The sequence below is a fragment of the Semicossyphus pulcher genome, unplaced genomic scaffold (genome assembly GCF_022749685.1).
Source record: "Semicossyphus pulcher isolate SPU_LCO1_2020_fin unplaced genomic scaffold, fSemPul1.0.p SCAF_9, whole genome shotgun sequence".
Classification (NCBI taxonomy): Eukaryota; Metazoa; Chordata; class Actinopteri; order Labriformes; family Labridae; genus Semicossyphus; species Semicossyphus pulcher.
This window is the reverse complement of record NW_027211770.1, coordinates 18,860,827-19,143,099: the sequence shown is the minus strand read 5'-3', so window position 1 is coordinate 19,143,099 and position 282,273 is coordinate 18,860,827. Positions and strand designations below refer to the sequence as shown.

Sequence of the window (282,273 nt, the reverse complement as noted above, 5' to 3'; positions counted from 1 at the left end):
CTATTACAACAAAGAGAGAATAAGATATTAAAGAAGGAGACACATTTTGGGGATTTTTATGTATTGTTTATTCCCACTCAACACATCCAAGTGGGCCTCAGAGTGAACTTTTTTGGGAACACAGTGGCCCACCGGAGCATATACATGGGACAGACACGTGCATGCCATTTAAACAGCAAGCGTATGTCCCAAGTTCATTCTACTCATATGGAGCCCAACAAGGGCCCTTCATCCACCCATCTGGGCTGATCTATGTGGGGCCTTTAAGTTAAGTGAGGACATAACTGTCGAGGCCCTAGTTGGGTGTCCCGTCTTGGCCCCAAATAGATGAACCGATCAGGTTAAAACTAAAAGTCTTGTTAAGGTTGGAAACCTTCTTTGCTAGGAACACTGGGGCCAAAATTCAGCATTAAAACAGCAGAAAATAAAATAGAAAAGCAGAAAATGACAATATGAGGTGTTTTTAGGGGTTGTAAGACAAAGGATATATAATTAGCAAAAGACAAAAATATATTTAGTTCAACTGCTGTTCTTCTTATACTTGTCTCTCTGAAAGTTACTGGATAGTTTTACATCTTTAAAGCTACTGTGAGGAACTTTTGGCTTGTGTTGATTTTGGCGCCCCCTGTGGACAAAGCCGTACCTCTTAGTGGTGGTTTTTAACATAAAATCTCATCTTTCTTTCTTTAACAGTCATATGTGTCACTCACTTTAAATTTTTGCCCTTGAAAATGTAAACAAAGGCAGCCCCCCCCCCCCCAGTCAGCAGTTTCAGGCATTAAAAATAACTATACAGAAATAATCTTGTCGCTGATGGTCTGGTTCGCTTTTGTAGCTCATATAGAGTCATCAGAATTAATTTCAGTCTGTTTCATGACCAGTGGAAAACCCCTCACAGCAGCTTGCGTAAAAATATCACTCTTTTGTAATTCCTGGTTACAATTCAAAGACAACTGGAGTCACAAATAGCCATTTCCTTTTTTTTCTTAATTTTCAGTAACTGATCTAGCATGTATTTAGCACCAGTTCCAGTAAATCCGCACATAAAAAGATCAGTAATGCTCATTATACAATGCACTGGGCCTCACACATCAGCATTCATTTCACTTGAGTCATTACAACCACCATCTCCGTGCTGTGAATCAGAATGGAGCTCATGTGCTGGGAGGCCTCCTTTACACAGTCTTATCATGCAAACCTGGCTGCATGTTCCTTTCTACCAATTTGTAACTCTGTGGCCCCGATGTGTCCACTTTGACCGAAGCCTGATGGTTTCATGTTCAAGCCATTACACCCAGAAGAGACGCTAATAGACGGGGGCCTGTCAGACATTTTAATATATGTCCTGTGCGGATACAAACACGCTTACGCACCGGCCTGCCTGCTCCCTCGCTGCTGTCCGTGCTTGTTGAGGGTATTAGGAAGGTGTTGGGACAATTATAGTAACCTATGAAATAATAATGGCAAACAGCATGCTGATGACAGATGCTCACTTGTATGTGTGTTCACCTCTGTGTACATGTGTGTGGGTGCTGAAACAGAATCCAGGGTTTGGGTGCCTGCTCTCTGTCACCCAGTAATTAGGTTAATGCAACTCAAGTCCTAATTGGTGTTGTCGTCCTCTAGGTATGTGTGTGCTTCTAGCTTTCTATATGTTTATGTGTGTAGTAGTGTGCATAGAGTGAGCACTGAGGTGTGACATCTGTGTCAGATGGGAGATTTACCAGCTTCTACAGTTACTTCAACAACATGTCCACAGGCACTGATCATCATTAGCCGTCCTGTGGTTCTACTGCTGCCTCCTGGTAGTTTCCAATACACACTTTAAAGGCCTGCAGCGAAGCCTAACACCACAACGCTGCGATGCTTCTGCACTCCACTCAAGTATCTGCACCATTTATTCAGCTCTTTTGTTTTCTCTGACAAGGAAATCTTGTTTGTTGAGACAGCAGAAAGCTAAATGGGAGCAGAAACCGAAGAAACACCTCAGTTGGCTGAATTATGGTCTGATTAGGTTGCACATGCACTGGCCAAATAAACAGTATGCACTAGGCTGTAATTTTCAGAAGCTGTTTTTCTTGCAGTTGGTATAAACAAAATCAACTACTCTGTCTAAATGACATTATGTACCAATAATGTACAGTCCATACCTAACAGTTACTGACATAGTGTACTGTTTATGAACTGTTATACAATGAGCTGATGGAAATTATGTAATATATGCATTGAGGGATGGCAATCAAACTATAGTTGTGTGTAGGATGCGATACAATACAAAAGATACTATGCAATACTATATTATACAAAAGATACTATGCAACACTATGCAATACTTTATTATACAAACGATACTATGCAATGCGATACAATATGATAGGAACGGATGAGGAGGCAGTTTGAGTTTCCAATCTGCCAAATACCTCTCATGTCACTTCGTAGATACATTGAGACGCGCCTTAGTAAAGAATTTTGTAGCTGTCAGTTTTCTTTGTGTGCTTGCTGATGCACCCGTCAATATGTCAACCAGTTTGGCGGTCTAAAATAAGACGTGCATTGTTGTGCGAGAGGCTTTAACCTGTATTGATGTGCAACCAACTTACAATACAGTAATATACAAACGATACAATGCGATGCAGTAGGATACGATACAATATGATACAAATGATACTATGCGATGCAATACGATACGATACAAATGATACTATGCGATGCAATATGATACGATACAAACAATACTATGGGATGCAATACGCTACGATACAAATGATACTATGCGATGCAATACGATACGATACAAATGATACTATGCGATGCAATATGATACGATACAAACAATACTATGCGATACAATACGACACGATACAATACTGATACTAAGCGAAGCAATACGATACAATACAAATGATACTATGCGATACAATACGACACGATACAATAATGATACTATGCGATGCAATACGATACGATACAAACAATACTATGGGATGCAATACGATACGATACAATACTGATACTATGCGATGCAATATGATACGATACGATATGATACAAACGATACTAAGCGATGCGATACAATACGATACAAGCGATCCCATGCGATGTGATACTATGAGATACAATGCGATACAATACGATAGTGTAACGGACTGTGTGACATGCTGATGGTTACTGTTATAGTTCATGCTGTTATGTTCATTTAAAGAAAAGGACTGTTTAGGGTATTTACTGAATTGTCTAGAGGTCTGTGAATGTCTCCTGTCTTTTTAATTGTGGAACAATACAATACAATACGAAATACTTTGTAGTCCCCGTAGGGAAATTTGTCTTGGACTCGAATGCTGCATACATTTATCTGCCTCCACAGAACTATTAATAAATACAAAACTATATAAACAAACAGCAATTCAACATGTCAACAAAGACACACATACCGATGCATATTGTAGCAATGCCATACTTTAATGTCACTCAATTGTCATTATTAGACAACAAAATGTATATATGGATTATGTTTGTATCTTCTCTGAGGCTGTTTCATCTTACACCACATGTTAGAATGTTTTGCAGCTGTTATCACTTTGTCCTTTGCACACTGCATTGTGGGAGAATAGTGCACATCAATAGCTTACTATGATTTAAGGGTTTGTTAGTATGCATGCTGAGTACTTTATTATTATGAATCTACTATTATGAATCATTTCTTCATACCCAATGCAGAGCTGAAAATCTGTTTGTAATTATTAAGTAGTTTGGACGCAGCTCGTGTGTTTGGAATGTCACTGAACTTAACAAGGGAAGGAAAAGTTTCCTCCCCGCAGCTCTCACATCACAGCCCACAGTTTATATTTGTATGCATCTTTTCCAGCATTGCGTAGCTCCTTTTTTTGACATCATTAATAGTAAGAAAAGCAGAGGTGTTACATTAACAATGGCTCTGTTCTATTTAAGTGTCCCAGTAAGACATGACAGTGTGACAGCGAGCCAACACCTGGACGCTGAAACTGGAGCAGCTAAATGGAATGTAGCCATCTTTCATTTTATTATTTACACCTCTGCTTTTCCTACTGTGGCAATTTGAAATTGTGTCAGTGGAAAGGCCTTCAGTGATTATTGTCAAAGTGTATAAGCAGCGTCAGCATGCACAGTGGCTTCTTCATTCTGTGTAATACACTGTAGAAATGACAGGTCGTATGCAGGTGGGACACAGCAATAAGCAGAGTGAAACTGACTTAAATTTAAGCCGAGGATTTAGCTTCCATGATTCTGCCTTCTAGGCTACTTTAATCAATCATTGCTGTTTGACAGTTTATCAGTTCATACTTGAGCGCAGTATGCAGAGTATTCCTCCGGTGTGAGGGGAAGGGGTGCTGCAGCGGCAGACGGGCAGCAGGCTGTAATCTGAACCTGTGGCCTCCTGCTGGCTTCTGGGGATCAGATGTCCACCGTCAGAGATCACAGCTCCCATTGTGTTTACCTCAGAGACTCCCCTCCTCTTCAACCTTCCATCTCTCCCTCGCTCTCGCTCTGTTAACCTCGGAGAGCCCCCGGGCCAGTCCTCTTTCCTCTCTCTTCCCTCCCCCCCCCCGCCCACCCACTCCCTCTCCCTCTCCTCGTCTTCTTCTTGTATGCTGACATCACTCGGGTGTCTCACCTTTCTGACATGTTTATGTTCAGGGGAGAAAGCCAAACTTTATATAACTTCATTTTAATACACACTAATATGCAATATAATTTGATGGTTAATAATGAAACCCTAACTTTGCTCTTTGCAGAAGCATTTCAAGGTTATGATGTACTCTCTTCTCCAGCGATGTGCTCAATAACTGAAATGAGCCTTTTACCCGACCGAAACCTATAAAAGTACATTTTTATGTAATAAATATTCATGCCAACTGAACCCAACGGCATCATTTCTGGTGTCTAAGGTATGGCTGTATCGCCTTGTGCCACTTCCTGAACTTCATTTTTCTCTCTCTCTCTCTCTCTGCAGATATGGAGTCCGCCATTAAGACAGTGATCATGACATTTCTTAACTCTTCCAAGGGGGGCGAGAACCTGGAGGGGAAATCCTTCCAGAAACTGGTGCAGAAACAGCTTGGAGGTCTCATGGAGGTGAGGAACCACCCTTTTTTGTAACCCTTTGCGGTGCAGGAATAATCAATCGATTTCTGCGTTTTTCTAATTTAACAATAATTCTCTTCCTCGCCTTTTGTGTTCAGGATACGAACTCCACCTCGGCCGTCAAGGAGATGCAGCGGGGGCTGGATGCGAACGCAGACGGAAAGGTCAGCTTCCAGGAATACCTCACTCTGATTGGCTACGTGGCCAACTCCCTCAGTCAGAAGAAGTGTGAACCCAACGCAGACGCTCCATAGATGCTCGTGAAGGATCGGCGGATCAACAAATTAACACTTTAATTATCTTTTCTCATTTCCAAATGTTCCATACATCATGTATGCATTTTTTAACCATAGTCCATAATCATGTCAGTTAACGCTCTGATCTTCATCTTCATGTCTGTCAAGCTTAACCTTTTTTATCTCAGTCACATCGTATTGGTCTCCACTGTCAGGACACATTGAAGGACTCTGACCTGTTTTCATACAAACCATGCAGATGATACACGCTGTATTTTCAAAATAAAGGTTTTATATAACAAAATTGTGTTTGTAGTTGCCTTTTTTTCAAAGTGTCCTAATTGCTGATGTTACCAATTAAAAATGATGCCTCGACAAACTGCATCACGTCCCTGATCACTCAAACTCAGCCTGTATGCATCAACTATTGCAACCAGATCCCAGCATATAGTATACTCTTCCTATTGTGCACCAACCTCCAAGCTGCAACACTATACATACACACATGGCACACACTCACTCACTGACACAATACACTGCAGCAGCGAAACATAAACAAAAAGATGCACTTACAGGATGTTTGCTGTCTTGAGTACGATCTCTCTCTGCGAGTCATTCACAGAGACAGAGACTGAGCCATTGATCATAGAAGAGTGATCATTATATTTACAGACTTTGTTTCAGGATAGCTGAAAGGGAAGTTTTGCAACTTGCATGTGTTGGGGCGCTGGCGATGACAGTTGGTCACTTCTGTTTTAGAGCCTGGAGGAAGCGTCAGCATGGTTTCTCTCTTTAATATTATTTCTCGTACACATTTTTTGGGCTGGACATATTGTTTATGCACAACACAGTAACAAGTAATAAAATCAATCATATTAGTGAGGAGGAATGGTTGAAAACACTTTCAAACACTGGGGACGTTATAAAGGAGGTAATTTACTCAGTATAAGTGCCACAGGATGCACTTACTGAACAATAATCTACAGTATGTTGGAAAGGTCAGACAGAGACAGGAACATTTTTACATTCATTTTGGGGAAAAGTATAACAATACATAGGGAAATGCATAGGTTTAAAAAAATACCTATATCACCAAGACTATGCCAACTCTGAGAACAAACAATCTGTCCAACATATCTCTGCAATGAGTGATCCTCAGATTATGGAAAAGTACATCTTCTCTGGATCTTAAAAAGTGGATGGAATTTATGTTATAAATAATATCATATGAACAGATGTCAGCACGAATCAATGATGAAGGGGATATCTAGTTATAATCTCAGTTTAAAGAGCTCAGTTTCGTTGTCTTTGGCAGCATCTATGGCGATAGACTTTAATTGCGGGAGCACACTTCCCAGATATCCAGACAGTGTTGCATGTGTGACGTCCGCTGTTGGCTCTGGTTGTAACTCTTGTTTTTCCTCGCTGACGGTCGCTTTCCTTTTTAGACTGTTTGCCTTCATCTGACCGTCAAGTTTGTTTCTTTTTCTTTGGATTTTCACTTATTGTTGAAGTTGTATCTGTAGTCATCGATCTTTTCTTTGTTAGTTCAGCCATAGTAGATTACTGTTTACTCGCAACACTTGCAGAGACCGGAGAAGCAGCCGCTTAGCGTCTACATTGCGATGATGGAGAACGCGTCACTAACTGGGCACCGCTTTTTTAGCGAGAGTCGCACCAGACACCCAGTCTGTAATACTGCAGATGGAAAGGCTTTCATCAGTGGACCATAGGCTCAATCACCATTGTGTTACCTCGTTCGGTGATAGATGACTGAACAGACATTTATTTAAATCAAAATCAGGGATCAGGGGATCATTTTCTCGCTCAGAGCGTCCCTGCGACACTTTGAGGATCTGGTTGAATGGATGTAATCGCTTAATGTTTTTTTTGTGGTTTTGTACGTGCAAATTTATCACAGGCCTTTGAGTATTTTGTAACTTAAAGTTATGGCACTGTCGGTTCGTATATCTTTAAATAAATGAAAACGTTAATAACAACATTAACAACATTACAACCCCGACGCTCTGCTAAAACAAGTTATTCATCTTTGTCTTGGTGCTGTATTTATTTCAGCACTCCCTCGAAGACTTATATAAACGTCTCTCAAACTTCTGAGATACTTCACTTCCATGCATGCCGACATCTGAGAGGAACATTTACAGCACACAAGGTGCATTTGTGGTCAAATTAAGGGTACTTCAATTTACTTAATGTCTTGCTGCAGCCACACTACCATTAGTGTTTTTTGTCAATATGACAGAGTGTGTGATGGGGGGCAGGTGGATGCTCCGTGTGTCCATTCAGCATGTAGCAGGTGTCTGATGGGTAAACAGAGAAGGAGGAGGGGTAGGGGGGTGGGTGGGAAGGAGGAGATGAGCAACAGGTGGAAAGAGGATGGGTTAGGTGGGATGGGTGGAGTGAGGGGTGTATTTAAGACGCTGTCTTCCTCATCCTCCACATCAGTCGCTCCTACCTTCTCCTTCTCTGCACCCGACCAGCAGGCCAGCACTCATCCTCCGCTCAGGTAAGACATGATGCAGAAGGCAGACACTGAAAGCTGGGTCTGCTTTTCTCAGAGGCTGTTTCTGACTATTTTGACTTTTAGGAGTAGGTTCTTAGGGGTGCAGCTTTGGCAAGAAGGTGTCTGTAGGTGGGCTGCCTGGGTTGAAGTCCTTGTGCAAACCCACGACAAAGACAGGAAGAGCTTTCTGCTTATTCACTGATAAGTTCTGAGACCTTCATTTATCTGCCACAAATGTCTTTCTGGTATTTTAATGCTGCTGATTCCTGAAATGTGTGTCCATAGGATGTTCATTGTGATTACAGTCCTCACAGTTCAGAGGTGATGTAGGTTAAAAAAAAGGCAAGCACCTACACCTGTCTCTGGTGTTTTTCACCATCCGGCCGAGCTAAAGTAAAAGCCGGATCAGGTTCCCTCTGTGTGTCCTGGTTACATCTCCTTCTCCGCTGCTTCGGCTGTTTTACCAGCTTAGAGTTTCACTCTTATCAGCTGGCTCACATGTCCTGCTGCTGACTGCGCCTGACTCCCAGAGGTCCTCTTGCCGGGGCAAAGACACAAACAGATAGAGGATCAGTTTATCTGTAGCACAATCTTATCAGGAGCTCTGGCAGAGAGGAAACACTCTGGACGAGGAAGCAGTTTGAGTTTCCAATCTGCCAAATACCTCTCATGTCACTTAATAGATACATTGAGAGCCTTAGTAAAGAATTTTGTAGCTGTCAGTTTTCTTTGTGTGCTTGTTGATGCATCCATCAATATGTCAACCAGTTTGGCGGTCTAAAATAAGACGTGCATTGTTGTGCGAGAGGCTTTAACCTGTATTGATGTGCAACCAACTTGTCCTACATACTTCAGAGAGCACTTTTTGCAGGCACGTTGCTGATTCTCTCCTCCTCCCACCCATCCTCTTCTTTCTCTCCTTCTCCAGAATGTCTATGCCCAAATCCGAGAACGCCTCCACCCTGGAGAACGCCATGCAGCTCATGATCCAGACCTTCCATAAGTACTCTGGAAACGAGGGGGACAAGTACACACTGAGCAGGGCTGAGCTCAAAGAGATGCTGACCACAGAGCTCGGCCACTACCTGGGGGTGAGGAGATTAAAATGAACAAACACAAGATGTTTCAGAAGTATAAAATAGATCAGACCATCATTTCTGTTGTATATCCTCCCACATGCAGAACGCCCAGGATAAGGAGGCCGTGGATAAGGTCATGGGAGACCTGGATTCCAACAACGACGGGGAGGTAGATTTCACAGAGTTCATCATACTGGTTGGAGCTCTGACTGTGGCCTGTAACGACTTCTTCCTGGAGTACAACGACAAGCCAGAGAAGAAGAAGTGAGCACTGCCTCGACACAAAGATGTCCACTCTGCACACACACAAGCTCCAGGGAGGAAACAGCTAAAACGGGAGAGATGACCAGCCAAGGGCCTCCATGGAATTCCTGTGCACAAATACACACACACACACAAGTGTAATTCAGCAGAAAAAGTTTGGTGTTTGTGTATTTGTCTGCTATGTCCAATCAATACATTTCAACCTGTATTTACTGCTATGTGAGAATCTGGGTAGTTTCAGTCAGTTTCAGCACCTGTCATTGTTGAACATGTGAATATATCTCGCTTTCTTTTTCTTGTCATGTATTTTGTAACTCATCCAAGCAAAGGAATGTCTCCCTGGAAAGAATAAATGTGAACTTTACTCAAGAAATATAATGCTGGTTGTGCTTTTATTACAGCAGAGGAGACGAGAAGGAATACACGGTAGCCACAAGGTGGCAGTAATGAGCTAAGATTGAATCCAGTTTGTCTGACAGAGGATTATTGCATTACCTTTACTTTTCTTAGCGTAGGCTGGTATTGCACTTCGTTATATTTATGAAATATACAGTACAAAAGCTTTAGATATGAGAGACTGATGCCTCAAGTTCAAGACTATTTTACTTATGGTTCGCAGTGTTTTATTAAAAGTAGCTCCTTCGTCCGTTAACAGTGAACACACCGTAAGCGCGTGCACACAACTAATGCAGCATCTTAGCTAGTAGGCATTGAACCTTAAACTTTAGAAAACTTAAAAAAGTGAGTTTATACATTTCGTAATTATTAAGCTGCTTATTTAAAGGAAATAATAACGCCCTTATCAATCAGGCACTGATTAATAAAAAGTGCCGTTATCGTTTAATACGTAGCAATGGCGTGTCTACCGTTCTCTTTACCGATAATACCTTTTTCAAAATAAAAGCATCAATGTTTTTAACGTAACTAAAAGGAAATGTATACAAAGCCTTGAAAAAGGTGCCTTCAAAATAAAAAAGGCAAAAACAACAAATTATTTAGGTCATTTACATGGTGTGTATTATAAGCAGGTTCCAACTGTACCTATGTTCCTGTTTTTCCAGCAGAATAATGAGAATGTGAAGTGACCTTGGCCGGGCCCTACACCCATGATTGTTTAACGAGGAAAAAAAGCACCGCAGGAGTGGTTGGGTATGTGTGTTTGTGTGTGAGTATATATAAAGGAAGCTAGCAGCCTCAATATTAGAAAGCCAGGAAACGTTTCTTTCTTCCGTTCCATCCTGTGCTGTAAGATTAATGGGAAGTTTGGGTGATACAGTAATCTACAGACCATACAGAGAAATAAAAACATGCCACGCAGACACACACTTTGGTTAATCTGAACCTACAACCTTTATTGGACTGGTTAAGGTGTGCACAGGAGCAGATTTGAGAGTCAGGAAGGAGAGGGTGAAAGATGGGAGGGAGAGGGGGGGAGCATAATGAGAGAGGAAGTGAGAGGAAAGGAAGGAGAGTGGAAAGGTCAAAGAGAGGGAAAAGAGTGGACAGCAGCACTTTTTTTGTCCGTGTGGAGCCGTGCAGCCTACAGTTTTCACAGGTCTCTGATAGGCTTTTTGCACTTGCTCGGGATCTGTTGGGGATCCCTCCTGGAAAACCCCGTCCTCCGGAGACAGAAAGAGAGAGAGAGTGTATGTGTGTGAGAGAGAGAGAGAAAGCTCCAGGTCCAGCACTGAGCCGAGCTGCAGGCCGCACGACCGTTAAAAGCCGGGGAAACATACAGCGAGTGACAGTGACTGAAGATTAGAGAGTTGTATTGTGGCTTTCCTCTACAGTAACAACACTAACAGTCTTTTGTCTCTGCCTATCCTGCTGCATCCCTCCTGACGATGTGTTTTTTGCTTGCTGTTGTCAGATTATCCGCTTTTTCAGTCCTCGGCTGCTACATAATCACAAAATCAAAAAACATAGGTCCTCTTAACTGTCACGTTTTACCTTCTCTTTCTGCGTCTGATTTGGCATCCGTGCCTTATCGCCTGATTCGACTGCCTCAGCGTCTGCGCTCTTGTCATTTCTCTCTCTTGTTCATTGAAAATTTAATTCACCTCTCTCCTCCCCTGCGTGCCAGAAAAAGGCCTTCTGCCTCTCGCTCGGTTGTCAGGGACCCTGGGAAGATTGTGGAAATGAGACATCTCAGCCAGTCCATGATGGAAAAGGAGAACTGCCATAATGAATAGGTGTTTGGAGAATGCGGGGAGTCGTTATTCTAATTGGACTAAATGTCAGAAACGTGTTTGTCCATGGAAGACGAGATAAAGGGCAGAGGATCGGAGAGAGACACAGAAGGGAGGGGGAGATGCACATACAGTATGCTCTTCTGCACATTGTATCTGACAGATGTGATAATGCATTAGGGCATGGGGCACGCATACACACACGCATACTTGTATACATATGCTCTGAACATTACATACTGAAATATGAAATTACATATTAATACACATAAACGCTTCAATTCCATGATAGGATTCCCATCTTTACATCAAAATAATTTGATTTACATGTTCAAACACTGCTCTTTGCTCCGTCTCAGCTGACCTCGAAACGCTCCTGTATCACAGCATGTCATACAGGAGGTCCTATTCGCCATCTTGGCTCAGATTCCTCAGTTTCTCTGGAGCTAAACTCATCTGACTGCAGACGAGCACTCCGGCACAGCGGGCTGCTGCTTTTGCTGCTCTCTACTTAATGTGCACAACTCTCTGAGCAAAAAACTGTCCATGCATAATCTATGACTTTATCCCCCTGACTTTCATCTAATAATGCAACCTGACTCTCTCTTTAACTCGACGCCCCTGCATGTATTTTCCACCGCAATCTGTTGCCTGTACACATTATGTGTTAGTGTGCGCATCACAGGCTGTGTAATACAGTTTTATATCACATTCTTGTTTAATCTATACAATCATACAACTCGCCATAGCCTCTCTATCAGTACCAGACCCTTGCATGAGCTAACACATAGAGAAATCTTAATAATATATTCCTAATGCTATACTGTGGTAAGCCGCTATGCTATGATAAAATATACTGAATCAGTTCACATAGTGGATCTCTGAAAAAATAAAAGAAATGTATAACAACCTTGATATGAACCTCCCCTCCCTTTCTGATTGGCTCACACTGACATCAGTCAATATCATGAATGAGTTGAAGGCGGGCATGTCACGTGTCTATCAAGCAGTCAGCTTCGAGCAGAAAAATTGGCTGGCGTGAGGTTCAACAAGGAGTGAATCAGAGCATCCCCGCTCCCTGATTGGCTGAAGAGGAGAGCAGGGCGGGACCTTTCCAGCAGAAAGGGGAGGTCAGTCCATTAAACATCTGGACAAAAAACTGCAGGTAAGAGTATGATGGTGTTTTCCTTTGTCGTCATACAAGAAAAACTGTTGTTCGTTGCAAAAAACGTTACTAGAAAGGTAATGGGCGTGATTGCTGTTCAGTTCCAGTTCTGGTTCCAGTCCAATAGACACGATAAAACCCAGACCAGCAGCCCCCCCTCCAACCGCCAACTTATGTCCTGCTGTGCTGATTGGTCGGGGAGCTGTCCGTCAGCGTGTTCGTGGCCTGGGAGTGGTCAGCCTGGCGAGCTGGTGATGGTCTTGACTGTGTAATTCTGGAAGAGCGGCTGCATGAACATGCCCATTGTGCCGAAGACGCACACAAACACAAAGATCCACAGGAAGAGGCGGTCGATCACCATGGCAACGTACTTCCAGTCCTCGCTCACCTGTGGACGAGGAGGGACAAAGGGAAGAGAAAGATTAAGGTGAGCTGAATCACAATGCCTCACATCCTCTCTGGTTCTCCGTCTATCTGTTCCTCCGGCTCTGAGGGTTAATGGAGGTGAAGGGTTAATGCGAGCGGAGACTCGTTCTGCCGCACAGCTCTGATGAGGTCTGACACGAGTCAAGGAGGAGCAGAAGGACGTGAGGGACGAGCGAGAGTGATGGAGGGCGCTGGGACGAGGGTGTGCTGACACTGTAACCCCTGCGATGATGACTTGGGGAGGAGGGGAGGAAGATCTGACGCGCGGCGCACTGTGCGGGGAGCGGGGAGGCTGTGCGTATGATGGACAGAATTATAGAGGATTGTTAATTCCCGTGTCAGTTTCTTTCATTCCAGGAGAGAAGGCTGATCTCCTAAGATGCCTTGAGGGAAAGCGATAAAACATGCCACCCTCACTCTGTCTCGGTTCTTCTTCTCTAGTTGTACTCGTTCTCTATGCTCACGTCATTCCGCTGCTATAATTACATGTCTGCGTTGAATATTCAGAGGGCCATGATTGCGTCACCACATCCGTCTCCTTTGCTCATGCTCTGCTGTAGTCCCCCATGCGTCTCAAACAGCAGACGTATACCGCTCTGCTGTAACGCTCACTATAACATGACATGACACTGAGAGGACAGACCTATGCTGCTTGTGATGCGCTTCATGGTGGGTAACATATGCACATAAGTTAACATGATTTATGCTGAGGTTTTATACACACGGAGACAAGATAATAATTCATTTTAACATGGAGACGAGCCAAAGCAGTACATTAGCAGGCTGGTATTATTGGGTGACATCTGTTTATCACAGATGCGTCTGTATTGAGAGCATGTTGGCAGGAAGATGTAGAGCAGTAAACAGCAGCATAAAGGATTTATTGGCAGCATCACCAGCCGGGAAATTTGACTGTCTCTATCCTTTTGACTCAAATAAAGTATCTGTGTTTAGTGCTAATTTAGTAAGCTAGTTAGTGTACGGCTTGGGTCTAAAAAGAACGCTGATGAAAGTGGTGCTGCAGGCAATAAAACCAAACCAGTTAACTAAAGCCATGAGTCTAGAGTCAGGTGAAAAAGAAAGGAAATGGTATCAAGACAAAATACTCACACTCTGATCATCGTCCTCGCTCTTCATGTGGTTTGCTATGAAGCGCACTCCCTCCACAGCCTCCTCAAAGCCCGGACAGGCTTGAGCCAGCAGGGCCTGAGTCAGAGCGGGGCCTCCTGACGCTTGCTTCCCCCGCGGCACATTTCCAGGCCCCCCATCCCGGCCCTCCCTCACCCTGTTCAGACCATCCATGGATCCCCCTCCTGCTCCTCCCAGATCCCCTCCGAACTGTTTAACCGACGCCCGGTTCACGTAGCAGGTGCAAGGGTCACTGTCCTCCTTGCCGAACACCCCCGTGGAGGTCCCCCCTCCGTTCCCGCCTGCACCGCCCAGCCCAAGCCCCACCATTAAGGCCCCGGCCTCCCCGCTACGCCCACCCTCCTTCTGTTCCTGGGCCCTCCTTCTTTGGCGTAGCCGCTGGCGCTCGCAGCTGTTTCTGGGCTGCCGCATGAAGAGCAACGCGGGGAGCTTGTTGAGGAAAACCAGCTTAACCCACGGGGGCATAGTGTGTGTGGTGGGCGAGCGGTGGTGCACGTTGAGCACGCACACGCTGGTGACGATGGAGAAAGTGACGAGGACCATGGTGAACATCAGGTACTTCCCCACCAGAGGAACATCGAGAGAAGTGGGCGGGACGATCTTAGAGATCAGCAGCAGGAACACAGTGAGCGCGAGCAGCACGGAGATGCAGAGCGTCATCTTCTCGCCGCAGTCAGACGGCAGGTAGAAGACCAGGATTGCAAGCGAGGTGATGAGCACGCAAGGGATGATGAGGTTGATGGTGTAAAAAAGAGGCTTCCTGCGGATGATGAAGTCATACGTGATGTCCACGTAGGCAGGGTCAGCCGGGTTCTCGTTTCGTCTGCCCGGCAGGGCGATGATGTCCCACTCCCCGCTGGGCGTGAAGTCGTCCATGCTGGCCACGTCAGCGCGGAGCACCAGGTCAATCTCGGTGCGATCGTAGGTCCAGGAGCGGAAGCGCAGCGTGCAGTTCTGCTGGTCGAAGGGGAAGTGCTTGACCTCGATCTTACAAGCTGACTTATAGATGGCTGGGGGCAGCCAGAAGATACTGCCATCGTAGGAGACCACGGCATTCGAGTAAAACGACACCTCGTACACCCCGTCAGCACTGAGAGACAGGGGGAGAGAGGAAGAGGGAGAGGAGGAGGACAAAAAAAGAGAGACAAAGGGTCAAAGACCTTAGTGTGAAGATTTCATTAAAATAACAATATTGTAAACAAGAAGTCTAATGAGAGGCCTTGTTTCCCCTGAGTCTAATGACTAACGAGACATGACGCATCTCATTATGCAATACTATTCATTACAACGCTTGAGGACACACACACACACACACACACACACACACACACACACACACACACACACACACACACACAGAAAAGTCAAGGTAATGAGAGTGAAGCTTTAAAGTATGTGAGGGCAGCAGGGTCGCAGACACCTGCTTCTACAAACACAAGGAACAGCGTGAGCACGAGGTCTAGACAGGAAGCGCAGCTCTCAGGTCACACCAGGTCGAGTTATACCGCTCAAACTAGACGCTCGGGTCAGAAGTCAGCTGACAACATTAAAGCTGTAGATTGAATTTCCACTTCACTCAAGATTTTGGCAAGAGAGCTAATTAATGACGGCTAATGCTGCGAGAGGTGAAGCTTTGACTGATTGACCCACCCGCTCTAAGAAACAGCTACTTTCCTCTTAATCTAGACACAAAATCAATCTGAAACTCGCATATTAGCCGCCCTGGTTCTGCTGTATCCACAGATAATCCTCCTGTTTGGGTGAGAGACAGGGGGTCAAAGCAGCTGAAAAAGACGTTGGTGATCTAGCTGGTCGACCTGGGGTTTGTGAGATTAACAGGATCATTTTATCTGGAGCTCAAGGGTCAGGGATCTTTGAATCTTTAGCGGAGTAAAGACACAGGCGGGGAAAGAGGAGAAGGCCAGGCAGACAGAAAGATCACTGTACCCTGATGAGCTGATTTACATACTGTAGGCTGACACTCCAGTTTCCATTACATTGGAACAAGTGGTCTGCAACATGCTGAGCTCCCTCAGACATGCAAATTCTAATTAAGAACAAACAGGAGAAATGTCTGTTTAACATGTGTAGAGCTTAGAGTTACATAACGTATTACAGTGGAACACATTTAATGCATTTAACAGATAATTGGATTATTGTACTTGGTCTATTTTGGCGTATTTTTTCCATAAAGTTGATTTGAACTCCCAAAGCTGCACTCAACAATAAAACATGAAACAGCCCAGCAGCCCTAAAAGTGATTACCATAACATTTGGTGTATAAGACGCACTTTTAATACATTTTTATCTAAAAAGTCTGCTGCATCCTGTATACTGGTGCGACCAATACACCAGTATCAAATGCAGAGAGAGCTATTTTATTGTGTTATGGTATTTTACCCAGAACATGGCGCTATAATCTAGCTAAAGCTTCGTCATGATCGCCAGTGCAGCCACCACCCTCACAACAATCAACGTCACCATAGGCTGAGCTCAACTACTGCAATGGTAACTAGCAGGATGGCAAACGCGACTTGTTGAAAACAGATGTAGGCTATAATTTGTGTGTGTTTTAAATGTGTTTCAAATTAAAATAGTGTTGATATAACTTGTAGACACGTTTTTATTAATAAATAGTGTTAGAAAACCTTTTCCCCTCTGGGATAGCCCCAAAAACAGACTGCGACTTTTATTCTCGATTTTACGGTAATTGGAATCTATACAACAGGAGCAGAATGTTAATAAAGGTGGGTCTTACATTATGACTTCCTCGGTGGTCCCGGTGTCAGAATCTAGTTTATAACTTCATTAAAGCTAGATTTATCTTATGCCATGCCATGGTGTATATTCCTATTCCTAACACTTCAAGAAGTGTTCAATAAAATTAGGGATGCATGATATTATCGGCACGTTATCGGTATCGGCCGATATTGGCTTAAAAATGAACTATCGGATATCGGCCAACACGGTGATATCTGCCGATATAATTAACCGATAAAATAATGGGCTGCTGCATACTTGATTAAATGCCCGACCTCGGCGCAATGTCCCCGGCGCGAAGAAGACCTGCGCGTCGCAGCGTGATGATGTCACCTGTGTCTACCTGCAGCATGAGAGAGTTAGAAGCCAAAATGTCAGTGGTGTGGAAGTTTTTCAAAGTGTCTGAAATAGATAGCAAAACTGATATTTGCAATGACTGCTCAGCTTCGGTGATGCGAGGAGGAGCCAAGGCAAAATCTCTCAACACTACAAACTTGATTAACCGTCTCAAGACCCGTCACCCCGACCGTTGTAACAAATACGATAAGGGTATCACCATTATACTGTACGCTAATTCCAATACAGTAGAGAGTTGATGATCTCTGCAATTAGGTGTGGGAAAAAAATATTGGTATCGGTAATCGGCTAAATGAGTTGTAAAATATCGGCATATCGGATATCGGCAAAAAATCCAATATCATGCAACCCTAAATAAAATCACTGCAAAGTTCCAGCATTAGAGTACTACTATTGGTTTCTGTTTGCACTGTACCTGATGGAAACCTGGAGGTGAAAGGGTGCACATAATGCACAAAGGGACAGGCTGTATAGGGAATCAATAAGGATGCAGCAGTGAATGTTTGCCCCTTGGGCCCCCTTATGGATTCATCCTGGCCTACACAACAGGCACAGCCTGTGGGCAGCAGAATCAGCTGCATATACTGGATGTCACTGATAAGAATATTAGAGTAAGGGATACTCTTAGAGATGAGAGAGTTGTAAATCAAGCATTTTTACATGCACGAAACATAAAAATCACATAATTGAAACAATCCCTCCAAAGAAAAAGAACTGTTGTGTTTGAAATGTTCATATGTGCAAGTGCAGCCGCACATCAACTGTACATGTATTTGTGCTGATCTATCTGCGTGTGTGTGGTGCAGATGACTCCATCTTTGAAGTGTCTCATGAGACTCGGAGGTACTGTAAAGTAACATAGCATGAGTGATGTGAGCAGATCACAGCAGACACATTCAGTCATGTGTGGCTGCCTGCATGTTTAATCTCTAGACTTTAATTGATGTTCTTATTCAAAGTGACTAACATGGTGGCAGCTGGATCAAGCCACCTGGGAGCTAGCTTTAAAACATTATTTGTTTAATATGAGCATTGTATGTGCTGTATTGTGCATGTTTATGAGCATGCATGCATGCATGGGCCCCTGTGTGTTTTCTGGGGAGAGGACAGCAAGCAGAGGGAGTGACTCACTTGTTGTAGAGAACCACGTCAGGCAGCCAGATGTGTTTTGAGGGCAGTCTGACCTTCATCATTCCATCAAACTCCTCGGGGACCCAAGTCAGACGATAGTCCTGCCACTCCTGAGGGCCAATAAAAAACAAAATGCTTAGTCACTCATCCGCCAATCACACAGTAGCAGGAAGGCATCTCAAGAGGGGACGGTCTGTCTCTCCGTCTGTCGTTCAGTTTGTGGTCAATATGACACATCGGGAGCCACGTTAGCCTGAGGAACATCCTGTGCTGTCTGTCCTTCTACACTTACATCATACTTTAACTACAAGCCACAGAGAGCCAGTGGAGCCTGCATATCAACCATGACCCTGAAGCATCTTTTAAAAAACACCCAGACACAATGCAATCATCATAATTAAAACTGCCTCTTGCAGTGAGTTGGTTCCTGTGTGTGTGTGTGTGTGTGTGTGTGTTCATGCGTGTCCTCTGTGTAACCTTTACTTAAAGGCAGCATTATCTTGTTCTCTATGCTGTGGGTCAGCTATTGACAGCTGCTCTGTCTTGCTCTCTATGTTATGGCCATGTTAGAGCTGTGCTGCACATGCCAACTGTGATGCATGATGGTCATTACAGCATATCTTGGCTCAGGACGGCTGTCCTTGGCTCCTCTCCTTGCCCATACAGAGGAATCTATAGAGCGCTGATGGCCATTCTACGCTCCGTTACATGTCATAAATCCTAAATTGCTCAGGTGCAAGTGTATTGATATGTGTGTGTGTCGATGCAAGACAGAAAACACACAAAGCTATAAACCATCCAATCAAAAATGCAGCATCCACGGTGGCGATGTTACGCAGGAAGAGAACTGTCATCTGTTGCGTATAGATCTAAATTTACATCTAAATTGAACATATGTCTGTTTAATTTGTTCTAACACCTGCTCTCTAAAGGAAGCACATATGTTCACGATGTGTGTAGGTGGATGCATTAGTATAGGCAGCGTGTGTAAAAAGGGCACACCTACATGTTCCACCATGTTACAGAGCTCAGCTGGAAGTGTATGATAAGCCAGTCATATAGAAAATGGTCACAGCCCAGTCAGAGTCACATTAATCACAGGTTATAAAAGGTGTCACGCAAAACCACAATCTGCCAAATGCCCCAAATGTAAATCAGGTGTTCAGTGTTTGTATAACATGCTTTAGGTATCATCAGTTACCTGTTTTTTTGGGTGTAAAGAAATCTTTCCAGCTCATACATTTCAACAACACTCTCATATTTCTCCCGTCAGATTTTGGGCGCTCGAGGACGTGTATTATTTGATGTCTCTCTCAGTGTCTGACACTTCACCAGTCATGTCACTTCTCAGAGCTGCCGCTCCACATGAGAGGAGGCTCTGCCAGCCGCAACCAGTGAAACATACGGAACACAGGGATGCATCTTTCCCCTCCAGTGACCACACCACTGCTCTGTATGTTACAGTATGGTCTACTGGTGTAATAACACTGTGGACCGTGATTATATAACCTAAAGCAGCACGCATATTTAATATATGTCATGACTGTCCCTTTTGGTATGTGTTTAATTTCCTCTGACATATTGTTCTGTCTGTATTTTAATAGCTCTGCCACTTTTCTCTGTGTTGCAGAAGGTTTACTATGTCCAGCACTAAGATGAGCAGAAGAGCAGGAAGTCTCACCTGTGTCAGCCAGACGTTGGTCGTCATCACCTGCTCTCTTTCATGCTGCAGAAAAAGAAGACATTCATTACAAACTGTATGATTAAAGGGGAACCTCAGTGATTCACTACAGCACTTCTACCACGTTGAATAATGTGGCTGACATTTGTGTTTTTAAATGGCATAAAAGTTTAGCCAAAGAATTTCGTCCCCACAGGCTCAAAGCTCCAAAAACACTGGATCCTACACTGCAGTGTCTTTCATTCGACCCTAAGAGCGCCTGGTTTTGAAGCTACACATCCACAGGTTGTAAAGCTATCTGCATTTAAAAAGCAGATCTTGAAGATAGACTTTGACTTTCTTTGTCTCTTTGACAGTTTGTCACTAGTATTAAAGAAAAAAACTATATGCCCAATATTCATGAGACTTGGAGGAAGGGTGTAGCGTCGGCCAAGGATGAACCTATTCAATTTTGAATTGGATCCGGATCTGACTCATAAACAAACAATAAAAGCAGAGCTGACTCACCGACAAGTTTCCTCCTTGTGAATATAAATTTTTTTTGTAGACACAGTTTTGTCATATCAAGCTGCCAGTCTTTCCTGCTCAGATACTTAACATACATGTGAAATACTTCCACACAGCTGAGATAATAAAGCTTCAGCGCAACATTAACCTATTTTGACAGTTCTTGTTTGGTAGATTTGCATATCATGGAAGACTGGACCGTTGGCCTTTGCACAGCTCTCCGCTCTCCGAGTGCACTTCTAGTTAAAATGTGGTATAATCAGATCTAAACATTTCTTGCACCACTGCTTTTTGTCTGCTTTTAAGAACAAAATGCTCTGAATAGACTTCCATGAATCTTGAACAGCTCCGGCCTTGAGGCAAGGACTAAATGATGAACAGACTGACTTGAGCTTTCTTGGGATTTACATCATTAGACAGCTTTATTTTCAGGCTTTAACCATGAGACCCGAATACAAATCATTTATGCAGGGTCAAAAAACACTATATTGTACATAAGTGGATTTTTTTCACCTCACAAACCCCTCCAACATGTAAATACTACTTTGAGTTTCCTCCCCATGCTATTAGTGCACACACATTCAAACCCACACTCACCACACTGATGAGTTGGGCCAGCGACACCATCAGCTGCACAGTCACCAGCTCGGAGCCGTTAGTCGCAGGACGGATCAGTTTGTTGTAGTGGGCCGGGTTTAGGAGATGCTCCACCAACCGCTCCTCTGTGTCTGCCCCGAGGCCGCCTGTAACAAGAACACATTACCATCATCATCATCTGCCTCTGTGGTGAGACAAAATGTCGCAGCCATCTGTGTCTCTCTTGGTATTTTTAAACACTTTTATTTTATCGGATATGTGATTTAAAAAAATTATACAAGAGCAGGAAAACTGTGTTTGGATACTGCCCTTACAACGACTGTATGTGCCCTCACGTTTAGCACTGAGCGCCGACAATGTAGCCAGCGGCGGGAGGGAGGAGGGGCTAGTAAAGTTCTAAGCAACCTCCCCCCCAGTAATTTTGTGTTAAAGATAAAATCTCGAAGATTTTCATTTAAAGAAATGTCTGTTAAGTCACTATCTATCGCCGAATAAGGTAACACAATGGTGATTGAGCCTATGGCCCACTGATGAAAGCCTTTGCATTTGCAGTATTACAGGCTGGGTGTCGTTGGTGACACTTGCAATAAAATATCACAAGCGGTGCCCAGTTAGTGACGCATTTTCCATCACCCAGCAGTGGTTGGGCCCCTAGAGTGGGTAGGCGGAGCTAAGCGGCTGCTTTTCCGGTCCGAGTAAACTACTATGGCTGAACAAACAAAGAAAAGATTGATGACGAGAGATACAACTTCAAAAATAAGTGAAAAGCCAAAAGAAAAAGAAATTTGACACTCAGATGAAGGCAAAAAGTCTGAAAAGGAAAGCCACAATCAGCGAAGAAAATCAAGTTACAAGAGTGCCAACCATAGATGTCAGGTTATCTGGGAAGTGTACTCCTGCAATTGCCGTTTATGCCATAAGGTGCCGCCAAAGAGAACAAAACTGAAATCTTTGAGATTATCACTTTATATTTTTGCAATAAATACTGTTATATATATACATACATATTGACAAATGATGTGGCTTCTATTTATATTTAAATATATATATTTATAACTAAATATAACCATATTTTTTTATTTACGTAATGACGTTGCAGTGTCGTAATTGTTGATGACCGTTGACCTTAGCTTCTTTTGCAATTTGACTAGTGGGTTCATACCTTGTGAATGAATAGGTGGAACAACATAAACAAACGCGACTCTAAAAGTTTGTTGTCCAAGAGTTACTACTAGTGTCGAATCAATATGGTTAAATATAGAAAGTTCAGCTTACTATGAACCACGTTACTATTGTTATCCTTAACGAGGGAAAGTTGAAGCTATCGCTGGCGATTATCACAGATGTCTAATTCCAGCATTGAGGATGACACCGCGGTGGACCTGTTGTGTTGCCAAAGATCAAGGATAATGAGAACTCCGAGGAGGGAGGTGAAGAAGAGGACTGTCTGAACGAGCTGCATTGAAACTGTAAGTTAGCGTCGTGTGCTCAAATGTAGCTACTTCGGTCAAGTGATGTGTGGTGCATCGGGCTAACGTTAGCTACAGCTAGCGAGCAGCTGCTAGCTAGCAGGAGTTGTATCGGGCTGTTTCCATAGTAACGTTTAGATTACCTTGCTTAACCATATATAACTCTGAGGAGTGCTTGTAAATCCACAAATACTATAGATACTGGTGACTGCTAACTGGCATTTCAATTACATAACCGGAATGATTGTATCTCTGTAGAAATATAACGTTTGATTGTTTGTTTTGTCATAAACTATTAGCACCTGCTACAGACTATCCAGCCCCGTAGCGCCACCCATCATAAATCCCCTGCACTGCTACTGATCCATGTGTATTGAAAATGTAAAGTCTTGAACCATGGCATTACTCACCGCTGCCGGCTGGAGCACGTCAGCACGGCTCGATACACACTACTTACAAGATGTGACATCATAGGAATGAGTCAACTAGTCTGGATGTCTCTATCGCTATCCTTTCTGTCTCCATCACTCTCTTCGTGCCTCCCTTATGTCTCTCTTTATTCTCCTCTGCTGTGTTGCACTTCTCCCCAACTGCCAGTCTTTTATAGCTTTGGGTTATTTTCACTCCATCTCACAATGTCTCTCCCCTGTCCCCTCCCTCCCTCCCTCCCTCCATCTGTAGCAGACTGTAGTTTTAACCGTGTGAGTGTTCCGAGTTTGGGCAGAGCTGTCACAACACCACACAGAGGAGGGGAGGAGTTTTACTGAGACACACGATGTCCTGCACCTCCTTCTCCTGCTATTCACTCCCTGCCTCTCTGGCATCAGCTGGCTCCTGTGCTGCATCTTTTCCCTCGCGCTGTTCCCTCACATTTTCCCCCAGAAGATAAACACAGGCTGCCTGCTCACTGTTACCCCGGTACCAATGTTGTCATATTTAAATCTACTAAGGTTCAACCCCTTGAGCTTTATCCTTCTGTCTGTTACAGTCTTGGTCTGAACAAACACGACTATAACAGACTATAAAAATACATTTATAAATGGAGAAAAATCAAAACAATATAAAATACCATGCCCCATACAACTCCTGTTACACCTTTTATTACCCCCTTTAACATGCATCACCTGCATGAAACTAACAGGATCTGAATTAACAAGTACTAGACCAAATACTATTTGATCTATAGTTGAGCATTGAGTCATTTATCAAGAAAAAAATCCTAGTTCCAGTTACACAAATGTAAGGTTTAGCTTTTTTTCCTGCTTATAATCATTTAAAATGGAATATCAGGGGATTGGTGTGCTCATCAGTCATCAAACAAAACAAGCAATTTGAACTGAAGACATCATTTTAGGATTAAGGACATTGCGCTGCCAGGAGGAGAAAAAGAACAAGGTGGTAGTATCTCAGTCTGAAGGCACTCAGGGGGCTGCAGGGTGGCCAGTTCAAGACCGGCATGGATCAGGCTGTTAGCTGGAGGTGCCATTGAGCACTCTGAGGTACATATAGCTCCTGTGTGTGTGCATGTGTACTTGTGTATGCTTCAACTGGTGTGTAAGTTAAACATAAAATAACAAAATAAAAAATAATGTTTATCCCAGAGAGGACAGGTTGACTATGATAGATAAAAATCGTCAACTGATTCGAAATGTTATCATCCGATGAATCGGTAGTGAAAGTAATGCTAAGTTGCAGCCCTATCAGTTGCTCGGAGAAATAAAATGCATGAGCTTCAAATGACATTAAGGGTTTATATAAGATATGTAAATGTAAATGCATCATAAAGAAGAACAGGTGTATTGGAGATATGCACAAATGATGGATATTGTTTCATTAGTAATGTAAAAAAAATGCACAGGAAATGTTGTACCTTTTCTCTGCATGTCTGTATGTGCGCGTCTCTGACCTCTCTGACACTCTGTCCTCCCCCTCTATTCCTCCCTTGATCTCCTCCTCCCCCCCTCCCTCTGCCCTGTAGCTGCTGTGCTCACTGAGCAGGAATGATAGCCTCTGCCTCTGGATCAATGAAGACTCTATTCATGCCCCGTAAACTAAACACGCAAGTCCTCACTCCCCCCCCCCCCCCCCCCCTTTTTTAAATCTCCCGCACCTTCCTGCGTCCCATCTCTTCCGTTTCATTTTCTTTTACACTTTCTTTAATGCATCTCTCCATCATCTGCACCGGCACATATTTCCTCCTCACTCCCCTGACTGTCTCCATCTCTCTCTCCTTCCTGTTATCTCCATCTCCCCGTCGCTGACAGCCACTGTCCATTTATTGCTGCTTCCCTCGCTAATCCAACATCATCAATACGCTTCCTGTCAGCACATGCGTGTAGCACTCTGCTTGTTTATTGTGCACGACCGATGGTTTGCTTTTTATGAGCATATGTGTGCGTGTGTCTTATTGTGAGCACATATTCGTGAGGGAAATAAGCATTGCTGTCTGTGTCTGTGCCATATGAGTAATGTATATTATTCCCAGAAGCACAAAGCAATAACACGGAGACAGAAAGCTAATACAGTTCACTTAAACAATGATGACGCAGAAAAACATTACATTTCCACCAGCGTCATTCGTCATGTAAATTCATGCTTTCCATGTTTAAAAATAGAAAGATGAGGACATAAAACTGGTGCTAAATCGCCAAAATGTAGTTTAATTATCAGTTTTTCTTCTTTCAAAGCACAGTGCAAGTGTGTAGGATTATATTTGCTTTATATCTTATATTTATATTTAGCAACTTGAATCAGCAAAAATATGAAAAAGAGGATTTGTTTGCAACGTCTTTGCAACTAACTTTCCGCCTTATAACAGGCTCGAGCTGATTCACTTCGTTTCTGTATCCTCAAATCGTTTGAGTAGCGACATCAGGAGAAATAGTGTGTTTTTAAAAATCAAACAGTAAATTAAAGCTCACTACGGAAAAGATGATTAAGACCCACTTCTACAAGGAGCCAAAACAAAGCCCAAGGCCAAACTGATGTAACACAACTATCGTGTTACAACATTTTAATTCAGACATCATCTGCTTCAGCCTCTGCTCGTTTCTTCCTCTGAGGTTAAGATGATATGTAAAAAAATGTGACAAATACCAACAGGCCATGGAACAAGTGTGTAGCTCTGACTACACTACTATACTCTGTCTTATCATCGTGAAATGGACTGAGCATTTTAAATATATTTACAGCACATACTAGAATAATATTGCACATGTATCCTGCTACATGTATGTTCATGCAAATCCAAAGAGATTGAAATATAACATTTAGCATTTTCCACTGTGAAGAAACAATAGTGCACTCTTGGGTACATTTCCACCCTCTTTCAGTCTCTGTATTTTCTGCTTATTTTTAGTTCAACTCAAATAGTTGCATGCACGGCTGAGGATGAAAGTCTAGACTAATATTTTATGGCACTGAGACAAATTAGAAACCAAAACAGAGCGCGTTTCTTTCTATTCTGGTTTGTCTCATCTCAGGAACAAGACTGCAAAAAAAAACCCATCCACACACTCCCCCCTGATCAGTGCACAAACATGTTGACCCGGTTGCTCATCTGCAGCACTTACTAACGCTTCTAAACAAAGACTGATCTCTCTCTGTGGCTGCCTCCACATACGACGCTCTGTCACGCCAAAGGCCGAGCTGAGTGGTTGTAATGTTGCTGGTAGCTCGGGTTGTATTCCGGTTGTTTTCCAGTGCAAATATTGCAAACTTAATGTGACACTATGAATATTTCAGCAGGGCTCCCCATTAGACTCTGCAGCGAGGGAAGTTACGCACATGCAAACACACAGACGTCAGTGACACAGCGCAGGAGCAGACGGGGTGTTCGGTGTGGGAATGCTTCACAGCTACATCCGTGCGCAAGTTTACCTAAAAAACTGTTTAAAGACACTTATTTGATCACATCAAGTCATCAATCGTTAGATTTAACGACACGTGTTGTTTCCGATGTGCAAAGCTACTTAGAGGCCAGAGTCCACACACGCCGTAAAGACAAATGTGGAGAAAATGAGGACGAAGCGAGGGCTAAATTAAATTATCTCGCTAAGACTATTACAGTGATGATCTCTATTTATACAGCTCAGTCAAATGAGAAAAGGTTGGAGGGAAAGAAGGGTCCTCTCTGCGCTCTGCCAAAGAGGCTTTTTGGCTGCTGCGGGGACCTTTTATGCTGAAATATTCTTAAATCAATAATGGAGAGATCCATTGATCTACTGGCAACACCCAATTGGCTGTGTAGTGCCCATAGAACTGAGATATTAATATTGATCGGTCATTCAGCCGCAATATCACAGCACTTCAAAAACAAAGCCGTCCCACTGTGGACGAACTGCACTCCTCAGTCCAATTCAGCAAAGTCCACAGTCGAGATTTTGCTGTTTTGATTCCTGATAATGATGAAGAGCCCAACAACCTTCACAACACTCCACTCCGTGTGCATCTACTTTACTACTTTACTTTATTCTTTCTGGTGTCATAACAATAATACTAAGTCTTATACAAATGCTGTTAATATGTGATGTAAACTTCATCGCACTGCTCCTGTATTTGCGAAAAATTAAAGACAAGCATACAACGAAAACACACAAAAATGAAGAGCCGATAATATCCACAAATACACAGGACAATGAATGAAGAAACAAGATGAGGAGTTGAGTTGCAAAGATCAAAACATGTAGGAGCCAAATTGCAGGTTATGATGTTCATCTAGTCAGCATGCAATAATTTAATTTAATATGAAACCAGTAATTTACATGGTTGATTGATTGAAAAGGGTTTGAAAGGAATATTTACATCACGTACAGTATTTACAGATTTATTTAGTTACAGTTTTTATTTGCAGTCATTTAATAAGTGATTCATTGCTGACATTTATAATAAACTTGTAGGTAGGAGTCTAAATGAACAGTTAACCTTTGACAAAGTGTATTTTTATACGAATGAAGGTAATGTAGAAATGTAGAATCTGTAGGCAGGGACGTGGACTTTAGGGGTGGCAAGTGTTCTGGTTTCCGTTTGTACTACGCTTGTAGTCCGAGTATTGACCAATCACGTATCAGCAGACGTCTGCGATGTGACATTTCGGCAAAGCTAAGACACGTTAATTAAAGTAAATCACAAGAAAAAAGGTTTATTTTTCTGTAAACAATGCAGCACGCAGAAAAGTAAATCTAGACTGGAAGTTGTTTATCGCTAACTGCTTGCTACATGCCAGACATGTTCACTGTTGTCCCCTGAGATAATGTCGTTGTGGAAAACAACATTTTTCAGAGTGTACTGTAAGATGTGAGTTTTTATAAATCCGCTTTTTATAGGCTAAAACCAGATGGCCCACTTGCACTCAATTAAGACGAATGTTAGAGCTGAAACAAGTTCATCAATGGATGAGTCGACCATAACAAAACCATTTTAATGATTGAGTAATGAATGAGTCATCTTTAAAGTCTCAGTTAAACATGCAAAACATTTGCTGGTTCCAGCTCTTTAAAATATGAATATTTACTGCTTTTATCTATTTTATATTACAAGTTGGGTTTGGGAGAAAACAGAAAGACATTTATAGACCAACAATAAATCAATCAATTAAAAGAGTAGTCTGTGAATTAAAAATGCACAGAAATGTAGTTACAGCTATAATAAATATTAAGACGTATGCAGAATCAATGATAAAAGATCACCTGGATAACTGCAAAACTGCTTGACATATCTTAAATGTTTATGAAGTTATTATAACAGGTTTGGGAACAGGAACACGCCTCCCTCACTAACTCCATCACCTGTGTCTCGTTAGCTCTCACACCTGTGCCTCCCTAATGCAATTACCTGTGCGCACACATAAGGCTGCCTTAACCCCTTCTCTCCAGTTTTCAAAACCCTCCCCCTCCAACCCCATTCCTCTCCTCTCTCCTATCTCAACACAAGGAACCACTGGGGGATGATGAATGCGAAAGCGCATCAAGACGTGCCCCCACCCTGAACCACCGGGTTCCTAACGGCTCCAGTTAACTCGACCCCATTCGACCCCCTCTCATCCTACCTTACCTCTACCCCCTCTCATCCCACCTTACCTCTTACACCATCTCATTCCACCTTAACTCGACCCCCTCTCATCTTACCTTACCTCTACCCCCTCTCATCCTTCCTTACCTCAACCCCCTCTCATCCTTCCTTACCTCGGCCCCCTCTCCATCCATCCATCCATTATCTTCCGCTTATCCGGCGCTGGGTTTAGTGGCAGCAGGCTAAGCAAGGTGACCCAGGCGTCCCTCTCCCCAGCAACATTTCCCAGTTCCTCCTGGGGGATTCCGAGGCATTCACAGGCCATACGGGATATATGATCCCTCCAGCGAGCTCTGGGTCTGCCCCTGGGTCTCCTCCCAGTTGGATGTGCCCGGAAAACCTCCAAAGGAAGGCGTCCAGGAGGCATCCTAATCAGATGCCCAAACCACCTCAACTGGCTCCTTTCGATGCAAAGGAGTAGCGGCTCCACTCTGACCTCCCCTCGGATGTCCGAGCTCCTTGCCCTACCTCTAAGGCCGAGCCCATACACCCGCTGGGGGACACTCATTTCGGCCGGTTGTATCCGCAATCTCATTCTTTCGGTCACTACCCAAAGCTCATAACCATAGGTGAGGGTTAGAACATAGATCGACTGGTAAATCGAAAACTGCTCAGCTCCCTCTTCACCGCAACAGTCAGGTACAACACCTGCATTATCGCTGATGCTGCACCTGCCTGTCAATCTCACGATCCATTTTGCCCTCACTCATGAGCAAGACCCCGAGATACTTAAACTCCTTCGCTTGAGGCAGAGACTCACTCCCCATCCGGAGGGATCAATCCACCGTATTCCCACAGAGAACCATGGCCTCAGACTTGGAGGTGCTGACTCTCATCCCAACTGCTTCACACTCGGCTGCAAAACCACCCTAGTGCCTGCTGGAGGTCCCAGCTTGATGAAGCGAAAAGGACAACATCTTCTGCAAACAGCAGAGATAAAATTCTGAGGTCCGCAAACTGGAAACCCTCCTCCCCCTGGCTGCGCCTTGGGATCCTGTCCCCTAAAATCACAAACGGAATCGGTGACAAGAGACAACCCTGGCAGAGGCCGACACACACCGGGAACATGTCTGACTCTGCGCCAAGGATGCGGACACAGCTCTCACTTTGGTTATACAGAGGCTACTCGTAGCTACAGCCCAGGTACCCCATACTCCCACAGCACCCCCCACAAGACCCCCAGCGGGACACAATCGTAGGCCTTCTCCAAGTCCACAAAACACATGTAGACTGGATGAGCAAACTCCCATGTCCCCCCAAGCAGCCCTGCAAGGGTAAAGAGTTGGTCCACTGTTCCACGGCCAGGCCCCCTCTCATCCTACCTTACCTCGAGCCCCTCTTATCCTACATTACCTTGACCCCCTCTCATCCTTCCTTACCTCGACCCCCTCTCATCCTTCCTTACCTCGGCTCCCTCTCATCCTACCTTTCCTCGACCCCCTCTCATCCAACTTTACATCGACCCTCTAGCATATTCCAAATAAAATACCTTTGTAATTTACAATGGCATGATCTTGTTAGTGACTTCTAGTGTAAACAATTCACCATTAAAAAATACAGATTAACTTCTATGGCTTGAACCTTTTAAAGGTCTTTTCTTTATTCTGGTCAATATCTAAGTTTCAAATTATGCTAATATAATACAATCCTTTATATAATGCAGTCCAAAAGACAGGCATCTTAGGTTTTAACATTGTAAACTGTCAAATAAGGGGGACGTGTTACAAAAGTATCTACAGTAAAAACGCTACACTGTGAGAAGCAATTGTATGACGAACATAAAGTAGAGTTTATTTATATTATTTACAGCCCAAGCAGCTCGTCTGTTGGATAAAAGGCAGTCTGGCTTTCTCACCATACTGGTGCATATTTCAGGAAATGCAATAAAATACATCATTTGAACTGCATAATGCCTGTCATAACAGCTATTATTTGAGCTATTATTTGGACAGCCATAAATCCTGAGGCCGTGTTATCACCAGGTCGATGCCTGCTGCAGCCTGAGAATAATATGTGTGCATGCTGTCTGACAGCAACACATGGATCTTTGTCTCATTTAGGCTGGTCTTATCTTGCAGAAAAAGTATTTTTTTCGGCCTCTGCAAAAGCATTTCTTTTTGCTGATTTTCCCTTTTTTTGTACTTTTTCAGGCGAGCGTACTTGTAGATGTTAGATTATTTCTACAGCAACCATGAGATAAAGCGTTATCTATCCGACATGTTATCACCAGAGGAAGCTTTGCGTTATCTGGAGTACAATTCTTCGTCCACCCGCAGCAGAGCAACATGAGCACAGCCTTGCCTCAATTTAAATCAACCTTTTTCTTTTTATATATATATATATTCTTGGACAAAGTGAGAATTAAAACTCTAAACTTTCCAAACGTCTCTTATCTGCCTCTTCTTCTTAAGTTTCTATTAAACCTCTGTGCTCTCCCTCTGCTTCCCTGTAATCTCCAGGGCCACACACTGCTGCTGTGCGCTGCTGCTGCTACTACTGCTGCTAAACACACACGCACAATCCTGCACAAATCACACATGAGAGCACGGTGTTTAACACACGGAATCACACACGTTCTCACATACAAACGCAAGGCCTCTGCTGCGCGTTTGTAATCGCAGATGCAGCCAAATTTCCGCCGCCGATCTGATACTGTTGCTGCTACTGCTGTGCGTTGGGATCCGGTCCAAAGCGATAGAGGCGGGAGAAAAGAGAGAGTGAGTGAGATAGAGACAGAAAGTGACAGGGAGAGAGAGAGACAAAAGGAGGGCTGTTGTAGTGTGCAGGTTGAGATGCTGCAGAGATCAGCGGGCTGGAACGGTGCAGCAGAAAAGTGATGACAGGCCAAACCGACTAAGTAGAACTTTCTAGACTGTGGTACTGCCGGGGAAATGGTTAGTTGATATTCAGTAAGTGCATGGACAAACATTATGCACACACACATGCAAAGAGATGCGCACAACACGTCTGCTTTAAGGTGAAGCTGCTGTAAAACTAACCCGGCTGCTCTTTTACGTCCTTGCCTGATGAGACTATTGCGTACTGTGCTCCATATCCAGTAACCCCTGCATCAGGTCAGCGCAGCACCACAGACCTGTTTATTATGCATGGCCTGCAGGGGAAATGACAAGAGGCATCCTCGTCACACAGGAGGAGGGCCACATCCTCACGGCACAGGCCGAGACAGGTGGTGAAATGTCCTTGAACGTCCTTGCGCGACCACTGAATTTCAGACTCCTTTTGTGCATGCTTGTGTCTAAAGCGTTATGTAAGAAAAGCGTTGGTTTAAAGTTACGACTTTTCTCCTCCTAACTCCATCGCAGACATTTTAGTGTGTGAGTGTTTGTGCGTGAAAAAGATGCATAACAAATGTCTCTTCTCTTCCACTGCTCTAATATGAGAATGTGATATGAAGAGGTGCCAACATGAGCTAATGTGAACAAATGTGCACGCCTGAGAACATAACCTAATCTGATGCTGTCTTTTCCAACTACGTGTTTAACAATTATGTGTTTTTTTAGCATCTTTGTGGGGAATCTCTGAAAGGTGTCATCACAAGCTGATGCTCCAGGTGTGTGCGCGCGGCCACTGTGAGCATTTCTTCAAACGTGTGTGTGTGTTTGGATCGAGTTTTTAAAGTCTCCGAGGATGATGCTAATCAGATTTTCTCCCTTAAGGGAAGATGACTCATTAGTACTCCACTGCTTGAGAATCTCCTTAAAGTAACGTCTCATGTTGGCAGCGTTTTCTCTTTTAGCGAACGTACCCCTGTTTGAACTCGGGAATTATCAACCGACAAAACTGAACGCTCGGGGGGAAGCAAATATTATGCTGCAAGTTTAGAGCGTCATAAACAAGACACTTTCTTGTCACATTTGATATTCTGTCAACTCAGAATCAGGTTTATTGCCAAGTAGGTTTTCACAAACAAGGAATTTGCCTCAGTATAGTAGTAGTGCATACAAATAAACATGGTGAGGTGATATGAAGGAAAAATAAAAAGCAAGTACTGCAAGTCGACAAACATGAATAGACAATTTTAATAATATCTTTTTAAAGTTTTATTTATACAGAGACCTTTAAACTATTTTACTATATAAATTTTAGTCGTGCACACTTTATATTTTTAATGCATTTACATTCTTTCGTGAGTATTATGTTCTTTTATCTGCCTTCTATTGAAGTATTGCATGTTTCCTTTGTGTGTGCGCCTGTGTGTGGAGATGATGCTGACATGATAAATAGCAGGTTAGTAGAGGTCAAAGCATTTGATCCGTCGCTGTAGATTGCTTCTGGATGTATTGTGATGATGTGTGCGATGTAGAAATCTCCGTCTGTGTGTGTAAGTGTGACAGAGAAGGCAGGAGCATGTTGTCGCCATGGGTGATGATGAACAGTTAGTCAATGCAAGGCAGATGGCCAGGCGCGTGTGTGTGTGTGGATGGAGGTATGTGTGTGTGTGTGTGTGTATAAGGCTACACAGGCAGTGACAAACAGTCTTTTTGCTTGGAGGCAGTGAGCTGGCCTCTGCTCTGTCACTACTATGGCTTGGCTGAAAATATTAAAGCAGCTTTGATTCAACCAATCAGCTGATGTGTTTCTTCCTCTCCGCTCGAGGCAAACTCTCACTGAGTGGAAATTAACACCGAATTAGAGCCAACTTAAGGAGGTAAAATGTGCCCAAACTCCCTAATAGCTTCACACTTAGCACTTACCCCATTTGCTTCGGATGCACTGCAGAAAACACTGGCGTAAATAAGACTTATCTACTTAATGCGTGTCCTCCAAGAAGACAAAAAGACTATTTGTCAGTGTAAGCTGTTACAAAGAAGCAGAAGGTTTTTCCTGCACTGCTGCATGACACATCATTTGTCCTCCGATGACAGGATGTTGAAGTTGTTTTAGCTCAACGTGCCTCTCATTAACCTGCCCACTCGATGCAGGACCTCAGTGTTAATGAGGGAGAGAGAGAGAGAGGGAGGGGGAGGGGGACAAGTGGGTGATAAATAACATAATTTCTTCCATTCTCTACCCCTCTCTCTCTTTCGCTTTAATGTATATTTAGAGAGAAAAGGATACATTACGTCTTGTAGAGGTAAGTTAATGTTATGTAGATTACATGTTCATTGATAAAGACTTCTTTATACCTGCTGTATGTGTTTTAGCAGGGAGCTAATAATTGTTAAGCTAATTAGCAGCGATGTGAATGCTTTACACGTCTTCAAAATTAGCCATATTCTATTTAACGTGTTGCCGAAGTTACAAAAAAAACCCAAATGAATCAGTCACAAGCCCATCCTACAATAATGTTATTGTGGTTCAACACCACATGTGGTCATATTTAATAGTAAAGGCTCTAAACGCACCATATTGAGAACAACACAGGCTCTAAATTAAAGGAAGGTTTTTAATGCTCATCATGCTAGCTCGTGCATTTGTTTCTACATTATGCGCGTGTATAGGAGTGGGTAATATTTCTCCACTACACCATTCCGTCGCGCGCGCTGCTGTTATGAGAAAGATGGTGACACAGCAATGAAAGAGTCATTTTCTCCACCTCTGCCTCTCCTCAGCATCCAACCACTCCTTTTGTTTTACTCGCTCGTTACTTTGAAGAAGCCCTTTTAGATACTGCTCTAACGCTCGGTGAGGTGTCTTCTTGTGGCCATATAAAGGTGACAACGCACGCACACAACAGCGCGTCGATGGAGCCATTACACGGATAAGTTACTCACCTCCTACAATGGCGAGGAGAGCCAGGAGCAGCAGCAGCAGCGGCGGCCAGCCGTCCATCATCTTACCGAGCCCGAAAGGTGTTCACCGAGACGGAGAGGCCACCCCAAGCACACCCGCAGTGTTCCACCTCCTCCTTCTCCTCACGACCCAAACACTCCCTTCAGTCTCTACCTGGCATGGTGACGTCAGGGCTCTCCGTCAAGTCCACACTTCTTCTTCGCCCGAAAAAGACGGGGGGAAATATTAGATTTCTCTGCGGGGGGACAGGTGAGCTGAGCGCTGGGTCGTGGCGGTGCGGTGCTGGCTGTCCGTGCTGAACACCGCTCAGCGATGCGACGCGCAGGAGAGGCGGGGGCGGGGCGGTGGGGGGAGGAGGCGGGGAGGAGGATGTGGCATACCTCAGAGGCTCCACCACAGCTCAGCGATTGCGATGCCAGTGTCTTCCCCGCACGAAGTCACTCATCACATCACACATTCAGCATTCCTAGGCACGTAAATAGTGTTTGTGGAAATCAATAGTGACCTTGTCAAACTTAATGGCAGATTATTGTCTCCTTAGATGTATTTGTCATTAAGCAGCCGTAATAAAACTAAATAAATGGAATGGACTGCATTTATATAACCCCTTTTTGGTCTTTAGCCTACCTCTGCCACAGCCGCTCCCCAAAAAAAGCCTTATTTCCTTCATTCAAAATAATTTAAAAACACCATAATGTAGGCCAAAGCAGTGAACTGAACACAACACATCTTCGCCCATTAATCACCTCATTCCACCTTTCTTTCCAGGACTGCTGGAGCCATTATTCATTTAAAAAACTTCACCTTCTTTAACCTACTGAGACCCGAGCTTTTGTTTGGTATGCATTTTTAATTTGTCCTACCTATTTGAGATTAGCAGGGCCTGATAAGTATAAAACCTAAGCATTGTCTTTGAACAGGAAGTAGTTTTCATATGATGTTCTCATATGGGGACAGTTGCTTTATTTTACTGTATAACACGATAAAGCCAACATTGTGTAAGAAAGTAAAAAACTTCATTTCAAAGCCTAAACATGGCTGTGCAGAAGCAAAATTAGGAAGGAGTTTTCAGAAAGAATATGGGCTCATTTTAATACCTAAAGATGGCTGTTCAAAATCAAACTTGTAAACAATACAACATATCTCCTGAGTGTCATATTTTGTGCTGTAGGAGCAGACTGTCACATTGGCCTGAGTGAAAAGCTGCACAACAGTTTGCAAGCATTTTAACACCAGTGTGTAACAAAGACATCTGTAATAAAACATTGTCACTGTTCAAGTAAATTGCAAACATACCATATATCTGTCGCTTGTGACCAGCGCTGTTGTCACTTAGTCAGGTAGGGAGGCAGTCAGTCAGGTAGGGTGTCAGTGAGGCAGACAGGTAGGGTGTCAGTCAGTTAGTCAGACAGGTTGGGTGTCAGTCAGTCAGTCAGGTATAGTGTCAGTCTGGTATAGTGTCAGTCAGTCAGTTAGTAGCCCTATTTATATTGCGAATCCGCCACAGCGCCGAAACAAAGCTCTGCCGTTATCATTTTACATTGAACCAAACAAAACCAGCATTCTGTCGAGGTGGCCTCAGTTACACTGAGGCCATTTTGCCTCTGTTTCACCTTTTGTTACTATCACTACATATTGTTTGCCTTCATTTTGCACGAACGATAATATAATAACCCAATGTCCCTGTCCCATCTTGAATGTACACAGATCAGTGTAACTTGCTTTTGTGACCACATGCTGGTGGACAAAGTGTCCATGAATGAGACCAGTGGGCCTAAGTTTAGCAGAATTAAGTATCATAGAGCAGTAAAGCCTAAATGTAATGTCCCCATATGCGCATGCAGGGTCTGAGGAGGCTGGATAGGTACGTCTTGCCTTCTCCTATGTTTTCTCCTCTTCTCTCCTCCCCTCCCTGAAACTTCCTCGAATGTCCGTTTTTGTTCCTTCCCCTGTAGGCCACTGAAGTCACCTCTAATCCCCATCCACAAAGTCAGACACGCAAGAGCCAGACAGGAAGACGGGGAGGTAAAAAAAAGGACAGGTAGGTAAGGGGAGGGAGTTAAGAAGGAAGTGTATAAGTTGTAATGAACATATAAAAACTCATTGCTCACCCTGCATATTGTAACATGTTTATTGCTGGTGTTGCTGAGAAATGTAACAACTGATTTGGACGATGAGGGGCGGAGGGAATGCAGCAAATAAAGAAGGGTAGAGGGGGGAGGGAGGGGGAGTCGAACCGTGTGGGAGGCATGGGGAGGGATCGTTGGGGGAGAGTAAACAAAGTAATCAGGAGTGCAGGATGGAGGGAGGAGGCGGTTGCCGTGGTGACTAAGAGAAACCAGAAAGCTCCAGGAGGAAACGACCTGTTTCTCCTTCGTTTTGTCTATTTTCATCACCGACTCTCACACACAGAATGCACATGCGCAGCTGGCACACACACACACTCCTGCATAAATGCACACAATGCATCCACACACAAACATATGCATGCACACACAGGCAGACTCTTCCCCTCTCATGCTATCTTTATCCACTCTTCCTCTCTCCCTCTCTACCTCTCCTCTGCAGTGAATGAGCTGACCTGACAGTGCTCCTCCTCTGCACTGAGTGCTGTGAGTCTCTCTCTGAATTATTTAAAAGCTGGGACCCCCACAAGTGCTTGTCTTCCCCTAACACCCCCTCACGCTCTCTCTCTCTCTCTCTCTCTCTCTCTCTCTCTCTCTCTTCTTCCCTCTGTCCCTTCCTCTTCTTAGTGTCATTCTGTTGGCGGCAATTACTTCCTGCAGTTTGGTGTGGGCAACACTTTGATAAACAACCTATGAATCTGATTTAAGAGTCACACACTAATTAAGACAAAGTATAAGAAAGTTTTGCTTCGGGGAAATTTACTTAAGTTCAAGTTTGAGGTACTTGCACCTGAGGTTTCTTTAAACTTGTTTACCATATTTATGAGGCAAATATTGTACTTACTATATTTGTTTGCTTTGCAGCTTAAGATTTTGCAGAATGAGGTTTTGAATCATCTTGTATAATACGATGTAGTTGAAAATTAAAGGGCCAGTTCATCAATTTTCAACCTCAGTCCTATCATGTCATTGTGGGCAGCTAATGCCATTATGGTAGGGAAAAAAAATGCAATTTCACTCTGTGCCTTTGGAGGACGCTATCCGCTTCTCCAATGGGCCCTGGAAAACCTCCCCCAGATGACATGTTTTATGTAGTAGCCAGGGAGCTTCTAAACTACACTTCCTCAATCTATGACGCCCACCTCTGAGGTCATGCCTCGTTCAAAAGCGTCATGTTTGAAATGTAGACTGCAGACCTGAAGATTTTTTAGATGATACTTCAGTATATTCTCGTTGGATTTTGGATTCTTTACCACTCTGAGCCATTGCCTGCAGCAACTGAAAAACGGTACAGAGGAAGGGGCACAATGCATGCTGGGTGATATAGGAATGTAGAGTGGGCGAAACCACAAGCTGTTCATACAACTTTCTCCACAGCTGTGGCGCCAATTTCAAATATTATTGCTTCTATTGATTACAGATAACACCAGCTTTGACTGACAGCAGCTTTTTCCAGGGGCGAACTGCTCCTTTAAGAAATCCATCGATACAAAAAGTTTAAATTTGAAGATGCAACATGAAAAATCCTCTTACATGTCATCGCAGCAGTAATAATTCTCATTAACATATTACTTAACAAAATAAAAGTCACACAGTCCTTAAACTTTTGATACCTTTCCTTAAGTATATTTGCTGATTCTGTCTTTTTTTATTGAACACATAAAGGCAGCACTTTGATTTTTATATTTTGTTAATGCTACTATAGCTTGATTAAGGGATCTGAACACTTTTCTCACCACTGCTACATTCAAAGCTCACATCCAGAGAGCTGGTCATACAAATTATGCATAACATCACTGTCCTGTGAAAACCACGTAACTCCCAAACGCTATAAAAAACAGCCCTGTGTTCAGCTGTGTGACGATGCAGATTTCAGACACACCAGTGGGTTTCTAAATGTTTTATTTATCTTAAGAGAGTGGATTATTTTCTCTGCGCATAAAGGAACACATAATCCTAAATAAAAGTGCAAAAAAAAAAACCATAAAGGAGATACATGGTTTTCACTGCGCAGCAATGAAACGCCAAGGACACTCAAACAAGCAATTAGGACTGTACGCTAGATGGTTCCCGAACGCACCATTCCCCAAAAAAAGAAAACACACTGACAACACAGCAGGAATCATGTGTCCGGCACCGCGGGCCTCTTGTTTGTTTTGACCTACTTTGTGATTTAATTAAGAGAACATAGAGCATCTCACCCTGACGGATCACACGGATGGAGAGCGGGGTGATACTTAGCGGTGTCGGTTGTTGTGTAACATTGCCATTTGTGGCACGCTGGGTTGCAGGGAGGCCAAGATTAGAAGTGGCTCCTCGACCGTGAGACGCTGCGTTCAGGCCCATGAAAAAGTTAGAGTCTGACTCTTTGGGTCGACCCTGCACTTTGACCTTTTGAGGAGGTGACAATGAAGCTCTACAAAATCTGCTAACGAGTTAAACGAGTGAATTGCTGTATTAGTCACTAATTTGCGGCTCTGATCTGTCTGTACATGTTGCTGCTCGTCATTCACAAACACAGCTCGAGGGCTCTTCTGTGGGGGAGCTACATCGCTACTATGGCCACGGTTATTCATAGCTCTTTTTTATTTTGCAGCCTGTCTCTCCTCCCTCTTCCTCTCTCCTCCCTCCCCTCATTCCCCGTAGAGATGGCCCTACCTCACTCTAACTAATCACCATGGCAACCCGGTAATCCCTGAACAGAAAAATTCTGACTCTCTCTCTTTCTCTCTCTCGCACACACACACGTAACAGGACTGCATGCACATAAATGCACACATGGATGCACACATGGGCACAAACACGCTTACACACACACGCGCATATTCTCTAATAGAAACCCATGCAAACCAATGCACTGGTGTGTACTGGTAAAACATATCTCACTGCAAACACACGCTTCCGTGCATCATTGTCCGGATAAAGCTTCTCTGTGTTTTGTGAGAAGCTTTGTGTGTCGGCAGGATTTAAATACACCACCTTTCAGGTTGTGGGACTACATGCTATTTATGTATGCATTTTGTGTGCACTACATAATGTATGCATTCTGTATATGTGCACATGTGCGCTCTTGTGTGTCCGTATTTATTGCCTACAAATAGGTGAATTTGTGCATGCATGAGGTTGCATGTTTGTGTGTGTGTGAAGCTGTAATTGATTTCACACTCAGGTCAATGGTTTCACAGCTAGAAGAGAAGCACACAGATTCACTGGTTATTTTCTCATCTGTGTTTCGCTGCTGTTTTTCCTTGAACCCTGCTTTAACTTTCGCTTCCCGTGCGTCTCTTAAATAACTCTGTTTGCTCTGCAGTTTGTATGAATTTTATTTTATTTACTGAATAAAAGTACAACAACAAAATACAGCCCACATCATTCTGTGTTTGACAATATCCAACAATCATACAAACATCATTTATGCAAAGGTACATTTAAAGGAAGCAGGTCAGTCCTTTCAAAATAAAGCTTTTTAATCAGAACAACCTTATATTTAGATGACTGTATGTGAATGGACATAATTAAATATTTACTAAACACACTCAATTTTCGCTGACTGGATACTGTACTGTTATTAGACCCCTCCCACTCCACTAGTTCTAATCATGTAATCAATAAAGCTTTTTCTCTTGTTAGACCTCGTGTCTGCGATATGAGCCTGATTTTCAGGATAGATCAATACCCTGATTGACATGTCAGATTGATGAACGAATATACTCCAATCAGGTGTATTGATCTCACAGACTAAGCCTAACTTGATGGCAGGGTGCCAGCACGTCTCGTTTAGCTCAAATGTGTGATTGGTTATGTGAGTGCAGGGCTTCATGTGCATTGTTCTTTGCAGGGTACTGAGTATGATGTCTAGGGAGAATGGAAGACAATGGGATATTGTTATGGTTATTGTAATGAATGACTTTGACCACCAGGTTGCGCCTGAAGGAGATACAAATGTGAATTTTTGGAAGATAGTACACAAAATAATCCTAAAGCCGCATCTCTTCAGTATGTGCGTGTATACACGTTTTATTAAGTCAATGTGTTTTTTGTGTGCATAAATGTGTAATACGTGTCTCTTCTCATGGGTTTATCTGTCCTGCGTGCATGCTCAGGTGTTCAGTGTGGTCGGGACACAGGATGCTGCAGGGTCATGTGCTCCGCTCCAGTGAAAGGCAGTCTGTGCGTGCAGTAGTAGTGGACCAGCTCGGGGATACTGGAGAAGACGCAGCTACTCTGATCCAGGGTGAAGCCCAAGCCCTTAACGCTCTTAGTCTGGGCCACGATGATGTGCACACAGCTCTGACTGGTCCTGATGGAACAAAATACAAGACAGTCTTGAAGGTAAACGACAGAGGTGTGTTCAGGTTAAACTTAGAACATGCACAAGAATGGAATATTGGCTCTCTTATCTCCTCATATGAGGCTGTGCGTTTTTCCAAGTTCAGTGGAGGTGTAAATGGGGTTAATGATGTGGACTCGCAAAGAATGAGTAGCGTACAGCTAATGTGCAGTCGGGCACATGCACACACACGCATACACATAGTGGCACCACAGGATGTCAGGCTTTATCCTCCAGAACCTGCTCCTGGCACACTTATTAGCACTGTCTACTCTACAAATCACACACATTATCATGCATTCAATGCCTGTAATTGTAGCTCCTTTAAATTTTAGCATAAAAAGACGTTCAAAAGAAAAGCACATTTGATTTGACACCAACTCTTCCCACAGTCATCATCATAACTCAGGCGAAGAAAGAGTGAGATTGTGATGCAGCGAAACAAAAGTGGATTAAAAATAGTGCTATAAATAAGTATGCACATGTTGCATTATATAGTGTGCATGTCCTGTGTTCAACAAACACACACTCGCACTCACTTCAGAGCGATGGAGTACTTGCTGGTTCCTGATTCGCTGTCTCTCACAAGGAAGCTGGCTTCCCTGCAGCGCTGCAGCTGAGCCTCAGCCTGCTGCCGACTCACACTGCCATGGTACCAGCTTGGAGAAGCAAGGGGGAGGGGGAGGGGGAGGGTGGGGAATGTAGAGGGAGATAACAGATCATTGACATATAGACACAGTGACATATGGAGATGAGTCAGATGTCAAGTTAATGATAGGCGATGATGGCGAGACAAAACAGAGACCACGTGCACCGACACCAGCAGAGATTTACAGCCTTTATAAATCAGAGAGGCAGATATATGTTGGGCACTGAATGAGTTAACAATGTCAGAGGTGAACTTGGGAGGGCAAAGACATAAATAAAGAGGACAAGTGGAGTCAACGTATGTGGCCGTGCAGAGTGTGGATCCCCATTAGGCGCCAGGCTACAGGTCAGAGCTGTATATAAACAGACTGCATGTGGCCTCGCAGGCAAAACACACTCAGCCACAACATGAAGAACAAATGCTAACATGCTCTGAGCATGTTCCCCACATGTTCCATCTGCAGAGAAAGGCCACACTTAATAAGATGAGGAAGGTTTACAGTTTAAATGAGTCCCTGCTGTCTGTCCAGTCCTCACCTCACCTCTCCACTGTTTATATTCAGCGCCTGATCTTGACGGTGTCCTTGAGGGCTGCTGCTGCTGGCTCACGCGCTCAGTGATGAATTCCAAATTTCACTTACATTTTTTTCACAGGCCAAGTTTAAAATATATATAGGAGAGTCTGGCCAACAGGACTGGCAGCCTCTGCTCTGTTTGACATTGTGAGGCACTGATCTGATGTCGAAGGAAATCTGCTCGATTGCTTTCCAACTTTTATAAAGTTAAAATTGATTTTCAGCCAGAACTGAGGGTGGCGCTGTTCTTCCAGTGTAACTTAAAAACACATAAGAGGCCAACGGAAAATACAACATATACATGCTTATTCTCTACTGTCATAACAAATGCAAGCAGAGCAACACAGGAGATGCAATTTACTCTGAATTTACTACAGAGTTTATGAGAGATGTGGTGGTAATGTTGATAAGAATTATATAACAGTGCAGTGGTTGTGAGATAGTCTATCAAAAGACTACAGTAGAAACAGTAGGGGCAGGACAAAATATTGATACAGCAATATATCGTCGTCCTGACTTGTGAAATACAATTATCTTGTCTTGCAATATGTCAATTATAGCAGATCCGCTGTATCGTGATTTTACCGCGTATCGTATCGTGAGTTACCCTGCAATTCCCAACCCCTTAAAACTCTTTACTTTGTGTCCTATGGGTATTTTAGTTTCTAATTCATGCGGGGTGGACAGTAATTAAGTAAATTTACTTGAGTTTCTGTACTTTACTTGAGTATTATTTTTGGGGAAACGTCTACTTTTGACTCCACTACATTTCTACGAATGTTCCCGTTACTCCCTGCTTTTGCTCTGAAGTCAGCTGATGAATTTTCTTTTTTTTCTAAAATCCAAAAGACAATAAAATGTGTTTGTGTAGTTCTGCGTGTGGTTTGTCTAAGTGGTGTTGCCGAACCTGTACCTCGCGCATCGTCATGGTTGAACGTAGAGCAAACGCACGGCAAACGTCGCTCAGATCAGACGGTTCATTTAGTGGTGGTAATGACGGCTACGGCTGACATTCTCCCTGGTCATCAGGTACTTTTGGTTGTTCCTAATATTGTTCATATTCTTTTGGAGCTGCAAATGTGGAAATCTGTAGCATGTGAGTTTAAAATTGTAAATAATGTTTTCTAAATAAACAAAACGTAGCATTGTATTCTTGACTGCACTCATTCATTGTGAAAATAGGCTACAACTTTTAATTGAAAAAGTACTTTGAATACTAAAATATTATTTAAAACAAGTACTCCAGTACTTTAACTCAAGTTATGCAACTTTAACTTGGAGTTGGAGTAATATTTGACCAGGAGTAACTCTACTTTGACTTTGAAGTAATGAAGTAGCGTAATTTGTCCACAACTGCAATTCACCACTTAATGGTAATAATAACCTAATTATGTATTGTTTTTACCAAGGTATGTGCAAATTTGTCTATATTATGTTTAATAAAATGTTTACTATAAGTTGGGTGACAGGCGATGGATTTTTTAGTCCTTTAAACAACATATTTTATAGTCAGTGGGGTCATTTAAGTCTTTTACAATCACGTGTTATTTTTGATATTATCTAATATTTCTACATCATTATGATGATGATATTATTATCATCATCATGTGATTTGTAAAACTTTTGCAACAACCGTCTGCTTTTAGACAATGTCCTCTATTTTGAGTGTCTTATTATATTTGGGACATGATGCGACCAATTCATAATTTGGTCTCTTATGTTTCACATTAGCCTCATGACGACCTGATTGGCTCAAAATGTTGCCTGATTCCATCCAACACAGTTTAGGAGCTTTAAACAGTGTGTGTATTAGTATGAACATGTCTTCTCCCTCCTTACCTCTGCTTCTCCAGCGGCAGGCCTGGGTCCACTTTGGCTGCCTCCCCATCCAGCGGGGCACTGGGGGAGGTGGGAGATGGAGGGGAAAGTTTGTTGGGACTAGAAGAGGGTGAGAGTTTGAGGGTGGGGAAAGAGGGAGATGGGGGCGTGAGAGGAGAGAGTTTTAGAATGGGAGAGGAGGGAAAGGAGGAAGAGGAGGAGGTGGAGGAGGAGGATGGAGAAGATGGTACGAGTGTTTTATTGTTCCAGTTCTTCTGCCTCAGGGTTTGTTGTTGTTGTTGTTGCTGCTGCTGCTGCTGCTGCTGGCGGCTGGAGGTGGAACCGTTCTCTGTACTGGGAGAACAATCCACGGCCTCGAACTGAGCTGAAGGAAGCAGGACAGACAATATCACCCTTTCATAATAAAAGTCTATCAAAGCAAACCAGAGCTACCAAAGTAAACACACGTCTGGAAATCGATTCAGCAGGATTGTTTTGTTTCCTCTCTAAAGCAAACACAAAATGATTGTGGCATCGCTGTACAAATAAAACTGGTGGCATCCTTCCTCCACGCCCTAAACCCCCACATTCCCCACCCTTCCCATCATCCCTCTCTCCCTTTCTCTACCTGACAGCGCTCTAACAATGTCCTCCTTTCTCCACTCCCAGGGCAGTTCGTACTCTCCGGCGGGACGGACGTCAGACTCGGGCCGTGTGACAGGGATCCACACCCCCTCACTGTCGCCTTCCAGCCCGCCCTCATATGGCGTGTCGTAGATATTTGGAGGGGTGGGCTTTGGCTCCTCTCTCTTCCCCTCTCTCTGGCCTCGGTCCAGCAGGACACACACTTTCAGGAGGTCTTTGGAGCCCCGTCTACGAACCTCTGCAGGACAATGGTCACGTGATAAGTTAACAGGATTTGAACTTATGTCATAAATAGACAAAGCATTGTAATCCAGGACTCGCGGCTCTGTCATGTGCAGTTAAAATGTATGTAATGTAAAATGTTACTTTAAAGAAAGATTTTGAGCCCTCGCTGGCTGTTCTGTGTTTTGATACACTTTTAATATTTCCATGTATCTTTAAGAGCAGATTTGGCCCCAAAATGTCAAGATTTTAAATAAAATAGGTGTTGCTAGGCCTGTGGGAAACAGAATGCACTGTTAGAGGTTTGTGTGTGTGTGTGTGTGTGTGTGTGTGTGTGTGTGTGTATTAGAAGATGAGCTGCTCTCTCAGCACAAAGTGTGTCTGTACTTGTGTTTGAGTGAACAATAAGTAAATCTACACCAGGGGTCTCCAACCTTTTTTCATCTGAGAGCTACTTTGAAAAAATGAACGTGGCCAAGAGCTCCTTGCATTACATCACTGTAAATGCTGGTTGCGCCTCATGTTGATTCTTTTGTCGACTGAAACGTTGGTACCACAGATGAGGCACACACGCTTGTTCTTCAAATTCATGAATAAAAACTTGCTTTCCCACTTTTCTTGGCGTGGCCACCGTCATTGTCCATCATAAATCTGGCTAAACAGGCTAATAGCACCGAACTCCTCACTTTAGCATAACTGACCCGACACGGCGAAGGAAGTTGCTGCAACATTGCTGTGATTGGTTCGGTTCAGACGTTGACAAACTTGCCAGGAGCATCAATGTTTTTATTGACAGCTGATAGGCCTGTACTATTATTTTGTATTGGAGGGGGTGGGACATCTGTGTATGTGATTGAATTGAAGTGGGAAGACGCTTTCAAGCTGCATTTATTCTCTGTCTGTGAACCTTTAGGCGAGCTACTAAAATCCTGGCCGCAAGCTACCTGTTGGAGACCCCTGTACTGTGTGGGTTCCCTCCGGGTACTCCGGCTTCCTCCCACAGTCCAAAGACATGCTCGTTAGGTTCATTGGTGACTCTAAAATCGCCCTTAGGTATTCATAAAAGGTTGTCTGTCTCTATGTGTCAGCCCTGTGATTGGCTGGCGATCAGTCCAGGCCGTGTGCCGAGCCTCTCGCCCAATGACAGCCCTGCAACCCTGAACAGGATAAGCGGTATAGATGGCGATTCAGGGCACCGTTCAGTATTGCAACATAATACAGGAATTGATTTGCTAAATATCTCAAGTCTCATATCCATATAGAAGACTGATACTTGTAAATGTGTCAAATCAGTTCGGTCAGGACGAGTGAAACGTTACAACAGAAAAGGGACTGAATGTTTTTTTGAAGATTGCAGTAATATATTTGATGCATGATGATGTCACTAGTTTTAAACATAGTCAAACACATGTTAATTGGGCCGGCTAGGTTTCCAAACTCGGTCTGTCCAGGTTGATTTGCTCCCTAAATTGGATTTGCAAGTTGTTAATTTTCGGGGAATTTCACTTGTTGTGTGTCTCTGCTGGCAGACAGGTAGCCTGTGTGTCTGCACTATTGTGTCACCAAACAATGGAGCTACAGGAAGAAAAGGTCAACACAGCTGCTGATTGGCTGGCTGACCAGGCCACTTCCTGGCTGCAGGGAAGTGATTGGGCTGGACCAAGGGGGGGACCTGCAGGTTTTAGGAAGGGGTGAGGGGGGTCTTTCGATTCTTTTCACACGTAAGGGACCATAATGTACTTTGCGCTGTGTGTGTGTGTGTGTGTGTAGGGGGGGCTCTGGGGCCAACTTCCCTTTCAAGAGAATGGGGCAAAGGAAACAGAGGCAGGAAGCTGGAAGAGGAAGCTGCACCCATTGTCCCTGCTCAACAGTGTTCCTATGGTAACCGCCAGCGAGGAGGGAGGTCGACGGAGAGATGAGGGTCTAGTTTGGCTGCACGTCCCTTTAAAACGGCGCTTTGGCAGGAATGTGATGGCGTGTGAGTGCAGAGAAACTCATCTAAGGTGGGGGAAAAGTTTGCCTATAATTGACTGAACTTATCAAAGAGGCTCTATGAAAAGTATTAGGAGGTAAATACATGTTGGTAGGAGTCAGAGGACTAGTGCAACTGCAGTAGCGTCACCTATTTGAAGCAAATTATGCTATCATGATACAAATGACACCTGTTGAACTATCTCTGTCATGTAGATGCTCTGATTGATTTGAGTGATTCTGCCCTTAATCAGAGTTTTTAAGATGATGAGCCAGACGATGGCCATAACCTCACCTGTGATGATGACCTGGGCATCATAGGGCTCCATGTACCCATCATTCACTCCTGCTCTCTCAGCTTCCCTCTGCTCCTTGGTTTTCTCTGCATCAAAGGGATCCGCGTAGTCCTCCAGGATGATCAGCTGTGAGAAGGAAAAACCCCACGTCAGAAAACACAATGCTGGGCTGCATTACCTGAACCCAAAGAGCTGGTAGGTGGAGAGGGATCTGTGTGGTGTCAATGACAGAGTGACAACTAGAGGAAGGAGAAGAAGTAATGCTCACGCAAGCAGGTCAGTGCATTGTGTTCGCCTGTTTGATCTGACACAATGTAGTGAAACTGCATTGTGTTCTTTTGAGAGCGATGGAAATTGAATACAGGGTTATGAGCTGAGGTGGGGAAGGGAAACAAAGAGAAAGGCAATGACCTCAAGCCCACAATTAAATTTGTTTCTTCATTATACAGAGTATTAACTTTTAATCTTCATGCTGCAGAAAGCTTCTTCCTAGTTTTGTCTGATTCTAAATAAATATCAGATAAAATATAAGATCAAAAAGTGGTACATGGGGTCACTCACCGTCGTTTTGATGTCAGGCCTTCCCTTCTCGTTCTCGGGCAGCTTCTGCTCACTTATCCCGTTCAGTTTGGGGGTTTTGTCTTGTTTGTCCACTTTGATCATCCTACTGATGTACGCTTGCGCCAAACTAGAGGTCCTGACCTGGCGGTTCTCGTCTGATGTCCCGGTCTCGACCTTGGAGTTCTTGCGACCTTTTCCAGTCGTGAGAGTCTCCCAGACGGTCCCAGTAGAGCCAGCATTATTACGACCCAATTCTGTTGCCGAATTTTTCCTATTTCTCCCTGCCAACAAACCCCCCACTCCTCCGTCTCTACGCTGGTTTCCTTTCAGACTGTCACGAGAAAACGAGGGTTTGGGTCGAGTTTGTGGACCAGATTCTGATGCCGAGCGCACCCTTTCGTTTCCATTCTTTAGGTTGCTGGGGAAATCTCTGAACCATTTTGCCATGTCTGCGAAGGTATTAAACACTTTTCACAGATTTTAAAGGTAACAAATCTGTTGTCTGTTAAACTTTCTCGCACTAACTTTCCACTACGACTAGGTTCGAACCGCGCGCAACAGCTCCAACTTTACGCACAGCTATTTTACGCACGCCTCGGTTGAAGTTCCCCTCAAACTGAAACTACCAGAACCTGCAAGTCATCAAACTGGCTCTTTGCGTCTTAAACTCCCTGACAACCTCTAATGTGTTTTAGAAGTCATTGGTCAGTGACTCTTTGTTTCGGTCGCCCTGCGCCTGCAGTAACAACTACCCCTGTAGTTTGAAAAGTAGCTTCTGGAGAGCGTAAACTCGAAAGAACTCGAAGTTTTTCTTTGAACCTAGTTTAGTTCCCATTCCCGGAGCGTGAGATTGTGCGTCTAGTCTGGCGACCAGTTGAAGTGATGAGGTGGAGAAGAAAGTTCTGTGCGGAGGTTGTGGGATGTCGCTTGATAGTGGGGAGGGGCTGGGTGTATGGGACGGGGTGGGAGGTTTACTGTAAAGATATAAACGAATAAACTACGCCTCTGAAAAGCTTGTTGTCTTTTCAGTTACAAGCCTGACAATAAAAAAAGTGTTGGATCCAACTTGTGACAGTAATGAGAAGGTATCAAGCAATTCATGTTGAGTATTTTTGAAGTTCTTTCATGCACTCGACCACAACTTGCAGCAATTGCAACTAACTTATGCTTACAACTTAAATATGCATTTAATGTTGTCCTTTATAACTCAGTAATACCTTTATAATAATTAAAACCAAAGTAGCCTACTTTTAAATTGAGCTATGGAAGATTTGTGATCAGTTGTTCTTATCTTATATAATTGTATCCTTTATATAACAAGGGGATATAATGCCATAATATCATAACTGAACAGAAATTACATAATTAAATCGTGAATAAAACGTCTAAAAGACGAATCATAAAAGATCACCTCACAGTAAGAAGCTTAAGGCATTTTATAACAACCCATAATAAACTAAAAGGAAACTTATTAATAGGCTATTTGTGTATGACATTGCACGTCATAGCTGCTGCTGATAGTCAGGTTCCCGAAAGCCCATGCACTCTTTGCTGAGGGTAAGGGCTTTGATTCAAGGGCTTTGCATGATGCTGCTGAAATACCAGCTGGTAGAATGTTGCGCCATCTATTGGTAATTTAGTGAAACATAAAGTAGTAAGGCACTAGTCTATATCCACCTTGCTCCATCACTTATTTGGAAAAATGTTCTTTACTTTGTCAAGCAACTTTTTATTGTTGTTCTTTTAGTTTGTTTGTTTTATCCGGAGTAAAAAATTAAGGCTTCTGTTCATCAGCCAAAGGTCATATTGTGGTCCAGCACAATGAATAACTGACGTCAGGAATTCACCAATAGCAAACGAAGTTGATATCTAAAGTCCCGCCTACCTAAACTCGCTAGTCCAATCACAGTGCTCCCTCAGGAGAGGCTGGGCGGGACGGTTACATCCCCGACAAAGGTAACAGGTTGCAGTCGCCGCAAAATGAACTTGTTGCTGTGTCAATTTGCGTAGAGTTGTTTTTCCACCCACTGTCTCTATCTGGAACTTTGATGGATGTGTGTGAGAATATCTGAATTATCATCGACTTTAAGGAAGCGAAGTATCAAAGAGGAGCAGAGGAGTGATTTCAGAGAAGAAGAGGTAACTTTACGGGTGTTTTTTTTTTTTTATCTTAGTCAGACAGCGAAACCAGACGGACACGACCTGTCAGACAGTTATGCTCTCTGTGGGAGTTTTTCTGATGCGTATGAGTGGCTCTTTTGTTTTCTTAACTTAGTTGTGTAATAATTTCTGACGTTATTTAGTCACGGGGGTGTTTCAGTTAGCCAGTGTAGCTCAGTAGCTAACAATAGTTTGATGGGACCAGAGCTCCCGGCTAACGTAAACATTACTTGTGGATAACTTGAATATTCCCATTAATGTGTGTGAAATATATGTGAAAAATGCCTGCAAATATGTCCCAAAGTACTCTCGGGGTGACTTTTCGTTTCTTCGGGTAGAATTCAAGGCTTTTACATGTCGTTTTAAACAAATTGAAGTCATATCAAAGAGCTGTTTCACTCCAGAAGAGGTACAGTTTAACGCACAAGCTGTGCTACCAGGGGGGTTTCTCACTGGAAAATCTCTGCTCTGGGAAACAAACAACATTTAGGCCTTTAAGACAATGTAAAATACTTAAAAGCTACATGTAATTACATATTAAACCCTCCACGGCCTTGGTTCTGTGCAACATAATAATCAAATAGCCTCACATGTATCCTCTGCAAACTCTCTAATGTCTTTTAAAGAGCAGGTGCACAATACAGAGATCATCTTAAACGTTAAGCTTGAGTCAGACGAAACTGATGATGCAGCAAGAAAGAAGCGCAGATTATAGTTTTGAAGGTTGGTTTGAAGTTCAATAATTATAGCACTAGACTTTCTAAGCCATTGAAAATGCTGACACTGTCTTAAAACACAGTGGACATGGCAAAAGGTTTAACCTGGTAGCAAATTCGTATCTGAATCCCATAAATCACACACACCCTCAGCCTGTGCGACTGACAGAGCGAAACAAGTGTCAGGAATGTGGGTTAAGTAAGGGAGGGGCATATTTATGTGCTCCTAATATGGTGTCATTTGTGTACTATTTGGTAACACTGGCGTCTCTCTTTGTTATGCCAATGAAGGTCTTTGGATTAGAGAAGAGGAATAATCGGCTGTTTGTTTGAGTGTGAAAGAGGAGAGGTGGCGGGTTTCAAGAGGGATTGACCGGCGGAGAGAGGAAGAAGAGGGCCCGGTTTTATGTGAAGAATGTAATGGAGAGGGAGAATCCCCTGAGGACGGAGTGAGTGCCTGTCCTTTAAGGACACAGAGGGCTGGGGCGACTGTTTTGTCCGGCACCTTTTAAAGTTTTCAAGGTTATGCCAGAAAACTCAATGAAAAACGCTTAGAAGAATAGAGGTTATCTACTGTTTTACAGCAGGTGTGTAGGTTATTACTGACTTGTAAAAGAGTAGTTTGACATAAACTTTAACTGAAGGCCCACTTACTAACTTTAACCAGAATTTTTGACCTCATTTTGTAAACTTAACTATGAATCTGAAACATATTTATTGTAATATAAGCAAACGTCTCCAATATTAAGATTGTTTATACATTTTACAAACTACAAACACAGTATTTATTGACTGTTAGTCCTTACAATTCAGTAAGTAGGTCAGATACATTTGAATATCATATTAAAAACAGTGAATACAAAATTGTCACATGAGGTGTTTATCTTAAATAGCCTTCATCCTGTGCTGCCTCCTCCAGCTGTATCACTTAGTGTCCAGGCCCAGAGACGACGTGATCACACGAACCTCGCCGCCTCTGAGTCAGCAAAAGCCACTTTCATGACTCCACACATCGCTGTTGTTCATTTCCCTGCACAGCCGCTCTAATATCCTAATTATATTTCCCATCCCATCTCTGATCTTAACAGGAAAGCTGCTCCGATTCAATTTACCGTGCGAAAATTCAATTTGAGGCCAGAGGCTGCGAGTCCGTCAGCGTGACTGCGGGCCGGGTATCATGACTGGCAGCAGAGTCAAAAAAAGAAGCAGATACACTCTCAGCTGGGAAACGGGGCCTGTTGTGAAAGTCACATCCTGTTGATGATAAAAGCAAAAGTTAGAGACGTTTGCTTCAGAGCCTGTTGTCTGAAAATGTGACATGTTGATTACAGGTCCCATATAGCCAAATATAATACAGAAGAACTGGTTTGCTAACCTACTTTAACTATGCAAAATAATGTTTATTTTAGAGATGTGTGCACACAAATTAGCTTTGTAAAGAATCCCAAAAGGGAGGACAAAAGTGTCATTGTTGAAACACTTTTTTATAATCAGATAGACAGTGTAAGGGAGGGAATGAATTAGCATGGGGTCATTTTAGCATTCCCAGAATTGCTGCCCTCATTTTCTGCCCCACATCAGCAGGACAATAGGATGGGTTCCCCCTCACCCCTGCCCCTCCGGGAGCTGGGACTGCGTTCTTCCTCAGTGACGTAAAACAATATAAAGATGCAGACTGAAACTTTACAAACTTATATTTTACAGATCGCTCTCCTTCAGATCAGCATGTCGCCTGAAATCAATGAACATCGTCTTCTGCGCTCCTCAAATGGAGTGTCTGTGGCGTTTCCAGTGCCCGACATGTTTGCTTGACCTTGCTGTGGAGACAGTGGGCCGCAGACTTCATGCTCAACTGCACAAATGCGTTGTGACACGGTGCTTCCTCCGTGGCTCCCAAAGGGTGGAATAGAAATCGACTTAACTGAGCAAGTCTGACGAGCGGGTCTGTTTGTGGACGATGCTTATGCACCACAAGCGCACAGATACCCTCAAAAGGTCGTTCATGTCGTGTCGCCTCGCTCGCTGCCAGCCACGACATTTTCCCTTCACCTGCTCTCGCTCCACAGTGAAAGTATTTCTGCTCTTCTTCAGCTTGATTTTTGCGACAGCTTCCAAAATCTGTGTGGAAACCTCAAAACTGCGCGTGTAGATGGTAAATAATGTATGGCTGCATGTGTCACTGAAAGGCAGTTTTCTATTTGATGCTGCTTTTGTAGTCAGTCCTTTGTGTGCACAGGGAGGTGGGTGTGTGTGCACAAGATTTATCACACAAGGCCCTGATAAGAGAAGAAAAGCTGAGTGTTTTCCTCTCTTTCACTTCACCCTCCCTTTCAGTCTCTCGGCCCACTTTCCGTCTCTCACCTTGGAAAAGCTGTGGAGAGGAAGTGAAAGGTGCAGAGGCCAGGAGGGAGCGTGGTAATAAGTTTGAAGTGGGTTTAATGAACCGTACGAGCGTAATGACACGAGCATGAGGTCTCACAGTGTCACACGGGGCGTGATCAGCCAGTGGATGTAGTATCAGGAATGTTCAGTCCAGCTGTAGTGACGAATAAGGTGAAGGTGTGACCACTCGGGATAGATTGCGAATAGTTTCAGAGTTACTCATGAAGGGTATGGAAAAGGGGAGGATGAGGGGAACGAGATAAACTTAAGTTTTAGTGTAAATGTAAGAAAATGTTATTGCTTGTTGCTATGTTACCTGTCAGTCTTCACGTTTTGTTGGGAGACAGGTGTTTAGTATCTGTGTGGAAAACTTCCAAAAGTAGGGAAAGGCTATGGGGAAAGTGATCCGTACGTTGGGTGTGTGCTTTCAGTTAATGACTAATGGAGTGCACTGAGGTTAAAGTCCACACAAGCAGTCAACAACCAGAAACTAAGTGTTACTGCCCATAAATCTGTGTGCCTGTGTGTGTACAAAGCAAGGCTGCGTTTGACTGACAGGGTTTTGACATTTCAGGGGCACCTGCCTGCGAGTGTCCAGGTATTCTTTGTTTGATTTCCTGTTTGAGGCCTGAGCTGTGGTATGTTAACCTGGGTGTTGATTGTATTGTTTTCGCCAGCATTCTTGTCTGCTGGATTGCTACTGCGTTTATTAGACTGATACTGAATAAAAAATCTGACCACATCTTCTTCTCCCTTCCCTGCTCTCTCCCCTGATCCCAGCATGAGCACACAACCTTCAGGGCGGAAGACCCCAGTGGACTACGGTGTCCAGATCCGCTTCATCAATGACCTCTACGACTCCGGCGGGGGGCAGCCCGGGCCCCAACCCAAGGCTAAGCCTCAGACCACCTCCAAGTACGGTGTAGCAGTCAGGGTGCAGGGTATTGCTGGGCAGCCATATGTCGTCCTGAAGGACGGACAGAAAGGAGACTCGTATGGGGTCCAGCTCAGGACCGACTACCACCCCTCTGGTTACAGCAGCCTTCCCCGGAGGAGAGAGCAGGCAGAGCCGGGAAGACACGGGCAGGATTTAGGAGGAGGACAGGGAGGAGCGCTACGCCGCGCCCAGTCTCATGGCTCGTTACTGGAAAGAGATGGAGAGGGAGGGCAGGGCAATGAGGAGTTTCAGCTGTCTAGGCCACCAGGGGATGGGAAGTCTGGGAGTTATGGGAATCTGGATGGAGGTATTGGAGTGAGGGGGGAGAGGGAGCAGGTCCAGCGGGTCAGGGGGGAGGCAGAGAGGAATATGTGGGAGGGCTCGTACAAAGCAGGGCTCAACGGGTCAGTGGGATCAGTGAGGAGCGGTCAGTCTTACCCCAACCCTCCCCAACAAACAAAACAAACTCCTGTCAACAGATTAATAAACAGGTTCGATGGAAGTAACGCCGAAATCCAACAGAGAGGACAAGACCCCAGAGCTACATCTCCTCTCCTCACCCAGAACCCCTACACCTCACCTCCGTCCTCAACTCACAGCAGCCTGGGACGAGGCCAGGGCGCTGTCACCGCATTTCCCGGACACTCGGCTAATCAGTGGACTTCACCGGGGAGATATGCGGAGGCTCCGCAGGCCGCTCCGACTGAGGCACAAGTAAGAATGAAATATTTAATGTTGTGAGCTCCAAACCCCACATAGCATGCAACATTGCAAGAGTAGTTTTCTGATCTGTATCTCAAGGTGACCCCTGACCTTTTGCTGGACCAGGGTCAGAGTGCAGAGATGAGCAGCGAGGAGGAGCAGGCCATGCAGACCATATACAACATCCTGAGGCAAGGGTAAGGACCCACATGTTACCCTGTCTCATAACATGAAGGCTTTATGTAGTATGTTTTAATATATATATTTGTCCATTTCCACCTTCTCTAAGCTCCACCGAGAGTGATGTCATCATCAATCACAAAGTCAAAATCATCTTTCAGAGGATTCAGAATTTTAAGGTTCGTCCTTTATGAATATATCTATTTCTGTGATGGGTCCATAGTGCACTGATTCATATGTGAGGTAAAGAAATAGTTTAAGTAAGTAAGTCTACCTGTATTACGTACCTGTTTTATTCAGCAGCCCAGAGACAGAGCCCAGGAAGAGTGGACGAGAGAGAAAAGGGACCTTGAGAGGAAGCTGGCTGAACTACACACGACCCTGGAGGCAGAAAGGAGGGTAAGAAAAATGAGTTATAGATGTGAGGTTCGAGAGATTTTTGTATTAGACAATCCAAGTATCCATAGGTCTGTATATAGCTTCTGGTTTTAGTACCAGTGTTTGTGTTACTATAGGTCTAATCTCTATTTACAGATTCTACACAGAGATGTAAAATCTGTAGGCAGAGAAGTGGATTTTAGCGACAGCAGGTCTTCTGGTTTACATTTTTTATACACTTGTAGTCCGAGTAATATTGACCAATCACGTATCAGCAGGCTGCGGTGTATGCGGTGTGGAGAGCAAAAGCAGGCGGAACGATTTATCTTCTTATTAACCTCTGTAAACAGACAACAGCTAACAATCCGTACTAGATCAAACATTTCAACTTGAGATAAATTCCCTTGACGCTGTGTCATGAAAGCCGTTAAGTGTTCAGATTTCCCGACTTCCTTGAATGCATCAGAAATGATCGATCCCACCACCGTTCAACAAACAAGCATTTTAAAAGTAGTTTTCTCCTCTTGAGGACAGACCTGACAAAGCTTCATTTAACTCTTTACAACAGTAGTTAGCGAGAGTGCAGCCTCTGAGTAACTTACTATTTACAGTAAAACTGAGACTCAGTGAAACAGATGCACAGGCGCTCCTTCGGGGGATTTAATGAACCAAGAAATGACGGCATTTATTGTCCTGACATTTCTGGAGGGACAAATTTTGCTTCAAGTTGTTAATTGGACTGTAAACATTGCAGCACGCGGAAAAGGGAAGTTTTGACTGGAAGTCGTTTATCGCTAACCGCTGGCTAAACCGGACACAGCTGACATGTTCACCATTGCTCCCAGAGGCTATCGTGGTCAGACTATAACCAATGGTTTCCTATAACTATAACTCTGTGTGACTTCACAATAAACAGCATAAGGCAGAAAGGAAAAGACTTGTAAAGAATGTGTGCTCCAGTTTTGGGTTCTTACTGTAGCTTTGTTGACCCACCACACCTCCATAAATTCACTTTGCTGATTGTTACTGGCCCCACTAGAGGGTTTTAACATTCAGAGATTAACCTGCCACTTCAAATTAGCTCTGAATATACAGTAAACGTCAAAGACTACACAATAAGAGTCATTCAAGTCTCTAGAAGTGTCTATACAGAGAAGGAAAGAGCTGTTGGTTGGCTCGAGTAGGAAACTGTTCTCCAAATTTTAAGTCTTTTAAACTAATCTAACCAGGAGGGCCGGGGGGGTTTCCTTAGAGTGTGCTCCAGATTAATCCTCAGATTAATCCTTAAATCCCTCTGGACCAGTCAAATGTGCGCACACACATAATCTAACTCCAATAATGACTCATTATATGTTGGTTTAAAGAAGGTGGGCAGGCCTTAATCTCTAATAGCTCCTAAGAACTTAATCCCTTATGCATATTGATCGGTGGGCAAATTGAGGCCCTCTGTAACATCTCCTCAAAGCCCATTGTTTATCCCAGCAGAGCTGCCTGATGTCTAACGTTTCCCTGCTCTCATTTATTCATCATGTCTGCTCGTGTGCAGGACTCTGTTAGCAACTCCGATCCCGCTCTGAAAGCCGAGCTGGAGTCCTGTCTGGATGAAAATCTGCAGCTCCGGGAGATGCTGGACCGGAAGAAGATAGAATTAAATGAAACACAATCAGAGTGAGGACACGGCGGCACACAGTACACACACTCAAACACACACACACACACACACACAGACAGGAAGGGGCATGGTACCATTGTCTGTGAGTCTTGCTTGGCTGGAGTGAGAGGGGAGGCATGACTAACCCACTTTGTGTTCAAGCACACACTCCTCACAAGAAGTTACTGTAACTTGGTCACATGACAAACAAGTCTGCCAAGGTCATTTGAGTACAAAGAATTAGTCAGTTGTGTTTTGTTTCTGCGCAGGCTGACTCAGCTGCGCATGGAGAGGGAGAACGCAGAAGCCCGGGTCAGAGAAATGGAGGACCAGCTGGCTGAGTTTCAGGATGAACTGAGGAGAGAGAGCGGCAGCAAGACGGTACTAAAGAAACACGATCACACAAGCTTAGACTGTTTCCCTCCACTATTAAAGAACCTCAGACTCAAACAGCATCCCTTTCCCGCTGTAGGGTTGATAAGATGAAAAAGCTTTTGCAGTTAAAAGAAAGGTGTACTTAAATTCCTGTTATTAAAGCTCTATTGAGTTTGTGTAGAAGAACGCCTCTGCCCAAACTGAAGAGATCAGAAGTATCACGTTAATACTGTATATTCCCTTTCTCTGCAGGATCTCGTGTCTTGTCAGGCGCAGCTGATGGAGGTGTGCCAGCTGAAACAGAAGCTGGAGGAGACGCTGAGGCAGAGAGAGAGGGAGCTGACCGCTCTGAAAGGAGCGCTGAAGGAGGAGGTGGCCACACATGACAAGGAGATCGAGGTGCTCCGGGAGCAGTACAGCACTGACATGGAGAAGCTCCGCGGCAGCATGGAGCAGGTGTCCCAGGTGTGAACGCAAACAGAAGCCATTGCTTACATTTGACTTGACAACTTTTGCGAATGACACAAATAGATTCCGCCTCAAGCTCCAAGCACGTGCAGAGGGTTGAATGCACCCCAAAGTATGCTGCAAAGCAAACAGCGTGCTGTTTGCGCGTATTTAAATGAGTCATTATGCCTCGTGGCAAAAAGCACCTAATTCACAAACAGCAGCGCTAACAGCACCACCCAGTTAGAGGGAAATAAGACTGTCCGCAGAGATGGTGGTAACTACGGCGCAGTGTTATAAGGGCTGTCACACTCTGAGAATCAAGCGATCATGACGACACTTTCACCTTTTGTGTGATCAATGTTTTTGTCTCTAAACACAGTCTGTTAATAATATCTTTCATTATTATTATAAGCGGAAGACCAATCAGTCCGGGGCTGTGCGAGGCTCAACCCCAACACACGGGCACACTTTGGTGCCGTTACGCAGGACGGGAATTACTATATAGACGAGCTGCTGTTGCGCACTTGCATTAAAAAATGAAGCTGCGTTACAGAGAGTTATACGAGTAAACACCTGTCAAGTCTGGACTTTACAATAAACTGTAAAAAGAGCTGCCCCCTCCTCTCCCTGCTCATCATCGATCTGTGCGTGGAGTGAGCTGTCAGTGTGCGCTCAACTACCGCCTGAGAGCGCAGCACCGCGCAGCAGAGAGTGGAGGTGCAGACAGGAGCAGATAGTGGGGGGCAAATGATGCACAAAGGCTGCAATCCATTCTCCTCTACATTCTCATCCCGTCATTTTAAAGCCAGATCTTTTCAAAGAAACCGATTCAGAAGGGTCGATCTATCTGCATTTATTTATGACTATGAAAGGTAGAGTTATAATCAAACATGCTCTCAGTTCCTCTGTCTTGTCTTTTAGTCTCACGCAGGGATCGAGGCGGAGCGGTTGCGTGTGAACGCATCAGTTCGCTCCCTCCAGCAGCAGCTGGAAGACTGCAGAGACGAGAGCAGCCACTGGATGGAGCAGTTTCACGCCACCAGGGACGAACTTCGAACAACCAAACAAGAGTGAGTCTTTCAAATGGAAGTGAGGATTTCCAGTGCTTTCTTGGACTTGGATTTTGTCACCATCTTTTCTTATTTTCTCTTGCTGTACTACTAATGTGTGTCCATCTCTTCTCTTTCATTCTGCCTGGTCACTATTTCTCCCCCTCTCTGTCAGAGAGCCACCAAGCAGCCCTGAAACACCGTGAGAGTCACTTATAGAGCAGTGTTTGTGTTTAGATGTGCAGACCCGTAGTCGTGGCTAGCTGTGCTAACAACCGTCTCGCTGTAGTTCAAAGGCCATCCACACCTACAGCACTAATTCACAACCATGTACATGATCCCAGTTAAAATAACTATGGCCATATTTTAGCACTGTGGCCCTTCTTCATTGTACACATGATCTATAAAGACAAAGAGGATTGGTGTGGATGGTCTTAATTTTCTGTGTTTAGAAAAAAAGATGTTGTATACTCGTTTTGTATGAGTGACAGGTATGTGTGAGAAAATGCTGATTGACTTCCTGTTTAAATATTTAAATCATGACCTATCAAAGTAAATTAAGTGTCATAATTCAACCTTACAATCCAACTGCTGCTCATAACATAATCAAGCTGTGCTTACAGTCTTTTTTTATGCTACATTTTTAGATCAACTTCAATCTTGCTTTTTTTTAGACTGCTGCAAGCCCGTCTGGAAAAAGAGGAGTTTGAGGAGGAACTGAAGGAGCTGCAGGACAGAGTGAGCACCATGAAACAACAGATACCAGACCCTAGCCACACACAGACTCTCAACCAGGTGCAGTGAACACACAGTCAGCTCTATGTGATCTACACAAGTGTGACTTGAGCTTTTTTACAAGTGAATAAATTTAACTGTTGAATTATCCAGGAACTTCAGCGAAGCACAGCTGATCTACAAAAGGCCAAGTCTGAGGTGGAGAAGCAGAGGACGGAGTATGACAAGAAGGTCATGGAGGTCATCTCCATAAAGAAGATTCACCAGAGCCAGGAGGCCGAGCTGAAGTATGAGATTGACAGGCTGAAGGACCAATTACAGAGGGCCAAGGAGGATCATGCCAAGGCACAGGAGAAAAACAAACGGGTAAGGTCAATCTTCAAGTCATGTTAAAGTTATTTTGTTGGGATGATGAGTTTTACGTAAATATGTTGCCGTGTCCTCCTGCTTCTAGCTTCCAGACCCAGCCGTCATCTCAGAGCTGGAGCAGAAGCTCGACGACACCCGTAGTGAAGTGAGCCAGCTCAAGGAGAAGCTGTCTGTAGCGGAGGAGGAAGTGAAGGCCGGTGAAACACGTCTCCATAGAGCTCAGATGGACGTTAAATCGCTCCGAGATGCCCAGGGGGACCAGGAGGAGGCGAACACACGTCTCAAAGAGAAACTGTCGCGGTTAGAGGTAAGATCCATATTCTCACACACCGCAGGCAAAGGCCGTCAGTGTCTTAATCATATTAAAGCATGATTGAGTGTCATCTGTGGTAACCTCAGGCTCAGCTGCAGAGTAACGCCACGGAGAGCTCAGAGGCAGAGCTCGCCCTCCACACTGAGGCGAGATCGCTGAGATCCGAGCTGGATGAAGCCAAGAGAAAAGCCTCCAGACTGAGCCAGGAGCAGCGTGAACGCGACCTGCGTCTGGAAGACACGGAGAAGGAGAAGGAGGCACTGAAACAGACCGTCACCCAGCTGGAAGAGATCAAGCGACAGCAGGCGGGAGCTCTGGAGAAAATCAACAAAGAGGTAAAAATAAAGGAGATCCTTTTTGTACCTTTGGAGTTTGGAGCAGCCAGCTGCTCATTAGAGGATTCACAGCACAGAAGTATTCATCCTGTTTGTTTGTCTCTGTCAGTACGAGTCTCTGACCATGTCCTCAAGAGAGGAGACGCTGGCTCTCAGGGTTCAGCTGGAGGAGCAGAGAGAGAGGGCACGCAAGGAAATGCAGGAGGTGCAACGTCACGGAAACGACGCTCAGACCGAAGTGGAGAGAAGTCGCACAAATCAGAGGAGACTTGAGGAAGAAGTGTGTGTTTGTGTGCATGCTGGCTCGCTTGCTCGGCCTGGTTGTTGTTTTTATTATGAAAATAATGTCTGGTCTGAATGTTTTCAAAAGTTGTGACAGATTATATTCATGGTGCACGCTCGACCGATTGTATTCATGTATCCGCATGCAAAACAACACAATGACGAGCATTCGGTCTGACAGTTCTGTTTGTAATATTATGATGAATCTAACTAGATGTCACGACACAAGAAGGAGCTTCTGCTCGTGTGTGAGGAGAGAGACAACCACCAGCTGGATAAAGAGCTTCTCACCAACAGACTGCGCCACCTGGAGGCAGAGCTGGAGGCCGGCAAGAACAGCCTCAACGAGAAAAGCCGGGAGGTTCGCATCCTGGAGGTAAGACATGTGCATCTGCTGGACTCGTGCTCTGAGAGAACAAATCACATGGGAGAATAAACCGTGACTACAGGCCTCTCTGCTGTTACAATAGTCGTTCTTCTGCACATGTCTTTCAAATCAAACAAGTACAGTTAAAAGATTAGCATTTAGGCCTTTTTTAGATCAGGCGTATTTACATCCTTACATGTCCAGGATGAGCTCAAAGTCTCCTTTCTGAGCAACTAATAAAAGTTGATGTCACCGTGTCTCCGTCAGGACAAGATGAAGCGAGTGGAGTTGGAGCTGGAGGAGGAGAAAAGCAGTGCGGAGATGATGACCGACAGGGTGGCCAGGAGCAGAGACCAGATCGATCAGCTCCGCTCGGAGCTCATGCAGGAGAGGTCGTCCAAACAGGACCTGGAGCTGGACAAGAACTCCATGGAGAGACATGTACATACACACTGATACACGCACATCATGTCTGTATTTGCTGACATAAGTGATTATCAGTAATAAGTACTACTGTTGACCTGCTGTTTGTCTGAATCTGTCTCTGCAGCTGAAGGAGCTGAGGGGTCGTGTTGCCGACATGGAGGGCCAGTCTCGCTCCTCAGCAGGAGTCTCCCAGCTGGAGAACAAGATCCAGGAGCTGGAAGAACGTCTACGGAGTGAGGAGAGGTACAGAGCAACAGATGGATAACACATATTCATTAATAGCCCCTTATACACTGCCAGTTCAAGGCAGGATTATTACGCCTCTGTTACGTTCCGTCTTCTATGTAAAACGCAAGGAGGGGGCGCTGGTTGAGCTCAGTTGGCAGAGCAGGCGCCCCATCTATAGAGGCTACAGTTGTTGGAGCACTGATCGCAGGTTAGACTCCTGGTCTGCCGATCATTTGGTGCACGTCATCCCCCACTCTCTACTCCCCGCGTTTCATGTCTCTCTTCAGCTGTCCTGTACAGAGATAGACCGATATGATTTTTTTCAGGGCCGATACCGATACCGATTATTAGTAGTCAAAGAGGCCGATAACCGATATTTGGAGCCGATATTCATTTGCAGTAAAGGTGAAAATATTGGCGTCAAAATTTTGAATAATACAAACTCCAACACTTAACTTTGTTTAAATGCCTTTAAGCGTATGTTTATTAAACAAACAAACAAAAAGCGCAGGGAGTTCCCAGGGTCAGCAGCATCTCTTATAAAGTTAACTGACAATTTAAATAAATAAATAAATAACTTCCTGAAGTTTTATAAAGTAAATAAAACAAAGTTAAATAAAATTTGCAAAGAAATGAACTTTTTCTCCTCTCCGCCGTGTGTGTGAGCGCTCTGCATGCACAGCTTTCACTGCTGTTTGGCTGTTACCTGTGCCATGGCTCTGCGTGTAACCAATCAGTGCTGTGGGTGGGAAAATGCTGGAGACAGAAAAGTGACTGCAGACAGAGAGGCGCGGCTGCATCAGAGCCAAAATAACCGGCCCGGCCGATAATCGGTCTGTCCATAGTCCTTTATAATAAAGGCAAAAAAACAAAAAAATAATCTTAAAAAAAAATGAAGGCACGGAGGCACAATGGTGGGGCGAAGTCGTTCTGCCTCTAAGCCGGCATCGGAAGTCGTAACAGAGGCATTTCATGTCTAAGTCTTTAATATGATATAGAAACCATGTTGTGGACTGTCACATTATGTTTGATGTTGTTAGGCTACATTTTTCCTCTTGAGTTTATTTAGGGTTCCTGCTTGTCAAACCAGCCAGGGATGTACTTAAATTTTACATTAATTTAGTATACATATATACATGTGAGTCCAGTAAAAGCAGACGTTTTCTGGCCACACAGCGTCGTCATAAAAGCAATGAGATAACAAATGTCTTGCTCCGGGGCATTTTAACAGTAGCTGAGATGGGTAAGGTATTACTCATTAACCTGCGCACATGTCGTATCCTCTTCCTCTCTTGTGTGTGTAAAGGGAGAAGAACTCCGTGTTGGCATCTCAGCGACGTCTGGAGAGGAAACTGAAAGAACTCAACATAGCACTGGATGAGGAGAGACAAACACACACTGAACAGAGAGACCAGGTATCCACACACATTCACCTCCAGCCTCATGTTAATATTTGAACATGGGAATATATCAATCAAATGCACACACAGTTACATTTAAACTGTATCCTGTGCTGCAGCTCGCTCTGAGGGTGAAAGCTCTAAAGAGGCAAGTGGACGAAGGCGAGACCGAGCTTGAGAGGATAGACGGACTGCGGAGGAAGGCTCAGAGAGACATGGAGGAACAGATGGAGCTCAGAGACGCCTTGCAGGGCCGAGTCACAGCTCTGGAGACTGAACTCAAGTGAGCGCTTCCTTTCCTTTGTTACTCCCAGTGTGAGCTTTTTGGTAACCGTTATGCAACGCACTTCCTGGCAGCCAGATTATCTCTGCAAATGTGCGTGAGTGAGTAAGAGGAGTCACAGAATGAATAAAACTACATCTAAGTGACGCTATTACCAGTGAGCCCAGATTCCTCGGCTGTTAGACACACGGACAGACACCTGGTAGGGATTCACACTGTCCCCTGAGGGGCCGTATTTCACAGTGTGATGTGTGTAAAACAGATTTACAATCACCCGAGTGTGGAGAGGTGTTTCATTAAACTAAATCAGCACATTAGTCATGTACCACAGGGGAAATTCTATTCTCCCTCTAGCAACAAAATGCATGTTGTTCCCTTGTGTTGCCAGCAGAGGGAGCTCTATCATCACCAGGCAATCCTTACTTTTCTGAATGAACAACTAATAATGTTAATGATAACATTGTGTTTCAGGAGAAAGACCCAGGCCGCCATGCGCCCGGCTCTGGACTCATCGGCCCTCAGCTCAGACGACGACGACAGCCTGTACGATCCCTCCACCATCACCTCCATCCTCACTGAGAGCAACCTCCAAACCAGCTCCTGCTAGAAAAAAAACACTTCAGGGACAGGGTAAGGGTGGGAAAACATAGCACTGTTAGGGGGGAAAAAAGGGAGGGGAACTGTAGATTAGCTGCTTTGTAGCCTGGGAGTAAGGCCAAAAGGCTGAATGGTATACTCCACAGACAATGAGGGACCTAGGAGGTAAAGGACGTGTTGTAGAGGTCAGCGGCGAGATGATTTTTCCACATCGGATTGAATGGAAGGAAACAGAACAATCCTCTGCATTTAAGGGAATTTCCTTCAGGCGACGACGTGCGCAGATGTCCAGAAGGAATCCAGAGCGGTAATGCAATGCACAAGCAAACACACTGCAAGGTACTCCAAAAAACAATCACTACCACACAAATTCAACACTGGATTACAAAGAGAGAAATGAAGCCAGAAAATACCTCTTGAATGTCTTTGGTACGATTTCAGAAAGTCAAACCATTTCAGGGTTTAGATGCTGAGTCAAGTACTTGAGACACAAAGTCCAGCTTTGACTGAATAAACACAAATATTAAATTCTCATTGTGGACACCTGTCTGACAAACATGCCTGTATCCCAGCATGCACTATGACGTAGCACTACTGAAAACGTGGACCAAACGCTGACTCTTAACTTTGCACAAGTAACAAAAAAATACATTATATGTAGAATAAAACACTTCTTACGCTGGTTTTCTTCGTGTAACCAAATCTAACAGTTTAACACTGAAGAGTTTAAAGGTAAAATAAATTATATTTTCTGATGTTATTTTCATATATGGAATATTTCTCTGCTCTAAGATCGCTTGAGATCAGAGTTTATTCCTCCGACTGATCTTTAATGTCACACTGAACACAGTCCATGAATGCTGAATTGTAAACTACAGCAACATATGACACTAATAACATGATAAACTGATTCTCTTTGACTGAGACACAATATTAAATCATCACTGTGATAGAAACCTCATGTTTTTGTAAAGGTTACCATTAGTTTCATACACTGTATCTGAAGCTGTTTCCTGGTGCAGCTCCAACAGACTCTTGTTGTGACTCTGTAACTTTAAGGACAGAGACGTCTTTAGTTAGAATATAAACGTGGTTTTCCACTTTTTTATGTAGAAAATGGCCAAAATAACTTCCTGTCTGATAAAACCACCTGCACTGTATCTATGCATTCCCTTATTTCAAGCCACTGAAATATACTCATCATGTCATTATGATGCCTTAAACTTTGTAATTGTTATTCTTGATTTTTGTAAAGTGTTTGTATTTAACATTTGTAGATGTTTTTGTTGATTTGTGTACACATTTTGAAAACAATCAGCTGGAGCTAAACGTGTGTTACAGTTTGCTGCAGTATGATGTTTCCCCGATCTTTCAGTGAAACTGAAAAATGGTACCTAATTAGATTTGTTAGACTGTTTTAGCACAAAGATGTTAATGCTGGTATAAACATGTTGACTGGAAAGAAATCACACTGTGACTGTATTTCACAAAATAGATATTTTTTTCTATTGAATATAAACTTAGCAACAATAAAACAATCAAGTTCAATTCTGCTCTGTTGATCTTTCTTGTAATAATAGAAGATAGTTGAGTAAATACACTGCAGGCCTTCCTGCACGCACACTCAAACCTCTGCAGAACGCAGCAGCGGGACCGGTCTTCAACCAAACCAAACGGCACACGTCACTCAGCTGTTCAAATCTCTCCGCTGGCTCCCAGTCGCCGCTCGCATTAAATTCAAAACCCTGTTGCTTTCTTAGATAACACCTTCCTACCTGAACGCCCACATCCGGGTGTACACTCCCTCCCGCCCACTACCCTCTGCCAGTGATTGACGCCTGGCACCCCCATCACAACAGGGCCCTAAGTCACTAACTAGACTCTTCCCCTCTGTAGTCCCCTCTTTAGGATATTCATGATGATGATATTGACCTTGTTGATGTTGTTGATGATTTAAAAAAACACTTCTTTCCACCCTGTGCACTGCCTGTTGGCACCTGTGTCCGATCACACTTGCAGCTGTTTGTTGGCACTTCCTGACTTTGTTCCCTCCTGTCTCGATCGTTGCTTGTGTTGTATCGACTCTCAGATGTACGTCGCTTTGGACAAAAGCGTCTGCTGAATGAAATTGTAACATTGTAGCACGGTTGTGTTTTTGCACATTCAAAGTGACACAACCTTCTCTTAATTTTGCACATTTGTGCATGTTTAATACTTTGGATTTTATATGTAGTCATGAAGGAGGACCCATAAACAGATCCTAACAGCTTTACTACAAATGAAGAACAGGTGAGTTAATGAACTACGTGTGTGACAGACCAAAAGTACAAACTCACTTACAAAGAATCACATCCAATAAAGACTGTACCTTACCCTTCCCGTGTTCAAAGGAATCTGCACGACTGCTTCAAAGGAACCAGATAAAGGAGATGGATTTAGTCTTGGCAGCTGCGCTCTGCTTCTCTGGAATTTTGCCTTGTTATCTAAGCCTGAGTTTCAGAGGAGTGTGTTGCTGAACGAGTTATTTAATACAAGCTACAGGAGCTCTGAGCGGATGATAGTTATTATCAGTGTGTGGTCCAAATAGATGACGAGGACCGTGCATGTGTCCAGAACCAAACCATAATACACATCACTGTTATGGTTATATTTACATCTCAGTTCTCCTTATCTCTAAGAGGCAAATTACAACATGTCATAGCAGGAGAAGCACCTGTGTAATCATTAACTTTAATTACAGATCCTTCATTATTGGTCACCAGGATTACCCTGTGTGACATACGCTGTTATGTTTCCATAAGCTGCATGTGTTGACATGCCATTCACTGACCCCGCAGCGGCCACGAATGAGTGCCAGTGTTGTTGTTTTAGCCTCTAATCTCATGTTGCAGAACTGTTATGACTGACTCTGAGTGAGTGTGTAGGAGACAGCTACAAGTGTTTTGTGAAGGTTCACTTGCTCTTCCATGTTTAATGATTCACAGACTGAAATAAGGATCTTGATTCTAACTGTGATAAGCGGCGTGCAGGGCAGAAATAGACGTAGCTGATGTGTTGATAGGTAAGGCCTGACTTATTGGGCCTCCACTGACACACAAATGAAAATATAACAGAAATATAGCAGATGCTTCTTCTTCACTGACCTCAAAAAGGCTGAAAATATTCTTACACCCACCTGTGACATTCTTAAAAGATTAAACACACATGAATAATGTCTGTTGAAGTTGTGTAATCAGGATTAGGCTGGTAGGTGCAGGCTTCTTGGGGCAGCAGGGGCTCGTCTCCTTTAGTTGATACTGTGGGCAGTGATGGATCGTTTCTGCCAGGAGCACCACAGGGTGAGGCGCGATAGGAATGCGCCCGGACAAATGAAATCCATGTGAAACAGGCTGAAGGAAACTTCCTCAGAACTATGAGATCTTTGTACAATAAATTGTGACATCAGAAGATAATCCCACTTATAACACCTGCGACTGTTTATCCAACTTGTGTCTTAATCTTCTAACAGGAGCGGGAATAAAAGTTTGTTTTCGTGCTTCGAGCCAGAACATTTTTATGACTTCAGGCGTTTATTTTTTCTGCCTCTGAAAAAAGATGAAAGAAAGCACCTTAACTTTTAAAGTCCTGTGGTTATGTATGTGTTTACATCCTCTCTGGCACATTAACACTTTTAACAACACTCCGTTTGACTGCTTTAGACTCCACAGTGACGTCTGTGCTTCAGAAGTGTTCGGGCCTCTTGCTGCTTTCGACAGACTTACTGTTCCTCCCACTGTGCTATTGTGCTTTTGATCTACAAAAGACGTAAAGAGGCCCCTTCCCTTCTTCTCTTTGCTTTAAGTTCTCTCCTTGGAGCACATTTTCTGGCATGAAGCCACACCTTTAATATTTGTAGTAGAACCAGCTGCAGTGTCCGTGATACTACACCTCCCATGCAGTGTAACCAAACCTGTACAGTGCCACCGGGTTGTGTACAGTACCTGTTTTGCTAGACTATGACATACTTTCCATGGGCGGGATCGGGTTTCCATACCATTCCAGCTTTCCAGGCACAATTTTACTCCAGAGAGTTGATTAGCTCAGAGCTGGGTGTGCTGTGTTTTGAAATGATGGCGTGTTTGCTGTTGCATATGCTCGTCCATAAAGAAAACAGCCCTACAGTGGAAATATTTCCATCTGCCTCCAGGTGTTTTCACAGGTGGAAGTGTTTTAGGGTTTGGATGCAGCAGTTCAGATACTATGACAAACCTGTTTCCATTGTTGTGCATTTATAAAGATGATGAATGTTATGAAGATAACACGAGGAGTTAGGGATTAATCATTTCATCACGTCAGTGCTATAAATATCCGTCCTTTTGTTCCGCGGCACATGATGCTCAGGAAAACTGTGTCTAAGATTTCAGAAAGATCACACGGAAAGTTTCTGACTGCAAATTTAACAAGCTAAATTATTCTCTATGATTTTAATCAATCAACCACACTTAGCAACATTTGACACAGTGGCAAAGAAACACTTCCTTTTAACAGGCAGAAACCTTAATTACATAAAAAGGTTATTGCAAGGAGATTCCTTTAAATGCTCATAACTAAACTCTAACATATATCTCAGAATCATTCTCTGTTTGCCAAAGAATTAGCAACAACTTGCTTAGTAAACAGCTGGAAATATTAAGAAAATAAAAGACCTATAAATAAAGTGAATTTCTATATGCTCCATAGTCCCAGGAATTAAATTCTTATGAAATATTAGTCATATTTAAATCTACAGAGTCTTAAAATACTGTATTCAACATTAAAAAAAACCTCCCAAATTTACAGTAAAAACCAGAGAACATGACTTCAGCGTCCTCCAGCGTAGGCAGGGCTCTGATGATCACAAAGGAGTGGAAATGGTAGTACGATGACCTTCTCCTTTAAGGTTCATGTTGCTAAAATAGAGAACATGACTACAGTTATGGTGCCGTCATTGTTTTCCATAAAGAAACATAAATGTATCACCGAACGCTGACTCTGTGTCATGGTGAACTTTTAACCTTTAACCATTTAACACCACACGACCAAAACATGAGCTTTTTTTCTGTTTATGGGTCAGTTTTCAGCGCTGTTGTCCAGCTCATGTGACCTTTTAAGTGTCCCACTTATTATTACTCTAAAATAATATTTAATTCCACATTTCTTTGTACGTTTCAGCACGTTTATCCCAAATGAATGTAAATTAATATAATTGATCTCATGGCCTAATTAAAGACAGTGATCTGATCATTGGCATGGTAGTGAAACCATGGGTCCTCTTCTTGCTGTAAACACAACCAAACTTAGTCTTTTTGGGTTCTTCCTCTGGGTCACAAACCTGCAGTGCACCCTGGGAATTCCTTCAGGCCTAACACACTTTAACAGAGTCCAACAGAGGGCTCATTCAGGTTCAACTATTCTCCAACAAGGTGTTAAAACTCAAAATGTGCCCCAACACAACGTACATAGCAGCGTTGTGACTCACATCATCGTCTCGCACATGGAAGTGTGAAAACACGTCTCATGCTGTCTGCTGTCTGATCTGTGGATCAGAGGGCGTCTGAGTGTGGTCGGCTGTGTGATGCAAACACATTATCATGGCTCAGTACGCGGGACACATGATGACATGCTGTAGTAAGGTTAAGGTGTGAGTGTTTTGTGGATGTGTTCATGTGGGATGGTCTCATTCCTGATTATTAATCACCGGTTGAAAAACTTCACGCACTCTGACATAACTGCTAACTACATTCTTGGTTAGTAATCTACTGCTGGCAAGAGCTACCTTAAATACTTGCTTATTAAATACGTATAAAATATATGATGAATGTGGGAAAGCAACCGTCTTGTTTCTCTTTGTGTTTCTGCTCCTGCTTCAGATTCGCTTAGCGTCCTCCCTTCTGTGCGATCTGTTGTTTGCTGCTCAGCAGCCATTAATGCCATTAAAGCCTTAACTGAGGTCTGTGCCGGACGGGATCAGCTGCTGCTGGAATCAGCTGAATGCCAGCAGGGAAACTCTCGGCCTGTAGCAAGTGCTTTATCATCTTGTTTCTCTATGTGAAACCTCTATCAAATCTGGAAATGTGTTGTTTCTCTAATAATGCATTGCAAACCTTGAAATGAGTAGATATAACATCCATATCGCTGATTAGTTCTGTAGGTCTTAGTATGTTTAACACACATTTTTCATAGCTCTGCTGACAGTAATTCTCTGAATGTGTCTCCCTTAGTTCAACTGGTATCCATTTATTTCTATGTTAAAATATCAACTTGCAGACACTATTAACAGGTTTTTTGGATGAGTTTTTACAGCCAAAATGTGTCCATGCAATATAAACTGTACAGGCCTTTAAGGCAATCGCTTGCTGTAAGAATAAACCTGACTTAACTTTATAGGCCACAATGAGCAAGACTGCATTTACTTTTTGTCCAACCACCATTGTCCGTTTTGTGGTTATATTGTTATAAGGACAAACTGACCTGAAAAGATTGTGCTGTTTTAACCACAAGCTAACTTTTGCAAAGCAAAGAGTAACATGGTGTTCACTGTGGTAGGCGACTTATCTCAAGCAATGACCTCTGCAAATTAATTTCCATATGGAAATGAATACAAGCCTGGGCCTGCATGTATCTTTAATAAACACATTGGGTAACAGTTTTGTGTGCTTTAGGAAAGAGTGAGCAATATTTGTGATTTAAAAAAAGAATAATACAACTATATGTATTATTAATGGTGTAGAAAGAAGAGTAAAATCTTTATTAAACAGCATTAAAAAGTGCTTAAATCTCTGCCTAGCGTAGCTTGTTTCCCGTAGCTTTGTAAGCTAATAGCAGACACTTTAACAGGCTCAGTCTTGGGTTAAACCTTTAGAATTAATCATTTATTTGTAAGCTGAGCAGTGTGGCCGAAGTTGACCCTCCATAGTCCAACAAAGATGGCTAACCTCAGTGTTTCCGCCTTAAAAGGCCTCGAACAACATCACTGTCATGAGATAATAATGATGTAAAGTTTTTTGTTCCAGCAGCAGGTACATCCAGCGCTCCTGTCTGACCCTCCCCTCTCTGCTTTTTTCCACGTTTCCACAGTCTCCCTATTAGGCTGTTTCGGTCGAGTGGGCGGGGCTGGCCTGACGTCATGACAAAAGTTGTTACAATGAGCTGAGAGGAGGGAGCAGACACAGGAACACACCGGCCTGAAGGAGAGCGAGAGGAGCGATAACAGCAGCAACTAAAAGACGCCGGGAAGTTATTCAGACGGAGGAACATTTTTAAAGTTCGCTTTAATTATTTAGTTATTTGTGTCAAAGATGAACGGAGTGACGAGAAGTCTATGCACGTTTGAGGACATCAGAAATCAAGAATATGGGGTAAGTTACTCGAAATTATTCAGACAATTTTCGAAATTCTTACATTTGTCTTTTCGATAAAAATAAGAAACTTATTGTGTATTTCCTGTTTGGATGCATTGTGGGTAAATAAGCAACTACTTTGGTTTATTTCCCCTCTTTGTTATGGATAGTTGTTTTCTTTTTTCCATTGAAGTGTTTTCTGGACTCTGCTCAGTTGTGTGGACAGAATTAGAGGTCCTTTTTAGATGTTTTTTTTCACAAATGTTCAGGTTTAATCGGCTCTAAGTTTTGTATTTAGTATTAAATCTCTGGCCTTGTAATGAGAGTAGCCTATTAGTCCAAGTCCCAGCAGCTGAGAGGCTGTCCAAACAACATCTGTGCCTGTCACAGGTGCCTTCTGCCTGCATCATTTAAGAGCTTACATTTACATTTGTGACAGTCAGTGAAGGCAGCTCACGAACAACCCTGTAAAGCCTCTGCCTGTTCTTCACGTGCACCACCTGTGCATGTAAAAGTTCTGTTAAACAGGATTAGACATCACACTTCCTTGATTTGCAGGTCATCCTCTGTTAGATACTGAATAATCAGCCAAAGATGAGCTCTGTCCTCTTCTGCAAACGTTTAATGATTTACCTCTCCTGAAAAAGCAAACTGTTAACCTGCACTGAGGTTTATGAGGTTGCGGAGCAACATGACACTTTCACCTTATCAGCAGCCAATAACTGCCAGCAACATGGATCCATTGAGCTCATATATCAGATCATATTCTATAAAGGCATTACAGTGATTATCTCAACTATGATAATGTTATGAATAAATAAAATCTAACTTAATATCATTATTATGTCACTTGTCCAGACTCAGATATCAGTTTCTGTTGTGTAACTGAAGCTTCAAGTGCCACAAAGGTCAAAGTGTAGAAAGGGCAGCTCCACACACACACCTAATAAACTGATTAATTGTGTTGAAGAATGTGCTGTTAAGCAATATGTGAAACTCCATATTTGTTAAGCCTCTTTTTAATTAATCATACATTACATTATTACATCAAATATTACATCAGCTTCATACAGAAAGCCAATTCATCCTGCCACATCCAATAGGCAAATAGTCGCCCAGCTGCAGTGTTTACATATCTGATACGGTTATAAAAGGTCTGTCTGAATAAAGCAGAAGAGGCGTAGCACCTTCATTTCTTACTGAAACATTATCAAGACATGACACCCTTTACGGCCCATCAGGGGAAGGTTTACAGTATCATGAGGAGAGGGAATTTGCTTTATGTAGCAGAGAAGGCCCTCAAGGTTACTTGTTGATTCGTGTGTTTCCTGGAACTGAGATGATATGATGTCAAATGGAAAACAGGAGGGACATCCAGGCCTGGCTTTGATACAAAAGTGACAAAAAATCTGCTACGATTTGAATTTCCCTGAAACGTGTAGCACAGTTTCCCCTCCCGAAAAACCCAGCGTATTAAGAAGATCGTTTTATTTTCCCATGAGGTAACTTTTTAAATAATGCCACTATTATCCCTCCAGCCGTTTATTTTCCCCGTGCTGCGCGACTTAACACATTCCCTCTATATGTCCTCATCCTCAGTCAGCGTCTCAGTCAGGAGTGTCTGACGTTACTCGCTGGGAATGTGCCAGACATGACATATAAATGCATTTATAGAGGCACGACTGGAATATGTCAGAGCACACCTGGTTTGCACGCAACACAGAGCAGGCAAAAAAAAACAAAGAGATTAATATGATAGATAATAAGATGAGTGTAGAAGCGATGTGTCGTCTATCACTGTTATGTCTGTCCTATAGGCGCGCTCACCTCATGACTCAGATCCGTGTGTCCTCTGCTAACTGTTTACCGTCAGCGTTCACCTTTTCAGGTTCTCACATGATGGTTTGACATGCAAAGCTTTCACAAACACATCACACCTCAGTTTGTCACATCTGTTTACAATGTACTTAACCTTTAACTTCACCCTTTAGATTGTATAGACTGCTGACTGACTGAAGGGCCGAGCCTGACAGTCAGTACCCGGGGAATTAAAGCTCAGTGCTGAAGGATTTAACCTCAAGAAAGGACTTACAAAAAATAAGGCTGTCACACACAATTAATCAATCGCACTTTCCTGGGAAATCTTGCTTGTTTCGTTCAAACAAAAGTCCAAATATATTAGAAGAAAAACCAGAAAGTTCTAACAATTGAGCGCATTGGTGGATTATGCACGTGTAAAAGGTCCCCTGACCCCCCAGGAAGACTCACGGTTTGTAGTTGTAGTTATTTTGTGTCTTGGAAGTTCTTCGTGTCTCTTTGTGGTCATTTGGGTTTCATTCTGTTTGTTTGTGACTTATTGTGTTTCGTTAATGTAGTTTGGCTGTGTGTTTGTTTGTGGCCCATTGTTGTTAGTCGTCTGTGTCTCTTTGTAGCAGTTTTGTGTCTGAAGTTTTTTGTATCTTTGTAGCAGTTTCATGTCTGTTTGAAGTCGTCTGTATCTCTTTACGGTCTTTTTTGTATCCCTGTAGTTGTTTTGCATCACTTTCTTTTGACCTCAACACCTGTGAAGCAGAAGCCAAAATGTTTCTTTAGAACTGAGTATCAGGAACTGATCTGTATCAAAAGTTGGCATTGAACGTTTTTATTTGCTTTTATCTTTTCCAAAGTATTTCCTGATCGTGGTCGTAACTTTGAAGTCAGGACTGTTTCTCATTTCAGCAAAATTCCTGTTCAGCTGCTTCTGTGTGTTTATACAACTTTAAACACAGATGTACTGAGGATTTAAGCCAGTTATTCTAATATAGTAAAACTATAATGAAACATGTTAATATATTGTTATTCCTTACATAGATAAGAGACCAAAACTTATGTAGCATGCTGAATGAAATAACACCTGCAGCCCTCGCCGGCTCACACCTGTTGCCCTCAGAGGCTGAGGTTTATAAAGCAGCTGGACCAAAGACAAAAGTGACATCTGTGCAGCAGGTACAGGACAAAGCCGTGCTTGAGAGGGTTAGAGTGATTTAATGAAGTACATGTGCACACACCTGAGGAATGTTTTAGTGGAATGCAGGTACTGAAGGTGCAAGAGGATTGCTATTTATATCGATGATACCTGTAGCTACCTGAGCTCAGAAATCTGAACTATTTTATGTCAGGACCAGAGCTCGAGACTAAATCCAGCTTGTTTATTAGCAACATTCCCAGGCTGGTGGTCACTTCCCGGATGATTTACAGACCTCCTGATGCCAAAGTCCAAAACAAAAGCGTCTTCATACCCTCTGAGCCTTTCAGCCCGGCCGTACCCCGTGATCTTTTGTCGCAGCAGTGTGGACACTGTATGTGTGTGTGTGAGCTTAGTTTCAGGTTTCGGCCCTGTTATAAAGGTAGTGTGTACTTTGTGTGTATCTGTGTGTGTGTATTTTCCTGCGTGTGAAAGGCTGCGTACATCTGCGGGCAGACGTCACAATCCGTGAGGACATCCAACTGCTCCCTTTGTCTGTGTTCCCGAGAAGTCTAGTATTACAGGTTGTCTTTGAAGGTGGCATTTGGTGTGTGTGTTGATATAAAGAGAAAGTCAGCAGAGGGACTGGTGTGTAAATAGTGGATGGCAGAGCGATGATTAGCTGAGTCTTTGTTTGCTTGTCTATGCAGGGCCAGAGAAGTTGTATAATGATGAATTCCTTCCCCACAACCCTCTCTCTGTCCTCTCTTTCTCTCCCCCTCCTCTCTTCTCCTCCACTAATCTCTGGGCCCTTTTAGAGCTTTCAGTTGTAATCTGAGAGGAAAGCATCTGACCAAGAGGGGAATTCTTTGCTTTCATTTCCGAGTTTTGATTTGACATAGTTGGCTCGCCACCGCAACAATTAGGATACTTCCTCTGCCTTTTGTTCTCGTTGGCAGTCTGTCTCTATATTCTCCTATGCTAGTTCCATCCGTCCCTATCTGGGTTTTCCTCCATTACTGTACTCCCTGAAGAGATAACAAGCTAATCATAAAGGCCTTCTGTACTCTATAGAACACTTGTATAACCTCTCACCGCTCTTTATCGGGTATTATGCAACGCAAGTTTACCCCTGTCTAATATCAAGGCCTGGGCACTATGCCTTATCAGCGAGATAACAATAGAAGAGCCCTTTTGTCTTTGTCTGCCACTGACTGTGAACTGCAAACACAATTGAGGTTGGGATACAACTGTTTTCATTCTCCATGAGTCTAATGAAGATATTTAACGTTTCCTGAAGCTCATTAGGGGTGCAACGATACCTCGCAACACAATAAAATAGCGATACATAAAAGGGACCATTTAAATCGACGAGATGAAGACATTAATTGCAATACGCCTTTTTAAACAGCAGAGGGCGCTGTCTGCTTTTGGCGTCACTTGTTCGACACCATTACGCCTCTCGCGTCTGTAGCTAAATAAAGGCGTACAGAAAGACATGGCGGCCTCAGGTGAATACTTTGAGGTTGGAGCAAGGTGAGAAGGCACCTTTTAACGGTCAAGGCAAAAAACAGTCTGCAAAGATTGCAAGAGACTGATGAACTACACAAATAGCACAAACAACGTGACGCAGCACGTAAAACGGCGCCACATTGAGAAGCTCGAGACACCAAATAATTTGACTTCAATCTTGTTTCTTTATAAAAATGGTGAGTTGAGTGTATCGTTACATCCCTAATTGTAATGTCTACTTAAACAGTTTTACTTCATCAAAACAGAAGACATTTTTTCGCATAACAAAAACTCATTTTTCAGTTATATGAAATGTTAGTACATACTCAAATTTCCATTTTTTCCCCAAGGCACTTGAAGTACTTTTTGCCTTTAGCTCTTTTCTCTCCTTAGAACTCTTTAAAAACCTCATAAAACAGTTTAATGCTCTCTATCTTCAAACAAAAATCAGTCAAACGTGTCATATGATCAAAAGCTCCATAAGGGCTACTACATGCACCTTGTGGTAAGGTTATTTAGTTAGCTGCCAAAATATCTTCCGTAGTCAAAACAGGACGTGCAAGGTAACACGCATTAGCTCGGCCTTTTGTGCTGCAGCTTGTGTACCAAAAGAAAACAAAGGAAAACAAATACAGAGGCCTAATAGGGAAACGCACACACCCACTCTTATCCGCGTACACACACAAACTATGCCAGTCACGATTACAAGCCAAATTCCACAGAAGACTCTGTTACTTATTAAGCTGTTAGATCGATATGATATATCACCAATAAATTTGATGATGTGTGTGTGCAATCCACATAATTGCTTGCATGTGTGTTTGTGTTTACAGAATTAAACCGCAGGAGAGCATAGCTGACATTTCTTCTGTGCCTGCTGCGTGTCTCACAGTTGACAGCAGAAGGACACAGTGAATACACAGCGGAAAATAAACAGAACAAGATGTTATATAATGTCTCTGACCTCCTCCTTCACATCTGCATACTTACACACACACAAGCGCACGCTGGGCATCACATATAAGGGGTTTCCCTGTTGTGGACGGATGACACACACACACACTCACACACACACACACACACACACACACACACACACACACAGTCATGTCCCACTCCAGACATTTCCTGTTAAAGAGACTTCTCCTCCGCCTAAAAATAATAAGTGTTTATTTTTAAAGTGTTCGTCAAGTGTTGCATCTGTGCATTGTTTTTCTCTGACAAACTCCTCACTCTTGATCGCCAGATACTTTATGGCTACTGTGAGGCTTTGTTGCCATGGTAATGTTCCGTCTTGTTTGACGATACATTATCTGCCCGCTTTCCCAGAAATCCAGCCGCTGCTTCCCATTGGCTGCGAGCGCCTGGAGAGTTTCCGCCTTAAGTCCCTCTGACGTCTTTAGCACACAATTTAAATCAAACAATCTGTCTCTGTGCAGCTGTGAAAAACTTAAAGTTTCAGTCTGACGCTCGCACCCCTCTCTCTTACGGCTCCCTCCTTCTCCGTCTCATGTAGTGACTCAGTCTCTCCTCCTCTTTTTTTCCCCCCTCTCCTCCTCAAAATAGTTCTCAATCTGCCTCTCCATCACATAACGGTCTCTTTGTGGATTAACTTCATCCTCTCATTTCTTCATTGCCTTCTTTCCAGGACGGGTGCAGGCGACTGCGGCTCACACTTCACAACCAGAGCCAGGCTGATCGGAGCGCGGAGCAGCACAGAGAGAAGGTAAGGACAACTTCCTGCACCTGATAGTTTAGGCTACGATCTGGACTGTAACACCAGATCTGAGGAAAGATAGAGTCCTGGGAATCAGAAGCTTGTATGTTAAAAGATTCAGCCTTACATTCAATACATGGATGGATTCTTGAGGGCAAGACATTATGTAATTCGATTTAAGCAGACTTTTATTCTTTAATGGAGACACTGGGTCGGATTTGTTGTAAGACATGAGGATTAAGAGCTTCTGGTGAAGGTGCTCCACGTTTCTGCCATATTTGGATCTGAAAGTTCGGACACTTAATCTTCTAAACGATCCTGAGGAATTGGCTCAGAGCATCCGCGCACTCACGCACATTCAGAGCCACATTCCTTCACACAAACTGCACCGAGACTCGATCTGCTTGTAAACATGGCATTCATTAGAAAAGGTTCCCACACAGGGCCACTCGGATCGTCTCAAGACGGCCATTGTTCTACCAAAACCAGCCAAAAGTTACAGAAAAAAAAAACAGACCACCAGAGCGGCAGAGTTACATAACGTCCCCCCGCCTTCCTCTGTATGCGTGTGTGTGTGTCTCTCCACTTTTGGTTTTGACCAAGACTGACTACCACTTCCAAATAAGCACCAGATGTTTACTGCTCAGTCTCCATAGTGATTATGGCTGAAGGTTTCTGCCTGCTGATTATAGAGACACACGCACACGCACACAGAAATACACTGATCAGGGAAAGACGGAGCAAGAAGTTTATACTGGATGCACCCAGTTTTGTGTGTTAATAGTTAAATTGCATCACTCATATCTGACGTTCCAGTCCGGATGTTTCACAACGATTATTCAACGGAAATACTCCTGGCTCTCCTTCCAAATGTTGTGCAATCTTTAGCACAAGCATGCTCCAACTCCTCCTCTAGCGCCAGCAAAACACAGTGACTTCACTCATTTGCGTATGCAGTTTGAAAATGTATCACACCCATCCACCCAGATTCACACACAAAACATGACACACTGAATGCCACATTATTAACCCCTCCCCTCTCTGACCTCCAGCCAATCGGACGAGCATTTGCCCTGGTGCAGCCGGCCAGCGACAGAACATCTCTGACCCCTGAACCGGTCAAATCTACAGAGCAGGTGGAGGTTATCAAGGTGGGTGCGGCACATTGGATGTTGTTTTTGAAGACATTAATGGCGTGTGTTTGTTTTGCGATGACATATGTTGGTGTTTAACATCCGTGTTCCTCCCTGTGTCAGGTTTATTTAGAGGCACGCAAACAGGAGCAGCACAAGCACCAGCAGAGCCTGAAGATGCTGTCAGATGAAGTCTCGCAGATACAGGAGGTCAGTATCTGCACAGCATCGACTGTCGCACACTGCACAGTCCGCATTATGTAACAATTTGCATGTTGGCATCATGTAAATTCCTCCTCGCTCTCTGCTGTGGTCCTCTCCAGCCTTGTTTATAGGAACATTATAATAAAATCTACTCAAGTATCTCACGATATGTCTGTATTTCACACAGGTGAGGTACTGCCTGAAGACACTGAGGGAGCAGATGGCAGCCAAAAGCAAGGTAGGGTTATTCTGAGCGTCTTTGTTTAACTCCCATCCTGCGCGCTCGATGGCATTTCCTCCATGTCTCTCACCTCATTTTTACTCCTTCCTGACTGACTTCTTCCTTTTCTCTCACCAGCCGCACATAAACGGGTGGAAAGTTGGCGTTCCCTTCAAAAAGAGCGGCTCGTCCTCCTCCAAGGGCGGAGCTAAAAGTGACGGACAGGTGAGCAAGCCCTCACGTGCACAACCTACATTCAAATAAATACATTTACATGCTTATACTTCGTCTACTGTCTGAGTTTCCTCTGGACAATGTGTGCCTGTGTGTTTGCGTGTGACGCCTGTAAAGCGATCACATCCCAGAGGCACACAGCGAGCAGGAGGTGTTAGGTTAAAGACCGAAATGTAATAAAATAAAGGGTTTGAACGACAGTGAGAGAGTAAATATGCTTATAGCACCCGGGGGTGTATGAACGTGTGAGAAAGCACACACTGTTCCACTCCCCACATGTGTTTTTGTGTTCAGGCCCTCCTTATTGTTCCGGTCATACCACAGATGCCTCTCCTGTAGTAGTTTTGTGCTGCCTTTGAGCACCTTTAGCAACCACTACTGTCCGCATGTCAGTCATGTTTATGTACAAATACACCACTATGTTTGGTTTAATTGGTTAAATTATTTATGAGTCACGCGATGGCTCGCTCACACAAGTGTTATAGAAATACGAGGGAAACTCTGGTCGTGATCCAGCTGCAGTGACGCACATCGACACGCCTGTTTTCTCTATGACGGCCAAACCCGCTGAGCTCGAGCGAAATGAGAACAAGACTTTAAATTACATCAGCATGAAAATATCCACCAATTTAGCAACCCAGACACCCAGAAAAATTCTTCAGAGTCATGCCTGTCTCAATACAATTAAATAAAAGGTGAAACAAATTAATCTAAACAAATATAAAGAACAAAACACTTGTTTACATAAGTACTCAGTCCCCCACCTTTGGCAGCATTGACAGCCTTGACTCTCTATCAGCTCTGCACATCTGGACACAGCTGGCTTTTGAGCGCCTTCATCGCTCAGTTACATATTTTGCTAGGATTAAGATCTGGACTCTGACTTGGCCACTTTGAGACATTACAGCATCCATCTCCTGATCTCACGCCTCATTCTTTCTCTATTAGGAAGCAGATGAAGAAGCAGAGAGGACCAAGCTGAGGGAGGTCAGTAAGCGCCTGTACGCACAGCTCCAGGAAGCAGAAAAGAAGCACCAAGAGGAGAAGGATAGGCTGCAGGTAACACACACACACTCAGGCACTTTTTTTTTATAGTCACCACGCATCATAACATATGATGTGCACTAAATTTCTGCAGCATTTTAAGCAAACTCCTTGTCTCTGTAGGCTGAAGGCAGCAAGCTGAGGGAGCATCTGAGCAGCCACGAGCAGAAGCTAAAGATCACAGAAGAAGCCAGCGAGAAGAAGGACCAGCGCATAGACGACCTGCAGAGGCTGCTAGGAGGGATGGAGCAGGAGAGCGCCGCCCTGCGGGAGGCAATCCGCAACCGCGAGGATGAACTCCGCGAGCTGCGCATAATCAGAGAAGGGGGCCAGAAAGGAGAGCAGAGGTTAGCTTATACACAAACACACAGAATAACTTATAGACAATCAGCTCAGGATTAGTTTGTCTTAACTCTGCGTGTGTATTTTTAGGGCCGAGCAGCTGGAGAAGGAGGTGGCTATCCTCAGAGAGAAGATCCACCATCTGGACGACATGCTGAAGTGCCAACAAAGGAAAGTCAGACACATGATTGAACAGGTGAGACGCACATGTGTGAGCCTTTTTAAAACAAACACTTTGTCTCAGCGTTCATATTTGCTCAGGAGTTGCTCATCGCCTGACTGTGTGTTTGCTCCGACTTTAGCTCCAGAACTCCCGCATGGTGATCCAGGAGAGAGACCGCGTGATCAAAGAGCTGGAGGAGAAAGTGGCTTTCTTGGAGGCTGAGGTGATTACGGCTTATCGTCTTCTGCTGTGGAAATTATTTTTAGGCATTTCAGGATAAATTGGAGAATAGATCCTTCGCAGTTTGATCTCAGTAAAGATAGAGACTTAAAATATATTTTCTTTGCTTATTGTTAATATGTGAACTGAACCGTGACTTCCTGTTTGTGCAGAACCGAGAGATGCATGACCAGATGGACTACTTCCTGGGAGGGCAAAGGTCAAATTCCTACCTTTCATCAGAGCGCAACCCCCAGATCGTCTACAGGTAACTTATTTTGCTCTTCCTCTTCATGTTTCTTACACCTGCACCTGTCGAGATACACAGAACATGCAAACATACACATAAGCACGTAAAAGCAACTTATTTCTCTTCCTCTTGTCCCGACAGTAAACCGCTCAAGCCCTCCAACTCATCTAACAAGCCGCTCCCTTTCATCAAAGTCATCGAGATCAAGTCATGAAGCGACTGAGCAGAACAGTGAAAGTGAAGAAGGCCTCGAACCACCAAAACCTTTGAGTGAAGACTGAAACCAAACAGCACCACACCAGATCGCATGAATATTTAAGGGTGTCAGAGTGGAGCTACCTAGACTGCAACTACATCAACACTAACACACCAAACCACAACACTCTTAACTGTATGATCATTGGTGGCACATACGCATTAGGGCTTTGTGTGTGCGTGACGAATGAGTGTGCATATCAGCTTTAAAGTAGATAGACTAAGCGTACTGATTCAGCTGATGTGCATTTGAAGTTTAACATGTAATACTGCGTTCGCGTCCTGCGCTGTTTCGCTTTGTAGACCTTTGAGTTTACGATGTTGGTCGTCGTCATGCTGAAACAGAAATGTGGGGCAAAGTGCGACCCTTTTGCCAAAGTGGTTTATGACATTGTAAAGTCCATATACAGCAATGTAGCAAACAAAGCTATCTAAGCTACAATTCAATGTAAACATCTTTAACAAGTTGACCTACATCCTGCGTCCTTGGACTCATTAGTCACTCATCCATGACTCTGTTTGCTTTAAGTGAATGGTATAATTTAAACATGTAAATACTGACTGTAGCCTGTATGAAGTCAAAACCCTGTGAAAATATATATTTCTTAAGCCCCAAACAATAAACGGCACCTTATGAAACTGTGACGAAGCAGAAGAAAAAACGACTGTAAGTGATGAAGAAATTTGACCGTACTGCTTCATAGAAGTGTCATAAGTATTCTATTTCTTGTAAAGCATTTCAGTTCCCTGCCGTTGTGTATAGTCCTCTTGTTTTGTACATATTAATGAATGTCTTTTGATGTCTTAACTTCTGCCTAACAGCTTCCTTCTTTGTATTTATTTATATAAAAAAACAGTAGACAAATTGTGTGATAGATTTTTTATGAAGTACGTTCTAATCTGTGTTTGTGGTTCTCTGAATAAATTACTGAAAAATGCAAATGTGTCTTTTGACTTCATATTGGAATCAAGCTCCACTATAAGAGCTTTTACATGGATAACTATGATGGGGGCGTACTGTGACAATGATGCATTTAAACCATCTGATACGGACTCTGTTTGCTCGATGGAAAGAAAAAGCGTGTTTGAAAGACTTGTACCAAGGGAGCACCTTTGGCATTTGAGCAATTAAGGGAGAAATACGATCTCCCAGCTTCACACTTTTTCAGATATTTACAGCTTCAGAGCGTTAAAAAAAACTCAAGTATCTAGTTTTGCAGACATCATGCACTTGAAATGATAATTGACGTTAGACCAGGATGTAGAGGTGTGGTGTCAATCCTTTACCAGATACTTAATAGCCAGGACTGAGTGGGAGAGGAAATCAGGATACCCTTCACTAAGGCATTATGGGAAACGTCTTATAAATACTCACTGTTTCTCAGTAAATGCTAGACTTAATCTAATTCAATTTAAAGCTCCTGAGGATTTTTTCACTGGTTATGAAACAGACTGAAATTAATTCATATTACTCTATATGAGCTACAAAAGCAAACCAGACCAAACTGCTGGCGGGGGGGTAGGTGTCAGCCGAAGTGATTAACTGCACGCTGCCTTTGTTTACATTTTCCAAGGAAAAAATGTAAGTCAGTGATACATATGACTGTTAAAGGAAGCAGGATGTGTTTTTCTACAGGACAACATCTGCAAAGGAACGAGGCACAGCTTTGTCCGCAGGGGTCGGCAAAATTGACACAGACCGAAAGTTCCTCACAGGAGCTTTAAAGTAATACATAACTTATACTACTCGAAAGTGAAAGTAAATAAGATGTATCCAGGGGCTACGAATAACACGTTTTGAGGCACTGGCAGTAACAAGTGGTCGGTGTATCTTGGTACTGCACTGGCTAAAAAAAAAAACGTATTTTGCGACTATGGAGGTCCGATGCTGTGCCTTCATCTGAGATGTGGCTCAGAGAGCTGGGCTGAGCTGGGAGAAGCTTACATTCAAAATTGCAGGAAATTGTTTGATAAGGCATGGGCACCAGTGTTGAGACATCTAAGGGGTCTGAGGGGGGGATGACAGTAGGATCGACAATATAACCCTGTACCTGTGGTAGCTTTATGTCCACTTGTTTTGTAAACTGTTAATTTTGCGTTCTAACACGAGTATTGCTTTTTACCTACTTCACCCTGCTTGGTATGAAATACGCCATATAATAATATTAATTATCATTATTATAATTGTATGCTTTTTAAGCCGCTGTTTTGTTGTTTGAAGAAACAACTTGAGACTGCTTTTATTACTCAATGTGTACTGTATGCAATTATAATATGCGGTAAAACTATTCTTTAAAAAACTGACGGGAGCGCCCTCTGCTGGACGCTGTGCACACTGAAAATTACAATAACCACATGTAAGAACACTGTACACTATTTGGACTGTATGTCACTGTTTTATTTGATAGGCAACTTACAAAAATAAACTGAAAATAAAATTACCAAGGCACAAAATGCTGCAAAAGGAAACCAACAGTTCAGATATTTGAGGGCCAGTGTAGTTCGAAAAACAGACGAGTCAAAATGAGACATTAAAAACAAATGAATGCACTGAAACACTGTTAATTCACATTGCACCGAGATAACTTTTAAAGTAAGAATCGCACATAATCATCACAGTTCATTTAATCAAGTATGGCTTCTGTAAAACAAAGGCTAAAAAATCAGCTGAAACTTAACAGCGGAGGCGTAAAGAGATGTAAACATAAGAGACATAAACAGTGCTTGGCAGCCGTTAACACTGATTTTCCCAACAAACATTGTTAACTATCGGCATGTTTAAATACAGTCGGTTAGTCTGCATAGGCCTTTACATTGTGCAATAAATACTGATTGTCTTATGGCATTGCATAGCTCTATAGCTCTGGTATTGTTTTGGTCAAATCAACCTTTCTTACTGTAGCACTCATACATGCATTAATACAGGATATAAGCACAGGCTACACTCAGGTAAAGAGGGCTATTACAGTAGTCTGATGTGCACTTTATTGTAAACCAGGCAATACTATTAATATAAATAAAGGCAGTGTTTTTACTTCACTCTAAACTGTCGGCCTACAGTGACAGTAACTAGGCACTTTCCTCCCTGGCAGCAGTGCTTTGTCCTCGACCTCTCTGTTGGACGGACTTCACACATTTTCATAATGTGCTGTCCAATGTGTTGTAGTTGTCTTTGAAGTTCTTTAGTTCCAGGAAGTTTCTAGGCCGCTTGCTGCGCTGCTGCATTGACGATGTGAGGTAGGTGGTTTGTGTGGGGGAGGAGCAGGAGCTCGCAGGCTCTGTGCTGCTGGTCAGGTCTTTGGCTGCAGACTGGTGGTGTTGGCTTGGAGAGCTGCCGCTGTTGTTGCTGCTGTGGGATTTGACACTGAAACCAACAGAGAAACAGATTGTTCCTGGTGCGTGATTAACATTCCATAAAGGGATTAGCATAAAAGGAAAATCTGTCAGGGAGCACTTAGAGGAAAGGTTGTGTTTATACTCACGCAGAGGCCAGTTCAGTTAGAGCTTCCTGGTATCTTAAAAATTCTGCTTCACCAAAGGCCTGAAGAAAAATCAGGAGCCAAAGAACAGATATCAGTTAATATGTCAGCTTTTCTTGCAATCTCAATATACAGTGCACAGCAAGATGGGCTGTAGAGTAAAAATCATGCATCACAAGGATGCTTTGCACCTGTTAGCCACAACATTAAAACCACATGTCTAATATTATGTAGGTCCCTCTCATGCCGCCATAACAGCTCTGATTCGTCAAGGTACAGACTTCCTGTGGTGTCTTGAACCACAGCGCTAGCTGCAGATCCTTTAGTCGTGTAAGTTGTGAAAAGGGGTTTGACAGAGGACAACATCAGCATCCTGTCCTGTTTGCTGCTGCACAGTCCATACACAGCAAGCTACTACTATGGACTGCTTTTGTTAGGTAACCACAGCATACTGAGAATACTGCAACATACCAGCTGTTTCAGGTATGGCCCAGTTGTCTAGCTATCACAGTTTGACAACTTTTTCCTGTCTGCTTTATAAACGTCATCTTCAAGAACTCTCTGTTCACGTTTGCTATCCCAACACACTGACCTCTGCCCCGTGCCGTGCTTTATTGTACCCGTCCAGCACCGTGTCGATGAGGTTGTCTCGGAACATGCAGTGGGAATTTTTCAGCTGTAGAAGCCAGGTCCGAAGTCTTTTCCCCGTCACAGCGGTGGACGTCCCACCCAGCTCACGGAAAGGGAGATCTATTGACAGAAAGTAGAGGTTGTGTTATATCAGTGGGGACGGATTTATATTTTGTCATGACAACAACACCAAACTAAGATCTGTGACAGAGAGAGCTCACCAGTGTCTCTGATGGCATCCAGTGCTCTCATCCTGTACAGGTAGTCGTAGGAAGCTGCAACACACACACACACACACACACACACACACACACATTATTACGTACACTGAAGCTCATGTAGGTATTTCTGCTGTGTGTGTGTGTGTGTGTGTGTGTGTGTGTGTGTTTGAGTCCCACTCTTACCAGACTGCTCTCTGTGCTTTAGCCGGTTATCATCTGGGGACAGCAGACGAGGCTCAAAGTGGATTTTCTGGACCAGAGACAGTTTGGCTTCAATTTTTTGTCTCAGCTCCTGCAGCAAACACACAAAAACACACAGCTATAATATCATCATAGTTAATCATTAAAACATTGTCCAGCATCACGGTTCTGATTCAATATGCTGTGAGTGTTACCTTAGGAGCATTGTGGCCTAGGGGAGCATGTGGTCCTCTCCGAGACTTCATGGCAAATCGCATAATTTGTCTTTTGACAAAGATGAAGAGCAAAACAAACACCTAGAGGAAAATCAAGAGATTTTAAGAGCTTCTTTAAGAGTACTGCAGAGGATGCCAGTGGATGCCAAACAAACAAGCAAATTATAAATGAAATACACAGTAAATAAGTAGATCTGAAAATAATTAAATGAATAAATAAGAATGGAAAAATCTGAATGAAAGTTCTTCATACAATTGCCGTTTGAATGCTAATAGCAATATGTAATAAGTCACACGTCTTGTTAAGTGAGTATGTTGAAATGATGTTTAGCTGGTGTAAGTTGATTTAATATAGCGAAATGTTTATAAACAATGTATGTTGCACTGATGTGGTGATCTGTAAGTCTTTTATATGAACTCTTATATGATGAGTTATAATGACTAACAGTTGGATTTCCTGTTATGTAATTGTGTTTGTGTGGTAAGTGGTATTTTGTCAGTGGTGTTGCATGCCGAAACTCGTTGTGTACTGAATAGGTTGTAAAGTTTTAAGTATTGTAATGTCTGTATATTTGAAAGTCTCGTGACTTTGGGGCTCTTTGACTAGACTGGACCTTGAATTAAACTATAACAATTTGACAGACTCACCAGACTTCCGTAGGCCATTACAAGCACCACGTTAATGCTTGAGAGAAGTGAATCCTTCTTCATTTTGAAACGGCACGTTGTTTACTAACCTAACTGACGTTAACGTTAGCTAAACGACGCTTAAAGTACGTACAACATCTTTTAAAAGGCACGAGGTTTCATTTAAGTTGTCGTTTTAAAACACATAAAGCTTACACTAAACGAAAGACATAAGACAGGGAACTAAAGGAAAGTTAAGTGCTCTCGGTTGTTACATTTCACTGGCTGGTTTAGCTTGTTGTCTTCCGCGTTGATCACGTGAACGGTTAAGGGCGGGTGACGTCTGCTCTGACGTTTCTCTGGCTTTTTCTGCCCTCTACTGTTAAGTATCTTCACAACGCCTCACCCAATAAACAAACAAACAGATGAATAAACATATTTAAGATACACTGACAGAAAATAGAGACAAGTAATTCCTTTTGTTTCCAGCACCTACAGTCACATAAACAAAAAATCACATTAAACCTCACAAAATGTCTGATCTGAGTTTATTTTTGTGTTGCTTGACAATGATATGACTGTGGTTATGACTATTTTTATCCAATGTGACTTACTGATTAAATACCATAAATTGCCCTTCTCACATGCCTCTGGGTCCTACAGCCTAAAGAATGCATTTAAAGCACCAGTGTGTCTGTGAGCAGGACAGTGATTTGCATCCATCCTGCAGAGACACTGAGTGCCATTCTTCTGTCAAGAACAAGGGTGGGTGTCTGTGGAGTCATACTGTAGCTATTTACCCCTACTAACAGACATATCTCTGTCTTGAGAATGCCACGCAACCTACCAGCCATCTGCCTGTTAGGCTATTCATTGATTAGATCATAACGAGCCAAAGAATCAGCCTTGTATCAATGTTTGTAATTCAGTCCTTTCTGAATTTTTACAGCCTCAGAAATACATTAAGACATCCCCTTATTCAGCGTTGCAGCATGCTTATGGGGTAACCACAGTTTCCTCAGTCTCAACGGAAGACACTAGCAGGTGCATGCAAAAAAGGAGCAAAAGAGCATGAACATCTACGCGCCCATTAGAAATGTAAGTACAGTTAAGTTTAATCTATTTAGTCTATCGAATTTTAAATCTACTTTTTCCAGTTTTCCCACGAACAACACTTCTTCTTCTTCTAGTTTAAACCAGCGATCTCAGATACTTTACTCCTCCAGTCTGTATTACATTCCCACAGAGTATGTTTCCAATTGAACTCTGTTAGGTTGAACATGTGTCATACGAGAGGTGTACTTTTAACAATATTTATCCCTGCTGGTATTTCTGGGTCTACATGAGCTCTTTGTTGTCTCTGGTCCCAATTAGAGGTGCACTGCTATTATGTATTTTGATACCTGCTAACCCAGATGATTAGACTCAGGTTTGCCTGAGGTGGGGTGATAATAAAAGGCTGTGTTTGGAAATGTCATGCTTGTTCCGTTTCACACAACTATCAGCTCTGCGTCTCTTCTCCCCTGAGCTACAAAACGCTGATGTTGGATGGAGTTTGAATTTTCTGTAGGGCGTGTATGTTGAGCATGTGACATGTATATGTGTGTGTGTGCACTCCTTGTTGCGCTGTTTAGTGGGTGACACATTGAACTGTAGTCAGGAATGCTACCCTGTGAGAAGAGGAAAAGAGGGAGAGAACAACAATGGGAGGGGGAGGAGAGAAAAAGAGAGACAGACAAACAGAGAGAGAGAGAGGACAAGAGGATAAACCAGTGTGGCAGGTTTGCGTCACTGTACACAGTCCATCATGCAAAGCTGATGGAAAGAGAAGAAGACGAGAGAGAGAGGAGTGAGGAGCTGATGTCATTATAGCTGCTGCGTTCAGCATGAACCCGTGTCAACACGGTGGTCTCGGACAAGTACAGACGTCTCTATAAGAAAAGGTAAGGGGACATGTGTTTGTGAATGTGTGACGGGACTAATGTGGAGTAAATATCTGTAATTCTGCCTGATGTCTGGGTGCATTCGTGTCCTTGTTGTTGTTTAATCAGCGTTTAAAGCCAACTGTGCGGTGTTGCCCTGGTTACCCAGATGGGAGGTTTTGTGTTTGTTAGCAGAACAGGTGTTTCTGTAAACCGACACTGAGCCTCACCTGCATTGGAAAGCACCACAGAGACTGTTTTCCCAAAGTTACACATTGTAACCTAGACTTTAAGGAAAGCTGCAAACAGCTCATATTATCACCCAGGCAGTGCTTATCTAATTGCCTTTTTATATTGTATTTGTTCAGTAAACCAGCTGTTTAAAGTATTTGACTTTAATGTCTATAGAGATGATTGTATTCTGATTCTGACTTGATTAATGATCAAAGATAGTTCCAATGGCCCACTGACAATGCCTGTTGTGTATGGCTGTAACCTCAGATATCCCTGATGAGCCATTGTCCATCACTAATGCTACCTTTCTGTCAGTTGCAGTATGTAAATCAAAGTGACTTTGATCTCATCTAATCTGATCATGTCTCATGAATCCACTGTCACAAGGCTTCGGTCTGTCGTCTTTATTCTGTGACACCGGTTTACACAGAGACTGATTGTGACTCTTTAATACAGTGTTTTCGCAGAGTGGATTGCTGTTAGGTGAGTTCTTCCAGTTTTTGGTTCAGGTTTAGCTGACGCTGACAGGTAGTCACGAGTATGTTGCTTGTGTAAACAGTATTTATGATATGTGTGTACAACAGAGAGCTTTATCTGAGTCCCACTGTTCTGTGGACGGGCTCTTTGAGTTTGTGTGAGGGGGAATGTCAGGAGGACAGGGGCGTGTTGCAAAATGACATCTCTCTCATCTTCTATATTTTCTTCTACCTTTTCTTCTTATCACTTTTATTTCCCTTATGCTCCTCTGTAAACATGTTGTGTTCACTGACCTCAGCTACTCTGTGATTCTGTTTGACAATTCTGACGAGCCAGAGCGACCGCAATCCACGTATCACAACATTCCAGACCAATCTGCCTCTGAGGATGGAAATCTGTAAAATTGTGTATGCTTGGCAGGCAATGGGAGCTGTTCGGTGAAGTCGTTCTGGGGATCTGAGGACTTCAAGGGACAGAACGACAAGAAATCAAGAAGAGGGGCCCAGAGGAGTCATCACTTCAAGACCACAGGACAGAGAAACGGCAGAGTGTCGCAGAATTATCAAACTTTGTAAAGCAGTATTTGTTTCTGTGCAAAAAGCCAATGTGAAGACTGGAAGTTATTGGTTTTTACACGCTGAAAATTGCAACATTCAGACAAGCTGCTTCCAGATTCTAGTCTTAAAGATAGCTGCTTGGAATCTCTTAAATATCAAGTTCACTCTCTTTTTGGGATTTGGCACTTGACAGGTGGTCATTATCTTTGTTTACTCTCGGACAATGGACTTGTCTTTGCTTCCTACTCCAGCGGGCGAGTTCAACAGGCAGAGGACAGGAGCGCTCTTCACTGTCCGCTCAGCTAACTCTCCCTCCTACAATCTCACCCGCAGGCCGGGTGTTAGGAAACCCAGAGGCTTTTCAGAGGAAGGGAGGGAGAGTGCTGAGGAAGTCGGAGAAAGACTGAGCTATGGGACGCAGACTGGTGCAAATGGTTCAATCAAGGTGGAGGATCACTCAGCCACTGGTTATCAAGCCAGGAGTGGGAGGAGCAGCAGTCTGATAGGTCAGTGTGGGGAGGACACATTAGGCCATAAAATGTCTTCTCGGCTGAGCCAGAATGGCACAGCAGACAAAACAATCACAGAGTTTGGCACGGACAGAGGTGGAAACACTTTATTTGAAAGCCGTGGCAGGACAGAGTTGAGGAGATACAACGTGCCAAATAGAAGCAAGAGTTTGGATTGGAGGACAGGGGAAAGAAACCTGGAGCGGGGGAGAAGGCCTGATATGTTCAGTTCGTCAAGATTATGGGACGTCAGTAAACTCTCTGGAGGCTTGGAAGAAAGGACAAGACTTGAAGGCACCAAGGGGAGGTTGAGGTCTTCAATACAGGCCTATTACAACTCTCCAGGTACAAGTAATGTTGTCCAAGAAAGGAACCCAGTGAGTCACATAAGTCAGACTTTGGACAGGACCAGTAAGGGCCATTCTCTCCCCTCCAGGATAAGGTCCCAGTCTGGACCTTGCTCTATTGTCAGAGTGACACCTGCTACGTTTGGGCCCAAAGGAGGTCAGAGTATACTGGAGCGCATAGAGAAACTCTACGGGTCAGCTGGTGTTGGACAAACGGAAGATTTCAGCAAAATCCGGGACTCCTCGACCCCTGTCACGCCCCATCACCAAGACTTTCTCATTCCACCTCAGACGAGGTCATATGACTCGGCAGCAGGAGGAACTTTCCCAAGGCGTTTCACATCAGGACAGACGAGCAGCCTTAGTCAAGTGCAAGGCAGGAATTCATTCTCCTGGACACAAAAAGATTCTTCTTCTGAGACTTCACTATCTCCAAGCAGAGCCAGGGAGAGAGTGTCAGGGGGACAGTGGCAAGGACAGATCCAAGGCGTCAACTTGAGTAGAGGGCTAGGAGACACGGGAACAATGTCTCTGGATAGAGCAAGAAGCAGAAACACAGGAGCAGCTAGGATAAGAGCTGCAAGGGCTGCAGAAGGAATTAGTACACCTCCACAGTCGAACGCTTTATTTGACGTGAAGAGATCCATTTCTTGGAGGGACTCGCCTGGGTTGAGAGAGAGAAGATTAAGTGGAAGTACTGATTGGGGCAGGGTGAACCATGGAAAGGAAAAAGGCCAGACTAATGTTATAAATGGGACATTGAGAGAAAGAACTGGTTGGCTTGAATTGCAAGGCACTGATGACGGACCGAAAGAAAAAGTTAAATTGAAGAGTATTAGCACTGATGATGTGTTTGAGTCAAACCCACAGAAAATCACAATGAAAACAATGGAGAGGAAGAAGATCTCAGAAGGGTCGTCGGTCCAGTCTGCAGCCAGTGTGAGGAATAAGATCAATCAGTTTGAGGCTCTGACACAGAGATCCCATGGTTTGGCTACAGGACAAGTCCTGATGCAGAGACGGGCCTACTCTGTGCCAACACAACTCGGCGGGGCGAATGACGGTGTGAAAAAGAGCGGGTCAGCAAAAGCCATAGGTGGATTGAGAGACAAATGGGAAGAACTGAAAGAGGGAGGAGAGAAACCTGAGGCCAAAGTGACAGCAGGAAAGAAGCTCGGGTCTGAAAGGTCTTTATCAGTGGACGAGGTTGGACTAAGATTAGAGAGGAAAGAAAGAGAAGAGAGAGAACAGACAGATAGCGGTAACAATTGTGCTGAAGATTTTGGCAAGTATGCCAGACTCAAAAGCACCCTAGAAATACCAATAAATGGAGGAACTCAAACACAGCGTAGAAACTTCTACATAGACGAGACAGATTTCTCCAAAGTCTCGAGCCCTGAGGAACCAAAGGAGCATTTAACATCCTTGCTTCTGACCGACACGTCCACTGGTGTGCAGAAAACAACCACCATTGCTACTTCAACTGCCAGTGATGAAGACAAGACTCCAACAAACACTCCAAACCAATCACCCTTTCTCTCACCTACAACTCAACCACAACATGTTTCTCCAGATGCAGCCAGTGAAAATGAAATCACTTCCGTCCTCACACAAGATGCCGAAATACCTGAACCAGTTACTCCACCTCCTGCCCCCACCACTTCATCCCACAGTACGCCAGTTGATCTCGTCTCTCCAGATGTTAATGCAGCCTATCCAAAAGGAAAGAAACAAGTGCTGGACCTTGATGCCTGGGTAGCCGGCTTGAACCCGAAGATTAATGTGTGGGATGATGATGATGATGATTATGAGGATGATGATGAAAGTACACAGAAGGATGAGGATTCAAACTATGATTCTGACTCTGGAGAGTCCTCGGTGACCATTACTAGTAACATGAGCCAGTCGGATCGTAGGAGCTTCTGTGTCAGGTGGGTACTGTTTGCATCATTGGAGGTATTCCTATGAATATTTGGTCAGTTTTTTTACCCTCAGAAATCTGCTTTCCTCTCTGTAGTCTTTCGGACCTGTGTAACTTTGCTGGAGTGGACTATGAGTCAGAGAACGATAGCGATGAGTGGCCATCTACAGGTCGGCGGTCTGCCTCGCTGAGCTCAGACATGTCGGCCTTCTCCCATGTGTCTGTGCTGCCCACTGAGGAGCTCGACAAGCTGCTGGAGGATGTCAGAAGTCTGGGGGACAGCACTCTGCAGGTACAAACAGCTGAGCATCAGTAACTTTTAACTACTCTGCTGTGTTTTTGAACTTGTGGTATTGAACAAACAATCTTATTATTGCCACTTTGCTAACTTACCCCATGCTTTTCACCATATTCGCACAGTGGCCATTTTCCTCTGATGTCATTATCAGGGTGCGATGCTCTAATGCTGTCATAATGTTGTACTGCTGTGTTCCAGGTTTGCAACTTGTACACAAAGAGAATCTGAAATATCATTATTATTTTACTCCTGATTGATCAGAAGCGGGAAAGACAATGCAAAGGGAAAATCCAGTGGGCAGTCAGGCCATATTTCAGGGTGAAACAACTTATTTGATAAACCATTAGCTACCATTAGACAACAGCTAACATGAGCATTTAACCATTCCTGGCTGACATTACTGTTTGATAGTGTCACACGATAAAATGGGAAAAGGTGTAACTAGCTAACATTACTGTTTGCTCCTTGAGCGTAATCTTGCTAACTAGGTATGCTATGCTAACAAGTAAGCTTGCAAAAAAAGCTAGATAATTGGAGAGGCAAAAATTCCTTGCTAACAATACCGTTAGCAAAAATGTAGGCCTATGCCTTTCTGCTCCTGCCATTTAACACTATCAAATAGTGATGTTAGCTACGAAGTGGTTGACTGCTAACATTAGCTGTTGTCTATTAGTAGCTTATGAGTTTTCAAGTATGTTGTTTTAACTAGATATATGGCCTTATGTTCCTCAAGATTTTCACTATCCATTGTCTTTTCAGTTGCTGATCGATCAGGAAGCATTGATGATAACTTCTCTACGTTTATATGATTTCAATACTTGGGAGACAGCGGTAAAACATTATGACAGCATTTAAACTTCCCGCGCTGGTGTGCTTAGGTCAGAAAAAAAATGGCAGCTGTATGACTATGGTCAATTATATCAGTCTCTTTCTGTGGCTGCAGTTGCACTCATTTAAATTTGCTATTTTAAACCAGCCCCCTTTGTTCATAGCATCTCATAATCTTTCACATATTTACTCCACTTAGTTATGTAATAAAATGTTAGAATATCATTAAATTAACATCTCTCGTTCAATCTACCCTCCCTCTTTGCAGGACTACAACGATGTGCAGGTTGTGGTTCTTCATAAGGAGGTGGGAGTTGGACTAGGCTTCAGTTTGGCGGGAGGTACTGACCAGAACAAGCCAGTCACTGTAAGTAAAAACCTTCTCTACCCTGTAAATATATTTAAATGCAAAGTCCTCAGTCGCTTCATGCGTCTCTTGTTTTCTTTTCAGGTTCACAAGGTGTTTCACTTAGGGGTGGCAGCCAAGGAAGGCTCCATAAGGGAAGGAGACCAGGTCTTATCAATTAATGGCACAGCACTGAGTGGATTCCCCCACTGGGAGGCCCTGAGGGTCCTGAGAAGAGCAAAGACTCGGGATTTGGGGGTGGTGGTCCTGAGGAGGGGAGCGATAAGTAGTGTTAGTAAACGGGGAGCGCAGACAAAAAATCCGGTACCAACAGAGACTCAGGCCACTGAGACAGGTGAGTGGTCATACTTCAGCAGAGTGTAAGAAGACATTGGTTCTGATTATCTGCGGAAGTTTAAAATCTGTGTTTTTCTGCTTTTGCTGCTCTGTCAGGTGAGTGTGTGTGTGTGCGCCTGGAGAAGAACAGCAGGGATCTGGGCTTCAGCCTGGAGGGAGGTGTCGGCTCCGGTCAGGAGAACAGACCACTGACCGTACAGAAGATCTTCCAGGGTGAGAGAATTCAAAGAGCTGGACACACACACACACACACACAAAAAGGATGTTTTATTTTGGTGAAATAGCCTCCATTACTTGGAGTAATTCCAAAAGATTCTGGAACAGTGTTGAAGGGATTTACTACCAATCAGCCAAGAGAGCATTAGTGAGGTCAGGCATGGACATTGGATGCTATGAACATGTTTGCATCTGGTTTGCTATGGACATTCCACTTCTTCTTAAAGGTGTGGGCGAGATTAGGTTCTCCCTGCAGGCCATTCAAGCTCCTGCACACCAAACTCCAGTGGCGAAGAAATAAAAAAGGGCAACAACTAAATGCAGTGGGACACCAGCATGCACAACATTTTCTAGCGTGTAGGGCAGCATATAAGACACACAATAAAAGAGCCTTTATTACCTTCATTGTAATTGCCACCTTGAGGTCACTGTGTCACATTTTCTCGACTAAAAGGGCACCCTGGAGAGCACATTATTACTTATTAATTACATTTTATTTAATTGGGGCATCTTAGAGGGCACACTTAATTCCTATAAAGGCTGAAAGAGAACGACATATAGGTTTGTTTGTGCAGCATTATTAGGAACCAACTCAGAGTAATAAAAATGATATTTGAAAACCTTCTTACTTTACCTTTTTCTTTCTTTTTGCCACTTCAAGCTGACCTGTCTTTGTTCATTAAAGCCATTTATTGATTGTTCCCTCTCCACCCTGTCTCCTCAGGAGGCCCTGTTGACAAAGTGCGTCCTGGTGATGAGGTCGTAGAGATTGAGAGTGTGAGCATGGTGGGGATGCGTCGCCTGGAGGCGTGGACTCTGATCAGAAGACTGCCCTCTGGGCCTGTGGATGTGGTGCTGCGTCGCCCTCTTTAACCTGAGGATCATTGAGCTCAGTGACTGATATTGGACAAGATACTATAATCCATCCATGAGAGACAGCAATGTCGAACTTGACATGTATTAAGCTATGTTTTCAGCTATTTGGGGATAATGCCATTAAAACAATTCAGCTATAGTTTTTATCGACATTATAACAAAGCCCTAAAGAGAAGATAATCTTGGATACCAGGTCAAGAGTGAATATTTTTCTCACTTTCTCTACAAGATCTACCTCAGGCCTGGGATATTTCTTTACCAGCCATAATTAAAGTGCACTGACGGCTCACACATTATTAATCCATCCTTATAGTTACGTTTAACTTATAGTTTGATCAGTTTAAAGCTAGTGATGTTACACCTGTAAATGAAAACGCATGTTGTACTATATTGTGAATAGAGATAAACTGCAAGAGTTTATTTTGCTTTTTAATAAATCCTAACTTGAATTGATGCTTTTTATTCTTTTACCAGCAGAGGGCGATAGCAGGATATGATATTATCTCTCTATCAGTTTGCAGGAGATGAAACTCTGAAGCAAGATATCTGTCCTTTTACACGTTACCACGCAGCGATACTCCTCAACAGTAGATGTGATAAGATTATATGTCACTATCTGCAGACAAAGCTAATTTTACAATGTCAGCTTACCATTTCAGGGTTTATGTTATGGAGAGATTATCCTAGTTTCACTTTTACTCACATAACCAAACTAAATGAAATACACTGACAATATGTCCCGACAAGAAAAAGCTGTTAAAATGACAGAAATCAGAGGTTTTAATAAGTGACGGCTCAGGACTGATAGCTTATCTTATGTCAACACCTTTCTCTGTGCCAAAGTCAGGTGCCCCTCTGAAAATTATCAGCAGCAAAGATTATCACCTCCTACATGTCCATTATTAAGGTTACATAACACATTAGGAGTCCAGAGTTTACTGATGGGGGGTTATGGTGACATCTTGCTCTCTGATCACAAGCAAGATGTCAATTGCAACCGTCTTGTTTCACCACACCAGTGTTTATGTAATTAATATTTATATCATTTTATAACATCTGTTTTGGCACTACGTCCAGTGATGTGCCTATAAGAGTTGATTTATTTGTTTCTTTTTTTTAATGGAATAAACAAAAGATTTATTGATGTGGATAGTTGTTAAGTTTTATGAGAGAAAGAAAGACAGGTAAAAACTATATCCATCTCTCATATGGATTTGACACAGATAAATGACTTAGGAAGACGATAATGAAAAATGCAGGGTGAAATAAACAGGTTTCTGTATTATGTCAGTGCTGTCAACACATAGTCCGACTGTTTATGGCCTTTGTTCATATAACTAACAGCTGAGGCATATTACGCTCTCTGCTCCAGCCAATCCTGAGGTGATACATGCCAATAAATGAGTCGTAGTGTTTGACCAGCGGTGGAGAAGGCAGAGCCGTGCAGAAGTGGGATACTACAGATACTAAGACTACCGCGTTATTCTGGACATATAGACAGCTGGTCTGTCCAACTATAGAGACAGAGTTTAGAGTGAGATGAGAAGAGGGATTTAAGTCCAGCCATGGTAAAGAAGCGTGATCTGAGAGTGAGGAATGCTCTGGTGCGAGAGTGCATGGCCGAGTTCTTGGGAACTTTTGTCTTGCTGGTAAGTGACACTCAAGCGTGATTCGCCCTTCTGTCATTGGGAGCTATATCCTTTCAAAAAAATAATACAAATTAATGTGAAAAAATATATATTTAAAAAAAGATTAAGGCATCTTAAGCATTCTTTTAAATAGTTTTTTTTTATTTAATTTTATTACTTTTTGTTTGTGTGTTTTGCATACGTTGAACTCGAGAGTTTAGTTTTTTTATTACTTATTTATTTATTTCGAACATCTTTGAAAATAACAACATAAAAAGAAAAAACATTCAGGCAAACCGCAATAACATACTTTCTAAAGAGTCTCAATTTATAACTAAAGCCTCTTCAAAAAGGATGTAGGATGAAAGGACATAGGGAAATATGACATCCTTAAATTTAAGGATTAAAAAAACCACTGACACTTGGTATTATTACAGCATCATTAAAACTTCCAGCTCTTCCAAAGTTTAAAATGTCTATGCAATATTTTCTATAAATCTAATGACATGCAAAGATTATATACATTTATATCAAAGTTAGTTCTGACCAAATAATCTGATTGGATAAGAGGTATTCCATGAGTGGCGATATAGAGAACAACATCACTGGGACTTTTCACTCGGTGTATCACTCCGCCTCAGCCAGGAGTTCTGAATACTGTTAATTAACATTACAGCAGAGCTATGTCTACATTGATCAAGCTGGTGCCTCTGAGCACACAGTAGACTCTTATTTCATTGGTTGATTATTAAAACAAACAGTTAAATGTACATGATAAAAAAACATCTGATCTGTGGTAACCTGTAGGACACAGAGTGCAGGAGAATGTTTGTGTTGCTAGGCAACAAAAGTCCAGTTTCAGTTAAGTTGTGGACCTAGTTGAGTTGGTGGAGCAAAAAGTAATCTGTTGTTGATTGTTACTTTTTACTTCTATTCGCGGCTTGTTTAACTGTTGTATAAAAGCAATATCACACTGGAGGTCGTGATGCCTGCAGCCTCGTGCCTTCGACCGAATCACAGCCGTAATGATATTCAATACAACATCACTCCCTCTCATGTGATATCGCTTAAATAACGGCAGTTTGATATCACAAAACATGAAAAATGTTTTACATATATTAACATAATCCATACAATTAAGTAATTACATGATCCATACAGACCCCCACTTCAAAATGTGTTAACTCATCCTCTCATCTGTGGAGTTCAGAGTCATATTGTCTGTTACATAGCTCTTAGATAGAAGACACTTGCATTACAAAGTCTAAATACATAAAGGGGGTGGATTTAATCACATTTTCACAACCTATATCTGTGATGACCAAGTGTGCTTGACCTATAAATGATTCACCCATTACTAAGAAAGCAATAAATAATTGTGTATATGTATGCTTGTATCTGTTTCAAGGGGTCTTTGTTTTTTACCATGGAGGGACTGTTGTTTTTTTTGTACACCTGAAGTTTACAATATTTCTCCTGACATCTCATGCCTTCTCGGGGTTTCTCTCTGTCCTCACCATGTTCTGTGAAGCTCTTCGGCTGCTCTGCTGCGGCTCAGGTGAAGACAAGCAGAGAAACTAAAGGCCAGTTCCTGTCAGTCAACATGGCCTTCTCTGTGGGCGTGATGTCGGCCATGTACCTCACCAAGGGCATCACAGGTCAGAACTTCTAACTCAATACAATATCACACTCTGAACTGACGTCCTTAAAAGATTATCATGCATCAAAACACTACAGCAGTAACACTCTGATTTATGATTTTTCCATTACTGCAGTCATCCACTGATCTGAGCACTCTAGATTTATAACACTAATATCTGCCGCTCTCTGCAAAGACGCCTAGTGTAGCTCCTCAAGGCCTTCACTCTGACTGATACCCACCAGGACACAACAACTCTTAGTTGACACACTATATGGCTACAAATAATCTGAGATTACATCACCATCGAATCTCTCTCAGTGTAATTCACTTCTCTCTTCCTCCTTCCTGTTTTCCTCCCCCTTCATCTCCTTTATTTCTCATTAGGCGCTCATCTGAACCCAGCGGTGACTTTGAGTTTCTGCGTGATGGGTCGGGTGCCCTGGGGAAGGCTGGTACCTTACAGTCTCTCTCAGCTGCTGGGGGCGTATGTGGCATCAGGGCTCGTCTACCTGGTCTACTATGGTATGTCTGTCGCTTCAAACACATTGACTTATACGGTATGTAGGTGTTTTTGTTTGCCTCATTACCTCTGTTTGTGTCTCAGATGCCATAATGGACTTCAGTGGAGGAGTATTGACTGTATACGGCAAAAATGAGACAGCGTCTATATTTGCCACTTATCCCTCTGAGTACATAAGTGTAGGCAGAAGCTTCCTTGACCAGGTCAGTGGGAGGACGTGTGTAAAATGTAATCAGCACTTTAATATGTGTTCCTTAATTAAACTAATAACGAACACTTTTTTATACTCACCTTAGGTAGTGGGCACCGGCATGCTCATGTTGTGCATCCTGTGTTTGGATGAAAAGCGGAACACCCCTGCTCCCTCAGAGCTGATTCCTCCTATAGTGGCAGTGATCGTGCTGGGGATCTCCATGTCCATGTCAGCTAACTGTGGTGCTGCAATAAACCCAGCTCGAGACCTGGGGCCACGCCTCTTTACGCTGACTGCAGGCTGGGGAACCGAGGTCTTCACGTGAGTATCTTATCTTACATTAACAGAGCACATCCACAGTAGTAAACACAAAAAACTTTACAAGCTGATAACTCAAGAATACATTTATTGTATTTTATTAAACATTTAGGGCTCGCTGATTCAGATAAACTGATCATTCAGCTATCAAATTGGCACTTGAAGAAGAAAATGATTTGCTTACCATACTTACAGTTCTTTGATCTTGTGTGTCTTGGAAAATCACATGTCAGAGGTTATCAGACGTTGGAGCTGTTTCCTGCAGAATCAAGGGAACATGAAGTCTCTTGCTTGTTACATAACATCTGATTATAACCTGGTGTTTGATTCATGATGCAAACTCTTGCTCAATATAGTCTGATATTCATGTGGCTACTCTTCTTTATATGTCAGCTATTTTTTTTAAAGCTGCATCAATTGATAATTGCCTACAGGGAGCAATATATAACTTCTGAACAACCTCATAAAGACGCAGCCCTGACATGACAGTCAACCTATTCAGCCATTTTCCTCTGAGGTCACGCTCCTGATGAGAGCTTGAATAGTGATATGTTATATAGCTGTTTTCCATGTTGAAAGTAATAGGCTATAAACTGAATCTTACATCTGATTGATTAGCAGCTGAAAAACTAATCCATTATGAAACCCACAGGGATATTGGCAATACTTCAAGGTAAACAGACTGTATTTGACAACCCAATAGCTATCATTAGCTAACGTTAGCATTCAACCACTCCTTAGCCTCACATCCTCACTTTTCCGTTTGATAGTGTTATGCAGAGGGACAGGTTAAATCAATTCTGAATACTTCTATGTTCATAAAGATTACATCCAACACAAAAGTGTGTACAAAGCACTTTAGCAGTGAATGTTTTTGTAACATTAAGAGGATGTCAAGACATGCTTGCATCCAGTTATTGTTCCCATTTGTTTCCATTGACAAATCACTTTAGTGAGGATGATTTATTACAAGAGCGAGGTAGCAGAATTTTAGAAATCATTTCTGCCATTCGTATCTTAAGTAACTTTCAAACAGCTAGCTATGATATGGGTGAATGCTTACTTTTGAGACAGTTGCTGTAATAAAACAGTTTGCATTCACCCACTTACTACCGAAGTTCAATGTTAAACAGTATTACTACAAAGCCCTAGCTAACAGTAATGTTATCTAGCTTGGCACAATTCCTAGCTAACACTAATTCCTTTATAACAGCAATGTTAGCTAGGAATTGGTCCTTGCTCAGTAATGTTCACATTACCGTTGGTCCTAGCTAATGGTAAAGTTAGCTAGGAATTACTGTTAGCTGGGAATTGTTAGGCCAAATGCCCTCCATTTTCACTAGCCTATCTAAAGTCTTCTTGTTGCTGATCAATTGATGATTTGTCAAATTCCCTATGAATGATTTGCGAACCTGGGACACAGCAGTACAACATTAGCCTATCATTATGATGATAATGCATTGTGAATATATAGTGAATTGCCTTACAAAACAGTTATGACTGACATGTTACGAAATAACTATAAACGTAACCATACAGCAGACATTAAGATGCCACTGGACTTGTGTTTCTTACAACCTGACAGCTGCAAGTTCAATAAAAAACTGGGCCATAATACCAAAATAATGAGCTTAAATCAAATAGTACTATAAAAACTCCGGTATTGCCACAGTAATCAATCCCATTCATTTATGTATGCAAGTTTAAATACAAAAAATTCAAAGGCTTGGGGACATAAACTCGGCCTACAAAACAACTCATCTGAATTCCTTACTGTCTGCTCTCCAGGTGTTACAACTACTGGTTCTGGGTGCCGCTGGTGGCCCCACCTATTGGAGGTGTAATAGGCAGTTTAATCTACTTTGTCTTCATTGACTGGCACCTTCCTGACCCAGACCCTCCTGAGAGTCTCCCCACCTTCACCAGCATCTGTGACAAAATTAAGCTGCCCTGCACCCCATGTGACGGTGGAGCAGAGTTAAAGGCTGCACATTTCTAAGTGTTACTGTAAATATGTTCAGTTGTCGAGACGCACAAACACATCTTGTATTTCCTGTAAAAAGGATGTTTTTTATTATTATCTGAAGCTAACTTCTTAGACACAACCTGTAGACATGGAGGCAGCTAAAAGAGATATTGATTGTGATAACGCTGTTTATACCGATGTCTGTAAAATATTGATTTATTCTGTTAAATTATATTACTGAGCTGTATTTACTTTTATTAAATGCTGTAATGAATATCAAGCTGATGCAATAAACTTCTACTGAAAAATAAAACATGAATGTCACTTTAAATTCTAATTTTATTGAAGGGTAAGGAGTTAGTATTAATATATTAAATTAAATTTAAACTATGTGTTATTGGTAGGGAATATAGTTTGCAAAACAATCCCAACTCATGGCCTGCTTCTTCCAGAGTTATTGACTGCCTCACACAGCATTTTTGTACAGAGGTGACAGTAAAGGAATCCATTTCATTGCTTTGTTGTTTTAAGTCTTTTGGGAGGTTTGCTTTACTGTACGGTAACGACTGATTAAAAAATCAACAGGTCTCAAACGTCTGTAGGTCTGTGATTATGTGAGTCCTTTCATCAGTGTTTAAGATTGCATCCACCTCTCGAGTCCACTACACTCTGGAGAAAATTGTGAAAAGGGCTGATTACAGAGTAATGATGTGTTTGAACCTTTGAGGCCTGTTCCTGAAGGTCAAGACTGTACCCAATTTGTGGCCTGTGACATTGGTAATGTCACACACTACATGTGACATTCATTCACAAGGAATAATGGACATGATGTCAGTGGTCTTCAGTAGTCTTCTTTTGTCTTTATAATTGTAGAAAGCTTGGATTTATTCACAAGCCCCACTCTTCTGTAGTACTGACCTCACTATACTGTAGACTGTAAATATGGCCGCTATGATGCTAAAATACAAAATGAATGGCTATTACAATCCTGGTCCAATGTGTAAAAATGGCTGTAACATTCAAGATATTTTTGTTTACTCTTTTAAAAAAAAAAATCTTTTTATGAATGATCTGTTTGCACAATACGAACTAACACATTAACATATTTTTTACAATGTAATTGTTATATCTACAAGGGCAGTCTAGGTTCTAATGGGAATGTTGCAGCAGGCAGCTTTGGCTGTTGTTGAGCATAATGCAGATGTTGCAACAGTGAACAGATGTTTGAGCAGATAACGCTGACAGACCAGCAGAGGGCGGTATGACACTAAAGGGGAAAAAAAGCACATGGCTAATGATAAATGTTGAAAAGTAAATGTGTTCCGGCTGTTTAAGAGGCAAATTGTATATATAACTAATGAATAAGTGTAAAAAAACAAAACAAAAAAACTACAGGAACATGCTACCATAAGTTATAATCGGCAACAATAAATATGTTTAAAATTTCCAAACATATGGCATAAAAAAATAAAACACCACCGTTGATGCAGAGTAAAATACCCCATCCTCATTGAGTTTGCTGTAAAAGGGCCGGAGTGCAGGAGGTTCACACGGAGGTGGAGCAGGTGAAGAAGGTGCAGCCCCTCCTCCTCCTCTCTCCTCCCCCCCTGGCCGAAGCCGAACTCTCCCTCACCTCGACACGGTGTCTCCAGCAGCTCATCCCCGGTCCCTGCTTCACCCTCCCACCTCAGTGACCGCGTCTGCTCAACGGGCCAGTTCGTTAAAGTCCAGCCCGGAACCTCATCATGACCTCGGCGAGAGGAGCAGCGAGCATGCCTCTACCAGGAACACGTTTATAACGACAACTTGAAAAGGTAGGTGTGTGTATGTGTTTCCTGGGCTGTTGTAGCGGTGGTTAGCTGACCCCCCATCATGTATGGCGAGTGCAGTCTTACTTTATCAGCTGAAAGTATTGACGTGTGTCTCGGTTTACACTGTATAGAGTTCAGCTCTTATTACTGCAGCTGGACAGATATACAGTGAAGCTGCTCTGTTCATACAGTAGATACAGTTCTTGGTTTCAGGGGATTTTGAAGTTATTGTAGCATGAAATTAGTCACAACAATTTCCCAAAGTCAAAGTGAAACTTAGCCATGTAACTTTACAGTGATCACTTACATTTACACCCCCAATGGGAGTCAAAGGAGCCATAATCTTAAGGGTAAATATTTGAATTTCTCCTTGATTTCGCCTCCCTACAACAAGAAAATCACATCAACTTTGCTCTAGTCTTTAGTTGATGCTGTGTGTTGCTCTGTGCTTCCTTATGAAAGTAGCTGACCTGCAATTTGCATGCTGAAACCACAAAAACTGCCTCAGTGTGTATTAATATAACAGAAGTGAGTAACAACTGCTATAAACACCTCTTAATTATGACTTGAAGACAGGTAGTGTGTTAGCATGTGGAGCATAAACCAAGCTGAGCACAGCAGACAGTGGAGATTGTGAAAGAAATAACAAACAGAATCACCACCTTATTGCCATGGTTTTATCACACATTTTCAATTTAATTTAATTCATCCTCAAGAAATATAAACCCAGCCTTCCAAGCAGCCTTATTAAATGAAGATATAACTTTGTTAGAGTTATTCTAGTCTTTTGTTGCTCTCTGCTTCCTATTCTGCCCTAAAGTAAACATGTGGTTCAGTTTAACAGCATGTAGAACCACAAGAAACAACATTAGTCTCTATTATTGTAGTATGTCAGAGGAGATTAAATCCCCCGTGATTTAATTACTCCTCAAAAAGTGCATAACCTGCCCACAGAGCAGGCAAAGCAAGTGCATAATAGTGTTACTTTGTTAGTTATTGTAGTCTGTTGTTTCAGTTTGTGAGGCTTCCTTTTAACCCTTCAGTGACAAGTGTAAGCTTTAGGTCTATGTTAGTAGGATGTCATCTAGTCTTCAGATCACTACATGTCACATTCAACCTTTTACATTCACATTCATACACTGTTGGCAGAGGCTGCTATGTAACGTGCCAATCTCCAATCTGGATTTAACCATTCACGCTCATTCATACACCAATGGCTCTGCCTTCTGGAGCAATTTGGGGTTCCCTGTCTTGCCCAAGGACACTTTGATATGTAGACTGCAGGAGCTGGGGATCAAAACGCCAACCTTCCATTTGACCCTTCGCTAAGCCCCTCCCTTGAACGGCCAGTGGTTCCCAACCTTTTTTCCTTGGAGCGCTCCTGCTTGTATCTAAGAAAGGCGGGGACCCCCAGCCCGCACACACGTACACCAAAACAATAACGTGATTCATTCCAAATCTTTATTGGCAAAAACACCAGTCAGCCTATAGTTTGCAGATGTGTGGCCTACAAAGAAGCTACTATATTTGAATGAGGACCAATACAAATATTTAATGTATATATATATTTTTTAACAGACTTTTGATTATCAAGTAAGTTATTTAACATGTGCAAATATAATCTTGACAATCTCAGTGCAGACAAAGCCTCGCACTCCCCCAGCTATCTTTGGCACCCCCCTAAGGGGGCCCAGGACCCCAGGTTGGGAGACACTGGTCTAATCCTAGGTTAGCAACCGTAACTAGTCAAGCTTTCAGAACAAGGGGAAATGCGGAAACGGTGTGCATATGGAATCTGCAAGTCCGACAGCAGATATCCTCAAAGTTTAGAGGGGGGTGTCATATTTTTTTAGCTTTTCCGAAGCCAAAAAAGCAGAGATGTTGGACATGGTTTAAAAATTGTGGAAGACCTTTATTTTACCAGCCCTAGGTTTGTGCCAGTGTTGTGGCAGACTTGTTCAGGCCTTTGTTGGGCTTTACTGTTGTGCCTTTAGGAGATCCAGTGTATGGATCAAGCCCACAATATGCGAGCATGAGCAATATCCTGACACGCTTTAAACTAAAGGAAAAAGTGGGCTAATTTAGTTTTGCTAGCAATGTGCTAAAACATATTAGATAATGAACGTTATAGGGAGTCATAACTAAACATTGGCTTAAAATAAAACAGTATATTGACTTCCCCTTCTGTGCAAGAACGGTAACCAAAGGGGGCGGGACTTAGCGAAGGGTCAATTGGGAGATGGCCAACTCTTGTTAGTAGTAGCATATGTCAGACAGGACCTTGTTAAATACTTTGAGTATTGCTATGTGAAGAACAGAGATGGACTACACAACACTGAACACAGTACATAGTTGAGATGTGAGGTTGTGAGCTTGGTGTTGCAGTTCAAAGCCACATTAAGGATTTCTCTTTTTAAACTTCAGCCAGACTCCAGCGAGAGTCATAAAGGAATTTTACCCAGAGGCCAAGAAAGGTGCTCAGACATTCAGAGTGTCGCTGGTGTTTATTGCTCACTGGGCTGCCAGCTTTGTTCCATAAAGCCGTTGCAGGTCTATAAGGTTATACAAGAAGCCAGCTACAGATGGAGAAGTGAGAGGGAGGGAGGTAGGTGACAACTGAGGAGAGGAGAGAGGTGACAGAACACGGCAAACAAGTCTCATGCTCACACCACTGTCTCTATGAGATGGATAAAGAGGTTGCACGAGGTGCAGGAAGGGATTTGAGAGCGTGCAATAGAAGAGAAGAGTGTATGACACGGCAAGAGACGGCGCTGAAACTGTAGCTGAAAGCTGATCGTCCCAACTCAAATAGAGAGCTGCTCTTTCTCAGGAGTATTGATTGGGGGCTCACTGCTTCTAGCCCCTGTCTGCCATTCTGTTTGTACCTTCTAGTGTGCACTACAAACCAGAGAGGAAAAATGTGTACCGCCTCGCCTCTGCAACCCCATCTCTCATCTTTCAAAGCCCCTGCACTGTACTTAGCCAAGATAAAACAGAGTGAAAGCAGTGAGGTGTGTGATATTAACAGGTCAGCATAAATGGACAAAGAGGAGACAGGAGTATGTGGGAAAGAGAGAATGGATTAGTAGAGAGGAGAAGAGAAAAAACACTATTATATTTTCCCATCTTCTGTAGGAGGAGGCTGACAGTGGATCTGCTCGAGCCTGTCCCCAGACACTGTGTGCCACAGAGAGCTCTCTGCTAAATGTCATTTCCTCATTATGGCTCTAACAGACCAAAGATGGCCCTGTTATGTAGAGGATTTAATGTCTCATTGATTTTAACTTTCTCTCTGTGAGGCAAATGATATTATCACACACTCTGAAACCAAAAGACAAAATGAAAAATGTGCGCCTTTTCTGCAACACATATCTAAAAATACCTGCAGTTCTATCAACACAGCCATGTTTTCTCCTCCGTTTCCTCCGTCTTTCCTCCGTCTTCAGTTCCTCTCATGCAACTCTGTGTCATTGATGTCCTCTTCTTTCCCTCTGCAGACAATCTCATGGGCCATAGCAGGAGAACGCCAGCAGAGTGGAGATGTTCAGAAAGAGGCCTCCTCCAGGTCGGTACCTGACTCCAAACACACTGATCACTCTCAGATGCTTTCAGATAATCAAGTTTCTTTAGTGTCATTGGTCCTGATGGCTTAATGTTCCGAAACAAGTCAGTGTTATTCATATAGTACCAAATCACAACAGAATTGTGCAGCTAAAACATACAGGGCAGCTGTAGACGCTTTAGAATATTATTTACAGAGATCCAACAACTCCTACAAATTCCTATTATGAGCAAAGGTTGGGGGTAGAATATCCATAGACTGTATAAGTAATGGACATAGCCACACAGATTGGTTTCTCGATTGCATTTTTTAAGCCTGAAGTTCGGCATTTTGGCCACTGCCATGTTGGTTTTCTGTTGCCAGAAGTGACCATATTTGGATGAGGGTGGCGCTGAAGAGTAAAAAAGGCTGTGTAAATATTTGCATTAAAAAATCTCTTAAGGCTGGCCCACACTAAAAGATTTTTTTAAATCCTAACAGATGTTGAAAATGTGAGAGGCCCCACACATGACAACAAATAACGATAGATTCAACAGTTTTGTTCCTGTAGTGTGTGGAGCGAAACGATATGACCAAACAGCACAACAATACTCTCAAAACTGGAAATCTCACTAAATCTCTCACTGTGAAACGTGACTTCAGAGTAAACAATCATGGCGGACGATTGGTGATGATGTTTAATACTTTGGATTTAAAACACTCTCAACATACCTCACACCACAGGAAAATTTGGAAAGACAATTTAAACCATCAAAAAATCTAGACTTTGCTTACTTCTGTCGGAAGGGGGGAACCAGGCCCAAAAATAGATCAAAGCTTGTTTATCTTGTAGTGTGTGACCCGCATTAAAGGCGCAACAACACAAACACAGCCAAGAGGTTAAATGCAGAGACTGAATTATCTGAGGTGACAGTTAGCAGACAGCTAACAGCACCCACCTTTCAATCAATGCAGGCCACGCCCCTGATTATGCCTTTAAGCCCTAAGGTGAGGTATATAAACATTTGCCCCCTGTACAGTTGTCTTCAATAGAGAAATTAGCTAGACAGACATTTTTCTGTACCAGGCTGTAAATATGTTTGTGTCTGCTGTAAAGTTTGGCTTGGGGGCTAATGGGGATTGACTCGCTTTTGGAGCCTGCCTCAAGTGGCCACTCGAGGTACTGCAGTTTTAGCACTTCAGCATTGGCTTAATGTTTTTCAGCCAGAGGGTGACGCTTAAATTACTTGTTGGACATGAAAGCTCACATGACTCTCCTAAGTCTTGCCTTTTATCTGGTGTTATGTTCTCAGTGACTGTATTGTAGTCAGGTGAAACACATCAGCATACAGTTAAAAATGCAGGCAGGGTGTATGGAGGAGAGATTAAGGTATGATTGTCCAAATCAAGTCTTGAGGTGGACAGGGATGCATTTAGGGACCAACGTGAATTGTAGTGACATGTTTAATCTGCATCGAAACCAATGACAGAAACTCATAAATCCTATTGTAGACCACTTAGTGAGTTATTCTACTAGACTTGTGATACAGTCTAATATACAGCAACTACTTTACATTGGTAGAGGCAAAGACTAACTGTGTAATCACTTGTGATGGCTGAAAATACCTCATAGAGAAGCCTTCCTGTCTGCTTCTTCGTCACATATCAGACCTCTGTAAGGACAACATATGTGTAGACTACACTACCAGCTGTAAATTGTATTTAATTTGTTATATACACATTCAGTGTGGATGCAAGATGGTGTTGCCAAGTGCAAATGGGACCACAGTGTGGAAATTGGATGCACTGCAGGGACAAATGAGTTGAATTTTGACATGTTAATGATAGTTGTAAAGCTGGTGTTATATGCTATGCGGTCATCTTTACTTGCCTGTTGAAAACTTGTTTACTTGACTGTGTTGGGCGGATTCACATAGCAGTAATAAAGACATTGAGTTTTCTTTTTTTTTTGCCTTTGGTGTTTGTTTCAGCCATCTTTACTGTCCCTCATATCTGTCCTGTCTAAATTAATACGGGCATTTCAAACAGTAACATTAGTATAGTATTAGTATAAAGGACTTTTAATGATGCTAGTCTGGCTCTAATTTTTAATAAGATCCTCAACATAAAATGGAAAGATAGGGATTTATCCTGGATAAATACTTAAATTATTATAACCCTTGGTGGATATGTTCCACCATATACCTGTAGTGAAGGAAATGAAAGCCAATATCACCTGCAGTTGCTTTCGTCAGCTCCGTCTTCTAATATTTCGGTTGTGTGCCCGACACTAGATGAGGGGATGTATAAGGGACGTGTGTATGTGCGGTCGGCAATCTTTAATGTACCGGCACGAGGCTTTCCGCTCTGCACGTGCACAGGCACCTGCCTGGACCTGCTCACTGCAGTGCACCTTCTCCCTTTTCACGCGCAGGAAACTGAACAGCTGCACGAGCCACTTTGGCTCTCAGCACCACAGCAGCGCTCGTGCCAGTTTTCACTCTGTAGATCCAAAATGGCGCCCCGGTTTCCTCATCCAGCGACTCGGTCAGCTGTGGGATCCCTGCAGAGGCGGTTGCCATGGCAACCTATAGCCTCTATGTGATTACGTAATGCCTACAGCGGACAGTGTTTATGTTGTGGATGAGACCTGATGCAGACGTTGCACGTGCACTTAAGTTGATTGATGAGACTGGTGTGGTGCAGGATTGACGAAGCACATCGAGACAGAAACTTTTATTTATAAATGAGTCTACAATCAAAATATTGCATAGGCTATTCATAATTGATTTAATATAATAGAAAAGTAGTGTGAGCTCGTGCGTATACACAGCTTCCGTGAAGTTGCTGACTGACCTTATTATAAAAAATGACCTCAGTGTTTCTGCAGCAGGAGAGAGAGAGACAGAGCGAGGGGTGCACCGAGTGTGTGTGAGTGCGCGCTTATGTCTGTGCGCGTGTTTGGGGAGGCGAGAGAGGCAGCAACAGAGAGGCGGGGATGGGACGGTGCGCGCGATTAGTTCAACTTTAGTGCGAAGTTGGAACCGGAGCTTCATGCGCGCGGAGATGCGGCGGTCATCTGTCACTGAGAGAATCTAACGAGACTTTAGACGGTGACTGTTTGAAAAGTGAAGATGACAATACCGAAAGACATCCCGGAGAAATGGTTCCCACTCGTTCTCCCCCTGCAGAGACAGAAACTGAAAGGACTGATTGGAGAAAAATCGAAAAAGAGTCTGACAGGTACGAGCTTGTGTGGTCCATCAGGCTAATGAGCTTCAGAGTCTTCACCTTCATCATCATCAGGAGGTTGTTGATTGTACAAACTGCATCCCACTATTTTTCAAACAAACATTTCTCATCCTCATCCAAACTGAGTCCAAGTTTCATTCCATCTTATTCATCCCCATTTTACACAGTTTTATAGCCTCCTAAAACTGTGGGTTACCTCATCATCTCATGTCCACATATCAGACCTAATCGCCTTTATTTTTTACTGCTTCACTTTTTATCTACAGGTCCTGCATCACTGAGATTTCCTGTGCTTTGTAAACACCAGTATCTGGCACCAGCTAACAAACATTGGCTGGATAATATCAACTTGATCTCCAGTGTCATGGCTAATCGCACTTCAGTTTCAGTCCTTATATTAGAAGATAATCTTTCTAATGTGACTCAAAGTCATAACTACTGGTTGTGAATCTTCGTTCACACGAGTGGGATGTGTATGTGTAAACAAACTGGGTTCATCTGAATCTGATTTTTGTGTAAATAGTAGGATGATGTCCTTGTCTCTGCAGCCTGAGACATTGATCAATCTTGCAGGCGCCAGCCTCCGCTGTCACTGCACTGCTTCATCTGTATCCTTATTCCTGAGCTTAACTATCGCAAATCACACTGCATGGGCACCTTCATTCGACCTCCAGCCCTACGGTCTGTCACTGTGTCACTCGCATCGTTTTCAAACAAATTAGATCACTCAGTGTGTGTGTGCTTCTGTGTGTGTGCATGTGCACATAACTGCAGACTATTCCACCATCCCATCTTCGTTTAATTAAATCAGCCGCAGTGAGTGATGATCTCTTCTGCACTGAGTCTGATCTTGACTTGTGTTTAGTCATGGCAGGGATAAAAGCTTTCCCATAGCTCATTCTGACTGTGCTCTTGGCTAATTTTTACTATGACTTAAATCTGCGTTCACTGTGTTTCGAGAGAGTGCGTGTCACTTATGGAAACATAAGGGGAGCTGTGGCACGTGCACTCACATGTCCAGACAAGGGGGGGATAGGGGAAATGATTTAAAGAGACAGGGGGTGGAGGAAAGAAAATGCTTACATGAAGCTACTGTTTGTCTTTCTTTGTTATATAGTGTGGTATTAAGTATTTTAGTTTGAATCAATATCGTATGTCTCAGTTGTTTATTGAAACCTTAAGTTCGCAGCAGACTAAGCCCCCAGCTGAAAGTTCCTCAGTAATGGAGCTTTATAGATTTATGCAGACTTGCTGTGTAGCATCTAGTCTGCGTCAGGGCTTCTAATGCCCTTGAATCTGTCAGACACATTAAACACTTAATGGGCAGTTTGCTAAAGATGCATACAGGTTCGGTTTGGTCAGCTTGCACAGGAGAAGCAGGGACAGACACCACCTGCTCCTGAAGCCTCGGTGTCTCTGTGCTTACCTGGCACACACATCCCTTTGTGGAGGGTTAATGCAGCCTTGGCACTGCCTGTCAGACGGATCTATCTGCCACAGAAAGCAGCATAATGACCTTCAGGTAGACGGGAGGAGTGCCAGAGGGAAAAGGGAAAGAGAGGACACAGGATTGGAAAAGTTTCAGTAGAGTAGATGTTGGAGGATGACGTGAAGCTACACGATCAGACAAATCTGATACTGTGATAACCAGAGTTTAAAGAGAGGAGATATCAAGTATCATAAAACCAGAGCTGGATTCTTATACAGTGCAACCTTATACACTCAAAGTCTGACAGCTGTAACATGCCCTCAATCATATTAACTGTATTATTGTCCTCACTTTGCATGCAAAGGCAATGAGCTGTCTTTGAGGTACACGTGTGTGCAGAAATCTGACATTTATAAAAAACACAATAGAAGTTACATTAAAGGGAGCGATGTGTGCTCAATGCCAAGGACTGACTTAGGAAATATAATTGTTCTGAGGTAGCGGATTGCCTTCAAAAGCGGTTGTCCTTAATGATTAAGATTTTTATATAGATGTTTTTCTTTGCAGATGGGAATCTGTTTAAGGGGATGGTTGCAACCGTCTAATATTTTGCATGTGAGTGCTTGACTATGGTGATAGGACGGCTAGGTTTGATTGTGGCCTGTATTTGTACTATTCAACTGTTTGGTGTTGCTTTTCACATTTAGGTGTTCGATCCATTTTTGGGTGTTATTATTTTTTTTACAGATTCATCTTCAGGCATTTTTGCCTTCGTTTATAGAACAGCTGAAGAGAGACAGGAAATATTCAGAGAAGAGAGTGGGAGATGACATGCAGCAAAAAAGCCGAGGCTCGGAGTCGAGCCTGTGGCCGCTGCCTCACATACTGTAGCCTCTGTATATGGGGCGCCTGCTCTACTGACTAAACCAGCCCCCCACTACATTTAGGGGTGTTTTTGTAGGAAATGTGTCAATCAGTGAAAGGGGATTTTAATGGTAATATTTTTGCACATCATTTGTATTTTAAAATAAGGTAATCCTTTATTAATTTTTTATAACTTGGCTTAATCCCAGCTGGTCTTTAAGTCACTTTGATCTCATCTGCTGCACTAAATCTGTCTGACAACAAACAAGAGCTCTTATGGGATCATCTTCAAGTGGCCGGTTTGTTTGGTGCAGCCGAGTTAAAGAAGTACTGTAGGTTGAGAGCTGAACAAGTTAAGACACATCTTCACAGCTGTGCAGAAGCACAGGAAACCACAGGTCTTTGTTTATGTGCGTGCATGTGATTGTAATGGTTATGGCCTTTGTTGTACTGTATGATGTCCGTTCCTGTGGCGCCTCATTGCCTCGCAGTCATCAGTCAAAAGTGTGTTAGGGACTTTATGGGTTCAGAGCTGCACCGACCAGCCTACCTCTGTGCACAAAATATGCTTTGGCCCTGAATTTTATACCCGTGAGTGTGTGCGTGCATGTGAAGTGTGCACAGCTCTGTACAAAACAGGCCAGTCATTTCATTTAAAAAGCCGTCTCATCAATATTAGAGGAGACAGGCCTGCTGGAGGAGGAGGGGAACTCCCAATCTATTCTGCATCAGCATAAACAGAAAGCTAAAAAACAGCGAGAGGATAAAGAGCACGGTACAAGAGCTCAAGTAGACACGTTTTCACTGTTTACACTTTATTCTCTATAGATTTAAGTCTTTACACAAGTGTAATGCTAGTAATGCATCTCTGTACTCCTGTTGACTCATACACACTTTGTGGGTTATGTGGTGTGTAACTGGCCCAGATTGTACATGCAGGCATTAGTAGGCAACTGCTCATTAAAGGTCAGAGGAAATACGTCTGTTATTAGTTCTGGTGTGTGTCTCTGAAACAGAATAATTGTGGGTGACACTCTGTCTCCACTGAATACTCAAACAACCTCCAGCAGACGCTCCAGCTGCATTGATTTATAAATAAATGCACAAACATCTTGGACTCTCTTCCTTGCATCTGTCTCCTTCACTCCGTTTCTCTGTCAAGGTTTCAGAGGATATTGACATCCTTCAGGAATTAAAACTGGTTCTTTTATGCACTTTGACACACATAGATGCAGCGGTCTGGGTGCTTTCTTATCACTGTATGACTCATTTTGTGTCTTGTTTTTCTGCAGAGGAGGAGAGAAGAGTCAGAGCCAATGACAGAGAGTACAACGAAAAGTTTCAGTACGCGGTAAGAGTTTCTTTCCTGTACTGCACTGTTCTGTGTGTTAAAAATATGCACTCTACTCAAAAAGAAAGTTAACATCTTTTTTTAACGTCACTTTTCTATTTCTTTGCCTCCTCTTCAACCAGAGTAACTGCATTATGACATCCAAGTACAACATCATCACCTTTCTTCCCGTCAACTTGTTTGAGCAGTTCCAGGAAGTAGCCAATACCTACTTCCTTTTCCTGCTCATACTACAGGTAAGAGGAGGTGAAAGAGGGATGTAAGCATGGAACAGAGCGGAAGAGAGATTTGTGCTTCTATGTGAAGGTGCAGATAGAAGAGTTACTTATTTACATCTCTAAAGGACCGATATGTGTCACAGAGAGTGACCAGTACTTTTGTTTCTTACTCATTTCTCAAGGCTCAGCTGTACTTTGTGTTTAGTGATAGTTAGCAAATTTTAACATGCAAACATGCTATGTAGTTTTTTTTTCTCTCAAATTTTATTTACAAATTGAAAGTACAGTACATTTCAACAATAGAGACAAGGTTGTCAGCTCGAGTTATAACATAAATATACATATAAATTAAAATACATTAAAGTAATCAAAATAAGGCAGAAAAAATAAAATTAAATACATTATAAATCCATCACAAAAAAGCTTTGGTTTTCAGGGCTTTAGGATTTGTGCAACACAGGATGTAAAAACTATGCTCTATGTTTTTGTTTAAAAACAATACAAACGCTACCTTGAGATTTAGTTGATTAAACATGCTATGTAGTTAAGATGTTGAACATATTATGGATGTCACCCACTGGCTTGTGTCCAGTTTGGGATTTTCGGCCGGAAGTGACCATATTTAGGTGAGGGGGTGGGGCTAAAGAGTTAAGAGTTGTTGGTAAATGCGAACATTCTCTGTGTCCATGGCTAATTTGTTAGCTAGCTAATTAGAAAGTTAGCTACGCTGTTTTCCACAGAATTGGGTGGTATATGTGGTGGTAGCTGAACAGAGTTGTTTTTTCATTAGATTAAAAAACTAAGAGAGCTTAATGACGGTAGGAAATTCATCGGCTCGCACATAGTTGGACAGCGAGCGGTAGGTGACGACGGTCAACAGTCATTACGTCCACCGTCTGTGCGGGAAAATGCTAACAACAGTCCTGCCTCGAGCCGCCAGAAGTATATCAATGAGTAACACCGAACGAGCCTATACGCCAGGTAAAGTGAGTGCTAATTAGGTCTATCATAAACAATACCAGGTTTTCACTCACCTTAAAAGTTGACAGTCTTTTAGTACAGTTATCCACTCTTAAGAGCCAGCCTCAAGTGGCCGGTAACTGCAGTGATTGGCACTTCCGCTCGGGTTAAGAGGCTACACCTGCTGTAGTACACTTGCACGTTAGCATTGTTATTATGAGCAAGTTAGCGTGTGCGCGTGTAGTACAACGTAACTGAACCATTACCTTGCATTGGTGTACATTTAGTTTTATAATTTTTGAACGCAAGGTAAAGATGTATGTTTGTCACATACGCTGCAGATATTTTTTGCCTTTAGTGCCTGTTTGGTAGTCAACCTAAAAACATGTTTATGTTTATGCTATGAAAAGTTATCCAACTATCAGCGAACAAATTGTTTTGTAAAATAAGTATCCAAACAAAGTTTCTTGTGTTCTGTGATTTGCTATTTCTTCCTGTCTGACCAACACCTGACCACAAAGTTTGGTTCAGTGAGGTTTACATGGGTTCCTAAGGAGCTCGGCGGTCTTCTGTGTGGTTAGGGTCAGATGTAGCTGTCTTTGAATCACACACTTCCTCTTTGTCCCTGTGTCTTCACATCATATGTTTCTCTGTTTCTTTCCAGTTAATACCTCAGATCTCCTCCCTCTCCTGGTTCACTACCATCGTGCCTTTAGCTCTAGTGCTGAGCATCACCGCAGTAAAGGATGCCACAGACGACTATGTGAGCATGTTTTTTACGCACCACACTCACACTTGTGGTGGCATAACATTACTCGAAAAAACAGTACAGGATTATTTACAAGATTATTTTAGAAAGCTGAAAAGCTCACACTGATGTTTGTGTCCTGCAGTTTCGTCATAAGAGCGACAACCAAGTGAACAACCGCCAGTCTCAGGTCCTCATCCGTGGCTCGTGAGTCTACTTTCATATCATTTTAACCAAGCACTCACCAGGGTTGCTACTTCTGACACTGACAAGTCTTCTAGTTATAACATTAAATATAGAAGTTTTTTTATCTTAGCCTCTCTAACTCGCATCTCTTTTTTCTCTCTCTCTGTTTGCCGTGTCAGGTTACAGAATGAGAAGTGGATGAATGTTAGAGTGGGTGATATCATTAAACTGGAAAACAACCAGTTTGTGGCAGTAAGTATGTGTTCAATACAGTGATGTACATCGCCACACAGGCTCACACACAAACACACACACTTTATCCATCAACCTCATAGTAGACTGTTTAGGTTTCAGCTTTATCTCAGTGATTTTAGGTAGGTAGGTAATCATGATGGCTATTAACACTATGATGTAGATGCTATAATTCTGTGCAGTGGATGCTAACCTCAGCTTTTGTCTCTATTTCCAGGCTGACCTGCTCCTCCTGTCCAGCACTGAACCTCACGGGCTCTGTTACATCGAGACAGCCGAGCTGGACGGGTCAGAAAACACACCGCAGCTTACCATCGAATCACAGTACCTCACTATCTGCAGAAGCAACAGGACACTACATCTAAACTGCTGTGTGTTGTATTATCTTGCAGAGAGACCAATATGAAGGTGCGTCAGTCTGTCTCGGTGACATCTGAACTCGGAGACCCGAATAACTTGGCGCCATTCGACGGTGAGATCTGAGGAAACTCTCAAGTCCCGGTTTGGTTGTTTTTTTTCTCGATAACGAAAAGGTCAAGTGTTTCAGTCTGCGGCTGAGTGTTCAACACAAACGTTATCCACATTCACACCCTTGCACATGAACAAAAAATACCTGCAAAAGCATGCCCACACACACACACACACACAATTTATGCCCTCCACTGCCAGCATTGAATGACAACCTTTTATCACCCGCCCACAAATGCACGCAACGAAAGACTTCTGTGTCAGCACCCCCCCCACACACACACACACACACACATACTCCTCACCTGCTCTGGAAAATGCATCACTGCAGCAAATCAACACACACTTTGCTTCATATCAGTTTACAAAAGGTGTATGTTTCCACCCCTTGAGTGTGCATTTAAGTGTGCAAAAAACGGCATGATGTCAAAGGGACGATTAATTCAACACTATATGATATGATTTAGAAATACAACCTAATACTGTAATGGGATTTGGTGGATATTTATGATATAGCGTCTTACTTGTCCGTGCTTGTGTGTGTGTGAAGGTGAGGTGGTGTGTGAGCCCCCCAACAACAAGCTGGATCGTTTCTGTGGGACTCTGTACTGGAGAGACAAGAAATACACCCTGACCAACCAGAACATGCTGCTCCGAGGATGTGTCCTCCGAAACACAGAGGCCTGCTACGGCCTGGTCATCTTTGCAGGTCCGTGTTTACTTAGGTGTCAGAGTGTGTTAGTGTTGTATGTAACTGGTCTAACGTGCCACTGTTTTTTCTCCCAGGCCCAGATACCAAGCTCATGCAGAACAGCGGTCGCACCAAGTTTAAGCGTACAAGCATCGATCGCCTGATGAACACTCTGGTCCTCTGGGTAGGACACCCCAAACCTCTCACTTTCATGGCTCATACAGTCACTATTTCAGGACATGATCTCAGCGGCTTCTCGTCTCATATATCTTCTCTCATAATGTATTATGTCCAAATCTGGCCTCAACTGACCAGAGAGCCAAATGTTTCTGATTGTACCTCACTCTTGCTTATTCTGGGTGTGATTTTTCTCACTCTGTGTGTTTCTGTCAGATCTTTGGCTTCCTGGTGTGTATGGGTGTGATCCTGGCCGTCGGTAACGCAGTGTGGGAGAGAGAGGTGGGCTCCCTGTTTCAGAGCTATCTGCCCTGGGACCCCCCTGTGGACAACTTCCTGTTCTCGGCCTTCCTCTCCTTCTGGTCGTACGTCATCATTCTCAACACTGTGGTGCCTATCTCTCTGTATGTCAGGTGAGGACATGTCCAAGGCTAACGGAAATACTGCGTGAAGGAGTGTGTAAAGTTTGACTCTGGGTGTATCGTAACCTTTCCCCTCTCTCACCTGTCTGTGCATCAGTGTGGAGGTGATCAGGCTGGGTCACAGCTACTTCATCAACTGGGACCGACAAATGTTCTGCCCCCAGTGCAACACAGCAGCTGAGGCCCGGACCACCACTCTGAACGAGGAGTTGGGCCAGGTGGGCATCCACACTTACATAGCCAATACAGTCTGTGTCTGGTACTGATATTTTACAGTTTATTGGTCTATTCTACCTCTAAATTAACCTTCCTCCACAATAGTTTATGTTGCTTTTCAGAAGTTTCTGGTGCTCGTTTAATTGATGTTAAATTCTATAAAAAATGTAACTGAACTATTTTCATGTATTCTGCATTAAAATTAAATGGACTAAAAGTCGTAATGACATCCCGTCTCCCATCAGCGGTCATCTGACGATGATTAAGCGTCTTATTAATCTCTGTAAACAGACATCTGCATGTTAGTTCAGCTAACAATCTGCTTTAGATAAAAAAAATTCAACCTCAGACAAAATTGCTCGACGCAGTGTCACCAAAGCTGTTCAGTGTTTAGATTTCTGTGACTTGACTCGAATGCATCAGAAATGATTGATCCGACCTCCGTTCAACAAACGAGCATTTAAAAATAGTTTTCTTCTCCTCTTGAGGACAGACCTTACAAAGCTTCATTTTTACTTTTTACAAATCAGCATCATGATGTTGTAATTTCTGCAAATGTAAGACCTGTTAATTAAAGTAAATCACATGAAAAACAGTTCCTTTTTCAGGTTAGTACCGCAGTAGTTCGCCAGAGTGCAGCCTCTGTGTAACTATTCACAGTGAAACTGAGACTCACCAGAAACACAGAGAAATGACGCTGTTTATTTCGCTGACGTATCTGGGGGAGGCAAAATCTGCTTCACTTTAGATCTGAACGGACGGTCGCTTCTTAAGTTGGTAATTGGACTGTAAACAATGCAGCACATGGAAAAGGAAGTCTTGGCTGGAGGTCCACGTTGCTTAATGCTGGCAAAACAGAATGCCTGCAAAGTTCACCGTCATTCCCAGAGGATATATCGTCGTCAGACTAAAGTCGATGGGTTCCGAGATTGAGTCCAGCTTAAGCTCATTTTAAATTTCAGATAGAGCATCTTAACCAGCATTAATCTTGCTCTTGGATTAGCAGTAATATTTACATTATGTTTAATATGATCTAGTTTTGCCGTTTCTATTGTTTCCTCAAGGTTGAATATATCTTCAGTGACAAGACTGGTACTCTCACTCAGAACATCATGAGCTTCAACAAGTGCTCCATCAATGGACAGACATATGGTGAGCTCGCACACCGACAAACAAGCATGTACACTTTATTTGCTACATGTTACCATCTTAGTTAAAGTTGGTGTTGTACTGCACTACAATATATTGAGCAGTGTTTCTAGTTTATAAAGGGAGGACACAATACTAAGAACATCTAAAGTTAAGGCCGTCCAGCAGAACAACATTTTAGATATAACTTAGTCAACATCGATATAACATTACAGGGATCATAAAAGTGGACTTTATGGCAGAATAGTGGTATTACATTTCACAGCACACGTTCTCACACATTTGTTTGTGTTTAGGTGAAGTGACGGATCCATTGGGACCTCAACCAAATGTAAGTGTCTTATTAAAACACACACTCGCATTCATACTCAAAGATATGAACATACTCTGTATAAATGAAGCCACTGACTCTCTCCATTTATCTTCAGAGGTTGGACTTTACTCCCTTCAACCCCCTGGCAGACCCTGACTTCTGTTTCTATGACGACACCCTGCTGGAATCAGTGAAAGTGGGAGACACGCCCACTCACGAGTTCTTCCGCCTGCTGTCCCTCTGTCACACAGTCATGAGCGAGGAGAAGAGCGAGGGTGAGGTTGAATAGCAGCAAACGTTGACACTAGCACTCCATCCAATCAATCTATTATTTATCATTATTTATCATTTTATTTGTCTATCCAGGAGAGTTGCTTTATAAGGCTCAGTCTCCAGATGAGGGCGCTCTGGTGACAGCAGCTCGAAACTTTGGTTTTGTGTTTCGCTCTCGAACACCTGGGACGATAACCACCACCGAGATGGGACGAACCGTCACCTACACTCTGCTCGCCATTCTGGACTTCAACAACATACGCAAGAGGATGTCCGTTATAGGTGTGCAGAGATCATCACTTTCAGTTTACAATACATTTAATACATGAAAATTAATTTATGCAACCTTACTTAAAGGGCCAGTTCGCCGATTTTCAACCTCAGTCCTATCATGCTATTATGGGGAGCTAATGACATTATTGTAGGAAAAAAATGCATTTTCACTCTGTGCCTTTGGAGGACGCTTCTCCAATGGGCCCTGGAAAACTTCCGCCAGACAACGTAAAATGCGTCAGGGAGCTTGCTAAACTACACTTCCCCAATCTAGGATGCCCGCCTCCAATGTCTGCAGTGTTTAGTTGAAAAAACCACATACCGTAAAATGTCATCTTTTGTTCCTGCTCTCCTGTTTTCCCTCCCAGACATTCCACATTTCTAACTGAGTCATGTCTCGTTTGTTCGTTTTTTAGACGATCCACCGCTATATTCTCGCCGTATTTCGGATTCTGTACCGCTCTGAGCCAATGCCTGCAGCGAGTAACAGTAGTATTTCACTCCAGCGTCTCTCGCTGGGCCGTTCCTTTCAGAGGGAGGGGCGCAATGCACGCTGGGTGTTGTAGGAATGTAGAATGGGCGAAACCACGAGCTGTTCGTACAACTTTCTCCACAGCTATGGCGCTAATTTCAAATATTGTGGCTTCCATCGATGACAGAGAACACCAGCTTTGACTGACAGCAGCTTTTTCCAGGGACAAATTGCTCCTTTAATTAACCCTGAAAATCCTTGTGCCAGAGGTACTCTTAAAAGTAAAAAAAAACACGAAAGAGTAAAAACAGTTAATAAATGAGTAATAAATAAAGTGTATAGGGAACAAGTGCTAACACTAGTGCCTAAAAGAAGAACTATAAAAGTAGGATAAACACTTAATGCTGCTGTGAATAGCCTTTAGCTGCTTATAAAACAGATTAATAAAATGAAATTAATACAGGTGCCTCAGTACAACCCACAAAAGCAAAAGAGACCAGCAGGAAGAATGTCGATTACTTCTATATAGTCATTTTTAATGCCTGTAACCCCTGCAACAGGGTCGGCATCAGAGTTACAGCATGCAAGCGAGTGATCAGCAAAGAGATGAGAGGTACCGCTTTGTCCACAGGAGACACAACAGTTCCTAACAGTAGCTTTCATATAAATAATAAAGACTGCAGAGATTAGCACCTCACAACAGCAGAAACAACACCACAATAATTGGTGTACTGGAACATACAAATAAGGGGTGGATTTAAAGTTATCTAGAACTTCCTGTTTCCTGTGGTCGTAGAAGAATTCATGGCCGCAGATTCATCTGATAAACGGAGCTTAAATCACAACTATGCATGTAAAATATGACCCCGATCCTACCAACTGACAGGAAATAGGTTATTATTCCAAGATTACACTTTGTCCCTCACTGATATTTAACTTTGTGTTCCTGTGATTGCTGTTCTTGTAAGGTGCTGGAAAACTGCCCAGAAATCAATGTTCGTAAATCACTCCTGCCCTAGCAACGACTTTAGTCTAGCAACAGCGCAGCGAGACCACCGGGCACCAAGCTCACATTCATACATCAGAGCCGAACAGTATTCAGACGGGCAGCATGCACTGTGTGGAGGAATGACATCTGTAGAGGCTGATTAAAGGACTCTGGATGTTTGCAGATTTTGTAAAAGCTGTTTGTATTTTGTCTTCATTATTACTCTGTGATACATTTTCAGTGCGTAACCCAGAGGGCAGGATCCGTCTGTACTGTAAAGGAGCGGACACTGTGCTGCTGGAGAGGCTCAACCCCTGTAACCAGGAGCTGATGAACATCACCTCAGACCATCTAAATGTGAGTAAACAAGCACTAACTCTGGGATGGATGGATGGCTCTGTGCTGCCATCTAGTGTCTACAAACTTACAATAACACAGCTCCTCCTCATCAGATAGTGTGTAATATATTGCCTTGACATGGCCGTAAACTCTGACACAATGACAGAATATAACACCATCAACCAATCGGACTTCTTTGTTTCTCCTCCTCTTGTCAGAATATGTGCATGTGTTTTTAGATTGTTCATGTTTGTTATTAAGTTTATATCTATGTGTTGGCTGTAGGAGTATGCAGCCGATGGATTGCGCACCCTGGCGCTTGCTTACAGAGACCTGTCAGAGGACGACTGGGAGACGTGGTCAGAGAGCCACCGCTGTGCTGACAAGGCCACCAACTGCAGAGAGGATCGACTGGCAGCCGCTTATGAGGAGATAGAACAAGACATGATGGTTAGTGACAGTGTGCAATCGTGTGTGTGTGTTGGGTTTGTTCTACCATAGTGGTTTCTGAGCCCGTCTGACTCACCCTCTTTCTTTGTGAGTAATATTAAGACATCTGCTTTCTCACTATTAATGCAGAGTGCCTTCCTCAATGGGGTAAAAATTGAACTATAAAAATAAGAAGTTATTTTTAGTCAGATGCTTAAACTTTATATGGTTTAGTGTACACTAAGTACATTTGGTGCAATTTAGCTTAATGTAACTTAATGGCATTTATGTAACGCAACTTTAATTTAATTTCACATTCTCAAGGATATACTACTTGTCAATTGTGACTAATATACCGTACTCGTCACTGTCTAAATAGTGAGTAAATTCATTCTGAAACATGAGGTCATCGTTTGCAAACGGCTAAACCGCTGCCTCTTCTTTTAGCTCTCAGTCGCTTTCCCTTTTAGACATTTTGCCTTCATCTGAGCATCGAATTTGTTTCTTTTTCTTTGGATTTTTACTTATTTTTGAAGTTGTATCTGTAGTCATCGATCTTTTCTTTGTTTGTTCAGCCATAGTAGATTACTGTTTACTCGCAACACTTGCAGAGAGCAGAAAAGCAGCCGCTTAGCTCCGCCTACCCTCTCTGGCAGACCAACCACTTCTGGGTGATGGAAAATGCGTCACTAACTGGGCACCACATCACAACTATCATTGCAACGTTTTAAAAAAGCTGTCAGGAAATCAGGCATTTTTGACCACAACAATCACAGAAAATGCCTGCGAAATCCTAAAAGGCCGTGCCTTTAACTGTAGCTAAATAGCAGGCAGATCTTCTAAGGGTAGGATGATGTTTACTCAATGGTTGATTTAATGAGGGGAATTGGTGGTCAGTTATATTGTTGAATAGAAAAGGCTTTTATGCCCTCCTGAAATTTAGAGCCTTGATGGTAACTGGGGTTGTGTTTGTGTGTGTGTTTCTGTCTGTCGGTCGGTGTGTCTAGCTCCTGGGTGCAACAGCAATAGAGGACAAGCTGCAGGAAGGCGTCCCAGAGACCATCGCCATCCTCTCTCTGGCTAATATAAAGATCTGGGTTCTCACTGGAGACAAGCAGGGTGAGATACACACACTTAAACACACTTTCAGAGCTTTGTTTGCACACAGCTGTTTGCACATTAAAGAGTAACTCAGAACACAACAGCTGCCTTGTGTTTACTTTCAGGAACATTGATGTGTACATACGGTACAATGACCTATATGGTCAACATGAATTCCAGTAAAACCTGAAGAGTCTCTTGTGCAATGACAAACGAAAAAACAAATTCTGCTTCACTTTAGCGAGCAAACATCTTCATATTTATTTTACATTAGTAGTGGAGCTGCAAACTGAGAAAAGGAAAAGCAAGAGCACGATATTGGTCTATTTGTCACATAAATAAAGAGCCAATCACCAACAAGGACGACGTTTTACTAACTTTAATGGAATTTTGTGTTGTGCATGCTAGAGCGTGTAGACCTGCAAAAAGCATGCATGAAACATTCAGTGACAAACGGTTAAATGAGCTGAGTAAAAAATCTACCTTTAAAACGCCAGCAATTCAGGGACTTTGCACGACTCATAAAATATTTTTTTATATATAGCACGCCTTTTAGAGGGTAAATATAGAATATGCATCTACAAAAAGTTTACTCAAAATGTTTAACTGCACTCCAGTAACGCCCTCCCCTTCTGTCTCACAGAGACGGCTGTCAATATAGGTTACTCCTGCAAGATGCTGACGGATGATATGACAGAGGTGTTCATCATCAGCGGACACACTGTCCAGAGCGTTCGGCAGGAGTTAAGGTCAGTCCGTCTTTCTCCCCGCCTGTCAGGTTGCTCTTATTGTCCAGTGTGAGTATGAGTGTGACACTGATCAACATATTAACATATTATTATCATACTTTGATACATATACTTCTATATTTCTATTACCTCATCAATACCGTGTAATTATGTTTGTGCAATTACCTCTCATGTGCAATTGTTATTTATTCTGCACAATGTCACTTTCCTTATCATCAGCCAGATCCCCATGGTACACACCGTGTGTGTTTTCTGACTAAAAACTTAAACATCCACATTAAGTGAAAGGTGTACATAGTGTATTTATTATTATTAATATTATTATTGTATTTTATTGTCTTTTTGCCTTTCCTTTTTTTTTATTCATTACTTGTTTTACCCTGTCCTTTACTTTGAGCTGTTCTAACAAGTTAATTTCCCCCCAATGGGGGATCACTAAAGTCTCTTATCTCATCTTATTTGATCAGAAATGACAAAAAGCAGGTGCTTCTTAGGAAAAAAGATGTATATGCTTGACTGGACAGTAGATGTGATAGCAGTGTTCCAACTACTGTTTAACAATCACTGAACAATATGTAGTGCTTACCCCTGCTTGGATGTGATCACTCTAAATAAATAGGTATTAATTACTGTACTTCCAGTATCTCAATGCCCAGCCCTACAAATATAGAGCCTCCTAGAAAAGAGTCAACTTTTCAAGTTCAAGTTATTTCATGAAAGTTAAAATTATTATTTCTTTGAATCATTTCTGCCTCCTGCTTAGAATTTAACTAGAAAAAAGAAATGAAACTCACAATGGATATTTCCCTAATGTGTGGCTCTTGGCCTGAATATTGCAGCTTCCAGAAATTATGTGAATTACAAAAAAACCCCCAATACAACAAGGGCTGTCGGGAACTAACCGTGATGAGCTCATAGCGATACAAGAAAGACAGGACAACACATACAACGGCATTGTTAGGATACTTCAATATGATACATTTAAAGACACACAAAACCATAAATAAGACTAAGCTAAACACAGATTTTTCCGTTAGTCGTTATCTACCGGCTTTTCAATGCTATCACGTGTAGTTGTCTGGCAGATTAAGATTTGTGTGTGCGTGATTAACAAAATAACATACAGAGCCCCACAATGACTATGGTTATACATGGAAGTAGGACAGAGGCTGAAACATCAGCAATAATATTTTCCTTTTTTTCAATTTTGCTACCTATTCTTTTCTCTTCTTTGATTTGTTTTCTCAGCTATGTCCGTTTTCCGTCTGTAAATTCTTTCTCATCTCTCCTATTTTCCCCTCAATATTCTCATGTTGTGTCTTTGTGCATAAAAGCCCCGCTGAGTTTGTTTGCCTTCCTCTCCAGGAGAGCGAGGGAAAGGATGATCGAGCTGTCGCGAACCAGAGATGGAGGGAAGGAGGAGGGTATGGAGGGATGGGGAGAGGCGTGCTTCATGGGTAATGGGTTCAGAGAAGGACAAGAAGGAGATGGTACAGGAGGAGGGAAACAGCTGCAGTGCCCTCCTCGTCCTCCTCCTCCTCCACCACCTCCACCTCCCTCAAACCTCATGGACAGCATCTCTGGAGAGTTTGCCCTCGTAATCAACGGTCACAGTCTGGTATGAATAACATGCCCCCACACTCACATATTGTACACATACACATACAAAACCAGCAGCAGCCATGACGTATTAAACTGTCAACTGTCAGGAAAAAATGAGTTTCCAGAAATGTGTTATCTGCATCAACAAAAACATATTTTCCCTCGTCTAAAAGTAGGTTTCTTCCACAGCTACAACTCTGACCCCTTTGCATTTTACCCTTCTCCATTCTCTCTCCTGTTTCTTCTCAGGCCCACGCTTTAGAGGCAGACATGGAGACGGAGTTTGTGTCCACAGCGTGTGCGTGCAAAGCAGTGATCTGCTGCAGAGTCACCCCGCTGCAGAAAGCTCAGGTGGTGGAGCTCATCAAGAAACACAAGAAGGCCGTCACCCTGGCTATAGGAGACGGGGCTAACGACGTTAGCATGATCAAAAGTGAGTTGCGCAGGCAGAACGAATACATGAAGGATTGCATCGAGGAGAGGAGGAAATTTAACTGGATCATTGCTGAGACAGAGGAAAGGCAAAAAGAGAAGTAGTAGTAGCCATGTGGATGCTCATGTCTACTTTGCAGTAATGGAAATCCACAGCAGAGGTGTAGCGGAAGTTGTTTATCTGCATGGTGTTAAAGTGGTGACAAAGGCTGTGTGGTAATACGTGTTGCAGTGGGTGTGATGTCCTCAACATGTTAGGAACTTGATGACTTAGTCTGTTGAATGTGATGAGTGTCCTTTTAAATGCCACCAGTAACTCAACTAATCACACACTTCTCACACAGACATTATTCAAACCCACAGAACATTGTAATTCTAGGGGAAATCCTGAAGTTTCCAAACACATCAGATATGTCAGGCTGACCTTTGGCAAATTGAGATTAAATGAAAAAGAAGTAATCTAAAATATTTCCATTTTATGAAATGGTTCAGTCCTAAAAAAATAATTTCATACACTGTTAGACATCGTGCAGCGCTGGTTCCAGGTAATACAGAGTGGTACTGTCAGTCAGTGCTGCATTAGACACATATCCTTAAAGCTGCTTTATGGGAAACAAACAGAGAAATCTGTCTGTTCAGCCGTAACCTGATGTTCTGCTTCCCTTAGTGTTTGTAATATTCTGTGTTTTGTAAGTGTTGCATCTGTTGTGTGTTTGTCTGTGCATGTACGTCATATGTACAAGTGTATTTTGTGTGCCCGACAGTGCATGTCTCTTCTCAGGAATTTATGCAAGAACAAAGCAGAAATACAACCAATGCTGCAGCCATGGGTGTGGTCGATTCACATCCTGTGGTTTATCAAATCTCAACACTGGCATTGTGTTTTTATGTATCTCTATTAAATGAGACACACAAGTAGATAATTTCCTAATGCTTTATAGATGGCTTGTAAGCAGTATAAAAGGAAGTGTTACTGTTAGCTTGTTTTGTCTTTGAAGCTAGGTTTAAGGTTTAATGACTGTTTGGCTTCTTTATCTTTATAAACAAGTTGCAGCGCATCTAATCCATTATCCATGTACTCTCAACATATGAACATTACAGCTCTAGATTTGGTGGAAAAAAACCTGACTTTGAACTTTTATAATTGCGAAAGACTAGCTTTTTCTCGTCAGCTCATCCTGAAATGAGACACATGTGGCCTTAAGGGATATGACTTCATCACATGTTTCACTTCAACATTAATTAACCACCCTTAATTACTAATCTGAGACTTCCCTCTCCACCCTTCCAGGTGCTCATATCGGAGTTGGGATCTCAGGTCAGGAGGGGATCCAGGCCGTTCTCGCCAGCGACTACTCCTTCTCCCAGTTCCGCTTCCTACAGCGCCTCCTGCTGGTGCACGGCCGCTGGTCCTACCTGCGGATGTGCCGCTTCCTCTGCTACTTCTTCTACAAGAACTTTGCCTTCACCATGGTGCACTTCTGGTTCGGCTTCTACTGTGGCTTTTCTGCACAGGTCAGAGGTCATGAGGACACCTTAACACTGACAATCAGGAGTTGGGAAAGTGTAATTGTGATTTAAACGTTGACTGTGTTTGTATGTCCTTTCTCTTGTAGACAGTGTACGATCAGTTCTTCATCACCCTCTACAATATTGTCTACACCTCCCTCCCTGTGCTGGCCATGGGGATATTCGACCAGGTCTGTTCAAATTATAAGACCTCACATGAATACTGTGCTTTGTTTTCTCCCTAAAAATTAAGAGCAAGAATTCAGGAATTTAAAGAGGAGGAAGTAATATTGCAAGACAATTTTTAGAGAACAATACTAAGAGACATCTGTCTGTTTTTATAACTAAATAAATAGTTTCTTTAGTGATGACCACAGTGGTTTTATTTGATGCAGCTCCCCACTTCCTCTCTTCCTGCAGGATGTTCCCGACCAGAGGAGTCTGGAGTATCCTAAGCTATATGAGCCCGGGCAGCTCAACCTCCTCTTCAACAAGAGAGAGTTCTTCATCTGCATCGCACAGGGCATCTACACATCAGTGGTGCTGTTTTTTGTCCCCTGTGCCGTTCTCTCCGACGCCACACAGAGCACCGGAGTGCCCCTCGCTGACTACCAGACCTTTGCAGTCACCACGGCAACAGCCCTGGTCATTGTGGTCAGCGTACAGGTGAGCGAGGCGTGAGCTGTGTTTGCTTTGCTCACAGTTAGCCGTTAACTGCTGTCTGTTTCATCATGGTGTTTTAACTGTGCACCTCTGCTGTGTTCTGCATGTGTGTCTGTATGATTATGTAGATCGCTCTCGACACCGGCTTCTGGACGGTTATTAACCACGTGTTTGTGTGGGGCTCTCTGGGCTGCTACTTCATAATCATGGTCGCTCTGCACAGTCAGACGCTCTTCAGGAACTTTCCAAATCAGTTCCACTTTGTTGGTCAGTCCCCTGTTCAGTGTGTTTGTCTTCATCTCACACAAACACTCACTACACGCACATACATACAAACCTAACTGATACTGTATTTCTGCAGCCAAGGTTTCATACAAAATCTGATAAAGCAACTTCTTTGTAGTACTAGCAAGTACGATAAGATAAGATATAACTTAAAGGGCCAGTTCGCCAATTTTCAACCTCAGTCCCATCATGCTATTATGGGGAGCTAATGACATTATGGTAGGAAAAAATTGCAATTTCGTTCTGTGCCTTTTGGAGGACGCTATCTGTTTCTCCAATGGGCCCTGGAAAACCTCCGCCAGACCACATAAAACGCGTCATCTGGTGGAGGCCAGGGAGCTCGCTAAACTACACTTCCTCAATCTAGGACGCCCGCCTCCGATGTCACGTCTAGTTCAAAATCATCAGGTTTGAAATGTAGATTATTAGATTGTAGTAAATTATTTTTTAGACAATCCACTGGTATATTCTCGTCAGATTTCGGATTCTGTACCGCTCTGAGCCATTGCCTGCAGCGATCAATGTCCTGGACTGGAAAACGGTAGTATTTGACTCCAGCGTCTCGCTGGGCTGTTCCTTTCAGAGGGAGGGGCGCAATGCACACTGGGTGTTGTAGGAATGTAGACTTTGTCCACAGCTATGGCACTAATTTCAAATATTATGGCTTCTATCAATTACAGAGAACACCGGCTTTGACTGACAGTGGCTTTTTCCAGGGGAGATTTGCTCCTTTAATTAACCCTTAAAACCTCGTGCCAGAGGTACTCTTAAAAGTTAAAAACCACAGAAGAGTAAAAACGGTTAATAAATGAGTGATAAATAAAGTGTATAGGGAACAAATGCTAACACTAGTTCCTAAAAGAACTATAAAAGTAGGATAAACACGTTAACTTAAACTTGATATAAGTATAAAAGTAACGTTGCTCATGTTATATTAAAAAGTAATATTTCCCACGATGTCGAAATCTTAATATTATGTACAATAATATTTACGTTTTCTTTTGTATAACAGCCAAAAAAACCCAAACTTTATAAACACTGAATTAAGCGTGGGCGGTACACAGGTTTCAATACCGTCATAGGTGTCACAGTCTGTTCACTTTGCTTCCCTTGAGGTCCATGCGTGGCAAACAGTAACATATGGTGGAGAGTGAAGCACAAATTTAACCCCCCCCCCCATGTCAGCATCTCCTGTTTGAAGCTATGTAGTTTTCCTGAATAATAACATGTTTATTGTTCCCCCATGATGAACCACCATTGTAACGATGTCTTATGTCTGTGATTTCTTAATTACTTCCTACTTCCTAAAACATATTTGCTGTTGTTTTTGTTTTGTATGTTTGTGGGTACAGGTAGCGCCCAGAGCACGTTATTGCAACCGGTGGTGTGGTTAACTATTGCACTGGCCACAGCAATATGCATAGTTCCAGTTTTGGCGTTCCGCTTCCTCAAGGTGGACCTGAAACCTCAGCTCTCAGACACGGTGAGAAAACACACACAAACAAAAAGTGTGTAAGATTGATGTGTCCATCTTCTTCATTGCAACATGTGTCAGTGTCCTGTCCTCCCATCATGACGGTCTGAAACTGGTCTGGGCCAATGATTACACGTACGAACTGTTTATCTGAGTGTGTGATGATGGGCTCAGGTTGAACGTCACTGACCTCATGCACTGCAAACACGCTGCAAATATTGACTTAATCAGTTTGCCCCAATGACACAAGACTCTGTCGGTGCATGGATACGGGCTTAGTGTGAGACCTTGTTAATCAGTGTTTATCAAGCTAGCTTCACCCTACCGAAGCCACTTTTAGGGGGGTGTGAAGAAGCTCCTTTTCTTGGTTTGTTTACAGTTTCTCTTCTGTCACTGCGACTGTTGCGTGTGCTGAGTGGTGTATGTTGAAACACGGATGGTAAAAGAACAAAACGGAAAGGAAAAATAATTTATCAACCTTAAAGCAATCCACATTATGTTCAGCTCGTTCGCTTAGCTTAGCACAAAAACTCAAGACTCAAAATAGCCAAATGTAGCCAGTTTGGCCTTTGCCACAGTGTTTTTGGAGCTGGAGAGGAGGGGTTAGTAAATGCTGGGTTTTTAAAGTTGTGTAGTCATAGTGAATGTCATGGCGATTAGGGATGCTAGCTAAAGTACTCGTACTCTACTCAACTACGCTGACACAACCGCACCCGATACCACTTTAAGGCGTGACGTTAGCCTCCCGTTAGTCGAGCAGGTAGGCGGCGGAGTAGGAGCATGTCAGCAGTTTGGAGATATTTCAAAATAAATGATGATGATAAAAGGAGGGCGGAATGCAAACTGCACTGCAAAACCTTCGAGAGGAGGGACGAAAAGGAGCTCCTTAAACTAAAGTTATTTAATGAAATCCTTTTTAACCACAGACGTTAGGAGACGAGCAGATATGACACAGATCTGTGTGTTTCTGATGCTCTGTACCCAGCTCAGTAAGGTCGCGTCTGTCCATATTTCCGCGCACAGTTACTATAACGTATACGTCTCCACGTGTAAATGACACGAGCAGGAGCTGTAACCTGCGATCAGTTTATCACAGTTTATAATAATGCAGCGCGGGGAGTACACACATGTTTAATAACGTCGATCTGTGTGTTAATCACCCGGATCTTTCTGCTGAGTAGTTCATATATTTCACTGACAAACAGCTGTAGAGGAGCATCAGGCTTCATGATCATACACAAAGTTATATATCAGTCTCAGTCCGTGATCACTCGCTCCCTCCCTCCCTCTGTGCTTGTGCTCTCCCCCTCTCAGCGCTGCGAGTCTGCATCACAGTTTTTTATTATATGATGTTTTTTTAAAGTCTTATGAAGGTTAATTAGGCTCCTTGTATATTAACATAAATGTATTCGGGACAGCCCTAGTACTCGTTATCGGAAAGCACCCAAATGAAAGTACTTGTACTTGGTCTGAAAAAAAGGGGTATCGGTGCCTTTCTAAAGGCAATAGCTGACACTGAGAAGAGACTGAAAAGCATCCTCTTGTGTCTGTGCTTAGAGGAGCTGCGAAGCTCAGTCAGGCCGAGCTGTTTTCCCTCAGGCTCACTAATTGACTCAGTTTATCTTAATTCATTCACACTTTCAAAACTTGAATCTCGCATGGTTAGTTTTGCTACAGCTTCGCATTTTCTGGTGAATCTAGTAAAAACCCTCTGCTCAGTTCAGCCCAAAGCTCTCTTTCAAACAAAGTGTGATCAATATATCAATAGATAACACTGCATCTAGTCATGATGTCCTTCTTCTCTCCTCTGTTCCCTCTGCAGGTACGCTACACTCAGCTTGTGCGGCAAAAGAAAAGAAAGCCAGTTGGCCGTAGCGTGGGAAGCGCCTGGCGAGGGGTGGGCAGCGTGTCAGAGGGCCGTCTGGGCGCTCGTGGCAGTTCAAGGAGGTCAGGCTACGCATTTGCACACCAGGAAGGATTCGGAGAGCTGATCACCTCAGGGAAGAACATGAGGCTCTCGTCTCTGGCCCTGGCCACCTTTGCCTCCAGACACAGCTCCAGCTGGATCGACACGCTCCGCAGGAAGAAACACACTCCCCCCAGTGTCTCAGGGGAGTGCAGTCCAGCACCCAGCAGTGTCTCTGGGTCGGTTCCACCGCTTTCAAACTCCTCCTCTGTCCTGGGCGGCTCGCAAGAAACACCGATCGAGGAGGAAACAGGCGCAGCACCAGCCCAAAATACACAGGCTGCTCTCACTTCATCCACACAAACCACACCAGCTTCAGCGCCTGCTTCAGAAGCACCTCAGGGCTCAGCCCAGGCCCTCAATGCCAGCGTCCTCACCCCCACAGCAGTGAGATCAAATGGGGGAGACTCACCTGGAGGCTGGACGATCACTCTGGGGACTGTGCAGGTGAGCTACATTTGTTTCTAATTCATTTAATAACACATCTAATACCACACACAGTGACCCTCTGTAATACCTGTATTAATAATTCATTTAAAGCTGTATTTACAGTTAAATCCTTCTCCCTCCAACAGGAAGCTCTGTTTGGTTGGAGAGCTCGTGCCACCGCATCCAACAGCCCAGGCTCTGCCTCTGTTGCCAAGGAAACCAGCCAGATAGTGTGAAACATTGAACATTAATGGAGGAATGACTTGTTCACTACTGTCCATCACATACGGGATGAGCTGCTTCCCTGGAGCGAGACTGAGAGCTCACAGACTGTTATAGTAAAAACCCTCCCAAACTGAAACTTCTATAATCAATCAAACAAATCCAAGTGAAAGGAAGAAGTGGCACATCCTAATGAATCCTAATGAACTGGGATTTACTGGTGATATACATGTTCCCACAACATATGATAAATACGCTCATAAAGGAGATTAAGAGTGTATTACTGAAGGACATTCGCAGGCTCTGAAAACAGGTCACAGTGACCTTCTATTAATGATCTAAAAGATTGTTTCCACTTGTCATCGCAAGTTTTTTCCACATCTCTTAATATCAGTAACAGGTTGAAGGAACAAGAAGAACAAGTATTTCAACCAGTGAAGTGCAGGCAGTATTATCTGTAAAGTTTTGTTGTTGTTTTTACCAAAATAATATGCTGAAGCGTTTGTGTTCACTAATGTTCTCAGTGAGAACGTTATTTTAAGTTACAGAGCACTGCAAGACCGTTGCAGGACTTATTTCCCTTTTCTCTTTCTTTTGTATGACTTGTTATATCTGTTATTTATGTTTTTCTTTCTTTTTTGCATCATATTGATGTGTTTTATAACGGCCTAGTTGAGCTTCATCTTAAGGAAAGCTTACAGTGCTTGTTCTCCTCTTTTCGGTCTGACAAAGGGCCCAATTATGTACATCCAATGTACGGTCTCGTACTAGCGCAGGCTTAAAAACAGATCATAAGACAAACTGCCAGTGGCTTTCTTTAGCTTAAAGTGATAGTTCCGTCTTTTTTGACGTGGGGTTGCATGAGGTACTTATCAATAGTAAGTGTACTACTCCCCCACTGTGAACGTCACTTCGTCGTATCCATAGTATTGTATTTTCTTTTATTAGTTGTCCCTTCTACAAACCGCTGACCTAAACAGCTGTTGTAACACCGTGCGCTGCGTAGGTAGACAGGGGCCGAGTAAGCCATAGTGCCGAGGGATAGGGCTGTCCGACGTCAATGTGAAGCGGTGACAAAACAATAAAATGCACTTAAACTGAATTATTTGTTTATATGTAGGACTCTTTTAAGTGGCTAAAGTACGTGGTACTCTTGATCCCGTCTGCAGCGGTGCTTAGCTTAGCTTCCGTGTAGGAACTCTGGCTGGCTTCAGGGGCCGCGCTGACTGTTATACTATTGATAAGTACCTCATACAATCCCACTTCAAAAAATCTGAACTATCCCTTTAAACCTGGGCAAATTTCACTCTGTGGAAATAAAAGAGGGGCTTATATTTAAAGGTGGTTTGTCTATACTTCTCAGTTACACAATACATTTAATTTTGTGTGAACAATGTGCTCATTCATACTGTATACATACTGTAAAGTGCTTTACATTTTTATTTCTCCATGAATAAAGGTTGAAGGTGTTTGGGGCTAATCATGCCTTAACAATGCAAAAGTTTGGTCTTCCTTGTTTATGATCTATTGTGCAAGCACTACATCAATCTGTGTTCAAAATGCACCAGTCAAACACTGACCCCTGACCTGGATTAGGTTTGGATAAAGGAAGTTAGCCAGAGGAATTACGTAAACTTGTTCTAACTAAAGTCTTTGAGAAAGCAGCTCAAAGACTGAAAACACAACAAAATGCTCATATAATCTGCAAAAACAAGGAGGGAAATGAGTGCATTGAACAATTATAGGCCTCATGAATTGTTTAAGCAAGCTCTTGAATGCTGGTCAATAAACATGCCGTCTCTATTTGTCATGGAAGAAAACACTGTGCCCATACAAAAGTTCTAGAGACCAGAGTGTGTGATAGAAATGACAACGCTTTGGTACATGCTCAAATGAATAACTTCTTTTTTTCGTATTAACTTTAATTACAAAAAATCTGTGTTTTTTTTAAAAATTATTTTATTAGTATTTTGAGTTTTGACCAACTTTTTTTTATTGCTTTGTATTTAAAAGTTTAACAGTCAAACGTTCACGCACTTATATTTTCAGTTTAATTAGATTTTTGTGTGGGCCTTCCATGCATACAAATAAGATGTACTTCCTGAGTAAGACATTTTAAAAATACATATTAAAATAGCGGATCTATATTCGGCTTTCAGGGGGAGTTTATTTTACGCTGAGGAGGATTTCCTCTGTGTAACGGGCTGAACAAGGGGAAGAGAGCTGGGATTTCACAATAACGGGTCTTACGGACAGTAAACTGCGGCAACCAGAGGAAGCCGGTCTCTGCTATAAAAACCCTTTCTGTCTGTCAGTCTGTCAGTGTGTCTGTCTGAAGGGGAGGGCCGGTTGTTCGCGTAAAACGTTTGATGGGAGACAACAATCCCCAGTGTTTAAATAATGGTGTGAAGACTCAGTAAAGGGAGATTATTGCGCCAAAATGCAGATGTTTCTCCCTTTGCTGTTTGTTCTGTGCGCCGAACCAGTGCGCAGCATTTTCGACGGAACATGCCCCAGAAAAGGTAAGACCCCAGAGAAGTTTGTCTGCCATGTGAGCCCGTTTGCTGTCGGTACTTATAATATCAAAACGTCAAAAAGAAAATAGAGGTGTTATCTTTCTAAATGTTAAACCGAATTAACTAAAGGAGTAACTGTCCTTTAAGTGTAGCCAACGTAAATGGATAACTGTTGTCTGATAAAACCACAAAGATGTGTAAGAACTCTCAGGGTTTCATTTAGTAGTATTTTCACGTAAGGTTCAACAAGGGAGAGAAAACAGTTCAGGGAAAAATATACATGCAAAACATCAAATCAGAACAAAGCTCAAAAATAATTAGTATGCATGCAAAACACAACACAACTTTAAGGAATATGCTGTCTAAAGTCTAAAAAGCAAGTCTAAAATGATGTTTGTTTATTGGTCCCAATTATCACAACAACACTGACTATGATTCTTCTTCTTTTTTAATATGACTGGAGAGATGATAAATCACAGCAAACAGATATATGCTCGTAGCAGCCTGTTCTGTTTGCAATGCCAGCACAGTGCAACTCACAGTTGGTCAAAAGAAATACGCCAGATTTCTTATCACTTTTACAGAACTTTATGTTTGCATTTAAAAAATAATGGAAATTTAAACTAAAAAATGTACAGTATTTGCAGTTAAAAGGTTGGTCCAAAAGTTGACAAGAATATAATCATAACTTTGACTTCATTGCGCCTTTAATGACACAAAGTGTTTCCTTGCATCACATAAAATCAAAACATATAATAAACAGCAAAGCACCAGTGTTAAAACATCAGTAAACAGAGCAAAGTTAAAATCAATATAGTGATGTATTAAGTTGCAGGTGTTTCAGTTAAAGTGAATGACCTCGTTTTAAAAGAAGGTTTTTAGAGAAGTTTTAAATTCAGTGGTGTTGTCCAGTATGTTGATATATCTTGGGGAAGAGTGTTTAAAAGTTTGGATGCAACTTTGGAGAAAAATAAGATTTCAAAGTTACTTCGTTGTTACACAGGAATCCTGTGTAATTGAATCAGTGCTGAGGTAACATGTTCAGTTGACTTTGAGTAATAGTCCGTACTAAAAAATGTTGGTACGTTTAAGTCAGTAAATTTAGTTGGGAACATGTGCAAAGATCTCATTGCAGTACTCAGTGCATGATCTGACCAAACAACGTAATGATGAAGATCCTGTGGAGTGTTGTGTTAAAGAAGGACTTAATTTTGAGGAGTTTTACAGATTGAAAAAGGCAATCTTGGACACACTGCTTACGCGACTGGTTAAATATAAGAACTGTACAGGATTAAACCTAGGTTCTTATCTGAATGGATGTAGGAATTGTGGCATCAGCAAGGCTGAGTGATCAAATACCAGTTTTTGAGAATTGGTACAGAGTCGTGAGTCAGTGAGGAGTTTCCCAGGTTTACTGTTAAATTTTAGGTGTTTGTTATCCACTTCTTTATTGGAGACAAGCAGTAGAGAAAATGTGTCTTAGTAGACACATAAAGCTATGTATCATTGGCATAGGAGTGAAAATTCATACTATAGTTCCAGGACAAATTAACAAGAGGCAGGAGATTAATAGTAAACAGGAGTGAGCCAAATACTGAACCCTGTGGAACTCTGTGGGCAGCTTTCTGATAATAAGGTAATGCAGAGTTCCAGGAAGGCCTTCTCGTGCTTCTTTCCTGTCATTTGACCATGTTTGTTGTACTGGACAAGCAGTAGATGTGCTGTTCTGCCCTCTCTCAGCTGAAGAGCCTCTATTTTCTATTTCTGATTTCTGGGGGGGGGGACATTACTGGAGACATGGGAGAGAAAGTGCGTTTGGACTCTACATGAGCAAGGGACTTTTGACGTCAAGCCAGTCAAGTCCAACACAGGGCTATAAAAACAAAAAGAGCCACAGCATGTCTTAAGTTTTGATTGACTATATGAGTTTCAAGCACAATAAAAACATCTGAATAATAAGGGACTGTTGACACCAGGGACAGGGTTTGGGACAGAAAAAGACAGAAAAGACGAGATACATACTAAAAGAGGAAGTACAAAAGGAGCTAGCAATTCTTGTAATGCAACGCTGCATCCTATGTGTGCTCTGCTCAGTCGACTGCAACCAAATCTCAAAGCAAAAGAACTATATATATTTGTCTATATATATAAATAATAATAAATAACTCTTGTTGACTAGTTGAATTGTGTTTCTGCTGTTTGTCTCTACAGAGCCCCCCCCTGGTGTGTTGGTTTTGTCCGCAGGCAGTCAGTTGGTTCTGACCTGCAGCGGTCCTGTGAAGGTGGACGGAGTAAAGGTCAGAATTGTTGGAAACAACTCCAACACAGGGACAAGATGGATTTCTCCAGCCACTGCCAACATTACAAACAACACTGGAGTTTTGTTGAAAAGTGATACGCAGACTATGAAGAATGCTGTGAGTGAGGGGTACCACTCTAACCCCACTGAAGAAGGGTTATCCACTGGAGAAGAAAACAGAATAATCACACGTGCAGATAAAGGATGCACAGCTTCTCCCACAGCTCACGTGGTCCAGTCAAGCGGTGGGAGAGGACTGTCGAAGGGTGAATCCAAGTGGGAGGCTGAAGAGATGAAGGGTGATTTTGAGGAAGAGGAAGGGGAAGAAGGGAGCAGGATAACAAGGGGCATAAAATCGATGTATCAGTGGAAGCTGAACGGGAGGACAATGGGAAAAGGAGACAGAGACTGGGGGGAAATCACATTTGAGGGGAGGGGGGCTACACTGTCTCTGTCCTCAGTAAGAGTGACGGACTCCGGGAAGTACGCCTGTTATTACAAAGGCAGAGAGAAGTTCTCCTTAAGAGTAACAGTTGCAGGTGAGTAAAAACAACAAAGTGTAAGTGATATCAGATTGAGAATAAACAGCTTATAAATAAATTATTGTTGGAGACTGAGAAATCTGAGATTTATTCACAGATTTAAAGACAACTAATAACTGATTGATTGAATGACTAAATAATGAGTGTGTTCCTTATGTGTTAGATCCTCCGGAGACTCCCACCCTTTCCTGCTACAAAAGGTCACCCAGCAGTAAGATTCGCTGCGAGTGGACTCCTCAGAAGGCAGTCACTGTAACACCTGATTGTTTCCTCTTTCTCAGTAAAAGGTACCCCAGCGAGAAATGTTTTGTTCTAAGAATGTTCTGAGAATGTGATGTGTCCACACGGACTGTTATTCCTGCATACACCACAGCCTGCTGATCCGTGATTGGTCAATATTACCCGGACTACAAGCATAGTAGAAACGGAAACCAGAACACTTACCTCCCCGGAAATCCTTGCCCCGCCTACAGAATTCACATTTCTATGTACACAATATAAGATATAAGGCTGTATTTTAAAGCCCTATCAGTAATTTTGACACTATATAACAGCCCATCAGTCCTGTTTGACTGAAGTTAAAGCTAGTTGAACAGTTAGTTCTGACCAAGTAATCTGATTGGACAAGAGGCATTCCATGAGTGCTGATATAGAGAACAACATCACTGGGACTTTTCACTCTGTGTATCACTCCGCCAGGTGTTCTGAATACTGTTAATTAATGTTACAGCAGGCTGTGTATGTCTGCGTTGATTAATGTACATCATACAAATTAGCTGATCTGTGGTAACCTGTAGACACAGAGTGCAGGAGAATGTTTTGGTTGCCTGGCAACAGTAGTCCAGTTTCAGTTAAGTTGTGGAACTAGTTGAGTTAGTGGAGCAAAAAATAATCTGTTGTTGATCAATACTTTTACTACTATTCTTGTATAACTTGTATAAAAGCAAGACAACCAAGTTGCAGATATTCAGTGCATCAGTTCCTCTCATGTGATATTGCTGAATTAGATGTCTAAGCAGGTCCAAATAGGCTACAACATAAATGTTCTTTGATATTATGTGAAATGAATGATCATATTGAATCACCCCTTGAAAAAGCATGTGCTATTCATAACTTAGAATTTAACTAGTAAAGGTCAATTGTAAGTGTATTTGTTGAAATAGAAGTGCTAAACAGACATAAAAATGAGTTTTTTGGGGGCATTTTTTCCTTTATTTATGGGACAGCCGAAGCCGACGGGAAATATTGGGAGGAGAGAGTGGGGGATGACATGCAGCAATGGGTCGAGGGCAGCCTGCAGCCGCTGCATTGAGGACTGTGGCCTCTGTATGTGGGACGCTCTACCCACTGAGCTAAACCAGCCTCCTGTTTTTTGTTGGTTTTTATTCGATAACTAAGAGTATAGGGAGGACAGGAAATGAGGGGAGACACAGAGTTGGACCCCTTGGCCACGCTGGCATCCAAGAATAACAATTTTACATATCAGGGGTTATCAGGGTTAAAACTACAACAATAAATCAAGTGACAGACGCTATAGGACTGTTTTATCTTTGTCTAACCAATCTTTGTGTGTGCTTTCTTTTTCTTTTAGCGGAAGCAGAGACTCAGAGCCATTTCGTCGTTTGAAGTGCTCCTACTCTCCTCGGCTCTCCCGCTGCTGGTGTGCTGTGGACTACAACGAGGACGAGCTGGGAACACCTCATAAGGCCTACCTGTGTGTCACGAGCATCGTTGGCAATGCCACCAGCAGCCTGCTTCACTTCAGACCTATGAACATCTGTAAGTGTGTGTGTCGATTTTGCATTCGTATTTTGACTTATGTGAAAGAAAAGCACTCACTATATATTCCTTTATCTTACTGCAGTAAAGCCCGACCCTCCATCGCACGTGTCTGTCCAACAGGAAGTGGGACAAGAGACGAGGTTAAAGGTCACCTGGAGTTTCCCAAGCTCCTGGAAGTCTCAGGACAGCTTTTATGAACTCATCTATGAGCTGAAGTACAGACCTCGCAAGTCCTCAGTACATCACGAGCAGGTGTGGGGAAAAAACGTGGTCGCTCCGCGTGTTTGTGTTTACATGTCACAGTTCAGTACTTTGATGCACCTTTGTTTTTTTTGGCCTGAAACAAGAACACACTCTGCTGTTTCAGGTGAGGGCAATGTGATTAGTGTTCACCTGGCTGTATGTGTCTGTGCAGGTAAAGATGATTAAGAAAAAACGCTTTCACACCATCACTGATGCAATGGTGGGTGTTGAGTACATGATACAGCTCCGAGCTTGTGAGGAATATGATGGTCTGTGGAGTGACTGGAGTACACCTGTTAATGCCAGCAGCTGGACAGGTAAATATACATGTATATGCACACACACAGAAAAAGCAACAGATTGAGCAATTTCAAAATCATACATTTAACAAACAGAATTTTTAGTAGGAACTTGATGCAGGTATTTCTAAACGGTATGTTTTAAAGACATGGAGGTGATTTTAATTAAGTTGCTGAAAATCACTGAACTTTATCTTCAGTGATACATGATCCATCCCGGACGCAGACAAAAGTAGTCATGACAGCAGAGAGGAGAGGATGCAGGCCTCTTGTTCCCTGAGTTATACATAGAGGCTGTGTTCGTACATGTTCTCATGCATAATTTGTCCTTGTCTAGCTGTGTTTCTGTTCCTCTCTGAATACATTTAGTCATTATGCACAGCATGCATGCGGTATTCTATTTATATTCAAAATATTAAGTTAATTAACACATCCTCACATCCTGTTCTTTTGTTAAATAACAAAAGCCTGTTTAAAATTAAATATAAGCACCACAAATGTCAAACTTGGCATTTATGCAGCTTCTTGGTAGTCTGTAAGGATATAGGAAGCTGAGCGTGTAGTCCCAACTTCCCCAGTCTGAGACCAGCAGGAAACATATGTCTCATGTCATCAACTTTTCTCTTTTCTTAAATTCCCTGTTAACTCTCTGCAGTAAGTGGTTAAAATAGAAACATAAAAAACCCCAAAAATACATTCAAAAAAGGGAAGTCAAGTAGCTAGTCGCTCAGGATATTTATAACAGCTCCTGTGGTTTAGAGCCTGTTGTTTCATTTTAGATCAGGGACATAAGCCTTTACTTATAACACTGTATATTATTAGGTAAAAGGTTTAGAAAGAGACTTTTGCAGGTATATCAGTTGAGATCTCAGTATCTCATAAAGAGAGAAATCTCCTTTTTTCACAATACTTACAACTGACAATACAAAATATGACAAAACCGTCATTGGTTCCTTTTTTTTCCTTTTTTTGCCCTTTAAATCAAAACAGTGTCTACTTGTAAATTGTCATCACTGCTGTTACAAGTCTACTTGTTGGGACTAGTTCAACCATAGATGAATTTCCTTTGATTTTATTTAAAGTAATAATCTCGAAAATGTTCATTTAAATAAATGTCTGTTAAGTCACTATGTATCGCGAGGTATGAGGTAACACAATGAGCCTATGGTCCACTGATGAAAGCCTTTGCATTTGCAGTATATAGTATTATGATGGACTGGGTGTCTGTGGTGACATTCATGGAAAAAATCACAAGCGGCGCCCAGTTAGTGACGCGTTTTCCATCACCCAGCAGTGGTTGGTCTGCCAGAGAGGGTAGGCAGAGCAAAGCAGCTGCTTTTCCGGTCTCTGCAAGTGTTGTGAGTAAACAGTAATCTACTATGGCTGAACAAACAAAGAAAAGATGGATGACTACAGATACAACTTCAAAAATAAGTGAAAATCCAAAGAAAAAGAAACAAATTTGATGCTCAGATGAAGGCAAACAGTCTGAAAAGGAAAGCGACCGGCAGCGAGGAAAATCAAGAGTTACAACCGGAGCCAACCGTGGACGTATGGTTAAATTTTCAAATGTGCTCCCACAATCATCATTTATCACCATTAGGTCCCGGCAAAGAGAACAAAACTGAAATCTTCAAGATAATATCTTTAAAGAGGTTTTGGGAAGTAAGAAAAAATAGACTTGACTGGAGGTCAAACTGCAGATGGGAAACACTGATTTATGGTGCAATACAAACTTTTAGATGAACTTTCTGTAGCTGAAGTTTCTTTGTGTCAAAGTTTTTAAAACATGTCATTTTTCTCTCTCCTCAGCACCATCAGTGTCGCCTCCTATTACCACAATGGTAAGAGTCTCAATGGCTGTGGTTAATGCTCTCTGTTTGTCATTTTCCCCTCACTCTATAAATCCAATATCTCACACCATTTCTTGTTTTACCTTGTCTAACTTTCAGTTCCCAAGCTACACAGACGGCTCTGGTGATGATGATTTTACAGAGGGTAAGATAGCTATCAGACATTTAATTATCTTTGCGTGTTTAACTAATGGAGACAATTTGGGGGAAAGAAAACGAAGAGGGAACTTTTAAAAATTGTTGGTGAAAACCCCCTTTGCCCCACTGGGTTTTAACAGGAAGTCATGTCATCATAATAACTGAGGCTCAACAACGAAACAAGCCACAGGAAACATGGCTCAACACACCTATCACACACACATGCAGTCACACAAAAAATTCAGTCACACTCAAACATACTCCCATGGATGTTGTTTAGGTTAAATTGTTTTTCTCACAGTGTCCCCCTCTCTTCTCTTCAGTTGTTGAACCTGTGCTCATTGGACCAGAAATGTCCTATCACATCGTGTGGATCTGTGGTTCATTCGCTATCATGGCAGCCATTTTGGCTGTTTACATATTCAGGTAATGAGCTTGGTAATGTATCTCTATGTCTTTATTTCCTGCTGTACAACAAACACAGATATATTCATTCAGTAGCAGCGCCATGGACTTGAGCTAGGGGGAGCTATGGCTCATGCTAAATCGAGATTCACTTATCAAATGTGTCTAAAATGTATACAGCAACTTACACAACCAATCACATTACAAATAAAAGTCAACACAAAAGCATCTCTGGATTTACATTGTACTTTAGCTTTGAGCAAAAATGACTGTAGCACTCGCCAGACTTAGATATGGTGAAGCAGATTTATCGAAACAGCTGCAGTGGACAACTCCAGCTAGCAAGCAGCTGCCTGCAAGCTGTAGCTAACGTTAGCCCGAGGAGGCACACAGCACTTGACAGGAGTAGCTTACTCAGCTAACAATGCTATTTTACAGTATTAATGCAGCTTGTTCAGACAGTCCTCGTCTTCATCCTCATAGCCTTCATGCTTAGCTTATCACAGTGCCTCTGCCACGTTAGCATTCTGAAAGTTTGAATTAGCAGACTGTGATAGCTGCCACAGACTTCATCCACTTTCCCTCCTCCCGTGGCCCTTACTGAGCTGATTAGCAGGAACTTTCGTATGTCCCCCAAATTATTTGTCACATGTAGTAACTCCTAGACTAGAGACTGTGATGGTCACATTTGTTGTATGTTTTTTTGTTCAAATTAGCCAATCAAATTACACAAGCAGCAAACAAATAAACCAGACACACGTTCCCTTGGTTGCTTTTATGGCTTCACTAAAATAACAGCCAATGGATGTGAGACCCAACTTTCAAACTATCTCTTTATTCACAAGTCTTCTTTTTCGTTTCAGACACAAGGACGGATTTGTATCTAAACTACAGAAACTCAGTGTTGTTACCCAGAGTGGCCACTCGCCTCAGCCTCAGACCCAGCCCTCTGCCCCAACAGCTCCAGAGGTGCAGGCTCTGGTGACCTTTACCGCTCCATGTTACAAAGAACCCCCATCAGGTGAAGTAGAAGAAGAAGGGGAAGAAGAAGAAAATGAGGAAGAACAGCAAGTTATTGACAGGGTAGAAGCCCTGCACTTCAACAACACAAGTTACTTCTTTCTTCAGAAGTAGTGATGATCAGACAGAAGGCCATTGCATTGTTTTCACTTCGAATCCAGGCATCAACAGACTATGGACCTCTTCTGTTGGAAGAACGTCAGGAACTACTTTGTAGTTTGTCTCTCTATCTTTATAACTTTATCTCATGCCTTAAATACCTCCAAAATGCTTTTTTGTTGTTGTACAGGTACTGCCTGTGCCAGTTTGAAGAATATTGATAAACTGTAGGCTAGATAAAGGCCTGATTATTGGCCTGTATCTACCAAACCACCTCATGTTCTGTTTGTATATAATTTTGTTTATCAAATATGTCAGTCACACCATGCCCTCTAGGTTTCCATATACTCTTTAAAAGGTTTGAAAAAGAATAGCTAATTTTGCTGTCAAAGCATGGGTTGTGCGTCTGTTTTCCTGCCTTATAGACTGATTAAAATGGATCAATTGTCCCGTGTCAAATTCTGTGTGGCCCCCAAGGAAGGTAAGGGAGTCAAAATTGACCTCCAAAGTCTGGACTATGAATTGGAAAACTGAGCTGGTTGCCCTGTGGCCACAGAATTCAAGTGGCCTCAGGCACTCACTGCATTTTTAAGTCTTTCATTATCTAATTTTTGTGCTCATGCAGTGCATATTTATGAAGTTAATAAAAAATACTACTAGACAAATACTAGAAGACAACAGATTAATTAAGATCCAATCACAATATCACACAGCTTCCGGAGAGGGATTCATCAGGCAAGTCGAAAAGTTCTACTTCTCAGAGGCCTCAGATGAGATAACATTGTTTTCCTTCAGTGTGTAATCCAAAACAATAAATAAATGGTGCCGTGATGTGTTTATCCTGTCCTATGCCGCCGCCTCCCGGACAAAGCCGTCAATTGCTGGAGGTCGTTCCCATAACAACAGTTGTTGCTAGACACTGGCTGTGCCAGAAACAGATGACCAGTTTTTGTTTGTTACAATTTTAAACGTTCAAAATACCAAATGGTACACTCCTTGAGGTGAGCAGTATCCACAGGAAAATAATTGAACGAACATTTGAAAAGAAATGATGGCTGAAAAAGGCGGATTGACGAAACTCGACATCGGTGTTTTGAGCGCTGAGCAGCAGGAGAAACTGCGAGAGTTCAAGGTATCACTGAAGCTATAGAGCTACATTAGCTAGCCACAAACTGCAGCCTAATGTGTGCTAAACATGCTATTTATTAGCGAGCCTGTAATACATGTTCTTTTATTCTCAGATTAAGACGAGAATCGAAAACGAGAGGTATTTGAGGTCGCATCCAGAGGTAGAGGTATTAATGGGAAACTTTCTGAGGTTAGTTATCTTATTTTCTCCTGTCATGAACATCAGTAGTTTAACTTTGCACACGATGTCAACTGAGCAGGTCTGTTTGAGACGCATCCATCCTGCTTGTGAGTGCATACAAAATTTGCATATAAAAGCTTCACCAAATCCCTCTGAATAACTGCAAGACAAAGTCAGCCTGGGTGTTTTTGCCTTCCTAATGATAGTTTTCAATGCTAATTGTATTGGATATAAAGATATGATAAAGAATGCGGAAATAAACAATAAAGTCACTCTGAAGTGATATACAAATAGTAACTTTATGTCTTGATATGTTCAAAATACATGTTCGTGTTTGTGTTTGTTTTAAAATTAATATTAGATTGTAATTAATATAAATCTCAACATCTTATATTAATTAAAACATCGCCCGATAAAATACTTCAGAAATGCAAAGTTCCAATCGAATTTAGGTTGATGCAAATGTGTTTTTCAAGAAATGTAAACTTGAGTTTGACAGGCAAATATCTTCAGGCGAGTGTAACTTAATACTATCATATTTTGGATTAGATTCAGCAGAGTTTAACTTTTTACTTGTCTGTGCCACGTGTGTGTTGAGCCAACTCATTATTATTATTATTATTATTATTATTATTATTATGCTGTCAACATGTATACATTCACAAACAAATGTAAGCCAAAAAAGGCTGAAGCTGCTTATAGATAAATGTGTCTCTAGCCTCCATTTAGCATTTTGTAAATAAACACTATAGTGTCAGATTTTTTAAACATCTGCCTCAGAAAATGAGGGCCTGAGGGAAAACCTGCAGTCTATGACCTTTTAATGAGAACATTTTGTTTTCAAACACTCAAAAAGTGACATTTATTTGCATTTCCTTTCCTTCTTTCTCAGAGATGTGCTACTTAAAAGGCCATCTGACATCTGTGAGTTTGCTGCAGGTGAGCGCACACACACACACACACACACAAACACACACACACAACACACACAACACACACGAACAAACATGCATGGTCAACTGTTTATTCTGATGTTATGTGTACCATGTAAAGGTAATGTAATTCTATTAATGTGTGGTGGAAGCATTCTAAACTATTTACTGAGTGTATTGTGTAAAAACTACTGATATAGTTGTAATATAGTGAACAGTGTACAGCTAATTGATGCTCTTAATGAGTATTACGTGGGTAGTATGGTAGAGCTTATTTCCTCCTTAAGCAATTAAAAACACACAAAGAACCACACTAATGCAACAAGTGACATAAAGAAGGGACAAAAATGATTGTGGCTGAGTGTTACTGACAGAGTAGGAACCTTATAATACAGAAGAGACAGACGAACACTTTGTTTGCTTGTGCCAGCACACACAATATCATCTCACCCACTTACCAGTGTCAATTGTCTTTTTCAGATCACTTCACCAACGCAGACCTTCAGGTGGTTATTGGCTCCAAAATGGAAAGAAACAATGACATGAAGTGAAATACACCCATCACCAGGCATGCTGCTTCTCCTTGGTGTCTGTCTCAGCACAGAGTATCACATTTATGGACTCTTTTTTTAGTTTGCTTTGTGGCCCTTGTTGATGAGGGACCTGGATGTGGACTCAACCACATGTCCCAGTCAAGATGTTTTATTTACTTAACACATTTATTTAACAATGAAGCTGCAAACACTTTAAACTCTTTCTTTTTTTTAAATTTTTGTTCATAGTCCAGTCTCGCCTTAAATTATTTATCTGTTATGTTGATATCTCCTTTTTTTCATATTTTAGTGCTATTGGAGAATTGAATTCACATTTGTGTGAAAAATACACATTACATATTCATTGGGGGTGGGAATCGCAGGGTAACTCACAATACGATACGTGGCCCACGATAATGATATCATCATGATACAGCGATTCTGCGATAATTGATGTATTGAAAGACAATTATATAGTGATACATCATGATATCTGATCAACTGAAGAATACAAAATGAGTGCAGGATTTATGTATTTATTCACTGCAATTTGGTGTCAGCTTCACAGAATTTGACACAAACTGAGATGAAACAATGTCCGTGTTTCCGGTCTGTAAATTACATTTACCGAACTATAGAACAACTGTAACAAATTGGGCTTTGGATTTGAAAGTGGCTGGCACATCCGTTAACTTTATCTCACTGCTGTCCGACATTATCCCGCTGTCTTCTTCTTTTATCCTGCTGTCAACTTCTTATTAGGCCAATTCATTTCTGTTCACGTTACCCTAATTCATGTGTAAGCGCCACGCCACGGCGAGGAGTCATGAGGGAAATCTGTTTAGAGTGCCATCCATCCATCCACGCATTATCTGTACCGCTAACACATCCGCACCTACGGACAATTTGGAGTCACCAATTCACGAGCACGAGGACTGTGGGAGGAAGCCACACATGTATGGGGAGAACAAACTCCCCACAGAAAGGCCAACTTTGTTTGAACTAGGAACCTTCTAGCTGTGAGGCTCAAGCGCTAATCGGGGCAGCCTTAGAGTGCCATTAAATTATTGATATTTGGTGCCAGCCTATCGATACCTGTATTGCATGAGTCAGGACGACGATATATTGTTATATTGATATTTTGTCCCACCCCGATCACTCTGACATTAGTATACTGCACGAAAATGTGAAACACCATCCGACATCGAGGCGGCTCGTGTAAAGGACAGGAAAACAAGGAGATTCATGAACAAAAAACTGCAACCATTATTTTAGTGTTAATGGGGGAAGTGTAGTATGTCATTGTGGCTTGCTATTCAAGAGCTTCTGCTTTATGTTTGCCAGTTTGAGAGTACATAGAGATTTAAGTGTTTGATTATCTTCCTCCGTGTGTGGCTGTGTGTGTTTGGTTGTGGTGTGTGGATTTGATTTTATTACCCAATCCAGCTTGTCCAGCTGTCATTTGAAGAGTTGTACAAATCAGAGGGGTAAACTTGACATCCTGTCATTAAACCTTTATAAATAAATGAACTATCCTTATCTAACATTGACTCATTCCTTTATTATCCATTGTGGAGCTCTATAATTGTGTTAGATATTCAAGTTTGAAGTGATTTTATAAAAAGATTAAATAGGATGAAGTGTCTTTGTCTAAAAATGTTTACATTATGATCAATTTCAGAATGCATCAATTACATTGGACAGTAATTCTCAACTCCTGTCTGTCTGTCAGTCTCTCTCTCACACACACACACACACACACACACACACACACACACACACACACACGCAGTCAGTGTTGTTTTAATAGCATGCACCTGCTTTGACAGGATGGACAGCAGGTAGCCGCCCAACCAGCTCACCTCAGATATAAGGGAGAGGCAGAGGAACAACAAGCACATCCTCACTTTGTCTACATCCTGCTTCTAAAGGGCAGTTTTTCTGGAGTGTACGTGGGAGCAGGCGCAGATTCTGTAAGTTATACATCCTTTGTGCATAAATCAATCATTTCTTTGCTTTCTTTATGTCTGCGGTGTGTTATTAGAATCAGAATCAAGTTTATAGCCATGTAGGTTTACACATACAAGGAATTTAACTTGGTGTTTAGGTGGAATAGGAAATAATAGAATAGAATAGAAAATAGAAAAGAAATAAGTAAAAAGCTATTAAATAGTTGTTCTCCTATTGTCAGGGACCTTAAATAGAATTTAGATAAAAATAGACGATAAGATATAAAAAAGCAATATAATACAAAATATGTACAACAGGTGTATTTAAAGAGCTGTATGGATGTGCAGGTATGTGCAAGATGATGGTAGTGCATATATTTAACAGTATAAAATTAAAAACATAGCAATGTGAACAGATGGTATATAATCTAGTGTGCTATAATAAAGCACTAACACTGTTTAAGCAATATGTGTTTGTATGTTTTAATCTTTTTTTTTAATGTCTTGAAGCATTATATATTTAGCAGACAAATAGTCAGACATTAAATCTTGTTTGACCTTGTTGATCTATAACTCTTATTTTTCCCATTTCAGGGATTCATTAGGTGCATTTAAATGAGAAGTCAAATCAAGGCAAAGTAAACAAATTGAATGGAGGCAAATGCAACATGCAAATGCCCCTGTGAGATAAGAAGCTATGACCTGTTTGTGGGAAATAAAATGTCCTACAATATAAGAAGTATGTTTGTGGGAAATCTGATTTTCTAAAAACAGATAGGATAGGAAGATAGGAGAAGGAGGCTGACATAATGTTTTTCAGAGCACTTCATGTACATTTACCGTGCCTGTTTTTCACTGCATGTAATCCCCCAGTCTATAAAGCCTCCCAATGGATGAGTAATGATGATGGTAACTATAGCGAGGTATGATCACAAAACCTCAGAGGAGGAAGCATCGTAGACAGCAGGAGGAGATGGCTCGCATGGGGATACGTTCCATAACAACCATTTACACCTTATTACAAAACATGACTTTTTAATGTTATGAAAAGTGCAAAATGACTTGTAACGTGTTGATATTAATGCACTCATGTTCAACAGAGAGGCGAGCAGGTGTTTTCAACATGGCTCCAAAAGGAGGAACCTTTTTCTTCCTGCTCATTCTGGCCTGCGCAGCTTTGGGTGAGCATCAACACTGTCACTTTGTCTCCTCTTATAATCGCCAAAATGCAGTTTATGTTTTCATAAATGTGTGTCCTCTTATGATTATATTTTGCTATCTGTTCAGCTATGAAACCGGACAGGAGGGAAAATAAACAGGATTTCAAAAACATGGCCAGAAGACTGGTATGTGACTTCCTGAATATTTGTTAGCTTTGAAAAAAATTCTCATGTAGAAAACAAATTATTGTTCCTATTTTACACAGAGTGATTGTATGTTGTCACTCATGGTTCACAAATGTTGTTCATGTGTAGTATTTGCATTGGAAATCATTTCCTATTATGGCCAGAGAGGATACATGATCTGAACATTATGCAAAACATGTTACGTGTGTTCTTACAATGTATCTAAGTGTCTGCAATATCTTTCCTGAAGCTACTTTAATTTAAATTTGTAGTTATTGTGTGTTTGAACTTCAGTATGCAAGTGCTGTTGTAAGTGTTTTTTACAGTGGCTAACAAGTAAAGTGCTGCAACGGCCTGAACGTGTTCCATTAGGAGAAACAGGCTGCGAATTCAGAAAGAATGCAAAATCAAAAACCCATGCAAAAGAAAAACACTGCACATCCTTTAGGGGACTTCACAGCTACAATTCTACTAACCATGCTCGATGATTTTCCATTTCTTTTCTTTCATCAGATGAAGAAGTGCCACAATAAGGGTAAGACAGAGCTAATTTACTGTACAAATCCTAACCCTGGTCCTTGTATGAATATTGTGAGTGTTTGTTTGCTTGCATTATGAGTGCTCTAAGTAACATGAACCACAGCGTATTCATGGAAATCCTCATACTTGTCCTGATGTGTTTGAACTGTCCAACATATAAATGTGGATCCTTGCTATGTAACAGGATACCAGGTGCCTCCAATGACGCTGCTGAAATCTGTGTTTGATGACAGGTAATTATTAAAGCACTTGTGTTTGATTATTTTACTTGAAGAGGGGGGATTATGCTGTTTCACACTGTAAGACATATGTAAATTATAATGTTACAATGTTGGATGTCCAGACTAAACGTGGGTGAAGTTTCAAATCTGTAGGTTAAAGGTATGTTGGAGTAATCCCCAGGCTTCTCAGCTCAGTCTGCAGGCTGCTTTGAACGCCAGGTTTCACACAGTTTTTTCTACATGTGCACTTTGTGACATCACAAAGTGCAGCCTCAAGAGCTGGCCAATCAGAAGAAAGTGGGCGCGTAGGGGCGGGGTTTCTTAAAGGGACAGAGCCGAGTCGTTTCAGGCAGAGGCTGTATGAGGGCCTGTAAGAGAGTTTTTTAACTATAGATTATGCTAAGCTACTCCACAGGCATCACAGAGCGAAATATGAAGCTTGAAATAAGCATAATACCCCTTTTATGTAAATAAAATAAATAAATAAATAAATAAAATAATGTTTTGAGCTGATTGTTTCATTGTCATACGGTTGAGGTTGTGTAAACATGAAGCCATGTGTTGCTGAAACTGTGAGAAGAGCTCAGTTTAATTTAACTAAAGGATATAATGAATGATCACACAACACTAATCATTTCTCTTTCTCTCGCAGTGACCTGCCCATGGGGGAAAGAAACACTGACCACTCCAAAAACGTCTTATCTACTTTCATTAAAGTCCTGCAATCTGTCTCTCCCGTCAAAGGCTCAAAAGGCCGAGTTGCCTTCAATGACATGGATAAAATGGTGTGGACAGTCAAACACTTAAACCAAATTAGACTGTTTGTTTTTAACCACACCTGTGTGGCCCAGCACACATTATCTCTCTCTCTCTCTCTCTCTCTCTCTTTAGCCAAACAAGATGTTGAATTGCAGCGATCTTTCAAACGTGATCAAGCGGATGAGGAACTCCTCTGTCAGTACTCTGAAATTATGTCATGATGTTAAGAAAAGAAAATCTATGGAGCAGTTCTTTCTTGATTCTTGCCATGTCTCTTATTCCCCTAGGAGGCATCTAAATGTTACTTGGAAGCATTTTTGGCCCCTCTGTCTTTAGCAACTTTGAACAAAAAGAGTGAAGACAACACAGACTCAGACGATTACGATACACTTCTGTCTGCTGCCAAACTGAGTGTGCTGAACATGCCTTCTTCAAGAATGAACCTCCCTGCCAAAGTAGTTGGCCGAGACAAGACCACCAAGTGGTCAGTGTGCTTTTTTCTAAAAAAATGACTTCCTCCACTGTTTCTATGGAACTTCTCTTAAAATTGTAGATTGTTTTTTTGGTTTCAGGATGAAGATGCTGCAGGAGGGGTACCCTACCATGTCTGAAAAACAAAGGAGGCAGGTGGTAAAATGGGCAAAAGAGCAGATAACTCTGAACTACCATAACTGTACAACATCTAAATCAATATCAAGTAAAGGTTAGTGCTTCATGCCAGAAACCACTTTTTAAAGTAAAATGTAGTCATTCACATATGTAAGGGATAATGTATAGTGAACACTGATGGGGTTCCATTCCACGATAACAACCTGCCTGAACCTCACTATTCATTATCCTGGTTATTACACGGCTATTTATTTACAAAATCAATAATTTGACACACATTGGAACTGATTATATCAATTTAAAAATTATTATATTTTCGGTTTTCATTACAAATAGTCTGTTACACTCACAGAGAGCTGTGTCCATAGCAACAGCACACAGCACAACTGTAGTCTTCTTAAAATGAGCTAAGCTAGCTGTTTTTACTCACATGAATCGAGCTAAGCTAGCTGTTTTTACTCACATGAATCGAGCTAAGCTAGTTGTTTTTACTCACATGAAAATGAGCTAAGCTAGCTGTTTTTGCTCACATTAAAATGAGCTAAGCTAGTTGTTTTTGCTCACATTAAAATGAGCTAAGCTAGTTGTTTTTGCTCACATTAAAATGAGCTAAGCTAGCTGTTTTTGCTCACATTAAAATCAGCTAAGCTAGTTGTTTTTGCTCACATTAAAATGAGCTAAGCTAGCTGTTTTTGCTCACATTAAAATCAGCTAAGCTAGTTGTTTTTGCTCACATTAAAATCAGCTAAGCTAGCCTTTATTGCTTTTTCCCCGCTGTTTCGTCTCTCTTCGTCTTTTTTTTAATATAAATCAGACAGAAGTTACATTTACCAGACTTAGTCCTCCAGTCCTGTGATTAGAGCCGCAGCCCTAGCAACGCTCTGTTATCGAGAAATAACAGACCTCAAGATGCCGTATTTAACCAATCCTAATCAAGTATTTAACACAGCCGTGTAATAAACTCTGATAAAGCATTTATAAGAAAACAAGATACAATCTTTCATGTGTGTTAAACACAATGCAAAGAAAGAAGCTTAAACAGATGGAAAGCACAAGGTGGAAGAGGGAGAAGGAATGAAAAACATTTTAAACCCCTATAAAACTAGATGAGAGAAAAAGAAAATGGAGACAGCGAAAAAGGTGGACGAGGCAGCTAAATTACAGCAAACATGATGAAAACAGCATGATCTATGAGGAAGAGCATGAGGTAGATAAGCATATGTCCTCTTTGATGCAAATCCTACAAAGCAGTATTTACATATGTGTTTGTTGGATCCTTACACGCAATTCATGGAATCATGCAAACCAAAAACACAGACAGGTGATAGTTTTCAGCACTGACTATTAAGCAGGGGGAAAACATCACAATTGATTATAAATGTACATGTACAATAAACACTCTTCGGATCTGTGCAGCAAACACCTAAAATGACAAGAAATTATGCTTTCCTTCCTGCTTTGTTTCAGTTAATTCTCTGTAAGATATAAATACCTTGTAACATCCTCCTTTGTTCTGTAGTGCCAATGAAGCGCTGCAAACCTTCCCTGCAATGGTTGAACTCTGAGGCCTTGACTGCGATGGGCCCATTCCTCTCTGGTTTAACACCAAAGGATGTGGATGCTTCTCCCAAAGAAAAGGTGAGGAGATTAGAGGGTGGTCTGAAAAAAACATGTAAATTGAAATGATAATATTTTAATATGTAGCTCTGTTGGTTTGTTTCCTTCTCTTTCTCTTTTAGCTGTGTGAATTTTTCCGCCTTAACAAATTTAAAGCCCACTTCAGGCTGGCCCCGAAGATGAAACCCAGCCTGGGCAAGAAGCTCCTGCAAAGATTTAAGGAGTGCTTCCAGGAAGAGTCTGCAGAGCAAGTGGACAAGTGTGTATTTACGTGTGAATATGTGTACATCAGTGCATGAAAATAATCTTGCCTTTTAAGACAAATCCAGGTTTATTAAAAATTGTATGTGATGTATTGTCCTGACATAATGGAAAAGGAAGGTTGAACACACTCTTATTGTCTCAGTGGTTTTCCCACACTGCTTACCCTGAATATCTCAGCTCTGTGTGGGGGTTAAGGGTCCTAATGTAATGTACCAGACATTATGGAGAGCTGATTCTATTTCATTGTTGGGATATAACTACATTTCGTCTTTGAACCTCCTCAGGCTCGGCCAACTGTCCTGTTATTATAGTGCTCCTCAAAAGATGACTCCTGACCTCAGTAGGAAACTGCTCGCTCAGCTTGAAGAGTGTGATGACGATGAAAACCCCAAAATCAAAAAGGTATCACTCTCTTTCACCCACGTCCTCCTCAGCCAGGACAAAAGTGATTAATTTAATCTGAATCTCCATAATGTCCTGATTACTCTTTTTACTCTCTCCTGACTCAAGCTGAAGAAGAACCTTGTCAACTCTTTGATGTCAAAATCCAATATTACTCAAACACTTGGGGAGCTGGGCATTAGCCTTAACTCTTTGACTGCAAAACAACTGTCCAAGATCCCAGACCCTGACATCAAAACGCTTCTCAAAAAACTGAGACCCAAAATGAAATGGAAACGGAGACAGCTGCGCGCACTGGTCAAGAAATACCTGGGCAAGAAGAAGGTGTGTTAGCAGGGCAGCTGGCAGCTCATCTCTCACATCCTCTGCCTCTCACCCTAATGATCTGTGTCTGCTTCCCCTCAGTGTAACGGCGTGTCGGCGAAGGAGCTGCTGGAGCTTCGCTCAGTTGCAGGAGGTTTGCCAAGATGTGTCCTCAAACATGTCAGATCCAAGGATATCCTGCATGATAAAGAGAACCTGAAGAACATGTGTAATGGGATGAAGAAGGGGCAGTTGAAGGCCATGCTGCAGGGGGTGAGTAAGGAGAGAGAAGCAGGAAGTAGAGGCTAACTCTATTAATTAAGACAAACTGTGATGACTACTAGCTTTTGAGGGATGAAAGATTCACACAGTAAAGGATTAAATGTTTCCATGCAGCTGCGAGAGGACGTGGATCCCACAGACCTGGTGCAGAATCTGCCTGACTCTTTGCTTCGCAGTGTTTCTCTTCAATTCCTGGCAAAAGCAAACATCTCTTCTTTGGACCAACTGAAGGGTAAAGTGTGGAGTCGGTCACAGGTAATTCCTGAAATGAAGCCTTCAGTTACTGTATTACAAAATCTCTCAAAAACGTATCAGTGATCTTTCACTAAAGTTTGATAGGTAAGAAGTTGTTTTTACAAAGAAATCTACTTTGTCTATTTTGCTTTAGGCAGCTTTCCTGGCAAAAAGGATGTATAACCAAAAAAAGCTTAAGTTCAGGTGAGTACATAAAGCTGTGCACTAAATAAACTAGGGATAGACCGATTATCGGCAGGGCCGATTATCGGCAGGGCCAATTATCGGCGCCGATATTCAGCATTTTGACGCATATCGGCATCGGCCTTTTTAAAAAAAAACATTTTTTAAATTTTTTTAATCTGACGGCCGATAAGAGTTCATTTCTTTGCAAATTTTATTTAACTTTGTTATTTACTTAATAAAACTTCAGGAAGTTATTTATTTATTTATTTAAATTTTCACTTAACTTTATAAGAGATGCTGCTGACCCTGGGAACTTTTTGTTTGTTTGTTTAATAAACATATGCTTAAAGGCATTTAAACAAAGTTAAAGTGTTGGAGTTTATATTATTCAAAATTTTGACGCCAATATTTTAACTTTTACTGCAAATGAATATCGGCTCCAAATATCGGTTATCGGCCTCCTTGACTACTAATAATCAGTATCGGTATCGGCCCTGAAAAAACCATATCGGTCTATCTCTAAAATAAACCCCATAAATTTGATGTACAGAATTCTGCAGGGGGGGCAAAAATGAATGTCTCTACAACACCTCTATCTTGCGACGATCTTACGAAAAGATTAATACTCAGAACTCCCAAAAAGCGTTTTTCAGGGCTTTAACAACACAAAAATGTAGGTAAAAATGTAACATGAAAATACATAATAAGCTTCACCAAATTCACATTTGATGCAGCCATATTTAAAATATAGTGTGGTGTTTAATTAGTGTGCATGTTTTTGTAACTGTATGTACATGTCTGTCATTGCTTCACACTCTCACATTAAAAAAAAACTGTCCGGGACAGAGGGCTGCGTTCAGTCCTTCAGGGAATAACCTGTAAGATGATTAACGAAGCAGCTGACACCGACGTACAAGACATGGCTGAGAGCATAGAAGACACACCGCAGTGGCTGTCCAAAGTGCTGGTATGTATTTACTCACACATACAATGTATACACACACACGTGTAAATAAAACATGTTTACAAACGTATGTTTTCAGGCAAGATGTGCTGCTCGAAAGCTATTTAGAACTTTGGAGAAAGAGAGAGATGACTACTTCAAAAACATCACTGAGGAGGAGATGGATGACATTCCCACCATCTTACTTCTCCACCTGCCGTAAACAAACATTCCTTCCTCTTCCACACTTTAATCAAAGAACTATTTAATAAATTTAACAGCTCTAACTCGCTGTTTGTCATTTACCATACTGCAGGCCTCAGAAGGTGAAGGATCTGCCTGACTATGTGTGTCCTATCCTGCTTGACAAGATGGAAGTGGCCAACCTGAGCTCATTACCTCTCCGTGCCCCATCTCGCGCCGCACTCACCCTGAGAGCTGTATTTTGCATGGCGAATGTACGCGCAAGGATACTGCATCTACTGCTCCACATGTATTATTATTGCATGGTGTGTGCAACAACACGCTGGGATATTTACTCTGTATTTTGCAGGGGACCGACTTATCTGGTCTGACCACTGAAGATGTGTCCAAGTTGGGACCGCTCTTGTGTGAGCTCCCGCCTTCCCAACTGCGCCTCATGGCTCCTGATGTCCTCAAATCCAGCCTCGAGGCCATGGCTTCCTGCCAGCAAATTCCAAAACGCCACAGCGCAGATCTAATTCAGCTGGTCAAACAGAATTATGGGTAGGACAGGCTCAATGTGGCCACTGTTGTTACTGCAGGGAAAGACACAGAGAGCAAGAGTCTAATGCATTTTTAAAAATCTTTTGCAGGGATTTTTCTGATTGGTCAGCTGAGACTATGGAAGCACTGGGTCCGCTCTTACTTTTGGATGATACAACCACATCTGCTCTGCCCAATAAGGTAAAGCAGGAGAGACATTCTGGTAACATTTTCATTACATTCATTTATCAATCGTTCAAAATGAAGACAGTGTTAGGACTGCGCTGTTTTATTGACCATGATGCTGCTTTTTATACCATTGATAAGTCCATCCTTATTAATTGATTAGTTAGATATGTTGGTATTAAGAGGAAAGCACAAGAATGGAGTCATATTGTCAAGTGTTTTTTTGTGTCTGTGGCTTTATATTGCTCTACATCCTCTTGCTGTTATATGGGGTGCCTCAGGGTTCCTTCCTAGGTCCTTTTCTTTTCTCTTTGTGAATGATCCCATGGTCCCAGATCATCAGTAGCTTTGGTTGTATGTCATATTATTGTTACACTGATGTTTTAGTAAAACCTGAAGTACATATCTCTTAACAATACAAAAATCAGAACATTAGTATCCGCTCTTAAATCAAAATATGTCATTCTTGCTTTTCCCGTCTTTACCCTCATTCAGCCATGGATGAAGGACGTCCTGTATTTCCTGAAGTCGCAGCACCAGTCCCGCAGTTCCAAGGCCCTAAAAAAGAAAATATTTGATCTCATCACCAACTCTGCATCAAATGATCGTAGAAAGAGAGAAGGTGAGAAAGGGATATCATGTGCTTGCTGTTATTTTTTTTTTGTCTTTGTTACTGATACTGCGCAAAAAAAAAAAAAAAGCATTCTACTGTACTTCTGTAATCTCACCCTCTATGTCTATCTCTCCTGTCAGTCTCTTCTGACAGCAGCACTCCCAATGCTAAAGTACCAGATGAAGAAACGATCACAGAACTGAAAGAAAGCAACTTCTTCTGGTCTGTTAAACAGCTGGAGCAGATCTCGAATGAAACTTTCAGCAACACTATGGAAATACTCGGGGACATCAATGACTTCAGCACAGAGCAACTGAAAGTCCTTGGTATAAAAGCAATTGAGGTACAGTAGAGACACTGATCCGGGTTCAGATCAGGGAATAGAAGGCTGCTCTGTTGCAGTAATGGAGTAAGAAAGTACATTTTTATATTCTGTTTTTTTCTATTGTTTGTGTTCATGATGGTCTTGACAGTGAGGTAAGTGCAGCGAGGGACAGTAAATAAATAAATGTTGGGAAATGGAGGCCGATTTAACCGGATGGTTCACTTTTTAACAAAGCAAGGCCCTCACCTGCTTTATAAACATTTTCAGTGGACTCTCTAGTTGTCAAAAACTGCAAAATTGTTTCTCACGATCATGATTTGGATTTGGATAATAAGTGTTTCTGTGTTTTCCTGCAGGCCTTGGGCCCAGTGTCACAGATGACTGAGAATAATGTAATGATGCTGGGATGTATAACTCGGGGCTTCTCCAACAAGGACGTGGAGACGCTCCCCATCTCACTGGACACTTTGGGGGAAATTGCCCAATGTGGCTGGACAGAGTCAGAGGTGAAGTATAAAAACAGCCTCATATTCTAATAACTTCAGTAATAATCCACTCATGATCATGGTGTTCTCAATAGATGGCGCCAATGTGGAGGGCTGTTGCTAAATATAACAACCTGACAGCGCAGCAGCTGGGAGATTCAGAGATGGTCACACTGAACCAGTTCATCTGTGGACTAGACTCCGTCGAGATCAAGCAGCTTAACAAGGACGTCTTCATGTTTGTGCTCCAACTTTTATTTATGTCAACAATAACAGTTTTGTTACTTACAAATTAATTTCTATCAAATTATCATGTCATACCAACCAATAAAAGAGTGATGTAGCCTCACAAAAATAGTTGGTGTTCCCCAACTACATATCATGTGTGTGTGTTTGTCACAGGGAGGCTGTGGGTTCATTGGATGATATTCAGTGCTCCATCACGGCTTTACAGCAGTTGAAAACCCGTGCTGTGTCTGCATTTGGATCTCCCAAACACTGGACTGAAGCACAAGTGTCCGACCTGGGAAACATCATCGGTTAGATATTCACCTTTAAGTGTTGTAATCCTTTGGTTTGTGCAGAGGCTAGTTTTACTTCTCATTCTGTGGCATTAGCGTGGTACGAAATACTGACCAGCTGTTTGTGTCTCCCTCAGCTGGGCTGAATGGAATGGAGTTGGCTTCTTTAGACCCGTCAGTCTTCCCATTTCTCACACATACCTGCATCCCCCTCATACCACCAGGCATCCTAGCTGTAAGTAACCTTCTCCTAATCTTAGTTTCTTTTTCAATCACGTGAAATACTTATGCTGGGACGCTCTGATTAGAAGGGGTAAATAAAAAAATAAAATAGAGACGTAAAATAGAATAAAAATAATGATAATGATAAAATAAGGAAGCAGTAATGAAACAGTAACATAAAATAAAAACAATTATAATAATAAGGATATTTGAGAAATATTTACATTTTCTAGTATATACATAGAAAGGGAAAATGATGTACATGTAAGGCAGTGGACTATGTACATTCAAGAGAGATGTATTGCACATGGGGTTGAACTGCACTTGTGCTCGTGTATGGACGTCCTTGTTATCGTGTAGTGGAAAGGGCATTCACTTATAGACAGCTAAGAACTTTGTGGGTTAAACAGCTCAATTTGTAGAAACAATATGTAATTAAAGATACAGCGTGAAGTTCTGCTTTTCTGAAACCACATGTTTCTGATCATTTCTTTGATTTTGAATGTAAGACTTTCACCTGTAATGGACTATTTATACCATGTTGCACTACTTTAAAAGGAACTCTTTCCTCCCCTCTGACCACTGCCCACTTCTTGTCTCCCCTCCAGGCGCTCTCTATTCAGCAGCTGGAAGCCTTTGGACCTGACAACGCTGATATGATAAGCAGTAAACAGCGAGCTGCCCTGAGAGCCGAGCAACTGTCCGCTCTCGACAGTGCCATGACTGGGATTCAGGACCAAACAACAAAACCTGTCCAGTCAGGTAAGAATATGCATGTGCACTGCTGTAAATTCATATATCCCATATTTATGTTGTGTATTTGCGTGTGTTACAAGTTATTTGTCCTTATAATAATCATCCTAACTAAACAAAAACATCCCTTCTGACTGTTTTATATTCTTTGAGACTAATACGTGTTATATAATTTGATTTTTATTACTCATGCATTCACGTTATAGCCGGGGATTTGACTGTAGTTCTTGGATGAGGTGGAGCTAATGGCTTCATCAGCTGATTTGTTCCTTGATTATTGGCTTGATTGTACAATAATGAATTCATAAAGTAGAATGAGAAGTCCCTGATGTGTGCAGTACTCAAGTAAATGTACTTTGTTGTGTTCCCCATCTGACGAAAACACAAATGCAGATATCAAAAGTGTATCGATACTAAGAAAATGAGCGGTCTTTGCACTCAGTCTTCATGTCACTCTCGTTCAGGAGCTCCATCGCTGACTGCCGAGGGGATCTTGTCCTTCCTGAAGCCTCTACTGTTCCTCCTCATGGGGGTCCTGCTGCTGTGAGACCAGAGAGCCACCATGTCCAGCTGCAAAACACACACGCACACACATAGACAGCCATTTTAGTTCTCATGGTTGTGCAGCTTTGACATGTTATTAATAAACTTTATGTGTGAGCATAGTACATGGCTGATAACACGATATAATCAAACGATATGGTGGAAGAATTCTTTGTTTTTATCAGGTTTTCAATAACCTGTCTCTATATATTTATAAGAAAGTATATTTTAATAGAATGAAGAGAATATTTGTCAACGTGATATCCACAGCTCTCCTGCTTCATGAGAATCCCAATAAAGAATATGACTAACCAAGCTACGGTTGAAACAGTATTTAATGCAACACACAGAATTTAATTCATCTTTTTTAATAAACATTTGCTTAGAAACTTTCTTGTCAATGCAAAAACAGAGAGTTAAATAGAACAATGTGTGTTAAAGCATTGGATAGTCTCCTGAGTAGTAAACACGAGCACAAACAGGTCACTGACAGCTGCAGCACATTGAAGGGATAGTTCGTTCTCTCACAGATAGGAGCTCCGTTTATCGATCCTGTGGGCAGAGATATGTCAGCCAGCCAGCAGCCTGCACAGCTAAAACAAACCAAAAAGTATAATAAGATCTGAATAGTCAGCTTCATGTCCTCCTCCTGAGTTGATGTGGATGCTGAGTTGACACCTGTCAATCAATGACACAACCTGATCTGTGCTGGTCGGTCAATGACCAGCACAGATCAGGAACATCTGATTCCCAGAGATGAAGTTTTGCTGAAGCATGATTCTTTTTTGAAGACATATTAAAAATACAAAGCTAACAAATTCACTCATCTTGTGTTCACAGTAATCCCATAAAACGATGCAGACAAACCACAAGCCTAAGCACACACTTCACAGCCTAAGCACACTTTAACTTCAGCTCTTGCACACAGAAGAATCACATCTGATGTGAAAACAGCACATTCCACTATCAAATGTTAATTTCAGCTTTTCCACCTGCACTAAAACTTGTGTTAACTTCTGATTATTGCCGACCACTTCCAAAGCATAATTATTAGGTTATAGTCACATAATTTACAATGTTATTGGTCCAATGAGTAAAATATAATATGCACATGCAGGGACAGAGACAGGTCATCAGAACAAGTCAACATTTAACTTCAGGACGAACCCCTCTGTATGAAGAGTAATCATTGTAATATTCCTCCTGACATGATTCCAATGACGGGACATGAAATCCACATTCCTCATTCTGTGCAGAAACATGTTTCAAACTGAAACTGTCTCATAGCAAAGTTTCCTCTTTGTATGACATCTCTTTCTTTGCATCTCTGTCGGGAAACAACGCAGAGGAGATTGGATGACTCAATCTAAATTCAGATTATTTATCATCACTCGAAGGTGTATCAACGTCTTTTTTCACTGTTCGCCTTCATCTGAACATCAAACTAGTTTTTTTATTTTAATTTTCTGGAGTTACGGGTCTTTTCTTTTTTTGTTCTGTTATAGTTACCGTAATGGCAATTAGCTGGGGTAAAGATTATCACTTTAAACTTGAAAATAGGTCTAAAATATATCTTTAATGTTTGAAAAAGGCTGGCAATAACTTAGAAGTTTTCACACTTTCTAGTAACTGAGCTAACATCTTCTCTAAATATATGAAAACATAAAGAACTGTACAGAAACACACCTGGGCTGCAGTAAAAAAACTCCTGTGTAGGATGAGTTAAAATCAAAACACACACATTCCATCGTCCGTCAACATTCATTGAAACGTTTATCACAGTAGGATTTGTTCCAACACATTATTATATTAATGTTGTCACAACAGTGGACTAGTCAGACTAACTGTTCACTGACAGAAGAAGTTCTAATCTGATTAGTATGAACACAGAAATGCAGCATTATGTCCTGAGCGTGCGAGGCAAAAGGTTAAGGTCTCTTTGACCAGTCAAAATCACTCTACACTCTATATACATTCAACTCTAATTACACCAAGCTTTGGTTGAATCTGTGCATTTGCGCAAACAATCACTTTGATATGAGGTTGATGATAAATAAGGCACTTTATCAGCTATCCGCACTGCTTTACCCCCACGTCAGGGCGTCTTACAGAGATTTCCCTGCGTTTCTTGCGCTGATAAAAGCCATACCGTGAGTTCTAAAGTGTGTGTTTAGATCTGATGCCTTTTCAAATTGTTTACCGCACACCTTACAGGCCAGTGAGCCCTCCTCCTCCATCCCTGGAGCTATGGAGGAGGGCGATGCTGGTGCAGAACCGTCCACAGAGCTCTTATCATCGTGGTTCCTGCTGTTACCAGGGGAAGGTGCTGCGTGCAGGCTGACTGACTGCTGGTTTTCAGTGAATGCATTTCTCACTTTGTGGGTGATGAAGCGATGGCGTGCCAGGGAGGAGAGGGACGTGAAGCAGGCGCCGCACTGTTGGCACTGCTGACCGCCGCCCTCCGTCCCTCCACGCTGGTGCTGGCTGATGTGCTCCAGGAACAATGGCTGGTCCTCTGTGGCGAAGCCACAGATGGCACAGCGGAACCCGGACTCAGGGAGGGAGTACGAGGGAGGAGCATCTGAGGGGGGCTGCAGCTTCTTTACTGGACTCGCCCCGTCTGTGGAATCCTCATCCTGCTCCATCTTCACAGCTGCTCTGCGTCTCCGGCGAGCCCCCAAACTGCTGTCCTGTTCTGATGAGCTGTCCGCCTCATCTCCGCCTGCCTGTGAGCAGAGGGAATCTGACGTTAACAACATATGTGTGAAAAGTCTTCTTCTTCTTCTTCTTCTTCTTAAAAGAAACAGAGAGGCTCACCATCCGTGCGTCCTGGCTCTCTGCGTTCATGCTGTGTCTCAGTTTAATATGCCTCTCCAACAACGCTCTGCTGCCGAATGTTTTCTTACCCTCACTACAAAACCTACACACACAAACACAACTTATATTACCACATTATGCTGCGTTGATTTAGTGATTGCAGTGACGGTTTTTAACTGGAGGTCATAATGAGGATAGAGGATGCAGAATGTGTCAAACTCACTGGCAGCGAAAGCCTCGGTTCATGCCTTTGTGTTTGTCTCTGATGTGACGCCTCATACTGGAGGTGGTGGTGAAAGAGCTCTCACATTTGTTACAAGGAAACTTCTTCAGAGTCTGTACAACACAAATACAAAAAACACCACATTAATTCAGTTAAAGCTGCATCTGAAAACAAACTTAATCTAGCCAAATAATTCAAACAGCAGGGTGATGCTGGACTTCCAGACCTTGCTATGTTGCTCCGCCATGTGGGTAATGTAATCCTCCCGGTCTGTGAAGCGTGCGTGGCAAGGCGCACACTTCCACCCCGAGGGGGCCTTCATCCTTTCTTTCTTCACTTTCTCTTCTTTATTGTCATCCATCCATTCCTCCCCGTCTGAACTCTCCAACTTCAAAGACGGTCGTGAACGAGAAGGAGCAGCTGGAGGTGAGGGCAGCTCCTGTTTTAAGGCCAGAGTCTTATGGGTCTGACGATAACAGAGAGGAGGGGAAAATAAATACAGTGGGGAAAATAGAGTGCGACATAAGGCAGATATTTCCTGTCCTAACACTTACTGAATTTTATGAGAATATACATGCATGCTTTTACCTTGAAATGATCCAGCAGGGAATTTCTCTGAGAAAACAATTTGGTGCACTCGGGGCATTTGAACACATGCACCTTCTGATTGATTAAATGAGTGTCAAAGTGGATGTACAGCAGGGACTTGTTAGTAAAAACCGTGTCACACATGACACACTTGTAGATCAGCCTGTAAAGAAATAAAAACTGGGTCAACTGATTGAAACAAAAAACATTCATCGTCATATAAAAAAGCTGATTTTGTGTACATTGTCTGTCCATCGGTGAGTGTAGGATGCTGGGCGTTGATGTGGTTCTGGATGCTGGGAGCAGACTTGAAAGCCATGGGACAGCTGGGGCACTTGTGGAACATGTCACAATGAGCCTGTTGGATGTGAGCCTTCACTGAGTTGAGGCCTCCAAACACCACGAGGCAACTGGAACATCTACAGAGTGAGAAAGAAAATTTGAAGATATTCCCTCCAGGTGTTCCTGAGACATCACGGGGAATATCAGCCAACATGTATTTATAGGACATTATGATGTCCCAGTGAGGTGGACATTTTGTATAAAAATTAGAGATAGACCGATATGGTTTTTTCAGGGCCGATACCGATACCGATTATTAGTAGTCAAAGAGGCCGATAACCGATATTTGGAGCCGATATTCATTTGCAGTAAAACTGAAAATATTGGCGTCAAAATTTTGAATAATATAAACTCCAACACTTAACTTTGTTTAAATGCCTTTAAGCATATGTTTATTAAACAAACAAACAAAAAGCGCAGGGAGTTCTCAGGGTCAGCAGCATCTCTTATAAAGTTAAGTGAAAATTTAAATAAATAAATAAATAACTTCCTGAAGTTTTATTAAGTAAATAAAACAAAGTTAAATAAAATTTGCAAAGAAATGAACTTTTTCTCCTCTCCGCCGTGTGTGTGAGCACTCTGCACTCTTATTGGCCGTCGGATAAAAAAAAAAAAAAAAAAAAGGCCGATGTCGATATGCGTCAAAATGCCGAATATCGGCATCATCACGTCTTTGTTTTATCCTATAAGACAGTGGTTCCCAACCTTTCTGACTACACGGACCAGACAGTAGCTACAATATTTCGGTCCGGGGTGGGGTGGATGGGGTTTAATACGAGACGATCCGACTAGAGGGAGAGGCGGCGCGGGTCAGAGACAGATGATCCAGAGTGTGATCTACAAGCAGTTTAGCGGAATTTATATCATGCAGCTCAGTGAGGATACCGATCTGTGTGTGTTTCTCGAGCTCTGCCCCTGAGTTAATAGGGTTGCAATCGCTCCCCTATTTCCGTGAACAACCTAACCTACCTAACCTTATAAAGAATAAAATACGTCTCCACCACATGCTGTGAATGAGAAGACCCGGAGGTGATCCAGGCGTAGTTTATCAGAGTTATCATAAGCACGGGGAGGAGACAGACATTAGGAGAGGAGCAGATAGGACACAGATCTGTGTGTGTTTTAATGCTCTGTAGCCTAGCTGTCTCAATAACGTCGCGATCTGCCCGTATTTCCGCGCCCAGTCTCCACAGGCTGTCATATGCCCATACGCTGTGTAGTTCATATATTTCACTGATAAACACAGAGCTTTAGAGGGGCATCAGGCTTCATGATCAAACAAAGTTTCATATCACGTCATGGGATGTGACCAGGGTTGCCAGGTCTGCGTTTTTTTCGGCTGAATTTGGCTACTTTTGTAGTGTTGCTGCAGGCGCAAGGTCCTGTCTGGTTGCACACTTCGCACAGCCCATGACACGATTCTGACTCCGTGTATGTTTGGAATGTCACCCCTATTGGGTTTCGCTGCCTGCCACTCAATGACCTAAGGCCCGGGGGTTGGGAACCCCTGCTAAAAGATGTGTGTGAAATTGTGTCATAATTAAAGTGTGATGTTTTTGCTTTTGGCCAAAATCTGTGAACTTGACTGATGACCATCAAATTCTCATCACTTCATCCTCCACTCCAATTTGATGTTGATGCAGAAGAACATTGCACCTCTGACCATTGCTGTCCCCGGCGCTCAGGCTCAAAAAAGTGCACATCAATAGAATGTATGTGGTTTTACAAAAGTAAAGTATATTTTTGTTTAATGAAACAACTAAAGGGAAATATATCACACCTGTATCCAATGCGGCGTGCAAAGTGCAAACAGGTCTCGTCCAGGTGTGTTTGAAATAGCGGCTGCTTGGTCGTGCCGCCACACTCGGGGCAGACGTGTGGAGAGCAGCCTTGGTGGGTGCGCTGATGAGCTGCTGCACTGCAGCTGTTGGGCAGGAGCATGGGAGGAGAACACTCAGTGCATGGCTGGAGAACAACAGAAGAAGAAAGAAACAAGTTAGAGATTATTTCCAAATCATTGGAGAGCAACTTATTCAAACTCACATTCAAAAAGACTCACAGTGGTTTGTGCTTGCTTGATTTCTTGGAAGTGCTCGGCCACCTCTTCTTTGCTGCCAAACTGAGCCTGACACTCGGGACATTTATTACCGACGTACTGCGCTGCCTCTGCCTTCTTGTTTGATACTGCTTTACGTGTCGGGTTTGAAGTGGCCTGGCCTAAAGAGGATGCTGAAGCTCTTGAAGAGGCTGTCAGAAGAGATGGAGTGAGCCCACCTGAGGAATCATAGAGGAATATACAAAGAGAAACGATCACACACACGAGCCCAGAAATCAGACATTTTAAACAACAGAAACCAGGTTCACAAACCAACTGCTGTGGGCTCCTGTTGGCCGATCATCTGCTCCACAGGTACAGGTTTCATGACCAGGTGCGAACACTGCATGATCAGGCCTTTCTCCTTGTGCTCTCTGGCGTGTAACAGCAGGCTGCACTTGTTGAAGAAGGCTAAGCGCTTGGCGCAGTGATTACAGGTCACCTCAATCCTCAGCGAGCGCCGAGCGTAGTGCCGCGCCAAACTCTGCTCCAGGGCAAACGCATCACCGCACTCAAGACAGCGGTAACCCTGCGGGGGAACAGTTATTATGAAATACAGTTACTGCTCATAATGCTTATAATGCAATATCAGATGAGTTATAATGCAAACATTCTCAACCTCTTTTTTAACACAAATACAAAACAAGTTATCTTCTATCTGTAAAGTTGGTTGATCGAGCTATCGATTTCATCGTTTTATCACTATACACAATGACGGTTTACCTGTGCAGGTAAAGGGAGGCCCCACTCTGCAGGAAGAGGGGAGCTCAGATCTGGTTTGTAACTGGGCAGCAGGTTCTTGTTGTTGAGGATCTTGTTGAAAGCTTCGACCAGGTTGGTCTGACTCTTGGAGATGATTGCCCCCGTGCTGTTAACGATGGAGGCCGGTCTACTGCTGCCCTGAGGAGTGAGCAGAGGGGTCTGAGTCATCCCACTGTGCTGACCTTTTGGAGGCAGGCTGCGAGCGTTGATCCCCCCTTGGCTGACTCTGGGAAACGAGACAGAGATGGAGGGCAGGGCTGCAGTCTTAGTGATGCTGACAGCTGTGGGGGAGACTTTAGGCTTGGCGTCCGCTGCGGTTTTGTCTTTAGCGACTTGTAGCAACCGAGGTCGTTGTGCTAATTCCCTCTTGGATCTTGTGTTATGACACTCTGGTGAAGGTTTTGAAGCATCCACGCGCTTAACAGTGGCTTTTCCACCTTTTTTGGGTGCAGCACCAGCCACAGTCCTTGTGATGCTGCCTGTAGGCATTTTGATTTTAACTTTGAGGGGACGCAACGGAGGTGACAGAGTCTCTGCAGCACCAGCCGTCACATGATCTTCAGTGTCAGCACCACAGTAATGCAGCTCCTCAGTGTCTCCGGACTTGTCCTCGTCTCTGGGCTCAGTTTCCATGAGCTCCTCTTGGTGATGAAAATTCTCCTTGTTTGCTGCTGGATTGGACAATTGAGCCACATCTGGGCTCCTGCTTTTCTTGGGGACTACAAGACCTGTCTCGCTGGGTGGTGGGCTCTCAGGCGAGTCCCTCTCATCAATCACATGCTCTGGATATTTCTCCTCTTGGACTGATCTAGAGTCTATGCTCAGTGCGGGGAGGTTGTCCTGGGAGCTTTTTGGTTTAGGAGCTGTGGATGGAGGACGAAGGGAAGGTGGCCCCTTTTCCGCAAGTTTGGGTTTAGGATTTGCAGGTACCAGAGAAGGAGGATGAGGAAGATGAGACACAGGACTGGACGTGGTGACAGGAGACCTAAGAAGCTCAGCCCGTACTTTTGCTCTGTGTTTGAATTTTGGAGGAGAAGGCAATTCAGTGTCTGGACTCTCCTGGATCACCAGTGGACCTCCCAGGTCTGGCTCTGAGTCGTCATCATCTGAGTGCATAACATGTTTCATTCCAGTCTTAACAGACCCGTTTTTGTGTAAAGGAGAGGAAGATGGAGTACTGAGGGGACATGGTTCCTCCTCCTGAGGGGAGCGAGGAAAGTGAGGGCTGACGGAGTGTGGGGAGGGAGGAGTTAAAGACTTGGTATTGACACTAGTAGGAGACTGGAGGTTAAGGAAGGGCTTCAAAGTGTTCACAACAACAGTCTTGTTCTGGGCCGATGCAACCTCAGCTCCTTTATCGCTTTCATTAGGGTTCTGTCTGGACAGTAGTGGTGTTGAACGGGGCCATGGCTCTGTGTTGGACAGTCCCTGATCCCTGGGAACAGATCCTTCAAAGCCATTGGCAATCTGAGACTCTGGAGGGGCATCAGCAGGCATTTTAGGACCGAGTGGCGATGAGTGGTCACTAAACTTGACCTGAACCTGAGAATTTAAACCGCTGCCTGAGGGATTGTCCGATTTATCCATGATAGACTTCTCCTCCTCTTCGGCAGACTCAGACAGCACCCTGTTCTTCACAATAACACTGACCACAGGGGGGTCGCTGTGTAAGAGTGGAGGGCAGGGAAAGCCTGAAGGAGACCCGCTCTCCCCTTCATCTCCATCAGTGCCCTCTTCATCTTGTTCTTCCTCTGGACTTGATTGAATGGCCTCTTTGGCATCAATGTCAGGAATGTCAAAGGCGGCCAGCAAATCATCAAAGTCTGGGGTCTTCATGTCCCCCATTGCCAGCACGAGGCTCAAACCTGACAGGGCAACAAATGAACCACATTAACATTATGTGTTATGATGGAGCGTAAGCTACTGTGATTGCACACATTGTAAAGCTAAAGACTTTTAGTGGACCTGACGAAAATCAGCTGCTGCAGTGCTGTCATCTTTATACAATCAGGCCATGAAAATAATAGATACAAAACCCATCTGGTGGCATCATTGTCATATATTACAAAATACAGCCTATTAAGTTTTGCTTCATGCATTTATGTTTCCTCAAATGTACATGAGAGAGAGAGTAACCACAGGAGTATAAATAAGGGCAACTGTAAAATCACATGACAATCAGCTGTCTCCATTAAGGGCTGTCAACTCTGCAACACATTAACAACTGACATCAAATTAATCCCCGATATAAAATCTTTCACAACAAAGGTTAAATGCGGTCTCAAAGCAAACCAGAGCTGTAGGCATTTTCAGCTAATTGTATTTTAAAGTATTTATTTGTATCATTTATGTATGTTGCTATATTATGGCATCTATTTTTAAATGTACTTTCAAATCTGTGGTTTTATGATAGCGACTGCTTTATTTTTTTATTACATTGTATATGTAAATGCCCAACTAGGAGTTGAGTTAAGTTAAAGGTAAATTAAAAGCTAAGCCTAATATAACGTATATTTGATTCTGACACGTTCAAACAGCTAGCTTTGTAGGTTTATGTCTCGTTTAAATAAAAATAAAGTGACAGCTCGTATCATAAGAGAGTCGAGTATCAGATTATTTCTCTCCACTTTACCGATAAATATACAGGTCTAATGAAACGAGACAAAGAGTTGTACAGAGTTGCTGTTAAGCATGTCAAACTTGTCATGTTGCAACAAGTGGGTCCTTCTGCTAACAGCTAGCTAAGCTTTAGCATTAACTATTAGCTGGCCTTGCTAACGTCAACCGGACAACTTAAATCAAGTAGTCAAAAAAACATTCAGCCATATCAGTTAAGCACTGAGCTAATGACGTCCTCATAAAACTATAAAACTGTATTTAATTATGGCTGCTCTATTTGAATCTTTAAAAACAACATGCTTGTCTTCACTTGAATTACCTGCTAGTTTGCGGAGTTGGTTCCTGACTTTTCCCTCGGACGCACAATTCTTACGTCACCAAATTATGCGACACCAACTTCCAAGTAGCCTCCAAATGTTTACATTTCCCGTTAACAACATAAATTAAATGTCATGCCATAACATTCATATTTTACCTTTTCCAATAAGACAAATACTTTTGTAATATGAATTGTTCTTTTTATAATATTTTTTTTTACAAACTGTGAATATTTGCTTATTTATTTAAAGCTCCTGTGAAGAGTTTTTCTTTGGTTATTAAAAAGAATGAAATTAATTCTGATGACTTTATATGACCTACAAAAGAAAACCAGACCATCAGCGACAAGACTGACTATTGCGATTTAGTTATTTTTAATGCCTGAAACTGCTGGCGGGGGTAGGTGTCAGGAGAAGCGATTAATTACATGCTTAGTTTACATTTTCCAGGGCAAAAATGTAGTGATATATATGACTGTCAAAGAAAGCAGGACGAGATTTTTTGTTAAAGACCACCACTCAAGCATGTCCAGGGCAAAATCAGCAAAGAGATAAGAAGTACTGGTTGCCAAAATCGACACAAACCTAAAGTTCCTCACAGCAGCTTTAAGTTTAACGACTTACTAGCTGCCAGACTCCTTCCTCATAGACTATGATTTTTGCATTTACATATTACAGGAACACAAATATAGCTAATCAGTCTTCTATACTCAATTAAAAAACAGATTCTAATGCCATCTGCTTTCAAAAGTTACATGAAGCTAACGCTGAGGCAACTTTTCAAATTCATAATGGGAAAAATGTATAGCACTGTCAGTGACGTAAGCCTCTCTTGTTCACTTGCATATATTATTGGTCTCTTATTTATGTTCTGCATAATATAACATCCAGTAATAAGTAATAAAAATTAAACAACCATCCTTCAGTGCCCGTTTAATGAGCACTGGATTTGACACTATACAAGTGAAAGCATGTCAATTTAAAATACAAAAAAATTCAACATTTTGCTGCTAAACCAAAGTCAATAAATTCCAAGCCTCAGATGTAATACCACCTTGTATTCTGTAAATTTATTGAGGAAATCTGCCCATGTTACTGAGTAGTTATATTACAAAAGATTTCAAAAGTAAGCATATCTGCTTGACACACAAAAAAAAAAGAAATTGGAACACACCTTAACCTAGAATTGAAAAAGACTGAAATTGTTTACAGTTTACACAACTACATAAACAAAAAGATGAGCAAAAGGTTCCTGTACTGAGGAAAGTGAAAACCTTACTTTGAATAACACATGCAGTGCAATTCTCAGGTCTTTTTTTATTTATCATATATTAAGTTCCTCTCTTTGGATGTTCATTTCTTTTTCTCCTCATCCTTCTTGGGGTCGGGTTTGGAGCCTGTCTGGGAAGCCAGAGAGCCCATGGCGTTACGGATGGCCTCATTGTTGGGGTCGACCCCAGGAAGGTTTTCTAGGACGCTCTGAAGGAACTCTGGATCCTGCATAACATCGTAGTCCTCTTCGTCCTGGGTGCAAAACGTGGCATGTTGTAAGTCATTTTTACCAAGCACTCTTCAATCTGATGAAAAAGAAAAATGGTAACTAATAAAGGCTTGTTTACCTTCACCTTACTGGAGTCTATGTCAGCTCCTGTGTCCATATCCTCAGCACCAAATTCTTGAGGAATAAACATATGTGGACAAAAACATTTAAGTAGTGCAAAATTTAAGTTTGTTATTTCATGCAACAAAAAAATACAACATTTAAATTCTCATGCTACAATTCAGTGAATATAGAATACGCTGTAAATACAGATCACAGACTAGTAATGAGTGCTCTCACAAACTGTTATGTAGTTCACACATAGGATGTGTGGGAATTATTTTTCAGGCTTCAGTCTCCAACTGGCATAATGAATTACATTAGAGTGCCAATACAAACTAACTGATAACATCAACATCAGCATCTCCAGTTAATCACTATCTAAAGTAGCCAGATATTAACAAGTGAACAAATAATGATACAGTGATACAAGGCAGATACTCATTAGTTGAAGCAACGGAAATGGGTTCTTCTGCTTCCTTTAACATGCCTTGAACCTCAGGCCAACAAAGTAAAAAATGTAGTGTGTTATGTAGTAATGATAAGTATAAAATGGACTATATCACTTGCTTATTGAAAGCAAGATGTACTGTTAAGTGTGAAGATCTTGCTGTGAATTAATTCTACTATGAATTTAATATAACTGATGTGATGCAACCTGGATCTCAGCTTGTAAGACAGGTTATCATATCTCTGGTCAGGAAAATTCTAAATCAACATTGAACCTGCTCCAGCTCCCTGCATGGACATCTGCAGAGCATAGGCGATCTGTTCATCCTCAGTCATGCGGCTGAAGTCTGGTAGAGCAGGTGTGGATGAGTCTGTGTGGGGGACAGACATCTTCAACAGGGCTTCCTCCGACTCTGCAACAGACAGAGACAAAAATATATGCAGTGTGAACACACTCAGTTTGGCAATCTACTGAAGATATGCCGAAATTGGCATCTATGATAGCAAATTAAGTCTGTGGATAATTTTCTCACCATCTGCAGCAGGAGAAGAAACGCCAGCTTCTGCAGCCGATGCAACAGCAGCCCTGCGAGCTTCATCTTCCTGTCGTTGTCTCTGCTCCTCCATTGACACACGCAGAGCCTAGAGAGGAGAGGAACAAAGCAATCATATGGAATAACAGGTCTGCGTTACTCTAAATACAGCAAGCAGTGATGCTACGACAATAAACAAATAAGAAGGAATAAAAAAGACAAATGAGGTATAAAAGGTAGTTTTGACTAAAACAGCAACATTGGTGAAAACGTTAGAACCAAAAGAAAAGTTGTGATTTTATCAAATAATACAAACTATACATATTTCAGTGATCTATTGCAGCATCTGTCCCTGCGTCTCTTACCAAAGCCAGCTCTGGATCAGCGCTGGGATCTACTCCAAACTCAAAGTCGCTGGCACCAAGACCCAACACTGCACCTCCCTCTCCGGCCAGGATAGGCGAGGACAGCAGAGCATCAGCCAGACTGGGGCCCGGAGGCACTGTGACCAGGTGGGAGCCTGCGCCCTCTTTGCCATTCAGTGTGTTGATGAAGGCAGTCAGTTTTTCAGTGTTCATCTCCTGCAGGGGCGAGGAGCACCAAGGGTGAGTACATAAACCAGAATAGCACATTAGATGTGTGTGACTTTGATGAAGAATTACCTCCTCTCCAAAGTTAATGACATCCACGCTGACCTTTTCCTTCTTTAGGCGCTTTGCCATTTTGACCAGCTACAAAATATAAGAAAATACTTCAGCTTACACAAAAGCAATTTCAGGGACAGATATTTTAGTGCAATCAATGAGTAAACCTAGAAGAGCTCTTAAATCTTTTCATGTTCCTAAGTAGATTTTCTGCTCTTTACTTCTTCACATGACTTGTTTCTCTACTGTTGTTGATTTTTGCTGTTGAGTTTGTCAATTATTTTGTAACTGAGAGAAAATACTCGTGTTGGTTTATGGTATAAATGGTCAATTCTTTAGATAAAAAAAGTGTAAAAAAAAATGTGTTAATACTGCTTTGGTGTGAACAGGTTCGTGTTCAAAGGGCACTCAGTATAACCGTCTACTACAATGATTATTTTAGAGTTTGGTGAACAGAAAACTTCTCCAAGAATATGTATGACATCCCATCCAAAGACAATCGTATATATGTCTGCTCTCTGCTTCTTCATTGCACATATCTAGTATTCCTTTGGTAATAGATAATATCATGCAAATCACACAAATCAACTTTACTCACCTCTTTCTCGTTGTCCTCCACTGGGCTGCCAACAAATGCAATAATGCGCATCTTGTGGTTTTTGCCCTGTCTGTGCTTTAACGCCAACTACAGAGAAAAAACAGCAAATTAAAAAAATAAAACATAAACTTACAAAAAACATTTATGTGACAAATAGGATGATAGATCTTTTCAACAAAAGATAATAGGGCATGTAAAAGCATGTCACCTGTGCTTTTCTTTCAATGACAAGTTAAGGGAAAAAGGCAGAAGGCTTCTTTTTATCCCAATTGTAAAACTACTTGCCCTGTGTTCACACTGTATACTTGAAGAGCACTCAGTGATGGGTTAAACCTTACGTTTGACCTTGTTTTGAAAAAAGACCTCCCAATGTTCCCTAAATTCAAAAAAACATTGTTCAGCTTCTCTATTGGCTCCCTGTAAGAGGAGCAGGTGATGGCTAGCTGTGTAAATTAAGTCACAAACTCACATGTGCCACCCTGATGCCCGTGCAGAAGCTTATGTTTCCACGAGGCTGCACAGCATGCAGCTTTGACAGTATCCTGCCCGTGTCTGGAGTCAGTGTGGTCAGTACTTCACAGTTGCTGCGTAGGGTCAAAAGATGAGTATTATTATTATAGTAACCAATTATAAATGTCAGTTCCCCCACATTAAAGCCTCTGCCTCTTACTTTGCCATGGTGATGAGGCCCACATTGTTTTCAGGGTTGCTGCGGGTCTTGGAGTGACAAACAATATTAACTGCGTCTTGCTGTGCCTGCAGCCTGGTGGGCAGAAAGTCTCCATTTCGCATGTACTCACTGTTGTCCACACTTATGAAGAAGAAGAGTAAAGGTAAAAATTACTAGTTTAAGCACAAATGTGAATTATCACATATTGACCAAACATTGATGCAATAGGCAAATATCACAGTATGACAATATGTATGTAAAACTTTAAAGTACTGTAAATAGAAAAGGTCTGGACACTGATGCAATTGCAAATCCTACAGAGAATTGCTCACACATTGGGCAAATGACTAATGGCCAGAATAATATAAGAAGTAGAAATACCAAATATATACATTTAAGCATTTTCAAAGTGAGGATTTGCTGCTTCACTTTGTTCACAGTGTTTTATGTTTAATCTAATATTTAAGGGTCTTGGGACTGTTGCTTGGATGACAAAAGCAACATGAATAATCACTTTGGACGTTGTAAACATTGTATAAGCAAAATGGTAAACAAATAATATGAACATGTTAGACATTTTTGAATATAATTGTTTCACTGATAGCACCAGTAAACACATGTAACGTAATATAAACAAGTACAATGAATAGCCATGAAGTACTGCTAACGTTACCTTTAAAGGGTTTTTCACATTGTGTACTCTCTACAAAGGCTAAAATTGAAACACAGCGTCTATTTGTTAAAACTGAATAACATGTTAGCTGTTTTTAAAGGCTGGTGTCAACAAACGTAACAAAAGATCCATTTAGTCGCATGTTTTTATATGACAGTGGGTTTGTTAGCTAGCTTAAGCTAACGCGTCAAACAAAGGCATTTTTAATTAAACCTGAGGTGCAATCTCAAATTTACGGTTTAGTTATAAGAAGGTTAGGCAGGGACAATACATTAATTTGAGTTAATTAACATATAACGTGTTAAATGACCAAAGTTTGACTTTAAAAGTCATTGTTTAGCTGTGCAGGGAGCTCTGTCGTGCTAACGGGAGGTTATGGAGTGACTCAGGGAATAGCTCGGGCATCCTCACTCTAAAACATTACAGTTAAACGTGGACAAATGTATCTGCCAACGACTTCAAAAGACGGCATTTAGGTCAATCAATTTATAGCTATTATGTTTAAATAAGCCTTTTCAGTTTTAAATTAAAACATATTTCTATTTCCTTACCAGACCATAGTACTTTCAAGCACCATCTTGATGTCTCAGGTTTACTACGTCATCAACATGAGGGGTTATGGGTAATGTTGTTTGTTTAAAAACCAAAACATTTCAAACGACTTCCGCACAATTTAATGACTAAATATTTGATTATTAATTTTTACTTGTGGGTTTCAGTGAGCTTCAAAGGGTTGGGTAAATTCACGCTCATACATTAAGACTATAATATCATTAGCCACTACTTTACCTGCTCTGTGGGGTCATATACTTGTATGCATAGATGCATTTTGTGTAGTAAACTTGTGACATGGACAGGCTCATATGAGGTCAGAAACAAAAATGTGAAACACTTGGGGTCCTGGGGGGTGGATGTGGAAGTCAGAACAGATATTTCACAACAGTGTAAATATGTTTAATAAGAATAATAGGACACTTGAAAATGAGGTACTTTCAAATAGTACAGGACAAGACACAAATATGCACCTATGTGTACATAATGCTAGGACAGGTGTTTGCCTCTATTAGGGCAAACATTAATGATGCAAAGAGACCAATGGAATATAGTGTGCCCCTTCAGACCCAAAAAGCGTCCCATGCAACAGCAGGTTACCCCCTTGTTTGATTTGTGAGTTGTGAAATAGTCCACAGTCCTCTGTGATGAAAGCAGATCAAACATTTGTCTCTGAAATAAAAGCAGGTCAGACAACCTGAAATTTTCTGCTACCCACGAGAAGCTGACACAGGCTACAAGGTAAACCATACTCTGTACATCTCAAACCTAAGATTTACTACAATTCAATTTCAGAATGAGTCTTTTGCTATTACAGTCTGATCCTATATGATACATCACTATTGCTAACGTGTAATTTGACCTAAATAATAAAAACTAGTTTACACACAGGCTGCACATTCTGCTCATTTCTACCACATACCTTTGTAAATTCCTATCTGTCCCTTACTCCTTATATTTATCATACCTTTCCTGGTTTTTGCACCTCAGCGTTAGATGCTTAATCAGATTTTTGTTGTGTAAGTACTAGTATTCTGTGCAATGAAAATATAATTGAATCTTATCTGGTCTTGTGAAAGTATATTTTCTCAGAAGTGACTGTATGAGTAAGATTGCAGCCAAACAAAAATGTCTATTTTTGTGGACAATAACATGTTGACCTTTTTAAATATCAGATGGAGAAACTCGTACTTTTGATGGTGATGTTTGCAACATGTTGCGCAACACCCCAAGGTATGTAACCTTTGTGCACCAGCTTGTGTTTACAGACAAGCACCTGGTAGATAAAGCAGATACTTATATTTGTTTCAAGCAAAGTCAATCTTGTCAGTATTCTTGGTCACTCACCTCCAGTGATTAACTTGGTTGCTTTGATTTCCTTCCTGTGCAGATCTGACGGGTAAAGTGTTTGTGTTCCCCAGAGAGAGCAGCACAGATCATATTAAACTTGTGACCTCAAAGACCGAGTTCAACTCTGTGACCGTCTGTCTGAGGTAACTAACGGCTAGTGTCACCAGTAAACCGCTCTCATGGTTGAACAATGCTTGTCACAGTTTCTAACAGCTGGCACGTCTGTTCAGATTCATCACAGATCTCTCCAGGAACTACGGACTCTTCTCTTTGGCTACTCCTTCGTTCAGCAATAGCTTCGTCCTCTTCAAGATCAATTCAGAAGACGTCATCAGGATGCATGCTATGGACGGGGGCACAGACTTCCTGTCGCTGTCATTTTCACCCAACACCTGGCACTCTATGTGCGCCACCTGGAGCTCTGACAACGGCCTGGGTCAGCTGTGGGTGGACGGCAAGCCCACCATCAAGAGGTTCATTAAGTCTGGTCCTATGACTGGAGCACCTATCTCTATCCTGGGTCAAGAGCAAGACTCCTATGGTGGAGGTTTCGATTCAAATCAGTCTTTCCTTGGTATGATTACTAAAGTCCACATGTGGGACTACGTCCTCTCCAGCGCTGAGATCCATCGCTATGTGGACGACACTCAGTTCACTCCAGGCAACGTGTTCAACTGGAGGGCTCTGGAGTTTGAAGTCACAGGGAAGGTTTTGATGGAAGAGGAGTCGAAAGTTATGTAACATGATGTAAAACAGTGAATAAATCTGTTATCACTGCATTTATTGGAACATTCACTCTCAAGCATGTGTTCCCTGCAAATGATTAAATAGAAGCAAGTCCTTGGGGCGCCGGTTTAGCTCAGTGGTTAAATCGCACGTCCCATACAGAGGCCATAGTCCTCGATGCGCAGCCCCGAGCTCGACCCCCACTCTCAGCCCCTTGCTGTGTGCTATCCCCACTCTCTCTTCCCCCGCCTCCGACACTATCTACTGTCCTCTCTCGAAATAAAAGGCATAAAAGCACATACACAAAGGGACAAAAACAGGATTTAGAAAATACGTTTATTCCTTTAAAATCAGACATGAGAACATCACCACCACATAACTGAAACATGGCAGGAGGGACAGGCAGCACATATTGCATGAGAAGGCATTTCCGTGACTTCTATGTACATATACACATTTTATACACAGTAAAAATATAGTAATTGAAGCATATTGGACAACCAGCAATGTTGGCTTGTAAGCCGTGTGTAACATTCATGTAGAAAAAAGCGTGGGAGATTAACAACCCAGAATTATCATGGAGGAAATCTATCTATTGTATCACAATCGAAACATGAAATATCAAAAGTGGAGTTGTCAAATTGTCCCCCTTCATGGGCAACGCGCGCGCGCGCGCTATAAAGTTTCAGACATCCTTCTGTCAGTATACAGTATGTGTACAATCATCTAAGGTACATAATACAACTTCCATCATTTCAGCCTGCAGCAATCGATCGTGTTAATAAATATCCTTCTTTAAGAGCTCGAAGGTTGCAGATTGTGGTTCATATTGCATTACTTCAAATATAATGTAGTGTCTACACTGAGCGTCGCCCTTTAAAGCACCAAAGTATGATGTTTCTCTTGTGCCGTGGTGTAGTACATAACCGTGACGGAGCTGGTGTTCATCCAGCAGTTACACAGTACCACCCATTGAAAGAAATAAAAGAGCAAAATGCAGGTGTCACAAATATAATCTGGATGTTTCTGAGTGTTTTCTTTGGTGACTGTTTCACACTCAACCAACAGTTGTGTTTGAAATAATCTATATTTTACATTTATATCAGAAATAATTCATATCAAGTATACCGTCCCAACTAGGGATGCACGATATTGGATTTTTGCGGATATCCGATATGCCGATATTTTCCAACCCTTTTTGCCGATTGCGATACCGATATATTAGGCACGTTTTTTTTCCCTCCTAATTGCAGAGAACATCAAGTCTCCTCTATAGTGGAATTGATATCATGCCTACTCTTAATGTAGTGGCCAAAAACTGCCTCACCGCAGACATCTTGCACCCTTCTTCACGCTTGACGGAAGAGGCGTTGTACAAAAGGTCACGTGTCTGATCATTCACGTTTCTGATTGCACCTGAATGCAGCATCCCCCCCCGAAAACACGGCAGTGAGGGAGACATGCTCGGACTTATTTACTGCACCCACTATGGAGACATCAGTGATCGCCAACAGACTTTTTGTCAGGTGTGCGTCCATGAATATGTAAGTTAGTGTCGGTGTGTTTGATGTTGTCAAGTCCCGCAAGACGACGAGAACGTGAGCTGTCAGCTAGTTAAGAGTTTTGAAGGTTGTTCAACTTCTATTCATTGGCTCGAGTTTCTGTGACCTTTTAGTCTTTATTTGTAAATCGTTGATAATTTTGTGCAGGCAGTGTGCGTGCACACTCGTGCCGAGTTAATGTCAAGCTTTTTTAGGGAATCATCGAGCATTTAGGCAGAATTAAAGTGTTGTTTTATTGGCGGAAAATAACGGCAGAAAACTGACATAAGTGACGATGCCATTATCTGCAGATACCGAGCCGATAATATCGTGCATCCCTAGTCCAGACTACACAACACATTGGTAAATGATGGGTTTTAAGAGCAAGAACAATACTAGTAAATGTACTTTGATTTTGACAGGAATGTGGAGTTTAATCTTGAAATGTCTCAGGCCACAATGTAAACCGATTCTCTGATAAATAAGAAATAAATCTTTACCGGGACTAGGTCGATGTCAGATACAGCTTATCAGACATGAAATTATCTAGACAAAAAAAAGTCTAATAATAGATCCTTAAAACACAGGTCAACCCAGTGTTATTACCTTACACCACATCACAAACCCATGCAGGCGTCCAGGAGTGTCTCATTTCATTTTCCCATTGACCCTAAACATTCGCAGGAACTCCCCACTCTTCTCTTTGGTGCCGCGACTGGCTCATAATACATAAAGGCTCAGTCCTACATCCTCATCTGTGCACATGAGTAGTTTTCCTTCTTTCTTTATATTCACAGCTCACATTTCCCCTTCTCCCTCTCTGCTGCATAGACCACATGTGCCTAACAAACAAACTGTAATTCATTAGATGCGATGATGACTCAGGAGCAGAGTTTCGCTACAGTCATTCAAATGTCTGTATCAAACCTCTCACTGGGTAAAAAAGCGCTCTGCCTACCACCTCAGTAGCTTGTTTAGTGCCCATAACAAAAACATAAACGCAAAAAAAAAAAAAGTGTTATTTTTTTCATGATCAGCGAGGTAAACGCGGAGTAAGACTACATAAAAGAAATACAAAAGTTAGTTTAACACGCTGTTAGTAATATTGGTCCTGGAGTGGGCAGGTGGCATTTCTGTAACCAGCAGAAATGATCAGTAACAGACAAACATCCTGTGCTGTCAGGAGAGCCGAGCTGACAAACCACAGCAACTCAACACTCGACATAAAAGCAACCAAAGCGGCCTGTACTGGTGTTTGCAAGGGGTGTCAAAATCCATCAGTATGGATAGATATATCAACTCAATGATTGACTATTTAATATCACTGATGCAAAGTGAAAGCAGTGATCCATATCGCCTTTATCTTGACATTTCAATTAATGCATCTGCCACAGAAATTAGGTCTATTTTTTTCTTTTAAGCAAATAGAACAGATACATTTTCTATTTAAATGCCTGGAAGAGTTCAGCAATAAAACTGACATCAATGCAACTTGTTTTATGAATGGGCCTATGAGATTGCCTCATATAACTTGGTTTAATCTATTAAAAATCCTATTGCGGCAGACTTTGCCACACCAAATATCGTATATAAATTCCCAAAGCTTAAATATAAAGTTGTACTGTAATGCGACTTTGGATTATTACACCCCTTGTGTTTACATTACAATCTAAAACACTTTAAAAAGCCAGACAGCTGGATGGTTGTTCGTGACATACAAATGGCAGTTTGAGACACACATGAAAAAGGCACAAGCAAGTGACAGAAGCCAGAAGCTGGAAATTATGCTATGAGCTAACAGCTAGCATCTACTCGCCAGCAATGCTCTTCTCTTTTTATTAATCCATACTGGAGCACACATGGTCACATCAGAGGGAGAGATTTATCAGGGGTTGTACAAACGTGGTCTGCCATGTTAATAATAAGACACATTCTGCATAAGAAAAACATTGTAATGTACATTAAGCGGTTGTGAGATCTAGTCGGACCTTTGCAGCACCGCCGTGGCTTCCAGCAGAATAACTTAGAACTAAATCATCGTATAGGTGTGTTTCAACCCATCCCTCCGCTGTTTCAAACTAAATACTTCACATCCACAATCAGCAACAACAACAAAAAAGAAATCATACATGATTGCAGAGTCGACAGCAGCACGTGTTGATTTGATCAATGAGCACTGATAGCTGGGAGTGCTCCTGGTCATGAGGAGTGCTGAGGGGAAATGGATGTGCGGTAAGAGTGAGCATCACGGAAATGTGAACCCACTCAGGCTGTGCATGAACACACAGGGAATATTCACTCCTACAAACGCAGGCTTTGCCCTTCATGTGCTCATATATATGTGTGTGTGTTCCTGCTTTATCACTTCAGGCTGAAAATTAATGGACGACTGACTCTTCGTGGATAATTTCACTGCCTTCACCGCTCACTGAGGAATGGTGCTTTTTTTTTTTTTTTTTTACAATTACTGCTGATAATTGTGTTTGTGCTGTTACTGCAGCATCCTTCATGTTGTGCTCATGAAGACTGATCTTTGTCTCAGAAATGTAATGATGCTAGAGCTGCCAATTTCAGCATGTTTATCAAAACAGTTGGGCTGAGGGATATTCAGGGGGGCGAATGTGTGTGCACAGTGACAGTGTTAATGGCCGGGGCCTAGCACTCACTGCTTTCTTCATTGTCGCAACCTCCACTGCAACTCGCTGCTCCGTCCAGCCATCCCTGTATACTCTGTACAGGTGAGAGAACAACAGAGGTGTTGGTTCCATCCAACTCAACTCGTGAACAAATGTCTTGCCTTTCCGTGGCAGTGCGTCTGTTTTTTACTGTGAAGATGAAACCAAAGTCAGATTATGAACAGTTACACACCAATACTGGCAGCTGTTACAGAGACATGACAAGTAATCTTGAGTTAAAAAGGGGCTATATGTAACTTTCAAAAAATCCTCATTCTTAGTGACACGGTTGGCCGTTGAGTGAACTGCAGTCAACCTTCTTGTGCATGCATGAAAGAGCATCCAGGGCTTTTGCCGAAGACACACAAAGCTGAGCATGCTCAATCTCGGAACTCACCGGCTGTTTACTTTTCACTGATCAGACGTGTTCATTGACTGGTATCATGTTGACCGCCATCATGTTGTCCAAAATTATCACTGTTTGTCATAATACCTAAGTTTGTATCATGTTAGTTGGCAAAGTTATTTGTCAAGCTAGACAAATGATAAACACAATCAGATAGTATTTTTGTTGTCATAACGCAAGCGAGCAAGGTTAGCTAACTAGCTCTAACATAACTACACGTCATGGATCTGGCAATGTGCTTCGTAACCAAACAGCAAATTACTCAATTACCAGCCGGATCAGCCCGGGGAGTCTGCGCGAGTTAGCTGATGTTATCTACTCGATGGTGTTTTGCTGTGTTGCCTAACTGGCAAGTCGTCTGCGATAGCAGACAAGCTAACATTTGCTTGTTTGCTAACGGTAGCTTGTTGCCAGCTTACAGCTAGCTGGCTGACCTTAGCCTAGGCAGGTAATGTAATGTTATTAGGTAATAGAAAACAATTGGTAGTTATGCACATTTGCTTTGTTCTGCTACATAATTTACTGTTGACCAAAATCAACACCGTTTGTCATGTAAGCTGGTGAAGTTATCTGTCAAGCTGGATAACTGAGATACACACTCAGATAGCATTTTGGTAGTCATAATGTTAGCGAGTATGCGAAGGTTAGCCAACTAGCTCTAACATAAATACACTGCATGACTCTGGCATTGTGCTTCGTAACCAAATGGCAAGTTACGCCGGCGAACCAGGCACTCATCACAAGCATTAGCGAACATTAGCCAGGCAGGGCAGGGCGGCTGGAGAGAGCTGGGATGAAGCACTCGTCCTGTGAGAGGAAAAAAACGCTGCACCCAGTGAGAGAAAAAACGCTGCATGCGGGTTTTGCTTCTCTGATAACAATACGTTTTACTTAGTACAGAGCTAACAACAAGCTTACAACGCGTAGCAAGAAACCAGTTGTGGGTCTGTTTTGATCCCCAAAAGCAATCGAAGGCCAACAGGCTATTGGAGGCAATGGAGGAAGTTGGGGAAGGTATCAATTTTTCCGTTCCTCTACTATCCCTTCACACATTGGCAATAAAAAAATGATATTTGATTGATGAATACGTGTAAAATCTTACATATAGCCCCTTTAAAGACGAGTAACTTAATCATTTAGACTTACAAAACAGATGTTGGTCTCAGGGATGATGTCTGAGAGTGAAACTACATCTTCGTTTCCAGAAAGGTTGCCTGAATTATCTGCAGCTTCTTCTGCACCAAAACTAGAGCAAAGAAAAGGTGATAAATAAGACAAGTGAGATAAAAATACATGTACGTTACAACCTCATGAGGCTGCAGCTTTAGGTGTTATAACTGTTCTTTAGTACCTGTGAGAAGGACCCTGGTCAAGGTCTGTGTTTGCTGATTTGTGCACTTCCACCCCAACAGACCTTCGGAGAGAATTTATATTCAGAGCAGAGAAAATAAAAACAGTGTAATAGTGAGATGGATGAATCAAAGTCACGCATTACTGTCGTTACCGTAGGGGAGGAGAGCCGGAAGCAACTCCTGTGCTGCCTAGTGATGAGGTGGACAAGTTGGCCTCACAATCAGCCGCGTTTTCTACCAGCGGAGGGGTCCTCGGAACAAGATCTGGTCTTCCTGATTGCACCCCTGAGAACAAAGTATCAACAAACCAAATCGTTCAACATGTCAACACTAGTTTCTACATTATCTGCACAGCTATGAGTGAGGCTGCAGATACATCGACTTCACTTTAAAAAGGTGCTTGGCTTTGGATGTCTCCGTTCTTACCGCTGTCTGCTTCTGAGTCTGTGCTTTTATAGTGGCTGTGGTAGACGAGTCTGGAGTCCATGGATGACTGTCCTGTTGCATGGGAGAGTGGGGTGGGACCTCCCAGGGTGGGGGCCCTCCGAAGACCCCCCTGACCTCCACCACGACTCTTCTTGGATGGTGACGGTTTTACTGAAGACAATAGAGGACATAAGAGTGATCAATAAGTTGGCTAGACTTTTCACTCCTTGGATTATTAATGGATCATACGCATACTTACGTGGAATTTTCTTGAACACTGTGTTGCACATGAACTGCTGGAAACGATCTGCATAGAAGCCAGGTCTGTGAACCGAAACTGTGTCCTAAAGAAGAACAGGAACAATAGAGCCATTAGAGGAGCAGGTCAAAAACCAGACAAGTCCGCACCACGAAAAGCTGTATCTAGCATTTTTATTATAAATATTAATTGATCTGGCATAAATTTAACAATCAAGCTTTGTTTAACTTTCTGTAGCATCTAGCGTGCAGACTCTTACCCCGTCATGGACCAGGGCCTTCCAGGAGTGCTCCAACTTCTTAATAAACCTAAATAACAAGACATAAAGAAAAGATTTACTGGAAGTTATATATGTGTAATGTAGAAGGGAAGCTAGCTCATGATATGTGAATTAATGTTATGTGAGGAAATGTTTTATCTGCCTTCAGACACCAACCTGTAGGACTGCAGGATGTCAATGATGCCGATGTAGATCAGTAACCTTTCTCCTTTAGTATTACGAGAGGGAATCCCGCCCATGCTGGAAAAACAAGGCAAGAGAAACAAGTAATTTAACATCATCATCATTTTTCACTTATACAAAAACAACTTCAAATTCAGCTCTGCGTAAAGACTCACTGGTCTTCTGAATCCAAGACCCCCTTCCCTCGAGCCTCCCCCTGAATGGACTCCATGGCTGTGCAGTAAAGACTTTTCTGGGCTTGTGGCCGGCGCTGGTCTGGGGTCACTGCTCCCTCTGACCCCCCGCTGTCCCCCGAATTTCCCCCGCTACGCTCCCGCTCCCGATTGGCCTGGTCCATGTTGTGGATGCCCATCAAGAGACTGTAATCCATGATCTTGAAACTCTGCAAAAGCTACATAAAACACACGAGTACAATAAATGTGTTGATGTGAGGTGAGACCGACAGTTTCACAGGCTCACAACAGGCTTTGGTAAGGTTTAGAGGCTGCGTATTTGTTTGTTATTTTGTGACAGAAAAGTGGAAGTAAAAAAACGCTTTAAAAGGTACAATTCTAGAAAACTGCAGAACCCCTTAACACTTTATAATTCTTATTTTACCTGCTATGTCACTGCCTAAAACTGGATGCTAGTGATGTGCGCGTCCTGAGTCAACTGTTGGAAATGAACAACTCCTTTTTCTGACTCGGGAGTCACCAGTCCTCATCTCCACTAACTCGTTCACACACTCACCCATCCTACCCGCTACTAGCCTCTGCAAACTTGAGGTGAGACCACCATATAAGCCTAGCCCCGTGAGAATAAACAACCACTTTGCCGCTTGTTTCAACTCCGTACTCGCTCCCACAGTCCAGCACCCGGCGCTCCCTCCCTGCCCTGAGAGTTCTGACTCGAGTTACATGAATCGCTCACTCACTCAGTACCCGCAAAAAAAGCATTTTTTCAGCACGCAATCACGGGAAAACAAGCGTCACAAACCACATGAAATGACTCGCTGTACTATCATAAAGTGATCAATTAGCTCCAAAAACAATCAGAAGGTCGAGTAGAGCTGCATGTAAGCTCCATTAATGTTAGCGGAGTTAGCCCAAAAGGGCGACAGAAGTCTCTAGTGCGCATGCTCTATGGGTGCTTGGGCCGGTGGGAGATTCAAGCTCAGAGTGAGTCAAAAACTGGACTCTCTTTAGTGAGAGACTCATGCAAACTCAAGTTTGTAAAAAGAGTCAAACCTCCCATCTCTACTGGATGCCACATCGTTCATGAGTAGCTTTAGTGTTTTAATTACAATGACTGTGACTTAAATGTGTTTCTAAAGTTTAATTATTGTTTTTAAGAGTTTCTTTATTTTAGTATATGTCGGATAAAAGGCAGTAAAACCTTAGATGAGGTGGAATCACACTAAATACTGATTACGCATATTTGAACCTCTGTTTGACCACGACGTATGAATACGCTGGTAGCTACAGGCATTGATGTCTGCTCATTTTACATACAAACATTATGATTCCTATTCCAGTTCAACATTTTCACATCCTACACAACGGGGCTGTAAGTGATCAAATCATTTTCATATGCACGATGACAACACTGCCACAAAATTACCCAAGCAACACCTAAATCCAATCAGACAGCAACAACTAGCTTGCACAATGGTACCCACATGACTCAATAGTCTGGAGTAGTAAAATTGGCCACAAAGAGGAAATGTTTTTACTTGTAATTTTTCTACTGTTCTTAAACGTGCTATTTGGGCTCAGGGGCTGTATTGTGTTTTATATTTTGTCATATTATTATGAACTCAGTGATTCCCTGTTGCCTTGCAAAATGAGGATAACGTTTGATTTGATAACTGAAAGAGATATTAGGGATGCACAATATTGGATTTTTTTGCCGATATCCGATATGCCGATATTTTACAACTCATTTAGCCGATTAGAGAGAGATTACAGAGATCATCAACTCTCTTCTGTATTGGAATTAGCGTACAGTATAATGGTGATACTCTTATCACATTTGTTACAACCGTCGGGGTGACGGGTCTTGAGAAGATTAATCAAGTTTGTAGTGTTGAAAGACTTTGCCTTGGCTCCTCCTCGCAGCACCGAAGCTGAGCAGTCATTGCAAATAGCAGTTTTGCTATCTATTTCGGACACTTCGAAAAACTTCCACACCACGGACATTTTGGCTTCTAACTCTCTCATGCTGCAGGTAGACACACGTGACGTCATCACGCTGCGGGTCTTCTTCACGCCGGGAACATTGCGCCGATGTCGGCATTTAATCAAGTATGCAGCAGCCCATTATTTTATCAGATAATTATATCGGCGGATATCGGCCAACACGCCGATATCCGATAGTTCATTTTTATGCCAATATCGGCCGATACCGCTAACGTGCCGATGATATCATGCATCCCTAATATTTTAGTGAATAAATGATGAACAGCCACTGGGATGCAAGTTGTTTGGCTTTCCCAACTCTGATAACCAAACGCTACAAATACCATATTACAACATAACAGACACACAACATGTTACCGTCCTGTGTTTACTGTGCTTATAAATGCTGCCAGTCTCATCCCCTGAAAAGGTATCTTCCCTCAAAGTAAACAAAGTGTCAGCTTACAGTCAGGCAAGCTTGAGTCATCTCGTCCGAACCAGACAGTTGGTGATACTTCAGTGGTGGAGCTCAACACTAAGCAACAAAAAATTACTGCCTGATAACACTGACTAATCGGCTTCGGACTGACAGGAAATGATAGATGCCTCTTTAGAAAACAGCACGTTTAACAGCAAAGAACGAGTGTTTTATTTACAAGTCTGTCTTGAGTATCTCATGATGTGGGTTCTTATTAGACTTGTTGGTCTAAATAAAACATATCTATCATTATATGCATCTTTCTTGCAAAAAATCAAGTACCTAAATAAAGTATCTTTTATGTAAGGCTTGAAATTTCTATACTTAAATTAAAATCAATCAGCCCATGAAAGACGGTGTGACTCACCAAGCAGTCCCTCTGTATGGTCTTGCACAGGGCATTGTAATTGTCCGCTTCCAGCAGCAGTCCATCAGGCAGGTCCTGGATAAAGTCCAGGTCTTTGTGAATGGGAACAGCCTTTTCCCTCTCCTTAGGGGAAGCTCTTCTCTTATACGTGGAGCCCTTCAGGTCGTATTTGAGGTGCATGGGGATAATCCGAGGCAGGAGATTGTTCATCACTACGATACGGATATTCTTGCCCCCTGCTTGAACGCAATACAGTCCGTAGAACTTGGGGAGCAGGGTGCGCTTGTTTTGGTTTATATTCTGGGAAAAAAGGGGGAGAAAAAAAACGGATTAGATATCTGACAAAGGAATTATTAGAGCGCCCGCTCGTGTTGTATCAGGCTCACCATAAAGTATCCAGGCAGGAGCTTCTGGAGGAACTCAGCCTCTTTGTGCTGAACAGTCTTGATGATGAACTCGTCATCGCTTGACACGTAGAAGAGGGATCCGCTGGCTCCGGGGTTAGACAGCTCGATCAGCGGCTCGTTACACAGAGAGTACTTCAAGAGGAAGAGGAGACTTCATTAGTATCTGAGCAAACATGTGGGCCATGAACCGTGAAGTGGAATATCTCACAGTTTAGGTGACACTTTTTATCCTCAAAAAAGAGGGAAACAAAATTAAACCACTCTACAAAAACTTCTTTAAACACAGTGGTGCGAGTTTGGTGCGAGTACTGACCAGGTAGTCGTCTGGCCGGATGCCAAAGAGTTCTCTGAAGTAACGAAAGGCAATAGGAGCGTAGGTCTTGAAACGAAAGTCACTGTAGTGATGAGCAGGGGTCAGGTTACTGCCTTCACTGAAACACATGAGAGAGACACAGAGGCCATAAACTCCATGAAATAAAACAAAACCACAGATTTTACTCAACTAGGGCTTCTGTTACCAACCTGGGGAAGAAGATGCTTTCCACCACCACAAAGTCCTGCATGAGAACGTCCCTTTCTGCCTTTTGGCTTAAGCTGCCGACTGTGTGAGTGATGCCCAGCTGGATGGCACCTTTTAGGGCAGAGGATGTGGTCTAGAAAGGTCAGAGAGGAGAAGATGGTAAGCACTGGAACAAACATTTACCACAGACACTTCTGCCGTTTCTCTTACTATTCTTAGGCTTCTGGTGAGGGGAGCTCCCAAACTAATTTTAGAACATAAACACCAAACACCTTTTCCCCTTTTCACCTCAGTGCTCAGTTCTGTGAGCGTCAAAACCACCTCAGAGGTCACTGACCGCCCACCCACCCTCGCCCCTGTTCTAACCTTTTTATAGGTGGTCTCTCCTGTGGTGGTCTCAACGCCCCGGTGTCCGATGGTCTTCTTCATACTCTGAGTTGTGCCTGAAGAGCCAGGCATCTACGGAGAGGGGCCGAGAGAAAACCATGCGTTTATGCTTGTGAACACAAAGGACAAAGAGACAGCTGTGTGCAACCTTTAAGACACATTGGGTAAACATCATCATATGACTGCCACGATGAACTTGCAATTGGCCTAGCAAAGAAGTTAAACTCTCAGCAGATCAACTTGTGAGGCAGGAGAAGAAAAGAAGTGAAGGAAACGTTGTGTTTCTTTAACTGCAATTACTACACACATTTTCTCCCTTTAGATTGCATATATTGTAGAGATAGACCGATATGTTTTTTTTCAGGGCCGATACCGAAACCGATTATTAGTAGTCAAAGATATTTGAAGCCGATATTCATTTGCAGTAAAAGTGAAAATATTGGCGTCAAAATTTTGAATAATACAAACTCCAACACTTCACTTTGTTTAAATGCCTTTAAGCATATGCATCAGAGCCAAAATAACCCAGTTTTAAACTGATCTCTTATCGGCCGTCGGTTTAAAAAATTAAAAAATAAAAATAAAAAAGCCGATGCCGATATGCCATATGTCAAAATGCTGAATATCGGCGCCTATAATCGGCCCAGCCGATAATCGGTCTATCCCTAATATATTGTGGAATTATTGTTTGACAGTCACTGGTACAGACGGCAAACTCTCCAACTATATAAACACGGTTGACCTGTTTTATTCCGGCATTTTTCACCTGTTATTACCTGTATGTACCTGTTAAAATACATTCTGTGACTGACTTCTCAAGTTGGAAATGGCTGCATGAATACAACCTTAAACTCTCTAAACCTGTTCTTCTTCCCTCCTCAGGGCTGACTGGATCAACATTTACATTACTCCAAACATCACAGAACAGGTGTTTTGTCAAGTCAGCTTATAATTTATGATATCCTTACCTCTTGAGGGGCCATTTTTCTGATGCTGCTGGCCCCTAAAGACAGAAAAAAACAGTTCAATTTGGTTTGTGATAAAAACAAACACTAACTTTCGAAAACCCTAAGGTCCCGCAAATCTCAAATTTTCGTACTCAACTCCAGGATACCTTTGCATGCACGGCATTAAAATGATTATATAGAATTTGAGCTGGCAGCTTTTTAACATGGAAGAATTTGTTAATGACTGTTTAAGAAACCCTCTGCTGGTTAATTAGTGAGGCTATTTCCAGGACTGGCTGATGACTACGAGGGCAGTGATGAGCAGCAGACCTAAATGTGGACGCAGTTACCGACTGCTGCCCCCGATACACCAGCTCACTGTGAACTGAAACTACTTCTCCCCTGAGCTGGCTGCTCCAGATTCATAAGGTCCCTGCGGATGTGTGTCTACACTGAACAGCCTCCTTTCAAAAAACAGCCTAGTTTGTGTCTCGCAATAACTTTGCTTTTTATTCTGTGATAACCTCCAATATGCTAACATAGGTTTGAACCATCACCAAGCAAAGGCCTCTGAGTGTGTGTGAATTTGAGACGGGCCAGCCAAAGATAAGAAATTAAATTGAAATACATGACCGGGACACATGGGTCTATGCTCCTGGTTTAGCATGATACCGACAGCAGCAGCTGCAGCACACAGTAGTTTTTTTAAAGGGCACACTGATAATAAAATAATACTCAACTTGATATCCTGTGTCCTTATGTAAACTTGCTGTTTAAACCTACTATCTCGCCCACTGTGCAGGAAACCTCTAGCCTGTAACCAATGGCAACACCTACTTCAATGCTGCAGTGCCACAGGTCAATATATACAAAGGGATGCTGGGAAGAAAGTACCCCTGTAGTAATGATCCTGTGTGTGAGAACTAATCTACACCCAGCACATTCAATCCAGACGAGGCACAGCGAGTGAACACTTCAATCCGACAAAGTTGGGTGTTAATAATAAGGCAGACTGTCTGAATGCCATGCAGCTCTTCTCAGTTAACAAGGACACACACAGCAATCCTCCAGGAAACAATGAGCATCATTCTGCCCACATTTCCCCTCATTATGTAAAGCCACACACTATATCATCACTACTCATGCAGTTTCTGCTCACGCACACAGAAACACTCACGCACACCCATGCGAGTACCTCGCTGCAATGCTCTCCTCCAGAACTGAGTCCTAATATCTGTGGAGCAGGACATGATCAGCCTGACAGACTTAACCTACTATATGAGCAACACTGAGCACATTTAAAAACAGGATTTATTTATTGTCTTCAGTGAAAAGAAAATGTGTTTAATCTACAGCTAAAATGTTTAACCTATCCAATCAGAAAAACGCTTGCTTGATAAGCAATTGATATTCAATTTGCTCCTTTTCTTGTATCATATAAGGCAGAAATAGATATTTTTGGGTTTCTGACTGATGGCCCGATAAAACAAGCAAGTTGAAGACGATGCCTTTGGCTCTGGAAAATCATAAGGGCATTGTTTTACTATTTTACACCACTTGATATACAAAACCATGAACCGATAACTGAAGATTAATTGATAATAAAAATAACTGCGGTTGTAATTTCAGCATATTGCATTCTTTTCTCACAAGTCAATGAAGACTAGATAATCAGACACACTGGGCAGCAGATTTAGGATAGGAATTTCTCAACCCAACCCAACTACTTAACAATGACTTGAGCTTGTATGTGACAGGCCTTATGACAATGGCAAACCATCTGTTCTCTCTGTATACTAAACAACTCCCTGCCAACCTTGTTCACATGTAGCCCGCAGCCTGCGCAAGGCAATAATATGGGACACACACACTCTCCTAACATCATTTTCTGCCTATGAAGCCTCCATAAATATACTGGTTCTTTGCCTGATAAGGAAACAAGGCCAATAAGGGCTAGTATGAATACCATTATGTTACTGTCACTCAAGTGTCTGTGAGTGTGTGTATGTGTGTGTGTTTGAGAGAATGCTGTATCTTGTATTTGTACAGTGGAGGGCTCTCAGCCATGTGGGAGCTAGAAGAGTGCTTTGAAGCCACTATTTTTATTCCCTGATTCAGACTGGGTGGCTACAAAGGGAAGAGCAGCCTCTCTGTGCACAGGGACGCTAATAAGTGACGCACAACTAACGGGATTAGCAAAATGCAGCGTGGCCATCATCTGTCCTGATCTGAGAAAATAAGTATCCTCTGAAAGGACTTGAGCTGCCCACAACCCATCTGTGTCTGTGTGGTCACTGAAAATAGTGAGGAGGCAAATCACAATGGTTGAAATTAGACACACTAGTAGGCTATTCTAACATCAACTTAACATTGCAGAATAAATTACGTCTGTTCATTAACTACATAAGCATGACAACCCTGCTTCATTGTATTAGTTAATCAATACGATCAATAAGTGTTTTGATAATATATCACCCTTTATTGTGAAACTTTCGAGAGTTACCGATAGAGTGGTAATGTTGAATGTACCAAATGTAAAGTGAATTTGCTAGCTAACCTTACCACAAACCTGGGCAGACAGAGAGACAGAGGATGAGGAGGGGTGTAACAGGCGAGGAAGGTTGGGGGAAAACAGCAGTGCCCCATAGATGGAAAGACCCATTTTAATCAGTAGCCACTTAACACGTCCCGTTAATTTAATGAACAATAGACTGATATTTATCAAACCTCATATTCTCCCAGCTGACTTATTAGTATAAACCGCCTCACCGTTAACCACATTAACCAGCTCGATAACAAAACACTAGAACCAACGTGGTGCCAGAATTTTTCTTTAAATGCAACATATCCTTATAGTTATAACTATATAAAATCTGTTGACTTGTTAGCCAAAGATTCGTTTGAGCACCAAAATAAAGAAACATTAACTAAGCTGTATAGACTATGCAGTTAAACAAGCTAACCATTGCTTGGTTCATTTGTTAGGTTGAGAGCCTCGATGCTAACTAGCTAACTGGCTAACCGGGGCTTGATAAAGCCACATTCACCGTATCAAGCCATATTAGTCGCTCCAAAATGTGAAACAGATGTTTATGTACAGTCGTTTTAAAACAATAAACAAGGAATATATAACAACTAGATACCTGTCGGGGCTGTTGATCCCGAGTCTGCTGTTCCAGCAGTCGCCATTATGATTTGACTGTTCACATCACAGGCGGCGCAGAGCAGACAGTTGGATTCTGACGCTCGTGTCGCAGCAGCACTACAGCGCCCCCAGCGGACTGAAGGGGAACGGTTTCAGTTTCAGTTTATCTCACACAATATTGAAAAGTTTTGCGGATGATTGAATGGAAAATGTTTAGATTACTTTAGAAAACACCTTGGGTGAAGATAATGATTTCCAATAATATCTGAAAATGTCCATATTTTTAGACATTTCCCCAAAAGCCATAGAAATCTCAGTTTTCAGTCTTAACCATGTGTACAGAAAGTACAAATAAATACAGAAAAGTAAAATAAATAATAGGAAGTACAAAAAATAAAGGTAGGATTATATACAATTATATAAACTATACAAGAGTAATTAAAGAAAGAAAGCAGTATGCATACAGTACCCACAACCACTGTTGTAATAATAATGCAATACTGTCTCAAGTGAAGTAACATATGGTTTGATTTGTAGCTGAAATTTTAAAGAAGGATATTATACACTATATACACATTATACTATAACAGCATACTCCAATAACATACAATATTACTATGTAATAATTAAGTGCTTGTCCATATTAATATACTGTATGAGTCTACCATATTACAGTAACATAATACAGTATAGTATAGGATATAATAGATATAATATATAGCATCGTAGAGCACAGCAATATAGCATATAATCTAAAATATGAACATGGTATATTATCAGAATAAAAATATAGAAATTGATAATAAATTATATACAAAATTGTCTTTATCCAAGTTATACTTTAATCTTTGCAATTTTCAAATACTAAATTAGATTTTGTTTCTGTGATCATTTTATGTTGTTGACAGAATAAAATCTCATTTAACCAAATGACTCCCCATTTTACAGAGGACAGTTTCAACAGTTAAAGCGGTCAAATGGGCAAAATGTGGAAAGTAATGTTATGTTGTTTAACATCCACCTCAAAGACTCCCTGTCATAACATATTTTAACTGCAGGCCTGGCATGAAGGAGACAGAAACCACACAAAAGCTACATTTTAAAAATGTTTTTATTAGAGCTGTTGAAGATATCATCAAAACCATATAAAAAGAGAACTGATCTTGCAGCTCCAAAGGAATCAAAAAATGCTTTCAATATCAAAAGTGTAAAGAGCAGCCTATAAAAATAGTGGTACAGCATGTGCAACAGACCAAGCATTTAACACTATCTCTGTAACTTTAAAAAGGTTTTCTTGTGATAATGATTTTCATGTGATGAAAAGATGCATATGACACTGGCAGTAGATGAAGCTAGGATTTGGTCCACAGAATATTCTAACAGACCTCTAAGTGTGATTTGTGAAGGAACAATTGCTCCTCTTCAGTGACTGGAGGTTACCTCTGCTGCTAGCTTGCCATTTGTCTGAATGGCTCAGTGCTAGAGGGGTCAGCAGCAAAAGGTTGTACGGGTTTAAGACAGAGGGCACCTCTTCTTCTTCTTCTGGCGTGAGAAATTGGTTGCTTTGTTGATGGCATCCATGAGAATATTTGAGACACACTCTGGAGCGTCTTGTGAAGAAGGCTTACGGCAACAGCGGCGGACAGCCGGTGGAGACGGCTTCTTTGACGAGCACAGGTTCCCTGACATTTCCTTCAGCTGATTTCATAGAGAGAAAAAGCATCAGAAAATATACATTTTTGAGGCAGATTTGTAGAGGCTAAGCTTTAATTGTCAAATATTACATATTAAAGTTTGTCTTCTGATTTGTCTTGCTAGATTTTTCAGATTCACTCCCTTTTTTCACTCACCCTTTGCTCAAAACAACTGCTCTTGTCTTGTTCAGACAGGGGGCAGCATTGGTGCACAAAGCTCTTGAGAGGAAAACCAACAGGAAACCTAAAACACACAACATCTTTGATATGTGTCTCACTGTACACTGTTCACATGTTCTTTGTGAGCCACGACAACTGCACTTTTAAGATAAGAGATATTTCAGCATATTTGACAGCTTGAGATTCATTGATTTAATGTGACAGAAGAAAAGTCTGGAAAAAGGAGACAAACAAGAGAAAGAAAGAAAAAAGAAGTGGTGTCTTACTTCTTCTTGATGATCTTGTGGGTGTCACAGACGTTGTGAAGTGAGAGCTCTTCAGTGACAGAAGTCATATTAAAACGTGGGTTGGGAGAAATGCTTTGGAAACAGCTGTATCGATCGCTCGCCTCCGTTTTGGAACAGCAGTGGAAATCCACCTGTTCACCGTTCACACCTGAACAAAACTTGTCGAGCTCATCAGTCCACTAAAACACAGCAGGAGAGAGGACATAAGAACCAAAAATGACTGGAAATAGCAAAATATTCATGTTTGTGTGTTTCTTAATTCACCTTCCGATCAACACAGTTCAGTATATTCTGTTTCTTCTTGCAGCACTGTTTGAATCCCTTTTCTATACGGTTAATGGTCTTCGCTTGACGAGCCACTAACTCGTAGCCTGAACCGGGCAGGCACTTGATGTTATAGAGGGGACGCAGCTTCTGGTTCTGGCACAGCGGTTCAAGGACGTCTACGGTGGGTCGTCCAGGAGGAAAGTTGATGTCCACTTTTTGGGAAGTAGATGGTTTCTTCATGTTCTTCCTTCTGCTTCCTCTGGCACTGTATGGAGTCATCACTGTCCTGTAATGTATGAGACATAAGGTCAGATGGAAACCTGACCTCTTAGCCTTTAAAGATGATCTTTAAATATAGGAAGTGAGACCAATCTGTAATCTCTCCTTTGTCCTAAGAGAAAAGGTTGATGTTACTCTGTATTGGCCTTATCGTCACCAAATCAGACGATAAGATCCAAACTGAGGCCTCTGGCTGCATTCAGACCTTCTAAAGGTCTGCTGCTCTGCCATTCATCTGAATGGGAGCGCTACATTGATGAAGAGACCTCTACTGTCCAGAAAAGTAAAATCATGACTCATAATGTAAAACACCACTCTGGTGTGTTATTGGCTTCCGTTAAACCTTCAAACTTTATAATAATTAATGATGATAATATTAATAATACTTTATTTGTATAGCACTTTTCAAGACAGGAAGCATACAGTTTAACAACTGTATAAAATAAATTGTTAAATAAAACAAGCAAAAGGTAGTAAAATACGATAATGTTAAAGTATACACACCAGAGCTCTAATAAAAGTAGCTCTCCGCTAAAAAGGCAAGTTTGTAAAAATGTGTCTTAAGACAGTCTGTGAAGGTTCTCTGTCTGCAGATTGAATTCAAAGTGGAAGACCAGAGATGAGGTGCCTTTACAGAAAAAGCTTAATCACCCTTTGACTGCAACCTCGACTCTTGTATGGTTAGCAGGCCTAATGTGGCTGATCTTTAAAGGCCTTCTTGGGCAGTAACGTGATAAAAGCTCACTCATAAGGCTTGTATGCTATGAGTAAAAGTAATTCTACAGGGAACTGGGAAGCAGTGCAGAGCAGCTTAAACTGGGGTGATGGGAGAGGTACGCTTTTCTGCAGAGTTCTGTACAATCTGAAGTTGGGCTACAGGCATGTAAACAGGGAACTGTTACCTTAACAGGACGTCCTGGATCATCTGTAGTATATAGTGTGTAGTTAAGGTTTTTTCTAAAAGGCTCAGTGATTTTCTCAAATAGCTGGGCGTTGTAATTTAAAGCTGATGCTAGCTCTCTCTTTCTATATATAAATATATATATATATATATATATATATTTATATATATGTATATTGAGTATTAGTAGCACAAGAGAAGTGTGTAAACAACTCAAAAGGTTGTGAATGTTTTCTGTAACAAAGGAACAGGAATAATCATGGAATAAGTATCTTTTTTATTTTCGGTTTATTTCTTTTCATGGGATTTAATGACCATGACAAAAATATACAATATAGCCACAGACATATTTTCACACCTGCTAAATAAACTGATTTCTGGTTTTGTCCACTGCATAAGAACATACATGTTTAAGTTTAACAAAGCAACTGCTAAGTGGGCATAAGAGAAAAGAAAAGCCAATACTATTACTTGAATTTAATTGATTTTAAATAATATATATTGGCCGAGTAATGCTGCTTAACATCATCTTTACTGATGCTCATCTAATTTCCCTGCGTACCTCTGGCAAGTGTTGGGGTCAAAGTTGAAGACCACAGAAGAGGGAAGCGGTGGCATCGGCAGCTCCTCTGTCGGCTCATAGTTCGGATTCGGAGCGTCATTGTGGAAGCAGTTCAGCCTGCTGCTGCCTGACAGTCTGCAGCACGGGTAAAGAACATCCTTCACTGATGAGTCCTCCGTACAGAAGTTTTGGAGCGACAGCTCCCACTGTGATAGGCACAGGAAACAGCACAGCATGGGATGTATGAATTAACTGAGTCTGCCTGCGGGAGGTCATATGTTGAGTGAAAAGTGAAAACAATCATAGTAAGAGGAAGACTAAGTAACGCTTTGTTCACTGAACAGTTCGAGACAGGTTTGTTGATTGCCCTTTAAACTGCTCCACTGACGCTCATGCCAAGGCCTGTCTGTTATGTCTGAGAGGCTGGGCTGCATATAAAGCGCTTATCGCCTGGATGCGCCTAAGGCCTTCAACTTTATTTAAAAAATGCAAGTACCATCATCTGAGCAATGTGAAGAATGTTTCATGCCCTTTTTATATTCTGAGTGATACAAAAACAACAGTGTTTGTGCAGAGAGCACGACACGAGGCGGACTTCTGTACAGCTTCAGGGATTCAGGTTGGCGATGTTATGACGTCTTTGACAGCATTCCTACAAATGCGGTTCTAAGTGTATAATTGTTTTTAACATGGAATCATATTGGTTTGGATCCAATTTAATCTCAGCATTGCATAATAGCAATATGTTTTTCATCATGTTCCACCTCTTCTTGAGAAAGTAATGTTTGGACTAATGAGAAGATGACGCGGAAACATAATTAACGTAATCTCTGCCAGGTGTGTTTGGGAGCATGTGGGTGGGGATCAGTGGAATGAAGGGGAGACAATAAACAGGTTACATTATTACATATTATTAAGGAGTCTTGTTTTGAACCAGAGCATCTGCTGATTACAGTGTTTCTCACTCGTTTTGGCTCAATTCTGCACCGAACAGTGGAAGTTGCCAAAACAATATGAGAAATCCTTTCCAACATTTTGTTAAATTTCCACAACAGAGAGATAGTTTCTCACTTTTTTTGCACATATGAGCTGTTTTGGGAAATGTACCTTTAGTGCTGAGAAGTTCAAATATTTTTTAGAAATGTGCCAAACTGTGAAAAACTATAAGCATCCTAATACAGTATGTTAAGATCCACTTAAGTTATTAATAAATCTCAGTTTTGTTATGTGCTGTCTAGACTGTCAGAGAGCCGGTTTCAATCAACCAAAACTAACATGGCTGTCATGTAAATTGTCCCTTTTGGCCAAACTATAGCGGACAACAGGATTAAAAACTGAAGCCGTTGACTTGCAGTCCCGAGCGGCTGAGCGGAGGAGTGAGGAGTCAGTAGTCAAAGAATTATTTTTTTCTATGATTGGCAGAGATTACAATGAGAAATAAATAAAGAGGAATCAGGGTGAGAACATACAGGATATCATATTGTCAAATTGCTGAATTAGCTGAAGGAGCTGTTGGGAAAACTTACAGCCTGTGTGGCGCAACACAGAGTCACTTCCCTCTCCCACGTCTGGTTCCCTTTGCAGCACGTTTTGAACCAGGTCTCTGCCTTGTTTACGGCACAGGCCCGTCGCTTCTGCTGGCCGAAACCAGAGGCAGGAAAATAAGAGTCTGGATAGTGGGGACGGCGGTCTCCATGGAGACAGATGGCTTGGAGATTGTCTGAGGTCGGTCTGCCGAGGGGGAATTGAACGGGATAGTTCAGCAGAGGAGGACCACCAAAGGAACGGGGCCCGAAACTTGGTTGACCTAAGAGGAAAGGAGAAGAATAATAATGTTAAATTGACACTTTGAAGGTAGTAGGTCGTACAGATGACAACACTTAACAGAAAGAGAGGAACATATATACGAACGTCCTCTTGGTGTCAAGACTCCCGGTCTGGAACTCTCTGAAAGATTAATAATAAAAAAAGTAAGTGTTTTTCATCATCATCATCATCATCATCATCAAAAAAAGACAGCTAGATAGATAGATAGCAGTGTACCTCTCGCTCTCAGGGTCTCAAGTGGTTCTACTGGATGGACCGGCTCCTGCCTTATGGTGAACTCTATGAAAAAAAAGAAAACAATACACAAGAGATGATGGCAGGGACACATATATTTGTATTGTCCATTACCTGTAAGATAAAGAAAGTCAGGCACACAAAACTACGTGGCAAAGGTTTCAATCAGACATCAGAACAGAACATCGTAGAAATATGTAAACAGATGAAAATCACCTTTAGGATCGAGGAGCTCTGACAAGTCGATCTCTGACTGCATCACGGACTGATCTGGGTTTTGTATCTCTGAAAGATGTGGATTTTCAAAACAATGGTTTGCAAAAAAAACCAAAAACAAATTCTGCAAGCATATTAGAAAAGCATATAAATGCCTACATTTATAAAATGCTTGCCTGTAAGTTTTCTTTGCATGACCTATCTTAACTTAATCTGAACTAAAAGGGAATCTTGAGTGATTAGAGATGTCAATAAAACTATAATCTGCCACGCCTACAAATTGTCTTAACAGCAACAGGAGCTGTCTTCCGAACTATGTGTTTTTCGAATCGTTCTGAACTTTATTTTCACCCAGATTTTAGTGGATGCTTATTGAGACTTTGATAGAATATATGCGTTTCTACTGTTTAAAGCCACAATTCCAGAGGCTCTAAGCTAGGTGACTCACAACAGATAAACCACAAGACAACCTCAGGATTACTTTTCCAGGGCTTGAAAAGCTCCCTCCACAGACGAAGGCATGACATTAGAATTTTTAAAGGTTAAGTCAAACATCCCATGACTGAACTGAGCTTTGTAAGGACATAAAATCACTGGGGTCTCAAACCTGCGTCCTTACCCGAAAATAGCCTCCTGAAGTAGTGAGGGTTGGCTAAATGCCACAGTGAACATCTGAGATTCTAATTGGTCCCTGCAGAGATACTGCACTAGCATGTGAATACACTCACCTTGCATGATTTTGTCAAAGTCAAAGGTGATCGGACGCTGCTCAAACATGTGATCATCTGGAAAATTGCACAGAGAGGGAGAGAGACAGAGAGAGAGAGAGGCAGAAAGCCAGACAAAGTTACGCAACAGAAATTATGCTGAAAGTCAGCCAGTGGTGAAACAAGTATTCCTTGAGTTAAATAATCGTAACACAATCACTTTCAACAAGTTAGTCCTTACATTAAAATTTTACTTTCTGCAAGTGAAAGTTTGAAAATATTATCAGAAAATGTACCTGCAGTAAGCACTGTCTGTGCTGCATTCTTAAATATAACACATACATACATTTAACATTACACATGTTGGAAGTTTCAGTTGAGACAATTTTCAATATTTGCATGGCATTTCATCATTTAACTTATAACAATACATCAGAATTTTTACCCAGAAATGTTAATCTGTTAAGTAGCTATGACTATTAAACAAAGTAGCCTATGTAGTAAAAAAAGGAGTAGACCAACAATAACACAAAAATATTAAAGTGTGCTTATTTGTACTTATTATGTAATTTTAAAAAGTAGGCCTACTTAACCTACATTACAGCACTGTAGAAAACAGAGCAGACGTGTACATCCAACTCCTGTAAAGTCGCTTTAGCCAAAGGATTCATGTCAGCAGCACTTAAGGCAAAATAAACGCACTTACATTAGCTCAGCCGAACAAAAATGGAGCGCGGCTCACAGTCAAGAAGCAAACACAACAACTTTTTGGTATGAGAACAACAACCAAAATAGTGAGATTTAAAAGTAGCTACTTACCCTCGGATGCTGAGCTCAACAGAACTAACACAAACGCGGTGGAGCAGACTAGAGCCCCAGACGACCCCATTGTAAAGCTGTCTGTGTGTGTCCGGTACTGTCTGTCCGGCTGCTGCTGGCTGTGCTGGCGGAGCAGAGAGAGAGCAGAGGCCGCCCAGAGAACACGCTCAGCCTGTTTGTTATTGGTCCGACACACGCCGCCGTGCTGTCCGTCTGAGCTACCGGGACAACAGTTTTTATGCATGTGGGGTTTCAGGGGGGAGGAAAGAGGGGAGGAAAGGAGGGAGGGAGGAAAGTTTTTCGACATGACTCATATGGGAACCGCTCAGATCGTGGGTGCTGCAATGGTGCGTTCATACGGTAAACTATGATCATGTATTAAAAGCACAAGTGTGAACATGATGTTATATAAATCATTTATTCCGGCTGTTACTCTTAAGCAATTTTCATCACCCTACCATCAAGACGAACCAGTTAATTTTTAGATCGGTAGTTAAAAGTTCGTGTTTGTGTGTCATATATTTCTAACAAAATACTTGACAGTCTTCGAATTAACAATAATTACTTTATAAATTTTTTTAGGGCATGGTTGCTTCATCATAATCACTCAGGGGGGGAAAACAAAACAAAATATAAGTGTCTATTGTTCTGTAAACAACCTTATTTTATTCAAAATGAAAGAATTACCCTTTAATAAAATCATCCTTTTATATTTTGCCATATTCATCAAGGTTGGTGGTGCAAACAGATTGTTTCAAGGACAAAATCTGTTTTATGTTCATGGCCCATCGGTTTAGAATTGCACTTCAGTTGGGTGGATGGACTGATAAGATATTTGAATATATTGAAATATAGCAGCATAATCCAAGATATAGGCTACTGTCTCAATATAAGCCAAGAAAGAAGATCCTACATTTCCCATAATGCAAATCATTACAAATTTTTGTTTGACTCTCTCTGTGCATTTAAAATATCTAAACTGCCTGCTGAAAATGTATGATCTTCTGCCCAAAGCATGTTTTGTTTTTCTGAATTGAGAGTTGATTTTTCTTAGTTATAGAGGTTAATTAAAATTGATGTGTAAAGTCAGTGGAATGCCCTATACCCCAATCTGAATTTTGTCCACTGCTATAAGGCCTCAAAGTCCTTGTTATCTCACACTGGGTTTGAATCCAGGGTCATCACGGCCTCACAGATTCCAGCCTCAAACACTGACTGTGACCTCCACACAAACCCTCCAACTATGTTCTTGTAAAAAAGCCAAATCAGAGTAGAGAAGAACTCCCTGTGCAGCTCTGCTTTAATGTGTTTGCACTCTGTAGGCCACGGCTTAAAGTACATGGATTATCCTGCCTTTGCTGCTCTGCCTACAGCTCTTTCCCATCATATACAAGAGATATCAGGAGGATCAAAGTTTTCCGTTGGTGGGGATAAGTAATGGGGGTCCGGAAACTGTACAGAAGTGTTTACCCTGGGTAGAGAATTCCCCAGAGAGATCAGAGAATGGCAAACAAACCCAGACAGGACTGTAATACACTTCCGCCCCGGAAAAAAACAGATCTACTGTTCGTCATAAAAGCTTTGGGAAATTTAAAACTGTTGAAAAGTTGTTTATGATGTTTGAAACATGTGCATGAGTTAACCGTACAGACCATAGACGGGCAACATGGTGGGTTGTTTTCCTTTAAATGAGGTCAATGTCTGGATTTTATGGGTCAGAGCAGCCGAAGTACCTCAGCACAAAAGAAAAAAAATGAAGAGACCTCAGTAGGGACATTAAAACATGCATCCTTGGAGAACTGTTGGTGCAATAGTTGCCACTATAATCTGAGTGTTATGTTCTGTAGTCTTCTGTTGAAGTGGGAAGACATTGTGAGAGTTGTTTACCTGATGTCTGTCCAAACCAAGCTGAAATAGAAAAGCAAAAATCCCTACTTTCTAGCACACAACAGAAGACAAAGACACAACCTGCATGTTTGGAAAATTGCAAAACTTACCACATCCAATTGAGTCAGAGTCTTTTAATTTCCTATAAACTTGGTAAGCAACAGTTTATATCCATGACAACCTAAAAAAAACAACTTTCCACTGCCTGAGTGAGTCTGCTCGACAGTCATGCACAGTGACTAATATTTCCTTTGTATTAAACACTGCACGCCAATGCTCTACAGTGTGTTTGTGCTGTTTGACCTGATAATGATGAATCAGTCTTGTCACTTTGCAGAACTTTTGCTATGAATAAACAGTTTCTGTTGAGTACATGATATTTTCTTATCACATCACAACTGCATGGCTCAGTCTTACACGTGTTTGTATTACACAGATAGACAAATAATAAAGTTAGCACGTCTGCTTCGTGTCACAGCCTCAACAGTTTATTAGAAGGTTTACATGGAATCATCTTCATTATAATCACAGAGGACTACAGCCTGATAAACAGAACTCAATGCTGAAACCTCTGAACAATTCCTCCTATACCTTTTATCCAAAGTCGTGTAAAGAAAACAAAATATATGCAAGATAGTCTGGAAAAGAAAGGGAAAGTTTGCACACAGAGGAAGACATTTCTACTATATCACCATATTTTTTTCTATATTTAATGCAACATCTTTTCAAAGCTCATAAGATATAAAAGCCTGTGAGGATTCATTCAAACACAAAGGAGAATGTTAAAGAGGTACGGCTGCTGATCTGTGACATCAACCTGAGGAGAAACATTTCTCTAGAGACGATCAGAAGCAAAGAGGCAGGCTGTCACCTGTTTTAGGGGTGTGTGTAGCACTGTATTTATTATTCAAGCCTGATTGGACGGTTTGTTTAAGAGATTGTCACAGTGAGAGAGACGAAGTTGCCTGGCATTTGAAGAAGCAGGTAGCTCACATTATAACCTTCAAATTTCTTACATTACTGAAATAGTTAAATGCAACCTATGTGCACAACTTTCTCAGTCACTAGCACATGCAAATGCATCGAAGCAAAGGTTCTCTAAGGCCCTGTTCACTCTTGCTATCATGCATGTGTCCTGGGGTGATCCGATCACAAGCGGGCAGCTCTAAGCCCGGCTGTTCACACCGGGCATCACTCTCCGAATGTGTCCTCAGTGAGCACTTGTGATCGGATCTTACATTCCCGCACTGTATGTAGATGAGCACGAATCCTTGTTCACCTTCATTAGACTTTAAAAAACATAGAATAAAAAACTGAGATGCAGACTTAGAGAGGGGGAGAGCTGCGCTCATGTGCACGAGAAGGGAGGGTCCAAGGACATTCAGGGGTCCTTAAGAGGGTTCCAGGGGGTCCAAAGCAATTCATTTTCACTATCATTCCATAGTCCAACATATGTTGGTGTTACATCTAATCTTATCAAAAAGGAGACCCTGGGACAAATGTTTACCACATGGAGTCTAATGTGAGTAAGTTAAGGGGTCTTTGACTTGGAAAAGTTTGAGATGCACTGTATGAAAGTAATTTCCAGTTAAAATCTATCGTTTGAGTAAGAGAAGGTGGATGTAATTTGTGCACTTGGTCAACAGAACAGCACACGAGGAGCATGTAACTTCTGTTCAGTATGATATTTAAGGACATATTAGGCAACAAAATGACTGGAAAAAATATTATGTGACGTTGATCTTATGAAACTGGGTCATCTTCTCGAAGACTACTGCTGAATCAGCTGTGCAATTATGATTAGTCATTTATCAAGGTCACACTGGTGGAAACTGATGTGTATTTCTCGAGGGGCATTTATGAGGGGAGAAGATTTTACAGGAAAGGGTTTTATATTCTTAAAGGTGGGGTATTATGCTATTTTCAAGCTTCATATTTCACTCTGTCATACCTGTAAAGTAGCTTAGCACCATTTACAGTGATACATTTTTTTTCCTCACACTGGTGCTCTGTGCAGGCCCTCATACAGCCTCGGCCTGAAACGACTCGGTCAGCTCTGTCCCTTTAAAAAACCCCGCCCCCTACAAGCCCGCTTTCTTCTGATTGGCCAGATCTCCGAAGCCTGCTGAGATCACAAAGTGCAGCGTGTAGAAAAAAAATTAGTGTGAAACCTGGCGTTCACAGCAGCCTGCAGACTGAGCTGAGAAGCCTGGAGATTACTCCAACATATAGATTGGAAACTTCACCCATGTTTAGTCTGGACATCCAACATTGTAACATTATATATATGTGTTAAAATGTGAAACAGCATGATACCCCCTCTTTAAGATACATTTTTGGATAGACTACAATATTAAGTTAGGGTGACAATAATCAAAATCCTGCCTCTTTGAATCTCTGAAAACACACTGACACACTGCGTCAGCTGTTACTGGACTGAATCACAATCCTGAGAGAAAATGAATCCCACTGACAACAAAACACAAGTTTTCCCAGAATAAACAAAATAGTTATAAGCTATCAAAACACTTTGATGAAATAAATGTTTGACACAATCTATCAAAAAGCTCAGCTGGAAGTCATGTAATCATCTAAACACTATGATTACTGTGCTTTTCTTATTTATGTTCATTATTAGAAAAATAGATTCTGTCAGGAAGTAACGACGAGATTTAAAATAAATTGTATATGTGTGTGTGTGTGTTTGAGTATTCATCTGAATCCTCAGTGAATGGTCCCCGGCAGCAGCTCGGACTCAGAGGCGAACAGCTCCTTGTAGAGAGGAGGGAACAGAGAGTGAGCTGTGAGCGGGTAACGCTGACTGAACCAGCGCAGCTTCTCCATGTGCAGGCTGCACAGTGAACGCAACACCGCCATCCTCTGGTAGAGCTGCAGGGAGGACACGAACACAGTGAGGAACGTGCATGATAAAGAACATGTTTTTAGAGGACTAAGGAGAATGCATCTACACTGGGACATGTACCTTGTGCATTAGGTTTTCTTGGTTGTCTCGGTGCAGGATGTGTGTGAGTCCTAACTCCACGCTTCTCTGCACTCGCTGAACTCTGCTTCTGTCCTCCAGAGATGGACGATCTGCTCATAAAGAAAAAAAGGAAAGAATTATTTATTTTTTAAAAGCCTACAACGTACCAAACGCTCTAATCCATGTACATAGCATTTGTAAATAGTCCAATGTTGACTGTTAATATGAGCATGTCGGTTTACAGCCACTAGGGGGAGTAGAGGTTAGCTTTATGGGAACGAATGGAAGAAGCACAGGGCAAATTGTGACGCTAAAAGGATGACTACCAGTTGTCTGATATTTGTCTATTTTTCTTTATAAGTCGAATCTGAAAAGTGTCTTTAAAACTGAATATTTCAATAACAATTTTGGCATGAAAAATTTGTGTATATTAATAATAATAATAATAAGACTTTATTAAGGACACAGCGTGAGGTCCATAGCACTAAAAATATATATATATATATAAAACATAACAGACAATACATACAGAAATACATAAAGTAGTACATCAAGTGAGGCATCAACTAGATTATGACACAAAGGTACATACATTAGGTAAGCAAGAGGTGGCAACGTTTGACAACTTTTTTTGTCTGAAAGATGAACATAATACACTAGCTAGATTTATCCATAAAGAAACATTAGTGTACTTATCGAGACATGGTAAAGCAGGGAAACAAGAAAATAAATCAGCTTCCAAATGGTAAACAAAAGAAAAAATGTGGCCTGAAGGAGAGTGCAAAGCTTTAAACATGTTGCTTATCCTGTTCATAACATAAAAAAAAACTTTTATGTTTAAAAATTGCGGACTAAAAAATTTTAAAAAATGGAGTACGGGGTGTTAGATAATATTGATTCACTTGGATTTCATTTTCTGCCGTGCACCCGAAAACAATACTTTGTAACTTATTTTTGGAGTTGTGCGTGCTGCCACTGCTGTATCCATGGTAATATTACCCATCCATCCATCCATTATATTCACCGCTTACCCCGTTAAGGGTCACAGGGATGCTGGAACCAATCCCAGCTGTCACTGGGCGAGAGGCGGGGTACACCCTGGACTGACCGCAGCGCTAACCACTGCATCCAACCGATGTCTGGTTATACTATGTTTGTAATATTCTAACGATTCTCAAAAACACTGTGTGGATTTAAATTAATAGTAAACATTAGGTATTTTTTTACCTAACGATTTTAATTCCCTGTTAAGAAAGTAGTGCTTTTATGGGTTGGAATTGCCAGGGACTTGTCAATATACAGCCCAAATGGATGGACAGGTGAGATGATCTTACCTGCATTGATCAGCACCAGAGCACTGAAGAGAGCGATCTGCTGCTCAGTGAGCTTCAGAGCACACATGCCATGAGCAAAGTCAAACACGGCTGTGATTAAATCACCACAAGCTGCGAGAAAAGAAACCACAGAGTGTTGATAAAACCATTATATATTGTATCTTATAAATTGTACTGCACATTTTATACAGGTGTGCAAAAAACCCTCACCCAAAGACTTCAAGACTTCTACGCCAGCAAACTTCCCGTCAAAGAAGACAGTGTTGTTCTCTGTGTTGAAGAAGCGGCTCATCCTGACCAGGACCACCTCCATGGAGCCTGAGGGAGGAGACAGGGTCACGTAAAAGAGAATTTAAAACCCATTTAAGATGCCGTCCTGTCTACTGAGCTCACCAGTCTTCAGGAGAGCAATCTGGTCGTTCTGGCTGAGCATGCGGAAACCTGGGATGTGTTTTGCGAACTCCACCACGTACTGCACGGCATCGGTCAGTCGGATGGCACAGTGCTGCCACATCTCGTCCACTGACTGAGAGAGAGACAGGAGATTGGAGGGGGAGTTGAACCATCTTCACTGTCCCAATCATTCATTCTAATGCTTTTTTTAAAATTTAGCCTATAAAATTTCTGCATATGATCTACTATAATTAAATATAATAGCATACGTGTAACTGAAAAGCTGTTATTGTAGGTTCAGCAAAGGGGTTAACTTAATTTAACAGACTTCTTTGATCAAAGAGGAAGAAGAGGAGGAGGAGGGGGAAATGATTAAACACCTTTTCTCAGTTTTCTGTTTGATGAATCAAATGTCATCTCTGAATCGAGACATCTGAAATGGCAAGTCTTGTTTTGAGGTCAAACAATGTGAGAGAAAAACAGTACTGAGGTGTGTGTGTGTACTTTGCTCTGGTAGGCTTGGATCTCGTCTCTGCTGAACAGCTTCCATCTGAGGGCCTGCAGCTCCTCCACTCTGTACTGGCTCGTCTCTCTGTGGGAGCGCACGATGCTGGCACACAGCTCATCTGAACATAACAAAGAGAAAAACCCATATAAATACTGAAATACACAACGAGTACACACACATTGGGCCACTGTGCTGCTCACCTATGTTTCTCAGAGAGTGAGGATAGAGGCTGTACGGATCCTCCAGAGGGTTGAAGGGATGAATCGCCATCAGATCGTTGGACGGCGGTCTGGAGTTAAATCCTGATGTGGGATATAAAGAAAACAGACAAATGAGGAATAATCAGAGGAGGATGAAGAGAAGCGTGTGCATGCGTAAGTTCCTCACCTCTCATGTCAGGGTGTCCGCTGTTGTCCCCCCTCCCCTGGGATCTCAGTGTGGGAGAGACGGAGGAGCCTCGGTAGATCATTCCTGTTACCTGCGACTCATTCGGGGAGCACAACAGGTAAGGATGAACATCCGTGGTGTATGACAGCAGCTCGGCCTCCCTGGGATAAGCCATGGGCTGGAGGAGCTGCGGGGAGCGGTCTTGTCGGGCCTTGGTGGGGTAGGACAGGATGGACTGAGCATCTCCCTGAAGTTGCTGCTGTTGCTGCTGCTGCTGCTGTCGGTGCCTCTCCACTTCAGCGATCAGAGAGTCCCGCTGACGTTTAGACATTCGTCCAAACTTCACCGCTGAGGAGGAGAAAACAAACACATGACATCAGAGGACGTGAGGTGTATGAAGGATAAGGTTTGTCTGCGTGGGTGTGTTAGGGTCTTACCATCTCTGCTCATGCCCTGTGCCAGGCACTTCTGCAGGCGGCAGTGTTGGCAGCGGTTGCGGCTTGCTCGGTCGATCTGACAGTTGCTCTGCCTGGAGCAGGAGTAGGATACAGTAGGAAGCTGGCTACGCCGGAAAAATCCCTGAGCAACAGATACAGATACCATTATTGATATTCATGACTTGTTATACACATTTTTCTTTTACATAAATACATACATACAAGAGAAATGTTTTTTTGAGAAGGATCCATAAAAAAATACTTTATATGTAAAGATATGAATTAAAAGTTAAGGATAAACTAGCCTGGGCCCTCTGCATGTCGCTATGTTGTGACACTTTTTCTAAATGACCACACATCGACAGAAATTTCCTGTAACTTATCAGCTAATATGTTACCAAAAATCTGCATTCAGAAAATACTGGCTTATAAATCTTTCTTGCTCCAATTGTTTTAGAAATAGTTCAACATTTGGGGAAATAAGCTGGTTTGCTTTCTTGCTCAGAGCTAGGAAACAGCTAGCCCGGCTCTGTTAGCCAACATAGACTCAAGGAAGTAATCGACTCATACTGCTGCGTAATACTACAACGTGCCAATTTCACATTTCCAGTTTTTGTTCTATTTGAAGAAATAAGAGAAACATGTTAATCATTGAGCTTCAGTGGATGAACTTCCCCCCGGTTTCCCTTTGTTTACAGCTTTTATGCTAAGCTAAAGCCCTGTTCACATGTGGTATTAAGATGTGGTTTTCGTGATCGGCTCACAAGTGGAGAGCCTTAACTAGAGGTGTGAACACACCCAGGATGGATTGAGGCGGCATTCGGACATGACCCACATTAAGTATCGCTCACCCTCCCCCGTATCCATGGCAACAATCACGCGGAAACGGGGAACATCACTCGCCTCTCATTCCTGTCTGATTTAGCATTTCTCGGCTGTGTCTCTTGAGCTAGCGTAACTTAAATGGACAAACAAAAGAGCGGTATTAATCTGCTAAACCCGCTACAAGAAAGCAAAGCGTTTAATACACCTAAGTCAAAGTGTGTGTGTGTTTGTGCGAGAAAAAATGTGTTGGATGCTGTCTTCTCACCTTGCAGCCCTCACATGTGATGACTCCATAATGCACTCCAGAGGACTTATCACCGCAGATCTTGCATGGGATAACTTCAATCTGGGCTGAACAAACACAGAAGCAGAAGCAGGTATGTTAATGTGTAAAGTGCAGACCCCCTGTACTTTCTACAAGCAGGTGCACCCTAATGGATGAATCAGTCCCCTGTTACTGTAATGATGTTTTATGAAGATAGACTGGAAATATTAGGAGGCAAGAGTGGGGAATGACATGCAGCAGAGAGCTGGGAGCAAGAGTCAAGCCTGCGGCCCCTGCGTCGACGACTGTAGCCTCTGTATATGGGGTGCCTGGTCTACCAAATGAGCTGAACCAGTTTTTTTTTATTTAAACTGTAAAACATCTGTTTTAAGTGGAAAACCATTCCTACAGTGAGAACTTCTATCGCTGTACTTCCCCTGCAGCAGCTCTCACATGTTGTGTGACCAGTGCAAATCAAACCAAAAAAGGTGTTTTCCTCTCATCAACCTTTTGCTCTAATAATAATGAACAAAAAAAAAAAAAATACAATACGGCGAGAAGAGAGTCTTCTGAGGACGTGGAATATTTTCAAATGGAGAAAGGCGGAGAGTACAAAGGTGTCAACCTCAGAGGCCTTTTAAGTGGTTGATGGCTTCTCTTTCACTCTGAGTGTCCCTCTTTCATGTTATGTCTTTCTTTGTGATTCCTTCTCTGTCTGGCTCATAAAGGACACAGCTGCCAGTAATGCACTCTCTCCTTCATCACTGCCAGTAATGGCCGTCCCCCTCTCACCCCCCATGCCCCTGATCTCTGAGCTCTCACACCCCTCCGTCTTCCTGCTTTGTGGTGATTTTTGAAGTTATCTGATTCATTTAAACACCGCAAATATAAAAAAAACCCTGTCTTAGTTATATATGTGAACAGCTTTATAGTGCCATAATATGTCTTTATTAAATGACAGAGAATTGTCACTGAAAGATGACACACATCCAGGAAGCAGAGCGTACAGTGTTGTCATCTTTTCTAACACTACATAACCTCTCGAATCTCGTCTTAATCTATGTCTGCTATCTCCTCACACCTTCCACACTGTGTCGCTTTCTGCCAGACAGGCTCGTACGTCTGCATGCTGATAATATACAGTAGTATTTCCGTGCATAACTGTGTCACATTTTGTTGCAAGTGTGTGTTAGTGTGTCAGTGTGTGCCCTCTTTATGTGGTGCCACAGGGACCACCTTAAGGCTCCAGTGGAGGTCAGTCGGTGTGAGGTGAAATGTAGTACTCGCTGCACAACTGAGGAGATTGCTGCTAATAAAGATGATTTACTGACCTCAAGATTCCCCCTGATTGAAGACATTGAAACTAGATGATTTGGTTAAAACAAATCGTTTCCCTGCCGGCTGAATATCTTTACTTCTGTTCTAACAAATGTAAGTAAGTAAAAATGAAGTGAGCCGTGACTGCGTTAGATGGAAAGAGCAGCAGTGGTCTCTGTTTTTTCACTATTTCATTTCTGATTGTCAACCTCAAACAACAGGAAATCCACCATGACCCACAACGTTTCACTGTTTATACACACACACTCACACACACACACACGCACACTGCTCCTGCAGTTGTAACTTTCCGTGCAATCGCACCTCTAAAACCATACAAGTAAAAACATCTATATTTGATGATGTGGGAAAGGAAGCTATCAGCATCTGTAAGTGGAGATACATGTTAACCTGCAATCACCTGAGCTTACACTGGCTGCACATTTCATTTAGGATTGATTTTAAGGTTTGACTTTTAAAGCACTTCATGGCCGGGCCCCAGAATATATATCTGAACTGCTGTCCGCTTAGCTCCTTAATGTTCCCACCTCGCACTTAGGAACTAAAGGAGACCGAGCGTTTGCCGTCTGAGCTCCTCGGCTGTGGAGCGACCAGCCTGACTCGCTACATCAGTATCGTCTTTTGAATCACGTTTGAAGACATTATTTATGTTCATGGTGTTTAATTTTATTGTTGGGCTTTTATGTTTTGTAAAGCTGTTGGTAACCTTAGTTTGATAGGTGCGAATAAACTTTATTATTCATATTACTCTTATTATTAACTGCTCCGTTTTGGTCTCACCTTGTTATCTCCAGCCGCAGGCCGAGGCCTATCAGACCCGGCATCTCCTGGTGAGCGCGACAAAGACAGACAAATACCTAAAAGGCATTAAAACCACCTCTATTGTTCTCTTTCAGTGACAGAGAAATGTACTTAATTTACATTTGCATTATTCTGCTCTTACACTGACAACATAGGCGCCTCAACACAGAAGATTATGGCAAAATTCAGTGCACTAAAAGTTTAGAGTACAGTTTTCACACTTAGTGGTCGCCATCTTGACGACCTGGCAGAAGAGAAAGGCTCAGTCAACAAATACGATGTTTTTCATTCATTTCAATGCAAGTGAATTGAAATGAAATGAGAAAACAAGCTGGCATATGTTGGCGAGTGATAGCCACGGTCAAATGTTGCTGATGATGTATCGCTCATTTGCAATTTGACCTTAAAAAAGGGGAAGACAAAGAAGAAGCACTACAATGTAAGGGTAGTCATGTTCACACGGTGCACAACAGCCGTGTTCAATTTGAGGCAACAATTACACGTTAAAATGTGTCCACAGTGGGAGTAGGTTGAAAATAAATCATATATATTTTTTTTTTTTTTTGCAAATGCATAAATTGCTTTATATATTTTTACTTCAGATGTTACACACAGTATGATCTATCCAAAAGACACTTATTCTATCATGTCATGATTTACGTTAAGAAACCGTCAACACTGTGTTTCAGTAACGAGGTACAGTATATAAACAACACACAATAAAAAGCTACATAAAAATTATATATACTAGGGCACCACTCTCTGTTCCCTTCCTAACACTTACCACTGTCCTCTCTATAAATAAAAGCATAAAAGGCCAAAAATTCAATCCTAAAAAGTGATGCATTATCTGTCAGATGAGACGAAGAACTTTGAGCAGAGCAGCAGTCATAGAGACGTTTCCATTCACCAGTGTTTGTCTGTCAAAATAAAAGAGTACCACCTCCCACACTTCCGCACACAGAATGTTCAAAGACACAGCAGCACTTTCGATCGGTATTTAGTGTGATCAATAATGAACACACTGACACGAAATATGCACATACTGTCAGCGTCATCATACGAACAACAAGAAATCATTAAACGTTTACACTCGGTGACTGTAATCACCTCCTATGCTGAATGCCGGACAATAACACGCTGATTGATTCTAAAGCTCTCTGACAAACGCAAAGAGAATATTTATTTCATGAAAAATAGTCATCAATATGTTTCACTTGTCATAAACACTGACAAAGAAGAAACGGAAGGAAAGGTTTGAGCTCCAGATTTCAACATAGACAGATCTGTGTGTGTGTGTGTGTGTGTGTAGAGGAGCTGGGGGGGTCTGAGGGTGGTGGCTGATACAGGTTACCACTCTGAACTCATCACTTTGTCTGAAATTACGCTGTCAGCAGTCTGTTCACTGTAAACGGACAGAAAAAACCCTCAACTTTCCTCTGACGGAAGCTTACCTAAAGTACACACGCAAGCAACAGTGCAATCAAAGTGTGCACACGCACACACACATTGTTGATCTCTCACAAACACAGAGACTATAAATCAGTCAAAGTCTTTACACCAAACCCAAAAGAGGAGGATTTGACTACATTTAGGATCACTTTCACAGTGATTTTAGAACTTCCACCACATGATGCTGATGTGCCGCTGACGTATGAACGTACTGTTGTGTATTTTGTAACTGTATCAGATCTCTGGGAAGTCCAAGGCAAAGTTCCCAGTGGGACGATAAAAGTCTTCTCATTTTAAATCATTCCAACAATCATTTTAGAAAATAATCTTCTTTATATTTAAGTTGTCGTTTTCTTTTTATTCGAGGGCGGCCAGGCTACATGTTACACTGTGTTCTAGTTGTTACCTTAGTCTATACCTTTCATGTATGTTCCTGTACAACCTGCTGCACTTTGTTGTACGTCATAAAATCTCAATAAACAAAAAAAAAAAGTTTTTGAAAATAATTTTAAAATCTTCTTTTGCTTATGTTGCGGTTTAAAGTAGTCCATATCAATTATATTAAAGCATCTTAAAAGGATGTTAAAACATTTCAACTGTTCACACATCACCCGCGTACTAAACCCTACTTTGTTTTCTTTTTTTATCAAAGTCTCTAAAGAGGGAAAAAGAGTGTTTTACAACCACTTCTTTTAAAATCCCTAACATGGGGCGCTGGGTTAGCTCAGTTGGCAGAGCAGGCGCCCCGTGTAAAGAGGCTGCAGTACTCGATCGCAGGTTTCACTCCCGGCCTGTGGCCCGTTTCATGTATGCCATCACCCACTCTGTACTCCCAACATTTCCTGCCACTCTTCAGCTGTCCTATCTAAGACAGGCAAAAAGGCAAACAAATAACCTTAAAAAAAGAGAAACCCTAACATAAAATGAATACATAAAAATGTAAGTCAATAAAAGGTCTGTCATACGTACTTTAAAATAAGCGTTCAAGCCGTGCAGAGAAGAAAAGCATCTGTAATGACTCTAAAAATGACTTTGACCTGTGGTAACAAAATAAAATACGCCTTCAGAGTTTGTTTCCTTCATTTAGGACTATTCTTAATTTAGAACTATAATTTACGAACCAAGACAAAAATTTAATTAATCTGGATTTAGCTTAAATTAAAGTTATCGTCAATTAACCAAAACACTGTCCTGATCAAAGTATTGTAATCTATTCTGCTAACACGCATCAAAGTGTGGTCTACAGGCGTTTAATATCTGCTGCTTGTGACAGAACTGTGAGAACTCACTACAGAGTTTCATTCATTATTTGACAGCTAAGTGAGAAAAACAACCATCATGTCTGTGTGTGTGTGTGAGAAAGAGAACAGATCAAAGCTGATCCCAACACCTATTAGCATGTTGGGCTGAATTTGGGGGTGTTTGAAAGAGGTAATGTTTTGACAGCGGTAACTTGTATGAATCAGCTCGACTGTATGTCATTTACGGGGGGGGGAATGTGTCACCTGCGATTTTGATGTTAGCTTTGATCTGAAGTCAACCGCTTTTCGCTGCTTTGGAAGTGCTGTGCAGAGAGGAACAAGGAAATCCTTTGTGATAAAGAGAGTGTGTATGAATGTACGCAGGAATCCCCCAAACATAAAAACAAAGCCTTATGAAATGTGCGTGTGCGTTAATCCTGAAATTATCAAACCTGGTGTGAGTGTGTAACATCAGACATCGTGTTTCATACATTAGGTTGTATATTCAGTAGGGGGAGCATGCTCGTCTTACTTTCATGGTATCCACACAACACAGCTGCAGGGCCGAGATATCCTGCATCTCAGCGCCATCTAAAAAGCAGCTGCAGATCTATGTGTGTGTGCTTGCTTGCATCTGTGTGTGTGCTTGCACGATGCAGCAGGGAGAGATAATGTTAGCAGCATGCAGAGAAACGATCTCTTCGCCATGTATCCTGTACTTCTGTACTCTGTACTTTGAAAAAGAAATCACACATACTGTCCCTTTAACTGTCAACTTTTCACAATATTATCAGCATTTCCTCTGCATCTTGTTTGAAGGTGTGTGGAGTCCATTCTAACTGATGCACTGCGGTCGTGAAGCATCCTGTTTTCCTGTCACTTTCACGTTGGTTACAATTCGGTGGAAGTGTATTTGCAAAATGGTAAGTAGCATTTCAACAGTCGCACTGTGAGCTCGTCCCTGTGGTCTTCACCGGTTTCGTTTGTTCACTGAATAACTCCTCATAGAAAGTTGTGAAAGCTTGCAGACAGACAGACAATTTCGGCTTAATTTATCGCACTCAGTCTCGGCATCTAAAGTCGGCTTCTTGCAGGAGGTGCACCGTATATGAGGGAGGAAGAGAGGGAAGAGATATCCGAGACATGATTCATATCTTAAATCCATCAAAGGGAGCTGAAGTTGAGTCATTTCACGAAACCATAAAGCTGAAACACGAACCGATGTGAACGTACCGAACAATCAGCGAATGAAAATCTCTGTCTAGACACAATTAGGTTTTAAAACAAATAAGATCTATTAGAAAAATATCTTAGCTGAAATGTTAAATAAAATCGGTCTAACGCAGGTGCAGAGTGACGAAGTCTAGAGCCAGTTTGAAAAACACGAAATCTGATCGTTAAAGCGAAATCACAGCCTGAAAACGATCCAAAACGTTGCATCACGTCTCACTCACATTATCAGTTCGTAAACGATAAAATCAGAGCGGCCTGCAGAGAAATTCTGACCATAAAGCATGTCATTGATCTAATCGCGAACAATTTTACTGCCCCCCCCTCACACACACAAACACACACATTATAGAGCTTCATCCCTACCTCGCATCATCCTCACTCCTCCACTCGTCTCAGACGTTTGTCCCACTTTCACAAACTCGCTTTGCCTCTCACTTTGTCTAACAAATGTCTCTCACTCTTTTCTGCTCTTTTAATTCTTTCTTCCCCTTTTCCTCGTTCGTCCTTGAGAGGGAGACAGGTCAGGTGCTCACTGCAAGCTTAAGCACACAAATTCAGACTTTTGAGTGACAGTCACCGCCTCACCTTCCTTGTTAGGTTGCGTGCATGTTTGTGTGTGTGTGTGTGTGTGTGTGTGTGTGTGTGTGTGAGAGACAGAGAGAGAGAGAGAGAAAGAAAAAAAGAAGGGGGGGGGGGCTGTCCCCTGCTTTGGCTTCTTTCTTCTTTCTTAAGGTACTTTTTTCCTCAGACCTTTGTTGTTATCCTTCACCCCCTCATTCTACACCACAATCAAAAAAAATAGCTTTATAGTGTCAGACACCGACAAAAGTCTCCCTGAGAATTTTAATCAAACCAAGCTCAACAGGAATCATTCGGGGACGCAGTAAAAACATATTAAGTCACATTTCACTATGGTAAGACTCCGTTTATTCTCACACTAGTATATTTAATTGTGATTCATTTGAATTGTTCTGTTGATACTTTTGATGCACGTTGCTGTTTCTTTACACCAACAGTAATAACATCTGCTTGTCACTTATAGAATTATTTCTATCACTCTGCAACATCCTCCCAAAAATACTACTAAAAACATTCACAGTTTTACTTTGGAGGAACTTCAACAGTGTTAGAAGCTTTTTAAAGGAACAAAAATGCCTATTTTAATGTGTTATATGACATTACTGAACTTTTATCACTGCTGCATGGAAATATAAGCAGCCCTTTAATTATATGGTTTTTTTTGTATAGAAGAATCTTGATTTTCAGCGTAGCTTTATCTCAGATGAATGTGATACAATATTTCCCTCAAGTGCAGTTTAATGACGAAAGTATCAGAAAATTGAAAGTGTCTCTAAATTAAACCAGAGTCTGACTGATGCACCAACAACACCGCCGCTCTCTGTGCCCTCTGCGCCCTCACTGCTAGCCCTTCAAAATAAAATTGTAATAATCCAATTCATTCCTCCTGTCGGCGATCATTTTAATCTTTATTATTTATGCTCGATCTGTCTTTTTAGTCAAACCACCTAAAGCGAAGGTCGTGTGTGTGTGTGCTATCACGCAGCGTGATAACACACCAGGTGTGCTAAAGTTGTGGCAAAAGTGTTAAACCAGAGAAGTTAAAATAAGACTTGACGTTATCGTGCTCATCTGCATTCAGATGCCAAAGTGCCGAAGCCAGAGGAGTTTTTTATCACTGTGTGTATGTGGTGGGTGTGTGGTGTGTGTGTGTGTGTGTGCGTGTGTGAGCATGCGTGTGTGTGTATGTTTGCGTGTGAGTTACAGGGGGGCAGCACAGGTGCAACACACAGCACACTAACTGTGCTGTTAATGGCCCGACTCCAGCGGCACCGCAGTGTGTGTGTGTGTGTGTGTGTGTGTGTGTGTGTGTTTCGCTACACAGGTGCAATCTTGTATGTTCAGTAACTATGAAGTAAACCGCAATGCATGCACAAATATCTAGCACAAACACAAGCAGTCATTGCCACATACAGACACACACGCACACACACGTTAAAACACACACACACACATAAAGTGTCTGATAGAGAACTTACTCAAATGAGTCTTCTTGGACACGACTCCTCCTGAGGAAGACACAATGAAGTCAGTGAAACAAAACTACACGACTTATGCAAATCTAAGTTTTACTACAAGCTGATCTACATATGAGCGTCTGGGTGAACATTTTATCAACAGAAACACAACATACAGTAAATGTTGTGTAAACCTTTACAAACTTTACAACACTATGGCGAGACTTTTAAAAACCTGCCGGGGTCACAAAATGACTGTGGACATTTGCTTAAGTAACATTGTTGTATTTGTACTTGATGCTTTGCTGTTTGATACTTTCCCTACACTACTACACACTTTTAGTCGACTACATTTATCTGACAGCAAGAGTTACAATACACTGTTGCTGGTTTAGCTCAGCAGTTAAAATTGGCAACCATGTACAGAGGTTGTAGTCCTCGATGCGGCGGCCCCGGGTTCAACTCCCGCCCTCGGCCCTTTGCAGCGTGTCATCCCCACTCTCTATTTCCACCACTATCCACTGTCCTCTCTCTAAAAAATAAAGGCATAAAAAGTCAAAAAAATAATCTTAAAAAAAAAAAAGAGTTACAATACACAACAGTATAAATATAAATAAAAGTAGTGCTTTCATGTAGCATTAAAAGCACCAACATTATAACACTCACAGGCACTTTATACCTTTACATATAGAACCACATCCAACACTGAAACCCGCATGGACTTCAAGTTTACAATGGTGAGAATCTTTATGATGTTCTAAGTTTTAATCATTTAAAAATGTGAAATAATGAAAGTGAAACACGCGTGACCATTATTTACTCATATGATTAAATTACCCAAGCACAGGGTGCTGGTTTAGCTCAGTTGGTAGAACAGGCGCCCCATATACTGAGGCTACAGTACAACACACTGATCGCAGGCTCGACTCCCGGTCCGTGATCATTTGGTGCATGTCATCCCCCACGCTCTACTCCCAACATTTCCTGTCTCTCTTCAGCTGTCCTATAAATAAAGGCAAACAGCCAAGAAAATAATCTTTAAAAAAAAAATGACACAAGCATTAAAGGTGACCAACTAACCCAGGCTTCAATTTAAATTGAGTTAAATACAGTTTTAACTGTAATAAAGTTCTCATCGTCAAATCCTTAACGGCAGTTTGGAGCATTGATGTGTAGTGTAGTACTTTTCAGTATTTTTTCCATTAAACAAAGGCTTGTGGACAGACAGGACGCCTAACAGATGGCTGAGAGATTAAATTAGAGGATTCCTCTTCACACTTATATTTGTCTTTTTTGTGTTTGTGTGACTCTTTTTGGCACACACACACACACACACACACACACACACACACACACACACACACACAGACACACACAGACAGACACACACAGACACACACACACAGTAGACACGAAGGCAGAGGAAGGTGGGTGTCTGTGAAGCAATAAGTCACATTTTTGTCTGCCTGTTTGACCACAATTGTGAGAAAGTCTTAGTTGCAGTGAGTGCGGGTAAACGCGCGGACAGTCTGAACCAAGGTGTTTATTTCTGGAGCTGGTGCGTGTGTGTGTGGGTGTGTGTGAGTGTGTATGTGTTTGAGACAGAGAGGTTTAAAGGCAGGGGAGATAAGCATCAATGGAAGAAGTAGAGCTAGTCGGTCTTTGTCTGGCGCCCAGATCAGGCCCTCTGTGGTTTGCACTGTTTTCCTCCCATCATCAAATCAGTTTTGCTTCATAAGCAAAAAGCATGGAATGAAAGCAGCGCGGTTCACGCACACACGGAAAATGTAAAGAAATTTCAACACGAACGGAGCACAACTTGAAGGTGATTGCAACATAAGACATAAAACAACTTGAGCATTACGATTTCAAAAGTGAGAGCTGTGTGTTTATTAATTCTTCGATAGGTTTTGAGGCCTTTATGTCCAACAGTACCCAAAATATTGAGGTGTAGTTCTAAAAACTCTACAAATCCAAATTACTGCACTCACACTTTCTGTTCTTTTTCACCGACTTTTATCAGCAGAAATGAGACAGATTAAAAAATGTAAAGACACCTGAAAGACAATGAATTCCCAGCTAAGCCACAGTCATTTCAGAGATGTTTTTAATGATTTTGTGTGATTAAAAGTGAATAAAATAAAAAAACATTTGGTCATTGGTTGGTGGTGAAAATCAGCTTCTGTGCAAAACATATCAGACAGAGCATGTACAAATTAAGACACACACAGACACACAAACACATTGTACATAACCCTACTGATTACAGTATCACAAACATCACCTCCACTCAACAGTCAAAATCTCACCAACGTCTCTGCACTCTGACATCTAATCTGACCGCTAAAGTGACAGTTGCTGCATTACATAACAGCACCGAAGACTGAACTCAGAGAGTAGGCTGGCAACATGCCTGAATATAAACCAAACAGCACATATTATATGAATATATGAAAGAAAGATAAGCTACTTCATTGCCTTCACCTCTTCAGCTGGCCTCAACCTTAATGCTAATGTAAGATAATGTAGAGTAAAAAAGAAGTCAAGTTGATAATGATTGGGATATAGCAGGTTTAAGTATTAGAAAATAATTACAAATTATATATATTTATACATATTATGTAATAATATATTAACTGACATTAAAAGCCATCATTTGCAGCCCTGGTCTGCATGATAACATACAACACATAGAAAAGAGGACTGGGCCCACAATTGAACCCTGAGGGACACCACAGACTGTTTGTATCCATTATAAACAGGTGCAGAGTTTTATCCTTGCTGCATGATGACAAAAATGTGGAGCACGACTTGAGACACAAACGCAGCGCTTGAGAAAAAAGGGGAATACACCCACAACAGCCACTAAAACCAAGACACTCATCAACCAAAGAAGGGCCATCTCAGCAGTATGAAAAACTGCACAACCACACTGAAACTCCACTTTAACCAGACTGAAACACCATTACAGCAGTTCCAGTAGCTGGTAAGGTAGTGATGTTTTTTTTAAAACAAATCCTTTGACCCATTAACCTCCACTTTATTTTCCCTTCAGTGTCTTTGTTAAAATGGTCTTTTTCCTCTTTGTCAGAGACTCATCTTATGTACAGTATTTTGTGTATCATGGCGTACCAGCTCCAGCTTTCTTTTGTGTCACTATGGAGAATTTTCCCACAAACTCATATTCGGTTAAGTATTTCATTTATTGGATACTTCGGTATTTAACAATTTTAAATAAAATAGTAACAGTGAAGCTGAGGGGGTTTAAGATAAATTGTGGTTTATTTGGTTTGTTATTATATATAAAATATAACAATATAACTGAATATATAGTTGACCTAAACTGCACTGAAGCAGTTTTAAAAGCAAGAAAGAACTTGACTACATTTAAATATTTGTATGTGAGTGCCAGAGAAACTCATACAAGCTTGTACCAAATCTCCTAATTTACATTTAATTTACATTTTTTATCCACTACCACAAAGCAACAAAAAAAAGACAATTAAAACCATGTTTGTAATGTGCACAAACATAGCTGCCAATATGCATGAAATTCATTAGTGCTCTGTAATCACTCTTTTCTAATGATTATATAGCACTATAAAAACACTGTGTTAATGGCAAAAGTGTAATTTAACATAAAGCAGATGCAGTTGTTTACCAACATCACTGTCTTGTAAACTTAGCTGTAGACAGTTTCCACTATTTATATTTGATGAAAAATAGTTCCTGATTTAAAGTTTTTGCCAACAAGGTTATGAGGGTGAACCAGGTGACTGTGTCTGGAAAGAAACATCACTGTTTTAGATCTCACAAAACTTGAGCAGACAGAGAAGGAACTATCTTTACTGACGTAGATGTAACCTGTATGTGAGATGCCTATGAGTGTGTAGTATGTTTCTAATAGCAGAGTGAAAAAAAACAGAATTTCCCCTAAAGTATATCTTCTTCTTCTAAATGTAGGACTTTTACTTTGAAGATAGCATTATACAGATTGGAAACGACTATGTTTGCAGTCTATTACAGTTGATCTGAGTGTATGATTACATTTTAATTTAGATTTCCAAATCTCTGCTACTTGACAATTTAAAAAATACACTTTAAACCCTATTTGTGTACATGTCTATGCAAAGACACCTATACCTAAAATCTATAAAGGTAATTAGATAATATAAACAAAAGTAAAATGTTACTCAGGTGACACAAAATGTCTGTGAGGCTCAATATCACTGACGTTGAAGAACTTTCTATTTGAAATGCAGTGTGTGCAAAGAAGTGTACATTTCTTCTCTTTACATCAATTAAATTGAGCCACAAGCAAAAATGTTGTTTCATCCTAGCAGTACAGCTAAGCACTAGCAAATTGTGTCGTCATGCCATGAGAGTAGCAGGAAAGGTGTGCAGTGGGTTTCTGTGGCAGAGAGACAACATGTCTTATCCCGAGTGACTGCCAACTGTTTGATTTTAGCTGCCGAGAGGCTTTGAATAGACAAGCAATGACCAAAAACAGAAGCAAAAATAAGAACTAATCCCCAAGGATTACTCCGGCTTACTGTTATTCTTACCCACTCACAGCACTTTAACCACACCCCAGAGAGAGAGGGATGAGGAGGGTTACTGGGGTAAAGATGGATGAGAGAGCAGGGAAAGAAGATACAAGTTATCACAGAAAGAAAGAAGGAGAAACAGAGTCAGCACAGGCCGAGGAAAGGTGAGCACAGTGAGGTAAAGATTAAAGGAAGTAGATGGACATGGGTGGGAGTTACAGAAAGGCATGCTGGGAGTTAAGAGCTTTGTGTTAAATGGAGGGGGACAAACCAAAGATCTGCTAAGACTATTCATTATGTTGCATAGCAGACACCTGCAGCAGTTTAGATGCTTACTGCACACTAAACGTTGGTAATGGATGCTCTTACCTGTTTTAATGGGGGTGTCACTTTGAAGCACGTCGAGCTCCTCATATTCCATAACTCTCCTGTCAAAACACTGGGTGGCCCTGCACACTCACACACACGAACCACAGACAGCAGATAAGTCAGTCGGTTTTAAACTCCACCTGCCGCCATTTGATTTAAAAGGTAAAGTGATAAAACTCTTATTCTACTACCTGTTGTTGTTGTTGTTGTTGTTGTTTAGCGCCCGGGCCGGCGCAGGCATTTGAAAACATGCACTGCCATCTGGCCTCCTTTTCTCCTTACAGCGGCTCCCAAAACTCACTCCTCATCTTCTTATTGTTCAAGAGTGTACCTCCTCTTCTTGTGTGGTTGTTTTGAAATATTTTAATTCCCCCCGAGGCAGCAGCAGCAGAGAGGAGAGAGTGCAGCTGGACCGGCCGTGCGCCCCGGTCTCCCCCCTCCCCCTCCCCCTCCCCGCGCGCTCTGTGCGCCCTGACCGTCCCAGGCTGGAGAGAGTTATGTCACCGGCTGTTACGTAATAGCAGCGGATCGGGTTCTGCTTTGTAGTGCTCGGTTGAGAAATATAATCCCATGTTGCTGCCACAAATTTCCGCCACTCTAATCGAGAAGCGACAACCCACACAGGAGACGTTAAATACCAGAGCAGGTCCGGCCTTTAACTTCACCGTTTGACGGGATACTTGAACACAATCTCTCTGCATAAACTGGTATAAATCAAGTGGCTTGTTAAATCCACCTGCAGGGCCTTTACATGTATGCAGGGAGATTATTATAATCATGATAAGAACACCTTGTTTTAGCAAAGGTTTAAAGGTCTTCTCGTTACACATCGCTGTGGTAGCCGAAATGTTCCTCCAAGACATGACAGATCTAACACACAAGAAGGAAAGGCTAAACCAGTGGAGGAAAGTAATTCAGCAATGTAGGAGCACCAATCTGAGGTATCAGCGTGTAATATCATCAGTTTTGTGGAACAGCTTTGTAGCTTCTTTTATTTTGAAATAAATTATTCATACAGTTTTAATTGACTTTGAGTGTAGGGGCTTTTATCTTAGTAACTAATTATAAGTATTTCTTAACCTTCGTTATTACTTCAGTAAGGATATTAGATGTCAAGCAGAGGGGATAGAGGGCCCTAAAATATCCAGTTGTTTTAGACGTGAAATATTCTGTTTTATTACCATTTTATCTAAATATAAATACTTGATTAAAAAAAACATAATGCCTTTAAAAAGGAACCAGAGCTGTCATGTATCTGTCAAATGATTGATTGATATGTGCATCAGTACTTAACATTAAGTGTATTTTGTGAATCACATGGATCCATAGTAACCTCACTTTCAGGTGAGGCCTCTGCCAAAGACGACAGTTGAAATAAAGCTTTGTGTTCACCGTCAAGTCCTCCACCTTAAAAAGGATTCTTATTTTAAAGATTACAGCTTTCAAAATGTGTCTCCTAAGCTGATATCTAAAGGAAAAAACAGGCGTAAAAGTGCTGCAGTGGACACAACTTGTTGCAGGTGGTTTTAACTGAAAGTTGAAAACAACTGCCCCCCCCCCCCACCCGCTTCCTCAAACCCAACTTGACCACATGACTCTTCAGGGGAAAAGAAAAAGAAGAAAAAAAACTGCTGGTGCTCATTTGTCCTGCATCTGCCACCAAACACACACACTAGACACTAAGGTAGCATTTCCATCTGCTCTTTACTGAGGTTAAAATGTGAGGGGCCCTCAGAAGACCACCAGGCCTGCACTGTGATGAGCCCCTCCACTCAGAAACCACACAGACCAAATTGTGTGAGAAGTCAAATGTAGTTTAAAGCCTTCAGGGTTGGTAAACTCATGACAACAAGCAACACTTCGCTGCATTTGAAATAGCATATAGCTAATATGTACAAAATGTCGCATTAGTTTGATTGTATTATTTAATGTCTAAGGTAGTTTTTAGTTTAATATTTTATGTTTAATGCTTGTACATAGAGAGCGAGGTTAAAACAGAGTCAAATTCCTTGTATGTGTACATATCCGGCCAATAAAGCCGATTCTGAAACAGAGGAGAAATAAATTCACTTGTAACTGTAACAGCTTATTGGTCCATTGCAACATACAAACGAGTCATACTGAGAAATACCCGAGTTTTAAGCTGTCAAATACATCACTGGATCTAATCAGAAATATTTCTCTGATATAGCAGCTAGTGACAGAAAACAACAGGAAACTGAACTGAATTCCTCTGGAATTTAACAGTGTGGTGTAATTAAGAGCAGGGGAGCTTTATGCTGAGTTGTTGTTAACACAGTTGCTGGCTGAAAGGGCAGCAGTTCAACAAAATATTGTTACAAATATTTGAAAAATGTATAAATTTGTATGTAAATGTTTGCTGAGAGAAAGTTCATTTTAGCTCACATTGAGCACCTCTTGTCATTTTATGTTAGAGTCAGTTGTTAAGCTCTGAATGTCTCACTAAATTCAAACTTTATTAGCATACACAACATAAAGTGCTGTGAGACAAATCGACTACACACTAAAACAGATGTTCTATAGTCCAATGTAAAACTCAAACAATGCAATTCTTAATTTCACATAACACGAACTGGTAATCTCACTGCCCTCAGGTGTTTCATAAGCACACTTCTTTTAAACATCATGGGAGGGTCATGATGTGTTACTTTTCATGGCATTTTGATAAGGTACTTCAAAAGTGAGACAAACCAGCCTACAGTCTGGAAAAGATGACAGTCATGATGATTTAGGGTTTGAACCCATGTGTGCTTCCATTGCAAGTCATGATTTTCTCATGAGATTAAAATCACACTTCATATTCAAATATAACCACATGACGGGGTAAAAGTGAACAACCCACGCCTGAAAATCTACATTTAAAAGTGTAAGAAGCTAAAACTCTTGTCTTTTTATATCTTTGATTTACTAATTCTACAAAGTTGAAGCTAAAATTGAGTTTAAAACACAAATACTTGTCTGATGCAAATTCATCAAATGCCCTTTTTGTTATTTTAGTACAAAATCCTGTATTTTTTTATCTTAACATATTGTTTTTTGTTTTTTGGCTTTATTAGATAGGACAGTGAAGAGTGACAGGAAACGTGGGGAGGAGAGAGTGGGGGACTTTATGCACCAAATGGTCACAAACCTGAAGTCGAACCTGCGACCATTGCATCAAGAACTGCAGCCTCCACACACGGGGCGCCCGTTGCCCCAACTGAGCCAAACCAGCGCCCCCAAAATCCTGTCTTTAGTTTAATAAAGGACATCTGTCTTAAAGGTACAATAAGTAGGATTTTCCTAGAAAAATAAAGTATAGGCTTTTACAAATATAATATAAATCATCACTTATGAGCCTCTATAAATGTGTGTTAGTGAGTGTGTATCTACTCTGTTGTTTTGCTTTGCACAGGACATTTTCAGGAGGGGCGCTGTTGTGGTTCTCTGAGCCAATCACAGCTTACAGGTGAGTGTGGGAGTGGTTCAAGTTAGCAACTGGGCCCCAGTCAGACCGGCGAACATGGCGGAAGAGCGATGCAGAGTTCGCCTTCTTTCTGTTGGACAGGCAGGTGCCTCAAACCGGGTAGGACAGGCTAACCAGCGGTTAGCATGCTAGCACAATGGTAACCTGTGGTTAGCATGCTAGCGCAAAGGTAACCGGTGATTAGCATGCTGGCGCTGTCGGTGTTAGCTCAGCGGGATGGGCGTGTTCTCGCACAAGAGAGTGAGAGTGAGCTTCTGGTGACGAAGAGCCCAGGAGGAGGGGCCCAGTTTGAATGTGTTGTTGACAAAATGCAAGGAAAAATCCTACTTATTATTTAAGTTATATTAGCAGTATAACTATCAAGTCTGGTCAGGGGAATAAATCATTAAGATATATAGTTTAGATTAACTTCAGTTTTTATCATAATGAGAGAAACTTAAAGCTCCTGAGAGGAACTTTCTGTTTGTGTTGATTTTGGCGCCCCCTGTAGGCAAAGCCATACTTCTCATCTCTTCTCTGCTTTTGTCCTGTACATGCTTAAGTGGTGGTTTTTAAACAAAAAAAATCTTAGCCTGCTTTCGTTAACAGTCATATGTATCACTCACTTTCAATTTTTGCCCTGGAAAATATAAACAAAGGCAGCGTGCAGTTAATCGCTTCGTCTGACACTACGCCCCCGCCAGCAGTTTCAGGCATTAAAAATAACTTTATAGAAACAATCAAACTTGTCGCTGATGGTCTGGTTTGCTTTTGTAGCTCATATAGAGACATCAGAATGAATTTTAGTCTGTTTCATAACCAGCAAAAAACTCCTCACAGGAGCTTTAAGTTTTGAATGAAGGTTAAAACCTACTGCTTCTTTAGGAAGAAGAGAAGCAATAACTTCAGTACATTGAGCAAAAAAATTAAGACATTACAATTTTTATTTTCTGTTGCAAACAATTTCACTAGCTGACAAAATAATTGTATTATTCATACAATATCAAGAGGTGAGGCTTCATTGTAGGAAATATATTAGTCCTGTACAGCACATTCTGAGCTCACTTCTGAAAGGCCCCAGTGTTCAAAATAACATCAATACTGCCATCAGTGTTAGTTAGAATAAATAACCGTTAAAATGTGCTTTAATACATATTGTTTAGATATGTACTGTTGATTTGTTAGTCACACAAAGTGGAGGTAGTTAAGGTAGTCCCAGAATCTGTACTGTTTGTTAGTGACAACATTTAGCCAGCCAGCAGAGATGCATGAAAAATAAAAAGTAGAAAGTGTCATATTCAGAGAGATCTCTTAAATCACCCGGCACATAAGTCCACACTCCTCCAGAAAATACTTCAAAGCAACGACACACTCACGTATCCTCTCACACACACACTCGCTGTGGCCTCGGCTTGCTGACAGTATTTATGGGTGGTGGTCCGGTGTGTTCCTGTTACCTTCCCAGAATTAGGTTGTTGAGGCTGATTTGCAGGAACAGTGCTGAAGGAGAGAGGTACAATACAGAAGGTCAAAGGGCAGAGATGTGACCTAACAAAAGCTTTAACACCGACATGTTCTTATACGCGCTGTGTGTATAGCAGTGTTTGTTACCTGTTGCTTCAGTGTGCAGTTTGGAGCCGTCAGCGCTGGTCACCTTACATGAAATGAATTTTTTTCTGCCTTCCAGCTTCTCCACACAGGATTCCATCACCACTGTGGTGCCCAGTGGGATGGGGCTTTGGGACGAGACAAGTGTTTGTTAGGGCAAACTGACAACAGATAATCACAGTCATACAATATGAAGATGTTGGCTTTACTAATGCACTTATTTCTTATTTAAGGTCACAATCTATTTATCTAATCTATGACCCCCAGCTGTCCACAGTGAGCAGAAACAGCACTTGGGCTAGGGTGGGACAAAATATCGATACCGCAATATATCGTCGTCCTGACTTGTTCAATTCAAAGGCTGCCAATTATTGATATTTTAATTTACAAATATACGGCGCTCTAAACAGATTTGCAGAATTGCTGTATCGTGATAATATCGTTATCGTGGGCCACGTATCGCGTATCGTATAGTTTCATCTGCGATTCCCACCCCTATTTGGGCCCCTACAGAGATCTCTGGACAGAATATTAAATCATCTATGTGACATCATGAAACATCAATGAACACTACACGATTCAAATCCAGAGCTGGCTGACACCTTTGTGACTTTACTGTACTGTCTGATGTATGAGCACAAGCAGGCTTCTGCAGAGCCTCTGCATCATCTAACCTGTGCACATCATGTCCCCATGGACTCTGACCACTAATCCCAAGTTACAGAGATTAAATGATAAAATTAACTTCAGGGTGTTATATTAAAAGAGGGTCTTTAAAATGCACAGAACGCTATTCTCTCATTTACAATGTTACAATTTGATTAAGCAGACGCTTTTGTCCAAAGCGACGTACATCTGAAGGTTAAGGTACAATAAGGTATTTTACATTTTGGTGAAGATTTAAACTGTGATTTAAACAAATGACTTTGTGTGACAAAAAACAAATATATTTCTCCTGTACCTGCGGTAGTTGATGTTGAGGTTTGCCGTCATTACAGATCCAGAGAGAGAAGCGAGACACCCTGTTACAGTATCAATCATAGTGGCTATTGCCCCCCCATGGACATGGCTGGAAACACACACACACAAACACACAATGTAAATCAGATTCAAAGTTAAAAGTGCAGTTTTATGTATTTGGAAGGTCTAAAACTTGCATATTTGTTATACTTTTATCTAGTTGGTTATTTAAATTTTATTGAAAAACTGATAGTGAAGGGGCAGACAGGGAATGAGGAGAGAGAGAGGGAGAGAGGTAAGACGTGCAACAAAGGTCCTTGACTTGATTTATTTCTCTCTGTTCCACCACTGCCCCAAACAAGATTATTTCAAAGACATACAGTATACGGTATAATTAACAGTAAGTAGCAACGGTGAAGGAGGAACAGTATGTTAAAGTACAACAAGCACAGACACATCCATACACAATCTCCTACAACATCAACAGTTATCTCACCCCGGTGGTCCCTCCAGCAGGTGTCCGGACTGTAAAATGCCCACACATTTCTGCTCCTCACTGTTAATAAACAAAACATACTCAAAGGCTGCCCCCGGTTCTCTGATGTTCCGTGTAAAAAGACGAGCTTTTGACTGCATCATTTTACTAAGATACACTCCACCTGATGGAAGACAAAGGGTACAACATCTGTAAACAGCTATCAGAGGATCTCAAGAAACAAAGAAAACATATGAGTGGAAAAGCAGGTTGTAGGGTATTAAAAATATATATTTAAATAATATATATATTATATTTATTTTTTTTATTTTTTTATTATTATAAAAACATCAACTTTAGCAGCTTTAAAGATGACAAGATTTTCCATATTAAAAAAAGCTTGGATTATTATTGGGTTATGTCCACCTAAACCCACTGAAACAAAAACAAAAGGAGAGCTTGACCCCTTGATTATTGCTATCACTATTAATCAAAACAAACAGTCTGCACACTTTTACCTGTTGCATACTTGAGCAGGCGATTGTAGCCGGGCATTCTCTTCCACTTCCCCTCCTGCTTCTCTCCGTCCGCCGTCTCCACCTCACACATGCTGTTATAATGATCATACAACTGCATCATTTCTGTTCCCCACGTGGAGTTCGGCAGGCTGAAGTCCCGCGGCTTGAAAAAGGGCAACGGCAGCACCTGCAGAACAGGGAAATGCTTTAAAGCTTTGTCTACCTTAAAATTAAGGTTTCTAAGGGCCGGTTTCACAGACAAGGCTTTAATTAAGCCAGGAGTAGGCCTTAATGTGTACTAGTTAAACCAGGAAATTTAAGTGGCTTTCATGGACGTGGCCTAAGTTTAGCTTAGTTAGTCGGTGACTATGGAGTCCTGGAGTAAGGTAAGTAAGCCTAAAAGAGAACACCAGGGTTAAGCCTCATTAGGTTAAGTATGAGCACATGCTGTTGGTCTAATGGTGCTCATAAAAACCCGGAATGGAATTGAAAAACACAGTGACTGGTGTGAACCTGGAGATAAAACAACAGCAGAAGCAAAGATAATTTGTTCAAAATACTTTAGTGAGTCTGAAAAAAGTCTGAAAAAACTGAAACAAAACTGTGTCAAACAATCCAGTAACTGAAAGTAAAATCCAGACTGCTTTCACTGAGCAAGAGAAGAAGAGTGGTTGGGCTGCAATTTGCAGTAAATTCAACACAAATTCAAATATAACAAGAAAAGTTTAACTTCTTGCGAGATATCTTTATTGTTTTCAGTGTTTTACTTTTCTCATATTTCTTTTTTTGTGACATACACTTTAGAATGATATCTGCCTTTATAGACTCTGTGGAAGAACCTTAAACTGGTGTAAACAAATAGAGAATGCAGAGATTGGAAGAGAGCGAATTAATACTGGTGAATTGTACACCACAATATGACCGAAAGTAAATTGGTCAGTGTTTTTGGTCAATATATTCCACTGTCTGTGTCAATCTTTATTCTTTTTTCCTACTAAGGACCAAATGAGTTTATTGCTTCTAATGGAGTATTTTAATCACCGCAAACAATATCTTAAGACGGCTTCGATTTTCTCATTTAATTTTCCGTGCACACTATTTAAATAAAAAAATTAAATAAAAAAAGCCATAATAAATACACTACATATTTAAATGCGTCTCATCTGGTTGTGCTTCAATGTAAAAGCATCTCTGTATGCAAGTCCTTGTTTGTCATTTCTGGCCTGAGCCATGGGCATAACTGCTTGATCCTGATTTTCCATTGGAGGATCAGGACAGCAGCGCTGCTTCAGGTAGTTGTGCAGCACTCCGATTACACTTATCCACAAGTACTCGTCTGGCTGGCCTCTGTAGTGCATGTTGGTCTTCATTTAGATGTTCCAAATAGTCCATTCTTCTTCACAAACAGGACTAAGCAGAAGTTAAACCTGCCTCTTTGAAGGATTCATTTAAGCTTCAATTTAGGCCTAGAGTAGCTCTAACCTTCCCTCTTGCAATCAGCTTAGTTTAATCCAGAACAGGCTAAGTCTATGACTATTTTAAAATAGGTCTGTGCAAGTCGCTTTTAGTTAAGACAGCTCAAACAGGCATTTTAGTCTGGGACTAGGCTTAAGCCTTGTCTGTGAAACCGGCCCTAAAAGGTGTATACTGGCTTCCTCCCACAGTCCAAAGACATGCTCGTTGGGTTCACTGGTGACTCTAAATTGCCCGTAGATGTGAGTGTGAGCCTGAAATGTTGTCTGTCTCTATGTGTCAGCCCTGTGGTTGACTGGGGATCAGTCCAGGGTGTACCCCGCCTCTCACCCAATGACAGCTGGGCCTCCAGGCCCCCTCGCAACCCTGAACAGGATAAGCACTATAGATAATGGATGGATGGAAGATAGCTAAGAAGAGCCCTCATGTCAACCTGTGACAGCTCTCTTAACTTCCTGTTTGGGCTCTATATTTTTAGGAGAGAATCAAGTAGTGTAACACTCGCTCAGTTACACCTGTGTCTCCTGCTTCTGCTCCATATAAGCTGGTGGAGTAGGGATGCACCGATACCGATACCAGCATCGGGTATTGGGCGGTATCGGAGCTTCAGTACTTACTCGTACTCATAAAACTATGAGGAGTACCGCACACGAATACCACTTTACAGCTTGACGTTAGCCTTCCGTTAGTCAAGCAGGTAGGCGGAGAAGCTTATCAGCAACAGTTGCAGTTGCATCATTATGTCTATTTACTTTGTTAGAGTCAGAAAGTGAGGAACATCTGATGAAAATGAAACATGCTTTTGAAGTCATTATGAGAACTATAATATATATTATTAAGTACTCATATCGGTACTTGGTATCGGGGAGTACCCAAATGTAAGAACTTGTACTTGTACTTGTGGTATCGGTGCATCCCTATGGTGGAGTAATGATGCGTTCCATTTACCTCGGAAGTTGGAATTCGGAAGTGGGAATGACGTCACACCCGAGTTAATCACATTCCAGTACAACAAGTCGGAAAACCAAGATATGGACCCCTCCAGTAAAACAGTTGTTGTGCTTGCTCTCTCAGAATACAGACAACAACAGAACAAATATGAGGTCCACACCATGTCCACAGATAGAAATTGGACAGTACTGTGTGTACGACTGATTTTAATGAGACACCAGACAGAAGTGATAATAAACAGTCAACACTAAAGCTTTCATTTACTGTTGATGCACGGAGCAGCCGTCATTGATTGTGAGGTCGGGGTCGGTGAGGTTCCTCCGACCTTCAGTCGGAAATCCCACCTCAGGGGGCGCTCCAGTTGAAATTTCGGACTGTGAACTCGGAAATTCCGACTTCCAAGTACAAATGGAACGCACCATCAGTCTCTCTCTCTCCCCTGGGACATATGTTGTTTGGAGTAGACTTTGTCTTTGTTTACCACACTTCACTTTTCACTCATTTAACAGGCAAAGCACTACTGATGTTTACTGATTTACATACTTTACATTGTCATTGTTTAACTTAGATTGGGTTAAATAAATGTTTACTTTAAAGTTACATGTGGTCATGTCTTCTTTTCCTTCCCTTGAGCCAGACTTAACACACTTTGTTTCCTCAGGTATATCTAGTCTAGTCTTGGAAGTGTTGTGAAGTAAAAACCATATGCAGCCACTGTCCTGTAGAGTTTTGCTTCTTGGTCTAAGAACTGTAATAAGTACATCAACCTCACGTCAACAGAAACCAGAAAATGTTGTGTGTAATTAATTCCCACTGTCAAAGAGGTTCTTTCACTATAGAGGTATGAGGTTGTAGTTTGCAGTGGTGGTTTGCAGACTTTCTAATAGAGTTTCTAATATTAAATCCCCTCCAGTTCGTACAACATTAGAAACAGCTCTCAATGCATTGCAGTCCAGTTCAACGCTACTGCAAAGTACAACTAAAATAAATACATAAATAAAAAAAGACATGTTGAATAAATAACTCTCTGACAGGTGGACCTAATAGAGTGTCCACTTGGTGTTTATCAGTATTGCATTATAGAATTGCATATGCTGTGATGCAGAATGTGTGCATACTGTACAAAGACTAAACAGAGGTTTAGCTAACCCATCCTTTTTCCTGCATGGCTTAAATATTAACATTTTGACTAAATATGAGAGCTGCAGCATAATGCATATACATTTTTTACATGACTATTGTATGTATTACACCAGGACTGTACAATGACGGCACCACAGGCTAACTACACCCATCACTGAGAAACATCTGGAAGACAGAAACACCCATTCAAAAACATCCGACCAGTCCATTCAAGCACTTTCCTAACATTTCAGTGCACCTACCGCCATGCTCCGTACAGAGGGGCTCCTCGATGAAACGCTATAAATCGGATGTCTGATACTCCACATGGCTGAGAGTGAGACGAGCCGGTGAAAGCCCTTAACAATATTAGTGCTGACGCTCCTCGCCATCTTTACAATTCTATTTAAAAGGTAGTAACTGTACCTGACGGAGCTGCCTGTATTTTGGTAAAGATAACTGATGTTCAAACCAACTGTAAGCTAGCGTTTCACTAGGCAGCTGTCGAAAGCTTTTGCTAGCTAACGGTAGCTAGCACTGTAACAAAATAAATACTGCCGTTGCTGTAACAATTAGCTGCTGTAATTGTGTTTCGCTATCTCGGAAAATAATAAAGCCCTGATATGACACGCTGGGATTGTCTCACCGGTGACTTTCATGTGTCATCTGCTGCCTTTCCGGCATGTGTAGAGTCTACGACAGCGTCCTTTTGGTCACGTGATTCCCAGTTTGCACTGTGATTGGCTTTGGAGGACACTGTAAACACTCTGGTAAGGTAAACACATAATGTGAATATAATAAGCAAGTAAATGTAACTCTGAGTATACGAAGTGTAGTATTGTTTAAGTAAGTATTTATACTGTGTGAGTAACTTGGAAAAATGAAATATTCATATTTTGTGGTTTCATTATTTTTATTTCATGATTTATTATTTCATAATCTGACTTTACATTTAAATATGAGGATTGTTAAATTTACATCACAACATTACAAAGCACAAAAAAATCATACCTGAGAGTGCAATTGAATACTTTCTGCAACATCCACATCCAAAAACACCCAACCCTTTGAATAAATGATTTTCCTCATGCAGGTAAAATGTTTAAAAGCACAGTTTAAATGATCAGATGTCTTTTGCTGAATGCAATGATTAAATGATAAAGAGAAAGGCCTGAACTCAGAGAAACGGTGAAACCTGTTTTACAAAAAAACTGTTTAAACATTTGAACATTTCAAATATTTGAAACAACCGTGTCAACAACAAGTTTTTCCACTTTTCTAAAACAACAAACATGAACTTGTAAGCAAACCTTTACGTCATTGAGAAAATAGACCTTTAAAACGTTCGTTAGGACTGACTATTGACTTAGAACTCATATCCATGTGAGTTTGGATACTGAGCATCAGATGTTGCCATAATTACAACATACAAATGATCAACTGTGTTGTTGAGACACATAGATGTTGCGGGACAGTTTTACAAATGTCTATCAAACATGAACTGTGTTCTCTAAGCTCCATGATATTTAAAGCTTTTATGTATGAAAATTTCCATGCCAGCAGTCTTTTTACAGCCTTGTTTTAACAATATGTTTATTGTTTCACATTTGATTATTCGAGGAAGTGCAAGACATTTACAAGAGCATATAAACCACCCCTCCCCCCTCCGATAATTCTTCTCGATAAAGAAGGAAACATTTCAAAAGGTCAAACACACTCGACAGTCTGTTAATGATTGTCTTCTTTGATCATTAATTTCCCAAGATGCCATGCTCTTAAAATATGTAAAAGGTTTCCATGTCTTTTCGTATTGCATCTTAGTGAGTAATCTTTTATCCACGTCTCCATACTAGCTCTTTTATGTTTTCTTCCAGTTAACCACCACTATGCTTTCAGAAAGCACATCTTATTTAATATAGTTTCTCCCTGTCTCTATGGGAGATGAGGACGATACACTCCTAAATAGTAGTCTTAGGGAGAGACATTATCTGTCAGTCATACATATCACCTAACCCTAAAAGGTTTGTACCATGTCACATTCCCATATATACTTGTTACACATATGAGTTACCGATACTCACAAGTCTTGCTATGATTTATGAACACTTCTCCAGATGCTATCCTAACCATAATGCTATCACAATAAGACCTTAATCTTTAGCAATACAACAATCCTCAGTGGTTTTGTAGTATCACTTAAGCCACCTATGAAACAATAAATGACTGCATAGGAGAGCTACATAATTTGTTTTACAGTAAACATCAGTACGTTGGCCTTTTAGAAGTTGTTGAATCAATCAATGCTTATTAAACCACATGTCTGTCTCAGAAAAATTCCACAATCTAAACCTTTAATATGACTTTTTTTTTGGTCTGGAACAGTAGCTACAGTCAGGACACTAAAGGCAAACGTTGAGGTCTCAGACTCAAAGCAGACAGACTGGCTGCAACCTTCTTTCAAACGTTTTAGTTTGAGTTTAAACGATAGAACAGTAAATAGGGATCAACTCTGAATGCTAAGCAGCTCTTCATTTTGGGGTATAGTTGCAGCGAGACACCCGTCACTAGGGGGAGCCAGAGGACCATGCCACGGCTGTCATTTATCATCTTTGGGTTTTGGATGAGTAGGTGGTAGATTCTTTGAACGTGTCATAAGCTTATGTACAATACATTTAATCCACAGCTAATTTTAAAGTATTTTGGTTGTGGCTTTGCTGTAAAGACGCTCCTTACATTAGAGAGATAGAGATCAGCTAGACAACATGTCTTTAATAATTCAAACATGTTGATCTTTTATCTCACTTAACCTGGGTGTTATTTTGATGCGCATACACTTTTGGTTTCACTCGCTGCAATCTATTTGATTAACAAATTCCTCCACCCGCACACATCAGACAGGTGTCCTTGTGCTTTTCTTGCCGCCTGTGGTCTTTCAGGTTTCACAGCGAGCAGGGCAGCAGACTAAATAGGTGCCTCAGGGACCTGAAGACTCAGGGGCCTCACAACGCCACATAACCAGTTAAATCAGGAGAAGGTATCCTGGTAATCACTGTACATTTATTTGGCAAGGCTTTGATTACAAGTCACAGTTTCACAGAGACAAAAAGGCCAAAGTAGATCCAACAATCACAGATGTGTAACATATTTCCTCTCCCAGTGTCCTTGCAATTTGATGTTTCTTATTGTAAACAAGCAGCGCTGTAACCACATCAGGATGTTATAAAATGCGTCCTTGTTTGCAAAACTCAATGTTGCATAATCCTGAGTTGCTTTATTGAGAGATTCCACACAGCTTCCTGCAAAAACCAGAAAAGAAAAAGTCCTTATGTGATGACGCTTTCTTACATCTTATTATTATGTGGTCCTGTTCTACAATGTGATATAATGTGTTTATAATGTTTACAATGCAAGGCGTGAGGCTCTCTGATGCTCCGATTGCCTGAGCTGACCACACACACTCTTACTCTGAGGATGCGCTCTTACCGTGCTTCCTCCTTGGTCGTATCTGCAAAGGCACAAATAGCTTTGTCTCTATCCAGAATCTGTTGCTTCAAGCCCTGAATTTCCACCTCGGCCTTCTGTTTAGCCACTTCGTGATCAGCTGAGAGAAGAACGGAGCATAACAGAAGGAGACAACGATTCCAATTAGTGTACAAAATGAACATTTCTATATTTAATTCATTATAAATGATCATTAAAGGCATCAAAATGTTAGAAGCAGCTGCTAATAATTGAGAGTTTCAATTGAATAACAGATAGGAATGCCGGGATTTCCGGTTGATTCTTCAGAGGCCTCCTGTATCTAGTGTGTGACAGACATGAGCAGGTCAAACCAACCTCTGTCTTTTAAGAAGGCCAACAGAAAGCCTCATCTTTTGCCTGGATTAGTTTGGGATTGGCTAATATTAGCATTCAGAATCACACTTTAAACAATCTTCCCAGAGCTGACATCAGCAGAGAAAAGGTGAAGCAACAACAAATAGCTGCCTTACCTTTGAGTTTGGTAATGGACTCTACAATGTCTGTCTTCTTCTTCGCTGCTTCTTCCTACAAAAGGAAAAGTGAAATAATTGGTCGGAAGTCAGTTCAGGTGCAATCACATGAAGCCTAAAAAGCTAAACTTCACTGGAAATATTGTTTTTGATTGATGATGGCTCGTGTGTGTGTGAGTGTGACTTGCCTTTTGCTTGTTACAGTCCGCCAGACTTTGAACAAATCCCTCTGTTGACTTTGCAGTTTCTTCCTTCATCTTCTTCATATTTTCCACCTTGCTGTTGGCGGCGCCCAAGCTTTTCTTCAATACATCGATTTTAGCTTTCACTTCGACAATGGCTTCCTCTTTCCTCTTCACCTCGGCCGAGTTCTCCACCATGCGGGTTTTCGCGGAACGCAGCTTCATCTCCTGTCGCACGGTTTGGAAAATCATCGCCACCAAGACGGCCAAGCTCAGGGAAACTAAAACCGCCGCTAGCTTCATCTCGGTGGACTGGAGGAAGGATTGGATCTACTCGGGGGAGACTAGCTAGCCGGTGACTCGTTGCTCATTCCGGTTGTCTGTCCGGTCGTTCAAGCGTGCCTCCTCCAGCTCGTCTGAAAGCGCTGTTCTTGTAACCTGCTCTACCTGCTCAGCAAGCTGGGCGTGACCATGCACCTGTTTCCACCTGAGACCTTCGCCCTCTGCTCCGGGAGAAACGCAAACACCGAAAACGGATTCACATCATGTTTCCCTTGAATATCTTCTTTACTCATCTCATTCACCTCATCTTTTAATATCATGTAGGCCTGTACCGTTTGGGTTTCAACTATAAAGCTAAAAAGGAGGGTATGTGTGGAATTGGTAATAAAAACAAAACACCGTTATACAAACTCAAAATCTTTGTTCTTGGTACTAATTGTTGAAATTTACTCGTAGGCTCCAATAAACACAATCTCCTCCTTAAATAATAAGAAAGGTTGTTAAAACGCTTGATATGTGCCCTTTTTATTGAAATGTTGTGTTTCTATTTCTCGAAAGAAAAAACAAATAACCAAGTAGGTCTACATACATTTATAAAATAATAATAAAATTGAGATAGCTAGCTTAAATATACCTTATGCTATCTATCATGGAGGATTTACTCATTTCTTCGTCAGCATTACTTCACACATTAAGAAAACAAAGATGATGTTCTTTTAAAATGTTGTTTTTATAAAGGAATATATAGGCTACCCTTCAAAAAAAACTGTTTTTTTTAAATGCCATGATAGCACAGTTTTATGTTCTTGCAAAATAAATAAACAAAGTTTAAAAGATAATGATAAAGAATATAACTCTACCTAAAAGTATGTAAAATACCAAAGACAACATGCTACATTCATGCATTAACAAAAACAAATATATAATATAACGCTAGAAGTGCCCTTAATAACAACATAATACTTTGAATTGATTTTTACTATTTTTATGTGAACACATCTTCCACTAATGTTTCTGAATAAAGTTGAGAAAATATTATATAAAGTCAATATGAGCCTGCCTTGAATATATCTAAATACATGTTGTACTGTGCGTCAAAGTTAGATTTAAAAAGAGTACATAAGTTGTTACTGACTAAATGTAATAGAGCAGTTTGTCCACTGTCAACACAAAAGAGGTATTATAAACGTGGGCGAGCCTGCATATCCAAAGTGATATTTGTTTATGAGGTCATCTAGTTTAATCGAGGTGAGCACACAAGGCCCTTCAGGTACCATGCAGGAAGAGGGCGTGGTTTGCAGTGACACAGGGAGAATGCTGCTCAGCTCTGACCCAACACACACGTCTCAACGTCCAATCCACGAGCGCAGGTGAGTGTCCTGATTGACTTTAATTCGGCAAACACGGAGAGGTGTAACCACGGAGACACGGGGAGCTGTGATCAGGCTGGGGACTTGTTTGTCTCTGAATCCCGCATGGACGTAAAAGAAACCGTGCTGTGACACCTGTAGGAAGAACCTTTATCACTCCAGGACACATATTTCACTCACTCTCACACAAAAAAGGCGCACAGCTCCGGTGAAGCATGAAGCTGCAGCTGTTCCTGCCTCTGTCAATAGTCGCGTCCGTCATTTTGGTGGGGGTCATTAAAATGCGGAAAAAGGAGCACGACAAAGAGGACAGAAGGAGCAAGTTTCAGGAGATCAAGCTGCGGGTGACCTACGACGTGCTGGGAGAGTACCAGAACGAGAGGTCGCACATGGAGTCCTTGCTGGGGATTCAGGAAACCGCGTTAAAAGTTCTGGAAGAGGAGTTTGAACCGGTCAAGACCAAAAAAGACAAGGCCGAGGGAGAAGTCAAAGCCTGCCTCTCAGGCCAGGTGAGGAGGGAGTTCAACACGTGTAATCAGTGACTGAATGTGAAAGTAGTCTAATGATTGATTTGGTTTAAACAGAGAGGTTGTGACACCTTAAAAGTTTAACTGTTAAGAGAGGAACTTAACCTTTAATGTAAATTTAACACATTACTTTAACACTTTAAGTAGCATAACCAGGCTTTTTAGAATCACTTGATGCATCTAATCCCTTCCTGATTTGACGTGTCACGTCAGTTGTACGCACGAGCCAAAAGACACGCATAACCTGTTACACCTAGAAATGCAGGCTTATCTGGCATTGTCAGAATTGCCACATACTTCCCTTAAAACTAGAGGTATCATAGATTGTCAGGAAAAAAACAACGGGCCTACTTTAAATGAGAAACTTTTAAAAACAGATGTTCAAGTAGGACCTCCAATACTCATGATTAGGACAGAACAGTCAGTTATGTGTTGCACTGTAGCTCTGGGTGGTTATTTCTCTGCAAATCAGACATACACATCTTTCACACGCTGCCATTCATGAACAGTATATACATAACATTTTTCAGAACATCTTCGGGAAAACATCCAAAAAGAATCTTTTAGGGCACAGAAAATGGGGTAATTGGAAATACATAATCAAGATGTTAGGACATATAATAAGTGTTTCCTAATATTTGTTTTTCTGTTTTGAATCTAAAAACTTTGTGTCGCTGAGGTTCTGTTTTCCACTTGCAGACAGTTGTATCAGGTGAGCTGGGTGTTGCAGAGCAAGATCTCAATAATATCAAAGGTAAGTGCTGATATATGGGTGTTATTGTGGTTATGGATTGATTAACTGAGGAAAAACTTTTTGTGATAATTAGTTAAATTCATGGTGTCGTCTCCTTAACATTTTCAGCTGACAACGAGAAGCAGAAAACCAGCTGGGATACAGAAGTTGACACACTGAAACAGAAACTCGCGGCTCGGAGCGAAGTGTGTAACCATTTGAAACCAGGATCATCAGCAGCAAGGTAGAGATACTACTTAAATGGAATATAGAGCTCACTCGGATATCCATAATGACATCAATGCATTCACACTGTTTTCTGTTGTTTAACTTTCTCTTACAGTCAGTTGTGTGGCGGTGAAGAGGTTAAAGCAGAGGCCCCTAAGCCAGAAGAAGCTAAAGCAGAGGCCCCTAAACCGGAAGAAGCTAAAGCAGAAGCTCCTAAACCGGAAGAGGCTAAAGCAGAGGCTCCTAAACCGGAAGAGGCTAAAGCAGAGGCCCCTAAACCGGAAGAAGCTAAAGCAGAGGCCCCTAAACCGGAAGAGGCTAAAGCAGAAGCTCCTAAACCGGAAGAAGCTAAAGCAGAGGCCCCTAAACCGGAAGAGGCTAAAGCAGAGGCTCCTAAACCGGAAGAGGCTAAAGCAGAGGCTCCTAAACCGGAAGAGGCTAAAGCAGAGGCTCCTAAACCGGAAGAGGCTAAAGCAGAGGCTCCTAAACCGGAAGAAGCTAAAGCAGAGGCTCCTAAACCGGAAGAAGCTAAAGCAGAGGCCCCTAAGAAAGCATGAAGAACTACAGCATGTGTTTTCCACTTTACAACACTTCATCTGTGAACAACATATTTTGATACGTGACCAGGTTCCAGCACGTTGCTTTCCTGGGTCGATGTCACGTGTGGTTCAGGTACTGTAGGAGCTCCAAAAAGTAGGTAAATAGGAGTACTATAAAGATTTTGCTAGTCAGGGTGTAAATGAATATTCCTTTGCAATTTATTTATTTTTATGCAAAAAAAAAGAAAAATGACAGACAACAAATTTTGATGTGGGTTACATGTTTTTTTGTTGTTGTTTTTATGTTTTGTATGTTGGTGTAAGATGCTTTATAATAAACAGATTGTGTCTTAACGCACATATTTTGTGATGGCTTGGTTCAAGAGTTCATGCACATTGATTGTAACTGAAAGTAAATGTAAGAAATAGATGAACAAAAGGAAGACTAATGTTGGTTTATCCAGGTGCAAGGTTTGTCTAATTAAGTTTGGGTTTATGGCACCAAGAGAACGAATACGGAGCTGTGACTGAACTTTGTTTTAAACAATGGTGTACTATATGCACAGTATCTTGTCAATAATGTACTTTAACTAAAACTTTAATAAACAAGAATATTTTCCAATGACATAAATTGTCATTAATGACCAAACAACCTACACCTACATCTCTACACTTATCTGCAGAATGCACTCAAAGTGGCAAAGGTAGATATATATATTATATTTATATATTATAAATATACACATATATTTATATGTAAAGCACTGTGATGTATTTGGTGAAAGTGGAGATCATTTTAATGTTTATACAATAGTTCAAATATCTTCAGTTCAAGTACTTTAAATGTACTTTGGTACATTCTAACGTTGCATACCATCCATCCATTACCAATACAGCTTATCCCGTTCAGGGTCGCGTGGGGGCTGGAGCCAATCCCAGTTGTCATTGGGACGTTGCATACCACTACATCTTAAGCCCATTTCCCACTGGTGCCACAGATAGGTAGGGTTTGCAATAACAAAAAGATAACGACGTCTATCTCCTTCTCAATTCTCTTCGGCCCTTGGCTTTGCAGAGCAGCAATGAGCTCACATAGAGCTAACATAAACAACGACTCTGGGCCAGAGCCTTTTTTTTTTTAAATGAATGATCTCGTCACAGAGCTCATTCTTAAGGAGGGATCTTAGTGTATCTCACAATACGATACGTGATACGTAGCCCACGATAACAACAAGACAATCATATAATGATACATCAAGATATCTGATTAACTTCTTCTTCAGCCAATTAATTTCCGTTGTGCCGTATCAATATTTTGTCCCCCCCTAATATTGAGTATCTGACAAACAGGCCAGTACAACATTTGTTTTTGTTCTTTTCCCGTCTCATTAAAGCTGCAGGTTAAACTGGGGCTATATAAGATTTCAATAAAACACAGTAAAGTTCCCAAAGCAATTTCAGTCTAAACAGTTGAATAGCATTAAGTATGATATAAAGTATAATCTTCATCTCAAGCGGTGATATTTTAGGGGTGCTGTGGAGAGATGTTGTGTAATATACATGTGCTTAGTCTCCAGTAGCAGGGCAGCTTCAGCCTCCCATCATCTTCGCTTCACTGTTTGAACCAACAGCTGCACCTAAGAGTTCTGGTTCACCTGTAAAATGTCACGGAAATAGGGCTTTGCGTCACAAATTAACCTCTTTGGGAACCAAAATAAACCATTCTTTAAAAACTTCACGAACCTCCAGGGATCATTGTTGGAAGGTCGTGGGTGTATTTTGGGGGGATAGTGTGTCTTCACATATACACATCAAAAAACGTTGCACACATAATAGCTCCTTCAGAATGGTAATTATAACCTTTGACAGAATGTACAGCAATTATTCAAATGTGCCACACATAACCCACATTGTACACAAAAGTCAGGATGTGGGATGTTAAATAGACCCAAGGTTGGGAAATGCTAACACTAATATCCTGGTTGCAAAGGTAATGGTTAACACGTACAATGTGTGTGTAAAGTGTTGGCTTGTTTTCTGTTTATGAGCTCAGTTATTTGACTGGATGTAAATCGAGGACGCTATGGGGACACAAATAAGTCTGAAGCAGGAAAAGAGACACTAAAACCATCTTTTACTGAAGAGCATCGGCCTTTAGTATCTGTCTCTTTGTTAGATAACTCATCTACCTCCAACGCTGAAAACACACAGATAGGTATTGAATAATCGTTGTTAACCTTGTCTTTCTCTTCCTTAGTGACCCTGCCTCAGGGTGTGTGTGTGTGTGTGTGTGAGAGAGAGAGAGAGAGAGAGAGAGAGAGAGAGGGAGAGGGGGGGCAAAGCACCGACCAATCAGAGAACCTGAAGCCCTTTCTGTCACTCCCTGTAAACTTCACTCTGTTTTCTCTGCCATCCGGGTGAGGCTCTGACTGTACAGTATGTCTTCATCGTAAATTTGGAAGTGGAGGTGCAACAGGACAAACCTGATCAGACAAACAGGCATTGTATTCAGGGTAACGCTGAAGCAGCAGCTTTTTGGTTGATATTTCAACATATTAAGAACAGTATGGATAAAAATTAAACAAATTATAACCTTCATTATTGGTACTGACTTAATGATCCTATGTGTACATACTGTCTTGCCCTGTCATCGAGGTGCTCATTACAGCATCACTGCCCATATTGACAGTCTTATTAGCTTAATTCACGAGACAATCCCTGCCCTGCCTGTGGGAACATTTCATTCAAGATTAATTGCTTCATTAGTTTGATTTCAGCAATTGCACAGACATAATTTCAGAGCAGACTGAATAAGAACTATTTATCATGATTATACCTTTCTGCTTTATGATCTATGGTCTATGTATTTATGATATTCAAGTGACCCTTTTCCCTACGATCAGGCTGCTCTGATAAGTCTCTGAAGGTCATGGATAAAAAAGAGCAAGATCCCTTTTAAATTGAGAAACTTTAATCTTTATGAAAAGATACCTTATGTTCCCCTTAGTCACCAGTTTTTCCCTATTTAAAATGTGTCAAACATATTGATGATTTTAAAATATTAGATGTTTTAGTTTTACATCAACAAAACTGATCGTGTGTCGACTGAATAAATCTGCCTCGACTCCAACCATACTATTTTTTTAGTGAAACTTTAAACCGTCTAAAGATTTTGATCTTTAAGCCCTTAAGATAAGAGTGAAATATCACTTAACTTTAAGGCTTAGACTGAATCTAAGACGATATTTTAAAGGAGGTGAGTAGGACTATATAAGACAAACAAGTGAATCATCAGACTAAATATGAAGGCTTTGTTTTAACCATGTAAAGTAGGTTTTTGAATAATGGTTAGCTTTATATTTCCCTGTTGTCACTCTCTTCGCCTCACACTGCCCTCCATCTGTTGGAGATCAAAATACTCCCCCGGGCTCACAGTTAGACAATCAGAGGGCTATCATTCCGCCCCAATAGGCCCACAAGGTCGTACCAGGAGAGGAGACAGCGACAGCAGAGGGGGACGTTCAGTGGTCATTAATGAGGACTGCTGTACAGGAAATGTTCTGTGTAATCTGATGTGTGTTTATAGAGATTTAAAACACAGCATTAAATGTACCTTTGAGTTAAAAATAGTTGTTTGTCACTGATGACGCCGCTGATACGTGAAGGACCTGATGATGTTTCTGAAACAGCCCAGCACCGCGAGTCTCTGCGAATCATACGCAGCATTCAGAATACATTCTCACAACTTACTTAACTACGTACTTAAATCATCACTCATCCACGAGTAAGAGTGTCGTACTCTAAATTGGCCATCATATCTGCCAGAGTGAGAAGCCGACACATGTGAGCGTCCCACACGACTCGATCCGAAGGCACATGTAGCGTGAGAATACGATCACCAGTCATCTTAACAACTGGAGGTCATCCTGACAGCCAGAGGTCACCTTGACTGCAGAAAAGTAAATGAAACTTAAGAGGATAATTGTCTTTAAATAATTCATGTGAACTCCTTTTATATTATTCCTAAATATTCTATTTAAGGTTGTGATTATTAATTATGTTTATAATCCAGTTACAGACACTTTCATCTTGAACAATGGGACCAAACAGATCGCTGCCATTTTAAAAAACGTCTTTAAATGACAATTGTCCATACATTTTATTGTACGGTATTATAATCAAAATGACAATACTGTAATTGTTTAATGTGTGTATGCATTCCTTTTTAAAGCTAGTCAGTTTACTTAATATTCATTGGATATTTTTGAATATAGACAACTCAAAAAAAGGTTACAGGAAGGCATTTTTACAATGACACACCTGGGCTTCCGTAAAAGTTGAGATTTATTGAATTTATTTTCGGCCGTACAATTTTGTTAACGAAACATTTCAATGAAATCTGCGTTCTATTTATTTGAGTAGCGTATTTAAAACAGGATACAAGTAGTGACTTTGTGAAGTGACCGCCATGTGTTCACGCTTGTCCTCCCTACAGGCAATAACTGAAAGTTATTTGACTTTGCATCTGCGGCTGTATGTGAGTGTGTGTGAGCGAGAGAGGGGGCTCACAGTAGGATGAACATCACATTTATTGATCAGGCTAATGTGGGGAGGAAAGGCTGCAGGCCACAACAGCTGATCAATATACCTCTAATTACATGTTGCACTGAGTGTGTGTGTTGCTGAAAGAGTGAATGTAGATGGTCCCCCCCAAAACTCACAGGGTTGTGTGTATAAATACTGTCCCACCGGGGTTCGTACACACAGACGGAAGCTCACACACACATTTCAAATCACTTTTTTTACTTGAGCCACTTGTTTTACCAAGATTTTAACAGCGAGGACTCTGGGATGTTGTGTAATGATAAAAGAGATTGGTAAGTATTCTCATGGTTGTGTTTAACTTAAGAATTTTGAAGGTTTCTTTTTGTGATTCTCGCCTCTCCTTTTTTTACTTGTGCTGTCTCCTGTTTCCCTTCAACTCTATTTTTCCTGAAGCAAACAGAGTCACTGATAGGTGATCTCAAATGCCAACAGGACCGCCCTCCCTCAAGGCCTTTCCTCTGTCACATACTGCTTGTGTTGTGTTGGACAGGATAGTTTCTCTGGGTCTTTTCTATTGAAACTATTATACACACTTTATGTTTGCACCAGTGTTCTTTGCTAAGTCTAAAACGAACTGACTGACTGAGCCATGCTGACATTTATCTGTGTCCTGCCCTTGTTTTTTCTCACTGCATTGTTTGTCTCATCTGCTACAGGCTTTTCCAGTCTGCAGGCGCTCTGACAGGCTAGATGCTGTGTGATATGTTTGATATTCGGTTGTTCTTATGCATTATCCTGTCAACTAAATATCAGACATATTCCTACAGAGTCTGGCATTAACATCTGATTCTTGTTGAACCTCACTGAACTTCAGGTAAATGGTTTTGGAAGATAAAATCAGAAGTATTTTTGATATTGTTGACTGTTCAATAGTGCAGAATATCATTGTAATTATCACATACATTTCTCCCGTTTAACTGCATATTCTTAAATTAATATCATTCAAAAGAGTGTGAACTAACATTAATATTGTTGTGATGATTAAATTGTTTAAAAAAATGCACTTTGTAGAGAAAATAATGTATCTATGTTTAAATGTATAAAAGTAAAATGCTGACAATGTTTTATTTAAAAGTCTTTGATGCTCTGAATAAAAAAAGCAAACAAAGATGACCCGGAAAATTTAATGTCTCTGTTTGCTTGCTGCTTCCTTCTTCTCTGTCAAACACACCCACTCCCACTTAAACAATGATCTTTAACAAGACTGACAGCCGAGGCGTAAGTTTTGTTTTCATGCGACTGTGCGAGAACATCCTGCTCCGTGAGCAAACAGGTGGCACCAGACTGTTAAGTGACGTCGGCGATCTTATCATAGCAGAACTTGACAACAGCCTTCGTCTAACCAGAGCCGACAGAAGGATGTTTTCTTTCCCTTCCTCGGTTGGAATATACAATTAATACTTATTGTTCCACCCATTCATTATTTTATCCATGCAAGACAAATAGACAAACCCTGACGATTAACAATGTCTGCAGGGTTTCAATACCGTCCAAACATCTGTGATTCACGTTCTGTTGCATCAGACATTCTCTTCCTATTTTTATACTTTAATTACCTGTTTTTACACAGAGGGAACATGCTGCTGTACATTTGGCTAATAAATGAGTTCTTTAAAGAGCCTTTTGTTATATAATAGTCCCTTTACAAATGAAGCGTAATAAGCTACATGCTAATGTGCACAGGCCTGTAGAAGCACGGGCTGGAAAATGATTTGCACTGACGTGTCTTTCTAATATGCTTTTTTACCGAATCAACGACCGTCTAAAACTACACTTTGTACAAATACAGCCAAAAAATGGGCATCACAAATTAAAAATTTTCAGTTTTCCTTTAGAACTACTTTGTGATGTGAACACAACGGCTTCCGTAAAACGCAAGAAAAGCTATTGCGACCATGATCAGGAAACTGTGTAGACAGGTCCCAGTGCACTGAAGCCATGAGAGAAAATACATCTACTCATGAGCAGAGCACAGATTAAGAAAATCAGGACAGTGTGTTTGTTTCACCACTAGAGGGCATCTGACCCCAAGTGAGTCTATTCAGCACTTCAGATCCACAGTTACATGTAAGGTCTATATTCAGGTTTGATTTCAAACCTGTAGTTGATTGTCACCCTGCTGCCCTGAAGTGTTTACCTGTTTGGCTACATAAACCTTTCATCCTATAGATGAGAGCGACCTATCCGGGCACTCTGCCCAAGAGTTGTGGTCCCATCCCTTTTGGGTGAAAGCAGTCCCTTTAATCTGAACGGCAGTAAATAGGAATCCTGGGGTCTGATGATTTAATAACTTAAAAAAAGAATACTGTACAGTTTTAATGCTATTAAGTGCCTAATTCTAACAGCCAGTCAGGCAAACAGCTGTATTATGACTTTTCTGATCAACGATTGGCATCATGACAAGAGTTATAAGGAGTGTCCTCTCATGTCTGCCTTCATCATAAATGATGAACTTACCCGTCTTGTGAACAGAGGTGTAATAAACTGGCATCACATGCACTACTGTGTTGTTAAACCGTGTTACCTGAGTTAGATCGTCACTGGTCAAAAATTAATTATTGGTCGTACTCCCTACTCTCAAACCCAGAATGACAACTGAGCTCCACTCACACAAGGCCCCAGCCAGCCTTGAACCCAGAACCTTCATTCTGCGAGTCAGCTGTGATAACTGCCATCCTGCCACGGTGCAGTACTTGTCTGTTCAAGTATATCTATTTCCCATTACATTATGATCACTTAAAGAAATGCACCAACCAGGGTTGGATTTGAACAAGGGTGCAAATGCACACTTTGATACACAGGGCGGGTGCCCTATCCATTGAGCTATCTGCTTGCCCTGCCTTAGTGGGTTCATTTGGAGTTTTGATTTCATTTCAGTTGTGCACAATTGTATTAATAAATGACTGGTGGAATTAGAAATGTTGGCAGAGGTCTGAACGTACATTTTGATACACAGTTTTTGTATAAAAAAAAAAGTAAAAACATAAATGTGAGGAAAATATTTCTTACAGTACAGTAAAACATGTAAAATGATCTGCCAACAGAACAGGAAAATTTGGCTTACCAAGACATACCAGTAAAAATAAGCTTAAAACAAGTACTGCTTACAAGAAGATAAAAACAAATATATTGTCTTACTGTAAGAGATTGCAGTTTCTGCAGTGTGAATGTTCTCCTCTCTGAATCTCCGGATTATGGTGGACACAGTGAATCTGCTGAGGTTGGGTTGCACTAACTTGTTGTCCTACTTCCTTCATTGTCATACCATGGACAGGAACGTGGTCTATCACAGTAGCCCGTATTTCATCAGAAATAACTGTTCTTTGTCTTACCCCTCCTCTTCCTCCTCTTCCTCTTCGACCACCTCTTAGATTGTTTCTGTCCAAACTTCAACAACCAGTGCTCCCTGAACCGGCTTATGTTGGTTTCCTCATTAGCCAAAAGTGTGATCAGTTTTGAGCTGCAGTGTTTAAATTGAGACACCTGTGCTTTAAGTGAGTTTAACTTTTGCTACCTGTGCTTACCATTATGCGACACAAGTGCATCACAGTGCAAAACGTGTTATAGTGGGTGAGAATATGTTTGCAAGTTGTGTCTAACCAGGTGAAATGTGGCAATAGGGTTTAGTGTGGACCTTCACACTGCCAGGCAACGGTGTTAGCCATTACACCAACCTGCCACCTGCAAGTGCATACCTGTTTGGGTATATCTACCTTCCATCCCATTGGGAAGATTTAAAGAAAGGCCCCAGCCGGGGAATTGAACCAAGACCTTCGCACTGCCAGGCAACGGTGCTAAGCCCCACACCACACTGCCCTACTTGCCTGTTTGGGTATATCTACGTTTTTGTCCCAAAACATCTTTTACAGTCCTACATGAATATGCAACACAAATGTTACAGTAACTATTTTACGTAGTATGTAGCAAAACTCAGTACTTTTACTTATGTAAGTACAATGAGACACTACAAAGAATATCAGGGCACAGATACAAAAAGGTAACAGAAGAAATATTCATTTGTTAGTACAATACAAAGTGTTCAGCTGAAGTGACACTTCCTCTGTGTTCTTGCTGCTCCATCTTCTTGCCTAACACCTGTATAAGTCACTTGACGCCTGACACATGACTGAAGTGTTCTTCCAATTGAGTTTGCAGGGCTGCAACATGAGTGATAATTGGTAATCAGGGTGTAGGTGAAAAAAAGTGTGCTACATGATGCAGAGATTTGCAAAACTGTGATTTAGAATGATGTTTGAGTGAGAACAATGGAAGTGTGCTTGGAGTTTAGCAGTTTGGAGTCATGTTGTTGATACATGAGCTTCACATTTTCCGAATTGTGAGCACAGTTGCATTTTATGTGTGTATAAAGTAGGGAAAACTGTCAATGACCACACTGGGAGGGGAAGGCTCAATTTGGAAGCTGGAAGTGGGAAAGGTTGAGTCTCCATGAAATCAATGCACGTCAATGTAATGTCCTCTGAAGTGATAACAACATAACTGTGTGTGTGTATGTGTGTGTGTGTGTGTGTGTGTGTGTGTGTGTGTGTGTGTGTTTTCGTGTGCATGTTATGTCCATGTAGGCGCACGTTATCAGAGGACTCAGGATGGTTTGTACAAACAACTCTGAACACAAAGAAGAAAAGACACTGAAGCCCCTCCTCCAACACTAACCTGATTTAACCAGGTTATTTTAGGTGGTAAACAATGAAGCAAACATACAGGGGCTTTGAAAGTGAACATTACTGTAAACTGATGTTCGGTAAATCATGTAAAACTATATTAACACTCTTGTACTTTGCTTGATGATTCATTTGCGACATGAAATTAAATTAAGTAACGGATGTGCATCAGTGGATTTAATCATTAGTCATTACTTCGCAGTTTCCCAAAGATATCGCAGCCAGCATCTGCGATGGTTCTTACTATAGCTTTATTTCAGCTACGAGGGTTATCCAATTCCAATTCCACCAGTCATTAATCAATCCACAGCAGTTTAGTCCTGCTGTATATAGAGACTGGGTTAAGCTCATGATTATTCATTTTATTCATTGATAACCAAAATGCATAATATTTGCTTGTCAGGAATCAGCTCGTCCTTTATCACAGGAGAAAACAAACGCTTTACTTTTAAGTGATTTATTTGCATTTTCTATTAAGGATTAAAAATTGAAATTGATATAATGGATATTTAATTGTAATAAGCTAACATGCAGATGGAATTTATTTCTAAAATTTGCTCTGAAGTATACAAAAATATATGATAAAAAAATTGTCTTTATAAGCTTCTAAACATAATTTGCTTTAAATGTCACCATAAAATGTATATAGATGTGTCTGGCTGTTGTTCAGGGGTCAAAGGTTAATACTGGTACACACACATGCAGGTCCTGTGGAGGACAATAGGCCGCAGGCTGGTTGTCCTGAGGATGGTGTCACCAGTGAGATCTACTGATAGGGTCAAATGCCACCCCATGAGACAAATGTTATCTGAAAGAGTGCACACTGTATACTCTAGGGCAATTTCTGTGAAGCCGTAAAACATTGGAATGACGAACATTGTACTAATAACGCTTGCATGTGTGTCTGCATACTGTATGTGTGCGTGCAGATATAGGATGGTAATTAACGAGTAGTGGGTATAGGGGGGCTGGACAAATAGCAACGATGAAAGTAGAAATGAGAGCGGAGATAAAGACGTCCAGTATAAATATCTGAGAGCAGGATGAGAGAGCATCAGTTCAAGAGAGACACTGAGGAGGAGAGGAGGCGAGCCGAAAGGGGAGAGAAGGAAACAGGAACAGAGGAGAAAGAGCAGAAAGAGAAAACAACAAGGGATAATACAAAAATATAGGTAAGACCACCAATCTGGCATTTCTCTTGTTTGGCTATTTGGTCTTTGGATTTCTTTTTCTACATCCCACTTGTTTTGTTTTCTCCAGAAATGGTAAACACAGCAGGAGGAGTGCTTTTAGCTTCACTGTTGTTCCTGAGTGCCAGCCTGCCCTGTCTGTCGGACAGTGGCGAGTGCTTCTTCAACACTAAAGGTACAGCTTGTGTTTGTAAATGCATGTGTTTCAACATAATGTTTCCTATAGTAATATATATTTACATTGCCAAAGGAAGAGAGTAATTGCATTTGAGGTATTACTACTACTACTATCAATATAAGACATTTTCAGAGGGAATGAGCGTACATCACAACTACATTTATCTGTGTAATTACTCATTACTTTGCAGGCTCAGATTTTTTAAATCCAAAATGTACAATTAGTTTATTAAAAATATGATGCAGACTTCTAAAATATACAAACATAACAGTATGCAAAGCAGTTAAATCGCTCAGACAAGATCTGCTGCAACATTTAAATGCTGCTTGATGCATCAGTGATAACTAAACTAATAGAATGCATAATTATACAAAATATATTAAATTTGACATTTTTTTATTTTTGATAAATGTTGATGATATTATACTTAATATATCTTTGCTCTGAGTGTGTCTTCCATGGCTGTATGTCACAATAACTGATTTTTCAGGGAGCTGTGAACACATGGGAAAGGTGTATGATATAGGAGAGAGCTGGTTAACCAGTGACTGTTACCAGTGTGTCTGCATGGAGCCATTCGGAGTAGGATGCTGTGACCAGTGAGTTTGATTCAAATCCAAAATCATCACTGCATTTTCATGTTGCACATTTATCGTAAGTCCGATCTCCCCTACAGTGGATCTAAACCTGTGGACTATCCAGACTGGTGTGAGATCATCCGTAAACCTGACTCTTGTACAAGCGTTGCAGTGATGAGGGTCAATCACAAGCTGCCCTGTCTCTGGGGACGAGGCCGTCTCCGACCAGCCTCAGGACAACCGTGGAAGTCTGATAATGATCCTTTATTTTGAGTCACGCAATTATTGAAAGAAAAAAAAAAGCAATATAATAATGTGTCATATTTATTTTGGTTTCAGTAGATACAGAGCATGTGCTATCATTTATTATAAGGGTTGTAACAGATTAAAATAATAAAACATGAGGAATCATATTTTAGTTCTGTTCATTTGTTCAAATTTCTGTTTGTGTTGTTGATGTATGTTGTCGATGACTGTCTAGTGTCTGGTTTGTTTATGGTCCAAGACTGAATTAAAATGGAGGTCTAATGTTTCTTGTATTGTGAGTTGTGTCCCATTACTTCTTTGTCATTCAGAATAGGCAATTCACCATTACACAGATATCCTATTGTGATTTTCTAAGAATATTTGACAGAGGTAGCACTATCTGCAAGAAGCTTTTATACACTAGAATATCAAAAAGTCAAATAAATGACTGTCATCACAATAGTTTTTAAAATCTCCAATGAGAGAGTGATATTTCTTCACCCATAAGACCACTGTATAGGCCTCAAGAAGCTAACTTGAACCTTCTTGTTGGGTCCCTGTCTGAGAATGACACTGTAGCTTCTTTCATCTTGGTTGTGTATTGCCCTTTGTTGCTTTATCTGAATAGCATAGACCTTTTGGTTAGCCTTTTGTTTCCTGTAACCCTAGATATATTCTGACTAGTGCTGATTCTAGTCAGAGAGGTTTTCTACAACTTGCTGTGACCATCTCTCTCCACTGTGCAGTGAAATAAAATTCATCGGAACCAGCCCCTGAATTTGACCTGAATGATCAATTTTTCTTCCACAGTGGCAATACCACAGTTAAGAAAAACTCTGTTAAGGCAAGCATTTGTGAATATACAGACTATTAGACTCAAAATATATACTAAAACAAAAAAAGATATACTTTATCTTATAATCATGTTTTGTCTTATTGAAGATTGAAGTGAATCTGCAAAGTAAACAAAGATTTTAATCAAAAGGAGTAAAATAATCAATATAGGCCTTCGAACTGTAGTGGAGTTAAGGTATAAGGTAGCAGAAACTGGGATTTAAGTATGCTTATCTATCAGGCTTCCTTGAGTTAATTTAGTTCACTTGAAGAATAAATGTTAAATGTTTCTTTTCACCACTTGGACGTTTCCATTGTAAAGAACGCAATGATTACGCCTTTTATCATTATTGATTTCAGAAGTATGCAATCATAAATAAATACCAGAAGTTAAGTTTAATTTGTGATCTAACCTTTTACGGTCGAGTCGAATTACTTTTATTTTGAAAAGATTGCTGGGGCGCAGGGTTTGTACGTCACACGGTGGCGCGCTGTGAGTGTGTCCACCTTGTTGATAGTTATTAATGGACTGGTTGCCTTAAAATGTTGCCTTTCTTCTAAATCGTTGGCAGTTTAAATATACATACATATATAAAAACACAACAAAGTGCATAATGTGGATACTGACACCCCTGCAACCTGGAGGTAACTTTCTCTACATGGGAAGACATTTTTAACGCTAGCTTAACACGTAGCTAGCGATTTAATTTTAACGCATGCTCAAGTTGGCTGTTATTGAGTTAAGTTTGAAGGTGTGATAAAAAGAAAGTAATGGTCTTAGACTGTACATAACGTGTCTAGCTGTTGCTAGTAATGATAAGATTTATTTGTGTGGATGGTGAGTGGGTGTCATTATCATTCAAAAGTTAGTGACTATACTTTTTAAGTGTCATGTAATGAACAGGATGCGTTTTTATGATAAGGTAGCGTGCAGTTGAAGGTGTCCTAACTTCTACTAGGTGATAGATTGTGACTTTAGATATGTTTTCTGTCACCTCTCGTTTTGATTAAATGTTATGTGCATTAGTTAAATATTTTGTCATATTCATTTTAACAAAGTTTGGAATAAAGAATAAAAAAATCAAAAAAATCTCAATTTAAAAATCACTTTTAACTTGTCATGACAGTATTTCTAAAACAACAGTATGGTTGTCTGTTCAACAGGTGAGACCCACTATCTCCGCTCCAGTAAAGAGTATGTGGTGGGACGCAAGAACTGTGACATCCTCCTACCCAATGACCAGTCCATCAGCAGGGCTCACGCTCACCTGACTGCTACAGACCAGGTGAGAAGAACACTGTATTATTTAAGGACTCTATGTGTCCAACATTATCTGCTATGCTGTTAACAGTTTACAGATCTGGCTTGTACAGTATCTTCTTTGTTAGGGCTACTTTATGATCTTGAATGTGTTCAATCTTACAAGCAATAAAAATGTGTTACTTTATTCCCAAGAAATTGGACAGTAAAATCAGTGTACATACCATGAAGACTTCATGTCACTCAAGCTGGAATTTACATTGAGAAGCGAAGAGAATCCTTCAATAGAGCGCTGCACCGGAGTCCTAATGTTACAACTTCCATGGCTGCAAAAAAAGTCTGTGAAAACAAAGCAATGCAGCAACACAAATCACTTCTCCTTTACACTCATCACACTTCAGTCTGAGCACAATACCACATTAATGAAGCTGTAAAATGTACTCAGATCTTGTGACAGTGAAAGTCATAATCCGATTGGCTCTGGACAAGGAAGTTAGTTAAATTTTCATGTTGTATGAAGTCATCATTTGTCATAGTATGAAGATGTGTGTGCAAAGAAGATGCAGTTTACTAATGACAGATGTAAAGCTAATTGACCCTCCAGCCCAACAGAACTACAATACACTCACTCAACAAGCCATCTGTCCATCAGCATTATTCTGGAAGAAAACAAACTTGAGTTTTGAGTCATTATTGTTGAACAGGATCACATCCTAATGATGTAATTATTTTAGAGTCATTTTCAAGCGATTTAAGAGGCAAACAAACACATATAACAACACACAAACAAAAAACAAAAAGAAGTTTGATCCAGCAGAATAAGAAAATATTTTACTGTCACGGTGTGAATAGTGTGTTTGTATGATTGTGATGAAGTTTAAACGGTCACTGCATCACACTGTTATTAATGAAAATAAACAGAAAGTCTGTTAACTGTTTTCTGAGCCCAGGAAACGTTTCCATCTGAGGCTCAATCTCAAGGATGGGTACCTCATTTAGACATGAATAATTCAACAGAAACATGTACTGTATGTGTGATGGTTTGTTTGACTGATGGACAATATGAGTTGCTCCTGTGAACTTTATTCCCAGACCCTGACTGTGAAAGATGCCTCCAAGTACGGTACATTTGTCAACAGCCAGCGGTTGTCAGAAAACACACCAGTGAACCTGAAGTCGGGGGATGAGGTTACGTTTGGGGTTTTTCACAGCAAATTCAGGTATTGCTTAGTTTTTTTTTACTTTAAAATTTCACTCACGCCGACTTTAATTCAACCACACACTCAGAAATGTTTATAATGTAAAATGAATCCTCTTCACTATCACTGCTTCACCTCAGTGTGGATCATCAGAAGCCTGTGGTGTGTTCGTCATGTTTGGACAACGATGGCAAAGCGTCACTCTCTCAGGCCCTGTCGGCTTTGGGTGGAAAGCTGGTCAACAACTGGACTCAGGACTGCACCCACCTGGCAATGCCCACTGCTAAAGTCACCATCAAGGTCAGGACCAGACTTTGTGTCACCCTCATTAGCACATGTGATATGTTTGTCCCTGAATATGTGTTGACATATGTGCTTCCTGTTTCCCTAATTAGACTATTTCTGCTCTGCTGTGCTGCCGACCCATCGTGAAGCCCGAGTTCTTCTTAGAACTCAGCAAAGCCGCTCAGCAGAAGTTACCCCCTCCTAAAGCTGAGAGGTACGACACAATCCAATTTCATGTTCACACATTCGCGCTAACATCACACTGAACCACACATGATCTCATCCATGCTGCGTTATTGTTTTTAAGTTTCCTCCCTGAGATCGATGAGCCAAGTTTGAGTAAAGAGGACGTTAACCTTGGAGCGATTCCTGCTCGCAAACAGCTTTTCACCGGAAGGATGTTCATATTCCTCAGTGCCAAACAGGTATGTTTACTTCTGTCTTTGTGATAACCTTCTTTTGTCTTCATGCTCGGAAATCAACAAAACAACCAAGTCAAAGAAAAACAGGATCTTATGTGATCAGTTATCAGCAGTCATCGTATACTGTCAGTCAGCAAAACATAAGAGCTAACGAAATGAGCACTTCTTTCAGGCTGCATTATGGCCCCTTGTTTTCCAGCCATTAGCTTTAAAGATGACGGAAAGTCACATGATCCTGTGAGCTTCATGTTTATGAGCTGAACATCAGTTGCCAGGCAGTCGGCAGGCCGGAGATCCTCAGGGAGACTCACTGCTCCTGTGGAGAGCTGCAGCTGCAGTTTGATTATTTACTTCAGAGAAAAAAATAGGATTCAGTGTGTATTTAAATTTTAAAAAGCAGACAAATCTTTATATATATTATAAAATTCATGTAAGAAATTAATCAACAATTTATCGACTAAAACTTTCAGCATCTTACTGTTTACCTCATGCTCAATGCTGTAGAATAACACAGATATGACTCACACACATGGATGACAGTTTGAAGCAGCAGATGAGCTGCGGTTCACCGGAGTGCATGTGCAGGTTATGAAACCTCATTAGGGACAGAAAACCCGTCTTGCTTGGCTTGATGGAAACAAGAGTATGAACAAGTTTGTTGTTTGTAAACATCATTTGTTTTTTCAGATGACTTCTACTCATTAGTCCTTATTAACATGAATGAACTATTTTTTTGTACATTATTGGACAGAAAGAGCGAAGCACTCTGCTGGCTGTGAAGTGTTTTTGTTACCTCTGTGACCTCATCTTTTCATCCCTGCTGTAAAAAGCGAGCTGAAATTTAAATGTGGTGTTTCCGCATTTTTCAAGCTTGAAGATGAAAGTTTACTTGAGTATAAGGACATTATAGAATCAGCTGGAAAAAGGCTGTTACAGTAACTTTAATATTCATGAATCATTGAAAGGCTTGAGCATGTTACCCATAAGAGGGTAACATGCTCCATCTTTTAAAAGCAGGTGAAAAATAAGTTTTTCTGTGCATGTCCTGAGATGGAAAAAAATGAACCCTTCAAAACTTTTCTGTGTGTGAAACACGAAAAAGTAACTAAGGAAATGATACAAAATATACACACATATATATATATTTTTTTTCATCTATTTCAAAGTTGAAAAATAATTAAGGGCCAATAAAGATCATATTTATGTATAAAAAGTTTATATCTGACTTTTTTATTCTCTGTTGCCAGGGGTAAAACTACAAATTTTATTATAAAAAAACCCTCCTTGATAAACAGTGTGTGTTGTTGCTTTTCTTTTATGTCATTTGCAGCTGAAGCGCCTGAGTGCAGCAGTCAGTTTTGGGGGTGGCAGGAGTCAGCTGCTGGAGGAGGGCCGTCTGCCCCGAGACCTGCTGGAGTCTCCACAGAGCTGTGTGGTCGATGCTACAACAGGCAGCTCCCAAACTCTGCTCTCCTCCTCTGCGGCAGAGTGGGCAAACTCTGTGAAGAACATGGTTCAAAGGTTGAACAGAATATTATTTTCTTTTGTCTAGAAAAGCACTTAATGGTGTGTTTTGTAATTTACTCATCAAGGTGACACTTTGTGAAACTATAAAACACTCTCCATTTTGCACTGACACAGAAAAGGCCTCCGAGTCATCACAGAGTCTGAAATTGGGTTGGCTGCCATCTATGCTTCTTGTGACAAGTACTGCAATCCGTCCAGTCTCATACCAGACTCAGGTGGGAGACCAGACAGAACAACACACATTGATTTCTTTATAGAAAATAATAATAACTTGGTTCACCTCGATTTTTCTTCTGGTTACTTTTTTTCTTTGATTTTCTTTGTTTATGTTTTAGAGTCGGCACCAAAAGTGGCACCCAGAATTCCCAGTGCTTCGCTGTCCCAAAGCACGGCGGTGGATGAGACAGTGTTACCTGCAGCATCTCAGAACATCACAGCTTACGCAGTTAACACAGAGACGTCTCAAAGGTACTGACACGCTCACAGACACTAGTCCATTATGTGTTGAAGTCCAAACTTTTAATTTCTCTAGTTGTAGACAGCCTTAGTATGATATGTGTCATTTATTTATTCGTCAGGACGGAGCTGTGTGATGTCACAGGGGTGACCGCTGTAGGGGAAACTCCTGAGAAGAAACCAACCAGTCAGCTCCGTGGATCCAAACCTGTAGAGCTGAAGACGACGAGTCAGTGCATCGTGGCTGAGACAATGAGCTCATCGTTCAAAACTGTAGAGAGCACAGACTCTCTGAGGAAGAAGCCTGAGTCCAGACCTACAGGTAGCTGACTTATACAGATACTAAAACCTGTTCTCTGTTTCATTTCAAATTCTAAATATTTGTAAAACTGATTTCTGTGTAACGTAACGCTTACTGTATCTGCAAACCATTTCTTCTTAATTGTATCTATTTGTAAAAATGAACAGAGACAATGTTGCCTTCTAGAGGTGTTTCTGCTTTGATCAAAGTTATTTTAGTAAATTAGACATTTTAAAATGATGCTTGTACAAATTCTATAAGAGCCTACAGTGTATCTCAGTTTGATCTCAATGTGTTTTAAACATATTTTGTGGGAGCGCAGAGATTACTGCAGGAAGGCAAACAACACCTACCTGTTCAATGACTGCATATATAGATGGACGACACATGTCTATCTGCTCTTGTTGCACGAAAATGATACCAAAGTGTCCCATATGATAGGCGCTGCCATCTTGCGCTGGTGACGTCATTTGGAGCCAGAGCTGCACAGTCGTAGACACTTCTGTTAACCAAAACACACACACACACACACACTTAACTTACCGGAAAAAACAGCAAAAATCCTGCAGGTCAGCATATTTAACAGCAGAACAGCTTCTTGTGTTGGTCTGAAGCAGACGTTCACAGATATGGAAACTTCAATGACTGTAGTGATTGTTTTAGTTACGTCTCCTCTCGACAATCCTCCTCTACTCTGCTAATCCAGAACGGATCGGCTGCAGGAGCCGTATTTGTCAGCAGAGCTGTCAATCATCCTTTTTACGCTTGTCAAAATATACTCGGACGTGAATCAGCATAAGAACTAACTATAATGACAGAAACCATGTTTGAGAAAAATGTATTTGACGTGTATTTTGATTTTATAGTTTGACTCATGTCCCATCTGTTAACATGGAGGAGGCGGGCTTTATGACCTATACTGCAGCCAGTCAGCAGGGGGCGATAGAGATGTTTTGGCGTCACTTTCAGGGAGCTGTCATGTCGTCCATCTTTTTATACAGTCTGTGGTCACTTTTAACATTGTGGGAAATATGCTTGTTCAGTTACGTCCTGAAATATAACATGCTTATGATTGAGCCTTAGAGGTTCTGGTAAGCATCTTTTGTTACTTTTGGACAGAGCCAGGCTAACACCTTTCTCCTGTCTTAATGCTAAGCTAACAGGCTACAAGTGTCATGGATAAATAAGAGAGCAGGTTCAATCTTCTCTTTTCCCTCTCATCCCTTGAATTGATTCATCATAAGGAGCATCAGCTTAATGCAAACCAATCATTCAATGTTTTTATAGTTTCAGGTGCAGGTGGTAGCGGCGTTTGGTCTCACCCTTCCCCTCCTAGAAAGAACGGTGGCACAAAGACATTCCTACAGAGGCAATCACCTCAGCAACAAAGAGCCTCTGCACAAGCCTCCCCACAGAAACAATCAACCCTGACCAATTTCTTTCAGCCAGTCAACAAGAAAAGGTAAGAAGAAATAACAATAGTGCTACAGCACCTATTATACAACTTTTCACTCCTATAACATCATAATAATCACAATGGACAGTTTAAAGAAGGTCTTTTTAGCAGAACCAATAATCTTCTTTTTGATTGAAAGTCTGTTCTTATCTGTCTTTTGTGTCTCTGTGTTGTTGAGGCCTTTGGAGGACGATTTCTTTGCTGAGATGTCAGAACCTAAGCGGCCTGTGCCAGAATCATCCTTTAGCATACAGGCACCAAACACACCAACCATGTCCAAAGAAACATACTCTCGTTCAGAGAGAGTCCCTGCAGCAACGTCCCTGACTCCAGCGGGATCTGTAGAGGATCTTTTTGTGGGACTGCCAGAGGCTGAGTCACACAGGGTCTCCCACGCCGCCCAGGAGAAGCTGAGGAGTAGGAAGAGGAAGGAGATGGAAGCAGAGATAGAGATGGATGAACTGGAGTCTCTTATGTCTGTGGACATGGACTACTTTGATGAGCAACCTTCAGGTAACAAAGGCCAGCCAGCACAGCCCGTAACGCACAGCTCAACCAAACAGAAACTAGGTTTAAATACGGTGGAGGCTTCTTCTTCAAGCAAGAGGCCACGGGTTCATGTGGAAGACAATGGATCAAACAAAAGGCCGCAAGTGGGCCTGGAAAAAGATTCAGGTTCCAGTAAGAGCCACAACAAAACATCTGAACATCAAATTATCTCCAACAAGACTAAGCAGATAGATCCTTCAGAACGCAGGCCAACATATCCCGAGTCCACCAGACCTGCAGGAGTGTCATCTGCCAGCACAAGTAAAGACATGCTGCATTTTGAAGATGACGAGGCGTTTGTTGAGGTGAGGATTTCTGTAGTTCTTTTATTCATCCAGTAATTGATGAACTCTCTAAGAACACACCACTGCTTCACGTCTTATATTGAATTATGTTTCAGGTTTTAGGACAACTCAAGGAAGATGTTTGCCAGCCTAAAGAAGAGACTAAGACACCGTTGAAAGCTGTAAAAATTAAACAGGAGGTCCAAGTAAGTCCTGTGGAAAAGATGTTCAAGATTTGTCTCTCTGAATGCCTTACCACAAGTGTCGATGTTTTACAGGAGGATTCAAGGATTGATGAAGACCATCCCAAAAAGCTGGTGTTGGTGGAGTTCAGATCCCTCACTGTGTCTGCACCACCCAAAACCAAACCACAGAGGACGCAGGACAACGGCTGCACGAAGAACTTCAAACGTTTCCGCAAGGTCAGACTGCAGCGCAACACACACAACAAAAACACGCAGCAGGGGCTCATTTGAAATTTAGATGATGAATTATAAAACTCCACAGTGTTGCATTTAGTTGCAGTGTTTGCAGTTGCGTGTATACCAGGAGATGAAGTCTAAATATTCTGTCCTCCACTTCATATAAACAACAATAGTGACAACAATAAGATGCCCCCCCTCCCAGCAAGATGGTGTGACAAAAACAATTTCAGGCACTGAAGTAAATAATTAAAGATGGCCTTAAAATACGTTAAATTAACTTCCAACCCTCACCTATGGTCATGAGCTTAGGGTAGTGACCCAGAGAATGAGGTCATGGATATAAGCGGCAAAATGAGCTTCCTCCGAAGGGTGTCTGGGCTCAGACATCCGGAGGGAGCTCGGAGAAGAGCCACTACTCCTTTGCATCGAAAGGAGGCAGTTGAGGTGGTTTGGGCATCTGATAAGGATGCCTCCTGGGCGCCTCCTTGTGGAGGTTTTCCGGGCACGTCCAACTGGTAGGAGACCCAGGGGCAGACCCAGAGCGCGCTGGAGGGATTGTATATCTCGTCTGGCGCCGGCACACCTTGGGTTCCCCCAGGAGGAGCTGGTAAACGATGCTGTGGAGAGGGATGTCTGGGTCACCTTGCTTAGCCGTCTTCAAATGCGACCTATTGTGTCTCATGATAGGACAAATGGTGTGGTTTAAATAAGCTTTCAAACTCAAGCACAAAAACAAGCTGCTCATGTACATAAGAAATGTATTTCTGTTTTGTTATTTAAATGTGCTTTTGTGTATGTGACAGATGTGTGTACCAGGTGCACAGGATTCACCCCACATCATCGGAGGGTCTGATCTGCTGGTTCACAACAGAGGAAAGAACTCTGAGCTGGATGAATGGCTGAAGGATGCAGCTGAGGTACTATTGTCACCCTGCCCCTCTTATCCGTCTGTGATCTCTCTGAGCCGTACGTTCATGCCTGTGTTTGCTTTCAGGAGGAGCGTCAGAGCAAACGGGACGAGACCGCCGGAGACGACCTCTTTAGGTGAGAAACTAGATCTCATTTTCTGTAAGATGTGCAGTCACTTTGTTAACCCCTCACAGCCTCTTTTCCACCCTTGTGAGGTTGAGTTGTGATTCCCAAAACTATTTCATGTCCTTGTTTGTTGGTTGACCTTTTCAAGTAAAACAGCAGCTCTTTTTCACAATGAACACAGTGATTTAACTGATCATTAGTAAAGAGCTGAGGACTTCCTGCAGCTTTAGTTACAGACAGATTATGTACCATCTATGCCAGTAATTCTGCCAATAGATCCCCAGATCTTACACAATGGACCTTTTTAACATTACAACAATAATATTAATGTCCAAAGGAACAAATAACACGTCAATTTATTTCTATTACTCCCAAAAAACAATTTACAGAAATTATTTAAAGTCTCAGTTTCACCCCTTGCAGAACACCAACAACACATCAACAAATTGCTTTTAATTTAATGGCAATGATTGTAAACTATGAAAATGTGTTGTGTCTTAAATAATATAAAACATGTGCATTACATTGAGAAACTATCTACAGTTTATCTTAATGTTACCCCGTTAATTCAAATATAGTGTTTTATTACACGGCTGTGTTAAATACTTGATTCTGATTGGTTACGTACGGCATTCCCAGGTCTACTATTTCTCGATAACAGACCGTTGTTATGAAGAACAGACTGTTGCTGGGGATGTGGCTCTAGTCACACAATCCAGAGGACTAATTGTAATCACAACAATTCGCCGAAAGAGGTCCGGTAAATTTGATGTTGGTTTGTGTACAGAGGGAGGAAAAAGAAAAGAGATAAAACAGCAGAGAGAAAGCAACAAAGGTTAAATGATGCAAAAATTAAAGGCTACCACAGAGAGATCTACAAAACTGAAGACAGCACGTGAAGTAAACATTAAACGGAACACAGTACGGGGTACGACGCCGTTCAAAGACGGTGAATGGAAAAGAAAATGTCAACAGACCCACAGTGACAAGACAGAAAACCTCAATCAGGTGCTGTGCTGATTCCCGTTCAACTTGTCTTACTTCATCATCATCATTGAATAAATAAAAACCTTCATTTTCCTGCCTATTTCCACACATACTGTAAATTGTCGTCATGGTGGCGAAAACCCTGAAAAATAAAGTCAGCCTGTAAAGCCTCTGTCATTATCATCAGGTGCAGACAACTCAATTAACTGGAATCATGGATATGGGGCCCCTGTAGCTTCAGTTTAACCAATCAGAGCGGAGTAATTCTTTCGTCAGAGTAGTTGCCAGGGCAACAGAGGTGATGTAAGCTGGCGCTGCTGCCGCCGCCACTGCCGTGTTTTCTTTGACTAAGCAGAAAAGAGACGGTCTGAGATTGATTTTATGTGTGTGTGTGCGTCAAGGCTGAGCTGTTTGATCACTGAGTCATGCTCAGTCAGTCATGCGTGTCCGGGGGAACAGACACTGCTGCTAAGAAAACAATCCGGTATTTTTTTGGTAGGTCTAAACGAAGTTTCCAGACGTGGTTTATAGGAAGCCTGTTTGCTTTAAGCTGTTCAAACACTGTCCGTGTTTTACAGCACTTAATTTGGGCTGTTTTTATTGTTTGTTCAAAATGCCTCTAAGGACATTGAGGAATGATCCATGAGGAACGTTAAAAGCCCGTCCTCACATGAGCGGGCCTGTGAGATAAAATCTTGTGTGTGTGTGTGTGTGTGTTTGTGTGTGTCTTTAGGTACAACCCCACCAAACTAACCAAGAGAAGATGAAATGCCTCCATCTTGACATCCGGCAGAGGGAATTTATTTCAAAAGCACCGGAAGTTTGTCAAACTTCATCAACACAGTAAAAAAAGACTCTAGAAATGTGTTCCAGCTATAATGTTGATGAACGTACAGTTAATCCTTCATAATATCAAGTCATCACAAATTGTTTTTGTTTTGTTCTTGCAGTTCTCTTTATCTGTAAATGTCTGCATATGCTGTCCTAATGAAGCCAGTGACAGCAGGAAATGTAAAAAAAAAAAAACAGTCTCAAGTTCAGAGATTTTCTCAAAGTTTTTATTTGTCAATAATAAAAAATGCGGCATACAAAACATTAAAAACTCTTCAGTTGTACAAGAGAGCATGAAAACTCCACAAATGCTGAAAGCAGCTTTTCCATCGTTTTGAGTTTAAGACCAAATAAGTTCCCTGGTTTTAGCTGAACTACAAACTTAAAAAGGATTAAAGTTTTTCTAAACAATACGTCAGCTAACCCTACAGGCACTTATACAGATCTGAAATTGCTCAGATAAGTAATCAAGATGCCAGAAGATCTACGATAAAGGCAAGTGCCATCAATGAGTTGAGATTTGAACTCAGTGGATGGACACACTATGTATCCTTTGCTGCTTTATTTTGCAAGCAGACGGCTCTTGGACTTGAGATCAGTGGAAAGTTGTGTCCGTCCTGGAGCATCAACAGCATCAAATTAAAATTAAAGGGAAATAATTATATTTTTTAGTCTCACAGTCTCTTCTGCATTTTCCTTTTCTGTCATTAAAGCACTTTCCTGTCTTCTGCTCACAGCAGCTGCTGCTAGGCAATGGTTCATGCCTGCATGCATATATTTAATATTTATGTCAAACCCCCCAAATAAAGCATTATGGAATAATCCAGCTGAATTTCCATATTTAACACAATCAACCACATTTTCACCTGCTAAATGATTACCAAAACATACACAGTGCGCCTAAACTACTTTGTTAGTGTAAAAAGTAATGAGACTACATGTGTTATTAAGTAATGCGTTACCCCCCAACACTGACTCTGATTACCGTATTGTATTGCAGGGGCGCAAAAGAAAATTCTCCCAACACAGGGATCAAAATGTCACATCACAATAAACAACTCATGAGCTGTGCATTAGTGGCACATAAAAGAATAATGCATATCACATCACACGCTTGCAGACAGTTTTTAAATGACTGAAAGGAAGGAAAATATATTGGAAATGAAGAATAGATTGCTACTGAAACTGCTCAAACCTGTCTAAACTGATATTTGGCACTTAAAACAATATTGGCAGTTTACCGGGAAGCTGTATTTAAAACTGGAAGAACATTTTTACATATAGACACGTGAAGATTTGGGCAATATGGAAAAACAACAACAAATCAGTCTTTCCTTGTTAGTGTTTCTCAGAAATATTTGCTCTTATTTAGGGGTGCACGATATTAGTTTTTTTGCTGATATCCGATATGCCGATATTTGACAACTCATTTAGCCGATTACCGATACCGATATTTTTTTCCCGCACACCTAATTGCAGAGATCATCAACTCTCTTCTGTATTGGAATTAGCGTATAGTATAATGGTGATACTCACATCACATTTGTTACGGTCGGGGTGACGGGTCTTGAGATGGTTAAAGTTTGTAGTGTTGAAAGACTTTGCCTTGGCTCCTCCTCGCATCACAGAAGCTGAGCAGTCATTGCAAATAGCAGTTTTGCTGTCTATTTCGGACACTTTGAAAAACTTCCACACCACGGACATTTTGGCTTCTAACTCTCTCATGCTGCAGGTAGACACACGTGACGTCATCACGCTGCGCCGCGCAGGTCTTCTTCGCGCCAGAGACATTGTGCCGAGGTCGGGCATTTAATGAAGTATGCAGCAGCCCATTATTTTATCGGTTAATTATATCGGCGTGTTGGCCGATACAGTTCATTTTTAAGCCGATATCGGACGATATCGATAACATGCCGATAATATCGTGCATCCCTACTCTTATTACAACACAGCGACAGACAATAAGTAATTGACATATGTGTCCATTCATGCACACGGGTCAATTGAACAGTTCCAAGATCAGATTAGATGTCAGACTAATTTCACTTAGTGATGTAATTGTAGCTTCAGGGGAAATAATGAAGGCATGGACAGAATTGCATTCACTATATTTTAGACATGATGTAATGGCAATTAATTAGTTTAAGGACCATACTGGTGTTTATCTTATTTTCTACACCTCATATTAACTTGCTAGAACCCCCCTCAGTGAAAAGTGTGCCAATCTTTGAGCATTCACAATTTTTCTTTAAAAAAACTCAGAAGGAAAAAACGATATTCATATTAACATTTTTGGGAAATAAATGATGAGCATGTAGTTATCTCCCATGCTATGAGGTTTTTAGGTAGTTTTGAATGTAAATCTAAACCAAAAAAAAAAGAAAACACTCATATTCAAAGCTTTCTTAAGTTGTTCATACTAAATGAAAAAATAAAATAAAAATGTAAAACACCAGAAGGATTCTTTTATGATCACATCTTGTGCCAGGATACTTAAATCAAAACAGTAAAATTAGTTATTGGTGTCCAAGAATACATTCAGATCTGTATGTTAAATTATTTGCATAGAAAGCCTTTCAGCAGTACTATACCAAAGCAACAGGAAAAATTATCTTGACATTTCTAACTTTGTTAGTTATATGGCTCCAACTACCTACAATAGCAGCTAAAAGAAGAATCCTCTGAAGAAAAATAAAAGTAAAAACATGTTAGGCTCAGAATAATCAGGAACATTAAGATTGCTTAGCCATGGACTTGGGTCACGCATTCCGAGATAAATCTTGTGTGCGTCCACTGCTGCAAACATTAATCACTCCAGGTTGTCATTACTTGGAGTTCACATGATTAGAACTAAGTAACTGGGACCACAGATTGTTGAGTGTCCATCACTTACACATTTAGCTAAAAGTTTAATGAAGAATGAGCATAGTGGCGTCTACCTTTGAGCGTTCCCGCTCCTACAGTGTGATACAACAGCTATTAAAGAGTTGTTAGTAAATGGATTGAAAGACACATGGTAAACAAATAAATAACCCTGATAAAAATAAGGTCCCATTCAGTTATGAGGTTACAGATTGACTAGAAAACATTGGCACATTGTAGCTTGGACTTCTGGGGACTTCTTATGAAGTCAGACAAGACTCTTGAAAGCTGTATTTTGTTTCTTTAGAAACTAAAGAGTGTACATCCATTGTCTTTTTGGTCTTGGAAAGTTGTAAAAATGCCTTAGTTTGATGAGAACATATGATAAGAACATATTAAAACCCTCCTTTGTCTCCAACATCTGTTGGTAAAAGCGCTTGAAATCTGTGCACTACTACCAGCATGCAATGCTCTTCTCCATCATGATTTCAAATGAAGTTATTCCCTCCATTGCTGATGAGCTTTCCTTTCTTCTTGAGTCTCTTCATCAGACAGGAGGCAATGCCTAATGCGCCACCCTTCAGAAAGCGAACAAAGTTGTCTCCAACAAGAGGGCCCATGGCAAACAGACCTGGCTCCTTAGTACACTCATATGTGTAGGGGTGGATGTCAATGGGGTTCTGCTTGCAGGAGATGGGTTTTGTTGGATCCTGACCCAGGTACTGGCCTTGCCCCTTCAAGAAAAACAAGTTCGGGTTGGTCCCGATCAGCACTAGGACCATGGAGATCTTGAATGCCTTAAGGGAGTTGTTCCCCTGCAGTAAACACTTCATGTCGGACTGCAAAGACACTACGCAGTGTTCGGGGAAACTGGTATAGTCAGGGAAAAGGCCAACACTGGAATTACCTGCCATGTTACCTGCAGCAAGCTGGGGCTTTGGGCACATCTTGGCACATACTGAAGAGGCAATACTCACTGTGTGGGGTCTGTTTGAGGCAGAGGAGGGAGCCACATTGATGTTGGTCTGAGAGCACATCATGTTGTAGACTTTGTGGTACTCTGGGTACAGGGTCTTGGGTAGCTGTTTGAAGATGAGGTCTGGGTCGTCTACGTTCTTACGAAAGACATGCAACACTCTTATGTTGCTGTTACAAGCGCACAAAACGGCATCTGCGGCACTTAAACCGGCACCTACAATTAGAACTGGATCAGACGACGTATCCAGTTTTCTCCGGCTTACGGCCAAACCCAGGTCTGAGATGCTGTGGAATACAAACGGTAGGTCCTCCCCCTCTACACCTAATCGAACTGGCGAATCAGACGCACCAGTGGCCAGAACAACATTCTCGGCAAACAGAGAGAAGGGGACATGAGTGTTGTTCTGCAACTGTTGGTATCCCCTCACTTCCCAAAGAGCCCCCCCTCCTACATTGTTAAGACACTCAACTCCATTTCCCTCAAAGCCTTCATTCCCACCATTGCCTACCCCTCCATCTCCTTGATCAGTGTGCCCATTTTCAAGACCTTCCCCCTCATGCCCCCTGCAGAGTTTCTGGACAGAGGTCACGTAGGTGTTGTCAACAAAGTTCTTTTGGAGGCCCTTTAGCTTCACATAGTTACGGTAATAGGACGAGATCTCCTCTGGGGTGGCTCTGTCACTGGTTACATCCCTACAGAGAAGAGAGAGCAGTTTAAGAAAGGGGTAGTACAGAATTAAACTGACACTTGGGCCATGTCCTTGCCATCTCTCGGTACCTGCGCTTCCCATTGGTCAAGTCTCTGTAGTTAACCCCGGGAAGCTCCATCCAGATGCCAAGACTGATCGTCAGCATGGAACCTTCCATTGCCTTAAGAAAGAAGAGAAAGGTAGAGGTAAATGCAGGGTCAGAGAAGGACAAAAACAAAACAATTGACAGAAAATATGGATATCCGCGAGGGTTGTAGCTTACATGCCAAGCACCTCCTGGCGTTGCCCTGCCAAGCACCAGATGTGGGATGTGTTGCTGCTTGTCCCTCCTCCACTGAAGGACAGGGGGAAACTCGTAGCCAAAGTCAGCATTGGGGTGGAGTAGTGTGTCAAAAAGGACAGCCACTGGGTTCCCTGACCTCCCCTCGAGACCTTCACTCAAATATTCAAGATCCTGCAAAAGAAAGTCTCTATCAGGAAACACCTGGTTGACTGTCATCATGTGTATATATATGCCAGGACATTCTAGGTGTTGTTACTTGTTCTGTGATGGGTAGGTGCTTGGTCTCCTGAAGTTTCCTGTAGAGTATCGGGTTGGGGTGGACAGTTGCTGTATCCAGGTAGGGCTTGTATCCACTCAGAAGGTAGGACAGACAAATTCCTGATGGTCCGTTGCCTAAAAACAAACCCAATTTTGGGAAGTGTTTGATTGACATAAGGAACACATGCCATTACTTGATAGAAATCAGGTCAAGAAAGATGCTTCCACAATATGGGCCAAGTTTTGGCGGGAGTGTTAAACCATTTGAGTTCCAGACGTAAAGAGAGAAACTTTTACCTAAGATCACCACGGGGACAGTGAGTGGGTGTTCTTGTGGCAGAGTTGTCTCTTCCAGGAGAGGCATGGCTGCAGCCTGGGCCAGAGCCGGCACTGAGGAGGAGAGATAGAAATGTGAAGAATATTCTAGACATTTCTGTTGCTATCTATTGGATATTCAAGTACAAACAGGGGCCCATATGTGTTTTTGTCCTTCCACTGCTTTCATGTTTCTGGGTCAGATTATTTGAACAGGTTCAAACCGGCCTGCTGTCTTTGTGTCTGACAATGTTGTTGTTGTCTCACGTAAGCTTAGATCCTGTCTCCATCCACCACCATCAGCTGACTCAAACACACAGAGTGAAGGGGGGGAAAAAAACCCTTTATCCATCCTGTTATTGTGCTTCCACACACAGCCATGACCCTCCCTGTCTGTCTGGGGCTTCACACACGTGGAAACACCCCGCCACAACACAACGTTCCCCCAGCTTTTTTTCTTTGCCGTCCCGCCAACGTCCACACACCCCCTGTCCTATCAAACATGGCCCGCGGCGAGGCTAGCCTGTGTTAACCCCGGTGCCGCTTCCCAAACAAAAGGGAGTTCTAATCAGATTTGTGGAGGCTTGGGTCTGTTTTGAAACGTTGCCGTTGAGCATGTGTAGTGTGTGTTTGTGTGTTACGCGACAGTGCCTTTGTGTGCCCGCCGGGCAGCAAATCCCCACGATCACTCTTCCGAGTGGGCCCTAATCCCGCTGGGCCTGTTTATGTCTTTACCGCCCCTTTCAACAGCAGCAGGGTGAGAATGTGGTCCTGGCATGCTGACAGACCAAACCATCAGAGCTCCTCCTCCTCTCATACCCTCCAGCCACCACAACCACACACACACTCACAGATACTCCCGCCAAAACATTACCCACCAGCCACAGCAAACAGTGCCCACTGCCCCTGTTTCATAACCACCACACTGCCCACACCGCTTTTGTCTTACATCCCAAAACTTTGGCTCCCTTCCCTTAAAACTCCCATGTCTCCCTGCTGCCAGTACAGTCTGCCTCATTTTACGCGTACCCCTCCCTCGCTCTCCCCCCTCCCTGCCCCTGTCTGTGTGTCTGTAGGCCAACCAGTTGTCTTTGGTCGCCGGCTTGTTTACCCTTTTCAATGAAAGCACTGGGATTCCACACATTGCCTGCCCTGTTTGGAGAACGTTGTGCCCCCAGTTGGCAAGCTGATACTGGTGTTTCCAAACCACTGGTCAATTTGAAAAACTCCACTCTTAAACTCTTAAAAACTTTGATGGAACTTTAAATTTACAGAGCCACAATGTAGTAATTTGAGATTATAGTCCCTTTTTTTTAACTTGAGATCCACCAATGAAATGAAGAACAGATCTCCCCATATGATTGACAAAACAGAAGTATGTAGTTGAATAAGGAAGTTAATTTAGGCCTTGGAAACAATATGGGTGATGAAACAATCACAATTTAATGGTCAAAATGTTGGGTTTATTTGTAGCTTTCAGCTGCATCTCAGCCAAAGGACCAACATTATTTAATCAAACAGCAGTGTGAAGTGTCTCATTAGGATATTTCAGTTATTATTCAGTCCCCTGAATATTCAAAGTTTGTCTTGTCAGCTCATTCTGAGTAGGATTATTACCATACTGTGGTTGCATCAAGTATTTTTGACAGTTGTAAACACTATATGATGCAACAACAGTGCTGTTCTGTTTTCATTTGCTGATTTCACCCAATTCAAAACACAATTTTCTATTTTTGTAATCATGGAGTAAATAATGAGCATAAGTCAGAGTACTTTATATCAAGTCATCTAATTTATTCAAACACAATTCAACATTAAATTAAACACATTTACAGTGAAGACCAATCAAAACTGCTTTACCCGAGAGGAAAAAATCCACAGCTTAAATGTGCTATTGATTCATAAATGGACTTGTTGTTGCTTTACATCATTTGTGTGTTGCTGTACTGTCTTCCTGACCTTCCATGCGCCTACATGTGCGTGTTTAGCCGCATGTGCGGAGAGGAAGAACCATGGTTTTTCTAGAACATGGTGTACTGAGTATTGTGGGCCATATATGGAAAAGACATTAAAACATACATTTACATTACATTTTTAATTTTCACTTTCTTCATCTGGATGCCTAAATGTACCACCTTAAAATCCAGCTGCTTTTTTACTTAGAAACTGTGTTTATATAATATTACTACTGACTTAGTACATGCTCTGTTTAAATGGTGTGTTTGGTTTTTACAGGCCTACAACTACAGCCTCATCTTTGCAACTTAGGCTAATTTTCATGGAGCGGTCCCGCTACAAAATTAGCTCAACTTTATCACCAGATTATAAATAAACGTGGATGTTGCTGCAGCACAAGCTAGTGGAGGAACTAGATGATGTAGCAGTCTGTTACCCCATCATCATCCTCATGGAGCCACATGCTCAAACCTCCCACTACACTCCTCTGACTCCGAGCAGCGGTCCTTGCATCCTGCACCCAATAAGGCACAAGGAGCACATGCGACAGCGGCTGTGTCACCATCATTGCATAATTTAGGTCAGACATACACTCACGGGCATCCGCAACACTCGGCCAAGAACAGGATCTCTTACCGCGTTGTGATGTGTCTCTCTGTCTCCCAGTCGCGTCCTGTTATCACGACCCACGGCTGCGTTTGTGACCGTATAAATAGGCAGACATCGGTGGGAGGACCTATGCAACTGTCCGAGGTCTTGCATGAGATAATTAGCCAACCTCTCTCTCGTCATCACACACGCACACACACTTACCTCAGTGCTGTTAAATCCGCGCAGACCTGGTTTATTCAGGTCTGATCTGCCTGTAAACGTTGCCTGATGGGTCGATCTTCCTTGAGTCTTGATGCCAGTGTGCGTGCGTGTGTGAGAGAGAGAAAGGTATACCGGGTCCTGCGTTTTTTTTTTTGTCGTCACATGCGCATCTCAGTCTGCACCGGCAGGCATGAGGGAAGAGAGCCGGAAGATCCGAGCATCACTGAGCAGCATCTTCACAGCGCCGCCGACTCTCTGCTGTTCACTGAGTGGGCTCAAAGTAGAATCTTTTATTTTTAAGAACTGCATCGCTCAAATCTTAATAATACTCTGGACAATCCAATCTTTCACAAGGTTAATTCTGGCCTTACATAAAGAAATACAGTCCTGCTATCGCTCTGTAAGATGTGATATGTTTTGCATCATATTATGAAACACTGTTGGACAGATTCCCCAGTCAGAGAGGCTAAAGTAAAAAAAAAAAATAGCATTAGCATTGAAGAGGTTCATCCTCAGTAGAGCATAAATGTGCTCAATAAGCATCATATACGATATTTCCTTTGTACAAGGGGGAGATGGCTTTGATAAAGGTCAGAGGGTCACAGGAATCACTCTGAGTTCTCCTTTGGTGGCATTCGTTCATAGGAAAAATGAATGCCACCTAAAACATAAATTAATGCCACCATCCATCACAATTTTTTTGTATTTATTACTTAACCCAGCTCCCTCTGAACCAATGTTATGGAATAACAGACCAACTAACTGACAAAATAAAAAAACAAATTATGTATCTTGTTTTACACTAGTGAAGTTACTTTATTTGTAAATGACAAAATAGGTAGACAGTAGTAAAGGATCAGCAATCTAGTATATTACTGTCAGTGTAGTTATGTGTGTTTTCATTGCAGTAAGGGGAAGCCAATGAAGGTTTTCCACATTGTGGACCATTAAAGGGAACAATAAGACATTATTAAACATTATTATACATTAAGTGAACTAAACTTTTAAACAAAACACCCAGTAGTTTTCTACGTGACAAACTGACTGGTACAATTCTTTGTTTTAATATCGAAAAACTCAAAAGTTACAGTGGTTTGGGCTACACAAAGAGGTTTTGTCCCGGGCTTGGGTACCAGATTCCCAGAAGCTATCACTCAGGCCTGTGGAGTCCCGCCTCTTTGTCTTATGAACCAATGAGCTGAGACTGAAACTACCGCTTCCGGTCCTTCATACAAACACATGTAAACTAACTGCTAGCTTAGTCAACAACACAAAAAGTGGCAATAAACGCCGCTGAAGATGGTTCAGTTCAGTCGGATCTGCTTCCGGAAGGTACGTACGATTGGGAACGTTTATCTCATGAAAACAATTTAATCGACAGTGACTCTTGATTGAAAGTTGTAATGGTGACATTGGCTGGGTAGGCTAGCAGCTAGCTTATCTGTATGACAGGTTATTGCTAGCATACTGTCAAAACATCAATATGGACTAATTTGTGATCTCAAAAGCGTCAATGTTGGATAGTTACACGTTAGGTTAACAATGTATTCACAGCTTTATTTTATGTTTAATGCGTGAAATGAATTGAAAACAAGCACGTATTTTTAAGCATGAAAATTGCCATCAGAAGAAGTGTTTGGAAAAGACAAAGCCAACCCAAGATGGAGGGATTGATAGAAATCATACCTTCAGTCTTCTTTTACTTAAACGTCAAATGTCAAAAAAACTAAATTACATTTAAGTGTCAGTGAGACAGCTCCAGATTTCACGCTCTATTTTATTATTACCATAGCCCTGAAGATAATTTTTGGATCTTTTAACCGCAATGTTTCTTTCCTCTGCAGTATGCAAACTTTGTGGATAACCTCCGTCTGTACGTCCATGGAGGCAGTGGGGGCATGGGTTTACCCCGTCTTGGGGGAAAGGGAGGGGACGGGGGTGATGTTTGGGTGGTGGCTTCAAAGAGCATGACATTAAGGAGGATCAAGGACAAGTACCCTCAGAAACGTTTTGTTGGTGGATCAGGAGCCAACAGCAGGTGTGTTTCTACAAATACAATAAGTTAATTTTATCTACTACCATCCAGTGAAAGATTGATGTTTGTCAGAGAACCAGAAACATGTTGTTGACCTGTATGTCAAAGATGTTTTGTATATTAAGTGTGTGGGAATGATATTTATTGACAGTATCCGAGCGCTGAAAGGAGAGAAGGGGAAGGATAAGGAGGTTTGCGCTCCTGTTGGTATCACTGTCACCACTGATGATGGCAGAATACTTGGTTTGTCAAAAATCTTTTCTAATAATGTAACCCCCTTATTTAATTTTGTCACAGAGCACTTACTTACCTAATTTTTCAATAATTTGAATTTTAATCAACGAAGAACGTAGACTTAATGCCATGTGTCCCTGGGTTTAACAACTTTATATCTGGCATAAAGCGTACAGTATCTGTAATCTAATAAGATTTTAAAAGCCAACTGATTTAGCAATAAAAAATGTAATCAATTTTTTTCAACTGTTCCTCACAGGTGAACTGAATGCTGAGGGTGATCGTCTAAAGGTTGCGAAAGGAGGACACGGAGGCTCCTTCTACTCTGCGTTTGAGCCCAGTAAGGGCGCGGCTAAACACATACGGCTGGACCTCAAACTTATTGCTGACCTGGGCCTTGTCGGGTGAGAGCAGAAACGCACATGAACGTGTTGGTTCATTTCAGCTGGAACTCAAACCGTTAAAATATTTCTTGTGTCTCTTCATTATCAGGTTCCCAAATGCAGGAAAGTCCTCTCTGCTGACGGCCATGTCGAACGCTACACCTCAGATTGCCAACTATGCCTGTGAGTACATAATGCACACACGACACAGAAGTACTTCAGGTCATTATGCTCTGCTGTTGTTGTATGAGGTGCCTCTCTAAAACCTTTTTAATTTCACAGTCACAACTTTGAAGCCGGAGATCGGCAAACTGATGTATAAAGATTACATGCAGGTATGGGAGTGCATATGAGTGTCCTTTACCTTCCCATTGAAGTTCTATCTTTCTACTGATTGGTGTCTCGATCATTTTTTGTTTCTGGTAGATTTCTGTTGCTGATCTCCCCGGCCTGATTGAGGGAGCTCACATAAACAAAGGCATGGGCCACAAGTTCCTAAAACACGTGGAGAGGACCAAACAGCTGCTGTTTGTGGTGTGTAGACGCAGTGATGCCTACATATGTTTGCATGTGGTCAGGATAACCAGCTAAAAAATGCTGTTGATGATCACATGCTTGTTATTCTTTGTGCGGCTGCAGGTAGATGTTTCCGGTTTCCAGCTGGCAAGTAAAACACCATTCAGGTCGGCCTTTGAAGCTGTTCAACTTCTCACCAAGGTCAGACTGATAACAAGATTCTCGTTAAAGTTTTATTTGTAAATAAAGAGATTAAATATATTGACTTGACTCGTGATCCCTCCACCACATGCACATCCTTTATTTACCATCTTCTTCTTCCTCCTCCTCCTCCCACACTCACCTCGGCCTCAAGGAGTTGGAGTTGTACAAAGAGGAGCTTGTATCGAAGCCTGCGTTACTGGTGGTGAATAAGATGGACCTGCCTGATGCTGAAGAGAAGCTATCGGAGCTGAAGGAGCAGCTGCAAAACCCAGATGGTAAATTTAGTGGATTTTATTTATTCTTAGTTCAGTTAAATTTGAGATGCAAATGAAATTATGCATAGGGAGGTAGGTACTGTAGCATCTCTAAACTGTGGTGACCCTGAGAGCTCAGAGCACTGCAACTTAAGATAACAGAGAAACAAATTAAGAAAACATCTTGATCGATTGAAAACATATTCTCAGCATTTAAAAAATACTGCAAAGTGAGAAAACAGTCCTATAAAGTAGTAGCACAGTAAAGTAGCACAGACTACATAGCAAACTGTTCCCAGGGCTAACTAAAGGAAGTTATTATATAAAGGGTTAACAGATACAGGTCAATATTAGGGTGCTGCAATAAAAAATGCTGAAAACACTCATTTGTCTTTCCTATAACATATTAACAGCAAATTATTGCATACTTGGCTTTTAACTGTTCAATTTGTAATATTAATTTTGTTGTTTTTCCCTCCTGCAGATTTCTCTGATCTGTTGCCTGCTGACATGAAACCAAAGAACTACCTGAGCTTCAGACACGTGCTCCCCGTCTCCGCCCTCACTGGGTTTGGTATCGACCATTTGAAAAGTTGCATCAGAGAATCAATCGATGAAGATGCAGCAACGGAAACTAAAGCCATCCATCAAGAAAGACTGCAGGCCCTGAGGCATCACTCGCACTAATGTGTGATGGAAATGGACGACTTGCCGCACCTTCAGTGGACTCTGACGGATGTTACTCTCTCTGTAAAAAGCAAAAGTTCAGACTAGATGAGCTTCACCTCCTCAGAGGAAACGCCTGTGATGTCAGAATGTACACTTGGGCCGTGTGTGTGAACAAACCTGTCTGCAGAGGTGACAGAGGATGACTTTCTCCTGATCGTCATAACCAAAACATCCAACGTTACAAGGCTCCACGAGATCAGGTCAACATTAACTGTGCTTCAACCAGCGGTTTGTTTGATCAGATGGGTGCACTTTGTAAAAGAGCTTGAACCCTAAAGTGATTTATAAGCTTACAGCAAGAGCAGCGCCAGCTTAAGAGCCAGATACATTACATTATAAAGAATGAACTCGGCACTCTTGAAACAGAGCAGGAGTCCATTTGTACCAACCAGTTATATTCTGTTACATCTGATTATTCTCAAAGATAAAGGTGGCGTTGTCTGCATCTGCAATGACCCTGTCCTCTGCCTGAAGTTTCTACATTGGTGGTGTCTACAGGATGTTTCTGGACACGAATTGGGCAGTGTGTGTGTGGCCCCATTCCATGTAGGATGTGAGGACAGGGTTGTATAAAAACAATCTGCAAACCAGATTACAAATCGTAAACGCATATCCGATGAGATGGTAAGAACCGGCCAACTTTGACAACAAACTGCAACCGACAAATACGACTTATTCGGTATTTAAAATCTGCATGTTACTGTACGCTACTGTAGGGCAACATGAGGCCAGGTGTTACTGAGTGACTGATAGTGGTAACTGAGTTGTACATTGAAAAATAAATATATTACGGTTTGATCTGGCTGTTCCACTACATACAGTAAAGGATTGATCAGTGTGTGCTGCTCATTTACCATATTTAAATAAAAAACTGTTAATAAATTGTGCAAGTTTCCTGCGATACCTGAAGTGTTTTGTTTCCTCTACTGAAAATCTGAAGTTATCAGAAATGTGAGCATAGACAGAAGTGTTGATGAAAGTTTTATTTTATATTAAATATATTACAATACTGAATGATTAAGAGAAAAGAAAATATGGGGATTGATTTTTGCATCATCAGTCTGTACAGCAGACAGGCAAAATAAAAGGATCTTAAAAAAAGAGAGCAACAGCAGTATTCAGATTTGAACTCGTTACATGTCGGGTTGTCGTTGTTTCTGCAGCAGGATGGATCGTACGGTCGAGCCCGGGTGGTTGGTCTGCTCCAGTACACGAATACATTCACGTCTCTGGCCCGCACAAACACACGGCTCATCTGTGGGGGACGTTTCGGAGTCGTCCTCTGTTAGGCTCCGTCGGTCAGTCCGGCCGTGTGCAGGCAGATATGTTTGGAAAATTTACAGCTGTACAGTCCTCAGAGTGTCGTACACGTCAATGTCTTTGACACCAGGACAAACGTCTTGCTGTAGCACAATATATGATGTTAAAAATATAATCAAAAGCTCTGAGATAACACTCTCTCCGCAGCCTTGGGTAGCCCAGGAAACACGGCTGGGCCACCAAACACTGACAATACTTAAAGACCAGAGAGAAGAAGAAAGCTCTGGTAGAAGGCAAATCATGAGCCCGTACAGATCTCATTTACAACATTATGTGTCCAAACTTTATATGATACAGATTAGCACATGCCAGAGGATCGAACCCCACTGTTTGCACAGGGACAAATGTGTTTAAAAAAACTCAACATGTCTCCATTCAAACTCATCAACACACATAATTACAATAATGCACTTAATTACTGTTTGAATCGTTGCTGTACATAACGCTGAGAAAAAAGTGGACGTTACAAAGGTACTTAATAAAAAAGATACTAGTAGCAATATTAATCCAGTATTGTGAAGATCATATGTCCTATACAGTCCTAATGCATACAGGGGTTACAACTGAAAAAGTGCGCACGCTGGAGTAAAAAGAAACAACAGTGGGATGACAAACAGGAGGCTTTAAGACAACAATCTGAGCTGTAACTGTACAAAGGATTTCATTCTGGGAAGCAATTTAAGTTTCCTAAAAAATCCACCTTAAATAGCGACACTGGCGTCAGTCAAAGCACTCCTTCTGAGTCGTTTCAAACCCTGCGACGTCCTCACAATGTAGCCTACCTAAAGAAATAACTTAATTCGATATAGAACTGTCATGCTGTTGGTCTTCACAAGCTCAAACAGCAAGCACTGTACAGCATAGTTTATCATTTACAGGCTAAATATCTCAGTCATTACAGCTAAATCCAAAATGCAATTTTTCAATCAAGGTTTCCGGATTCTCGCCGAGCTCGTACCGACTTCTCGTTCCTGCATTGATCTGAGTGACTCAAACTCAGGGGGAAACTAAATCTTAACTTTGAAGATTTTCCAAAAACCACACGAAGTGAAAAGTGGCACAACTATAACTACACCAAACACATCTCAGTCCACTCGTGACACTCAGGAATGGCACATAAAACTAAATGTTCCTAAATAATACTCATCAGCAGCCGCTTCAGCAACACTCTCAATGTGCCACAATCACTGGACGTCTGTGTATTTCTCCCAGAGGTGGACGAAACCCGTGCCTAGATAGTATAAAAAAAAAAACACTTGTACATTCTGCTGTGGATGGAGGGATCTATATAGGTCACAGTCACACAGGAAAAAGCCAGAGGGAGGACAGAAAATAGAAACACAGACAGAAGAACGAGTGCGGGGTCTCTACACTTATCTACAGGAATCAGCTTCTGTCTACAACACAATACGACAGGAAGAGGACAGACTTCATCTGTTCCTCCTTCAAAATAAAAGCCAAAACATACTCTGAGTGTATTTTACTGTACATATTTACACACGCTCAAACGCGGGGCGGGGTCAGGTTGGGTCCATGTTATGGGTTTATGGGCTATAAGTGGTGATACATTATGGGTTACCTATAGTGGAGAGAAAGCGTCTAAGCCTACAGAAGGTATAAAATCACTGCCCCCTCGCATGCTTTCCTTTCAGATCAGACAACGGTTCTTCTCAGTAGGAGGTTGCTGATACACGGGGTTGTCTCATGCATACGGTGAGGAGTTTCTACAGTGATTCGCGTGCGACAAAATGATCCAACAAATCCAGCGATGCGGTGTGATGCGATGACCTGCTCGGGCTCCTTTTTTTAAAGAGGAGCTCCAAACAACTCAGAGAGGAGGGGGGACGGGGTCAGTAGCGTTGAAGTGAGGATGATGAGAGCCGGGATAAAAGGAGGGTGTGAAGAGGTTGAAGGTGTTAGGACAGGAAGTGGGGTAAGAGAGGAGGGGTTTCCAGTCCCGTAGGGGAGGCCTGAGCAGACAGGAACAGCTCAGTCTGAGCTCCAGCTGGTCTGGATGTGGTGGTTTTCTCCGCCGGCACTCCGTATCGTCTTGTAAAGATCCACTGAATGACGCTGCCAGGCGAGACAGCCTCGGAGATGCCTGTACACACTTACTCACACGCACCTTTGCCTATTTCCACTCCAGTGGGGGGCTCTCTCTCTCTCTTTCTCTTTAATCGCTTAGAGTCAATTTAGTTTCATTTTTGTGTT

The 282,273-nt window shown here is 41.7% G+C and overlaps 25 protein-coding genes and 1 long non-coding RNA gene across 28 annotated transcripts in view; 15 read left to right on the top strand and 11 right to left on the bottom strand.

Annotated features, from left to right (window-relative positions):
- The window catches only part of LOC138584511 (protein S100-A16), a 6,721-nt gene extending 1,060 nt beyond the window's left edge, over positions 1-5,661 (top strand). The window contains exons 2-3 of the mRNA XM_069656766.1: positions 4,991-5,112; positions 5,220-5,661. Of these exons, the coding sequence (XP_069512867.1) occupies positions 4,993-5,112; positions 5,220-5,375 (276 nt within the window). The 5' untranslated portion in view covers positions 4,991-4,992 and the 3' untranslated portion in view covers positions 5,376-5,661. The remainder of the gene's footprint in view (positions 1-4,990; positions 5,113-5,219) is intronic.
- Positions 5,662-8,810: 3,149 nt separating this feature from the next.
- s100t (S100 calcium binding protein T) lies at positions 8,811-9,228 on the top strand. The gene is made up of 2 exons (XM_069655538.1): positions 8,811-8,972; positions 9,064-9,228. Exons 1-2 carry the CDS (start codon positions 8,811-8,813, stop codon positions 9,226-9,228), a joined length of 327 nt encoding a protein of 108 aa, XP_069511639.1.
- A 1,258-nt stretch (positions 9,229-10,486) lies between these two features.
- chrnb2 (cholinergic receptor, nicotinic, beta 2) lies at positions 10,487-34,724 on the bottom strand. The gene is made up of 6 exons (XM_069655537.1): positions 34,460-34,724; positions 21,187-21,332; positions 20,083-20,127; positions 18,402-18,511; positions 14,115-15,243; positions 10,487-12,966 (listed from the first exon to the last, which is right to left on the bottom strand). Exons 1-6 carry the CDS (start codon positions 34,518-34,520, stop codon positions 12,814-12,816), a joined length of 1,644 nt encoding a protein of 547 aa, XP_069511638.1. The 5' UTR covers positions 34,521-34,724; the 3' UTR covers positions 10,487-12,813.
- Positions 34,725-39,944: 5,220 nt separating this feature from the next.
- she (Src homology 2 domain containing E) lies at positions 39,945-48,536 on the bottom strand. The gene is made up of 6 exons (XM_069656027.1): positions 47,671-48,536; positions 47,109-47,235; positions 44,604-44,858; positions 43,997-44,360; positions 41,474-41,593; positions 39,945-40,904 (listed from the first exon to the last, which is right to left on the bottom strand). The coding sequence occupies exons 1-6, from the start codon at positions 48,115-48,117 to the stop codon at positions 40,712-40,714; spliced, it is 1,506 nt and encodes a 501-aa protein (XP_069512128.1). The 5' UTR covers positions 48,118-48,536; the 3' UTR covers positions 39,945-40,711.
- Positions 47,220-65,457, top strand: LOC138583951 (cingulin). Of its 2 annotated transcripts, none has more exons than XM_069656025.1 (20): positions 47,220-47,304; positions 53,709-54,579; positions 54,694-54,764; positions 54,857-54,926; positions 55,051-55,146; positions 56,672-56,793; positions 57,046-57,157; positions 57,404-57,616; positions 58,523-58,671; positions 59,325-59,445; positions 59,539-59,751; positions 59,840-60,061; positions 60,154-60,402; positions 60,512-60,682; positions 60,899-61,060; positions 61,319-61,492; positions 61,602-61,720; positions 63,012-63,120; positions 63,225-63,388; positions 63,860-65,457. In XM_069656025.1, the coding sequence occupies exons 1-20, from the start codon at positions 47,228-47,230 to the stop codon at positions 63,993-63,995; spliced, it is 3,621 nt and encodes a 1,206-aa protein (XP_069512126.1). In that variant the 5' UTR covers positions 47,220-47,227; the 3' UTR covers positions 63,996-65,457. The 2 variants fall into 2 exon arrangements, with proteins under 2 accessions (XP_069512126.1, XP_069512127.1); XM_069656026.1 differs by lacking the exon at positions 47,220-47,304 and adding an exon at positions 49,746-49,809 and having other exon boundaries at positions 54,667-54,764.
- Positions 65,458-71,188: 5,731 nt separating this feature from the next.
- Positions 71,189-82,511, top strand: tuft1a (tuftelin 1a). The gene is made up of 12 exons (XM_069657088.1): positions 71,189-71,361; positions 77,448-77,525; positions 78,569-78,667; positions 78,773-78,859; positions 79,041-79,091; positions 79,212-79,298; positions 80,256-80,366; positions 80,475-80,698; positions 80,784-80,889; positions 80,996-81,079; positions 81,249-81,343; positions 81,467-82,511. Exons 1-12 carry the CDS (start codon positions 71,302-71,304, stop codon positions 81,537-81,539), a joined length of 1,155 nt encoding a protein of 384 aa, XP_069513189.1. The 5' UTR covers positions 71,189-71,301; the 3' UTR covers positions 81,540-82,511.
- A 1,454-nt stretch (positions 82,512-83,965) lies between these two features.
- On the bottom strand, positions 83,966-87,227 carry cunh1orf43 (chromosome unknown C1orf43 homolog). The gene is made up of 7 exons (XM_069655607.1): positions 86,975-87,227; positions 86,306-86,407; positions 86,094-86,202; positions 85,911-85,964; positions 85,652-85,809; positions 85,063-85,121; positions 83,966-84,944 (listed from the first exon to the last, which is right to left on the bottom strand). The coding sequence occupies exons 1-7, from the start codon at positions 87,035-87,037 to the stop codon at positions 84,719-84,721; spliced, it is 771 nt and encodes a 256-aa protein (XP_069511708.1). The 5' UTR covers positions 87,038-87,227; the 3' UTR covers positions 83,966-84,718.
- A 1,246-nt stretch (positions 87,228-88,473) lies between these two features.
- On the top strand, positions 88,474-96,290 carry LOC138583661 (uncharacterized). The gene is made up of 8 exons (XM_069655608.1): positions 88,474-88,896; positions 90,007-91,333; positions 92,222-92,930; positions 93,017-93,212; positions 94,315-94,413; positions 94,498-94,747; positions 94,846-94,962; positions 95,690-96,290. Exons 2-8 carry the CDS (start codon positions 90,367-90,369, stop codon positions 95,836-95,838), a joined length of 2,487 nt encoding a protein of 828 aa, XP_069511709.1. The 5' UTR covers positions 88,474-88,896; positions 90,007-90,366; the 3' UTR covers positions 95,839-96,290.
- A 1,116-nt stretch (positions 96,291-97,406) lies between these two features.
- On the top strand, positions 97,407-102,141 carry aqp10a (aquaporin 10a). Its single transcript, XM_069656352.1, has 6 exons — positions 97,407-97,490; positions 99,001-99,127; positions 99,496-99,633; positions 99,716-99,834; positions 99,928-100,145; positions 101,931-102,141. The coding sequence occupies exons 1-6, from the start codon at positions 97,407-97,409 to the stop codon at positions 102,139-102,141; spliced, it is 897 nt and encodes a 298-aa protein (XP_069512453.1).
- An 8,453-nt stretch (positions 102,142-110,594) lies between these two features.
- atp8b2 (ATPase phospholipid transporting 8B2) lies at positions 110,595-134,833 on the top strand. The gene is made up of 29 exons (XM_069655543.1): positions 110,595-110,703; positions 114,298-114,356; positions 114,479-114,592; positions 116,199-116,297; positions 116,428-116,489; positions 116,648-116,720; positions 116,938-117,008; positions 117,113-117,192; positions 117,739-117,897; positions 117,975-118,063; positions 118,273-118,469; positions 118,576-118,696; positions 119,759-119,846; positions 120,140-120,174; positions 120,272-120,431; positions 120,523-120,711; positions 122,404-122,519; positions 122,787-122,951; positions 123,938-124,049; positions 124,675-124,780; positions 126,146-126,398; positions 126,632-126,815; positions 128,106-128,329; positions 128,431-128,514; positions 128,744-128,989; positions 129,115-129,253; positions 130,624-130,754; positions 132,568-133,158; positions 133,287-134,833. The coding sequence occupies exons 1-29, from the start codon at positions 110,595-110,597 to the stop codon at positions 133,374-133,376; spliced, it is 4,146 nt and encodes a 1,381-aa protein (XP_069511644.1). The 3' UTR covers positions 133,377-134,833.
- Positions 134,834-135,712: 879 nt separating this feature from the next.
- Positions 135,713-145,007, top strand: il6r (interleukin 6 receptor). Its single transcript, XM_069656236.1, has 10 exons — positions 135,713-135,884; positions 138,090-138,716; positions 138,883-139,006; positions 140,311-140,498; positions 140,584-140,753; positions 140,917-141,061; positions 142,856-142,887; positions 142,996-143,041; positions 143,358-143,460; positions 144,303-145,007. The coding sequence occupies exons 1-10, from the start codon at positions 135,803-135,805 to the stop codon at positions 144,571-144,573; spliced, it is 1,788 nt and encodes a 595-aa protein (XP_069512337.1). The 5' UTR covers positions 135,713-135,802; the 3' UTR covers positions 144,574-145,007.
- Positions 145,008-145,500: 493 nt separating this feature from the next.
- LOC138584617 (RIIa domain-containing protein 1) lies at positions 145,501-148,862 on the top strand. The gene is made up of 4 exons (XM_069656893.1): positions 145,501-145,690; positions 145,800-145,876; positions 146,760-146,806; positions 147,280-148,862. The coding sequence occupies exons 1-4, from the start codon at positions 145,607-145,609 to the stop codon at positions 147,348-147,350; spliced, it is 279 nt and encodes a 92-aa protein (XP_069512994.1). The 5' UTR covers positions 145,501-145,606; the 3' UTR covers positions 147,351-148,862.
- A 379-nt stretch (positions 148,863-149,241) lies between these two features.
- otoa (otoancorin) lies at positions 149,242-161,676 on the top strand. Its single transcript, XM_069656192.1, has 29 exons — positions 149,242-149,305; positions 150,382-150,462; positions 150,569-150,627; positions 151,141-151,162; positions 151,352-151,400; positions 152,041-152,173; positions 152,280-152,342; positions 152,435-152,631; positions 152,720-152,850; positions 154,276-154,394; positions 154,496-154,632; positions 154,922-155,039; positions 155,148-155,363; positions 155,445-155,615; positions 155,739-155,879; positions 156,013-156,062; positions 156,891-157,011; positions 157,088-157,206; positions 157,304-157,445; positions 157,541-157,734; positions 157,824-157,914; positions 158,395-158,521; positions 158,653-158,855; positions 159,194-159,343; positions 159,418-159,560; positions 159,725-159,861; positions 159,981-160,078; positions 160,674-160,827; positions 161,283-161,676. Exons 2-29 carry the CDS (start codon positions 150,405-150,407, stop codon positions 161,363-161,365), a joined length of 3,426 nt encoding a protein of 1,141 aa, XP_069512293.1. The 5' UTR covers positions 149,242-149,305; positions 150,382-150,404; the 3' UTR covers positions 161,366-161,676.
- On the bottom strand, positions 161,663-171,153 carry znf687a (zinc finger protein 687a). The gene is made up of 11 exons (XM_069656193.1): positions 171,127-171,153; positions 168,150-170,053; positions 167,700-167,955; positions 167,391-167,605; positions 167,112-167,296; positions 165,232-165,408; positions 164,990-165,152; positions 164,628-164,867; positions 164,402-164,514; positions 164,179-164,281; positions 161,663-164,087 (listed from the first exon to the last, which is right to left on the bottom strand). The coding sequence occupies exons 2-11, from the start codon at positions 170,031-170,033 to the stop codon at positions 163,467-163,469; spliced, it is 3,957 nt and encodes a 1,318-aa protein (XP_069512294.1). The 5' UTR covers positions 170,034-170,053; positions 171,127-171,153; the 3' UTR covers positions 161,663-163,466.
- Positions 171,154-172,042: 889 nt separating this feature from the next.
- Positions 172,043-176,889, bottom strand: LOC138583941 (26S proteasome non-ATPase regulatory subunit 4-like). Its single transcript, XM_069656013.1, has 10 exons — positions 176,844-176,889; positions 175,620-175,760; positions 175,419-175,533; positions 174,950-175,036; positions 174,370-174,438; positions 174,073-174,288; positions 173,708-173,816; positions 173,450-173,587; positions 172,744-172,799; positions 172,043-172,648 (listed from the first exon to the last, which is right to left on the bottom strand). The coding sequence occupies exons 1-10, from the start codon at positions 176,867-176,869 to the stop codon at positions 172,478-172,480; spliced, it is 1,128 nt and encodes a 375-aa protein (XP_069512114.1). The 5' UTR covers positions 176,870-176,889; the 3' UTR covers positions 172,043-172,477.
- A 1,130-nt stretch (positions 176,890-178,019) lies between these two features.
- On the top strand, positions 178,020-178,935 carry LOC138584478 (C-reactive protein-like). The gene is made up of 3 exons (XM_069656725.1): positions 178,020-178,077; positions 178,235-178,337; positions 178,425-178,935. Exons 1-3 carry the CDS (start codon positions 178,020-178,022, stop codon positions 178,933-178,935), a joined length of 672 nt encoding a protein of 223 aa, XP_069512826.1.
- Positions 178,936-179,249: 314 nt separating this feature from the next.
- Positions 179,250-194,512, bottom strand: pip5k1ab (phosphatidylinositol-4-phosphate 5-kinase, type I, alpha, b). Its single transcript, XM_069656158.1, has 16 exons — positions 194,448-194,512; positions 191,326-191,360; positions 190,337-190,429; positions 189,973-190,103; positions 189,764-189,881; positions 189,430-189,582; positions 189,044-189,343; positions 186,198-186,433; positions 186,016-186,099; positions 185,839-185,887; positions 185,580-185,664; positions 185,321-185,491; positions 185,047-185,179; positions 184,894-184,956; positions 184,689-184,788; positions 179,250-183,191 (listed from the first exon to the last, which is right to left on the bottom strand). The coding sequence occupies exons 1-16, from the start codon at positions 194,491-194,493 to the stop codon at positions 183,117-183,119; spliced, it is 1,872 nt and encodes a 623-aa protein (XP_069512259.1). The 5' UTR covers positions 194,494-194,512; the 3' UTR covers positions 179,250-183,116.
- Positions 194,513-195,542: 1,030 nt separating this feature from the next.
- LOC138584814 (extracellular matrix protein 1-like) lies at positions 195,543-202,632 on the bottom strand. Of its 2 annotated transcripts, XM_069657128.1 has the most exons (11): positions 202,423-202,632; positions 201,625-201,681; positions 200,897-200,965; positions 200,663-200,725; positions 200,531-200,566; positions 200,146-200,426; positions 198,620-198,825; positions 196,875-197,163; positions 196,590-196,789; positions 196,300-196,387; positions 195,543-196,147 (listed from the first exon to the last, which is right to left on the bottom strand). In XM_069657128.1, the coding sequence occupies exons 1-11, from the start codon at positions 202,490-202,492 to the stop codon at positions 195,962-195,964; spliced, it is 1,545 nt and encodes a 514-aa protein (XP_069513229.1). In that variant the 5' UTR covers positions 202,493-202,632; the 3' UTR covers positions 195,543-195,961. The 2 variants fall into 2 exon arrangements, with proteins under 2 accessions (XP_069513229.1, XP_069513230.1); XM_069657129.1 differs by lacking the exon at positions 200,897-200,965.
- A 4,255-nt stretch (positions 202,633-206,887) lies between these two features.
- Positions 206,888-224,709, bottom strand: rorc (RAR-related orphan receptor C). Its single transcript, XM_069656350.1, has 13 exons — positions 224,650-224,709; positions 224,459-224,528; positions 219,564-219,593; positions 211,442-211,527; positions 210,352-210,493; positions 209,915-210,262; positions 209,728-209,829; positions 209,524-209,645; positions 209,020-209,152; positions 208,837-208,944; positions 208,627-208,737; positions 207,293-207,402; positions 206,888-207,198 (listed from the first exon to the last, which is right to left on the bottom strand). The coding sequence occupies exons 1-13, from the start codon at positions 224,707-224,709 to the stop codon at positions 207,034-207,036; spliced, it is 1,587 nt and encodes a 528-aa protein (XP_069512451.1). The 3' UTR covers positions 206,888-207,033.
- Positions 224,710-228,880: 4,171 nt separating this feature from the next.
- Positions 228,881-235,679, bottom strand: them4 (thioesterase superfamily member 4). The gene is made up of 6 exons (XM_069656927.1): positions 235,295-235,679; positions 231,486-231,672; positions 230,989-231,151; positions 230,494-230,601; positions 229,536-229,660; positions 228,881-229,424 (listed from the first exon to the last, which is right to left on the bottom strand). Exons 1-6 carry the CDS (start codon positions 235,421-235,423, stop codon positions 229,378-229,380), a joined length of 759 nt encoding a protein of 252 aa, XP_069513028.1. The 5' UTR covers positions 235,424-235,679; the 3' UTR covers positions 228,881-229,377.
- Positions 235,680-238,068: 2,389 nt separating this feature from the next.
- Positions 238,069-239,099, bottom strand: LOC138583581 (uncharacterized). Its single transcript, XR_011305427.1, has 3 exons — positions 239,024-239,099; positions 238,515-238,632; positions 238,069-238,327 (listed from the first exon to the last, which is right to left on the bottom strand). It is a non-coding gene; the product is annotated as an uncharacterized lncRNA (long non-coding RNA).
- A 1,731-nt stretch (positions 239,100-240,830) lies between these two features.
- On the top strand, positions 240,831-243,498 carry LOC138584437 (neurofilament heavy polypeptide). Its single transcript, XM_069656674.1, has 4 exons — positions 240,831-241,366; positions 242,084-242,138; positions 242,247-242,361; positions 242,461-243,498. The coding sequence occupies exons 1-4, from the start codon at positions 241,073-241,075 to the stop codon at positions 242,900-242,902; spliced, it is 906 nt and encodes a 301-aa protein (XP_069512775.1). The 5' UTR covers positions 240,831-241,072; the 3' UTR covers positions 242,903-243,498.
- A 9,932-nt stretch (positions 243,499-253,430) lies between these two features.
- On the top strand, positions 253,431-254,478 carry LOC138583546 (prostate-associated microseminoprotein-like). The gene is made up of 3 exons (XM_069655402.1): positions 253,431-253,533; positions 254,027-254,135; positions 254,213-254,478. Exons 1-3 carry the CDS (start codon positions 253,431-253,433, stop codon positions 254,385-254,387), a joined length of 387 nt encoding a protein of 128 aa, XP_069511503.1. The 3' UTR covers positions 254,388-254,478.
- A 1,221-nt stretch (positions 254,479-255,699) lies between these two features.
- nbn (nibrin) lies at positions 255,700-267,016 on the top strand. The gene is made up of 17 exons (XM_069655918.1): positions 255,700-255,839; positions 256,359-256,480; positions 257,548-257,675; positions 257,795-257,954; positions 258,050-258,153; positions 258,247-258,364; positions 259,692-259,882; positions 260,003-260,103; positions 260,224-260,356; positions 260,467-260,666; positions 261,933-262,107; positions 262,280-262,955; positions 263,051-263,140; positions 263,213-263,356; positions 264,163-264,276; positions 264,354-264,403; positions 266,115-267,016. The coding sequence occupies exons 1-17, from the start codon at positions 255,809-255,811 to the stop codon at positions 266,146-266,148; spliced, it is 2,571 nt and encodes an 856-aa protein (XP_069512019.1). The 5' UTR covers positions 255,700-255,808; the 3' UTR covers positions 266,149-267,016.
- On the bottom strand, positions 266,432-271,733 carry osgin2 (oxidative stress induced growth inhibitor family member 2). Its single transcript, XM_069655920.1, has 5 exons — positions 271,601-271,733; positions 271,302-271,438; positions 271,025-271,216; positions 270,831-270,922; positions 266,432-270,745 (listed from the first exon to the last, which is right to left on the bottom strand). The coding sequence occupies exons 1-5, from the start codon at positions 271,665-271,667 to the stop codon at positions 269,563-269,565; spliced, it is 1,671 nt and encodes a 556-aa protein (XP_069512021.1). The 5' UTR covers positions 271,668-271,733; the 3' UTR covers positions 266,432-269,562.
- A 3,882-nt stretch (positions 271,734-275,615) lies between these two features.
- On the top strand, positions 275,616-279,842 carry gtpbp10 (GTP-binding protein 10 (putative)). The gene is made up of 10 exons (XM_069655919.1): positions 275,616-275,719; positions 276,232-276,425; positions 276,574-276,665; positions 276,916-277,060; positions 277,149-277,222; positions 277,322-277,374; positions 277,466-277,573; positions 277,679-277,756; positions 277,911-278,034; positions 278,498-279,842. Exons 1-10 carry the CDS (start codon positions 275,687-275,689, stop codon positions 278,698-278,700), a joined length of 1,104 nt encoding a protein of 367 aa, XP_069512020.1. The 5' UTR covers positions 275,616-275,686; the 3' UTR covers positions 278,701-279,842.
- The last annotated feature ends 2,431 nt before the right edge of the window (positions 279,843-282,273 follow it).

Bases quoted from the DNA above. Each gene is read 5' to 3' on its own strand.
- s100t (XM_069655538.1), top strand. From the start codon at position 8,811: ATGTCTATGCCCAAATCCGAGAACGCCTCCACCCTGGAGAACGCCATG. The intron at 8,973-9,063 runs GTGAGGAGATTA...TCCCACATGCAG, and splicing joins AGCTCGGCCACTACCTGGGG to AACGCCCAGGATAAGGAGGC.
- chrnb2 (XM_069655537.1), bottom strand. From the start codon at position 34,520: ATGATGGACGGCTGGCCGCCGCTGCTGCTGCTGCTCCTGGCTCTCCTC. The intron at 15,244-18,401 runs GTGAGTCACTCC...CCTGTCTCTCAG, and splicing joins GACGTGGTTCTCTACAACAA to TGCTGACGGGGTGTACGAGG. The intron at 12,967-14,114 runs GTGAGTATTTTG...CCTCGTCCACAG, and splicing joins GCGAGGACGATGATCAGAGT to GTGAGCGAGGACTGGAAGTA.
- LOC138583951 (XM_069656025.1), top strand. From the start codon at position 47,228: ATGATCAGCTGTGAGAAGGAAAAACCCCACGTCAGAAAACACAATGCT. The intron at 57,617-58,522 runs GTGTGAACGCAA...CTTGTCTTTTAG, and splicing joins GCATGGAGCAGGTGTCCCAG to TCTCACGCAGGGATCGAGGC. The intron at 61,493-61,601 runs GTACATACACAC...CTGTCTCTGCAG, and splicing joins AGAACTCCATGGAGAGACAT to CTGAAGGAGCTGAGGGGTCG.
- she (XM_069656027.1), bottom strand. From the start codon at position 48,117: ATGGCAAAATGGTTCAGAGATTTCCCCAGCAACCTAAAGAATGGAAAC. The intron at 44,859-47,108 runs GTGAGGTTATGG...ATTGTCCTGCAG, and splicing joins TGCCCAGGTCATCATCACAG to AGGTTCGTAGACGGGGCTCC. The intron at 40,905-41,473 runs GTGAGTGCGAGT...TTGTTCCATCAG, and splicing joins AAGTACTCCATCGCTCTGAA to GACCAGTCAGAGCTGTGTGC.
- tuft1a (XM_069657088.1), top strand. From the start codon at position 71,302: ATGAACGGAGTGACGAGAAGTCTATGCACGTTTGAGGACATCAGAAAT. The intron at 71,362-77,447 runs GTAAGTTACTCG...CCTTCTTTCCAG, and splicing joins TCAGAAATCAAGAATATGGG to GACGGGTGCAGGCGACTGCG. The intron at 81,344-81,466 runs GTAACTTATTTT...TTGTCCCGACAG, and splicing joins AACCCCCAGATCGTCTACAG to TAAACCGCTCAAGCCCTCCA.
- cunh1orf43 (XM_069655607.1), bottom strand. From the start codon at position 87,037: ATGAAGAAGGATTCACTTCTCTCAAGCATTAACGTGGTGCTTGTAATG. The intron at 86,408-86,974 runs GTGAGTCTGTCA...ATTTTCCTCTAG, and splicing joins TAATGGCCTACGGAAGTCTG to GTGTTTGTTTTGCTCTTCAT. The intron at 86,203-86,305 runs GTAACACTCACA...TGTTTGCTGCAG, and splicing joins TAGGCCACAATGCTCCTAAG to GAGCTGAGACAAAAAATTGA.
- LOC138583661 (XM_069655608.1), top strand. From the start codon at position 90,367: ATGGACTTGTCTTTGCTTCCTACTCCAGCGGGCGAGTTCAACAGGCAG. The intron at 93,213-94,314 runs GTACAAACAGCT...CCCTCTTTGCAG, and splicing joins TGGGGGACAGCACTCTGCAG to GACTACAACGATGTGCAGGT. The intron at 94,414-94,497 runs GTAAGTAAAAAC...TTTTCTTTTCAG, and splicing joins ACCAGAACAAGCCAGTCACT to GTTCACAAGGTGTTTCACTT.
- aqp10a (XM_069656352.1), top strand. From the start codon at position 97,407: ATGGTAAAGAAGCGTGATCTGAGAGTGAGGAATGCTCTGGTGCGAGAG. The intron at 97,491-99,000 runs GTAAGTGACACT...TGTTCTGTGAAG, and splicing joins TGGGAACTTTTGTCTTGCTG to CTCTTCGGCTGCTCTGCTGC. The intron at 99,634-99,715 runs GTATGTCTGTCG...TTTGTGTCTCAG, and splicing joins CGTCTACCTGGTCTACTATG to ATGCCATAATGGACTTCAGT.
- atp8b2 (XM_069655543.1), top strand. From the start codon at position 110,595: ATGACAATACCGAAAGACATCCCGGAGAAATGGTTCCCACTCGTTCTC. The intron at 110,704-114,297 runs GTACGAGCTTGT...GTTTTTCTGCAG, and splicing joins ATCGAAAAAGAGTCTGACAG to AGGAGGAGAGAAGAGTCAGA. The intron at 128,990-129,114 runs GTGAGCGAGGCG...ATGATTATGTAG, and splicing joins TCATTGTGGTCAGCGTACAG to ATCGCTCTCGACACCGGCTT.
- il6r (XM_069656236.1), top strand. From the start codon at position 135,803: ATGCAGATGTTTCTCCCTTTGCTGTTTGTTCTGTGCGCCGAACCAGTG. The intron at 139,007-140,310 runs GTACCCCAGCGA...TTTTTCTTTTAG, and splicing joins TTCCTCTTTCTCAGTAAAAG to CGGAAGCAGAGACTCAGAGC. The intron at 140,499-140,583 runs GTAAGTGTGTGT...ATCTTACTGCAG, and splicing joins CTTCAGACCTATGAACATCT to TAAAGCCCGACCCTCCATCG.
- LOC138584617 (XM_069656893.1), top strand. From the start codon at position 145,607: ATGATGGCTGAAAAAGGCGGATTGACGAAACTCGACATCGGTGTTTTG. The intron at 145,691-145,799 runs GTATCACTGAAG...TTTTATTCTCAG, and splicing joins AGAAACTGCGAGAGTTCAAG to ATTAAGACGAGAATCGAAAA. The intron at 145,877-146,759 runs GTTAGTTATCTT...CTTCTTTCTCAG, and splicing joins TTAATGGGAAACTTTCTGAG to AGATGTGCTACTTAAAAGGC.
- otoa (XM_069656192.1), top strand. From the start codon at position 150,405: ATGGCTCCAAAAGGAGGAACCTTTTTCTTCCTGCTCATTCTGGCCTGC. The intron at 156,063-156,890 runs GTGAGTACATAA...TGTCCGGGACAG, and splicing joins CAAAAAAAGCTTAAGTTCAG to AGGGCTGCGTTCAGTCCTTC. The intron at 157,446-157,540 runs GTACGCGCAAGG...TGTATTTTGCAG, and splicing joins CTGTATTTTGCATGGCGAAT to GGGACCGACTTATCTGGTCT.
- znf687a (XM_069656193.1), bottom strand. From the start codon at position 170,033: ATGGGGGACATGAAGACCCCAGACTTTGATGATTTGCTGGCCGCCTTT. The intron at 165,409-167,111 runs GTGTGATATATT...CTCACTCTGTAG, and splicing joins GCACGCCGCATTGGATACAG to ATGTTCCAGTTGCCTCGTGG. The intron at 164,088-164,178 runs GTGAGCCTCTCT...CTCTGCTCACAG, and splicing joins AGAGCCAGGACGCACGGATG to GCAGGCGGAGATGAGGCGGA.
- LOC138583941 (XM_069656013.1), bottom strand. From the start codon at position 176,869: ATGGTGCTTGAAAGTACTATGGTCTG. The intron at 175,761-176,843 runs GTAAGGAAATAG...CTTCTTCATAAG, and splicing joins CTTGAAAGTACTATGGTCTG to TGTGGACAACAGTGAGTACA. The intron at 173,817-174,072 runs GTAAGAGACGCA...TCTCCTCTCTAG, and splicing joins CTGATCCAGAGCTGGCTTTG to GCTCTGCGTGTGTCAATGGA.
- LOC138584478 (XM_069656725.1), top strand. From the start codon at position 178,020: ATGGAGAAACTCGTACTTTTGATGGTGATGTTTGCAACATGTTGCGCA. The intron at 178,078-178,234 runs GTATGTAACCTT...CTTCCTGTGCAG, and splicing joins ATGTTGCGCAACACCCCAAG to ATCTGACGGGTAAAGTGTTT. The intron at 178,338-178,424 runs GTAACTAACGGC...ACGTCTGTTCAG, and splicing joins TCTGTGACCGTCTGTCTGAG to ATTCATCACAGATCTCTCCA.
- pip5k1ab (XM_069656158.1), bottom strand. From the start codon at position 194,493: ATGGCGACTGCTGGAACAGCAGACTCGGGATCAACAGCCCCGACAG. The intron at 185,180-185,320 runs GTAAGAACGGAG...CTTTGTTCTCAG, and splicing joins AGACTCAGAAGCAGACAGCG to GGGTGCAATCAGGAAGACCA. The intron at 184,957-185,046 runs GTAACGACAGTA...TTCTCTCCGAAG, and splicing joins TCCGGCTCTCCTCCCCTACG to GTCTGTTGGGGTGGAAGTGC.
- LOC138584814 (XM_069657128.1), bottom strand. From the start codon at position 202,492: ATGGGGTCGTCTGGGGCTCTAGTCTGCTCCACCGCGTTTGTGTTAGTT. The intron at 200,726-200,896 runs GTGATTTTCATC...TTTTTTTCATAG, and splicing joins AGAGCTCCTCGATCCTAAAG to AGTTCACCATAAGGCAGGAG. The intron at 196,148-196,299 runs GTGAGTGAAAAA...CTATGAAATCAG, and splicing joins GCAGTTGTTTTGAGCAAAGG to CTGAAGGAAATGTCAGGGAA.
- rorc (XM_069656350.1), bottom strand. From the start codon at position 224,709: ATGTTTTCAAATGCCTGCGCCGGCCCGGGCGCTAAACAACAACAACAA. The intron at 209,830-209,914 runs GTGAGGAACTTA...ATCCCACATCAG, and splicing joins CGGACACCCTGACATGAGAG to GATTTAACTCCAGACCGCCG. The intron at 208,738-208,836 runs GTGAGGGTTTTT...CTTTTCTCGCAG, and splicing joins AGAAGTCTTGAAGTCTTTGG to CTTGTGGTGATTTAATCACA.
- them4 (XM_069656927.1), bottom strand. From the start codon at position 235,423: ATGGCGAGGAGCGTCAGCACTAATATTGTTAAGGGCTTTCACCGGCTC. The intron at 231,152-231,485 runs GTAAAAGTGTGC...GTCTTCCATCAG, and splicing joins CCTGCTCAAGTATGCAACAG to GTGGAGTGTATCTTAGTAAA. The intron at 230,602-230,988 runs GTGAGATAACTG...GTGTGTTTCCAG, and splicing joins CTGCTGGAGGGACCACCGGG to CCATGTCCATGGGGGGGCAA.
- LOC138584437 (XM_069656674.1), top strand. From the start codon at position 241,073: ATGAAGCTGCAGCTGTTCCTGCCTCTGTCAATAGTCGCGTCCGTCATT. The intron at 242,139-242,246 runs GTAAGTGCTGAT...TAACATTTTCAG, and splicing joins AGATCTCAATAATATCAAAG to CTGACAACGAGAAGCAGAAA. The intron at 242,362-242,460 runs GTAGAGATACTA...TTTCTCTTACAG, and splicing joins CCAGGATCATCAGCAGCAAG to TCAGTTGTGTGGCGGTGAAG.
- LOC138583546 (XM_069655402.1), top strand. From the start codon at position 253,431: ATGGTAAACACAGCAGGAGGAGTGCTTTTAGCTTCACTGTTGTTCCTG. The intron at 253,534-254,026 runs GTACAGCTTGTG...CTGATTTTTCAG, and splicing joins GTGCTTCTTCAACACTAAAG to GGAGCTGTGAACACATGGGA. The intron at 254,136-254,212 runs GTGAGTTTGATT...TCTCCCCTACAG, and splicing joins GGAGTAGGATGCTGTGACCA to TGGATCTAAACCTGTGGACT.
- nbn (XM_069655918.1), top strand. From the start codon at position 255,809: ATGTGGATACTGACACCCCTGCAACCTGGAG. The intron at 257,955-258,049 runs GTCAGGACCAGA...TTCCCTAATTAG, and splicing joins CTGCTAAAGTCACCATCAAG to ACTATTTCTGCTCTGCTGTG. The intron at 264,277-264,353 runs GTACTATTGTCA...GTTTGCTTTCAG, and splicing joins GGCTGAAGGATGCAGCTGAG to GAGGAGCGTCAGAGCAAACG.
- osgin2 (XM_069655920.1), bottom strand. From the start codon at position 271,667: ATGCCTCTCCTGGAAGAGACAACTCTGCCACAAGAACACCCACTCACT. The intron at 271,217-271,301 runs GTAACAACACCT...TTTCTTTTGCAG, and splicing joins ACCTACCCATCACAGAACAA to GATCTTGAATATTTGAGTGA. The intron at 270,923-271,024 runs GTAAGCTACAAC...TTCTTTCTTAAG, and splicing joins CGCCAGGAGGTGCTTGGCAT to GCAATGGAAGGTTCCATGCT.
- gtpbp10 (XM_069655919.1), top strand. From the start codon at position 275,687: ATGGTTCAGTTCAGTCGGATCTGCTTCCGGAAG. The intron at 276,666-276,915 runs GTTTGTCAAAAA...TGTTCCTCACAG, and splicing joins TGATGATGGCAGAATACTTG to GTGAACTGAATGCTGAGGGT. The intron at 277,757-277,910 runs GTCAGACTGATA...CTCGGCCTCAAG, and splicing joins CTGTTCAACTTCTCACCAAG to GAGTTGGAGTTGTACAAAGA.